Genomic DNA, 281,275 nt, shown 5'->3' with positions numbered 1-281,275 from the left:
CTTCATGTCCAATTAGATGGCACCTGTACTGTAGATTGTGGGAAGAATCACCAAACAAAAAAAATTGTGAAACAATGTCAGGTTCTTTACCAGAACAAACGTTGTGGGTGTCCCTACATGTCATTCAAGGTCCTTTACCATTCTACATATTGTTCTCAGTGCGCTAGCTTTCAAATCTGTCAATACACTGTATCTCAGATCACAGTCTGTTTACCAGTTGTATGGGGACAGTGGCATTTCCAAACCTTTGTTTGGGCTTGCCTCAGGGCAGCACCAGCCTCATTTCTCACCATAAAGAGCGCAGGTAGAAAGGAAACAGGCTGGGGATGAAACGATAAAAGACAAGAGGGATGGAAAGAGCTAAAGAGGTACATGGCACAGCGGAGAGACGGGTGGGTGTCTCCAGAACCTCACTGAGCGTGTGCCACAGTGGATGTGAGTTCAGTATCTTTCTCCACAGTCGTGTTGACAGTATGATGGCATCTTCATCTGCACAGCTTTGCTGAGTCAGATTCTGATCCCTCTCTTGCACACACTTCCTATCATCCTGGTATCTACACTGTAGCTGCAGAGTGGCTGTCTGCAGCAAAGAGGGACCCATTCAGACTTCTATGTACAGACAGCTCTTCATTAACAAATGTTTCTGTCATGCTGCTCTCCACTTGAACAGTTAATATTTGCTTCCTCAATGGCCAGATCTGAGATTGACGTGGAAATAAATATCGAATATAAGCAATCAAGGGAGATGCTCTCATGAATCAGGGAAAGGGAAGTCAAAAGCAAGATGATAAGACTGATGCCAATTACTCAAAAGGCCTCCATTCAACTACTTTAACACGCACACACATTCAAACTCTCCCTCACAAATACACAGACACACTCATGTACACATCAACACGCACACACACATCCACCTACAGTGCAATACATGCAGATGCATAGCACACACTCAGTTATGGTCAACACGCGCGTATGCAGCTCACAGCAACCTTCCATATAGAGGCATACAGTTGAGGCAGCGGTATACTCAAACTGAACAAGGTCGTGCAACTCGTCATTCAACCATGTTGGGAGGCCAAGTTTATGTGTTTGAACTTTTTAGGTAAATTTGTGAGGATGTGAGGAGCAGGTTGTCATCGACGCAGGCAAATCAATAACTGGAGGCACAGCAGACACTGAGAAAGCAGCCTGATAGGGCCAAAGGGCTCATTTTCACCTGCATACTAATAGTTCAGGTCTAAAACATAAATATTTCTGCTAGCATTGTTTTAACATTACTGTCAAAATTAAATTACAATGCCCTTCTCTTGAATTTTGTCTGCAACACCCTTCTATGTTTTTTAAATAATGTGCTGTTTTCATCCAATTTAACCTAATATGCACCCATAGGTCCTGGTTGTGGTGGCACTAATATTCAGTTACGATTACTCCACATAAATACATCATCATTGCAACACCACAAACCACCAGTGTTTACCAAAACAAACCCCTATGTTTGAAGTGTAAAGGTGATAGGCTGCATAACAATTAAATACGATTGTACCTTATTAAAAAGGCTGTTTTTAGATGTTAAAACAAGAGAAAACTGGAAATGACCTTTGAAATCATAAAGTAAAAACATAGTTCACACTAGTGCTAGCAGATAATCTTGGAGAGCCAATAAATGTGAAACTGGAAAATGGTAATTTTTTTTAATTGCCCATGTAAATCTGGTAGTAATTCTTAAACCGTTGACAGTAATCAAATGAAAACATGAAAATATTGCAGGTACATGGTATTTGATGTTCCTGCTCTGCTCTATGCTGAACATGAACCGTGAGGGTTTAACGTGAAAATGTTGAGCAGACAGAGAATCTGCATATGAAACACAGAGCAGATTCGTCCGAGCCATTGTTCAGATTTTTTTTTTTTAAAAGACTCTTTTGGCCCAGTTCTCCTGGCAGCCACTCAGGTCTTCATCACTGCTAATGCGGTCAGGATGGAAGCTGGAATGTGGGAAATATTCTAGAGGACTTGGACCTGGGCACATTTCTGCACCTACTGTTTACACACCAGGCCAATCTGAACAGAGAGACATCCAAAGGTGTTTTCTATCGCTTTAAGACTTTCTGACCAGCACTTCTTTTGGAGTATACTTGCACCTTTATCATGCACTGTGCACATTCATCTAAAACACATGCAAATGCACGCATGCATGCACATTGATTGTTGCTCCACTTCCCCTCTCTCTCTCTCTCCTTTTTTTTTCTCAAGTCAACACAAAAAAACTAAAAACGGATGACACTTAAAAGACCCTACGATTTCAATGGAAGTGGGAAAACTAATGGTGCTGTTTAAAGGTCATCCATAGCAAAAACTGTCATATAAACTTATTTAGAAGTTTTAAAATGTGGAAGGTTAAAATAACATTAGAAATGTGAAATAAAATGGTGAGTAAGGTGAAGTACAAGTAGTAAAAAGATATAATCTGATTTTAACAAGTGGGAAATTCAGGACATGGCTTGATGGAATGATTTGGCAGCTGACGGAAAAGTTCAATGCATCGTCACATGGCTTTGTGACAATACAAATACATCTCTACTCTCTTCTGATAACTATCATCCTGAAACAAGTTTATTGGATTTTGCTGTTCAGTTTGAACGTGTAATATCCACACAACTCGTTTGCTCATACGACAAAAGCAACACAATCTCACCCTCTCATGGGCTACTTATGACAAGTTTGTACATTTGTCTTTGTGATATGATATCTTGTCTCATTAGTAAAAATGTGCTGGGAGTAAAATATATCCATTTCACAGAAGTTGGCATAGCGATATTAACTCAGTTTTTACCTTCTTCAATTTCATGTAAATTATTTTTGAGTGAAATTTCAAAATTTTAATATGAATCCACTTATCTAGAATAATTTTAAATCCAGTAAAGTGAACCATCACTGCACACAGTAGGTGTGGTTTGCATTTCTATAGCAATTTAGGTTATAGTTTCTTTGGACGGCTCCATTGAAAGTGTTCTTTGTAGGCCATATCGTTCCCTTGAGGAGTCTCATTGCTGCAAAAAGCCAGAAAACTGGCATTTGTAATGGGTCAGCAAGACGAGGAGAACCCTGCTCTCCTGTCTCCTTCCTAAACTTGGGGTCTGGCCAACTGAGACATTATTACTCGACTTTTGCAGTGTTGCACAATGGCAGTAAAGCCCCCTCTACCTTTAATCTGCATTCTGTAAAGCTGGTATCAGAGACCCTGGGACAAAAATGAGAGTTACAAAATCTGAATATGCCGTGGCCTTTCACATGTAAATTAAACTCTGCCCCCCTAGCCGAAACAAATTACAGCCAACTGCTGGTGGCTGGACATGAATGGGCTTCCTAATGTAGTCTGCATCTACAGTGGGCTGGGGAGCAGCTGGAGCAGCGAAACTGAGACGGGGGAGAATTTATGTGACAGTGCAGAGTGTGACAGTTTGCTTTTTTTTCATATTGAGTCTGCCATGCAGCCGCACTGTGACGAATCGGGCTTGGCTCCCTGAGCATCTGTCTCCAAGGACTCACTGAGGGGTAATTAGAGCTATGGGATGATAAGGGATATTCTCCAGGCCCACTAACTATTAATGATGGCAAAGGGGACGGTGCCTCTACACAGACCTCTGACATCTCACACTTCTGTGTTAGGGGAGGGGGCGGGGTAGAACCGGGCATTTGATGAAGCGTTAGATTTTTGTGTAAATGAAATCAGCCCTCAGGGAAAGAGTCATGGTTTGTGAGACCAGTTTGAGAGGTTGTGAAAATTTCAATCACTGAGCTGCTCGGCCAATCTGCATGGTACTAAATGCTTTTGGATTCCGACCGTTCCCAAAGCTGAGAACAATGAAACTTAGCTGGAGGGAACTTATTTTGTACGTTACAACAGCTTTGGCCATTCAGTTCATCTCAGTTAGCATCATTTTTTTTCCCCAGCACATTTATTGCTAAGGTCTCTTTACTCAACAGTCAACCGAGTTCAAGCGTGTAACAAACACGAGCGATCAGACAAGCAAGAAGTAAATAAACCTCTGGGTTGGTAAGTTTATCTGAAAGTGAAAAGAAAGCAATTGTAAAATGATTACCTTAACTGTCTGTTGTAAACAAATCTATAACAAATGAAACATTTAAGCTTTAAAATTTCATAAGACAGTTATAATTATAATTCATTTGTTCACTGTTGGTTTTTCTCGTTTCACCAGTTTTACAGATGTCAATTTTATAATGGAGGCTTATGGATAAGACCTGTCACAGACCCTGTGATTGGCCAATTAAAAAAACTGGTGGAGCCTTGCGCAGCAGTTAATATCCCGACTTCCAACCTGTTCCACCGTGACCTTCGTTAAATGCTAGTCGTGAGTTGTGCACACACTTTTACTTTGCAGTGTCAGATTTTTACTTACAAATGAAGATGTCTAGATAACTGTGCTAAACAGTCTGCAGGTTTGATGCATTATTAGATTTCATTTATTATTCTGGTGAGCAGTGGAAATACAAAAACATATTTTTGTAAATGAATTTGGGACATCACAGGAAGATGTTTAAAGAAAATGAGATAGCTTTCTAGTAATCACTAACTAGGGAAGGTGACACCGTGTTGTGGGATTTGGTTAATGCTGCTGTTGTTTTCCACTGCTGTGTTGGCTGAGGGCCAGCGAGGGGGACTGAGCTCATAAGGACGATCTATCACTGCACCACTTTTCCTCTCTGTCTCTGTACTTTGTATGTCTCTGCTCCGACCAAGCGATCGCCACATTTCCTTCCACAAACCTTCTCTATACTCAGTCTACTCTCCTGTCGACCTCTATGTTATTGGTAAACCAGTTTGGAAACTGAAAACTGAACATTAGAATGGGTCTAATGTATCAACAGGATTGACTCTGTAGAAATAACAGGATGATGTTTACAGTACTGACAAATAAATAAACTAATACAATATTATCTTTCTCCCATTCACCCAAAATGAGACAATGAAATTCAAAGCAAAAGAGTAAGAATACAATTTCCCAATGCATACACAGTCATGAGCATCACCGAGGGAAAGACAATCCTCCATATTGTTGTGTGTTGGGCCAATGGCCAGGGAAAACTGTTGTCAATGATGGTTTACACACTTGTCCACTTGCCTTCTACGTGTTACATTCATTCAGTGTTAAATATTTTCAGTCATCTTTTTTAGTTACATGCTCTTTTTGACTCTGCACTTTCCAATGGTTTACAAAACCAATAATGCTCCAGAGTGTTTGGGGGCAATATGGAGATCGGGAGAGTAGGTTTAGGAATTTGACATGAGCGGAAGGGGGAGCTAGGATTTGAGGGAAAATCATCAGGGGCTTCAGTCGTCTGGAACAAGTTTCCCAGCAGCTGTATTGCAGCCCAGATGAGCTCACCTCCATCGAGTAACAACAGGTTTAAGCTCATCTGTAAGATAGGTGCAATAAAAACCTTTGGCAAACGTATCCCAGACTGTTTCAACTGATAAAAAACAGACAAAACACAGGCACAGAACATGACAGCAAACACGGACACCGGAGAACAAGACACAACTGCCACAATACACAACACTGACACATTAAAGGCGCCGGCAAAGACGGGGCAGAACCACAACATCTACAGCACTCACCAGGAAAACCACAAACACAGACTGAAGCACAGACAGAACACAGACAGACATTCAAATCGGATTTCATACAGAGAATAAAGCCATGCAAGGACGGAAACAAAGCATGCACACATACACACTGGTAAGTATAAAGAGGTTGACCCCCCTAACCCCACACACACATTTCTGCTTCACTCTCTCTCCCATAAAAACACACACACCTTAATTTAATCCTAAATACGAACACAGTGGTACAAATGACACAAGCATATTTTATAAATCTGAAGAACCCACAGGAAAAATACTTCGGACTATTGTCTATTATCACTACTGTAAACCTGTTTTATGTGAAATAAGAATATATAAGAAGAAACTTGAGTCTATGGATGTTACATCAAAGCAATACTTTGCCCGTGGACTCTTGCCATGTAATATGCTGCTTGTCAACATTAATTTCAGAGAAATCACAGACCCCGATATAGATGTAAATATAGATACAGATACACACTTATGTTACGTATAAATTTGTGGAAGTAAAAGAAAGGACGCAAAAAAAATCCAACTAAATGACAAAATTAAAATCAGCAAGTTAGTACAATACATCAAGCAAGGACAGGAACAAAGAAAAAAGCTCCAGCCTGATCCCACGACACCTGACTGAATCAGCTCACAGCACAACAGAAACACTAGAAAGTCAAAGGAACCAGAACTACGATACCATACGCAAAACACAACAAAAACAAGAGAGATAAAGATAAAAAACAACAACAACAGCAGAGCAACAACAGTGACAAAAACTTTAAGTGACAGATACAAGATGGTCATATATACAGAATATATATACATATAGATATATAGATAATTTCCACCACAATATATAGAAAAAGGAAAAGCCAGATATACGTGTTGCAGATATTTACTTCATCATCATAGTGCCATACTCCTTGGCCATCCGGCATCTCAGAGCTCACACTACTGTCCTGATCGATTAGCCAGCGATGCACGGCGTGGGCCTAAAAGGACATACGACATAAAGACAGAGCCCAGTTAATCGCAGCAGTGAGAAGCAGAGCGATGGAGAGACAGAATAGAAAGGGGTAAAAAAGAGAGGCGGGGTGGAGGAGAGCAACAGAGCGGACAGAAAACTATGGCCAAGGGAATGAAAAGGATTCAAAGAGGAACAGGTGAACATTACTTATGAGATATAGTTGAAGACAGGGTGGAGGAGGGAGGGACGGGAGGAAGAGAGCAGGAAGAGGGGCCACCCTACCCCAACCCAACCCAACCCAAACCCAGCCCCGCCCCATCCAAACCCACCCTGCTTGTCCACCCCAAACTCTCTCTGCAGGAAACAGGTCAGGTTAGGATGAGTGGTATGAGAGTGGAAGCACGGTGTGGGGCACGACCATCACACATACAGTGGTGATCGCTGGGCAACGACCCACTGATGCTGATGGAGGAGAATCTGGTGCTGATGGTTTGTGGTTCACAGATGAATCAGCTGTGTCTCTGTGGAAAGGACTACACAATTGAGTCATTCATATCGCGCTGGTGCAAATGGCATCCGGACACAAAATGTAGTGTACTTACCCAGAATTCACATACAGAAATGTGCAACCACATGTGTGCAGTACAAAAGACACAACATAATAATATTCTTTAAATCAATAACACAGAAAGAATAAAACAGAGTAAGACTGAGATACTTTGAGAAACAGCGTATGCACAGAAGAATCAATGCAAAGAATCAATTTTTCTTCCTAACGCATGTACAGTACGCAAGTGGATGGCATTGAATATACAAAAGGCTCGACAGGAATTGTTGAAACAATACTGTAAAAACTGCCCACAAAGGTCTGTTAGCTCTAGATAAGAAATGGATTTTTTTCAGAATGGCCCGAATGTCTGCTCCTCTCAGCGAATCGGACAGACAATAAAACAGACAGACATCACCCAACAGTCCCGCTGCAGACAGACAGCCAGGCAGACTGTTACATATCAAGTCTGCTCAGACTCCCTCAGCTGAGATTCAGATCTAACATATACTGTAGAGTAGCCAACTCTATTCCCGGTCACCCTGAAAAACACACACACACACACACACACACAAAACCCCATCTGTTACTCTTGACTGATGTCGCGTCAGCACCAAAAACAACCAAACGCAGCTCCTTCTTGTGACACTCGCTACCCCGCTGCAGCACAAATACCCGTCAAAATCGGCACTGGGGTAAAGTCGCAGAATCAGAGGATTAATTACCCTGTCATGGCTGCTACTGCACATTTACTATTTGCTTTACACCATCAATTTCAGAACTGCTTGTGTTATATTTTTAAGATGCAGTGATGCGGACTGTCACACGTTCACCTTGCAAAATAACATTTATTTTACACTGAAGGACCATTTAGCACAAGAAGTGATGAGTGAAGGAGAAATCGGTAGAACGTGTCCTTTAACACAGAACATGACGAGAGAAAGTGAGGATATAGCAATTGCATGTTTCAGGGACAAGGCACGTGTATGTACTGCATTTGTTAGATTAGTTTGGGAGATATATAGTCCGACCATGTATATTGGCTCCTTTAAACGTTATCCTTACTGCATGTAAGCCTAACGAAACTTTTAAGTTTAAATGTAATCTTAAATACTAACGTGAAAAAAAGTATTTTAAATAGATGAACAGACAAAATGCAAGAAATCCCTAATTTTTCAACACTAGTGAGGAAATTTGATCCCCATAAGGACAGAGATACAAACACAAAGAGGGAGAAGGGGCTTCTGTGTCAGGTGGTGTGTCCGTGAAGACAAATGCATTAGATGCTAAACACATTGCAGGGAAGTGGAGGACAATATACAGAAACTGTGGGAGTCACCTCAAGGGTACAGTGAATCAGACGGTAGAGGCCAAAGCCTCTGTTAGGACACCCCAAAATAGACAACACGAGCAGAAGGGGGCGACTAGAATGTACAACCACAAAGCATTGTAGTTGCATATGCTATCAATCCTCTATAAAAAACATTCTAAGTATAAATTTACATTTTGCATGACCTTCATCTGTGAGAAATACTTCGTAGTAACACTGTGCATGTGAATGTGTGTGAAGGGGGTAGTGTATGTATGTGTTTATTTGTGTTTGTGTGGGTGTGGGTGTGTACGTGATGCACAGCGGCGTCAGTCCTGAGAGTTTGTGGTGAGTTACAGAGCGTGTCAGCTTAAAAGAATAATTGGATTAAGTAGCAGACGGCTAGTGATGACAGGGAGAGAGGGGTGAAGATTTGGTGGAGGAGGAGGTGGGGTGGAAACAGAGTGAGGCAGAAGGGGAGAGAGGTGCTGATAAGGGTAACAGGCTATTTTCTGTGGAGCCTGTTGGATCCTGAACAGACACCCTGAGGGAACTCGAACCATTACGCTGTCGATTTGAGGGATAAAAGGATTAAACTCGTAGTCTCATGACAACTAACTAGTACTCTTGGCATTTGGGCCTACTCTACATCAAACTCCAAGACAAGCATAGGACAACATATGAGTCATGTACAGCAGAAAAGAAAAGGGACATTTTGTCCCTGCCTACTTTATGGGCCCTTAAACCTTCCTGATGAGCTCCAAAGTAGGGCCACTTCAGAGGCTCTTATCTCTCCACATTTGCAGCTTATCCCTCACAGTGTCAGCTACAGAGGCAGCACCGAGGACAGAACTGAGGACAGGAGTCGAAAAGAAAGAGGGGAGTTCAAGTCAGAGAAAGTCTCCTATTAAAGAAAGAGGGGAGTTCAAGTCAGAGAAAGTCTCCTATTAAAGAAAGAGGGGAGTTCAAGTCAGAGAAAGTCTCCTATTAAAGAAAGAGGGGAGTTCAAGTCAGAGAAAGTCTCCTATTAAAGAAAGAGGGGAGTTCAAGTCAGAGAAAGTCTCCTATTAAAGAAAGAGGAGAGTGAAAGAGAGAGAGAGAGAGAGAAGTGGAAGAATGATTAGAGAGTAGTCCACTGAGAAAGGGGGAACTAGTGAAAGATCACATAACAATGCTTTCACTGTGTTTACTTTGTCACAAGTATCATTTGCTATATGCTGATGTATGAAAACTTCAAGTGGACAGAGAAATGGACGAAAGTAAGAAAGTTATAATCACAAAAGTACAGACATGCACATACATTTTGAGTTAACAAGTTTTTGTAGCATGGCAGTTTTTGGTGGTTAAATCCAGAAATCTTTTGCTTAAGGATATAATATCAAACTCTGTACCCGTGCAAACATTTGTAGTAAAGACGGGAAGAAAATAACCATTCTTCTTGATCATTTATTTGAAAATTGCCTGTAGGTTGTCTGTGCTATTGATATTATTATAACTATCATTACTATATGTGGAATACATATGATTGGTTGAGCTGGTGAGAAGCGTCGTGCACAGCCCTTTCATTAGAGAAGGTGCTCCACGGGGAGAGAACAGCTCTCTGCTGCTCAATGGACCTGCACTGCCTCCATAACTCACTCTCCCTCTGTGTGAGAACAACGAGAACAATAAGGAACAGAGGAGCTGCGATATACAAACGACTGCAGCATTTACAACCAAGCACCTCTCTCAAAACACCAATTCATCAGGCCAGTTTATTTTAGTCCTGCGGTTCATCCCCTTCTCTCTTGATTGTTCGCCTTCCTGTTCGTTCTCATCAAGCACAGGACAAACATCAAGTCTTATGTCATGAGTCAAACTAGGCCACTGACTGGCGAGTTCTTCGTGAAAGGCTGACACTGTATGTAAACTAAATGGACCACTACTAAATTATTCAACTCCTGAAGGAAAATAAAATACAAAAAGATAGCATCTGCACTGAGGTGCCGGGGCGGAGAAAGCTCTTCTTGAAATCACACCTGATTTAAATGGTTTTCCATTTTCAACACAACTTAAATGAGCACGCCAGGAGTATTTGTGGAGTATTTACATGTGTGAGCCATTATCCAAACCAACAATTTAAGATTCCCTAAGTTGAGAAATGAAGAAACACCTACAAGCCCTTTCTTCTTTAATGTGAAATTGTGTCCAAAGGCTTAAAGATCTTGGTCTTAATGGCAGCATTTCATTATTTTTTTTAAAGTTCAGATGGTGAAATGTTATTGCAGATCAAGTGTCACAAGACTCATTACATGATCTGATCAAACTTAAACAATTTTAAAAAATAAAAATACGCTGTCCAATATGTCTGTATACAGTATATGGGCATAAAACTCACAACAAAATTCCTTGAATATGTTCCATAATAACTCTAATTGGTTTGGTGCATTACAACAAAAAGACCCCCACCTCCACAATGGGTGACAGGTGTTAGATGTAAGCAGGTGAGTCAAGGCAGATATAGAAGAGGAGTGTAAAGAGACAACAGAGTGAGAATGAAGAGGAGAGCCCTCAAGATCACAGCCTGATTAATAATGCATTGCAGAGAGCTGCCAGCTTTGTGCCCAGGAGCAACCAGCCTGAGCTCCATCAGCAGGGGAGAGGTGGCACAGGTGGCAACGCCAGCTGGATGAAAGAGAAGGACTGTGCGGCCACCTCCAACTATCACCTCAAGCCTTTTTTTTCCCGTTTCTTTCACTATCTGTCTAACTGTCTGTCTCGGTTCACTGTCGCTCTCTTCATGTTCAGTACACACTCGTGTGCGAGCATGTGCAGCCACCCTCTTCATCCTTTACTGTCCTCTAGGGCTGCCACTTCTTATTAGAAATCTGAAACAGCAGAGGGCTCTCACTCTCACATTGACCTATTGCCTGCCCTCTTGACCTTTCAGTGAAGTAAGTCAGTAATTATGTTGTTTTGCTATGAACATGGTGGAATACATTTGTGTCATGACAAAATCCTTTGGACTTTTGGAACAGTGACACGGGTCCACTCTTGTTCAGTCTTCAAGGAGACCACCACATTGGTGTGCACAAACAATATTCTACACTGATGAAATCCAGCATAAAAACTCTGATTTAACTATTACAGCTGCTAAACAAATGTCAAAGATTTTGAGGGATTTTGGCTCAAGTTGTATTTTTAGTTGTATAGGATGTATGATTAACAAACTTGCAATCACATATCATCATATTAGCTTTGTACTGTGATTTGATATTGGTGTGTGTATATACATCTTGTGTTTGCAAGTGGCCAAAAACTCTCATAATGCAGGTTTAAGCAAACCTGATCAAATTTGTTAGGGTCTTTAAATGATTTTAAAAACATGTAAAAACTGATTAGAATGTTGACTGTCGGACCTCTGTTAGAGCCCACACATAGCTTCGCTCACTTTTATTAATTCTTTTGTATTTGTGATCAACAGGGCTTGAACATAAGAAACACGGGATGAAAAAGACTAAGATGAGTCAAATTAACCTCCAACCCAAAATCTTGATGACATTTGACAAAAAAAAAGAAAAACGCTTAATAGAAAAGAGGAAAACCTGTAGACCCCCAGCAGGATACTTGCTTAACAAAACGATAAACAGCCTCATATTATTAGGTGCAACAGATTACACAGGGGCCAATGTATTGGACTGTACTCAATCCCTTCTGTTTTCCCTCTGTTCCCATACTGTGTTTAGAGCCTGTGGAGGTCAGAGGTCATTAAAGCAGAAAGATTAACATCACAGCACACAGAGGGCAGACCGCTTTGATGTTCACTGCAGTGCAGATGGAGCACAACCTCTTCTGTTTGTCCCTTTTTTGTTTTCCTCAGAGAATACCTATACTGAGGGATTGTCGAGTGGAGGAGTCTGTTTAAACTACAGTAGAGAAGCTTTAGAGTGCCCACTGACACACGTACACTTACTGTAATGTAAACGTTTATAGGGATGCAAAAAGTTATTGTGAGTAATCACATTGATAAAAAGATGGAAGAGAAGAAACTGAGACAAACTGACAAAGGATTTTTTGATTCAATGAACCTGCTTCAATGAAATTTCAGTGCTTACAATAGTCGGAGCACTATGACGTTGAACTATAATATGACATAGAGTGAACAATGTTTTCATGATTTGTGAGAACCCCTGGGTCTTGTAACGTTTGGAGTAAAGCTCTGTAAAAGAAAAAGAGATTAAAAGAAAGAGAAAATGAACAGTATGAGGGAGAGGGAAGCCAGTTTAAATTTCTTTATGTTTTATCAATGACATTTAGCTGTAGCCCCTGCCCCTCACGCCTTTTTTCTCCTCTTTCCATTGTAAAGCGTTGATCTTCCATACCAGACAATTTTTATCCAACCTTTCATTACCATAATAAAACACATGCATGAAAAAAAAGATAAACTCAAAGAGACAGCACAGCCAAGAACCTGGATTTGAGAGGCTTATTTTCATCTTTCTTTCTTGTCCTCTATTCTTTTATGTTGCTCTTTTCTTTTCGCTCAGAGAAATGGAAAGAGACATGCCTTTTCTTTCAGCCTGTGCCTCATTATGGTGCTTTTCAGGTCTGCTCTTTTGTATGGGGCCAGCCCATGGCTGTGCACAGGCATAACAGAGCAGCCGGTGGATTACCCAGCCTCACGTCAGCACTCACGACAGTACCACCAACCAGTCCAGCAATCGACCCTGCCAAGTGTAGCATGAACGTTACATGCTTTAATAAGTGTAGCCAAAGAGCCATGCCAAGACTAAACCAACAGGAACAGCTGCTGTAGCGCAAATATCAGTGTAGACAATACATCTAGGTCTTTAAACCAGGGCACGGCTATCATAGCACTGGACAAAATATATTACTGCCCACTGATAATCCGCATGCAGTGTGTAGTCTAGCCACACAGAGCATCATGTCTCAAAACTGAACGCCAATAAGATTAGACGTTAAGAAGTGAAACAAGTAATTTTTTTGACAATGAAAAGCCTGAGGTCATCGTCTGCTTCTGAAACAAAAACAACATGTAATGTTTCTGCTTAACATGAGACCTGTAATAATACATTTTCAAACAATACATGTGTATACAACAGATCTGCATTCGCAGGCTTAAGACACTATTCTGACAAACACTAGATCAACACACCCGGTGAAGACAAATCATAAAGTTTTCCATAAAATGCAAAAGGTAAAAAAAACATAAGGTGGATGAGATCCCATTGTTATTATAAATGTTGGCCTAACCAAACCAGCCAAACTCTTACCGCAGCTGTGATCAGTCACTGCTAGTCACATGATATGCATGGAAGACAGAAAAATGAAAAAAAACGGCTTGTCCTAACTTCAAATATCATAATAATCTTGTGATTTACATGTGTTCGATTGTTAATTCTTACATTTGTAAAGTAATGAGAGCCCAACAGGCTGCAGCTGCAGCAGAAGCAGCAGGTTGAAACTGAGCACAGTTTCAGATTTGTTACGCCTCCAGCGGTTGTGGGTGGGTTGTTCATGTGTTCATATAGTATGTTTACTCTATGTGTATGTCTGTGCTCAGCAGTTGGCAGAATAGAGCTGTAGGTTCTGTTGGTCATCTGTCAGAGCTGTACTGTCCCTCTCTCACTACTACATGTAGTGCGCTCATTATGCCCCTTTGCTGTGGTGCAAAAATGTTCCTCCCATTCAAACCTGTATGTAATCGTTTACACACACACACGCTCGCGCGCACACACACACACACACACACACACACACACACAAACACACAAAATGCAACTTGACCTTTATCAGTTCGATTTGAGAAATATTGGAGTCAGGTTTTAAATGTACTGAAGTGAACCCTAACCCAATCACTCAACAGTCAGTCCCAAGACTGTTCACACCGCAGTGCCATGATGTGGATAGGCAATAAAATAGATGGCTGCTGCATAGCTGTTCAGAGAAAACTCCCCAATCGTTGATTGGATTCACAGAGGAGATTTTGAAACTGAAGGGTAATATTCTCAGGTGGTAAAGACAGCAGCCAGCCAGCTGTAGGATGAGAGACAAAGCATTAAGCAATGTCCAATTCCACAGAAGAATGGATTCTTCTTCCCAACCTTAGGGCAGAGAAAGCCCCCCAAAACTGCTTTGGGGGGAACTGAGGAGGAGAAGAATTACATTTGAGGAACTTTAATGTACCAGCTTGGTGTGAAGATTTGCACCATTAACACTGTTGTTATCTTCCGTTTGATTCACTCACAAGATAATGAAATCTATTAAGTCTGTGATATCACAAACTCCGGCTGGCACTGGATTCAAAGTAAGGTCATGACTATGTTAAAAAAACAATAAAATCTGAATATTAATGTTGGCAGAATTGATTGTAAAAGATGTGGACAAAAGATGGCAGCAAGATATCATGAAAGAACCAGATGGGGACAAGAATAATGTTACTTTTTTTAACTGGATGAAAATGTGCTATTTATCTGGTCAGGAAAGGAGGAAAGGATGGTGTAGTTCATGCTTCTTTCCTTCCTTCCTTCTCTCCCATTGTTTCTGACTCCATAGACTCCACTATGAGGCCAGCACTGATACACACACACACACGCGCGCACACACGCACACACACACACACAGCTGTTGAAAAGCAATTCTCTGCATGTTCATGAGGAGGGCACATTGAGTTTCTTACTGCAGCTCTTCCCTTATTCTGTAGTCAGCACTTACGGCACGTGGCTTAAACCTACACCCATGTGCACAATGGGACAGGAGCCAAGATAAATACATGCACAATTTCACACACACACATGCGCACACACACGCACAAACACACACACACCTCTCTGCACATGCCTGCACGTATGACCCGGTCGATGTAAAGAGAGGTTTACACTCTCATGCACAGTCATACAAAGCAGGCACGCTAAATGCATCTAAAAATAGCCCCCCACTGCCATCATTATTCCTTTCATCGTCCTTATCAGCAGCATGGGCTCATTCAGTTGGTGGACAGTGAAGCAGCTTTCATGGAGCTTTCCTCACCTCCCCATCGACATTGCCATACTCTCATACCCCCCTCCCCCTTTCAATTCTTGTCCTCTATCTCTCCTCTCTGAAAATTTCCATCTGGGATCCCTAGTTCCCTTCCCATGTCTTCCTCCTCCTCTTTCTCTCAGAAAAAAAGAGAAAATAGGAAAGGGAAGGAGTGAGATGATGAAACAAGGAGAAGAATTAAGAAAAACGTGAATCTCCACAGTGCTTAACTTGTACATGCTGCAGGCGATACCTGTTACTGTTTGTGTAATCAGATAATGTCTGCATCACTACAGTATGTAATCTATAAATCCTGCCATTAGCAGAAATCTGTGTCGGGCTGCAAGCAACACTTATTTCTATTATAGACTAATCTGCTCATTATTTTTTCGATTTAATGATTATCTTTAATCAAAGAATATAACAGTGAAAATAGTGAAAAAATATATACACACCAGCACAGGGGGAAGGAAATGATACACGGTGCTGGCTCTGCATGTGGATGGGCTGACCTAATGTTGAAAGATGATGTGACAAAAAACGAATTGGCTGATGGTGCTCTTTTGAGTTAGTTTACTTACACAAAAATGAAGAGCATCCATTTTATGCTCTCAGAGCGACAGTCTGGAAGGTCTGATTAGTCAGGCTGGATAAGATGTTCTGGAAAACGCATCTTTGTTTCTCTGTTTTTGAACATCTTGTCTAGACACCTGCAAGAGCATGTCGTGAGGAAAATCACATCGGCTGAATTCAGTTGGCCTTAAAAATAATTCCGACCTCAAACCCTTGAGGTCCTTATTTTGGGTGCTCAAAGAGTTAATCTTTGCAAAGCTCAAACTTACTGTCGTTTGTGGTATGTTACAGACTGAGTTGGGATAAACATTGCAAACCCTTAACCCCCACTATCACTCAACATCTAAATTAACTTTCCTTTCACATTATTCTAGCAAGAGGAGACACATTCAATAAGAGCTCCCCACTGCTGCACACCTGTGGCCTGAGAAAAACACACTTCTGTTCTCACAAAGCAAGCATCCTTCTCTAAAGGGGACACATACCAACCACAGAGAAGTCCCTAACCCTTAGCAAAGCCCTCTGAAACAGGAAGAGAGTCCTTGAGCTGGGATTTGATGGGTGAGAGTGGCTCGAGGGGGTTGTCAAAGACGCGAACATACAAAGACGCACACATGGAGGGGCTCAGGTCAGTTCAAGGACTAAAGAGACATAAAAAGAAGAAGAGAGTACAAAAATGTGAGCGTTGAGAAAACTAGAGAGCCAGAAAGAAACAGGAACAAAAAGTACAAAAGGGAGGGTAGAGCAGAGAGCGGGAAGGTTTGGATGTGATGAGAGCGAACATTGTAACTGAAGCTGTACACGATGAGCGGGTCAAGAGGGAGAAAAAGCAGAAGGTGAAAAGGTGACACACTGTTGGCCCTACTGTAGGAACATGTTTGTACTGGCAGCAACAATGTGTGGGGAAAAAAATCTGAATAAATTATCATCAGTGAGAGTCGGGGTATGGAGTGCAAATATATTGGATCAAAGACAGACGGACAGACAAATCATGAATTTGCTCAATACTTTGAAGTAAGAGAACACAGCGCGCTCTGAAAAAAGCTCAATACAAAAATCAAACATCACGTTTTTGTGTGATAAACAACCCAGGACCAGGAGTGTCCCATTCAATAGAGCTACTGAATGAAAGAACAGTAGAGTCAGCTGCAAGATGAAACATGAATTTAATATCAAACTCTCTAGTGTACAGTGTTTTAATAGTATAGTACCATAAAGGACAACATATGTCCTATTGTTAACAGAGGGGACAAGGGGACACACTGCTTCAAGAGTTCTGAATACAACCGCCTCAAAATGGCCTTATCAGGATGTAGAAAACACAAAGTCTACAACCAGAAGCAATGACTCAAAATAATTTCAACCTTAGACAGCACATGGGCATTCAGGAGCAGAAGGGATGAACAGCCAAGGAAGTACCAAGCTGGATCCCCAACATTGTGTAAGCCCTCGTCAGTCTGCCAACATCCCTCACTCCGTGTTTATATCTTTCTTAAATTCAAGTTCAAACGCCCACTCTGTCATGTTGTGTTATTACAGTAATGTCAAAGTCGTCTTTCTGCCAGTGATGCTGGACATGTGTTCTCAAACAGGTATTACTCGCTCTGACAAAGGTTTTCATCTTTCTAAAGCCCTGTTTTCTGATGTGATGGTGGCATGTACCCGAAGCCTGCATATGTTACCCACCAGCCTCTTTCAACAATATCCCTCTAAACTGTCAGTGAAAGGACAAACTCGAATTAAACAGTCCAACAGTCACTTGACCATAATGTCGGGTGCCGTTTCACCTACAGTACACCGTATGAGATCAGGGTGATATAATATTCTCACATAACCAGCATATGAGGACAAATTTGTACTGTAGGAAAAAATATTGACAAAAAGTATTTCTGTAACATACTACTTGAGATCGTGGCCCAGCAGATCCTCCTCCTCTTTTTTGGGAAACTTACATAAGTTTACACTGAAAATGTGCAATAATAACATCAACACAAAATTGTACGTAGGAGTGAACTCTTATCTATTGAAAAACTGCAGCAAAATGCAGCAACAGTATTGTTTGCTAAGCTACATATAATCACATATCATCATAAATATAACTGAAAGAAATCCAATTTATTCAGGATAGCAATACAACAGTTGGTTAAGCTATGAAAATGAATCACTTCGGAGGGTCATAAATGCCTCTGTGCATCTTAAGAGCTGGCGGACGGAGCTCACCTCTTCTGCCATTAAATCATTCATGACCCTGCAGTGCTGTGGACCACACAGTGCCAGACCTGCCTCCACCAATCTGTGTCTCCACTCTGACAGTATGCACGCGCGCGCACGCGCGCGCACACACACACACACACACACACACACACACACACACACACACACACACACACACACACACACACACACACACACACACACACACACACACACACACACACACACACACACACACACACACACACACACACACACACACACACACACACACACACACACACACACGTGCTGGCACACGTGCTGGCACACACGTTCACAAACACTCAGACACTCTGTATGTATTTGTGTTTCCCTGCTCCTGTTCCATACACCTGTATCCTCTGCTGCCCTCAGCATCAATCCATAAAAATTAGGTCTGAATCTCTTCCCCGCTCTGATACTCTCTTTCTCTGCACCATCATTCAGCCACGTGTTCATATTCATGAGCTCCGCAGAGGGTCGGCCAGGGGACTGCAACGCTTTGCCGAGGGGGGTTCCCTAAGCGATCGTCCTCCCTCTCCTGCCAAGTTGTCCTCTCCTGGCCAAAATGTTCCTCCACTTATTAAGAGCTAATGAATCTGCACATTCCTGTCTGTCCTCCGAAATCTGCTTCATGACTTTATTGAATTTTGTCCTCTAGCCAGCCAGCTTGAGAATCAGGGGGCTCTTACTGTAACCCCCACCATTGAGTCACATAATATATTGTGCTGATGTGGTTATTTGTAGGAGTGACCCAAGTTATCTATGCGGAGAAGATGGAGCTATACGTTGGTTTTATGAGGCAGGCACAGAGATGCTTCATTGGTAGTGTGACGGATGTTTCCCGCACGACAAATAAATCAGTTGGTCTGAATTATATGTTGCACCATTATCTACCTACCCACCCTGATCTATGGGTAAGATTCATTATGTTAATATTAGTACAATGACCTCAGGGATAATGAAATTTTGGAAAATGATATCAGCTTTTTTAACCTCTTCACCCCTGAATTTTCCATCTCTCTGTCTATCAGCCAATGACTGTATAAGTGCAGATATCCTTAATGAATAATTGATGACTCTGCGTAACAGTATTGCAGAACAGCGTTGAATTGCTGCACTAGATCAGAGGCAGAGGCGGGTGTGAACACAGCTCGTGTGTGTACCGCACACTCGGCTGGTATCTGGGGCAATGTGCGACTCTCTGTGTTGGATAAAGACCGAGTCCTACAGGCGTCGCACACAACACAACACGACGAAGGCAGTGCAATGCTATGTCCTTTACCCTGTATTCCCTCTCCGCTCCCCTCTGCCTCTCTAGAGGCCCGTGTCTGTGGATGACCTTTGCACCAACTGTCAGCCCACTGACTGCATCATGCTGTCAGCCTGCTCAGATGCTGACGAGTCACAGTGAAGTTGAATATAAATGAGATGTGACCCCGCTCTGACCAGCAGAGGGAGCTAAGACCACCTCACCTGTCATCTGTGAACAATCCATCTTGAGGGAAAATCGAATCATCTATATCACCTATTTTTAGACATTATTGCTTTTTAAAGACAACTGAGGCTTAACTGTGCCCGGATTGACAGTCTCTCAGACGACATTTTAGTTTCGAAACCACATTCACCTACATACACTTCATTGTTCTGACACTAAGTCTCACTCATCCCTGTGGTAATGCACATTTTTTATGCCATACATTTGGTTAAAACAAACATATGCATGCTCCCTCACCATTAGCAAATAATCAATTGATCTCTCAATTCAATTTTGTTTTACTCCAGTTTTGCAAACACATCTGTTTTACTTTACATACACAGATGACGAAGGGCAATGAGGCCAAAAAAATCTGGGCGGCAAAAAGGACACAGTACCAGCTTCCGTCTGTCACTTTTCTCTTTTGACTGCAGCAGACAACTCAACATGACACATTCAACTAACGTAGTGGTTAAACTTTGGATCAAAAATTGTTATAAAGGATTTTCACTCAACACTTTTTGCTGGACACGCATGCCAAAATGCCTCACTCACACATACGCCTCTGCTCAGTAGCAGGATATTCTGAGCACGTTACATAACAACTGAGGCTACAAAGTGTGTGAAAAAAACGTCAAACATGAAAATAACCCTGAAAAAAACCCTGAATAATAAATGAACAACTATGCTGGAAAAAAAATAACCTGGAAACTAAATGAAATAAAAAAGGTGTACATTTACATAACTGGTTTAAACTATTTGAAAAGTGAAATAAACTGCAAAATTAACCGTTCAAACTAACTGGGGTTGTGGGCTGTATGTGATAACGATTCTCTATATGATTATATTACATTAGCAAACTCGATAACACTTACATTAAAATCATGACAGATATGGATCCTGTTAAATATGGTTTAATTAACCTGATGAAGACCGAAGATGGACAAAGTGAGCAAGAGAACTCACAGACGAGGGTAGGAATTAACAACAACAATGAGTTAAGTGTTAAAGTGTATTCAGTTTCATTGACTCAGCAGGAAGCAAAGAAAAATGCAAAAACAACTAAAAGGGATTGACAGGAGAGGATTTGGGGCAAGAAAAATGATGAATGATGGGAAAACAGCAAATCTTTTAAAGGAAGTTGCTTGAGTTGACAAAGGACAAACCCCGTCGTCAACGAAACACCAGACTGTTTACACACTGCCCAACTCATATCAAAGTTTACAAAGACACCAGTTATACCTTAGATGTACAACAGACATCTACTTCAGATCCATGAGGTTCATTCAGCAATCACATGAGTTAAGATTAAGCTTAGTTATAACAGATGTGCAGAATGAACAGCAAAATTATCCACTTTAACTTTGTCACAATTTAATTTTAGATAAAGAAGAAAAAAAATACTGACAAAATGTTGACCCAGGGCTTTTTCACAGTTATTTTAGTAATTTAAATAGAGTAATCATCTCATGATTTACATTTATAGTGTTAATTGTAAAATGAGAAAAAAGAAATTCTCAAATTAGTAAAGAAATGAGAGCTCAACAGGCCGCACATGGAGCAGTGGCAGCAGTCTGGGGTGTCGTATTTTGTAAGGTGACATGAGATCACTGTATAAACTGTAATAACTATTCTTAACTGTGTAATCTGCTGACTATGGCACTATATATTTTTTAATTATTTATATTGTTTTTGACTGCGTGATATATTGTTTGCAATATGTTTGGGTTTTTTTCACTTCTTTATTTGAGTTATGTTGCAGCCGGTATAGCTTAGTGGCTTACACCTCTGACTTTGGTACGGAAGGTTGGGCTTTCAATTCCTGGTTAGGGCATTTCCTAAAATCCACTGTGAACTGCAACTCTCAGGCAATTAAAGGTCTGTGCCTGAGGGGTTGCTGGGGCCAAATCACAGAGCTCTATGCTCTGACAAACATTTCCTTCATTACTAGCAGACTAACTGTCCTGCGTCGCCTCAAGCTCCGCTATCTATTCTCCTTCACTTTGACGCTGCAGGGATGCAGCTGTGGACACGCGTGAAAAGGAGAGAGTGGCCACAGGAGCGAGGGCTGGAGGAGGTGCTGGTGTATGCGTAGCCAAGAAAGAGAGATGAGGACATGATGAACGTGGAAATGCTAAAGGATCAAACTCCAGCCATCAATAAAAAATTAATAATTCACCAAGAGATCTTTCTGAAACTGTCAGACAAAAATAAGAGGACACAGCGCTCAACTGTGGTGACCTAATGTAAAAGAGGTTCAAATGGATTTTCAGTGCAGCATGTGGCTGAACGGGAAATGAAATATGGATGTTCTCGTAAGAGTATATACTGTTTGTATGTAGGCTACGTTTAAAGGATAGCCTTACTGTGTTTCTGAGGGAGATACTTAGAACTAGTACTGGGCTAGCTGTTGGTGCTCAGAAGGATCAGGTTAGTGTGTGTCAACCCCCCCCCCCCCACACACACACACACACACACACACACACACAGTGCCATACTGCCCCTGTGTGGCACAGAGATCAAGGACAGGTGGATCAAAGTACTGCACTGCTTTTCTCTTACTTGATTACAGATTTAATAATAATAATTTACTCCTATGTATGTTTGTACATGTTAGATATGACATGATATATTCACACTATTATTACAGGGGATTTGCTTACAGAGGGAGGGTATGCAGGTGACTAGAATGACTATCTGACTGGAGGAGAGAGGACACAGAAGAGAGTAAATGAGATGATGTCAGTGTTAAAGATCCTCTGTATTAACACTAGGTGGCGACATCCAGCTCTCCCACAGAGCAGCCCAGCACTGTGCTGACTAAGGGCTGGCTGACAGTGAGATGTGCGTGTGCCAAGCCTACATACATGTGTGCTCACATGTGATCGAGTGCAAGGTGCAGTTGACCTTGTAAAGCTGCTGCATACACGCTGATTCTCCTACTGTACATCCTGAGCCGATACTGCCTCAGTCCTCAAGGACCATCCCCCTCCTCTTCGATCGAAACTGATATATTATGGAGGGAGGGGGGATGCAGCTGAAACATTATCTGAAAAACTAACAACTATCTGTTTACTTCATCAAAGGGTTTAAAAATGTGTGTGGTGGAACTTGATTATTCCATATCTAACTACTCAGCACTCCCATTTTGTTTTCTTTCCATGCCAACTAAAAAACGTTAGGCTTTTGGAACAGTAAAAAAGACTGATGCTCCATCCTCCCTCCTTCCTCTCTCCGTTGCTCACTTAATCTCTCTCTCTCTCTCTCCCTCTCTCTCAATGTGGATCCATAATGTTTGGTGCAAACTCGGAGGCTGACAGAGGAACGAGAGAGGTGTTAAGAATTGGAGGCATGATCTTGCACTTGTTGTAATGTGCTGCAGAAACTGCGGCAGTGAGAGGGGGGGGAGAGGGTAGGAGTTTCGAGTCTATATTAAAGCAGGAGAATTGATTATCGGACGAATGGAGGAATGTACTCGAGCAGGGAGCGGGGAAGGGGAGGGGTTGGGCACCTGGCTCTGCATCTGCTCGAGAAATATTTCTGGGGTCAGCCAATTAAGAGGCTGGGTGACACCACTACCCTCCCAGCTAGCTAGTAAATCCTGCGCCACAAGACAAGCCACGTGCCTCTGTTCAATGAGCGTGTGAGCTCATACACGGACACAAGAACAATTGCAAAGACACAGATAGTAAAAAAAAATATTAATTGCGCTGTAAAACTGGCTATTTTTAGACATCGACAGGAAAGTATTTTAGTTCTGGGGTCACCGGCTTTAATGACAGATGTGTCGAAGAGGTACAATTTTGTGTAATTATTTAATGCAATTAAAACACATACATGACATACATCATGACCAAAGAGTATTCATACCTCATACCTGTGTCAGTATTCAACCTTTGACTAGACAGCTACCCAAGTGACCCACCAATAACCGCCTATAAATATCCATGTAAATACATAGATTTGGTTTTACTTTTTGTCTGGCAATGTCAGCCTTCACGCCAATGCAATAGTGCAATAATGCACTAGACATATTGTACTGGTATTGTAATGTCTGTAGTTGTCTGAATTGAAAATTAAATGTCTTCATTCAAAAGATGCCCCTGTTTCTCTGGATAGCAGACCTCGCTTTTTAATTATAATGATTGGAACCAATTTCTATCAAATAAATATTTTTCACATTCAGTAATATTTTAGTAAGAAATAACACCCAGTCAGAAGTGGTTCTGGAGCCGTCCAACATTCCCTCCTCAGAGATAAAGTGAGACCCATATGGATTTTTGGGGGCCAAAGCCAATAATAGGGAGTATACTTGAGTCTCAAGCAGGTAATATATATAATGTATGTCATTATCAAGCGGACAACGGACAACTCCATCTGCTGAGGAAGATCATGTGACGCGATCGAAGGCTCCAGGATGGCTACAGGGTGGACCTTGTGGTGATGTCTTTAGATATTTGTCTGTAAGGGCAAAGCCAAGTGTGTGTATTATCCAGAATATTGTTTATAGAAATACATTTATTATACCTCCATTGTATTGGAACAGCGGTGGGAGTGGTGCTGTGTTTTCACATCAACAAATCAGCGGCAGATTACCTGCGTGAGACTGGAGTATAATGAAATGACACAGATTACACTGAGTATTACAATGGGAAAACATTGGGTAATTGTTAGTTTAAATGATGGTTAGTTGTACACCTGAATAAGAATCATATTTCTGCCCAGGTAATTAAACACCAATGTTTTACAAGTGTGACAGGTCTTACATGGTCGTGAAAGGAATGGCTGGATATGAAGGTCTTATGTTCTGTGCCATGTTTTATCCTGTGACTGATCTAGGTCTTACTGGCCATCCTCCCAGAGAGCAGAGCATCACTGTGCATCCTGGGCGGGATGAGAAGTGAAGAGGATCACATCAAAGTGACACCACCTCTCCCTCCAGGGGATTCAGATGAACGGGTTTACAAATGTCTAAGCTTTTAATAACAGGTCCATGATGCTACGACACTGTGATGACACTTGACACTAGGATTAGATGACTCAAGAAATCTGCCCTCCACTAAGTATGATTTGTCATAAGGCAGTACAGAGTGATGCGCCACGGCACCAACGAAGGCCATCATCTGTAAAGGACTGTTGTCTGAATGTCCTCCTTAAAAGCTCCAGTGTTCATATACATTTCTGTACATCACTTTGGACTACACAGGTTTAATTCAGTCAGGATATTCAGACTCTAATCATAAACTCAATCTTCTCCTGCCCATCGCATTAAACGAATCAGAAGTTCTCTTTTGTCTGGAATCGAGAATAACAGCGGGGAAGCTGTGCTGCTGGAATGATCTACTGTACGGCTAAATGTAATTACTTCTCTTCCCTTACAGTTGACACAAAGAAAGGAATCGTCATATCAATCAGGTAAATAAGACACCCGTCACCCAATACAGAGGGGAAGGATGAAGAGTCACCCTGGGGTCAAACAATCTCTTCTGATATTTCACACCTTTTTGCTGTCACTCTCCTCTTATGTCTCTACCCCTGGGCTAGATTCATTCAGCCTGTACACGTACACACACACACACACACACACACACACACACACACACACACACACACACACACACACACACACACACACACACACACACACACACACACACACACACACACACACACACACACACACACACACACACACACACACACACACACACACGGTCTACAAAATATAGATGTTTTCATTTTACTAAGAATTTACGGGACTGCTAGCTACACTGTAACACACAACAGTGCTTTGACTTTCACCATGCTCACGATGACAATGCTATCACGTTAACAAGGTATAATGTTTACAATGTCATGGCATCACATCAAATATTTGTTTGGATTAATCAATCTGGACCAAATGTTGGTCCGACCGACAGACTGGCCCTGTCATCACTAGTCTCATGCTGCTTGCAGGGTCAGAAAACAGCAAAGGTCTTTGCAGGTGTCTGCATCACTCATACCCATCTTCTCCTTAATTCTCATTCCGTGTGCCGAAGCATGACTGAAAAGTAATGACAGTGAAATCATACAGTCTGTCAAAAGGTTTATGCAAGTTTTCTTTTGTTTAAAGCGAAGGTTTTCTTCCACAGAGAAAAGTATAGCAAATCATTACATCAATTGGTGGTCTGATAACTATCTCACATATTTGTCCAAGAGATGCTGCAGAGTCTGAGGATATCAAGGCAGGACTCAGAGTACCTGGACATGAAACCACACTAAGCTCCGCATTCCACCTCCTGTCCTTTCCTCTCTCCTCTCTCCAGAAGAAGCTTAAAGGGAAAGAGCTCCGGTTGGCTTTCCTTTTTTCACAACAAGCTGTCCAGCAATGACCTATCAAATTCCTCTAAGACAATATCGCCTCATTCTTTGTCATTTCCCTTCACTCACTCTCTCATTTGGGCATGATGAGGATCCATTTCAATAACCCTGATCTCTCACTTCTCGTTTCAGGGAGTTACGTAACAGCCGCACTATCAGAATAACAATTGGGAGGAAAGATTAGCGCAATGGGCCAAGGAGAGAGACAGAGAGGAAGATGAATGAGGGAGGGAAGGAAAATCTAAGGAAGCCCCTCTCGACATCATTTCACGTGCCGTTTTAACTGTGCAGCGGAAGGACAAACTCAGACAGACAAGCACAGATGCTGCTATGTTTTTGGGGGTTTTACGCAAACCTGTCTTGGAAACAAATGCTTTGCCTAAAGCACTGCAGTCCTACGTGTCAGTTCAGCTTCATTTACAATCACCGTCTGTGTCTCGCTGGCTTATGAGGATGATCAAAATAATGAATCCTGCTAGAGAAATATTAGCAGAACATAAGCAGGTGCAAGTGTTTACAGCTTCAGTCTTTAAAAAAAAGGAAGAATGAATCACCACATCTTCGCTGTTCGACAATTTAAAAATATCCTCAGGCTTTGGAGTTTTGGGGAAGCCGAACCCCTGCAGAGAGGGAATGTCTGCTGGATGCTTGATGTTATCTGCTTGTTGATTTCGTGATTTTTTTTTCTATTTTAGCTAGGAAAGGACTTTTTCCTCTCTAATCGAATAAACCTAGATGGGTGTGGTGGGGTATCTGCCTTGAAACTCACTCAGTCTCTTGCTCGCTCATAAATAAATGCTGTGGCCGTGGTAAAAAGAGGCGAGAGGTGGGGGCTGGTGAACTGGCCTCACGTGCAACTTCCATCCGTTTTAATTACAGGAGTGTAGGATGCAGATCCTGGCCAACCTGCCCCCGGCAGCACTTACTGTAGAGCCAGGAGCTGGACTCACTGAGACTCATTCCCTGGCTCTATCAGCATGAGTGAGTGCCTCGGCCAGGTCTGCTGAGTCATCTGTCTGAGGGGTTCCACAGGGCCACCGGGGCCCACACACACACACACACACGCCAGACGCATAATCCCAACTCTTAATACTAATCTTAAACCCAAGATCTATGTGGGGGTGCAATAAAATGCTGTCATATAGCCGATATATTGACTTAATAAAACCAGTTATCCTATCTTAGTACAAAGGCATTACATTTACATTTCTATAACTGAAATCACAGGTTTTCTTAGTCCATATGGACCAAACTCGGCTCCTGCGGCTAGATCAAGGGGTGAAGTGATTTGTTGACTTATTGATCGGTCAGACAGAAAATGTACCGTCAACACTTTTGATTATTGATTAATTGTTTGAGCATTAGCATTTAAACATTTGCCACTTCCAGCTTCTCAACTCTGAGAATGTGCAGCTTTTCTCAGTTTTATGCCACTTGTAAAATGTATATGTTCAGGTTTGGGACTGTTGGTGAGACAAAACAAGAACTGTATGATTAATTGACATTTCATAGGCCAAACAAATAATGAGAAAAATAATGCAACCCTAGTTGGGAGATCCAGTCAATATCCAACTAATTATACACGGAAGAGGTGAAGTAAAAGGCCACAATTAATTTGTCTTAAGCCTGAAACAGATATTAATGCCAGTTATGAAAACTAATTGTGTACATTGTAGCAGCAAATAATGAAACAAATTACCATCTGCCAGAAGTTTGACCTGAAGAATGGTTCGTTTAAAACTCATCACTTTGATCACAGCCAGTGAGGGGGCAAACGGCTGCTAGAGTTGGCTCTGATGGTCTTAATCACTGCTGCAGCAACTCTAATCCACTGCACCAAACCTGAACCCACACACGCTTAAACACATATACACTGCATAAACACCTAGACAGCACTACAGGACAAATCTGTCTCAGACATCGACACATTAAACTCAGCGAAGGTTCTGCTTCCTGTTCAGGCAGGGAGGGTGGAGAGATTCTGTAGGGGAGACAGAGATGAGGCTGGAATGCTGATCCACTATGGCCACTTATGCTTTATATGAAAATGGAGACAGCACCTCCATAATACTTTCAACTTCCAACAATGTTTGCTGGCTGCCAAATTAGCTATACAACTGATTTTTACTTTTAAAATGGCTGATGGGCTGTGTTCTGAGGGCACAGCCTCTGAGTGTCGAACAACGAACAGCAACAAATGTGTTACCATGGTGCATCATCTGACCACACTTATTGTAGCGATGAGTCTGAATAACCGCTAATATGTCAGTCCTCAACTGCCATGACACTTTTTTCTATGCACTTCCCTGCCTTGCGAGTTGCACCTTGACAAGTCAAAATGTATATGTAAAAACTAATAATAACCTTTTAGCCATATCAATCATAGCCATAGACGTCAAACGTCATATATTACTCTGATGATCCTAAGATACATCCACTGATATATCACATATACAGTGAGGTTCTAAAGAGCACACTCCCATTCCCTTGAATGGTAGAGTAGCTAGGATTGAATTATATTGAATTGTCAGAAAAGAATGAGATGATCAATAAGAATTATTTTCCAGCATATCACATGCAAGAGTTTTGTGTTTTTTCTTGTTCACGCAAAATTCAAGTAAAATCAAAACTTTTGGTATCGCTTGTGATGACATTTGATCACCTAGGGCTCTGGGAAATTGTGAGGGTCATTTTTCAATGTTTTCTGGTATTTAACTGTCTGAGCCCAAACCTGTCGTATGTGACAGGAAATGCGTCATGTTATAAAAGTTCTCATAACATTTGAACAGTTTATGCCAGCAACTTACAGTTTGTTTTGACAGGAAGATAACACTAGCGCCGTTCCAGGCAGGGCTTCCGAGCGATCGTGGCCCTTTCAGAAGATTTTTAGTGCGGCCTGGAACTTCAGTGTCTTTTCGGAGACATGTACAACATGTCCATGATGATAAATCCAACATTGAATGACTGTGATGATCATTTTTATCCCGTTTTTCAAGATGTAAAAGGCTCCTGTTGTTGTTAGAGGACTTCTAGCCATCCATTTTAGATCCACTTGACCAATTACAGGCTTTGTTACAGATTTGTTCCAATCAGACGCTGTGTTGTCGACTGGTCGGGAAAAAAACAAAGATTTTACACTGAAAACAGGACCTCTCACTCCTCTTGTTTACTCATACTACTACTACTGACACACCTCTGTGTCACAGACAGGAAAAATGGCTTAGGGCTCAGAGGGTTGACAGCCAAAATGTATCAATTCTTTTTCCGTTTTGTATCAACTGATCAATTTGTTAAATCAAAAATATAACTGTTCATTTGATCAGAAATAAAAATAATTATTATCTGCTGCCCAACAGTATGGATAACAATTCATTGACGAATAATAACTATAATATTAACTTGTGCTTTGGGAGAATCAGCATTTTTGTCAGAGCATGTGGTTTTACATTTGGGGGCAGGAATAGGAAGCTATTTAGGGTTTTTTCCATTATTTTGATCAAACAAAAATTAATTTGCAACAATTTTGATAATCATTTACTCTTTAAAGTCATTTTTAAAGGAAAAATCACAAAGTCACAGCTGTAAATATTTGCAGGATACCCTCCGTTTCTGCGACTGCAAACTAAATAAAAAATTGGTTGGACAACATAATCAATTTGATTTTTCTTTTTAAATCCTTACTTCCAGCCATCACAACACTAGTAATTAAGGTATATGTAAAGCGATTTTACATTTACATTGTTTCTAGATTAGTGCTCACTGCAAGAGAAAACTTATACTCGTTCAACCAAATGAGCAAAAGGCAAATGACACCAGAGAAAAATCCATATTATTGCACACAAAAATACTGCTCTGTGCATACATCCTGACCCGGGACTATTGGATTTGTGAAACAGCCTGGGGGCTCACCAAGTAATGATCACATATTGTAGCACTAAAACGACGGGTAACAGGAGGAAGAAGAATCACTGTATGATCATAAAGAGACAAACTGAAATCATTCTATGGCTTTTAACACAGGCTCACAAGACAAATTTAGGTGATTATTAAAAACTGGTTAATGTCATGATATTTTCATCATAATGAGTAACTTTTTGATTGTGTGATCATATTGATTTATTCTATTTGATTTAAAACAGATCATTGTAGTTGATGAAGATTAAAACTGGAATCAAAGAAAACAGGTTTTGTTTGCCTGCTACCAAAATTGAGCTACCAATGTGTCAGGAATGCATTGGACCAAAATAACCACAGACTGTACGTTTCCTGTAACCTTGGAACTGTCCAGCATCTTGAGACAAACGATGGACACAGCACAGCACTACTTCACACTCGAGAGCCATTGTCGTCAGGTAAACCTCTTCACTCTGAAGCAGCTTTAGATGTACAAACAAACACACATACAGAATGAGGTGAAAATAGGTGCTGGCTGGAAAAAGAGGCTTTGTTCACATCCTGACAATGCTCATTTTTCAAGGAGGAGCAAACTCATCAATAAAAGTAATTTGAGGACAACATTATCCACTGCTCAGCAACTGATGCTGGCGCTGTTTAATACCACTACACCATGAAGCCAATTAAAATGGCACCTTCAACCTCTGATGACGAATTGTTGACTTCATGACTCTCGAAGTTCATCAGCGCACACTGATTCGTGTCCCCACAGGGATGGAAATAATCATGTACTACACCAAGCGTTGATGAAAGGAGTTGAAACAATTAAAAATCAGCAAAAGGGTGAGCAAATCTAGAAATGTCTTCAAAAGATCCAAAATTAAAATGAATTACTAGAATATAAATCAGGCTTTTGAGTCTAAAACACCAGCTAGCAGCCCCTAGAGGCCATAGCACTCATTAGACCAAACTGGACCAGAGGAGATTAATCATATGATGGTGGAAGTAGCCGGCTGACCGACTGACACTCCCATCCATTTAAGGCCCTGCTACTGTGACTTAAATACCTGAGCAACAATAAATCAACCACTACAAGTTGAGAAATGTCTTTGTCATATTAACATTAATAAAAGAAGCAATGCGTTATTCTTCAAATAATAACTCAAAATGTATCATGTGCAGGATAAAAGATTGAAATGCCTCCAGTGAACATGCATACTAAAGATTACATTACAAAATTATACAGAAAAAATGATGAGTGCGTCTGTTTGTTAACGTGTGTGAACAAATTGTATAGAGTGGTAAAAAAAAATGTGGTTGACCTTGCCACAAGGCGAGGATGGGGACTCTCCTGAGGTGCCGGTCGATACACAAGACAGCTGATGGGAAAGGCTAAAAACAGGTTAACCAGTTATGAATTACAGTCCGTAGAATTTCCCTTTGTAGCTTCAGGCATCAGAGAGGAAACAAAGAGGGCACTAGAGAGAAAGAGCGAGATAGAGAGAATTCCCCCAGTATTAACATCTGCTCCAGAAACCAGGAATGGCTGTAAGCCTGTGTTTAAAAAAAGGAGAGCGGTTGGGAGGGGGAGCTGGAGGGGAGTCAGGAAGCTTATTTGAAAGACTTAAGCTGCATGGTTACGTAAGTGATATGGGATCCTCCTGAAACCACACTCTTTCAGTCAAAGTTGGGCTGCATTAGTACCCTCACCAGAAATCTCATCCCTGCCTCATCCATACTGTTAGAGCTGCAGGTCTTTCCCTTTTGAATCTTATCTCGCCGGACTGGCACATATTGCACACATGCATTTAAACCCACCGGCTTCTGTGTACCGGTTTTCACACACTGGTTATTTTCGAAAAAGCAAAAACTTTGACAAAAAACGTCTCTTAGAGAGGGTTGAGGTGAGGAATATGGAGAAACCTTGACTCAGGAGTCACTGGTTCAGAGAGAGTGGTAACATGTATGTTGAAAAAAAAAAAAGCTGAGAAGAAAATCCCTGCGGAGAGACAACCACCCCAGGTACATCTGAGTCATACCTCCTTTCCTCCTCCTCGTCTCTCGTTTCTTTGATTTTGCTCCAACACGCCCTCTAACCTCTTCTTAATCTAAGCACACCTAAAAGAAAAAAATGAATCCCTGTAGCAGCCTTTCAGTCCTGCCTAACTTCTCTGGGAAAGAAGAAGCTGTACTATGTGACTGTCCATAACAGTGTCTCTACTGCATCAGCATCAGATTGTTTTACGGCCGGCCTGGCACAGTCCAGGCTCACGGGGCCGACAGGAGTCATACTCGGTTGCTGAGAACCACTTTTCCACCAATACACAACAGCACAATCTGCAGATGACTCATTTTCATTACTGAGTTTCAGTGAAATGCGACAAGCGGCCAAAAGGGATAAAGTAGTCTGGGCAGCGTGATGATACGTCCCTGCAGTCCGTGACTGGCGGAGCAGAGATTTATTGTTTACAACAAGCTGCACCAGTCATTCCAGCTCTGCCTGGGACTGGTCAGACAGAAAGAAGCCTGCAGGTATCCTTCTGCGAGCATTACAATGCATAACATAAGAGGAAAAGCTCACTCTCCTCGTGGAAGACTAGTGCTGTAGTGAGATTTCTCTAAGTGACATGATACCGCAGTGTGAAAACGGAAACGGAGAGAGAGAGAGAGAGAGAGAGAGAGAGAGGGAGAGAGGGAGAGAGAGAGAGAGAGAGAGAGAGAGAGAGAGAGGGAGAGAGAGAGAGAGGGAGAGAGAGAGAGAGAGAGAGAGGGAGAGAGAGAGAGAGAGAGAGAGGGAGAGAGAGAGAGAGAGAGGGAGAGAGGGAGAGAGAGAGAGAGAGAGAGAGGGAGAGAGAGAGAGAGAGGGAGAGAGAGAGAGAGAGAGGGAGAGAGGGAGAGAGAGAGAGAGAGAGGGAGAGAGAGAGAGAGGGAGAGAGAGAGAGAGAGAGAGAGAGAGAGAGGGAGAGAGAGAGAGAGAGAGAGAGGGGGGACGAGGCAGAGATGTGAAGAGGGACAGAGACACAGTGAGAGGTAAAGTACTACGCTGCCTTATCAGACGGTTTGGACAGGACAGTCAATAAAGCAGGTATAGAGCAGTCGAGGGGAGTAGGAAAGCATGCAGTGTGTTGTACTGTTTCCCCGTGTCTGTATGTGCAGGACATACATGTGTACAGGGAGACTGTGTACACACAGTAGAAACACACTCGTGAATGGGTTTCCATGTGTGTGCCGCGGAACCCCTGACCACAGCTTAGCATGACAGAGAAAGAAGAGCGGGGGGCATCTCAACCTTCCTGCCCCCCTCCCTGCCCACCCTCCCTCCCCGTCACCCCACCCCACCCCTGACCACCCCACCTGTGAATAGTCCCAGTACCTTGCGCTTTTTATCCCGTGAGCGACTCCTCTTTTTGACCCTCTCCTCCTCCTTCTCTTTGCGCTCCTGCTCTAGCTGGGCTTCTAAATCCTTGTTCTTGCGGAGATGTTTGGCCGCTTGTGCCATGGCGTTGGTAGCAGGGGTCTGGACGGCGTTGGCGTGTGCAGATCCTGCGGGGGACTACCTGGTTCGGGCCAACGTTGCCGCTGCTGCTGCCTCTGCTGCTGCCGTGTGTTCCTGCAGAGTCTGCGAGCGTGCTCACCCTCTGCCTCCTACTCCTCCTCCTCCTCCTCTTCAGCAGTGCAGTCACACACACATCGGCAGCCCTCAGCCGTCTGCTGTGGGATACTACTGCAGCGCAACTCTCTCTCTCTCTCTCTCTCTCTGTCTCTCTCTCTCTCTCTCTCTCTCTCTCTCTCTCTCTCTCTCTCTCTCTCTCTCTCTCTCAACAATGCTCACACATTCTCCTTCTCTCCATCGCTCATGTACACTTCCTTTCGTTCAGTTTTATTACTGCTTTCCACTCTGGGCTCCCTCGTTCCCTGTGCAGATGAAAAGGGGTAAATAACTAAACGAACAGGGTTTCCTTCATTTTGGGTTGTTTCTCTTCACCCTTCTCTCCACTGCTTTAACCTGCTGTAAAACTGCTTGCACCCCCTTCTGCCTCCCCATCAACAAAGATCAGAAAGGAATGGACTGACAGTCAGTTGAGGAATAGCCTGAGCAGCTTTAAATCAAAGTCAGCTCTCCCTCCTCACATTGTATTGATTTGGTTTCTTTTTCCTGTATTTAATTTCTCAGTATCTCACAGTCCTGCTGTGTGTCCATCTGTGGAGGATTGCTATGCTGCACAGGGAACTCGTCATCACCACAGCCAATCACGACACACACACACACACACACACACACACACACACACACACACACACACACACACACACACACACACACACACACACACACACACACACACACACACACACACACACACACACACACACACACACACACACACACACACACACACACACACACACCAGGATACCAGAGGAAATTTAAAAAAATCTAAAACATGCATGAGGGAAAAAAAATACTGCCTCTTATTCGTTTACTCTCACTCCCCCTCTATCCTCTCTCTCCCTCCGCTCCCTCCTCCCTTTTTACTGTTCAGGCGCTGCAGCAGACAGGATTGGTACCCGTGCAAGGATGTTGGTGCAGTGTGCTTGTGTAAATTTGAGCGAGGCTGTGAGCAATAAGGCGATTCCGTATCACTCCCTGACCATCTAGTGTAAAGTGTTGTATAGTGAAAAGCTTTAAAGATTAATTGACGTCTTTTTTTGGTTTCCTCCCCTTCCATCCCTCCTCTTTTCCTCATCTCAGTTACAGTTTTGCGTAAATTAAAAGACATGGTGCGTGGAATAAATATATGTATTACAGTATATACATGGCTTCTGTGTCTAGTCCTCATGTATGTGTGTGCAGATAAAAAGAGATCTATAATAAGGGAGGTGCTTATAGAGCTGGTACCTGTTTACTGGTATTTCTCTCCTGTATCCACTCTCTCCTTCTCCCTCACTCACCCCCCTCTCTCCTCCCCTCCCTCTCTCCTCCTCCCTGCAATGCTGCTGACGCAGGCAAAAAAGATCCTGTAACGTCTCTCTTTGCTTGGCTCACTATACATCACACATACAGTTCACAAAGATACTGTAGACACACCCGTACACATACACACGGTAAAGAGCTGTCATTAGAATATATTCTGCAGCCACACCTTATTTTCTGGCTCATTTTTACTCTCGTCCTTTAGTTATTTCACATGGCCGCATTACAAAATGTACAAAAACAGGAAGAATACTATCACTCCCAATCCTATCGTCTCCATCTATTATCATTACCTACTATATCTTAAGTCCATTCTGACAGTTATCAGTTGAATAAATCTAGATATTTATCCCAATTAAAATTAAAATAAAACGAAATGGTAGTTCTTTTCTTTAGTGATAAATGGCAAAATAATGTGGCAAAATTAAGATTATTGCCATCTTTTGAGCTATGCCTCATGCATTTCACTCATTATCTGCTGCTGCTCCCTGTCCATATAGCTGTACAGTATGTACTGTATGTCTTTCTCCCTCTGTTTTTCCCCTCCTCACCTGATAGCAGCTCTCTCCTTCTATGCTGCATCATACTAATGAACAGGACTGGTGATAGTGCCTTCTGTCTGCAATCTTAATACACAAATCACTCGCTCATGTGGCCTAGCTATGACACAGACATACACAAATACTGATGGGCTGACAGCGTTGTGGCAAGAGATCCATCACAATATCGAACTCCTGGGGAATGCGCCTAAATGAATCATCAGCTGGACTGACTGCACTGGTAATAAGGAGGTTTTTGCTAAGCCGACTAGATTGGTCTTGTTGAGCTACACTCTTGCTGAGCTAATGGAGGGGCAGTTTTACAGCCAGAAGGACCACTTATTACAGCAACATCATCTGGGGCTGAACCTTGAGAGACTCTATGGCGAAGAGGACGTCACATCCTCATCACATCACTGACAAACCGACTCTGAGGATTCAAGCAAGCCGGGTTCCTCAAGAGTCAGAGAGACGTTTTATCAGCGCAACCAGCTTCCAACACTTGTATAAGGCTACATCCAAGCTACAAGGTTTTCGTTCTAAAACAGCATCATGTGCATGCTGGTGTAAACAGGCAGCCGACTGTTTATTCTGCAGATGGCTAAAAATACTACAGACGAGAAACTAAAATGGTTAAAACTAAGAGGAGTGATTTTTTTCTCTTTGACATCCATAGAGGTGGAACTAGACTGAAGGCAAGTACTTACAACATTTTGCCTTCACCGCTGGTAGTCGAGTCGTGACTGATAAGAACCAATCAGGAAACAGACGCGGGTGACTGCATCATCATTTCCAAATGTCTCCATATTTGCCCATCCATACTACAGCGTAGCCTTAGATTTTTCAAACTATAATGGGGCGACCAGCATTTCCATACTCGAAAACTCCAGAGTTGAGTGGATGGCAAGAGTAGACATAGCAGCAATAGCTATGTTCCCATTTAAATGACACGCAAATTTGAAGCGAACTTTTGAAAATTTGCACAAAAAAAATCCCAATTACGTGCAAAACTCCATGCAGTGGCCAGGAGACGTTGTCAAAGCAGTCAACGTTTGCTATTGCATCTGCATGTATCAGTGATGAAACTTGTGTGTTGTAATGTGACTTACTATAACTCAGATTCAATGGAAACCTTTGCTTTGGTTTGGGAAAAGAGAAAAGTCATATAAGGTTTACCTGAACTACACATTTAAACATATTGTTTGTTGTATTATTAATTAATATGATTGACTTGACAATAGCTACCAATGACATACTGTATACCGAGAAGATCAACCAACTAAGGAGCCAAATATATTTTGCCTGTTATACTATAATGAAACATATCAGAAGTGAGTGACTTTGGAAAGTCAATTTAGTAGCTTTAAAGCTTTCATCTGTTTGCCAAATTCAAACTTACAATCTGTGATTGATTCCTCTCAATTTTCACTTCGACTAATTTCACTAGTCTAAACAAAATCCCATTAAAAAATTCCAGTGGTAACATGTGAGCGTCTGTCATTTGTGAGAGATCTGAATCTATTGTTTTCAGCAAAAGACCTCTGGAGGTCATATTAAGATATGTTTCACAAACAGCTCTGTGGTGAGAGTCATTTCAAATGCATTAATGGATAAAGAAAAAATTATCACTCACAATATTTGTCAGAGTATAGTTAGCGAAATCATGCAAGCGACCTCAAAAAGTACATATAAACCACAAGAGTCTGTTTTTGTGTTGCAGAGTGCACCGAGTGTGTACTGTATATAGACTGTCCCAAGGGTGGTCCTGCCTGGGACACAAAGGGACAGGTTGTGTGGACCTGGGGAGAGAAAGAAACACACAGCTACTGCCTGAGCTCTCTTTAGTATAATGGCCAGCAACCACCAGCACATTAACCGCTCCACTGCTCATCTAAAAACAGTGGACACACACACACAGAGAGAGAGAGAGAGAGAGAGAGAGAGAGATAAAAGAGACAGATATTCAACATACTGAAGTATAACCTGACTATAATATTCCAGACCCTCAGGATAGACACAAAGTCAGTCAGTCAGTCTTGTAAGAGCAGGTAGATTGGGAGAAGCGCGAAAACTAAAACTGGAAGCAGGTGACTAGTTTCCATGTCTTGACATGCGACATTGTGCTGGTCAAGTGTGCTTTAACAGGTGAGAATAACACAGTCCTTTCCAACTGGACTTTCCCAGTCTTTTACGAATGTAAATGTTGGTTTTACATTCATCTACGCGCACACACCACCGTTGACACACTTGGGACACAATTCTCATTTCCTTCTCTAATTTAGTAATTTCCTTCATCAGGGACGGATCACGTGGGCACACCGGGTCTGGAGAACAGTTCCTTAAAAACAAACACCGCATTACATCAGAGTTAGTCATGATGACAGGAAAGCTAGTAATGCATCTTAATGCGCTGCATCAGTGATATTCACACATCAGCAGCAGCAGCAGGAGATACAGCCAACAGCAGCTCATTTTGAATCCATTTCAACAGTTCTAATACAGTGAGTCTCCAGTGTGTGAGCTGGCAGACGTCCACAGTCTAAAGTGAAATACAGTATCCTGCAGGCCTGTGCCATCCTCTGCACCATCCAATGTGCCTCACGTCAGTTATTTTAGCAGCAGTGTTAGTTATGAGATGATGGGTAAAACTAAGAACACCTCATTTATTTGTGCTAATACAGTATCCATGAAAATGCCAAACATATATTTTTTATTTCAAGTGGTTCAAAGGATCATAATACTGCCCTTTTAACCAAGAGAAACAGATTATGGTTGGTACTCACTAAAGATCAATTGGAGAGGTAGGAAAACACAAAACAAGGGGGTGAAACAGAGCAGACAGCACCCTCTATTGATGAAAGCGGTATACTGCGCCAAATAAGGATGGGCCATTGGATACATGGGTCTGTGGTGAAACATGGATGGTCTTGGTACAGAACAGAATAATGAAACGGAATAATTTAACAGCTTAAAGAACCAGCTTCAATGACATCTGAGGAAAATAATAAATAATCTGTGTCAGATCATAATATTAGATCCTGTTACAGGGGGGGACTGTTGTTCGTCCTAATGCAAGCGGAGGTTGTCAAAGAGTTGAATCAATATGTGTGTTACATGTCACGCCTCTGATTCCAGAACAAAATTGCTAAAATCTAACTTTCGGCTGGCAGGATGCCGTTTTGTTCAGCTCAGTGTCAACAAGACGACATAAAGAGGGGTCTTCTTCAGAGCAATATTGAGGGATCTGTGTGAAAAGGGCTGCTGATTACACCGCTGCGCCTCCCCCAGGTGACTCTTACAGCTCAAAGCTGCACTGCAGCACACAGCCAACTCAGGTCAGAGCTGCTCTGACATTAAAAAAACACACTGTTCTCATATAATCAGGATGAAAGTAATTCTATATGGACATGAGCACTGAATTCTGTATTTAATTAGTGCTGAAATTATATATAATGCTAATTATATGCATTAAAGACTAATGTTTCCTCCTTCCAGTGTGTCACATTTGTAGACTGTTGTATTAAGTTAAATTGTATAAATAAAACATTTAAGTTGTTTGTCATACAAAATATGCTTTTCTCCATTTTCTTTGAATAACAAAACAATTAATCAAAAACTAACTTAGTCTAAGGTCAAGCAAAGCCAAGGTATTTCTGTTGAAACTGTCTAGATAAGCAATCCCACATCACATCAAGTTTACTAAACTCAGTGTATTTTCAGGTGTATTTGCTGGTTGACATATTCCTGTCATCCTTCCCCGACTGACATTTTTTTCGTCGTGGATAAAGGGAGGATTGCACAGGTTAGCTCCGAGACCTGAAATGCTCCTTTAGCAACATCTCCTCCTCCCGCTCTCTCCCCCTCCCTCCCCTTCTGTGCTGGCACTGCACCACCAGAGAGAGCCCTGATTGGGAAAGCCATATGGCAGATAACAAACCCAGCGCAGGCTTCATGTCCACACTATGCCGCGGCTCAGGCACCTTGCCACCTCAGCCAAAGAGCTCATCTGACTTGGTACAGTATGTTGAGCAGAGCTCGGTGTCAATATGACAACAGTGTTAGTGATGGTGCACAACCACCAACTCGGGGGTGTGAACGGCAGTCTCATAGCTGCAGAGTCAGCAGTGAGCATCACCGTCACTGGCTCAGTGACAGCACAACACTATCTTCTCAACTGGTTGTTAGAAGTGTGCTTGATAGGAATCACACAAATGCTGCTCCCTTTTCACTGCACAGCAGAAATGTGCAGGAGTCTGATGAAATCTGCAGCATTTCTTGACTGGAACTATAAATAGCACAGATTGAAAGCCCTTGTTATTGTAAATCATTCAGGTGAGTCTCTTGCCGCACACATAACAGACGCTGCAGTGAAGAGTAAACCGCAGGTTCAACACGGCAGGCAGCGTTTCACAGGAAACGCAGGACAATGCTTGGCTTTCCCAGTGTAGTCAGATTTGAAATCAGAGGTACAGTTTTATCTCTTACACTTCTTATCAATGAACTTGATCGAGACAGTTTTTTTCAGAGCAAAAAAAATAACTCAGTGAATGAGTGTGTAGTGCCCAAAATAACTTGCTGGTTCAATTTTCCACAAAGAACCTGACCAATGACTGAACATCACAGAGAAGAAGATAAAGGGGAAGCTGCAGAAAACACGGGTCCTGTGACAAATGAAGCTGCAGCAGCTGAGGAACATTTATCCAGTTCTCTTCTGCCATCTAGTGGTGTCATACGGCACACAAACCCTAAATACAACAACGGTAAATTAAAGAAGTGCTGAATGATGATGTCTAATTTCTCTGCTTTATACTTGACTGATGAGTATAATATTAAAAGTGATTATCACCCTGTTTTTGTATATGAGCAGTGGTCGTTTTCCTATTGTAATTCAGAATCAGGTCCTATTGTTAAATAATGGAAAGTAAAGGAGGAAAAAAGTGTTTTAGGGTTATTTGTAGTGAGAAACATGCTAAACATAAAATGTTGGTATCCTTTAATTGCAAAGTCAGTTAAAGAGAACTTCATTACTTAAAATGCAGCACTAAACCTAAAATGTCTTAACTAAATCACAAAGTGCATGGGATGTGGGGATGGAGGAATGTTATGAAGAGGGTGAAAAGAGAACAATAAAATTATTTATTTTATTAATCCCAAAAACTTCTGCTTTATTGGTGGGAGCTTCAATCCATTTGCTAAAAATCAAATTTATTGTAAATTACATTTTATACAGCAAGCCTCTCACCAAGAAGGTTCTGGGTTCGAATCCCAGTTAGAACCAACCAGGGCCTTTCTGTGTGGACTTTGCATGTCCTGCCCCTGTATGCTTGGGTTCTCGCCCAAAACTCCGGCTTCCTCCCAGAGTCCATGTTGTAATGTTATTGTTATTGATTCTCTATAAGTCTCTCCTGATTGATTCTGTTAACATGAAAATAAATCAATCAAATATGATTAAATGTTCAGTTTTCTGTCTTTGCGCGTTTGATTTGCATACAATGATGTCTCCCCGAAATATAGGATATAAAAAAACAGAGGTATGTTTTGGAAAACTGTGGTAATAATGTGAAGTCCTTATTTACAAGATTCAAACATGATGAAGACTTAATAGGCTAAAACATCCCAAACCAGTGATGATCATCCAGTACATTTTGTATTAATATGGGTACAGGGTTGACCTCAATTAAGAAATAAGCCAAGATGCTACTGAGAGTGAAAAGGGTCACCGAGGGAATATTAAGAGAAGAAAGGAAATGGAACAGGAAGTGCAGAGGAGGAGGAGGCTTGAGGCCAGAGGCTGTTGTCCATCCCCCTGAGCCCCATTCCCTTCCTCTCCCTCATCACTCCTATCATTCCTCATCTCCTCTTCTGCCTTCTCCCTTTCCTATTTTTCTTCTTCCATGGATTCCTTACGTATGGCTTCCTCTATTTATGGAAATAATTATTCCATCCTCCACACAGCTGCATCGTTCTTTTCCTCACAGGTGAAAAACCACAAAATACTCCCCCTTCACATTGCCATGTGATCACAGTCACCAGTATTTCTAATGAACTATCATTGTAGTAAAGTTCAAAAATATTTGATTCCGTTTGGATACATTAAAAGACAAATACAAGAACATCTGGTTATATTGTTTCAAACCCAGAAACCTCAGAGTACAAAATACCCTCCGCGGACCGTTAGAGTAATTACTGGTTATCTTTAACAAGGTGAAACCGGAGCCAAGCAGACAGTGTCTCCCCTCGTGACACCCAGCGAGTCCTCACTTTGTCCCAATCTGTTCCTTTAGATGTACAGCCCCGCCTCCTTCCACCTGTCTCCTATTCTTCCTTTCTAATCAGGCGTCCCTGCCAATCAATTTGATCGCCATGACAACATTTCACATGACATCCCCCCCCAAAAAAACAACCGCCACCACAACCGCCACCACCACCCACTCCTATAAACAAAAACAAAACACACAAAAAAAGAAGCCAAATTCCGTCAGCTCAGGATTGATGAGGGAGAGTCCTGTCAAAGGACAGAGATTAGATTAGGACTGAAGTGTGTACACACACACACACACACACACACACACACACACACACACACACACACACACACCTCAGAGGCAGCAGGTGCTTTCGGTTAAACCTTAATTACATGATCTCTGATTTCTCTAATTGATATGGTAATGACTATGTAATTAATGCAAAAGCAGAAATACCAGCAGCTCTACTAATGAATGGATTTATTTGATTAGATTTCGTCCTGCATATTTATGCATGTTGCTATACAGAGGACAGCAAGACATTAAAAAAAGGTTGTTTGTGGTTGTTGTCTGTGTTGCTACTGCTGGCCTGCCATGACTGCAACACTGCAAGTGACAGAATTTGACGTACGTTCACGTACAGTGGGTTGCGAAAGTTCCCATATGGTCTCAGACTGTTGGGCCCCAATGCATCTGTTGATTTCTGTCACGTGTTACTTATTATACATCTTTACTGTACATACAAATGAAGCTGCTAGCAACAAATCATGGAAATAAATGTTTCACTGAAAAGAAAAAAGAAGCCTTGCTTTGTCACAGGTAGGTGGCGCTATGGGGCTGCCTGACACACAAAAGCCGCAGTTTGCAAGAGTGAAGATGATCATAAACAGAGCGGTTCCTCTCTGTTCCTCTGGAATTTGAAAAAAAAACATTATTCTTTAAAAAGTTGTCGTTACGAGTCTGAAGATGTTTTAGTTTGAGGAACACACGCCCACACACACCATTACTCTCTCATAGACACACACGCTGAACTATAACTTCATCATTGGCTAAAGGTCAACTGTGACAACTAGATGTGACCCAGCTGCAATTATTCTTTGCCCCTGCAACACTCACAGGGAGGGAGGCGGGCAGTTATTTGGGGAGGGACTCCAGTATGACATGTCACCTTCCGGGGATGAGAAATAATTTTCCCTGCTTCCACGGGGGAAACATCCCCACTGCTCACTATGTAAGTCTTCTCCCCTTCTCTGCATGGTGAGATGCTTTGTTGGGAGGGCAAGTGAAAGCACATGTGGAGCCCTGACCAGGTATGAAGAACAGAGCCCTCAGGCCTCTCCATCTTTCCCCTTTTCAATAACCACAAAACCCAGACACGACTGACAGCTGGGCTGCACGCCACAGTACCTGACTCTCACATTCAGTCTGCAGCAGGCTGATGTGAGGGAATGGTTTCAACTTCATGCTTATGGAATTAGGAGCAGTTCATTAAATAAAATGTAATCAGGCACATTGATAAGTCTGTTTTAACTACATGGATGTTTCCAATGATGAACAGTACATCACCTACACTTCCTGGCGAGGCTGCAGCAGGCCCACCTGGGTTTCTCTCTCAGGAGGATGTCCGTGGGAGAAACAGGCTTCTCCACTTTGGCTTCCCTGCTGTTCACACTGCTCTACAAAAAGAGTTAAAGAGTCATAAAATCTTCGTTGGTTATTTTGTTTTTGTTTTTGAAATAATTGCACCAATAATTTGTCTACTTGATATGCGTATATATATTTTTGCACTGGCATCAACAAAGTGAATGGAAAAATCATAATGTGGCTGGTCGATGCTCCAAAAACATGAGACATGCATCAGAACGGGCGTGTTTTGTTGTTTTCCTTTGGGCCTTAAAGTTTTGAAAATATGAATCGAAACGAATATGAGCCGCAAAATGTAACTTCCCACAGAGATGGTTTTGGATAAGCGTCATATTCCATTTTGTCCACCGCGTGTTCCAGGGTTGGAACAGGAGTGGAGCTAATAGCATTAATGAGTGGTGGGGCGCTAGTTGGTTAACGAACTTACCTCGGAATAATGTGTTTCTTACGGGGCCACTGGGGCCACGGTTGATGGATGGCCTTACAGAAGCCGGGTCAATTAGCCAGGCTGGATTTCCCTCCGTGTCGGCCGCAGACAGCACGGGGAGAGCTCCCGCCTCTGTCACGCGGCCTGGCTGTAATTAATCACCGGCGTGGGGCCTTCTCACCTCACACGGCCGCGCGCACGAGCCGCCAATGCGCGCGCTTGGCCCAAATTACATCCCCGCTTCTCTAATCTGGCTAATTGTCAATATTATACCCAGAGGAGGAGGAGAGGGATATCGGGATATATAGAAAGTCAGATCTGTGCTGCTGTGCAGTTTTCGAAGACAACCCTGGCGTCTCGCAAACGAGGCAAACCTCCGAGTTTTGAGTAAAACAAATCGTAAAAACATCGACATTCGAAGAAAATGAACTCTTCGTGTTTTTGTTAGTACAACAGGCCACGGTTGATGCCCCCACCACTGAAAGTTACAACACTAATAAAAAAAACTTAGTGTTTGGTGTTTTCCAAAGCTGTTAATGTATGTTTGATGTTGGCACATGCACACGTGTTATGATCAGAAAAACAACATTGAATTTCTATCTTTCTATCTATCTTCAACTATTGCTATTACAAATTCCTGTATGGGGATCAATTAATGTACATCTTATCTTATCAATGAACTTGAAATTATTAAATGACCAAGTCTACAAGAATATTAAATAAAACTTCAGTCAGGTTTGATAAAGTTTTCTGTGCAAGATAAGAAAGGAGGAACATAATCACTTTTGCAGCGTAATTTCCCCGGCGTCATTCCAGCTACACCGCTCTCCTAAAGCTGTTACTGTGCAGTTTAGTCTCTCTACCTCTTACACGCTCACACACACACATACACAGGTACACAAAGCACAGATTGTGAGGCAGGGACAGAGACGTCACTCTGTGTTCACAGAACATACTCCTGTGCTCTGGACAAAAGCAGCAGGCTGACAGATGAGGTTTGTGTTTGGGGGCAGGGGAGCTATGTGTTGCTGCTGCTGCTTCTGCTGCTGCGGTGTGTGTGTGTGTGTGTGTGTGTTGCTGCTTATGCATTTGTGCATGCATGCATGTCTGAGCATGTGTGTGCACCTATATGTGAATGTGAATGTGTGTGTGTGTTTACATGAGTGTGTATGTGTGCATGTGTGTGTTTTGTTGGGGGTGGTCTCATGGGGCAGCTCTGTGTCTGTCCCATCTGCCACCCCACTCTACTGACACCCAGGGGAATGGCAGAAGGGGTTGGGATTCATTTTGAAAAAAGGAATCGGGGTCCAGTGGTCTAATGGGCAACAATGCAGGTTTTACTGACGGGCCAAAGGCAAAGGACAACGGCTGCGTGTGTGGAAACCAATCTACCAATCTATTTGACAAAACAGCGGGCCACCCCTGTCAAGCTCTGCCTCAGTCTGCGTAATAAGGCACGCACACCCCTGAAATTATCCCTCAGATGAAAACGGGACGCACTGTACACACACACACAGACTTCGCATACACCCGGGGCTAATGTCCGCCTAATGCATGTCTATGCTGTGGCCGGAGGGCTAATTGGGTATATAAACACAAACACATCCCTTGAGAGGTGAGCGGGGAAGAGTGTATTTTGTGGTACATGCATCCTATTGTAAGGAAGACAATATTGTAACTCAAACATGGAGGCTCATCTGTACTTCAGACGTATCGATAATGAAAAATGACAAGGCTTTTGCTCTCATATGCCCAGCAGCTAGATGCTCTTTTGAAGTGATAATGTGGAACGGCTCGTGGCAGGTGGCATCTCATCCTGTCTTTATCTAAACTGGGATCAGAAGACAGTAAACGCCGCCGCTGCAACCACTACAGCAACAACAAAACAGTCATGTGGAAGAGGAGCATATGGCTCCTGCACCACTGGGCAGAAGGAGCACTGCAGCAAGATGAATGCTGAGGTGCCGGCAACAAAGCGGGCTTTAACTTGTCAAATTAACAGCATATCAAAAGAGAGAGAGGATGTGGGAGAGAGGGAGGGAAAGATGAAGATGAAGAGGCAGCAGCCTGGACTTTTTTTGACAAGTGCTACTTGATAGTGACAAAGACAGCACAGACAGAAACAGTGACTTGCTGCTGAGGTCAGATCACAGACAGACACTGTCAGACGTTTCAAGTCCTCGTGTCTAAACTGTCACTGTGCAGAGTTGTTGATTCACTGTTTGTCCATACATGTATCATCCAAACACACAAAGACATGCATCCACTGGGTGCCAACCTGCCCGCTCACTGCTTTGAGCAATATGTAAATGAAACGTTTGCTGTTTCCTGGCATAACATTAATTACCCGATCAAAACAGAGTGGGTAATTAACTGCCCTTCTTTACCAGTGCTAATTACATTAGCGGAGAAGGGCCATTTCAGGGGAGCAAAGGAGAGGAGAGAAAGAAAGACGGGATGAAGGAAACAAAGACCTAATAACAAGGCAGTAGAGAGGCAAATGCCTGCTTGTGTATGTGCGTGCGTGTGCATGTGCATGTGCGTGTGTGAGTGTGTGTGTGTGTGTGTGTGCGTGTTTGTGTGTGTGTTGTAAGAGAGAGAAAGAGACAGAGAGGAGGAGACCACGTTGGAGGGAGACTCATGTGGTTCTCACTTGGGCCCCCAGAGGCTTGGTCCTCAGAGAAAAGCAGGCTTATTGGAAAGGAGAGATGTGTGTGTGTGTGTTTGTGTGTGTGCGTGTGTGTGTGTGTGTGTGTGTGTGTGTGTGTGTGTGTGTGTGTGTGTGTGTGTGTTTGTGTGCGTGTGTGTGTGTGTGTGTGTGCTTGTGTGTGTGTGTGTGTGTGTGTGTGTGTTGGCAGGGTGTGGGGAGTGTTGTTGTTTATCTTGACATGCTCTACTCAGTCTTTAACACTCGCATCACAATTAAGATGCTGCGGCTCATCAACTACGTATACTATAAAAAATGAAGTAGCAAACTACACGAGCACACAGGTGATGGGCACAGTCAAAAATAGATCCAGCACAACCTCAAGAGGAAAATGTCAATGTCCTATCAATAGTCAGTTAGTAGAGTTTGTGTGAATACTTACCTTGCAATTTTTTTCTTCCACCAAGACAATTCACGATTTAATGCAACGTAAGGACTAAAACAATTCAAATCAACATCAGTGGTTTTCTTTTTCTCATTTGTTTTTATTTGGAGCACAAAATATAATTACAACTTGAGATATTCAAATCACATTTGCACCCTTTTTGTACTGTTTCAAAGAATGATGGCATCAAAAAACATAATATTAAATTGCTAATATTTTTTTAAATAAATAAAATTAACCAAACTCTAAATGAAACAAATTTGCAAATGTCACCTACTCTTTGTGTTCTTTGTTTTCACGTCCTGAGAATGAAGTTTGTGGTGTGATGACACACAAAAAAATCAATGAATAAAAACAGGATGATATGGGTTCGTGAACACCTATCACGTCCCGTTCTTTACTACTGAGCAGTTGTGCTTTCGTTTACGGTTTACTGCATAGTGACAACAGGCCTGTACTGGGTTGAGACATTTAAAATTAAACTGTTAAATCTTTATGGTTTAGTCATATACATATAAAATTGCAACATGGAATGAAATAAAATCAGGACATTGGTGTGAAAAAGCATGCATTATAAGTGAAATTAAAGATGTTAAGGCTAACTAACATTTTTCCTTTATACAAGGACAATAACCTTCTTTAACTGTGGGCATAACATTTGGGATTTTGTTATGAAAGAACCTGCAAAAGAATAAATCTTCTCCACTGAAAAAAACAGTCCTTCTGATCATTTCACAAATTAACTAGGAATTGTTGATATCACTTCATTTTCAGTAACATTTGGAAAAAGGACCATTTTATAAAAAAAACACATTTATATTATTCCCTAAACTAACTATAATAAGTTAAATTGCTTATTTTTAAATAAATCAATATATGAATTCCTTTAGTAATAACCCTTAAGACAAAGAGTTCTCCCTTGTGAAACCGTAGACATCAGAACAAAAAATAAAGGGTCTATTTTTTGTGGAATGTAAATTGTCTTCAAAAAGTCTACTACAAAAAAACCTTTCGCTAACTCACAGACAGCGTACACACATGCCATTTAAGGTGTCCATACACAGAGAAAATAGCACCCTGCTTTTTAGAGCTGCGACAACATATCAGAGTTGTCCGTCATCCAACAGTGCTCTCACAATGCACATCTGGGGCCAAGGTTTTTGTTCAGGTGTTGGAAGAGTCGAATACTGCATGTGATAGCAGGCCGAAGGTCAATACAGATGCTTTTGAAGCTTGAGGTGAAAGTAGGAGCAGTTTTCCTTCACTACGCACACTGGGTCATACGGTCCAGTCTGGTGCTGTTAGCTAAGGGGAATGGTCTCTCTGCAGTTGTGGGTGGAGTAATCTCCTCTTCCTCTGGAGTAGATGGCTGGTCTTTGGACATTTTCATACCCAGTCCTGTTCATCAACATGGATGAAAAAGGGACTAAGAAATGGCGAAGGGGGCGGGGGGCTCAGGGACGGAAGTTATATATGGTCGTTATTGATCACTTTTCCATTCTCCCTGCCCTCTCAGTGCCAAAAGAGGGGCTAAGTGAAGCAGTGGTCTGGGGTAGATTGGGTCGGGTGCTTTGCTACATCGGGGGAACCAGGCCCGTCATCGCTGGAGAGAAAAAAATATACAAAGTCTATGATTCTAATCAATCAGGTCTTGCATCAATGTACATCCAGCAACTGTTTTCTCTCTTGTTCAGTCATAGCTTGCGAGTGGTTAGTATGAGGGGTTAGACTGCATTCGTGAGTTCAGACAGGGGGGTCAGATAGTGAGTTGGGTGGCTACCTCTGAAGCTGTTCCCCCCTGAGGCAGGGCAGGCAGGGGAGGGAGAGCCCTGGGGTCTGAGTACAGGAGCAAAAGCACTCTTCTGTTTAGCAGCAGACGGGAAGGACGAGAAAGGCAACAGGGACGAGGAGGAGCTGGAGCTTCCTGGTATAGTTGGGCTGGAGGGCATTACTGTGAAACAAAGTGGAAGCAACAGTCAGTCTCAAATCTGAAAAATCACAACAGAATCTGCAGGGTCAGGTTAAATGAGAGAGCACATTTATAGAGAGCACATAAGCACTTACTATATGGAGAGCCCGTGGGGGAGGCACTGCTGAAACCAGGAGAACCAGGAACTCCTAGACTGGTCATGTAGCCACCGGTCATCCCACCGCTGCCCCCATAGCTCGACTGCTGAGGAGTGGAGGCTGATGGGTAACCCCTCGGAGACAAACTGCTGGAGTTTCGAATGTAACCTGGAGGGAAAGATGAAAATACTGAGTCAGATCTGAGTTTCATCAGTGTCAAAAACAGAGGCAGCGATTAGCTTTTGGTTCTTTTTGCTCACCTTGGCTGCTCTGTCCAGGCTCCCCAATGCTAACGCCTAACTGAGAGGGGTAGGAGCCCAGGCCCATGACACTGCCATGGGCTGGAGAACTTGGCAGCGCCTGCAGCTGACTGTGAGGACGGGGAACACTGTAGAGTGCCTCTGCGATGTCAGCTGCACGTTTCAGCAACATGTCCTACAGGAGATCAAAAGCAATAGTCAGCAATGGTTCAACCAAAGATAATGCAGTTTAATTTGGCTGTTGGGTGTTACCAGTGTTAACTCATATACTGTATGTGTGGCGGGCCAGTAAACAGCAGAATCTGTAAGCTATACCCAATTAGCCCATAACAACAATACCGCTGAAAGTCTTCCAAGTCTGGCAGGTGCATTAAAGTGTTCACAATATAATCCAACATCTGAGAACTGACAGTCAGCTGCCAAAGTCTTTTGGCTGCCACAAACTACCAGTACAGTACAGTGTTGGCATACAATGTTTGCATCTTGTTTATCTTATGGGCTTGTCAGTGCCAAATGTTTGGCAGCAAAGTCTAACTTCAGATGTCAGTGTTGCAAAGGCTTTTGAAATAACAACTGTTTGAAATGAGGTTTCAAATTGTGTTGTGGGACAAATAAAGGATTATCTTGAAATTTTGTTTGTTTTCATACACTGAAATGAGTAGAAGGCTACCGATCAATCTATAAACCAATGCAATGAAATTGGTCAACAGTTAATGAGGTAAAACAAAATCACCAATGTAGTCTTTTACATATTTGCACGTTCTATGTGTTATTTCTGGTGGTGGATGTGTCATCTATGCCATGCCTTTGTGTATTAAGTTTTGTTTACCTGATTACTGTGTGGATTTCCATACAGGGCCTCCACAAGATCTGCTGCTCTTTTAAGGAGGATCTCCTGCAAAGAACACAATTTGAGGCGTTAACATTTGACACAGTATACCTGGAAAACGATAAAAAGAAAAATGTAGGCGTCTCTCACCTTGGCTAGTCTGTCTGGGTCACCGGGATGTCGAGGAATTACCTTCTGAAGACGCTGGAAGCCATAGTCTATAGTTGGCTCATTAAGGGCTTAAGAAAAAACAACCAAAATATTCAGTACGTCACACCTCAGTCACAGTTCATCAAAATCTCTAATGTAAAATTCCTCAAATAAAATGGACACAATGCATTGTCTTTATACCTGTGTAGATGAAGCGTCCGGGAGCTCCCTTGCAGAACTGTTTGGATTTATAAGACAATGTGACTTCCACGACCCCAGGGATGTGTCGAGGAGGTGTCTGGACACGTATTGCGTGCGGTGTGATCAGCTGAGGACACATCAACGAAATTGTGTCTCACAACAGCAACAAACAATTCCTCTCTATGCCTTGTAAATATCAAGGCTAACACACTGAGGATATATTCATTAATATAGACTGGTCATAAATCATCTAAATAATGAGACAAGCCATATGCTATATATATACTGGCTATGCTCAATTTCAAAATATGCTTTGGACGGTATTGTCAGATAAATGTTGTGAAGACAATTCCCACCTCACTCCACACCAGCATGCTGCCAAACACCACCTGCAGCCCGTCAAAGAAGTTCTCCCCAATGACGATGACCATGGCCCCGCCGGTGGTCCAGCCCTCACTGGGACTGATGGCTTTGATACACGGGGTAGCTGGATAAGAGAGCAAAGCATTAATTCACTCAGAGGATGTACAAGAATTGAAAACAAGACAAGGTAGAGAGCATAGTTGTGATCTCAGGAGGATTTGTTATACGTAGGTGCTTTTTAGCTCGGGGTTGCATAAAACAAAGCAATGCTCGAATCAAAACAAAGGTTTAAAGTACTATCAGCAGGGAAATGCCCCTATAAGTGATAAATTATTATACACTGTAAAAATGATATTATCATTATTACTAATATTATTATTATTATTATTGTTATTATTATTAATAATAGCTATGCTTCAATTCTGTAGCTAGTTATTTTGAACAACTTCATATACTGCTGGATAGTTAGTTCCATAACAGTCCATCATGTTTTGTATATAATTATGTATCATCAAAGTAAGCACAGTACTTAAAGGTACCATGAAATGGAAATACCTCAGTAAAGTTAAAGTATCTCTGAATTGTACTTGAGCATTTGTCCACCACTGCACAGGTAAATGTAATATGGGTTTCTATGGGATGAGTGCAGAAGCAGACATGTGATAAAAAAGAAAAGATAAATGTGATGAGACCTCTGGTGCTGCAGTGTCAGTGTCTTACCATATTCCATAGAGTTTTCGACAGACTCGCCTGGCTCCAGTCTGCGGGCTCTCCGGCCGTGTTTAGAGTTGTTGTGGACGAACATGTTGTCAGACACTGCTAGGACATGGCCTTCTACACTCACTGTGCTGGACAAGACCACCTGACAGAGAACAGAAGAGCCAAGAGGAAGATACATGAGTGCCGATGCACGACTTGGACAGCACGCTGTGTGTCTCAATATCTGGTTACAGCGGCAAAATCCCTGAGCAACAATTTGCTCCAGCATATAGGTGATGGTCATATTTTTCAATATGTAATGTGACATCTCTGGGATCTCCATAATACGTCTGCATTCTGGTGATGACACTGCTCATACACCCCAGCACTCCCCCATCAGGTCTCCATATGGCCTCTTCACAGCCTCTTGCCTAACTTTTTGATTCATCCAGCATGCAGCAGGCTCATTGTTGTCTCCTCCTGATCCTTCAATGACACCAAACATATGGACCAAATCTCCCATTTTAGCCGCCTGTTAAAGTAGCGGATGATATATAGTGGCCCTAATTTGATTTTCTGGCTGCAGCATGTGTGTGTCCCTTCCCACATCTGCCTCGCATGTATGACACATATAATTAACGAGAGGAAACTTGTAGGTTTTTCTCTTTGGACGTTTACGATTGTAAATGTGATACTATTTCAGAAAGTGATAATGAGTTTGTGTGTGTTTATGAAGATGTTTTTCAGTGTATGAGGGAATAGGTCAGCGAGAAAAAGTCATTGCATTAAATAGTAAACAAGAAATATTTTATATCTGTGTATCTTTATAAAATCTGAAAAATGAAATCTTCCACTAGCCTAGAAATAAACACCTGGCAGTAATTTTGCAGGTGAAGGAATTTGAGAAAGAAATGGGGAAAAAGCATATGTGCTATAGGTGGTGGAAAAAGTGGGAACCTAAGGGAAGATAACTGTAAATTATCGATCAAGCAGCAGATTCCTGTCTAGCTCTGATCACCTTTTAACCCAGAGATGAGAGTCCTGTGTGCTCATAACTTCTCAGGATGTGTCACATCACTAGAGTTAAAGCAAACATGGTTGAAGACCGGGGGAGCACGGAGAAGAGGAAAGGATGAGGGTTTGCTAGGAGAGGGAGCATGCCAGACAGGGGCCGCTGGTGCTGAAAGACGGCAGAGGAAGTGAGGCGGGAGCGTCCCCTGTGACCACTTCCTGGGTCACAGAGCATGACCTCCTCCATCTGGAGCCAATCACTCAATTCTTGACAACTTCCTGAAACACCTCAACCTATTTCCTGCACCCCAGCACCCCAACGACTAAGTCTCCCACATAACTGACTCCTTTCGTTTGTCTTTCCATCTCTCTGACTTCTTATAGATTTTAACTTTCACTTATTACTCCCTCCACCATTGATAAAAATTCTCCAAGAGCTTCACTGTATGTGAATTTGCGACATTTAACCGACTGGACAAGAAATGAATCAGTCTGCTTGAATGGCCGCGGGCATGAAGGAGTGTGTATTTGCATGACAGTAACATCACTCTGGTTCCCATATTTAATACCACTATCCCTCTTTCTGGTCACACAATAACACACATGCGTTTTTATTTTTTTCGTACCTGAAATCTCCTCATATCCCTCGGGTTTCCTGCTGTCTTCAGACAATTCTGGTTACATTTCAGGAAAAACTTCAAGAAGAACCTGCAAAGGTAAATAAGAGGACACGTGTTTGTACATCAGCAACTAAGAAATCACATGAAAGAAACACGAATATGATTATTTGCAACCCTGAAACACGCCAGTATAGTCGTAGGAGACGTTCATTATTTTTCAGAGACAGATCTTTTGGATGGTGGATGTGTTTCTTTTCACATCTACAGTATATGATAACAGCTCTGACATCAATCCCAGCTCTTTAGCTTAGTATTAAAGTCAATGTTATTACACTTTAAATCAAGTGATGAGAATTTGACGCACAGTCCAGTGAAAAGCGCTTCTGTGTTTTCAAAGTAAACTGGAGACAGTGATGTATGCCAGAGGACTCGGGGGACCATGGTATCCAGCAATGCTCTATTGGAACCCCCACATGGGAATGGAGAGGGAAACGACGTAGAGACAACTACAGAGAAAGTGAAATGAGGAGGTGGAAAGAGGAAGGTAGTGACAGAGACACAGGCGTTGGTATGGACATGAATTTTGTTTTCAAATGTACAGTATGTGTCTCATTACGTATGTAAGCTTACTTTTGAATGTGATAGACTGAGGAAGCAGAGAGGGAGAGAGAGAGAGAGAGAGAGATGCTGATAGCCCCTGCCACACCAAAGGAAAACTGAGAGAAAGGTGGAATAAATAGGAGAGAGGGAGACTATGGAGAGAGACTCCAAATCCCAGGTGTACACAGCTCGGCAACACAGCCCGCTGCCATGGCAACATAGCTCTGCCGCAATCCCAAAGTCCCCATGCTGAGAGGCAAAGACAGCGATGGGAAAGAGAAGGCAACAACAAGAACACATTCCATCACTGAAATACAGCAAGGACGGAGGAGAGAAACTTGGCACGGTGAGATGCAGTAAAGTATATCAAGAGTGCAGGTGCAGACGAGGGTGAGAGGATCCACACAAATCTCCCGGAGAAGAGAATTTAGACAGGAGATGTGTGTTAAAGTGGAAAAAAAGAAAAATGAGCTTGCAGGGTTGTGATTAAATTATGTCAATTGGCAAATATATAACCCTCAAAACAGATGTCCACTTCACAATCAACACAACTGTGTCTTACCAATGAAAAACATCCGCTAATGTTCCAATTAAACCAGCAACAACGGCGCTGAAGAGAAATGCTGCAGAGGGGGGTCAGCGGTGTTGGGCTACATGGGTAGCTCCAATCCCACCCACACTGTGATCTCTGCAAGTATAAGTCGACTTAATAGAGAGCAGTTGTTTAGAGAGGATCTTCATATTGGCCCCACAGGCCCGAAGTCCCCCGTCAAATACGAACCTCTCCCACATTTTGTCAGCTTTTACACTCCGTTCTTCCATCACTCGCTCCAGCTTCCTCCCTTGCGAACAGGACCTGGCTTGCAAGTTGCTCTCAGTTCCAACAGTGGGTCCAATATTTCTTGATTTGAACTATTTCGTCAGTTGGACGATCAATATTGTTGTTGGCAGTGAGTGATTATAATTTATCAGTGAGAGCTTAGACCTTCAACCTCAGAGCTGCACTGGACCTCAGTTTGGAGTGGAAACATGTAAAAGAGCACATCTGTGCCTCTCCCACTTCCTCCTTCCATCTCTTTCCCCATCGATGTCTGACTTTTGTCAGGCTTACATCGGCCTGCTGGACACCACCACAGACGTTTATCGGGATTTAAAATCACTATATATCTGGTACGTAGCACAATAAAAGTTAAACAGTTTGTTTCTTGGGGCTGAAAAGAGACCAAAATCTAAAGTATTCTGTTTCATTTTACTGCCTCCTTTGAGGGATGAACATTATGTAAATTATATGATTTTTATATTATGGGACATTTCACTGACTCTAGCGGTCATATACATGAGGGTAATCATAACAGCAATGGAACCATATTTTTGGTTTAATAACCATGCACACATTCTGGCTGTGGTTTGGTAACTCTAGGTTCCTCCCATTTGCATTTTTGGCCACTTTAAGTTCCTCTAACCAGCAGTCATGACTCATTTGACTGACTGACATTATAAATCTCTGCGGCGGTGATTCCTCAAATAGTGAAATCACAACCCTAATTGAGAGATTGACGACATCCATCTCAGGGTTTGCACACTTTCTAAGGGTTCTTGACCTTGTTTGTTGACTTCTTCTCATCATTCCCTGTTTGTATGACACCCGATGCCTCACATAAGCATACACACACACATTCACATGCATGCATGCACACTCTAATACTCTGACACCCCCACCTTTGCCCCCTCCCAAAAACCCATTGAGTCAACTTTTCACCCCCCTCAGTTCGGACGAACACAGCTGCAAATGCTGAAATTAAAGCGAGACATTGACGCATATATTAGCATGCATTAGCCGCTTCCCCCTGCCCACTTAACATGCAAATCTCCCAGCCCCGTCGCCTCGCACCTTCTGCCACACATTCATTTGCTGAATTATAATTAGACTAATCTTGCATAATTAATAAGAAGTCGAGGGCCCTCTGTTTTTTATCCCCTCCTCTATTGTGGTTGCAAAAGTTTAATATTGCTGTTGTTTGTTTTTGTTTTGTTAATGTAATACACCCACACGCCTCCCCATCCACAGGGAAGAGATGAGGAGAACACGCAGAGATATGGAGGTGATCTCCATGTCATGGGGAAATTGCAGAGAAAGGCTATTTTTAAAGAACTCCTCTATACTTGTGTGTGTTTATACATGACGTGCCTTTTTTCTGTGCATTTTTACAATATTTTACTCTGTAATGGAGGTGTAACATGGTGCTCGTGTTTGATTAAGACAATGTCAATTGACTAGAATGGTATAATAAAACTATCAGGAAACATGTCTCAAATTTTAAACATTTTGTTTATAATTGCTGGCAGAGTAGATTTTGTAAAGCTGGACAAATAAAATTGAAAAGGTATTGTGTAAGTGGCTATGATTTATAAGAAATATTGCAACAAAACTTGATAACATATATTTGTGATTTTTGTTTCATATTGATGACAAATTTAGGAAATAATTAAATTTAAAATAGACTGTTGGTCAGCGATGGAAACCAAGTTTTATTTTCTGCAGCACCAACCCTTCACAGACACACCTAAAAAGGAAACCCCTAAAAAACATAGACCCAAGTCTTAAACCTTGGGATCATTTTCCACTGTGGCACAACAGGGAGTCCGTTTTTGTTTTCTTTTCTGTCTTCACTTCTGCATCTCTGTCAAGGCCTCCCATCCCTTTTGTCTACATCTGCTTCAGTTCCCAAGACTAAACACAGGCTTTCGCCACACGATGCAGCCATCCCAATGGCAACAACTTGCCTAACTAAAATTAGTTCAGTGGCCAACCAGCAAGTCATGACACTAAAAACAATAAAGGAGACCCAGTTTTATGTAAAAGAAAAAAAACAAAATTCTCCTCACTGTGGATGCTCAGTTTCACATTTCTCAGTCCATGGGGCATCTGTTACACATAAGTGTAACTCACTACGTTTTACATATGGACTTAATCATGCAGCGGGCACCTAAGCAGCACAGGACCTCTAACAAAAATGTTCATAGGCATTCATCAGCACTAATCACTGTTGACATAAACTGCATTTTCACACAGACATAAAACATATCGCCCTCTGTGCTCATTTTAAATGAACGTTTACTAGTAGCAGCAGTTCTTGATGTGAGCATGTGATGCGAAGGGTTTTAAGAGTTCAAGTTATTCAGTCGCTGAGCTAGAAAACTTTCATCACTCCCCTCCTTTGCTGGAGTTGCCTTTGGCCTTCCAATTCTGAGTTAGAGCACCAAAGGAGACAAGTGTATTCTTTAATACAAAAATATAAAATAAAAAGGATGAGGAGTGGGAGATTGTCTTAATTTTTCACTAGACGTGGAAGCCATGCTGCTCAAACACACAAAAAGAAGTGAGGAGTAAAAACAAAGAGGAAAGAGGACTTCTCATCATCCTCTGAATACATGTAACCCTTAATCCATTCAGTAATTCCTGATAGAGATATGATGGAGGAAATACATAGAGACTGCACAACAGAAAAAGAGAAAGAACAGGCCAGAGACAGAGAAAGAGAGGGAGAATGTTGACGTCCTGTAGTCACAGCCATCACTCATCAGACATCCCCTCCATCACCCCCCCACACTCCACCACCATCACCCTGAAAAAACAAAACAGTGTCCTGACATCGCAGTTGAGGGGAGCCGAGGGGAGGGCGGGGAGGAAAATTAGGAAACCAGATGTGAAGCATTAAAACATACTGACATGCTGAGGGCCTTCCTCTGCCACACTCACACACTGAGAGCACTAACTCATACAGCAGACCCAGATACATGCACGTTTGCATGTCACACAGAGGCTGTACAGGCCACACACACACACACATGAGTTCACAGAAAAATACACAAAGACAAATACTGACTTGCAAGCAACCATGTGTGCACAATCAATCACGCACAATTGTAGACATTAGCAAAAAATGATGCCTTCAAAAACAAATGTGTAGAAGTCATATGCATGAAAGTGCAAGCGGATTTTTAATAAAACATGAGGGTAATTGGCCAAAAACATGCTGTAGCTCATGGCAATGGACGAGGATTTGGATAAACCACTGTTGACCTAAGAATGTTTCACGCCAAGGCGGAGATCTACAGATGGGTCGTCATGCATCAGTGTATGGATATGCATCCAATTAGTACATGTACTCGGGCCGAGGAACGGCTGGGGGGGAGGGATGGAGGTGTTTTGTTTTCCTCCATGGGGAGCGCTGTGTTTGGGGGATGGAGTGGGGTGGTGGGGGGGAGGAGTAATAAATACCCCTGGACCTGGGTCCCCTGGCAGACTGGAAGCTAGACTGGTCACCAGGGTTAACACCCGGGGCACATGACCTTTGACACTGCTAATGGGGCACAGAAAACCCTCCACGAACTGATACCCCCTTTGTCGCATACCACCGCAGGACCTTTCACACCATTCCTCCCTGTACGAACCCCCCCCCCCTTCCAATCCTAAAATACACGGAAATCTCTGGCATCAGCTTCACTCACCTTTCACTTGCAAACACCAGAGTTAAAGTGACTCTGTATTTTTTTTGTCAGCTTTTAAAATGCACATCCAGTCATCAGTAAACACCTCTGGATATATAGATTTCTACTATTTCATTTTAAGCCTCCACTGGTCTCATCGTTTCCCAGTGACATGCCCCTATAACCAGCCACGTACAAATACAGCGGTGGACGTATCTGGTATTTTACTTGAGTATAAGTACAAAAGTGTTATCAGCACTCATACTCAATTTTTATTTTAATTACTGTTTGATCAATAAAAACGTATATTCTATACGCTGATTTTGTGTGTTAAATGTAAAACATGGAATTTACAACGTAACCAGTTAGTGTCAAATAAAGAGTTTTTAAGTACAGATCACTGAGTGATTGATATTTCATATGATCTTTGAAGACTTTTTTGGAACAGACTATACAGTAAACTTCCATATAAAAACAACAACCCTACAAACTTATTTTCGAATAATATATACCTGCACCGTATCAAAAAGATTCAAATACCCATATCTTATTGATCAGTGTTGACAGAACTGGTGAGTGAATCGTCTCCAGGTAATTTCAGGTAGCACACGGGGGAACACAGCTCTTTGTGAATTTGCCTGGTGAATTGGCTGTGCCCCTCTCGGCCTCTTCTTCATTGCCTCCCAGGCTGGCTTCACCCCTGCAACCTCAGCCCCGGCCCGTCCCACCTCTAAACTTGAGAACTGTGACAAAGCCAAACATTTAAACCACTAGTGGTGATTTATAGAGCTTGCTAGTGCTGTAAAACCTTCAGGGCTTGCCACCGCAAAAAGTGACTGAGGCCCGGCAGAGCTGTGAGGAAAAGGGGCGCTGGAAGGAGGGGAGTGGAATGATGGTGAGGGTACACCAGAGGCACTTGAGTGTTTCAACAAGGTTCTCTTGGGTGCTAAAGTGTTTTACTGCAAAACCTCTTGCAAGCTGCTAAATGTGCATTTCAACTATTTAAAATGGATGAATGTTTCAGTCTCTCAAGCTTAGCTCAGCCATAGATTGCATACAAAGCTTGGCCACATGGGACAGTGGTCAGCCTGCCAAATAGATGGATATGGATAGATATTCAGAGTCTAGAGAGCATGAATTCACAACCAGGACAGGGAATAGAAGTCCCATCAGTGGCCTGACCTCTCCCAGCATGCTTGGTGTGTCCTGAGGGACGAGGATTCAAAATATACTCTCATAACTGTCAAATGGAGACGCAAAGCACCCTCTACAACTGAAAAGATTTTAAACACACCAGGAGGTCATCTGCAATACATCATTATGAGAACTTGCTTTTTTTTAATGCCCTTTGAATCAATCAGCCACAAATCCAATTTAGCAATAACTTGCATATATCAAAGCTATATGGACCCAAACCTTTCTCAGGGAAGAACAATGAATCTGGGATGGATGCCACTGAGAGGGCGAGGAGTGGAAAGAGAAGCAACAACAGAAGGAGAAGAGATATCTTCTTAATTAGCCAGTAATGATAAGATCTGACAAACAACATCTGTTTCCAGAAAGGGAGAGAAGGGGGGGAGCAAAAACGGAGAGCGGAGGGTGGGATAGAGGGATTGGAAGGAGGACGAGAGAGAGAGAGAGAGGCTGCTAAGAAACCTGTGAAGCCTAGACTACAGGGACCTGCTTGTAAGAAAGTAAAGGGGGAGTGAAGGGGATGTGTAAGGGAGGGAACGCTGTGTAGCGTGACACAATAGAGGAACGGAGGATGAGAAGTATAACAGAAGTGAGAGAAAGACAGACAGGGGAGAGGAATCTGACAGGGTTGAGGGAGTCGAAGAGCCAGGACGGATATGACAGACAGAGGGAGGAAAAACGGATCAAAATGAGAGACGCGAGGGAGATAGACAGATGCAGGGAAGGTGAGCTGGATAATGGTGCTGCGGGGGAAAGAGAGGAACGTGGAACGTGTGAAGAGATGAGAATGGAATTGCTCAGAGGTCCAGGGTGCTGTAATTTACTATCCATGGCTAATACACAGCAAATGTGCGGAGCTGAAGACTGGGAGAGGAGAAGGGGAGCTGGGTTGATAGGGGGCTGAGGGGAGAGCACACAGACTGTTGGGGCTCTCAGCATGCCTGCTGGGAGCCTGTCAGCAGTCACATCACCCCCTGCCCTCAGCCCTGACAGATTCATCAGGACCATTACACACACACACACACACACACACACACACAAAAGATTATAGCTGTTATATTGCTGTACCCATTTTTCTTTAGTTTATATATTCCTTCATCATGAGGAAAACACAACATTTTGTTTCATAAACGATTCACGCAAAAAGAGCCAGCAATGATTTCTGTCTCTCTATAAATTTACTGCAATTCAGCACACAACATATTCATTTGTTAGCCTGGAGAAGTTAAAAGTTTTTAAAAATGTATCTACACAATATTTTAGGTGGCTTTTTACACAGACTACAAGAAGATTAAGTTTCGCCTAAAGTCAATGGGGATACTGCAAATAGAAATATTGAAAACCTGTAAATATTTTCATGTTTTCAAAAAGTGAAAGACAGGGAGTTTTAGAGAAATCTGATTCCAGCGACAAATTCCGCATGTGTCCAGATTCCAGACAAACAGACAAACAAACAAGGTGGCTCCTGGGGCCGGCCCAGCACCAGGGGGCATTGTTAAGTCATTAGTGAAATTTAAGACCTTAACAGAGGAGGATGGCAATCTCTCTCAATCTCTCTCTCTCTCTCTCTCTCTCTCTCTCTGACACACACACACACACACACACACACACACACACACACACACACACACACACACACACACACACACACATCAGCAGCAGCACCCAGCCAAAGAAAACAGACCCTTTTCCTGAATACCACTGCAAACTGGCCTCTGACTCCACACCAACCCACACACATACACACTCGGGACCCTGATTACACTGATACAAGATCTCCTTACAAAATGTAAATGGCAAATGCCGGAACTTCACATAAAGAATAAAAAAACAACCACATATGACCAAATCCAAAGTCACACACATAAAACAACACATCGCTCACTTGCTTGCAATGTGAAGAGCCTCTAAATCACACTAATCTGCCCCCTCCTGATCCTCTGAGGGCTCCCTACTTAATCTCTACACTGTTCAACCAAAGGTGAACCCTATTAGTGGCCGGACAAATGAGAGGGTTTGCCCTATCTACTCTGGGAGTGTGAGGCCTTTCAGAGTGCCATTGAGCTGCAGCTCAAAACTTATACCCCCTCCCCATCCCCTCTGCATCCCACCCACTCACACAAGTCCCCCTGCTGTTCCTCCACATTAGCCCATTGGAAGTCCATTCCCATTTCCTGTCAAAACATTTCTTTGCTGCTTTCTGTTTCCGACTGCCCCCTCTGTAGGCTCTCAAAGAAAACAAACCAGGCCTACTTCTCGTGTCAGGGTTCAAACCACAACAGCCAACGCCGGCCGAAGCAGAGCAAAGGTGTCCAAACACAAACGCGGCTCATAACCCACCACTCATTACACACTTCCTGTGCAAACTGGAGTCCAGGATCTTCCCAGTTCACATGAAACCACACCACTAAAAGCTAAGGCACACACCAAAAGGTCCCATGAACTCAATTTTCACCGGTCTAACTCTTGAGTGCGGCTCTCACTGTTTAAAGCAGTACCTGTCAGTGAATTTCATATTCTTGACATTGCATTCTCTCTCCCTGTCTGTCTTTGTGTCATTTTCCCGCTTGCATTGCCCCCAGGGGAGGAGCCATCCCCGTAGTCCTGTGCCAGCTGCTCAGTGGTCCAGCCTATGTGAGGTGGTGTGCACTGGAGCCTCAGGGCCATGTCGCCACGCTGCTTGGCCCCCTGCCTGAGGGGCTCACTGACAGGGGGTCTGGAGGGACTGGACAGTGGTAGCCCGCCAGGGAGACACCTGTGACAGCAGACTGAGGGGACCAGTGTCCCTGAGTTTGTCGCATGTATGTCTGTATACGTGATAGGCAGGTAATTCTATGCGTACATATTAATATCTGCATCAATGTGGTGTGGATCATTGTGAGTGCTGACCAGCAACTCGACAACCTGTTCAGTTTTTTTCTCTCTACTGTCCCCAAGATTTTGCTCACAGTGGGAACTGTTGGGTTTATCCATAAAATTGTAAGATCTAAAGTGCCTTGAGATAAAGTTAGTTGTGATTTGGCACTAAACAACTAGAATTGAATAGCAATATATTTCATCCTAACAAATGTGTTGTATTTGCAGGTTACTTTGCTTTCACCTTCTTGCAATTTCTTCCCAGACGAACTTGTTGGGGTAAGTCTCGAGACTTTGCTGCGCTTCCATCATGTGAAGCCACTGTCTTGTTCTTTTCTTCTGACACTCTCTGAAGGATGAAGCCATGAATAACAGTCTGCCTCCCTATTTTTTCTCACAATTCTGAGAGCACAGATAATACATATACTACTTCCCGCAGTAAAGTATTGTCCTAATAATGCATCAGACACCGCCCTTGTTCAGACAGGAGGTTTGTAAGCAATCAACAAAAGTAGAAAGAGTTTGCATTAGCTTTCAATGCCTAATTCATTTAATTCCATTACTGCGATAAAAAATGTGGGTTAAGAAATGTACATCATTTTTGATGAGCAAAGCTTCACCTCGGGCACACAATTTTCTCTTCTCAGGAAAATGCTTTTCTCACTTTCACCTCTGTTTTCCTTTATTTCTTGACAAGGGGATCTGATAATTTTTCTAAATTGTTCAATTCAAAAATGTCCTAATCATATCACTGCCCCTTATGATTTTCACCTCTTGACTAACCTTCAGAAAATCTATCTTGAATTAATGTGGCAGAAAAGGTAACTGCAGCACAGCCTGCCAGTATCAACAGAGCGAGCGATGAAATCCACTTTACAGCTACAGGAGACTTACACGGGGAGTATGAGCAAGAATCTCCTAAAATGACAATGTTGTCTTACACATAAAACTCTCAAGTGCATATATGACGACCTAACAGAGCGACTTGGCGGCAGAGTTTGAGTATGCATCTGGGAGAGGGGAGGAATTCGACCCCTGACACAATACAAAAATGTTGCTGCATTTATTCTTTGGCTGATAGTTTAATGTTCTTTTCCCAAAGACTCACAGCTTCTATTTTTTTCCGTCTAGTGTTTTTTGGGTTGAAGTTGAAGAATGAGGAGGCCGGCATTCCCCCAAAATCAGAAGTAAAAAAGTAAAAAATGTTCTGGCCTTGTGTAAGAACAGGTAGACAGCAATGAAAAATGCCATTCAGGGAAGCACAAAGGTGAAACAGCCTCACTTGTCATATATTGTTATGTTTTAAATTAGTTTAGAATGGGCAGGCAAAAGCAGGTGGATGGACTAACATGTAACAGATGGTCACATTGCTTCCCTGAGACATTGCAGCAACGGAGACCAGACATCCATGCAGAAACAAATGATATCTGAATAGTTTATTGTGAAACTGTCCAGACAGAGTTAATCCGTAAAGGAACTATGAAGAAAGAAAAAATCCTCTGCACAATTATGACTTGTGTGCGTGTCTTTTCACATGAAACTAGGTTTCAGAATTACTAGCACAAGGAATTAACAACTAATGACTGCAATAATAATCATTCAAGCTGAGCTGAAAATTGGAAAATCTACTTCCCCAAATAATGATAATAATAATAATTATTTATATAATTGTAGTAATAAAATACAAGAAACAAACAAAAAAACCAAAAAACATTGCACTGACTAGTTGAGACCAAACCTGTGATACATGCACATAACTAGAACAAGACAAAAAACAGATCAATACAACCCACAACCTCAGATTAAGAGTAATGGATTCCTCTTGGAGCCAAGTATCTGAAGTCAAGCCATTGCCCAGGACAACTAATCATTGTTTAGATACTGAAACCATGAACTCAAAGAGAAGAATTTAAGTAATTCAAAGAAAAATAAAACACAAAACTATGGCACTTCTGCATACCTGATTTAAAAAAAACAGTGTATACCTGAGTCTTTGTGAGTTCTTTTTGAGTCTGGGGGAGGAGGGAAAAGCCATATTGACAACATTGGAAAATTCCTATTGATTATTCTTCTTTTCTCTGAGCGCCGGCTTGTTAAAAAAGACCCCTCTTGGAAACACAATCAATTAGCAAGATAGTGCTTGCCATTGATCACCCTCCCCCTCCACCTCATAAGGCTGTAGCCTTACGATGGATCCCTCCACACACGCCTTATGACCAGCTATTGATCTCAGCTTCTCAGCCAAATATAAAAGCACACACTCACACTAAGAGCTGACCCCTCACATCCAAACCACATAGTCTAATACTAATACTGACATCTGCTTGTCTCCATTGTAAACCCATGGTTCACTCATAAATCTAGAGGCCAGCTTTGGCCCAGAACCAATATAGTTTCTCAGAGGTCAGGGGTCAGCATGACAATAATGCTGCCATTAAAAGATTTGCCTGGGTTAATACTGAGAACTCTCAGAGTTAGGAAGCTTTACACCGTGAACGCAGCAAAGATTGATGAGAAAGATCAGTATTATATTTGGGGCTGATTATTTTTTTCAGTTTGATGATCTGCTGGTTGATACGGAATAAGGACTAAAACAGAGAAGTGTAAAGCTGAGAAAAGTAGCAAAATCCTCACTTTTGACAAGCTAATTGATAGCCAAAAATATTTTTTTCAACTGATATGATTAGTGGAATCAGCTCAGTTGAAAAAAAAAATTTTGGGATCTAACTGTACAAAAACTCCCTCACAATTATAAAATATTATGGCCAAAACAAGGACTGCATGAGTTTGAAGACTTATTGAAGATTTATAGTGGTGAGCCTGGAGGAATCAATCTACCTATCTGTCTGTTGATCAATCATCTAACCAATCAGTGAGCAAGCAAGTGCGTCAATCAAAGATAAGTGACATTCTCCAGAGAAGTCACATCAGGCCTGTTGGTAAAACGGTTCAACGACGTTACAACCTCAAAACTATTAGACACAGCCGGCAGTGGGGCAGATAGAGAGATAGATAATTCTCTCCCAACTTTAGATATCTTTGTCAATGACTGCCCTTGCCCTCTTCATCCCTCGGTCCCTCCGCCCTGTATCCCTTCACCCCTCCCCATGGATCAGCTGTGATCTACTCTCTCTCCTTTCACTCAAATCAGGATTAGGGAGAAGGGGAGATGAGGAGGGGGTGTAGCAGCAGCAGGAGAAGGGGGGGGGGGGACTGAAACAATATGGAAAGGAGATTAGAAAAGAGGGGGTTTGGGCCGTTTGGGGAATTGCAAACTCCCTTGTGCTTGGGTAGGTGTCCTAATGACACCGCCTAATTATGGCAAAATTAGACAGGCTAAAGGGAAAGTGGGGGTGGTGGAGGAGATGGTGGCAACATGGAGGAAAAAGAAGTGGAACAAGGGAATTAAGAATTAGGGAGTGAAGAAGTGCACAGTAGGAGCATGTGGGAGCAAATGAAAAGAGTGAGAGGGGTGTGCAAGAGGTAGAGATATAAGTTGAGGCGGGGAGGAAGGGAGAATGGGGCTGAAAATGAGAGAAAAAGGAGTCAAGGAGGAAGAAAAAGGGGAGAAAGCAGTGGCTAGGCGACTGGAGCGGGTGGGCCCCAGCACGCTGCATGTTAATTGGAGAACAGGTGTTGGGGCTGGGAGCAGGAGGCTGATTATTGGAGCCACAGAAACAGACCGTCTCCTCCACACACACACAATATGACATAGGCTACAGACACACACACACACACACACACACACACACACACACACACACAAGCGTACGAATGAATAATTTAAGACCCAAACAGTGACTAGGGAAAAAGGTCAGAGCAGGGGTCAAACAGGCACACAGACAATTTCACATACATCCATATACATACATAAATAAACGTGCTAGAATGCTCACACACATGAAAATATACATCCGTTAGTCTGCACACAAACGGTGAAAACATACTCAGAACATATACACGCATCGTGCCCTGTCAATCTTACTGCTCTCTGTCGTTTTTAGTATATGTTGTACACACACAGACACACACACACACACACACACACACACACACACACACACACACACACACACACAGTCAAATGAGAAAGTGCACATGAGGTGGGATAAAAGGGCACAAGGGCCACACAAAATTCCATTGGCTTATCAGAAATTAACTGGCTGTTAATAGGCTGCTCCCTGAGGAGAGGATTTCTCAGTCCAGTCAAGAGGCAGAAGCCCTCATCAGGACGGGATATGCCCGGTGTGATTAGAGAGTACAGTAGGTCAATGATTCCAGTTAACTCAATCCTCACAGCCACACATAAACACAGAGTGAAAACAAGATACACATCTCTCTTCCCTCACCAGCCCAGTTACTTACAAAAAAAATTCATAGCGATTTAGCCATGTTAGGAGGAAGTATAACAAAAGTGCAGAGGGGTTATAGGAAGAGAAATGCGTTACAGTAAATGAGAAAAGCAGCTGCTCCAAGGTATTCTGGGAAAATTCAAAAGACAACAGCCCGATTTTTCCATTATATGAAAACTATCTTCAGCTGAGATCCTTTGAGACACACTGTCAACGGCCAGTCAGCTTGAACTGAGGAGGGGAAAGAAAAGGGTCCTTGACGTATATGAAGGGAGTGTTTTCTAGGCAGACAATTGTAGGGAAGGAGAGGAGAGGAGGGATAGAGGGGAGGGAGAGGCGATGAAGGTTGCATCTATGACATCACAGAGAAAGCATTTCACATGAGGTCTACTTATGAGCATTCATCACACTAGTTAATGCCAGGCAGACAGTGTGAGACCTCCAAAATCCCTCGGACGTGAAGGCCCTCACACACGCTGATTATGGCGGTGGTCGTCCACCTTTGAGCCAGATAACTGGCTTTCAGGCTGAACATTCACTACATATGTGAGCCTGTCTGGTGGTATGAGAGCTCCACATGCTTCTGATAAAAGAAAATATATGCTTTTGGCAGGTTTCAGGTGCAATGTCGGCTGTTAAACGTAATGAGAGCCCAAACTGAGACAGATCCCAGAAGGCTCACGATAGATCAACAGATAAACATAAAGCTGAAGAGAGAGAGACACGTGGGAGACAGACATGGGCGCAGGTATTCTGTACAGTATGTTAGAGCCCACTTGCACGGATGCTCGTCTCATTGGCTGTATATGCAGCAGCTCATTGGTAAGATATCAGCACAAGCACCTTCACATCAAACCACGATCACTGGGCCTTGTGTGTAGGTCCATGTACATGAAGAAGGAAACACTTAGTATTACAAGATGCAGTTTGAGGTGATGGAGGGTGCATGGTTTGATCTCATTACCTGTCAATGATGACTGGGTCAGAGGGCGTCTCGTTTCGGTTGCCACAGCTTTTTTTCTCACAGCAACGGCTGAGTGGGCAGATAAAGAGACAGAAAAGAGAAGAAAAAAAGTCAGTGTTGGAGAAACAAACAAATTAAACAAGGCGAGCCATCATTTGTCTGGCCCATCCACATCCTCAGGCCCAGACTACTGTGCCTCGCAGTCGGCCAAGATCCAGCAGCACACAAAGGAGGCATGAGAGGGGAGGGGAAGGATAGACAAAAGAATAAAAGAGGAAGAAAAGGTACAACAACACACCCTACAAACAGTGAGAGACCATTCAAAAGTGAAAAGCCAGCCAGGCAATCTGTCACATTGATTTCAAAATCAAACTCAACCCCCACGCAGCCTTATTGCATGCACATACACACACACACACACACACACGCACACACAGCATCCTACCATTCGTCAGCAGTCCTGTCCGAGGAGCCTGCTGGCCACCCAGCCCCCCTTCCCCAAAGTCCCCTTCACTGCATAACAAAAGTGCCCCCACCCCTAACCATCTGCCACCCCTACACCTCGCCTCACCCCTCTCGTGTCCCAGCTTGGCCCTGCCCTGCCCCCCTCCGCCCCCCTGTCAGACGGCCTCACTCCCCAGCTGTGACGCTTGCCCTCTGCCTCCTCGGCTCTGTTATTAGCCAGCTGTGAGTCACATTCGGGCATCTGCTGGCTACACAATGGCAAAGCCCACTCTGTCTAAGCCCATTTCGCCTTGTCCCAGCCCCCTATCCTTCCCACTGCTGCCCTCGAATCCTGGGTCACTGCCCCACATCCAGACCACTCTCTTCAGCTTCTTCTCCATCCATGAACCGGATTCACCTGTTTTGTTTAAACCCAAAAACCCTTTGGTCCCTAAACCACGGTTATACTTCTTAAAATTGCTCTGCTATTAAAAGAAGCTTTCTGAAACTATAGCTGCACCAATACACTTGTTCAAAAGTTTCAAATATGTTGCCTCGGCTGAAGAGAAGTGCGGAAGTTTCGATAATCGGAAAGGTCCAATATTCCCCCCTTAGGTGTGTCTGCTGCTGTCAGCTGAGGGTCTATCCGAAATAACTCCAGGCCAAAGAGGAGAGAGCTCCGAAAGAAACAGGATCTGGCCGGGAACATGCTGCGTGACAGCAGAAACCAGCAGGGGGCCACCACTGTAACAAGAATGATGACAGACAGCCTTGACTCAAAGTTCACAGTCTACTTTTCAAAAACGTAGGGCCCCAAGCATTGTCCCAAAACCACATTTCAAGCTCACTGAGCCAAAGCAGAGTGAAAGAGAGAAATGGATATTGGGTTTCGTCCCTGTGGATTGAAGTTTCAATGAGTGTGCATGTGTGTGTAACACTCACCTGCACATAACCTCGTGTGTGAGCAGAACTCTGCACATTTCTGGATTCTTGTTTTGTCCCTCATACGCTATAGGCTGAGAGGAGTAAAGAAGGAGCAATGGGACAGATTCAGTTTCATGTAGAATCAATCACAGGTCTATTTATGAAGCTGGCGGTGGAATCCCCCTTTACTAACCTGCTTAGTGACAGAGTCAATGAGTCGTGCATAAAGATCTTGCTCTGTGCGAACCCCTGCAAAAAAGAAAACACAGAAACTGATCCTTATCAGCCGCTCAAAATGTATTTTAGGCATGAGAAAGGTTTTATCAGGATTAAATCAATCCTCCACAGAACTGTAATGTATGCTCTCTTGCCCTTAGTGTGTTAGTTGAACAGAAACTGAGAGTAGATGAGTGAAGGAAATACACATTTTTATTGTGCGGATAACCTGCACATCACTGAACAATAGTAAGTTAAGGCCAAGTCGCTTGACCCTATTAGCAAAACACTACATACAATTGCTTCAGCCATGATAAAGTGTAACTATAAATGAAGCAATTGTGCTTAAACTTAAAAGAGGATTCTCAAAATAAAATGGAAATATTTATGATATAAATCTTTTGTCTTTCTCAAAATTTGGACAAGCTCTCAGAAAAAAAAGCACTGAAGTATGTCCAGCAAACATGGAGGAATAAGATTGGCATGCAGTTCATATTCTCTCTGTGATGGTTTCCAAGGGGATTGAGAGTTATTTGATGTTTGATGATTTTTACTCATGTTCTGCTTTGAGGCAAGAATTTACAACCACATTCTCACGGTTTGTCAGACAGTTATTTTTGTGGTTATTTCTGTGTAAACATTTGATTTATTCTCAAGTTTATTTGAGTGGGGCTGTTTACATCATAAGTTCTACACCAACAAGTCAAATTGCAAATGATCCATTTGTTAAGGGATTGAATACAAGAGCAAATGTCTTCTTTGTGATTGTTTCTCACTTGGTCAGTGATCAGTTATGTCTCTGAGTGACATTTCTAGAAACACCTGAACCGCGGGATGCTCCAAAACTTCCACTGTAAATCTCACAGGCGCCATGTAATGAATTGCTTCTTGAGGGAAGAGCGAATTACCCAAGGAATTTATAAAGAGACTTTGTAGAGTATTGCTTTAAAATGTGTTCTTCTCATCAAAGTCTCGATTGAGATGCCTTTGATAGTGCTTGGGGGAAGGGGATGAGAGGAGGGGATGTAGAGAAAGTGCTTTTGGTGTGCTCGTATGTACGTGTGTGTATGCATGGAGAGTGTATGAGGGGGTTTGCTCTAGAACATGTCTTTTATCTTCTCTCCCATGGGTGCCACAGCTATGGCAGAGCAGGGGCAGCAGTGGCTCATGGGAACCAAATTTCTCTGTGTATCCCCGATCTGATGTCGACGCACCATGGGGGGTTGGAAGAGTTGGGCGGCTAAGAAGGAGAGCGGGGTGGGGTGGGGTGGTGTGGCAACATGTACCTCATTTCCCCACACGTGGACCCAGAAGAGGCTCCTCGCAGAGTTGAGTATTAAATTATACAAACCCAGTGATTAGGCAATGAGCAGAAATAAATTTATGAGAGGAGAGGCGAGGTAAGGCAGGAGAGGAAATGGATTACTTAAAGTGGAAAGGTGTGTGTAGTGCACACTGGTGCCATTGGTTTTTCCAACTGTTGTTATATGTAGGGCATACGTCGTGTCAAAATGATCCATTTAGGCACCGCAGAGGTGCAAAGAGTCGACCCACAAACTGAGAGCTGGTGTTTGATGCTACTAACCGTTGCTGTAGAGGAGCTGTAACTTGTAGTGAGTGCCGTTGTTGGTTTTCTCCCCTGTCTGCTCCTTGGAAAGAGGAAAGACAGACAAACGCAGGGCATGCAGTTAAGCACATCTGGGGCACAGATAAATACAGCTGGGCATCCCCATGCAGCGTTACAGTAAGCACATTGAGTCTCTCCTAATCCTGCAACTCGTCCCTTCCCAGGGAGCAGCATCGAGATCAGAGGGTTGTGGGCTCAAAGCCCATATGGGACCCTGCATCGTGCTCACAGGCTGCTCGCTTAACCTTGAGTCGGATGCTCTTTGTAGAGGTTGAACTATCGTGTCCAACACAAACTCCTAAATGCTGGAGATCAAATGCAGTGGTCCTCCGAGCAACAAGGTAGGATGTGTGTGTGTGTGTGTGTGTGTGTGTGTGTGTGTGTGTGTGTGTGTGTGTGTGTGGGTGGAAAGTACTGTATGTGAGACTGAGCAGCAGCCGAGCTTGACAGAAAAACTTCCTTTCTGCTATCCCTCCTTCCCCAAGGCTCTCCACTAGCCACTCCGTTCTTCCTTCTTTCCCCCAATCTCTCGTCTCTCGTTCCCTGCTCTTTCTTTCTTTTCCTCTACCTCTACTGGTCTTTCTAAGTGGTCTCAAAGGAATGCTCTCTGGTCCAATAACCCAGGAGGCTGGCATCACATAGACGAGAGCGGGAGAGCAGCAGAGAGAACAAGGATGTTGGCGGCGTTGGAGAAACCAGGAGAAGGAAGACAGTGGTAAGGAGGAAAGAAGTGAGGAAATTAAGACGCATGAAGATAAGTTGGAAGGTAACAGGGCACAAAACTTAATATCAGAAGCAAGACTGAGACGCAGCAGGAGATAAATGGATGCCTGGCTTCATAAGTTTTGTAAATATACACAGAGGAACATTTATTTCGCCATGCCATCACTCTACCTCACCATAATTACAAAGCAAAAACAGATGCCAGGGTAACCATGCAGAAAATGAACTCTTCCACCGCTGTCATGTTACTCTGCACTGGCCTGTGTGGCACAAAGGGGAGCACGCTGACAGCTTTCAGCCCTGGCATTAGCACTGCCATTTACCCTCCTGCTGGTGCACTGAAGAAAGTCATGGTGTAACTATATTTGAACTTCAGTTGACATGTTGGTGCACTCTTGTCTTTCTCACGGGGGAGAAATGTGACCAGTTCTGGAGGCGCGTTCTCCCGACACCACAAGGCAAAAACATCCATCAACACTGGGCATAAGGCTTCTACTCCAGGCAGACTCCCCCTCTCCAGTCTCGTTCTATCTCTATCTCCACACTTCGCCCTTCCTTATTTAGGGTCTTGTCCAACCTGAGGAATCAAGTTCCCCCCACAGCAGTATTTAGAGTATGGGAGGGGGCTTGAAGGAAAAGAGACTTTGATGATTAGTTCACTGTATAACTTAACAGCAGCAAGCATAATTTGCATTTTAAAAAGTAGTGATGTCCTCCTAATGAGGCAAGCTGCTAATTAGTCATTAGATATTCCTTTTCAATCCCACATCATCAGCTCATTGAGGGTAAAGCTTGTGTAAACATGTAGCCGTCAGCTGTTCGATATGCTTGGCTTTACTGGTGATGGGGAAGAACAAGTTGAGCACCTGGGTACAGCTGAATTATCCTGTATATTACTAATACATCCTGTTATTTTTCACAGTTCATCAGGGACTATTGCCTAACTCTCATCATGCCTGTGGAAAAAAACCTTGAGATGAAAACTATGCAGTGGACTAATGACATCCTGAGATAAATATTGAGGGACACATTAACACACCTTGTCATGCTCAACAAAGTCCACAAACGCAGTCCGCTCCACCTCCACAGGTTGGCCGTGTCTGTCATAGAGCGCCAGGACAAAGTGGAAGAAGTTGGATTTGCGGAGATTGGAGGGCGGCTGCTTCTCAAAATGAGCTCTGGACAGAGCTACTCCACTGAGAACACAACAGAGACAGAGAAAGTCAGCTCTCGCGTACCTTCATGATATTTAAGACAAATACGTAGTCTTTAATAAACTGATGCTGCTAAATGTAAAGGTTATCTTTGAGTAAATTGCCATCTAACAATGTAAAGGCCCATAATCCATCGGTGGTCAAAAAATATTTCTCAAAGAATAGAACAAACACAAACTAAAGGCCAGACGATTTACTCTGCTATATTAAATGATTAAAACTAAATTCATATTTATATCAAATATGTTGGACTTACTGGCACTTTAAAAAGCTGTTATTCAAATATTTTAATAATATAACTTAAAGTCTTTTACTCTCAAATTGTTAAATCCTTCAGATTATTTATGAATATTTTATTTTTATAATAACCTGGAGGCCTTTTCATCTTAGAAGAACTTACATATGTACTGCAAAAAATTACACAAAGACCAGGAGACAAAAAGGAGAAGCATAACTAAAAAACTGAAAAGTGGACGGTTGAGTCAGCTCTTTTGATTTGGACCGATGTTGAAACATCTTGGTTGGAAATTTTTTAATTTAAATAAAAAACATTTAATAGTTTAAAAGGGGTTTTAACTCAGAACGATAATCAAAAAAGATAATCAAATCTGCAGGTGTGGACACCAGAGAGCCTGCGCTGTTTTCTTTTTTCCGTTTTTTCATTAAATATAACTTCGATATAAAATGGAGGATTTTATATCATTTCTGATCACTCGTACTGAATAGATTATGGATTTGTTGTGAAAGCCATAAACACTTATTTTAAAAGCAAAAATGCACACCAAAAAAATCGAATATCACAATTTCAATATATGTTTTCTGTTACAATTGAGCTTTTTGTAAATTAAAAAACATTTTAATGTTAATTGGATACTTTATATCAAGTAACCTCCACACAATACGAATAACGTCATTGTCCTATCACTCGTAGTTATTTAATTCCATGTATTTAAAATAGGTATTATAGTAATTAACTTGTTGCCTTCTTTATTTCTCCTACAGCGTTTTTATGAGTCGGAAACAATAAGTTTGGAACATGAAAACACTAATGTGTGTGTGTTATTTTGGAAATTTAAAATATGAAGAGGAGGACTGAACATCTGTTGGAACATGGAAGACCGTTTTGGATCAGTTAGAATGATTCAATGACATAATGCTCATTACTTGTGCTGATGAAAAATGATAAATGTAAAATGTGTGGAGCCGGTGAGTACAAAAAAATGTTTTTAGCTGAAAAACCTAATTTCCATCAGCTGAAATCGCTCTTCTGGGGAAATATATTTAGATGTTGTCACACATGTTTTGAGATATTATCTCAAATTGTATTTTGTAAACTAAAAATGTAAGTGGCCCTTTCACACACCGGAAAATGCAATGATTAAATGTTTCTTTTGAGTGACTTTATGTCAAAGTCAACTTGTTCAGATTATTAGTTTATGAATAAAACAGGACGTCATTTTGTGCACTTAACCAGAACATTATTTTAGTCTAATCAGTTTGAAATAATGATAACAACAACAACAACAACAATAATACAAATGATAATGGCGAAATGTTCTTTCATTCCAATTCAAGAAGTTGGCAAAGACTTTTAATGGGGACTCGTGTCATCCAACAAGTAGTCTGTGGTTCTTTTCTGACACTTGTTCTAAATGTTAAATATCAACACATATGAACTGATATTGAGCTCATGATGCTGCGTGTGAAAATGATTGATGTCGCATCACCACAAGCATGAGTTCAAATAGTGAAAATGATGAAAAGACCTGGTGAGAAGGTAACGTCAACAGAGGAGCCGTGTTTGAACTGTACCTTTGCGCGGCGACGTTCGCATCCACAACCCCGACATTACGCACCCACGAGCGTACTGGATCCATCTCCTCTCCAAGACTTCTCTCTTTTAATCCGCTCACTTCTCGCATCAGATGCTCCTGGATCCCGAACATTTAAGCCCCGTCAAAATAGTGTGGTGCACTTTTTTGAACTTGGGGTGAAAGAAACAACTGAGTTGGAGAGATAAAGCACTTTGGCAATCAACAGAAGGTCCACGCGGCTGTGCGCTCCTCCAGAACGCCACAAGAAGACAGAGATTGCAGGGAGCTTTAAGAAATAAATGACCGGTGCTGGGTGATGCTTCAAAGGGCGTCTCAATAAAAAAAGAGTCCACACAGAGTTTCTTTTAAGGTTCAAACAATGATGATAAATACACTCCCCCACTGATTGCAAGCATTGTCCAAGCGCAAATCTCCAGCGTCAGTTCAAGCGCAAATGATCACCTGCTCGGTTGGCTGAACTCCTCAGACAGTCCAGAGCGAGTCCGTCTCAGGATATTCTTTAAATGTATGTGTGGAGAAAAGTCTTCCTTTGTCACAAGCCCAGACCGGATCAAAACAGTTGATCCGAGGGCCAGGGAGCTTGCAGTGAACCGCTGTCTTGAAGCATGAATGAGACCCTCTGCCGGGACAGAGCGTGGAGGAGGGGCCTCAGTGCCATATGGGGAACCGATTGTTGAAGTGGATGCTCTCATTGGTGTAAAGTGCATCCGTTGTTTGGACTTATGCCAGATTCAGCATCCAACCAGTGACTCTGGCCGCAAAGTTTTCGCACATTAAGTTCGAACACGGTGATAACGAAGGACAAATGCATGATAGAAAAGCTGTATAGGCATCAGAACATTATCCGAACCGAAATTGAATAATAATTATCATCGTCATTGTTATTATTATTATTATAAATGCAATGTAAACGTTAATAATACGCGTGGGAGGGTGATCAGATAATGGGAACCCTTGAGATCAGTATTATTCGTATTATAAAAAACGATTCAATCTTCATGGACAGATGATATCAAAAGCCGACTCACTAAATGTGTTATAATGATAACTATTTAATGGGCCTTAACGTTTATAAAACATTGTTGATTAGTCTTTGTTCATTTTCTTTTTCATCCGTCTTGTACACTGCCCTGAATATGGCCTCAACAGCAAATCCTGTTGGGTCTTTTGATTCCAGTCAGAAATGTAACGCTCTCGACGGGCGCGTATTCAGCAGCTCTGCCGTCTGCTCCCTTTGAAAGCAGTGATTCCGCTGAGGAGGCATCGCATCAGTGTCAGTCGCAACAATGTCCGTCTGGTTGGTCCATCAATCTCCGCCGGCAGCGGACAGCGCTGCGCCCTGATTGGCGTGTAGACCGCTGCCTGACAGCGGCCGGGAGGAGTTCTTAATCAATACACCCAGACCGGCCACGACATCAGCTGGGCCTGCAAGTAGAGCTGATGTAAAACAAAAAGAAAATCCATCTTCAAGCGTAATGTGGGAACTGATAGCCAATAATGTGTGTGTATGAAAGTGAATATTTTGTGAATACATTCGGACAAAGTTTCTTCTGCTCCTGACTTGGATCATTTCATTTCTTAGGGAGCTCACTAAAAGGTGTGTGCCACAACAATTTATTTTGTCTGTTTCCAATGTTGAAAATTGGAGTTAATTGTTGTATGAACAATATTTTTGTTTTAAAAAAAAAGAAATGGACACGTGTGTTCGTGAATTAAATGTAGGCCATGTTTTTTTGCGGACTACAAATGAATTTCCACTGCGGGTCGTTTGGCAGTGAAGAGGAAAGGTTTTGTGTCTCTCCAACCTTGGTCCCTTGCCCCTCGCCGCGACTATTGTCTCTGTGCGCAGTTTGTGCGCCTGGACAATGAATGTAAATCTCCCCCTCGGATCCCGCCCCAACTCACCATCTGCCAGCGCGGGACAAAGTCAGATGTTCCCCCAATTATGAGAGCAGTCTTGGGGAATCCTTGCCCCCGAGTCTCCGCCCCGCCGCCGTCCCTCGCACACTTTCCGTGAAATGATTGACAGCTCCATTTCAGCACGAAAAATCCAAATATGACGACACACTTCAAGAAAATTCCTCCAGTCGCTGCAAAAGTTCCACGTCGGGCGTCCTGGGAACGCAGCGAGGGCTCGTGAGATTTCATTTCTTCTCTGACTGTCCCATTTAAGAGGAGGATTACAGAGTACTCGGTTCAAGCGACCATGCAGTTGGCGTGGGATGGATGAACGTGTGCGGGAAGTGACAAACTGAAAGTTGCCCTGTCAGAGAACACATTTGAACTGGCCACATTGCTCAGTGGTGTGACGCTCAGGAATAAGGAAACAGTTGCCTCTGTCTGGCAAAAACTCCTAATGCAAGTCACAGCGCGGTGGATAGATCCTGGGTCATCGGACGTCTGCAGTCAAGACACCGATCAAATGTGTTGTGTCATTGAGGAGATGTGCACCGTTGCACTTATCGTCCTTTCCACTTCTGTATTTTGGATTGTGTACTCTCTCACATCCATGTGGTGTGTTCTGCAGTGCATTGGATGGTGCAGGCCGGTGTCTCTCTCTCTCTCCCTCTCTCTCTCTTACAGTCGTGGGTCTCTCCACAGGTGCGAGAGGGAGGATGGACCGTGGTCGTCACAACTACCGTCTAAAAGTGTGTGGGCTTTTCTCATTTGGTGAGGCGGAGAATCGGGGCGAAAATGGGGGGGATTAGTCAAAACACAAACGTCTTTCTAATCAATTTAACCCGTTGAGACGGTCTGCCCGTGTGTTCTGGGCAGGAGGGGGGGGGGGGGGGGGGGGGGGGGATCAGTGACTGCTTAACCAAACAATGGGGTATCGTGTGCCGCTCGTCCTCTCCAGCATTCCCCTGCTCCCATGGGACTCCCGAAGCCACTCTCTGTGGATGGCACTGTGTCCACCGAGGTCAGAGTGGGCGTGGTGTGTGTGTGCGTGTGTGTGTGTGTGTGTGGGGGGGGGGGGGGGGGGGGTTGCTGGAGGGGCAGCAGCTGGTTCCCGTCCCTCCTCTCTACTGCAGAGAACAACAGAGGCGATGCAGCCCACCACGTTCCCAATCGATAGCCATACATTGCTCTTGCTTTTTGGTTTCGTGCGCGTGTGTGTGCGCGTGTGTGACTTATTTAGGCAAGGATGCAGATCCCGTGGGGAGTGTCTGCATCCGCAGTTAAAGCAGAGTGACCACATTTAGCCTCAGTCCTCGATATCTAAATCCATGCACTAAACTTCTAACAAACACTTGTATTAATTTCAATTTAAGGCCTGGACTTGGAATCAATTCCTTAAAAAAGATACAAGGCGAGCTGAAATGCTCAAAAAGTAGCACAGAGAGAATCTTGTCAGGGTTATGTATAGTAAAACAATCACAGAATATCACAGCTGTATGGCAAATATTAATGCTTCAGCCTGTAGTTCTTTTCAAGTTTTATAAAGTGAGATATTTTTGGTTTTCTGATGAATTGGGTGAATTGGGTGAATCGGCATATTGTTGCAAACTTTGCCTTTCCTTTTCACACATTCTGACTTATGATTGCATAAAAGCACATGTGCAGTTAAGGGTGCTTCCCTTTCTGTTAACTGTAGTGAGTTAAGTTGTTACTTGTGAGGTGGTTCAGCATTTGTCAGGCAAGAATGGAACTTTTAAATATAACATTACATTACAAATATCTTCTAGCCTCCACCTATTGGCTGTGCATTGGCTTGACTTGATTTTACTTTGGCGGTCAGCTGCTTAAAACAGGGGGGTACGACTTTTGTTTGTGTGGGAAATAGAGGGAAATGGGTTTTTTTGTGTAATTTTACCTTGTTCTTGTTTTTGTCTGGGGGTAGGTGACTCTGAAAATTGAAAGTTTATTTTGAAAAAGAAAAAAAGAACAATTAACACAATCATGATCACATCCAAAATGTAGTCAAACTTGGCCGTTAAACTAAGGTCTCAGACTTTTAAACCTCCAGGTGTTGTTCTTTCATCCTCATGCTTAGCCAATCAGATGGAATCAAACTAATCAGGGCTGGAACAGACCCAATCCATACTCCGACTCCTATTGGACCAGGAAGGCTTGTTGTTTCTGTTGTTTTGCATCTGCTGAAGGTAAGTTCATGTAAAAGGTTGAAGCAAATCTTGACAAAAGGCTAAATTAGTCAGTAATTTGTTGTTGAGATCACACCACCAAAGTCATAGGTTTGATGAATGTTATTTATTAATATTGTTACTGTTAAAATACATTTAAAGGCTCGGTTTAAAGGATTTAGGAGATCTACTGGCAGAAAATATTCAAAATGTTTTTGTTAGTGTATAATTCAGAAAATTTCACGTCATTATGTTTTCACTACCTCAGATTAACCCCTACACCTGCAGTGGGCCCTCTTCCTCGGAGGCTAGAATGGACAAACCAGACACTGGCTCCAGAGAGGTCTTTTTGCATTTTGACATTACCTGAAGGCCAACCTAGATTCTTACACACTTGGAGAAGGAGGGTCAGGGTCACTGAACCTTTAATTACACATACATAGAATATGTCTACAGCAACAAACAAATACTTCACACGTGCAAATTAGATCTCTGTGCAGATTGCACAAAACTTTTCGCACAAATTTCTACAGAAGCAAAAATATTACACTCACACATTTGAATTTGTGAGAATTGTTTTACAAATTCACACATTCAGATATGTGAATGCAGTTTTTTTTTTACATCCTGGACAGGTTGCAACCTATTGGCCAACAATCTAAAATGTCAATTGACAATTTTAGATTAGAATCTGCATGTCTTTGGACTGTAGGAGGAAGCCGGAGTAACTGGAGAAAACCCACACATACACATGGAGAACCTTCTTACTGTGAGGCGAGGGCGCCAACCACTACACCGTGCAGCCATGTTTTTGAAGATGACAACTTTTCTCACTGTAATATAATCTTAAGAGAGGGGTAACCTATTCCTGCTGGGTGGAAAAAATAACTACCATGTTAATGAACTGAGTTTAGGGGAAAAATAAGACGAATTCTGATTGTTGAAGATATAAATAAAGCAAAGATGGGTCTCACAAAGATGACATTTTATTGTTTTATAATGCGTTACATGATACCAGCATGGGCTACATATACAAAAAAAAAACTCAATTCAGGTTCAACTTGAGCTTTTAATATTATGTAGTAGCGCCATCTGCTGGTTTTGCTTGTGCTCAGCAACTTGCATTAAACAGGAAAATAAACTTGAAAAAGACAATAATGCTCATTTCATTTTCACAATGTTTTTCAGTAGTAAAATAAGATAATAACAGCTTTTTTAAGACTGTCCTCCACAAAAAAGGGGTGATTTTCAGACTTACAGTATGTGGTGACTCAGACCTCTGGAGGTTGTTATGTACACGGCCGCTAGAGGTCAGTGGTAGACGTGGTAAGTCCGTCAAGTTTGTGTATTTAAATGAATTTGCTTATTATCTGTAAAGTAATCATGCTGATTCTCTGCCATGTCACCCTAGTCCTAACCATTACCATTACCTTAACAACCTCATCAATCATGTATTGGTGAAGAAAAATGCCGGAAAACAATGCTCACAGGCAAAGTGTGGCGTAACGCCTGTCACCGGCGGAAGCCATGTTTTAGGAACCAACCGTACTCAATGTCTTGACGATGTCATGGGTCAGCAGCTACATCAACAGTCCTCTACTCAGTGAACAGCAGATGCCCCGAGAAGTAGCTGTCACTGGTCAGACCGTTGCCACCATGCCGGGCAACCAGCCAAACCTTGTCTCCCTTCTGAAGCTTGATGTACGCGTTACCACTGGCTGTGATGTAGCCACTCTGCCGGGTGGTGAATGAGTGCACTATCAGATCTCCGTTATGCAGCAGATCCAGATTGGCATTGTTCTGGTAGATCGTACAATGGAACTGGAACTCATAAACACCTGGTTGCTCACAAGTAAAAAGCCCTGTCCTTATGTCATAGCTGCCCTGTCCATTGTAGATTACCTCACGAAATGCAATCGGTGTGCCGGCTTCAGGGAAGTTGTTGCCCAGTCGCACAGAGAAGGCAGCATTCTTCTCTCTGCCAGAGGGTCCAGGGGGTCCTGTGTAAGAGACATGGGTACAATCATACCAACAGTACCTTTTCAATTTTTTTTCATTTCTGTAATGCTTTTAGTACATAAATTTCTGTATTTTGGGATAATGAAAAAGGGAGCGGGAGGATTACCTAATGATCCTGTGTGTCCATGGGAATTTTTTCGTATAGAAAAAAAGGGGGGGGGGGGATCAGTATTTCCAAATACTCAAGCATTTACACTGATCATCCTCAGTCAACTGTCAAGAATATCAACTCACCCTCCTTCCATGGACCTAGGTCAAAGGCAGGTAAGTCCTTACACTGGGTGTAACCAGACCCTCGAGGCCGGTATTTGAAGGGTCTTTTGGGTACTTCAGTGATGCCAGTGTTGTCACAGATGATGCGGGCAAGTGATGTTTCCCTCAGTGACTTCCTCTGAGCCTCAGTGAAGACTCCCTTGTTCTCCCACCAAAGTCTGAAATTGGACATTTTGTTAATGTTTTAAGTCTGTGAATGAAAAAAATTAAAATAAAGATGCAGCTCACAAAGCTATGTCTACATAATTAGCAACATGAGTTGAATAATATACCGGTCCCCCTGGCGGATCTTCTGGAACTGAGTGGCAATCAAGCAGGCAAACAAGGGTCCCACTCTACCACCACGGACAAACGGCTCGGCCACTCCTCCCAGCCACACATCGATGTTGTCTGGTGTGCCATAAAGATCCAAAAGTTTGCTGGCCAGAACAGTGTTGTTCATAACGATCGCCAGCTCTGACAGATTTTGTGGCTGTGAGAGCCCGCAGAACTTGCGCCACTTGTTGTAACCTAAAGGGCCACATACAATGACTTCTGTCAGTTTTTAATGTAAGATGTAAGCCTTCACACAGATAAAGGATACAAAGGTATAAAAAACTCAACAAATACCAGGGAGTCCATGGTCTCTGCCTCTCTGCAGGTTGAGAGAGGCCAGATCCAGTGTCAGCTTAGAGGAGAATGAAAACAGCTTTTCCCTCATTTCCTCATTCATCATTTGGCTCTGTGTGTTCAACTTGGACTGGCGACCCACGAGCCCCCTTATGATTGGGTCCACACCACCTGAGGAGCACAACAGATCATTTAATCTCGATCGTACATATTCTCTCTTTAGGGAAGGACTAAGCAGTTTAGGAATATTGGCCCTACCTTCAAAAACGACCCTCCATGGTGTGAAAAAGGCTTTGTGCAGGAGCGGGCTTGGATAATCACGGTGCTCCTGGTATTTCTCATCAAGACGGAACATGAATGGCTGAACCATCAGGTGAGCAAATCGGTAGGCAGCTGTAGCAAACACATTGGAGATGCTGGGGTCCACATTTTCATCATATCCAGGATAGGTGGACAGCTTCTTTTGAATGAAGTCTGGACCGACAATGTGGTACAGGTAGTCTCTGAAGGTGATAACCTTAAAGCAAAAAAGAAACTGAGATAATGAAACAACCCAATCATTAATGCAAGATTTTTGCTCTTCATGCGGATAAGCCCATCTCTAACCTGGAAGTAGCCTGCCATGATCTTGCGGGCCTCCTGGTAGAGTCTCTCTCCGTCCCACTGAGGATTGAGTTTGGCCAGTGCACGTACCAGACGGTTGTGTTCACGCATCAACAGTGTGTGTAGAGAGGTCAGGCCAATGTTCTCATTTGAGCGCTCATCACCTGGGAGACAAAGCAGAAGGCTCTTTTTAATAACCACAGCCATGATGTGTGGTTGATGCTTGCAATGCACTTTTGTATGTCAATGTTTTTGCTTCCACTCACCAGCCAGAAAGCAGGGCACCTCCTCAACACTGGTGTTGTTGGTAATGCGAGCTCGTGTCGCACACAGGTTGGCACCCATGTTGGTGAAGGGCAGGAGTTCACGGCCGTTGTCAGTGTACCGTGTGTTGACCCTTAAAAGGCCCTGATCTGTGGTGAGGTTACGGAGGAACCGAGCTTTGGTATCATCTGAACCATACACCTGGCCCACGTCAATGAAAGCTGTGATTGAGTTCATCTGCTGACGGACATTGCTTGCGCCAAAGATGTGGCCTGTGTTGCCAGAACCACAAGCTGCTGCTGAGCGGAAGAAGGGTATACACTCCTCTGGCTTTGTGCTGAATATAAGGTCTCCCCTGGGAATCTGTTTTGATGACAAGAAGCTGCAACATTCAGTGTTTTTTAGTGCTTAACCAGACAATGGGGTATCGTGTGCCATTCGTCCTCTGTGTGTGTGTGCGTGCGTGCGTGCGTGCGTGCGTGCGTGCGTGCGTGCATATGGGGTATCCATGTCTTTTCTTGTGTGATGCAATAAAACTGACCTGGATGGGGAAACAGGGCTCTGTGCGTTCGCAGCTCTTGTCACAGTTAATACCCTTACTGAATGAGCGGATGACAGGAGAGTGAGGAGTGAAGGTCAGGTCATGGTCAGTCCACTGGCCGAAGATGGTCACCAGGTGAGTGTAGAGTGGGTCGCTCTCCACATCAGCATTAGCTGTTCGCAGAATGCGGTTGGACACTACTCTTACCTGGAGATTTGATGTAGAACAGACAGCACCTTGAGTGAAAGGGAAACTTTCATATATTCTGGATTCATTAAACATTAAGAGAAATATTTCAAGCCCTTTCTTGTTTTATTTCAATGATTTCGTCTCACAGCTCAAGAACATAAAAAATCCAGTATCTCAAAAATATTGGAATAGTTCCTAAGCTCAATCAAAGATTGATTTACAATACAGAAACGTCCGACTTCTGAAAAGTATGTCCATTTATGCACTCAATACTTTTTAGACAGGTGAAAATAGGTCGGGCCTCCTTTAGAATGAATAACTGCAGCAGGGCCGGCCTGAGGCATGAGCGAACTATGCGGCTGCTTAGGGCCCCCCTGGCCACCAGGGGGGCCCCATGCGCAATGTAATGATAGGCACGAAACAACCACAATCAGTCAGGCAGTTGATGAAAAAGCCAGTAGCATTAAGTTAAAGATAAAGGCAACGTCACAAAAAGGACATATCCCTCTGGTACAGAGAAAAGACAGGAGAGGAAAGCAGAAGAAGAGAAAAAACAGCGAGATGAATGTATGTGTGCATCACACATACATTCATACATTCACTTGACAATCAATTGTCAAGTACAAAAGCCTCCACATGATTGTGGTTGTGTTTACTGAACTAGAGCAAGAGTTACACAGTATTTGTACTGTATGAATAGCAATTACTAAAACTCAAAATGATTTTGAGACACATGTTTCTAATTATTTGATGTGCAGGCAGTGATTCTGATTCTTTTACGATTGATCGTAAAAAGAAATAGCTGAAGAAAATATAGAACTTTTTCAAGATATTCAAATTTTTGGAGATGCACCAGCTTTTATATATATGTATATATATAAATATATATATGAATACTGTACCAATGGTAGCAGATGACTGTTGACTTTGTGATCAGGGTCCCAGCCTTTGGGAAGAGAGATATGATCCTGGTACTCAGCAGGAAGCCAGCGGATGAATGGTGTGTTGGCGGAGCCCCAGCGAGTGTTTTGTCTTAGAAAAAGTGTATCCTTTATTGTTTCTTTTTCTTTTTTGTCTTGCAGATGAATGCATGTATGACACAGGCAATTTTCTTACATTATAGGTAATGTCTAAGGTAAGGTTGTTGCTCCAACTATCCACTTCTATTTTTTTTTAAATTAAATGAAGAAAAGGACAGTACTGGAAGCAAAATCTTTTTCAAGAGCCAGATTGCCCAGGGGCAGAAACAGTTCCACATCAGCTGCCTCACCTGTTGTTGCAGACACTACTTGCGGTGTGAAACTTGTTTATATTGGGAGTCGTCTTGCAAGAAGGGACACGATGTCGGGGGGAGCAGCCTGTCAGGTCAGCGACGACCTGCAGATCCTTTTCAGAGATCAGATCTAATCAAAACAAGTGAGAGAAAGAGTGTTTGCTCAGTCGCAACAGACTTGCAAATATTTGTAAGGAAATTATATGTAAAGTCTACACACCAGTGTCATTGATGGAGCGTTTTTGACGTTTTTCCAAAGACCTCTTGAGCAGCGTCACAGCAATATTCATGTAGTCTGCAGCACGCACAGCATTACGGGTCTGCCCAGCAGGCTGCTTCAGGAGCCGCAGGACGTCTGAAGGAGTGGCTGCATTCCTCTTAACACGGTTGATGCTCCTGGAACGTGTGGAGAGGTCAGATTTATAATTGATTTCATTGAGAATATCCTCTGTGTTATTTTATACAACTGATCTCTTCTGTTTTCACTTTGAATCGATCAAGGAATTGACAACACACAGCAGTTCAGTGGGTTTGTACAGGCTATACCCACTCTCTTCTTGAGAACTCATAGGCATCATCCACAGTGGCCTTGGCTGCCTTCACAGCATGCTCAATAACACTCCTGCTCAAACGAGATTCTGGATACCAAAACAAACAAAAACGTATTTCCTTCACTACTGATGTTTTTGGCCACTGCATCATAATTGTTACGTTTCATCCATGTGATATAGTTACAGCACTTTACCAAACATTTATAGTAATAACTGAAGAACCAAACATACATATCTTTGACATTTTAGTGTTGAATAGTAAGGGAATAAATTGGATGCATTTAAGGCTGTTGTTGCTTTTCAATGACTGAGGTAACACTCACCTGCATTCACATGGCATTGTATGTACAGGTAAAGACCTGCAGCCAGCAGACACAGAAAGCGATTCATCTGCAAAAAATAACTAAATTAATATATATATATTTTATACATATTATCCCCGTCATTTACACACTTATCAAACTAATATAATATTTCAGAATTGACCTCAAAACAAATGTTTGACAAATATTATGAAAACCCCCCGCAGAATCCAAGTTAACAATCAACATTATTAGTATAGGAAATTATCTCATGAATTATATGTTCTGTGTGAAAACATATATATATTTTTTAAATAACCTGTGAAAATAGTTGAAGCTCCCTTCCTCTGATCGTCTGTGTACAGTAGCATCCAACCTGAGTTTGTCGATGCTGTCAGAGGTTCTCTGGTTTTTTAAGTCTTGGAGACACTTCGTTTGACGTAACATTTGGTGTCAGGAATGTTTCTTGAATGAAAGAATGTTGTTCTTCCTCATTGTGGGGCTGCCCTGGGCATCAACTACAAACATTTGGAAACAGAGATGTGTCAGGGAGGGAAAGTACCCAATTGTGTGTGTGTGTGTGTGTGTGTGTGTGTGTGTGTGTGTGTGTGTGTGTGTGTGTGTGTGTGTGTGTGTGTGTGTGTGTGTGTGTGTGTGTGTGTGTGTGTGTGTGTGTGTGTGTGTGTGTGTGTGCGCGCACGCAAAGCAGCTGAGGTTCCGTGGAACCTTGAAACATGTACCATGAAATCATGACGTCATAGTATTCATACTTCATTTAATTTTAAAGAAAAGTTTTGATCCAGGCCAGGTTTGCCAAGTAATTACCAGTTGGAAGGAACCATTTTGCCAGGCCTCAGGCTGTTTGACGGAATAATATGGCTTTTATTTAGTTTCAAAACTTTGCAAGCAAGTACAAACCACACACGCGGGTATGACAGCAGATGCACAATGCAAGCATAAAACATACTCCCAAGGGAGCATTTCTACTCAACTAATATTCAACTTTGACATGATGTTGTTGATTAGTATTTTTGTATAGTGTTTTATTATTTTTTTATTCAATATTTTTAGACCAAGACAGGAAGACTCCAATATGCTGTGTAGTCATTTATTTTCTCCTCGTTTTAGTGTTGTACAGAATAAAAAATGATATCTTCACCAGAATTAGTGTCATAAAATTTAAAGAAAGAGTCATAGCTGTTAATGAGAATCTCTCATATACTGTGCTACACTTGAGCTGATGTAAATCTTATACATATCTAAAACACAGACAATGGCAGAGTTTCAGTGTTGGTTTCACTGGATCTCAGTGCTGCATTCGAAAAGGTCGATCACAACATTTTACTAGACCGACTGGAAAACTGTCTGGGACTGTCTGGCACAGAATTAAACTGGTTTGAATCCTATTTAAAAGACAGGGACTATGCCCGAAGTCAGAACTAAACATGGCGATTCAGTTTTATATGCTCCACATATCTGTAACACATTCCCGGAAAACTGCAGTCTGCTGCATCTCTGTTCTTTAAAATCAAGACTTAAAAAGACTAGATTTTTCTGTTTGTCGCTGCCTTCCAGTAAATAAACTATTAATACATTTCTTGAACTGCACTGTAAATTTTATTCCCTGTGTTCTTCTACTTTAGCATGTTTTTGTTTTCTCTTTTTAATGCTTGTATTTCAATGTCATTTTATATGTGTTTCTTCAAAACACTTTTTTTTTTTTAAGCCTTTATTTGACAGGACAGTATTCAGCGTGAAGGGGGAGAGAGTGGGGGAAGACATGCAGCAAAGGGGCCAGGGTCGGAGTAAAACCCGTGGTCTCTGCAGGAGGACTCAAGCCTCTGCACATAGGGCGCCGGCGCTACTAAGTGAGCTAACCCCCCCAATGCTTTTAATGTTTAATGTAAAGTACTTGCCTTTTAGTTGAAATGTGTGATACAAATAAACTTGCCTTGCCTTGCCTTGCCTTGCCTTGCCTAGAAAGTAACAGATGGTTCACATTTATGTTCATTAGATTAGAAAAATACAAGTACATAGCAATACACAGCAGATATATATCATTAATGTTTTGAGTGTGATGAAAGATGTACAGATGAAGCTGTCCACAGCAAGATTTCTACACAATATTCTCCCTCCATGGACTGAGGTCAAAAGCAGGGATTCTTCTGCATCGAGTGTAACGGGACCCTCTGGGCCTGTACTGGAAGGGCTCCTCTGGTACTTCAGTGATGCCAGTGTTGTCACAGATGATGCGGGCAAGTGATGTGTCCTTCAGGGACTCCCTCTGAGCTTCAGTGAAGACATTCTTGTTCTCCCACCAAAGTCTGAAATTGACAGTTTGTTAATGTCTAAAACTGTGGTTAACCCAATCAGTTATCTCCACATCTTATGCACATGTCTGTCAGTGTTTGTCGGTGATGACCTTTCAGGTCTGCTCCCTGTCTGCTTACCTGTCTCCCTGGCGGATTCTCTGGAACTGAGTGGAAATAAGACAGGCAAACAGGGGTCCCACTCTACCACCACGGACAAACGGCTCAGCCACTCCTCCCAGCCACACATCAATGTTGTCTGGTCTGCCGTAGAGAGCAATTAGGTTCCTGGCCAGTCTATCATTTTGCAGCACTGTTGCCAGTTGTCTCCGATTTTGTGGTTGTGTCAGCCCACAGAACTTGCGCCATTTGTTGTAACCTAAAGCGGAACACACAGTTTGAGACTAGAACAAAGTTTTGGTTCTCTAAATGGTGGGGACAACACCCCAGAGAGAAAAAAACATAGAAAGATTGATTCAAAGTAATACCAGGGAGTCCATGGTCTCTGCCTCTCTGCATGTTGAGAGAGGCCAGATCCAGCGCCAGCTCAGTGGAGAATTTAAACAGTCTCTCCCTCAGCTCATCACTCATCATGTTATTCTGTGTGTTTAGCTTGGCCTGGCGACCCGCCAGTCCCCGCAGGATTGGGTCCAAACCACCTAAGGAGCACAAGAGACAATTTAATATGGACTATTTTTAGTTAAATTATTGATAGCATTATTTAATTAACTCATCAGTTAAGATCATGGTAATCTAGTGCTGCTGATACTTCAGAGAATCATGCCCCCACTTTGCATCTCATTGTGGTTTTGAGCTGCTTTCTGTTCAATGTTTTGGTTTGATAATCCATCCGTTTTGGTACCAATAGTAACAGCCACAGCCCTGACAGCTAAAAGCTCTCCTGTCAGGGAGCAAGTAAAATATTATACACCTTGGACTTTACATGGCTTTAAAGCCCCAGTCTGTCATTTTTGTAGTTTACTGGCGGCATTTGGTGGTTAAGTTGCAAACCGCAATCTACTGAGCGCCTGGGCAAAGGGGTTAAGCTGTCACTTATTTTCCATTGAGGTGAATATTAACAGGTTGAGGATCTTGGCCGTACCTTCAAAAACGACCCTCCATGGTGTGAAAAAGGCTTTGTGCAGGAGCGGGCTCGGGTAATCACGGTGCTCCTGGTATTTCTCATCAAGACGGAACATGAATGGCTGAACCATCAGGTGAGCAAATCGGTAGGCAGCTGTAGCAAACACATTGGAGATGCTGGGGTCCACATTTTCATCATATCCAGGATAGGTGGACAGCTTCTTTTGAAAGTCTGGACCGACAATGTGGTACAGGTAGTCTCTGAAGGTGATAACCTTAAAGCAAAAAAGAAACAACAATGAAACAACCCAATCATTAATGCAAGATTTTTGCTCTTCATGCGGATAAGCCCATCTCTAACCTGGAAGTAGCCTGCCATGATCTTGCGGGCCTCCTGGTAGAGTCTCTCTCCGTCCCACTGAGGATTGAGTTTGGCCAGTGCACGTACCAGACGGTTGTGTTCACGCATCAACAGTGTGTGTAGAGAGGTCAGGCCAATGTTCTCATTTGAGCGCTCATCACCTGGGAGACAAAGCAGAAGGCTCTTTTTAATAACCACAGCCATGATGTGTGGTTGATGCTTGCAATGTACTTTTGTATGTCAATGTTTTTGCTTCCACTCACCAGCCAGAAAGCAGGGCACCTCCTCAACACTGGTGTTGTTGGTAATGCGAGCTCGTGTCGCACACAGGTTGGCACCCATGTTGGTGAAGGGCAGGAGTTCACGGCCGTTGTCAGTGTACCGTGTGTTGACCCTTAAAAGGCCCTGATCTGTGGTGAGGTTACGGAGGAACCGAGCTTTGGTATCATCTGAACCATACACCTGGCCCACGTCAATGAAAGCTGTGATTGAGTTCATCTGCTGACGGACATTGCTTCCGCCAAAGATGTGGCCTGTGTTGCCAGAACCACAAGCTGCTGCTGAACGGAAGAAGGGTATACACTCCTCTCGGTTTGTGAATCGAGGGTCACTCCTGGGAATCTGTTTTGATGACACAAGAAGCTGCAACATTCAGTGTGTGTGTGTGTGTGTGTGTGTGTGTGTGTGTGTGTGTGTGTGTGTGTGTGTGTGTGTTTTTGTGTGTGTGTGTGTGTGTGTGTGTGTGTGTGTGTGTGTGTGTGTGTGTGTGTGTGTGTGTGTGTGTGTGTGCGTGCGTGCGTGCGTGCGTGCGTGCATATGGGGTATCCATGTCTTTTCTTGTGTGATGCAATAAAACTGACCTGGATGGGGAAACAGGGCTCTGTGCGTTCGCAGCTCTTGTCACAGTTAATACCATTACTGAATGAGCGGATGACAGGAGAGTGAGGAGTGAAGGTCAGGTCATGGTCAGTCCACTGGCCGAAGATGGTCACCAGGTGAGTGTAGAGTGGGTCGCTCTCCACATCAGCATTAGCTGTTCGCAGAATGCGGTTGGACACTACTCTTACCTGGAGATTCGATGTAAACAATCAGTATCTTGGTAGATTAGAATTATACATTTTGTAAAACTCAAGAAAAACCTAAAGCACTACAGATGTAACTAAATGTTCAGTTTGTTACTGTTCTGTATGTTGTAAGCTTCTGTCTTCTTTACCAGAGCACTTTTCACCCACTTTGTCCGGTATATTGTATACTTTGAATAGAATAAATACTGTACCAATGGTAGAAAACGTTTGTTGACCCTTTTCCTAGGGTCCCAGCCTTTGGGAAGAGAGATATAATCCTGGTATTCAGCAGGAAGCCAGCGGGTAAAAGGTGTGTTGGCGGACCCCAACCGAGGGTTTTTTCTAAGAAAAAATAAATCCATTATTTTTTTTTCTGCTCATCTTGCACATGGATGTAGCGTATTTATCTGAGAAATGAAATGAAGAGAAGGACATGCTTGTGACTTGTTCTCTTCCTGGTCCTTCCATTAATCTTTACTCATCAGCTGCCTCACCTGTTGTTGCAGACACTACTTGCTGTGCGAAACTTGTCTAAATTGGGAGTCGTCTTGCAAGAAGGGACTCGATGTCGGGGGGAGCAGCCTGTCAGGTCAGCGACGACCTGCAGATCCATTTTAGAGATCAGATCTAATTCAGAAAGGCAAGGGAGAAACTTATTAGATAACTAACTGATGATGTTGAAGCCAACTGTATGAAAATTTCAACTATGGATACACACCAGTGGCATTGATGGAGCGTTTTTGACGTTTTTCCAGAGACCTCTTGAGCAGCGTCACAGCAATATTCATGTAGTCTGCAGCACGCACAGCATTACGGGTCTGCCCAGCAGGCTGCTTCAGGAGTCGCAGGACGTCTGAAGGACTCGCTGCATTCCTCCTCACACGGTCGATGCTCCTGGAACGTGTGGAGATGTCAGATACGGAAGCACTTAAATTGCACTGCGACTGATGGCATATAATTTATAGTTTGAATACATCTTTTTACATTTATGTTTGCCATGTACTTTAATAACACTTCAGAACTTCTGCAGCAATTCACCACATTTGTACACTCACTCTTTTCTTGAGTACTCATAAGCCGAGTCCACAGTGGCCTTGGCTTCAGTCACAGCTTTTTCAATGACATCTCTGCTCAAACATGATTCTGATGGCAAAAAATATATCTGTTGAGTTGAGCTTTGTTTTTTGTTTTGTTTCAGGTATACATTGTCATTCCACATATTCATGTTTTTGTTGTGTTGTTGTATTTCATTTTATTTTACTTATTCTATTTTATAGATGTAATACTCACCAGCATTCACATGGCTTTCCAAACAGAGGAAAAAACCTGCAGCTATCAGGTACGAAAACCACTTCATCTCTGCAAAAGACAAAGTCCTGCCATTATCCAAACAACCGTTCTAAGAAATATACACAGGAGTGCATGGATACCACAATATGAATTAAATTAGCTATTTACAAGTGTGAAGAATCACTATATGAAAGTTTAAGAGTTAGACAAAAAGCTTGACCTCAGTACCTGTGATGTCCCGCAAGCCGCAGTTTGGTCCTCCAGCCGCTTTCAGGAGTCAGTGCAATTAACAACAATTTATTGACTATTTAAAGAGAGAGTACTTTCTGTGACAGGACACACCCCTTGGTGGTATCTGATGCATCTTTGTTTGACAATGGTCAAAAGTAAATGGACACGTTTAACAGGACACTTGCAGAATCCAGCGGTTCAACTAATCCCCAATAAAATGCTTTGTAACTAACATAAGATAAGATAAGATGAGCCTTCATTCCCCGTTTGGGATATTCTGGGTCGACACGTTTATCGGCTGAATGAGTCTGTGGCTAAACTTGCTCCATCCTAAGTTCTCAACCCGGCTTCTGTACTGCTCTCCTCATCACCTGTGATGCAACCGACAATGGAGGAGTCGTCTAAGATCTTCTGGAAATGGCATGTTCCTGAGTTGAGTTAGAAGTCTGCGGTGTAGAGGGTGAACAGAAATGGTAACAGGACAGTTCCCTGGGCTCTTCCAGTGTTGCTCACCACCACATCAGACAGGCAGCCTTAGGTTTGAGGAGATCTCAGTGAAACATTGAGCAATATAGTTCTCCCTATTTTGTGCTCCCCACCTGAAAAAGTTAGGTAGGTATCAGTGAGTTACTGTTAATTCTGACCTCTGAAGGCCCCTCCATTTCTCATCAAATTTGCTTCTGAATTTCTGCAGTGCAGGACTAAAACCTTAAATGAGCCATCTTTTAGCTCTTTTGCTCCAAAGCTGTTCGAACAACCCATCCGATGATCTGAATGATGACATCTTTTAACTTACATTTTACCTTTCACTGTCTGACTGGCTTTTAATTCATACCTTCCATCCCAATCCATCTTTCAATTTATTGTCTTTTACCCAACTTTTTTAAAGTAATTGTTTGGTTATTTCCCAACTCTGCATTTCCTTTTTATTAAATGTTGCCAGTTTCCTCAAAGGCCAAAATAGTCATCTATTATTAAAAAACAATGGGTAGATCCTGGCATTCATTGAGGCATGTGGTTCTGTTACCTGTTCCTGACAAGCCACTAACAGATCTAGATCAGTGCTGGACTGGTAAACTGGTATGGCGGGCAGATGAACCATGTTGCGTCATGTAAAAAGCCTGGTTGTTGTTCCTTGTTGGAGTTTTAAGGCTAAAGTACCTGATTGTTAGAGTCAATTAGTGATTGTCTAGACAGTGATTCGTAATGCAAGAATAATTACTTTTTGGAGACGTGTGGTCTCCATAATTCATAATTATAGGGTGTAATTAACAGTAATAAACAGTGCTGTCTCTCTCCTTGTCTTTAATTAATAACACTACAACTAATGATGAGCCTATATAGTATTTTAGATTTTATCAAAAAATGCTAGAAACTATTTATGCCAAAGTTATAGATCTATTATACACAGCGTGTTTTATGGATGTCTGGTTATTATCAATTACTGTGGAGTACACTTTACATCCGGGAAACTGTGTGATGTTTGGCTGGAAAGTTTTATTCCTTCTCGAGGCTCCTCCCTGAGCTGACTCGCTCCATTTGCAGTTTTTAAAGGGCAGAACATAAGTGAGAAGATCCCCTGCATTGTTAAACACTGTTTGTGTTGTTTGGAGGAAGTATCAAAGAGTAATTGATACCAGGCAGACAGGTTATGTGTCGTTCAAGGAAATGCTTTGGCTTGGTGGAAAAGGAATGCAGTGATCATGGTTGACAAAAATCAGAGACACTTATCTGTTGTTGTTTTGCCGGGAAGGCCTGGTCTATATCTACGTCACTGTGGCACATACATTCTAAATTCACAATCAAATGAGAGTATCGATTGAATAATGTTTTAACTTTACAATTTTTGGAGAAATGGATCAGTGGACAAATGATAAGATGATAGTTGAAAGAAACAATCCACTTTCAAATTTTGCAGTGTTTGCAATTACAGTAAATACATTTAGTTGAGGAGATAAGGATTTCCATTTGCAGAAAGGCTGCTTGGATATGACAACGATGTGACACAGAGAACATGTTTGAAAAAAGTTACATTAAAAAAATAATTTAAAAGCTTTTGTGGCTACACAATTAAAGACTAAAGTAATTAAAAGGTGTAAATGCATGCGTGCACTCATGTTTAAAAAAAAAATCTTATATATGCAACAAGGAAAAAAGAGAAATGCACAATCTAATAGATCACTCTTGACCTTCTTAAGGGCAAACCAGTTCAGGTTTCAGTCTGTCTGTTAATAAATGCTGTAGTGTCTGAAGGCAAAGTAGACGTTTCTGTGTGATGTGTTGTTGTTGAGGAAATGAAAGGAGTTGGTCACTGGAGCTAGAAAAAAACAAAAAGAAAGAAAACAACTCTGTAGCCTCTGTGGTCCGTCACAGAGACACTCAGCTTGATGAACTCTCTCTTGTTTAACACACTGTCCACGGTGTAAATATTTTTGGCATCACTTCATAGTTTACCTACAGTTGTGACATATGTACCATCTATCATGTGTGATTATTTTTTGTCTCTTTTTTACTTTTATGCCTAGTGTTTTTTCTCATTCTGTTTTTTCCTCACGTTCGATGAGTGTCTCACATTACATTTGAGCACACATATTTCTTGACGAATGACTAAATTTACTTCAATTTTTGCATGACTCTTTGCAACAAACGTCATTCTGTAGGGGGCGATCTAGATCCATCCCTGTATATGTTTTCTGCTCTGCTGCCATCTATAGGTCAGAAGTCTTCATGAACTGTTATTTTCATTTCACTATGAGTTGTCGACTTAATATCAGTAAGAATTACAAATAAATTCAGGCATAATCCTTCTTGGCGTAGAGCCGACCATAGACCAGACAACATGCAATGCCTGGCCTAGAAATGCAGCATGTTTTGTTTTGGTTTTTTTAAATAAACGATGACTATATTTCATACACTGATCCCAGGGTGGAGATCAGTGTCAGTTTATATTTATCCGTTTATTGTTTCAATGATTTGCTCCACTGCGCCTGCGCTCTACGTCTACCATTCTGATTGGGTGGGACGATCGACCTGTATTTCCGGCCCGACCCAGACAGTCGCACTGGACCAGTCTCGGTGTTTATCTGTGTTCATCGGTTCCTGCTCCGCCTCAACATGTCAGCGTCTGGCTTCGTGCTCGCGATGCTCGCGGCCTCTCTGTGTCCCGGTAAGACGAAGGTTTCATGTTAGAGACGTTCGTGTCACCTGACCGGACGCCGTTCATTCTGATGTCATCATCGATCTGCCCGCTATTGTGGGAATATGACAACATACAATCGCCACGCTTTTCTGACCGATGCTGAACTATTTCATTTTTTTTTACCGTTGTTATCATTCCTCTGTGTGTGTGTGTGTGTGTGTGTGTGTGTGTGTGTGTGTGTGTGTGTGTGTACAGGAGACTGCAGGTTCCTCATAGACCCATTGTCATTCATCAAACCGGGATCTCTGGTAATCCTGACTTTTATCTTACATATCAGCAATATTCATTTCAAAATAATATTTACACAGACCTACTGCATGAGCCTTCTCTTAACGGAATAACACTGATAAAACACTTAAGTCTCTTGGCGTTCTCTCGTTGTGCATGTTTGTATTATTATTCTTTTTTGTGGGGGGGGGGGTAAGTTAAGGTTTAAGTCAAATTGATCTCAGGGCTTCAGCAACAAATATTTCACCTCACTGTACTTGAAAAGTGTGCACGGCGACAGAAAACATTGACAATGTCGTGCTTTGTTTGGATTTAATTGCTTTGACGTGACTGTGCTCGTGACGACAAATCATCTCACCGTGGCCTCTCCTCGTCAGACTCCGGACACGTGTTCAGAATGCAGACAGGTCCTCCAGCTGTCCGCCAACATGATCTCCAGCAGAGACACCAAGGTGGGGATCTTGTTTGATCCACTGTAACGTCACTTTACTGACCTCGTGGGTTTGTGGAATGGGTCAACTCAGAAAGAATGGCATCCACAACCAGCAGCTGGGATCCCTGTGATATCCTAAAATGGATGTTTATGGAAATGTAGTGGTCCATCATAAACCTTCAACTGAGAGAAATTCCAATATTATACATGACAGGGCACTGAATATGTGACTTTTATATATTAACATTTTGGTTTGACCAGCTATTTGACATGTGCTTACTTTGTACTTTAGAGAGAAAATGGGTGTTAGTTTGAACATAATTAACTGTTCTCAAAAAAACTAACAACATTTCACTAACTACTGTGCCTTTGCAGGAGACTGTATATGAAACATTGCATGCTCTCTGCCAGCACTTCCCAAGTGCACAGGCATCAGAGTGTGATTCGCAGGTCAGGTCATATTTGCCCAAAGTGCTGCTGCAAACCCCTGGTCACCTGGTGAGTTTAGCCTCTATTTACGCTTCCTTTAAGACAGTAATGGCCTTCAGTGATGAGTTTTTAATGTCAAATGTGTTTTTGTAGAAGCCAGGTGAGACCTGCATGGCTTTTGGACTTTGTGCTGCCCACAAGGAGGAAGAAGAGCTCAAACTTCCCCACCATGCCACCAACAAAGACATATCCAGTGCTGCAGTTGGCACAGCCATCAGCAGCTATGTTAGTATGAGAAAGCAGAAGTGGAATGTAAAATAATCAATGTTTGTATTACATGAATGGCCCTTTTATCAGCTAATCCTCTCTCTAGGAGAAGTTCGACCCAGCTTGCACCCTGTGTTTGTTTATCATGAAGAAACTGGAGACCCTATTGCCCAAAAACATGACTGAGGTGACTTTCTTTTCCATGTCAGTGTATTGTGCTTGAGGCGTGTGTGTTTCACCAACATACACACAATGCTAATGTCACTGTCTTCTCTGTCTTGCCCTCCAGGATACTCTAATGAAGCTCATGGGAGAAGTCTGTTATCTTCTACCTCAGAGCTACAAGGACCAATGTGATGATTTTGTCAGCAAATACGGCGTACAGATAGTTGAATTCCTGTTATTGTCTGCTGCACCTCACACAATATGTACTCTTTTGCACCTCTGTTTGTTTGAGGAGCAGCTTCTTCCAGGTCAGTCACATGTTCTTCATGAATATATTAGGTCATTGTTTGTTTATAGGTTAGACCTGAACCTCACACCTCCCCACCAAATTAACACCTGGCCCATTTCCCCAGAGGTGAACCTCCCTTCAGACTGTGAGTCGTGCCGCACACTGGCTGTGCTGAGCCGACTGCATTTGGGTCCCAACTCCACCGAACCTGAGACTTCCTCTTTCCTGCAGTCTGTGTGTGTCCGTCACCCCAATGCCATCCCTAAGGTTCGCCCTTTACTACTACTACTAATACTCCAAAATACTCCCAACATATCAATTCTTTCCACACTTATGTTACATAGTTACTCATCTTATAACTTATGTCTACAATCATAACAAACTACTTCTACACTACTGTCCTGCCACACTGTATTTCATTATAATCGTCTGTACTTTATATTTCTATCTATATCCACCACACCTGTGCAATTATTTATCACCCTGTGATAAATGTGAATATTATTACCTCTTTTTTTAACTTCAAATCCAAACCAATGCGTTGGCCTTCATTCATAAGGCAATACTTGCACTTTCGCATATAAAATGTATACGCATAGTTTTTTCTTCAATTTTTATTTTAGATTGTTACTTTTCAACCTCATCCCTGGTGCCTTCTTAGACTCTTGTTGCTTCTGTGATTTTGAGTGAATTACCCTGTGTGGGATTAATAAAGTCTTATCTTTACTTATCTTTTAAGTTGTTGATATATGTCTTTATAATAGGACATATGGACACTCATTGTTTATTACCTAGAGGTTTTTATCAGGCTAACTAAGAAAAGAAAAATGAAAAACTATTTACTCTTTTGTTCTTTTCAGTGCAATGCTTTCTCAAAAATCTATGGCTCCCGACTGCAAAAGGTTTTGGGAAATCAGATGGATGTTCCTCATGCTTGTGAAGTAAGATTTTTTTCAAGTCATATGTACAATGACCTATTTCTATAGATGCACAAACAGCAAATATTAATGATATTGAGTTTTTATACAGTATTACGGATCCACAAGGCGATTTGTCACCACTGTCGCTAGAGGTGAAATTACCTCGCTTACTGATGTGAATTGTACCATCACTTACAGCAACACACTTATTTTGGTGACTAAAGAATGTACAATCATTAGTTGACTTACTAACATTATAAACTGCAGCATGATGAGCCCTTGTCCAGGCGACACCAACCATGAACAGTTTAGCCACGTAAATGTCTGTGCACTTATTCGGTGGTCTGGTTGATCTGTCCTGCAGAGAGCGGATCTGTGTGTTGCCTCAAAGAAGCTGGAGCAGCTGGGAAAGCGCCGCTGTGATCGGCCACCATATTGTTAGTTTAACTGATGACAGTGATGCACAGGTAAGTCCCATCATCTGAAAAAGCACTGGCGAACAGTAATGTAGTCTCTACTACACCCCCACCCCGGTATTACTTATACAATTATTATACCATTTAACATAATACTGTCAGTTATTTGTGTTTGTGTATTTATCCTCTACAGAACCAGGTCTTCTGTGAGAAACATGGAAGAAGAATGAACCAAATTGATTGCAGCACTTAAGTCGTGTATTTCTTTGTTTTTACAAAATATTACACTTATTTACACTTTGTTTTATATATGTAATGCACTTTACTTACTTTTTTTTTTTTTACTTTTTCGGGAAATAATTAATCTCATCCTATTTCAATTAGCCATGAAGGTTCATCATGAAATATTTTGGTTTGCATGAAGTGATTTGTCATGAGATTTGGGCTGGGATTCAGAGTGAAATATCAGTTTCTGAGGCAGTTTTGTCAAGTGTGTATATTACAACATGCCATTATGAATGTGAAAAATGTTAGCTGTAAAATGAACTCTCACTATGTATTAAAGACAGTTTGGACAACTGATTATTCCAGACATGTCCTGGAGCTTGTTTATTTAGAAACCTCCACATAGTAAAAAGATAAAATGGTGGGGAAAAAAACATGGAAACAATTTTGTGGCTTTAAAGAAAATCCTTGACGCTCTCTTGCCACTCTCATATTATTCTCTGTTGTTGTTTTCAATCAATTAAATACCCAAGTCTTCTTGCAAATCACCCTGAAGAAGAAAATCCTGCCTAACTTACACGTCTGTGTGGTTGTTTGTTTCATCGCCACATCCTTGTCTCTTCCAGATCTAGGAAAGTGAGAAAAAAAATCAAAATGAGCACAGTGCAAATCTGCAATATAGGGCAATCTGTTGTATTGAAAGACCATTTTTAATTATAAATCAATTAATACAATTAGGCTAATACAGGTTTTTGAAAGCTGCCAACATTTAAAACAGATTAATTTAATACTTTCTTGGAGCTCTTCGGGGAGGCCTGACCTGGCTCTTTATTTGATCGTAAGAAATATGTATTTACGTTGTTTTTTTAATGAATATCCTTGCAAAATTATCATTGCACAGTAATTAAATACATTTAAATTAAGATTTTGTATATTTTATTATATTTTTTATAAATTTGCAAATTTAGCATCAACTTATAGTGTTTCTGACTGGAAATGAGTAACACTGGCCTATTTTTTTTTTACTCCATATCACAACAGCTAATAATTCAAAGCTCCAACTGTCAAACAACAATTGCAGTGTGAATGCCAGCAGATGAAAGGTGATAAGTTATTTTTGTCAATCCTTGTTCAATAGAAACATATGGAGCCAAGGCTCCTCAACAAAATTTTTCAAACTCAAAAACAAACACACAAATGAGTGGGAGGACTTGCCTGGATGTAAGCCTCTGACAGTGTGATCATCTGGGGGAGAATGTCAATCACCTGCAGGTCCTGCATTTCATACCACTTGCCAGTTCCCTGATTAAACACAGAGACATTATACCATATGGTCAGCACCAACATTTAAACCCATGAATATAATTGAATGCTTCTCTTAAGTTGTTAAGCGATACAAGAAATCAGGCTCATTTCAGAAACAGCTGCCTTCAACCTACATGATGGAGAACATGTATTCTGTACGCTCCCTCAGTGGGCTTCCCATCATGCACTACGTTGGCGACGAGGTCATAAGTTGTGTTCTTCTCTGTAACTTGAGCTTCTTCTGTCAAGTACTCCCGAAGGTCTACGTTCCTATTGAAGCAAATACAAAGTGATAACACAAACATATTTCTACATGAAGACAAAATACACAAAACCATGACTTCACTTCTTCTTTTTTTTTTTAAGGGTTTACATTATACACTACTGACAATTCTTTAATCTTGTTAACACTTTGAATAAAAGCCTACATACTTCACCTTACAGTATTTGTGCAGCACTTACGTGATTGGGAAGTTGACAATTGTCGGGTTCTTTTCCACAAAGAAGTTGTTCTTGGTGAATCTTTTAATGCAGAAAATGAGGTACGGAGGAAGTTTGGTCAACTGGAACCTTTTAAGAAAATTCTCTTTGTAGGTTTTGTATTCCTGAATAAAAATGAGATGGGAAAGTGAGCAGAGATATTGTATTTGGAATTATTATTAATACCTGTGACACCTGATGAAAGGTGATGCAGCGAGTACACACTTTGTGAAAGATTTTGTGCCAGAACATTACAATCCAGTCTATGCCCAGAAAATCTTTTTTATTAAAGACAACTGCATTGTAACGTTGTAACACTTGCATTTGATCAATCAAAGACAACAGGATGTGAAGGGATCTGTACCTTCTCTGTGCTGCCAGTGAATTTGCCCAGGATGTTGAAGAGAGGGACCTGCGGGATTATAAGCTGCTCTTTCTCATCCTTGTACAGTGGTGCTGTTGGGAGGTCAAGCGTCAGAAACAGGAAGGTAGACTCAGACATCTGTTCCTGGTATTCCTCTGTCACAAGCAGAGCCTCTTTCTCCTCTGGTGGCTGGAAAATTGAAAAAAACAAAAACATATTTGCAATTTTAAATCTAAATTATGTTTTCACAGGAATTCAACCAAAAATAGCACACATGGTCAATCATTTATTTACTTTGTTGGGAGAGGTGCATTTGAGGGCATGTGAAAAATCATATTCTCTCTGCACTTATCCTCATATCTGAGCTTCTGGTCAAGCACTTTGTTAAAAATACATACTCATAATCTCATTTCATTATTAGTAAGTTGATTCATATGGTCCATAAGTGTCAATTAACGTGTTCAAAAACAAGTACACTTACTAAATCTGGGTGTGGAAGTTTCTTGGAGAAGATACGCATGGAGCCTTGAAATGCTTTCGTAATGATTGCTTACAATGGAAGAAAGACATGAGGACAAAGATTAGTTACCATTGTTGTAAAAATAAGCAAAAAAGAAATTGTAAATTAATTTAATACAAAATTGCATTCCAATTAGTTCATCAACTCTTTACAATTAACATGCCAATTGTCTATAGATATTATGATCTAAAAGTTTGGATTATACATTGCAAATTCTTCTCCTGCTTACATGGCTTTTTCTTTGTGCCTCCAAGAGCACCATGTAGAGCATTCAAGAACCATGTCATGAAGTCAACAGCATCTCCTGCAGAAAAGAAAACAAATATTGAGATCCACAAACTACAGTATTCACCATGGAGCAGCACATCCCTAACTCCCACTCTAGTAATGTAATCTGTAACAAATCGTACCCTGCTTGGTAATTTGAAAGTTCTTCTTGCTGCACAGCACCACAGCCTGCAGCATCTCGTGAGGGGAAACATGGGCCTTGAAGTTTCTTGGATTCCAAAGTTTGCGCATCAGCTCACCAAACCTCTGCACCAAGAGGAACATGATGTCGCCCGGTGGCCTGCGGATTCCTCTGTAGTTTTCCTCTTCCAGAAAGTAGTTTCGCAAAGGTGGTACATTGGAAAAAGCCTAAATTAAAAGGAGCAAATATCAAACATCTGGTATTGTCTAAAAAAAATTAAAAAGTTCCACTGGTCCACTGTGGCAAATGTTCCTACCTGCAACACCACATTGGCGTAGTCATTGGCTTTGATGTTGTTGAGCCCTACAATGCCTGGCAGGTATGTCGTACCATCGTAGGCTCGGTACAGTTTGCCTTGCTTGTCCAGTCCTGCAATGTGCTGCTTGGTGAAAGTTGGCTTTAGCACATACTGTAGAAAAAGAAGTTTCAAAAAATTACTGACACAAAAACTAGAGTTTGAAAATACTAAGAGTTTAAATGTGCATGTATTTACAATATAATATTTTAGTATTGCATGTCACAATATCATAATTAGTGCTTTAAAACAACATTCTTTAAGAGCATTTGTGTCATTTATGCCAATCATGTGTACTCATTTATTTCTCTCTGAATTTTGCAAGAACAGCTAGACCAATATCAGTGTGATCTAGCTGTGATGTAACATTTCACACCAGAAAAGTGCAACATTCAATATTACCCTGATGTAATAATAACCAAACAGTCAAATATACCAATTAAGAGCATAATATCTATATTGCACCATTCATTTCTCCACTTTAAAGTCAGTCTCCTTCAGATTGAAATTTAAAATTGCATTGATATAAACATTTATGCAAAGGTCAAGTATCACAAGCAGCATAAAACATGATCAGGACATAACTCTGTGGTTGTACTCACAGTGATGTCTTCTAGTGAAGAGTCGATGATCTCATAGTTGTCTGGCAGACAATAAAACTTGAGAGTGTGCAGGTTGAGGAACACATGATGGGTAAACTGTACACTATGAGTGTAAGCATGGGACTTTAGGCCTCGACCTGCAATGAAGCATACATGCGTAAATCAGTCTCAGCAAAAAACAACAAAAAGTGTTTGACCACGTTGAAATCTCAGATTATTCACCAACCTTGGAAATATTTCCCACATATAAGGCAAGCGTAGACATTGATGTGGGACAGAGAGATGGAGCACAGCTTCTCGAAATCAAAGTCCAACACACTCCTGGAGGAATAGCAGACAAAACTGTATCAGCTGCGAGTCTATGGAGGACGACTGAGCCGGCTAACATTTAGCACTAACATTAGCACTGCATGCTCAACTTTATCTTACCTGTTGATGGTGTCAAGATAAGGGCAGTGGCGGCTCCTTCGGTCTTCTGCTACACGTCCTCGACCTATTTTAGCAACCACTGCATCATGAAAGGGAAACACAACAAGCAGAGTAAAAATTAAAATTAGCTTAACACAAAGTTAGCCTAGCCTAGCGTTTAGTTCGTTAGGAGAGGGTGGGTTTGATACACAGGGTGCGCTGGAAGGGCGGTGCATTTTTTTCAGCATTTTAAAACAAAAATAAAGAGACATTGTGCGAGCCGCCTCTGTGGTCAGCAAAACTAGTGACCAAAAACGAACGCCCTTTCAGCTAGCTGCGAGTAACGTAGCCATCGGCTAATGAAGTAATGTGCAAACGTTAGAAGTAAATACACGTACCTCCGTCTTCGCTGTCATCGTCGTCCACCTCAGCCTCTCTTTCTCGCTTCAGAGAAACCATCATAGCAGTTAGCTTTCGAGCGTAATATCAAAACAACGAAGGAAGGAACTAATTTCTTTGCATTAGATGAATGGGTCGCACACATACGTCGCACACCGTGTGCGTCGAAACTCGCGGTGTTTGTACGTCGCATTTAGCAATGGACAAAAAACCTATCCCGGAGTTTGAAGCTACAGCGAACCTTGAGCTGCTCAGTGGCAAAACAAACGTGAGAAATGTTCGATTTGGCAGTATAACCTGTTATTTTAATTTTATTTATTTATATATTGATACGTTTGTGAATTTCTAAGTAAAACAACGTTTTTTCTTCTCGTTTCAATTTATAAACTCCGGGGGTGGTATAGTTGGACAACAAATTACCATCAGTTAGCATATAGCTTTTTGTCAGTGCTCTGATTTAGACTTGTTGCAATCATTAGCCTTATTAGCGTAAACAAACTGTCACCATTTTGGAGCTGTCCATTGAAATGGATATTTTAAGAGACGATGGAGATAATGAACTGAAAGACAAACGTGGAGGCCGCTTGGATATGAGCCACGGCTTCCTGCACCATATCCGGAGGAACCAAATTGCTCGGTGATTTCCTTTACGACTGTTAGCTATTGCTAGCAAAAAGCTTACTAGCTAGTTCACAGCATCAGGTCACAATGTGCTGAAGCTTCGTCTTTAATAGAACCCCCTCTGACGGTGAAGACAGGTTCATCTGAAATGATTTATTCACGTCGCGTTACGCCCACAGGGAAAATACAGGCAAATGTCGCACAGGCCCATTGGCCATAGTGGTCTTCTTGAGGCAAAACGATAAATAACAACATATTTTGACGATCAGTTTGTTTTTGACAGGAAGAGATGCATAGTAAAGCCCTACTTGCTCTTGTTTAACTTACCAGGTTAGAAGGCCAGAAATGTTTTGCAGTGTGTTTGTGTTACATTATACATCATAGCAATAACACAATCTTGATTCCCTGCCTCTTCAAGAGATGACTATGATAAAGAGGTGAAAAACGCCAAAGAGCTTCAGCGGCGAAGGCACACCACAACCCCGAGACGACCCCGTCGACCTGACATCCAAGTGTACCATCCCCGACGAAGATGTAAGACTGATGTGCCCTCTTCTTAGGATTCCACTGACGACAGTACCAACATTAAATGAGAGTGATGAGATCATTTGTGTGTGCTCATTGTCCAGGTGGATCAGAGTCAGGGGCCGGTGCTGAGGCTGAAGAGTGGAACGAGAGTGGTTCGAGCACAGAGACCGAGGCCCATGGAACTGAACTCTTCTGGCTTGACTATCAGGCAGACTCTGGTGCCATTACATCCTTCCTTGTGCACAAGGTTGACGCACATCCCTTTATCTGGTGTTTCTTAACTTTTGTGTGCTTTGGTCTGTTTTAGTTTAGCTTGGTCTTAATGTCCTCTTTCTTCTTCTTTTTCTGTCTTTACAGGATGATCGGCCTGAGAACGTAGTGGAATGTGTTGCAAGAAAGAACAGCTTGGATTCAGCCATGAGGGCAGCTCTGGTGGCTCGGATTCGAAAGGAAATGGACAAAAGACGGGACAAACGCTGAGTGATATCAAAAGCAAAAATGTGATTGCAAAGGGTCTACGGGCAAAAGGGCTGTGGAATAATATTTCATTCGCAGTTCTGTGCTCCTCAAAAGCATGGAGCGGTTCACAGTGTTGGAGGCATAAGGGAGAACTGGGTCCAGTGCAGCAAATGTCTACAGAGATCCCAATGTGTTGTTCCACAATCAAGTCAAGTCTTCTGTTATTAAAGGGGCAGTAAGCGATTTTGGAGAAAGCATGTTTTTCTTGTTGTTGTTGGCCGGGTCACCTCGGGTATGGGAGACCACTAGGCCAAAACACCTGAGTCTCTTAAGGTGTCAGGGAGTGATGTTTACACACTGCACACAGAATGCAGTGTTGTGAGGTGCGGCCAGCACCGTTTATTCGTTTTCGATTTACAGAGCCTGGGCTGAGCCCAGTCGCACACAGAACTGACAGCTAGCGGACCATGAGGAATGGTTTTCACAATCGTGTATTGCTTAAGAATCGCTTACTGCCCCGTGAGGGGATGAAGAAACAGCACTTACCATAGACTGTATTGTTGGGATTTAACATGTTCATTTTCACTGCATTTTACTCACCGTATACTGTTACCTCATACCCGGATTCTTAATACATTGTAACACCTTTAAGTTGATGGGACCTATAGAATTGTGTTGTTGCTTTCAGAAAGGAGCAGATAAACTTTGGCTGAGGGTTGTTCACCTTCATTCTCCATTGAACATGTTTGTGTTACTTGTGGTTACAAAAATCTATTTTTTATAAACAAGATTGAAACTTTTTTGGTTTGATCAGAACAGCAGCCTGTCAGGGATCTTATTTTAGATATGTGAGTATTCCGTCTTGGTTCTTATGGAGTTTGGTGGATGTAGCCATGATAATGTGTGTGTGTTGCAAGTGTATTTCATTTTTTTCAGTATTCAATTTTTCAGGTCCTGTAATCTTTTTTGATGACACAACTCTTTATATATACAATGACAAAACATTTTCAAAAAGAAACAATGTAATCATTGTCCAAATGTGTCTGGTTGTGCACACAGCCATAAAATGTGAATGTGTCTTTTTCTCAGTCTCTTCATTGCATGTTTTTCTGAGGGAAAATAACAGGTCAAAACATTTGAATTTAGTGATTACTCCTACTTAAATATCAATACGTTCTGTAAAGTATGAAATCTAAAGTTGAATGTTTGTGTTTCACCATGTTTTCAGTAGGTGGCACTATGAATCCACTTTCAAATCAACTCGGCTGTTAGCTCCTATTTTACATCATCCTCAACTACCATTCTTTCAAAGCTTTCATATTAGATTTGATTGTGTTTAGGAGAACAGTGCTTTATCTATAAAAACATGACTGCACAGTGTTATATCCATATAAGACTGTCATTTGTCATTTTAAATTTCCCCTAATCTTGTTTTGTGAAACAAAACAGTTCTGAAAATATGATTACATTTTTTTTTCTTTGTTAGAAATTGAAGGAAAAACTGAAGATCAGTGTTCCTTAGGGTGCTGTGCATGAAGCATTTCATCCCACATCTGTGTCCTGGTCTGCACATTCGTTGTGTGTCAGTCAATTTGTCTTTCCCCTCCAGAGCTATTTATTATTATTATTATTGATAATAATAATAATAATAATACCAATACATTAAATTTATATAGTGCTTTCATGGACTCAAGTAGAGAAATGTGTTCTCAAAAAAAAAGGATAGCATTCCCCTATATAACTAACTACTGATACAGTACTTTACAGTTCTCAAGTTTTATGTGTGGGTGCTGCATCAAACATTCTGCATTTCAAATCCCTGTGACTAAATGTGGAAACAACTTTCCCCTGGTTGTGGAAAAACAAAGTCGACTTGACATTTGGACAGGCGAGCTGTTGATCCACTCTGTAGTTGGACATTAACTCATTGTTCACACAAATGCCATAAACAAAATGCAAACTTCATTTTCAGACCACATGGCAAGCCAAGTCTCCAGTGTTACGCAAAGCCATGTCAAGAAGGAGCAGACTTAGTCATGCTATTGGTGGAACAGAGACACTCCCCTGTAGCGTGTCAACACCCTCCTCCAGCTCACTTTTCATTCCTCAGTCTCCATGTGACTCAAGTTTATGAGCTGAGAATCTGTCTCCCATGTCAGCCACTCTCTTCAATTTCACTATTTCTCAGTTGGCTGAAAAAGACCCTATCACCTTTACACCTCCCCCCTTTACATGTACCATATATTTTCATTTTTGTCTTATTAGACATAACATCAGTACTACATTCTCTTATCTAAAATAAGAAAATGAAGAATGTTGATGAAAATAAGTATGTGGCCACTTTGAAACATATGTTTCAAAGTGGCCACATACTTATTTTCATCAACATTCTTATGTCTTCATTAATATTATGATAATATTAACATCCTGTTTTTTCTCTCTTATTTGTTAAAGTCATCTAAATTAGGCTCCAGGCTTCCTGCATAATCTTACATTGTCCCTTACTTTCTCTCCATTTGTCTTGACTTGCTTATTTAATTGTTTCATTCTTGAATTCAGCTTAACTGAAACAAATTACCTTGACATGAGGTTTTTGTAATTGGCTCTAACTTTTCTCAGCCAAATAATGTGATATCAGAGACGGACATTTAATAACGTACTGTAGAGTTAGACTTGGCACAATGACAAACAGGGTCCAAAGATTTGAATACCTTTGATAAAAGTTAAGATGCAGTTTTGTTACATCTCCATCTCCACAGTAATGCAGGTTGATACAAAGTTACATTTGTACTGGGGTGCAACTTTGTGCTGCTTGTACCCAAAGTATAAAGTACTACAAATTGCAAGACAACTGTAGGAAAAAATTAGCACTAAATAATTATACGTTTTATTCTATTTGTTGAGATTTACATGACTCTATTTGGAGGGCACCAATATTAACATTTTGAAGTAGAGTGGAGTAGTTTATTACATGAACAAAAAGCTGAAGGAGTGTCGAGGGGATTTAACTTCCGGCAAAAGTAAAGAATTGCAATGGCAAGCTCCTTCAAATATTGCATCAGCTGTGACACAATCCTTCGACGAAATCCCCACTGAACAGCTGATCTGCCTCTGCCCTCTGCCCCCACTGTGACAACTCACTGGTGTGATTTGGCTGTGAGAAGGTTAACAGGCAAAGATGTCATCTTTCCATCTACAATAATGTTTGGTCTCCCAATTCTGTTTTGGAGTCCATGGTGCATGTTGTTTGGTCTCATGTACGAGCTGGGTACAGCTGGTGACCTCTGAGCTTTTTGTTGTGTGAAGTTAGTGTTCTTATTTTGGGGTTTTAGAGAAGAAGAAAAGAAAGAATAAATATTAAAATTCACCAAATTGCTACAAAAAGCTTTCAGTCTAAAAGACTTCAGTTGTGCTCATCAACAATTGAGGTTTGAAGCTTTATCAACTAGTTCCTCAAAAATAGTATGGTGTGAATGGTGCAATGCTCTCGAGGCACAATTTCACAGAGTTGTATTATTGTGGTCTTCAGCTGATACTGGAGCCAGGGTGAGTGATCTTGCCCATTCAAGGCTGTGGGATATCCTCAGTACAAGCCCACCCCACCATTCAGAGTTAAATATAGTGTTTGACTTAGCCAGTGTGAGAGAGGAAATGAACAGCTGCTGTGTCAGTTGATATGACCATGGGTCAGTTTAATCTGAAGACTTAGTATAAAATGAATATCCACAGCTTTATATACTTTAACTGTAAACTGTAAATGGCTTGCATGTATATAGTCTTTCCAATGTGAGCCACTACTTATTTTACAGTACAAGTCACATTTACCCATTTACACACACACATTCATACAGAACTACGATATGCTGCACTTTTCTATTTTACCTTCACATTCCGACTCTGACTGATTAACCACCAGGGGCAATTTAGGGTTCGGTGTTCCGCACAAGGAGTTGGGGGTCGAACCACCGACCTTCAGATTTCAGAGCGGTAGTTATGTAATTTTTTTAATGAGCAGGACTAGCTTTCAGGGAACAGGAGTATTTACAGGCGTTAAGGTCATTTAATGCCAGCTTCCGTGAGAGAGAGATCATGTTTCCTCGCCCAATATCAGCTGAGATCGGTTCCAGTCTCCTTGTGACCCTCACAGGATAGGTGGTATAGATGATGAGTAGATGCAACTCTCATGTTTATGTTCGTATTTGTGGTATAATAATTTTGGAGATCTGGAAAAATTTGATTGTTGGTCAAATTAAAAGAGCCCCGAAGAGCACTTTTTACTTTAACATATCCTCACATTTATGCTTGTGTATGAAATTAAACATTTCCAAAAAAGAACAGTCGTAATACTATCTGAGTCGTTTTTGGTGTTGCCATAGGAGGCAGCCAGGCATGTATCCATTGTACTGAAACTCATGGTGCAGTGACCACATGTACAGTCCACAAAATCCACTCATTCATATACAAAACGTATATAATATTTCGTTTGTTGGATTAACAATTCAGCACTGAAGTGGCTCCAGAGTCTCTCTAACTGAATGAGTTTCAGTCAAGATATAAAGTAAATATAATTAATTTGTTGATTCAAGTGGTAGGGCCACTCACAGACATGTAAAAACATGACAATGTTTAGCTTATATAAGCAGTTCTTATTTGCATTTTGCAGTTATCATTGTTGCTCCCTCAGGGTGCTGTGTAGTGTGACCTGCCGAAACTTGTTTCAGTCGACATTCCAGCTCTTTTTATGTCTGAGAAAATTACAATCTTAGGTAAAATGTATTCATGCTAAGCCTTCTTACAGTGACTTAACACAAGAAAGTTAAAGTGAAAAAGTAATCAAACCTTTGCAGTACGGTTTATTTCACATGCTGATACTGTCATGCATTCGATCTGAGTTTCACATCATGTCTCTTGCTCTTGTCAAATTTTTCAGTGGAATGAGGAGTTCACATTTAGCTGAAGTTTACGCAAGACTCAATTATGACACTTCATTGTTTAGAATTTTTATTTAACAAGGATAATTTTATTAATTGACTTACCCCAAGCAATCAACTGTATACACAAATTGAATGTAATTGTAGTGTTGACCCTGAATGATTGATCCAAGAGTTGTAATGACGATCTCCATGTTTGCTTTTCTATCTTTACACTTTACGCATTTTCTTAGGATGTTTTTGTAGCAACTGTGTTAAGACACCAACTCAATGTTATTTACTACCCATATTCTATTTTCATGTATATTACCAGATTATTAAATTATTATGTATTATATTATTGTTAAATATTTTGTTAAGGAATGCATGTAAAACTTAAAGTGTTTAAATAAGGGCAATACATGGCAGCACCACTGGTAAATCAGACGAGTTAAACTGACTATCAATGCGACAAACTGAGAAAAGATAATAAATAAAACAAAGTGATCATTTTGGAATCATTTCTTTGATTACTATTGGATTTAATGTGGTGACTATAGCTGTTCTTTAATTGCTGAACATTGTAGTGGGATGTGGCTGAAAAGTAGCCTCTTGCCATCTGATTCTCTAATTGCTCATTCTGCAGTGCTAAAGCAGAATATACAGTTTAATTTATCTCTCATGACCTCATGACCAAAGTTCATTACTATCCCCTGGCATTAAGTGGGTCGTGATAAATTGTCAAAAGATTTATTTGTTTGAAAATGTTGCACACCCTTTTACTTCTTTACTGCTAAACCAGTTTAATGTCTCAGAGAGACTGGTGTATCGTAGCTTGCTTTTTGCTCCATTTACTGCATCTACAGTACATCTACAGTTGTATTGTTTTGTCACATGATTGCTTGGTTATGGCAAAACCGAGGCCGTCAAGATTCAAGATCCCTTTGTGCTTGGGTTACAATGCCAATGTGTCAAAGTTCTATGTGTCCTGCAAATGGCTACAGAGTCCCAGTGTAAGCATTTCTATTGTGTCTAACCTATGCTATCAAATCAAGGTCCACTGTAACATGTGAATACCTCTGGTAGTCTAAGGTCACTCAGGTGCAGCCTTTGCTGTCTGAATTGTTACGCTGTAAACTGTCCGACTGTTAAATAAACCAGAACAACTTAATCACAAATACAGGTTTAACAGTCACTTAAATCTCTTTTTTAAAATCTGATCAATGAAAACATTTAATATTGCAGCGAAAACATATGCTGGATCAGGTCTGGCAGTTAAAAACAGTCAATTTTGGCCAAATAATTGACACGTGTAGCAGCATGTACTAACCTGTCTGAAAATGATTTCTCTACATGTCACTTCTCATTTGAATAAAAGCACAAGCAGGCAATGAAACAAAAAGAAAATCAACATTATTAGTATTCATCCTGCTCTTGCAGGGTTATTGCCTAGTTCCAGCTCAAAGGTGGATGATCAACTAAGAGCTGTTTTGTAATCTTAAAGTGAGTTAGATGAAGTCATAAATTCTGCTCAGGACACAACCCTGGGTAGTGGGCAAAATGATGTCAGTGTTTTTGTGGTACATAGACACGAATGGACCAGCCAAGACCGGTTGGTAGTCCAGCTCAACTAGTCTACAGTGGAGATTGAAAAAACAACTGATTGATATCCCACCTTACACAATGCAAGTCCTCTAAAACGACGTTATCCTCACATCAGCAGATTTACCCGTCTCAATGCAGCTGTCTGTGTCATTAATCTCAGAGCAATTACACCTGTCCCACTGAAGTGTACGGACCTTTTCAGTAGGGGCGAGCAGCTGCCAAAGGGCAAAAGGAGGGGGAATGTGGCCTGGGATCAAACTCTGAGGTAAGTGTAGCCCAAGACTGTACCAGCTAAAGGAGCGAGATGCACACCCTACCCACAAACCTGAGAAACACCTGCATGCTTCCCCCACGCAAGAGCCGGCAGCTCCAACGGTTACACAACTCATTTATTCTTCACCGCATGCTTCCCCCAGGCAATAGCCGGCAGCTCCAACGGTTACACAACTCATTTATGCTTCACTGTCTGCTTCAGGAGGTACCATATGCTTTGGGAACTGGAAAGACCAGAAATCAATTACCATAACATTCTTAAAGCAGTCTGTACAAGTACAACATATTTTGACATGTAGTATCCTGTAAATTGGGAACTTCCAGTGTTTTGGCTTACACATATAAGTCATGTTCACATAGGGATAGGGCTCAATTTCTGTGGGCCATATGATTCTTTCATATCAAACGCACCACAAAGTCAAATAGAAACCATCCATCATTAAAAAACTGAGTTTGGAAGTACAGGTTCAAAATGTTGGAGTTTTTGGAATATCCTTTAAATTAGCAAACTAGGCTTAATACCAACATTTTCCTGGACTAAAATTTTGACTTGCTTAAACTACCTCTGAGGGTTAAATTAAAACATTCCCAGTATGGCTCTCATAAGATAATAGAAACAGTAACACCTGAAACTTGCCCGTGACATGTATTCATCTCTCTAGATGCTGGTATTGCTCTTGTCTTTGTATGCTTCTCAGGTTTCTATTTTGCTTCCACCTGAGAAAATTAACTTTTTCTAGACAGGTATTTTGCCCAATTCAGAAGCACAACCACCACGAGGATCACTTACAGACACTCAATTGTATTCCATGTCTCCCAGTGGTTTTCTATTTTGCCATGTCAAAATATGTTCTATGTAAACAAGGAATTGCTCAGAATAATTGAGCTGTGGTCTGTATTAAATTACGCTTCCTCATTGTGCCTTACGATATCAATTAAATATCAGGAAATGAATGAGTCAAACACATTTGAAATTAGTAGTTGTTTATTACAGAGAATTGGGAAACTACGCTTTTTTAGACATGAAGCATAACGGTATGAGTTTCTTGTTCCTCTGGAAGTTAAAACCCATGTTGGTAGGAGGAAGAAAAGCAAAAATGGAGTAGAGGAAATAGAAAAGGCACTCTTAACTTACTGTAGCCAACAGGACGCCCTTGAGTGGTAAAAGGGAACAAAAACAAAACTATCCAACACATGAGGATGGCTATGTAAACAAGGCTGGTTTCTCTGTACTACACCAGCCACATGTTGCCATCCTATTGAGGAGGATAGGCTAGATCCAAAGAATTGCCAGACAGTAAGGGGATATTAAACTAACCCACCGAAAAAATATCTGTAGTCTAAAACAAAAAAAAAAAGTTGTAAAATTGCCATTAATGGTAGTCTGTGACACCTTTCTCTTGAGGCAGACCAAAGCTTTTCTGTAGAACACTCTGGGGCCTCAAGCAAAACACTGAAAAATAATCAAGTCAGAAGGAATTCAAGATTTATTGTGTTTAAAGCTGCCTTCTGAAACTGCGGCTTCTCTGTATCCACGCCGAGTTTCAGAGAACAAATAAATAGTGATGAGGTTTGATTATTAGTCAATAAGACATGAAAAGGAACGCACCCATTTAAGGATAAAGACGGGAACCAGGTTTCTCTGTAGCTACACCTGCCATCAATATACTTAAGGGGTCAAATAAAAAAGGGCTTTCAGTCACCTCAAACCATAAAAAAGCCAGTGAAACTACATTTAAAAAAGGGGCTCATTTAAAATTGAATTTCAATTCATTACATTTTTCCACCATTATCATCATCAAGTATAATACCTCTGCAGACCAGAGCAGTGACATAGCAGCTTCTGACTTTTCTGTATTACGTCAGAAAACAGCAAAGGTCTGTGGGGGCATCTGAGGTTTTAGGCTCATTTGAGAACTTGGATAATTAAAATTTGGCGCAACCCTCAGCCTGCAATGCATAGCATTTTTTTTTTGAGAAAATAGCAACAACCCTTAAATTTCAATTGTGCCATTCTAGCATCCTTGACAAAGACGGGGGGGGGAATAGAGCGAACAAAAAAGGAAAATGAACACTCGGTCGGGGAATTATTGTACCATACTGACAAAGGAGGAATGTTTAGAGAGAGGCTTAACTTGTTTAGGAGGGTGTCAGATCACAGGACCTCAACTATCATATAATGCTTCTAAATGGACTTTTTTTTTTTTTTTAAACATACTCACGTCAGCAGCCAGTAAATTAAAAGGGGTGTCTCATATAGCCTAAAATGCAACCACCATGACACTGAGCAGAAGACTGACAATATTGATGAGTGTGGAATGCCAAAGAGAGAGTAACTGAACACAGCTAATCGAGGTCTATCACAACCAGAAGCAGGGAAACCTCAAGACATGGGAGAACATCGAGTACTATGATGCATGGGTTCATGGAACCCATCCATTTGTTTTAATACAGTTTCTGAGGCGTGCCTCCTAGGACCCAGCAGGGAGAAGAAGAAAAAGTAACGAGACAAGGGAGGGAAGTGGAGTGAGGAAGGAGTCATGTGTTAAATGAAACCAAAATTATGAGAGAGATAAGGGCATTTCACCCCCGGAACCTTGGAGGCTTCTCTGTAGTATACACCAACAGGCCTGGGGGGAAAAGCTTAACAGGTTTAGTATTTGAGTTTTTTGGGCACCTCCCATGGGAAGGAGTCTCGGCCAAAGTGGCCATAGGCTGCAGTCCTCTGATACAAGGGCTTCTTCAGATCCAGATCCCTGGAATACATAATCAAAATATTTAGCAGCAGTCACACCAAACAACCTCAGATGCACATGTTCATACTCACAATGGCAAAAGGTGCACATTAGCCAGTGGGGAGTGTCGAGAGCCACCAAACTAAAAAAAATTAGGTTTGCTCGAGCAGCTGGTAAACACATGAAGCTTCGACATTACCCTGCCAACCAAACTGGACACTGCAGCTTGCAGATGGAAACCACACTCCATTTGCAGAGAAAATGCTTATCTAACTAGAAGCTAAAAGGCTTCATCACATCAATCAACAAATATCTGCATCCATTGATGCCCATTTTGTAACCTGCTATGCCATGTAATTAGGTAGAAAGGAATATGGCAAACTCATAGCTTCCAATTACAGAGGTGAAAGCGCTAGTTGCAGTAAAGGAAAATTACAATGGCTGTGAAGAGTTTCACCAATAACTCAATTAATTAAATCAACTCATGAATAACTTCATTTTTGTATTTAAAACATTTTTGAATGTCAAAAAAAAAAAAAGGCGCAGGAGAAAGGAAAGCGCCGGAAGCTGCAATTTAATTTAGAAGGAGGTGGCTTTGGGAGGTATACATTACCTGACGATGACTCCAGGACGGAGATCAAAGTTCTTCTTCACAATGTCAAGCAGCTCCCTCTCACTCTTGTGGGATGTCCCATAGTGAAAGATGGAAATGGAGAGGGGATGGGCAACTCCAATGGCATAGGACACCTAACACAGCACACATGCATGTATTATATCAAGCATGAAAAATAAAAAAAACAGAAACATTCAGGTAGGAATCTCTTGCAGCCTTACTCTCAAATAGAAGATCAGTTGGTTTTAAAAATAAACAAAAAAGCCCTAAACACTAACCTGGACCAAAACTCTCCTGCAGAGCTCAGCCTTCACCAGAGACTTGGCAACCCAGCGTGCAGCATAGGCAGCAGAGCGGTCAACCTTGGTGTAATCCTTCCCAGAGAAAGCTCCACCGCCATGGGCTCCCCAGCCTCCATAAGTGTCAACAATGATTTTACGTCCTGTGAGGCCAGCATCACCCTGTAATGAAGGAACAGAGGTTACACGGGTGAGTCACTGGGAGGCTAAATAGTCTCTTAAAGCAACACCCTCTGACATTTACCTGTGGGCCCCCGATTACAAATCGTCCACTGGGCTGCAGGTGATAGATGGTGTCGTCATCCAAATAGATGCAGGGAACAACAGTCCTAATGACTTTCTCCTTCAGGGCATCTCTCATCTCCTCCAGGCAGATATCCTCATCGTGCTGAACAGAGATTACAATCGTGTGCACGCGCACTGGGAGCATAGCACCACGGTCCTGGCGGTACTGAACAGTGACCTGTGAAGGTGAAATTATAAAATTAGCAAAATCTCACTGACAAACAAATAATCCATAGTAATTAACAACATCGCGTATGACAGCTCCACCTGTGTCTTGGAGTCTGGCCTGAGCCATGGAAGAGTGCCATTGCGGCGCAGTTCCGCCAACTTGGCATTCAGCTTGTGGGCAAGGACAATTGTGAGAGGCATGCACTCTTCGGTCTCATCGGTTGCATATCCAAACATCAAGCCCTGCAGAGCAAACACCCAGTGTTTAATGAACAACAATGCCGCTTCAGGACACACATGGCAGATCAAAAATGTTGATGTTAGCACTGACCTGGTCCCCAGCGCCAATGTCCTCCTCATTGCGGTCAACATGAACACCCTGAGCTATGTCAGGAGACTGCTGCTCCAAAGCCACCAGAACGTTGCAGGTCTTAAAGTCAAAGCCTGTGTAAAAAACAGTAAGCCATTCATAAAATTAAAACAAATATCTGAGAAACTATATAAGTAAAATAAGCAATAAAAAGAAGTCATACCTTTGGAGGAGTCATCATATCCAATTTGGCGAATAGTGTCACGGACAACTTTCTGATAGTCCACTGTGGCGCGTGACGTCACTTCACCAGCCAACAGGATCATCCCAGTCTTTGCAACGGTCTCTGCGAGAGGAGAGAATGGTTCAAGAAAATGACTAAAAGAAGCGCATGCAGGCACACGCACACACGCGCACACGCACACACTCACACTCACCACATGCAACTTTGGCATCAGGGTCCTGCTTGAGGTGGGCATCCAGAATAGCATCACTGATCTGGTCACAGATCTTGTCTACAAACAAGCACACAGAGTGAAACTAAACACTGACGTCCACAGCAGACTGCAAAAAAAAAAAAAAAAAAAAACGGATCACCGGGTCTGGATGAAAACCGACACGTTAGCGCCACCGACCCGGTTCGTGGTCGGTGGGAGTGGCTCGAGCCCCTCCGCAGTCGCCATTTCAGCATGTGCACGTGTGTTGAAGAGGAAAGGAGCGCGCGCTGCTAGCCAGGAAACCAGAAGACACGCGTGATTAACATCTAAACACTGAAGTATTAACACCCGAGGACTATATAATAACTGACGCACCATATTGTCCGGGTCAATTGATGTTCCCAGTTATTTCAGAAGGTCGTTACGCACGCCTCGGAAATAGCCAAGATCAATTCACCACGTTGAGATTGAAAAACTCAAGACAATTATGATTGATACATCGAGAAGCGCATTCACGCAACGCCTACAGTAAACGTATGAACCACATGGTGGCGTGTTTACCACGGGGAACGGGACACGCGGCGGCAGCGTCAAAGATTAGCTAGCTAACGTTAGCAAGTGGCGCGTGCTCTTCAAACCGGCCCAGCGTACGTTCGCCTCGCGGAAGAGGCCGTTCCGTTCACATATCAACAACATATCTCTGCGAATTTCATCGAACCACAATGGGATCACACAGGGCAAGGGGACAAACAACGCGGTCGATGCAGCCCAGTTCGTCTGAACACATCGATGTAGGGCCGGCGTCTCGCGTCTTACCGGGGTGTCCTTCTCCGACCGACTCCGAGGTGAACAAGAAGCAGTCCTCGTCAATAAGGGAGTTATGAAACCCGTTCACCTGTCCGTTCATCATCGTTCTCGCCGGCAGTTGGTGTCAAAATTTAAATAATGATATGACACTGACGTCAAGTAAACTTGGTAAGACTCAAGTGCCTCGGCGTGTTTCCTGATGTCGAGACGATGCTGCCGCGCAGTGTGTTGATCCGGGTGTCTGAGCCTCATAGCGCAGAGCTCCTCTATTTATCCTATGAAATCAGACTCCGCTGACGTAACGACAAGGTGGACCGTACCATCGAGTGGGAGGGGAGGGGGGGGGGGCGTACTGTAGCTCGGAATGAAGGGCTGGGCGATAATCACAATGTAAAAAGTCTGTTCGACCCGATAACAAATAATACGCGGCCAAAATCGCCGGTATTGATATTTTCATAAATCAAAAGGAGCTTGTGTACTTTCCGTGTCATTATTTACGAGGTATATGCTTTAATCCCTATGCTAAATGTCAATACATGTCAATCATGATTTGCCAAGGAAAGCAATGATCGTAAGGAAGGGTAACATTTCTACCTGCTAAAGTCACAGCAGGTGACATTTCTGCATCCTGCGTGCACAAGATAATAGCCAGTTCCCGCGATAAATATTTGGGTTAGCATCTGCATAGTGGAGGCACGATTGTCTTGTGCTTTGAAAAGTAGCGGTTGTAAGTAGTGTTTATAACTTTGAGGAGTTGGTTCTTCTCTCAAATATTTTCAAACTCTACAGCATTAATTGCTTGATTTGGGTGTTTGTGGGTACGTAGGCCCGGAAATCCTGACAGTTGATGACGTACCACCAAGTTAATAGTGTAGCGTCCCGAGGGGCGTGGCTTATCGGGACTTCCGCCCGAGGGTTGTTGTTATGTAGTTTTACATGTTTATTTAATTTCATTCATCGTTATGTGTTCTAATTCTGTTCTGTTATGATTAAATGTTTCCTTGTGTTATTTTAGTTATTTCATGAAAAGTCTCAGGTGGGGCCACCATGGGTGAAAGGGAGCGAGTGAGATATATGTAAGTAACCTAAGCAAGTTCGGTGAATCATTGCAGTCCACAGAAGCATACTGCCAAGTTCGAGTCAAATGAGCTTCAATAATTTCCACAATAGTGAATAAACTAAATGCTTAGTTCCTCATATAGTAAGTGTTGTCACAGTATTGAACAGTTTTCTTACATACATACACATTCACGTCAGGGTTGTTATTGTTTTCTGTGATATCAGAAACCTTTTCTTCTCCTCGCTCCTCTGGTCTTTTACACTTTTCTTTCCATTAATTAGCTTCCCTTTTGTCTTACTTATTTATTCAGTGTATGTATTAGCATTCTACGGCTGCTTCTTAGAGGCACTCACCGGTTGTCAAAATGTTGTGCTGATGTGACAACGTGGTTGCTCAATCAGCGCCTTTAGCGATTTTCCTCACCACACCCAAAGATCAGTATGTCAGTGTTTGAAGGTGGAATGATTGGAGATGTAATAAATCAACAAAGGTATTTGAACCTAGTGCTGTGTTTCGATTAAACATCACCCAGGCTATATGCCATATAAAATAATTATTGTTGAAAAAAAAATTGTCATTGTACATTACACACCTAATGTATTTGTGTGTGGTGTTTTTTTATCACAGGTCTAATGAACCAGACAACAAATAATAGTTTTCCTGAAACCATTATTAGAGTTTGTTATAAGCCAACACTGGTATAATTCATCTGACGGATGCAGTAATTTTAGCTATCGCAAGAACATCTAAACATGTTCTTCCCTAGTGAACCAACCAGATAAACCTGAAAATACAGTTGCAACAATGTAAAATCCGGACTGTGGAGAGAAAAGCAGAGGCTTGGGGTATTAAATCTCAACCTAATTTGATTACACCTTACTCAAAATGCTCTAATCTTCCTCTTATGCTTCAGGCCCTGTTGTGTAATATAATCAAACTCTTTGATTGTGGACATGTTGTACCTTTGTATCCTGCAGATGGGTTTAATTGATGTTTCTACCAGGGCTGGTTTACCATTGTTTTAGCTCCAAATCAGGACCATTTTATTTATCTTAGGAGAATGAAGGTCTGACAGTAAGAAAAGTCACTCTGAGAGTGTTATGCACATGTTGAAACTCATGAAGCTCCTTTCTGCTTGAGAATATCTGACGTCCAGCATTTATTAATCCTAGCATTTTCAAAATATCTCTCAATAAATTTTGCCATGGTGGCTTAGCATTTATGACGGTGTCTCATTCAAAGTCCAGTGTTACATCATGGAGCGCCAAGACCTGACATTCAGTCTGACATAGAGTGAGGAGATATAGCACAGAGGTTAGATACTGTACCATACCAAACAGGGACTTTTGGGGTGTTTGTTAATGACCTCATGTGAGACTGAGAACAAAGGTAGCATTAACCAATATTAATAGGTGAGGATTATTCCACACACGCACACATAACCACATGCATACATAACCAGACACACAGTGGTGACTCAGATAATCAGCAGAATAATAGCTCAAAAATCCCTATTATGCCCTCGTCATACAAACACAGTTATTTACCTCCTTGTGGTACCTAAAAATTTGACCTCTCAATTCTGTAATTTTGATGGAGAGAGGTGAAATTGATCAGGACACTTCACACTACACTCATTTATATTATCAGCCTGCATCATTCTAATCAATTAACCTACCAGTTTTTGCACTTGCCATTATGCTGTATAGTGTTAGTAAACCAAGCAACTCAATCCCTGACCAGTGTTGCATCAGAATAGTACAGTCAGCATGAACTTGCATGGTGGACACTTTCTTTTCAGAGGGCAAAAAGCATGATGCAAGATGCACCTGCTGTTGCCTTCTACAGAATATTTTGTTATGTTTGATGCCCACATTTATTCAAAGAGGCTAAAATAGCAAAAAAAAATTCCAATGTAAGCAATAAAAAGACACAAGACAAGAATCTGGTTATCCCAAAGTTAAAAGTAGACTGGAGGGCCACTCTAATACTGGTAATCATTAAATAAGTCAGATCAACGATAATGTATAGTCCTGTTGCAATAATGACCTTTGTGACTGGCTGCAGAAAATATTACATCCACTTAGCTTGCATGCACGCACACACACACTTAAACTCTACCAAACAAAAAAATGTTAATTTAGCAAACAATGACAAGAGACTCAAGAAACAGACGGACCACACTTTGAAGGGGAGTATATTTTATTCTTTGGACAGTGTTGCACTAGTTTTGAGGTTGAAGAACAAAGCAAGCAACCCTTAAAAAACCTCTACTCATTGATCAGATGATTTCACAGAGATAAACCATCCTCATATGCAACAATCAATGTCTCACTCCTCGCTTGCTGTATTATTATTTTTTGTCAGTTTCATTGACATTTATACAAACACCTGTAGACTAAACAATCTACATTTCAGACATTAAAATCAACATTTGACCTGGATTAACTTAACTCTTCATAGATCCAAATACAAAATGAAAATAATCTTCAATATTTTTGTAATATAATTTCCACTGAAATAACGCTCCCTCACTGGCCAGCAGAAGTCAGGCTCATTTAACAGTTAAATAAGAAAATAAATACATAATTTAAGTAAAAATAAACTTTGTGGCATAGATTGTCTCCTATATAATGTTCTCTACCATACTTCATATTTGTTTTTCATCTATTCTAGCCACATCATTACATAACAATAACGTTCTGTAGAATATTTTTTTCATAAACATTTCACAACAGATAATCACTGGTCAGGGCTGCAATGCTGATCATACTTATCTAAATGACCTAAATTAGGACATGGTTCATACAATCGTAATCTTTTTTTTAAATGTTACTCTAAACAAAAGGTCCAGAAGATTTTCCCATTTCAAAATCAAGAAAATACATGAATGCACCATGAAATGATTCAAACAATTTAAGATTTAAGAAAACAACTATCCTGATTTTTCTTTTCCTAACACTTACACTGATGTTCATTTTTTTTATACTGTCCTTAACATGTTTTTCTGACAATTGTCACAGCCACGATTATAACAAAGAGGAGTCAAAAACAGCACTTTACGGCACAAAAATCACAGTACCGGAATGTACAGTATGTCCAGCAGCAAACCATGCAAACACAGTCACACCCCACTCACTAGCTTCACACGCATACCTCCAACATCCAAAACACACACACACACACTTCCATAAAAACACATACACACAAAATCTGATTACAGACATACACACTGAGGTCACAGCTACAACAGTATACACTGTTCTACGCCAACAGCCCAAAAGTACAAAGTGTCTAAGATACAAATAAAAAGGTCACACGGTAATACGGCCACGCAACTAATGTGTCTATTGTTGCTGTCAGCTAATCACCAGGATCCAGGATGTGAGCTAGAGAGAAAAGTAAATTATTAGTTTGGAGCATTTAATTTATTTGAAATATCACATGACAGTGGAACATGTTCCTTTGTATCATACTACTTACAGTACGATACAAAACCCTGTAGTAGCCCTACATGGTAGAGTTCATGCTCACATTTGTCGGAGATATCCAAATTGAAAATTGAGTCTTTGATTGCTTCCATGTTGAAAACATCATGCCAATTTTTTTTAATACATATTCAAAAGGAAATCAACACTAAGTATGTGATTTTGGTGGTGTCTGTAAACTTGTTTAAAAAAGTAAGTCAACCTCTCTGCTGCTGTGGCCTTTGATGAGGCCCATTAACTCATAGAGGTATGTGCGTAAAAAGCAATACATGAGTCAGATGTTGCTGTAGTTTTCACTGGAGCTGGCAAATAATTCATCAATTGGTTCTGACAAGACAGCTTTGCTGTGTCAGGTGAAAGCAAGCTTCCCATACCCATCACATCCCAATACACCGATGTGGCGATCCACTAAAAGGCCTTTACGCTCACATTCACTCTCTAAGCTGACGGGGGATTTGCTGCTGCCATGGCTGGTGGCCAAGCCCGCTGAACTCTGGTCTCTACCTACGTTAGCTCCGTTCAGTTTTTTATATACCCCAGAGGAACTTCTATCCCACCGGTGGATCATTTGAAATGCTCCCTGTGCTTCTGGATATATCCTGCAGAATTTCCAAAATAGTGAATACAAACAAGAGTCAAACTGCACGCCCATTTGCAGATTTACAGAAACCAGTAATGAGATTGATTGTTGATAGAGCTAGAACGTGATGCTTTCAACGGAATAAAAAGCATGTTGCCCTGTCGTGATAGTCCTTTAGGTTTGAGCAGATTTGTTTCAAAGAGACGTGTCCCCCAACTAAAGTAAACTGAGTGCCAAGTCTGCTGACACGACTGCTAGGTAAGTGCAGAATTTCAAACCACTACTGGAATATAGGGAAGATGGTTTCAAAAAGTATGACATTATCTCTCTTATATTCTACATGACCATAACTCCTTGAGTATTTCCTAATGAAAGGTGTCAGCTCCCTGTACTGTCCACACCTGAGAACGGACAAAGATAGAAGAAACAGGACAAAGTGAGAGGTTCACAAATAAAAAAATAAACATATAATATGTGCACAGCTTAATAAAAGAACGCAAGGCAAAGTGATCATTCTGGACAAGCCAGATGGCTGTTCCTGACAAGGATGGCATCAGAGACTGTACATTTTCGTTACAGAAAACATACGGTGTAGTGGATGTATCAAATAAAAGACAACAGTTGGTTATGTGACCTGTGACAACAGCAGGACTAAGTGGTGCATCACACTCCTGAATCATCTGTGGTTTTGGTTGCATCCCCAGGAGCGGACGCCAGGCTGCTGCTGCCCTCTGCTGGATGTCCTGCAGACTCACACCCAGCTGTGGCGCTGGACTGGGGACCATCAGTGATGTTTTGCTCTTTCACTTTGACCTGTGCAGGACTGCCAGAGCGGCTTTGACTGCGGCTGCGGCTGTGGGTGCCGCTGCGAGCCCGGCGGTGTTTGCCCTTGCGTGGACTGGGACTGCGGGACCTCGTCTTCGACAGGACCATAGTGCCTTCATCTTCTGAGCTAAAGTCAGAGCTGTCTGAAGAAGTCATGCCAAGGCCTGACGTGGGAAGCTGGATCTGCGGACAGATGAAAAAGTAGAGGATAAGCTGGTGAAGGAGGGGATACAATATGGAGAAAGAACAGCTAAATGTCAGTGGTAGGAATGAAAAAAGTGTAAAGATGCAAATAGGAACATCAGAAATCATAGCATACAACAGATTTAACGTCACCCTCGAAAAGAAAATGTATTAGTGAGTTATGATTACCTGAAATGGCTCTGTTACACCCACAATGGTGTTCATGTTGTTGCTATAGTAACCCAAGATAAAGTCCCCTGAGCCTTTGGGCAATTCCTCCTCGGTAAAGGTTACCTGGAAAACGGTTTGTTCAACATTAATTGAATGTGCAATAAAAGTATCTGAAGAGCATTCAGCACACATCCAGGTTACCTGCTGTTCCTGTCGTTGGAAATCGGCTTCCTCTTGCTTGGCCCACACATATCCCACATAGTCCTTGTGGTGTTTGAAACCCACCTATTGGGACAGCAGCAAAATTACTGAAATGAACTACATGGTTCAAATTTGCAATACACAGAAGCATTTGATATGTAACGCAGTAACACTTATACGATAGAGGTCACCTTGTAAAGTCCAATCCAGTCCCAGGAGCTGCGCGAGTAGTTGGGTGCCAGTTTGAATGTTGTTGTGGCATCAGCAATGCTATTCCACTCGTCATCCACTATGAGTGTGACCAAGGGAATGTCCACCTTGTAAGGGAACTGCAAAGAGCAGTTATCATAAACATTAACACAGTGCAAATATTTAGCTGGTTTTCCAAAATGACAATGAGGGCTTGATATCGAACCTCGGTACTTCTGTGTACCGACCACATGGCGTCCACATCATCGATTATCAAAACCAGTACTGAAGTATGGAAAGTTGGCATTGAAATGTATGGTCATATTGTTCATTTTATGCACATATTCCTATGGAGCCCCTGAAGGGACATGGGCTAAAAAAAAAAGTGATGTTTCTGGTGCACACAAGAAAAAAAAACCTTTTCTTTATTGTCCTGTTTAGTTGAGCCACACTAAAAGGACTACATAGTCCACCAGTGATGATTTCATAAAGAGGAGGCTATGGTAGGATCCAAACAAGGAAGCTGTCACATTTGAAAATGAATTACAGTCGGACTCGCTGTTATTAAAGAACACGACATAACCCGTTCTCCTTACATTTTGTGTACATCCACCTATACCCATGGAGTTGGCCAGATGTTTGTGCTTGTTCGAAACAGTTTATGAGACTTCAAAATAAGTTTGTAAGATGACGTTCAGAGGCAATGTAAAGACTTTACAATGTCTTTATAAAGAGGGCCAAGTTCAAAATATAGCACAACTAACTCCTGAACTGTCACTGTCAATTCCAGATTGAAACATAACAAGCCAAGATGGCTCCAGTATGCTAAATGATATGCTCCTGGCCGTTCTTGTGCGCACCAGAAAGTTTACTTTTATTCATTTTTTCCCCATGTCTCCTAGGGGCTCAGTATATTCTCTATTAATTTTCTGATATAAATCATACCTTTGCTAAGTTCAGCTCTTAAAACGTTATTATAATGATATTGTTTTGATATTGGAACAGAAACTAAGTATAATATTATCACATTAGCGCTAACATTAGTTTTCAAAGATGCAAGTCCTCATAATGATTGATATGTCAAAGTTGTGTTTGGGTTTGTCTCACCTGCAAAGTAAAGATGGAAGAGACTGGTTTGTGGTCGCTGACGGTGAATTCCATGTGACTTCTGTAGCAGTGTTGCATCACTTTGGTCCCACTGGTCAATCCTGAAATGGAGCAACGCTTCCCTTCGCTTAGTGCGGCACCGGCAGGTGCAGCGGCTCTCAGACGCCACAGGATCCGATCGGTCCAAGCTGGTTTACGTTTCTTTCCACTGGGATGAGGACAGAAAGATGGAGACGTTGGAAGAGAAAGAAATTCCCAAAATGCCATTTCATTTAAAATAAACGAATAAAGATTAAAATAAAGAGAGGCCCTTTCACTGTCCCTGGGCAAGCGAGAGCCTTTCAGAGAGGGGAATAAAGTATGCTGAGCTAGGCACTGAGATATCTGGCCTAGAATTCATAACAGCACCCCTGGCAACACCAACCTTGTGTCATATGTATTTGTTCCGACATCAAACTTGTAGGTAGGAGGGAATTTCAGCGGTCCCTCGTGAAATCCCTCTAACACCGTCTCACTGTCTTTGGCCATGTTCAGCTGTAAAGATAACAATTAATATCACTATGATATAGAATTGACTAATGTTTCTCTTCTGCCCTCTTGTGCATATACCTACACAGTGCATGGTCCGCCAGATGAGAGAAGAAATATTGTTCACAATTATTCTGACCTAAAAAAATATATAAAAAATCTTACCTGATCCTTTTCCCACAGCAAGGGGAATCTGTTGTTATCAATGGATGATTTTACCACTTGCATATCCAGGTCATTAATGCGGAAATTGAGATCTCCCAACCAGAACACCACACTGTAGAAAAAGAACAGTCATTTCATGTAGTATTTTTGCAATGCAGATTTTGACAATGAATATGGAGAAAATAAGTCTCACAGTTATACAAGAGTGGAAAGATTCGCTCACATATTTTTCTGCTTATCAAACAGAAAAAGGTAAACTAAACGTGTGCTGTGCTGCGTGTGCATGTGTTTATAACTGCTGACTTACTCATGGTCAAGAACCCCAGTGGCAGCCTGGCCCTCAAACTGCTGCTGCTGCAGGATGCTCTCAAAGTCCTCCATGCGCTGCTCTGAGTTCTCCATGTGAGCCGGCAGGTGGCAGTTAAGGAAGCAGATGGTGTGACCGAACACTGACATGCGGGCGCTCACTCCACCTTTATTCCCCTGTACCACAGACCAGCAGAGGCAGACGGTTGGATATTATGAAAGCAAGGCAGACACACACTGCTGTGGGGAGGGGAAAAGGTATTTGTACGAGTCTATTCAACATTTCCCCCGCAGCAGTATTAAATGGATGAATAAAGAATGAATGCATACAATATAGCAAGTGGTGGAGAGAGTCAGAAGTATGTCAGGTTTCACTCTATTGACTGGTGTGTTTCTGCCACAGACAGAAGGTTTTTCTCATTAAGGATTAATCAATATTTAATGCTAACAGGGAAGTGAACAGAGGGGGGGGGGGGGGGGGGGGGGGAGTCTGTGGATTTCTTCCCACTCTTCTCACGACTGCAGTGACCCACTAAAAGAGATAAGAGACACTACAAGTGTCACTACAAGTGTAAAGTTTCTATACGAACGCAGAATTTCACTTAAAACATAGAACAGAACTTTTCAGAAATCCCCCATTGTGATCTTATTTTCCATCTAACATCGTGTCAGTGTAACATGTGGCAATAAACCTCTTTTTGACCTTTTTCCAACAGAACTCCTACAGATCCTATGTATATTTATCTAATTTTCATACTAGTTAAAACATGACTGAATATGAGAATCTCCCAAGTCTGTAGTTTGCCCCTGGTTCATTTTTGTTATGCTTGACTTTCCAAGCATGAATAACCGCTTGCTGTGAGATGCCAAAATCTATCTCTTTCTCATAAAACTAGATGAAACATCATTTGAATGAGAAGATCTTATCTTTACGTCACCTGTTTACAAATCGCGCAGAAGTAGCGTATAAAACTGTATTGGAAAATGTGTGTCTCTCAGATCTCCATCAGGTTGTCCACTGACAGCCATGCAACTGCAAACCTAGTCACTCATCGCAGAGATGTGCAACAAAGCTTCCAAGTGTGAAGCTTCCATAACACACTGCTGATCACAGAGTGGTGTCAGGAGCCGTCTCACCCAGTAACCCCCCAGGCCAGTGCGGGTGGTCTCAGTCTGGACTCCGCGGAGGAAGGGCAGATGGAAATACTTGGCAAAGATTAACAGTAGCAATCCTTGCATCCGCTGGGAGGTCACCTGAGACAGGTAGGGATCAACAGAAAAGAGGAAAAAGATAAGATGACATGAATAGGCAAAACAGTGAGTTATGAGGAGGCACTTTACATAATTCTGAAAAGAGAATGGCTCTACTTTTTGGCTTGCGATAAAATTTAAATAAACAAATTCTCTGCGTCTGGCTTTGCTGTGTCCATTTCTGCTGCTTGGCTTCACTTTCTCTTCCCCTCCTCTTGCAATCTTCATCCTTCTACCCCCTAACATGTCATTCTGCCCTGTGGCCCTGGTCTCCCACTACTTCACACGAACCAGTGCACATCAGAGAGGCCATAGCCTGTGGTCCACCCTCACAGTGGAAACAAACCACTCTGTAGGGGAAACGGGATGTTCACACTCAGACTTTTCCCTTTCTGCAAGGCCTCCGCCATCATGCTTCTTTTTATGCTACACAACAAGATGTACATTTTGACAACTGTATGACAAAACAGTGTGGATTTTTTTGTGCTTCACAAGAGGGCAAGGGATATTGTTGAGTGGAGAAAGACAAGGTATTTGCACGCTGTGCCAAGCCCCTCACCAGATATATATGCCCATCCCTCCCTCTCCCTACTGGTCCACACATCCCAACCCCCAACCATGGGGCCGAAGAAGCACGATAACACCCAGCCTGGAATGTCCTGAGGGCAGTAATGGAGGCACACATCTCCACGTGACATTAGACCCTCTTGCTTGTGTACCAAATTGGTATTTAAACGACTCTGTTGCATAATAGATTCTACTGAACCGTAAAGTGGACCGACTACATTTGTGGTACGTGTGCGGACGCAATTTGTGTCTGTGTGTGTCGAGAAAGTACCTTTGCCTACGTGTACTATGGTTGAAAAGCATTTCTTATCAACATCAGTGAACACGGGAAGAGCTCCTGAAGGCTGCCAAGCTACATTGTGACTCAGAGCAGAAAAGACATTTAAGGCCCAGACAAGTGCGTGTGTGCGCGTGTGTGTGTGTGTGTGTGTGTGTGTGTGTGTGTGCGTGTGTGTGTGTGTGTGTGTGAGTGAGTGAGTGAGTGAGTGTGTGAGTGAGTGAGTGAGTGAGAGAGAGAGAATGAGAGCATGTGTCCAGCAGTTCATGTTTGACCTTGAAGCAAACACAACTGAGGAAATAAACTGTGAGTAACAAGTGGGATGTTTCCAAGGCAGCCAGGGAGTTGAGAAGGAGTTCAGTGCAAAAATTCTAATTAAGTCTAATTCATTCTAGTCTCTAATATTGACAACCACAGAAACATCAACATATACCCCACCTTTCATAACAAGTATGTGTGTTAGATACAATTTAGTGGATTTTTTTACCGCTAACTTAATTGATTTATTGATATACAGTTTGTACTTAACCAGTGAGACTTTTTTATTAAATACTGTGTTTTGGGTGTTTTTTCAGATCCTTGACCTGTTATGTTAGGATCTAACCCAAACATTAATCGTTCATGTACGAAAACTATTACATATTACAGCCTAGAAATATCTAAAATGCATGTTTAGCTGCTTCAGAGTGCAAAAGAAAAAAAAGGTCAATCCAATAAACAACACTGCAAATAAAATGTCATGCTGCAAATTAATTCAGTAGTGAGCAATGGTGCGGTTTACAAATTAGGGCCAGGAAAACAACTCCCTTTGCTAATTTGTGCATCTAGATTGTAGCACAAACTGACACGATGGCGACAATCAGCAAATGTTTGGTGATTAGCCACAAAATGTGTCTTGTTGGCTCAGTGTTCCTGTAGTGAAAAGCCGATTTGAACAAGCTTCCTTGTGCTCAGTTGCCGCAGTTACAGAATGAACCTGACCAAGAGTCTTAGTGAGCAGACTATCTGCCAACAGAAAGAACAAATGCTGTGTCTGTCCACCGTATCATGACCAGACAGATTCTTACTGACACCAACATGCTTGTGTTTATAACACGTGTTTATGTTCATGTACTTGAGAGCTTGACACGTCTCTAACAATCACATTCCCCAACCTGCTCACTGCATTAATATCCACATTAAATAAACAAAAAGGTCACATTGAGAGGATTTTAACAAGACTTCAACTCGCGTGGCAGACCGTGAGAGGGCCTGGGGACGGCATCAGTCTCACTGTCAGAGGACCCATCAACACTGACAACATCGTGATCCAAAAATAAAACAGCACGCTGGGAGACATTTGTCTAGCTCTTTCAGCTCGACAGCTGATTCACGCTCTCCAGCTCACCATGTCAACAGAGCCAAGCATCGTTTCACATGCGGCAGGAATGAACAGCAACCAGGTAGGTGCCCTTGAAAACGGAAAATATGGAAAATACCGAAACACCACATGGTTCTCAAGATAATGAACATTTTGCTGTGGCATGCTTTCAATGTCTTATTTGATATACAGTGTGATATATTAAAGTATTTGCTGCATCCCATTCAATATGTGCCTTAAATAATTCTGGATTACTTGTTATATTAACATTATTAGGCATTAGGGTATAGAAAGATGTAGAAAAAGGGCGCAGGTCTGCAGGCTTTAACACACACAGAGGGAGACCAAGAGATAGTGGGTGCTTTGCTTGACTTTGCATTATTAAGTTGGCAGCAAAAGACACTGACATTACACGCCTGTTATAAATTATCTCCCCATCCGTTGCTCAGGGAACAAAATGAGCCGAAACGGCAGCAGGAACGAATCTAAACTGTTTAGCATTTTATCATGAGAGTGTGCATATGTGTTTATAATAAGACCCATTACTGACCAGCACATAACCAAAGGGGCTGAGTCTCTCCATGCAGACCTCGCTCCACTGGTCCGTGAAGAGGACATCTTTCAGCCTTTTGTTAATCATAGAGTTCACTTCCTGCAGCCTTGAAGAAAAAATGACACACAACAAGGCACAAGGGTCAACAGCAGACACAGACGTAAGAGGGGCCGACGAGAGGAGCTCTGATAATATATGGGCGGGTTAATTAATAAAAGAGAATTGTTGCCATCAGGAGGGAGAAACATTCACGGCAGGGCCGGACTGCTCATTAGTGATAATGTCGGCAGCGTAAATGTGGGGGAAGTGAGATCAAATGGACACAAACCTTTTCTGTGGAAGAAACTGGATGACAACTGCACCACAAAAAACACTCACCCGATGATGTACATGTCTGTGTTTCCGTCACCCACATTCAGCCCCAGCAAGGCAGTGATGTCATCGGGTGGCGTGGCCGAACCCACGTTCCAAGTGATGATGTGCACCCTGTTGGAAAAACAGTGTTACGTAAAATCTCTCATCTCAACAGTCATCTCCTACACACCTCTGTGTCATCACCTACAGACTTAGTGAGACAGCATGACTCTTGAATTAATATATTCTGGAGAGATGACAGTGACAGACTCTAGTGTATTTGTCTATTCAACACATTTACACATTGATGTACCACACACAATTACCTATGTAATTATAAATCTTATATAAAGTATGAGAAAATATCCCCTGACTTGCAGGGTCATTGTTAAAAATTCAGAAGCATGAGCCTCATTTAGATTTGCAAGTTTTCTTGTTTAGTAAAATGACCAAAAATGTCAATCAATTTCATTACGACCAACTGTGTTTTCTGTGCTGGGACCCTTACTTTGAAATATGTTCCTTAAAAACCATCTACATGTTATGACACAATATTGTAATGTGCCTGTATTATTCATATCTTCATATTTTTTCAATAGCTCATTTAACCATACAGGGTTATATGCTGTTGCAAAGACATTATAATAATATTTTTGGCAAAGAATTGTGTTGAAGGTCACAGACTTATCTCTGTCTCAGTTCTGAACCAGAATAAGACACAGAAATACATATTATGCTGGAAAAGTAAAGGTTACATTTTACCTATTTTATTTTATAAGCCGTATAAAAACATTTAATAAATAATTTAACATTCATAAATCGTTTATAACAGTTGTTAACAACTGTGAGGGCTTTTTAAATGTCTATTGACATACAGTGTTTGGCAATAATTGTCATTTCTGCTTGAAGACGTATTTTATATTAGTACAACTGGGTTTTAATACGCTTATATCTTTATAAGCTTATACGCTTATATCTTTATTAATAAATCATATTATAGAGTGTTTTAAATCATTTATTACGTGTTTGCATTCTGCTGATGAACTCTAAATAGGGGGACTTGAAGTAAAGTGTTACCACAGTCAAGGACATAAATGATTCCTTCACAGAAACAAATAACCGTGCTACATCCTTGCAATAATCATGCAGCCATGCAGTGGTGCAATATATGTATAAATAAAAGCTACGTGTGCCAAGGCTAATCTTTCTCAGCTCTATGGCGATGAGGCGCACAGTGAGACACGCTGAGACATGAATGTCACACACACATCAGGGCACTTGCCTGAAGTCTTCCACAGTCTGGGCCTGAGTGTCGGCTGTCCCTGCTACAGAGAGGGCTCTCTGTGCATGAGGGTTCAGGCGAGGAGTGTCGGGCCTACTCGTGGGTGGGTGGGGGACTGAGACAGCTCGAACAGGGTGGTGTCCTGGACCTTTCGGGCCGGCCCTAATGCCGTGACCAGTGCGCTGTCCAAATGGTTTGCCTACTGCCGGGCGTGAGGGTTTGGGACGACTCGCCCCAGCGCCATCGGGAGTGCTCTCATCCTGCTTCGCCTCTGGAGCTGGTACGGCTTTGGGCTCGGCTTGAGGTTCAGAGATGTCAACAGAGCCCTCCACTCTGGCACTTCTCTGGGGCCGCCGAGGCCTGGCGGGCGCTGGAGGCTGGCCGGTCGAGGGATCATTGGATGGAGCCGTTGCATTTGATGCTGGAGCTGGAGTTGTTGTTAAAGCTTCTGCTTTTGGGTTTTCTTCTTGTGTCTCACTCTTATATTGGTCCATTTCTTAAGATTTCTGTGACAAAGAAAAAAACTTGTTGGAATGGTTCCACTTGCACATTATTTTTGCATTTTAGGATTGTTACATTTATGTGTAACATCAGAATTATATGGCGGGATTCACAGTCTCTGAGGCCATAAGATGATGGTATGTTGTGATAAGGAAAACAAATCTATAAAAGGGCACGGTGAGGATTTCTACCACTGGAACACTGAACTGCAAAACATGCAGCCTCTGTCACAGGAAAACTGAGTGAGTCAGGCTCCGACCATCATGACTGTTCAATTACCTGTCTTCTCATGGCCTTTAAAAACAGATGAATACAGCTGCATGTACTGACAGGAGAGACGACGTTTGAAGAGACACATACAAACAACTGCAAGAGAGCAGGAAGCGACAAGAGCACACAGATTCTCCTACTGTCCTAACCTCCGAGAGCTTTTGAATGGAGATTCCTCATCTTTCTGATCAGGGCACAGCCGAGGCTAGAGGATGTTAAAAGGATTTTGCTTGCAGTCTCACACTGAAGACAAATGCTGACAACCTACAGTATAATGTCTGCGCTGCAAATTATGTTGTGAGTTGCAATTTCCGATTGCGTCCATCGACAAAGACGGAAATCGGCCAAATAGAGACATTTGTAGAGAGAAACAGTCACTCTGTGGTTATCAGGTGCAAAAGCTGCATCTTTTTTACCAAATAATTTCCATGCATACATTGTACCTCCTAGAGCTTTTGAATGGAGAATTGGGGGGAAAAAATTGCCTGGACACAGTTTATTATATCCTGTAGTCGCCGGGCAGTCCTCCAGTAACCAGGGAGATGCTCAGTCGGTTCCTATCAGCTCAGAGCACCTGGCGTACACTGACATGAAGAACCGCTGCACAGTCCAGAACAGCTGAAGTCAACAGCACAGAACACACAACAGAGTGTGAGCAGCAGAGAGATCAGACGGACCCGGGGATCAGCGGAGGAGGACAGAGGTGAAGGAGGAATAAAAGCCAATTGATTCAAGTAACAATCCATTAAGCAAATTTGTGAATAAATGTCCGACATGCTTTACTCTATTACTGACTGATCAAACGACAGCAGTTAAAATGCATCTTGATCCTTTAAAGAGCTGATTTGGGCACAAAGCTACGGCAGCCTGACCAGCGGGAGAAGGGACCAAAGACGTCAGTGTCAATCAACCCATCTCAAACACATTTTCTTCATGGAAATTTATTACAGTGAAGACCCAAGGTTTTCCATTTTGGGGCCGAGGAAACAATGGAGCTCTCTCATTATTTTTTTCACATGACCTTGAAGCGACGGAGGCCACGACTTTCATGCAGAGAGGAGAGCTGCCTCTGTGCTCCACATGTGCCCAGAAACACGCTCGTACCCTGGTGCCTCTCTGGGCATAATGTATTCCTGTGGTCCATTTTAGTGATAGTGTGTGTGTGTGTGTGTGTGTGTGTGTGTGTGTGTGTGTGTGTGTGTGTGTGTGTGTGTGTGTGTGTGTGTGTGTGTGTGTGTGTGTGCGTGTATGTTTGTATGTGTATGTGAACTGGGGTTTGGTCATACGTTGGGATTGGGTTGGTGCAGAATGAGCAGAGAGGGAGCCGAGCGAGACGGCCTATTCAGTGACAACACTCTGTTTGCAGAATGTCTCGAAATTGATCCTCTCACACTTCCCTCTGGCACTTTCTATTTTTCCGAGCTTTAATCCCTCTTCTCTGTGTCTCTCTCTCTCTCGCTCATCGTCCCATTTCTCTAATCCTTCTTCTCTCCCTATCTTCTCCCAGACTCTGTTGTTCCATCCTATCCACCTTCACTGCATTGCCAATGAATTGCTCATCCCTTCAGTTTAGTTTTTACCCATCCTACAATTTTCCTTTGACATTCAGCTGATTAATAATCATGTCTGTCTTTTCCTCCCTTATTCCCACTGCACTCTGAGGTGACTCTCCGCCAACGACATGCTCTGTAGTGTTTCATTCAGCCAACCGCCTCACGGTAACTATCAGTGACGTCAACCTGGATCATAATCAGTGGTAATGTGCTGCCTCTGTGCTCATGGAACACGGAGAAAAAACAGTCCATGAATGAGAGAAATAGCTTGGTACAGTTTGTAGTACTTCATTACACATGAAGAGGCCTTTCTGTTTGTGGTTAGGAAAACACCTTTTGCATTCCAAAATCTAAGAAAAGTGCAGTTAATTTTTCTAACACAATTTTTGTTTCATATTCTGTATAAATGACTGAGTCAGAACCAAAGGTTTGCCTTTCCGGGAATAATCAGGACAGACTACCACTTCTTATTCCGCTCACGTTCGCAGAGGACTGAGTGGAATGATTTGATAATAACTAATGTGTCATAGTGTTTACATGCTCCCTCTTGAGGGGTGAGAGCTGAGAGAGCCGGGGGCGATGTAGTTTAACCCAGAAGGAGGCTGTAGCCAAGCTTCTTGTCTCTGCTGATGAACACGTTCGAAAACACAGATAATTTAGTCAGAATGTGTCAGAAGTCATATTCTATGTCTTTCCTCTTTGGGGATAACAAGGACCCTGTTGATACAGTGTTTCCAGCCATAATGTTGATACAATTCGGTTCACATCTTCAGGGTTTCATGTTGAACATCGACGTCCAAGGCCTCCAGGGCCACACGCCCCTGTGACAGGGAGACTAATGATGACCCGGACAGAAACGACACCGGCAGCTGCTGCCACAGCTGTGAATGCCTCATCCAGGTCCGAGCCCCACTGACAGTCTCCCCTGTATCCAGAGGGCCTCATCTTTCTGATCAGGGCACAGCCGAGGCTAGAGAATATTAAAAGGATTTTGCTTGCAGTCTTACACTGAAGACACGTGGTGACAACCTACAGTATAATGTCTGCACTGCAAAATTATGTTGTGAGTTGCAATTTCCGATTGTGTCCATCGACAAAGACGGAAATCAGCCTAATAGAGACATTTGTAGAGAGAAACCGTCAGTCTGTGGTTATCAGGTGCAAAAGCTGCATCTATTTTGCCAAATAATTTTCATGCATACATTGTACAATGTAATGTGATGAGGATAAACATTTTCAGTCTAGTGTCATTGGTCTGTTAGGAAACCTGGCCATGAAATCAAATAAAAAAAACTCATTGGGGATGATAAACATGAACCCTCAGTGGCACATGGAGTCAGGCCCAGTGCATGTGTACAGTAGACAGACATAAAACACAACACAATAGGGAAGTCAGTCGATTGCCCACATGTTCATTCCTGCCCAGTTACTGGTTTTCAGCTAAAAATAAAAACTTAAGAAATACGTGCCATTTGCCACAGACGTGCCAAAAGTTGCAACAGCAGTAGTCGTTGCATTTCCAGTAACGACTGAGAAAACCTGTTAGGGGAGCGAACGTCAGAGTTATTGGGACTTAAATTTATAAAAAAGTTGAATAATAATTAAAATGATTTGTTTTAGAATCCCATGTGGATACTTGTGCAGTGCTAATTCTTGTCTCAGTGCATGTATTACATTAGAATTATTACATACATTATTATACACCGCATTGTTGCATGAGCAGAAAATATGACTGCCATCTGGATACTGCCAAGCACTGTAATGTATGGCACTGTAAGAGTGAAGCAAATATGTATTATGTTACAATCTGTTAGAATTTAGCACATTTATAGCATGACATAGACTGCCTCCAACCCAACATTTAAGTGCAGCTATGCCTCACAACCAAGAGAAGGCTTATTTAAAGGATGTGCCCTTTGATATCTGACACGGCCTGTTGTGTAAACAGTAGAATATAGGTTTCTACGATGTACACTTTGGCCCATGGTACATGCTCATATTAATGTACTGTGACAGCAATGACCGGTGTCTCAGCTGAAAGAGGACAGCAGCAGATACAGTACATGGCCTAATTACACTCCCGCTTCAAGGACAATGTTCTTTTTCTGGCCGGAAAAGGAGGATGAAGGTCGTTTAAAACCAGTGTTTTGTCATCAGATATGATCTCAGCAACACGGGTGCACACAGTGTGTGTGTGTGTGTGTGTGTGTGTGTGTGTGTGTGTGTGTGTGTGTTAGAGGTGAAGGAGAAAAACATCATAGGCAGTGTGGTTGCACACATATCTAATGTGCGTCTGCATAATAAACGAATCATCAGCATGATGAATAGCACAAATAAATAGTGTAACACGCAGCCATGTCCACTGGGTCCACTGCCCCTTCTCGTGCAGACCCATCCACAGCGCGAGGAATGTGTCTACAGCTGCTGTAGGGTGAAACAAAAAGTAAACACCAATATCTGTCCTAGTGACACAGACTGACACATGCCCCCCATGGGGTTTCAAAGCGCGGCCACGACGCATGCGTGCAGCTGATGAACAGCTCTCACCTTTACCTCGCTGTGGTTCGTCGGTGCGCGGAGGACTTCAGCAGCTGCAGGGTGTCGGGCGGACCGTGTCTGCAGAGGTCCGGATCCTCGGTGAGAGATTCACTAAATAACGCGCTGAACGTCCCCTTCCAGTCGCCTCCCTGCAGAAACCATCGGTATCCCAGCGCCTTCCTCCTTCCTTCCTTCCTCCGCGGGGAGATGGCAGAGAGGAGCAGCAGCGACGCTGGCGACGGAATTGCCAGGCAGCAGGTTACATCTCTCGGAAACACACTCACTCACACACACACACACACACACACACACACGTTTAGGTTTAAAGACACAGGCTGCTGCAGCTCCCGCGCGCCTCTGTCCTGCGCTTCCCTCCGTGCCCTTCAAAATAAACGACGCGTCCGGGAGCGCTTCCGTAAACGCGCAGCCACTGAGAGCCGGCGATGATAGTGTGTGTGTATGTGTGTGTGTGTGTGTGTGAGATCAAAGCCAAGTGGAGCTCTGAAGATCATAGAACTAAAGCAGGTAGACAAGCACACACACACAGACGCGGCTGCCATTCCGCGGGCTGAAAGGACAACTCATTCTCCGTGACACTTGTTTCCACGATCCCCAAACTATTCGTCTTCATCAGCGTGTGAGATCAAATCCAACTGTGTGGATTTAAAAGGGAGCAGCCGTTCTATGTAGTTTAAGGATATGAGGAAGCACGACTGCCCCCCGGTGGTCGGTGTGGTGAAGTACAACGGTGAGGGTTGAGTGGCCTCATGCCAATTACCCCTGGATCCTTTTTTAAAGGGGCAGTAAGTTACATCTACAGCTACACAATTACATCTACATTGTTTTTTTGTTTTTTGCCTTTGTAAGCCTAGGGGTTCATTGGAAATATTTAATATAGCTGATTATAGTTGATAATTGTTACTCAATACATTATAGTATTTTTAGTTCATGTATTAATGTCTACAGAAAGACTTGACTCGTGTGTTTACTCATTTATAATCCGTTAAAACCTGTTTGTTGTTTGACACCACTTTTTTTCTTTTCTGGGGAGATAAAACACCAAAGCATGGGAATAGACAACACCTGCAGCTGAGGGCGCCTCACCAGTCTCCATGACCCCTTCAATGTCTGTGGCCTTTATAAAATTAATGAGACAAAACTGTATCCTAGCGTGTGTGTGTGTGTGTGTGTGTGTGTGTGTTGACGTCAATATAATATAAATTAATAAAATAAAAATTTGAATATGATCAACTTGGTCATAGCCTGCCTCAGGGTTAAAGACAATACTCTACATGTATTTTGAGAACTGCATTTCAATTTAGCTCAGATCCCCATGTTTTCTGATTAACACCAGGGTTTAGTCAGATTACGTTAATAATTACAGATAAATTGCTATGTGATTTGTTTCAGTTACTGGGGGTTTTGTTTTGGATTACTTCAAAATAAAACATTGAGAATATTGCGACATTAAACTTACAAAATGGATCCAGCCACAAAAATTTAATTTACAGAAATACTCTCTTGGAACACCCCAAAATCTAAAGCATTTTGTATACTCAGCATCCAGTGACTATAATTGTATCAGTATTGTACATTGATAAAAGTATATTACATTATTTCTAATGTAATCTGGACTGGTTACATGCATATTTTTGTATATGATTACATAACCCCGTCTGCATAATCAGTGCACTGTCCACCCTTGTTTACCAGAATGTGTGTCTCACCCTCAAATCCAATTTAGCACATCATCCATTATATGTCGCGACTCACAATTATGAAAAGTCTTCGAATGAAATCTTGATTACAGAAGATGACAGTTGTTTCTGCTTGCAGGAGAGAATACGTAGGCAACATGTCGGCTTGTTTTATGATTTAATAGAGCACTATCTTTTTATAATCTCTTTCATTCAGGAGGATTAACCATCAATTGCTCATCACATCTAAGGGATTCATTGTACTATCTTGACGGGGATGTCGCAGGTGACCAATGAGCGCTCCTCTCCACGCCTCTTTCTCCGCTGGGGGAAATATTTGACGTGGCAGAAGGATCCGGACGTGACATAGCTGCGCATCAGCTCTCCTCCTCTCCTCCTCTCCTCGGCGCAGTTGCCCACAAGCATCTGCAGGTTCCGGTCCCGAACGAGAGCAAGTCCTGGTCCGCGACCTGAGCCGCGGTCCGACGATGTGGCTGATCGCGTTGGCCGCTTTGCTCCACTGCGCCTCGGCCCATGATGTGGATCTGAAGGGAGTGGACGGGCTGGCGAAGGCCAGGGTGGAGGTACAGTACACCGAGGCTTCTTCGTGCATGGAAGCAGGCTGGGATATAGTCACGGTGACACAGGGCCAAGGCTTAAGTTTCTGAATTAAAATGTGTCTAAGTCTGTGGATGGATGCGCCTTTTTCCGCTCTCAACTGTCCCTGTTGGGCGCATGCGCGAGTGAGTCTTCTGGATGTGCGGTGACCTGAGTGGTTGTCCACCTGTCGACTGTGTAGACCTGTCGACTGTGTAGACTGTCATTCGCATTTTAACCATATTATCTCCTGTGATTTGGCTGGATGTTTTGGACGGTGGGAATGGGGTTCAGGGGGTTGGAGTCTAGCACAGAAGTTTCAGAAACTCCATCCATCTTTTTTTGTGAGAAACCATGCAGCTTTGCCCCCAGGGTGTCATCCAATCACCAACTTGCCAGCATCACTGAAGAAAAGGCGCTATCTGGTTCTATTGCTGTGTTAGTTACACCTACCATTTTATACCTGAGGCTCACATTTCTGCAAAAATGGGTTAGGCAACCTTCCCAGAAGCCTGCTTCAAGAAAGAGTCTAATCCAAAGCTGCTCTGAGGAGGAGGAGCTGCAATGAAGTAAAATGTGTTGAAAGACAGATTTCGGTGGCCACAACAAGTCAGTTAAATAGTAATTTTCTGAACCCACGGTGAGGCCTCGTGTGAAGCCTGAGAGCTTCTTGTAACGACTGCCTTCCTCTTTCTCCAGACGTGTGGTGGATGACAGCTGAACAGGCTCAGAGAGGTGAGTTACCCTCTGTTCTGTAATCAACACAACACAGACAACACCGAGAGCCGATGTCAGAAGCTAAATGAAGCCTAATCCCTGACTAAAAGTGTTCGCCATCCGAGGAACATTTTTACATCGAGGGTTTCACATAATCCCTGACAGATCTGTCACTGAAAACCAGGCCTGAGTGCAAAACCATAATCCCCACCTCTGTCTGCAGGTCAAAGCCTTCGTGACCCAGGATATTCCTCTTTAGTATCCTTTCACTCAAGTACATCACTGTTACTTATTTTTATATATCTTTTTATAAATTGTCTAAATTGGAAAAATGTAACAAATCCAGCATCTTCTCTGTGGGCCAATCTTTGACAATCGCTACCTCAGCCATAACCTGGTGATGAAGCACATTCCTGGGGCCGATCCTGAGCTTGTCCTCCTGAACCACCATTTTGAAGAGCTGGATGTAAGTCCTGTTTGCCATCTATTCATTTTGTTGTATTTATTGTTTGTTATTAATATAAGAAATCCCCTGTGTAGAATTTAAATACAACCCAATGCATATGGTGCTTCAATTTCTATTTTACTCTCAATGGGAGCGTTATTTACAAAATAACATCACGCTGTATCGAAGAAGACGTCATAAATCACGTGAAAATCGAAGTCATTAGAGTCACATAGACTTCTATAGAAACTGACTTCTCTTTGAAACCAGAAAAGTCGCCCTCTGCTGGTCATTTAAGTGAAATGAGGCTTTTATGCACTGGCTTCACTTTTTCAGGACCTGGTGACTAGGTCAATATTAATATACAGTCTATGTGTTTAATACACGGGATCATTTTAAATCCATCAGTGTTCATAAAACAGTTCAGTCAAATGGTGTATTTGTGTCTATCATGTTGAATGTACTGCATATTGCGGTTTTTCATGAAGTACTTACAGTGGAATTCTCTTTTAACCCCAACGCTTCCTCCACAGCGGATCGCCCTTTCCGACATGACCCGCTCTGAGATCAACGAGCTGCTGGGGAAACTGGGGTTCTACAAGAAGGCTCAACCGGAGGACGAGGTGCCGGAGGAGTTTCGCTTCTCTCCTGCCAAAAACGGCCCGTTGAAAGAGGAGCAAGCTTACAAACCCTCCAGTGCATCTCTCGTCACAGAGAACACCTCCTCAGAGCCCAGCGCTGAGGTCCAGCACACTGACCTATAACCCCTGCGTGACTAAAACATAGGAATGTAACAGTACCACTCTTCCCCATTGCTGCTCCACAACCAGCTGGTTATTGCAGTTGATGAGAGATATGTTGTTTCTGAAGGCGGCCAGCAGGTCATGGATCAGCCCTTGGGGAAGTACATAATCGTAGCATCAGACAAAAGGCCGTTAAAGGTCCACAGTCCGAATTTGCACATATTTTACTTGCAGTCTGCAGTGATAATAACCCCACATGAATTAGAATTGTTTTTGTCATATTTAGTTTTTTTGTTCACCATGTTTCGTCTGTGTTCAGGATCTTCATGAGTTCTCTTGTGTCTGTTTGCTTCCTTCCTACTGTGAAACTGAATGAAGCCTCAGGCGCAAAATCGTCTGATTTGCCTGAGGTTGATGCTACGAGCTCTGGTGGGTTCGACTCATACATGCAAGAGGATTCAAGTGAAAGGGCGATTTTAAAAAAAGCAAATAAAATAATGTGGGGGGAAAAAAAACCCTGCTCCTCGCTATGTTGAATTTCTATGTTCCATTTCTAAAGACTCCAAATTCATGATAGTAATTATGAATGCACATATTTGACACGACAGGAATAACGGTGTGGAATTTTTTTTCTACTTGACAATTTAGAGCAATAATCTCCCACAAACACTTTCATTTCTCAAATTGGTTTAATTGTTAATTCACATTTAACTGTGGTGCACAGAAACATGAAGTAATAACGTGTTGAAGCTCTACACAACACTCACTGCTTGGTGGAAGGTAATCGTTCATCAGTTGGCAGCAGTGGAAAATTGAATAATTTTCATTATTGTTCTAAATCTTCTCAAACAGCTTTAGGTAATACATGTAACCGACATGAGCTCTTGCTTTTACAAGCAGAGTAAAAATCTCCATTCAAAAAGTTTCCTTGGCTTCATGTTGTGAAATACACAATGACTACTCTTGTTGAAACTGAAAGCCAGCTTTCATCAGGCCCATGAATGTTTTCAAAGTGACACCAATTTTGTTTCACAAAACATTGTCTTAAATTAAGCTTATTGACTTACCTTAAAATGTTTTAAGTATAATGTACACACTAAAAACAAGAAGAAAAAAAGATCTTGAAAAAAATGTCCCCAAGCATAAATAAGGAGCCCTCAAACAGCTGTGTGCGAATGTGTTTGGTAATGTGTGGCAGCAATTTTGGGGGGCGATGGGAACAATGCTCGGGTTTTTTGTACACATGCTGCAGTTAGAAACATCAAGTAATGACGGAGTTCAGCTCTATGGTATCAGCCTGCAACCCCCTCCTCTGTTCTTTCTACCTGGATAAAAAACAAACATGTTGAACTGCAAACAGTTTTACCTTTAGAATAATCTGATGCTGATACAGTACAGGAGGGATGAAATGTTCTCAGTAGCACTATTGAGTTCAGAAAGGTACAATCACTCAGTGCTGAACTCAAACGTAACAACAGGGTAACAAAGAAGAAGAGAAAACACGCCTGTGCTCATGCATTAAATAGTTATATGCTAATTGGTTATATCAACATGAGAATAATAGACATAATGAAAATACTTCAAGCAACCAAAGTTTGGTAAAAATCAAAAAGTACCACAATGAAAAGCAAATAATGCATCATATATTGGGCTGGGTATATTTTTCTTCTTCAGTGGAATTACCAACAAATTACAATAATTACAAAAGTGTAGCAGAGAAACATGTAGGTATAAATAATTTAAAAGGGCAAATGTTAAAAAATACATAATAAATATTACATATTATATATACTGTATATATAATATGAAATATAAAATATCTTTTTTCTTAGGTGGTGTTTTTAAGTACACAAGCATAGTGACACAGCTACTGTATGTTAAATATCACCTGATACAAAGCTGTTTGAGAACAAAAACTGAAATCTTAAAACTCAAAAGTCTCATAAGTCTGATAAAAAACTTTAGCAATCCCTTGCAAGAGGAAGGTGGATTTTATGATGATGACGTGTCCACAGAACCGAAATATTGACACATCACCTCTGCCAAAATAAAAAAAACCACGCACAAACACACTCAAATACACGTATATACACACATACATTATCCCCAACTTTGCCATTGGTGATGTAAAACTATATGACCCAGCCCAGAGTGGAGGCGGTCATCAGGTGACGGGGGGTCACAACAACACGTCGCGGCTAAGCGCTCACTGAGCACAGGTCACAGGGCCGACCCATCTTCATCTCGTGTCTGCGGAGGTGGTTGACCAGAGACTGAACGTAGGTGAAGACACATTTGGAGTCGGGTTTGCTCCCCATGATCATCATGTCCTCAACTTCCAGCAAAGGCATGCAGTTGGCGTACGTCCTGAGGAACAGGCACACAAGACAGCAGATGTGAGAAAGAGGAGGGGGAACGGACAGGAAGGGAGAAGACCACAGATGGAGCAGAGAGTAGGACGTTCTCTTCAGATGTCCAAACCATCACGTTCTTGGCTTTCTCATGATCATTAGGAAAGGCAAAAGCGCGCGCGCGCGCACCACACACACACACACACACACACACACACACACACACACACACACACACACACACACACACACACACACACACACACACACACACACACACACACACACACACACACACACACACACACACACACACACACACACACACACACACCAGCCCTTCCTTGTTGTGGTCAAGCTCTACCTTTTCTTCTATTCTTTTTATTTTCCTACACGGTGCGGTGTGGAAAGCTCTTTGAAAAGCTCTCCATGAATAAACTTCACTTATATAGTCTATTTCATTAAACTGCTTTAAGAACAAAGACCTCAGGTAAGTGATGCAGAGACACACCACAGGATGGCGTCATCTCCCCATCCTGAAAACATTCTGAGAAGATTCTACAGACACAAAAAAGGAGTAAAGTAACAGGAACCACACAAATGTCTAGAATGACAAAATAAATGTCATAGAATCCATTTTGTTATCTAAGGAAATAGGTCACTGTGCACTTTACCATTCCAACATTTTTAAAAGGCTTTACAAGCTAAGTGCCTAAACAGCAGTAAACTAACACTCGATAAAAAGTGGGTGGACAATACAGGCTTTCCATTCTCTGCTTTGTTTCTCAACTCCTCTGTTTGAAACGTTGTGATACAGCAGATCCTTTTAAAGTGGTGAACTGCAGATGGTCCTGGCTCTCTGCCTAGACAATAGTCTATAGCAGAAATAAACGCGCGCGCGCACACACACACACACACACACACACACTTTACGTCAGTCAGAACCAATGTGAGGTTCCTTAATGGGCTTGTCTCCTCTCTCACCATGGGTTCAGTTTTAGGTGGGGTGCGACTCTAGGATGAGTTTTTGGTTTTAACCAGGCCCTTCGTCACCAGACCCCTGTAGAACTCCTGCAGGTACGTGTAAACACATTTCCAATCTGGCTCCCGCATCTTCACCATGTCGTCCACATCCAACAGCTGGGGACAGTCCACTAGTTCCCTGCGCCCATGTCCGGCAGGGGGGAGAAAATAAAAGGTGGGGAGAGGAAGGACAGAAAGAAAGACGCAAACGGAGAGACATCAAGTAGACGACAGGAAGGACCAAGAGTGAAGTGCAGATAAAACAGAGACAGAAGAAACAGGACAGAGATAGTGGACAAAGAGTAAGAAAGAAAGGAAGGAAGGAGGAGGGGAAAAAAACAGATAAAGCAGTGAGCAGCCAAATGTAAAAGGTTTATGGTGAAAAGACAGAGAGAGAGAGAGAGAGAGAGAGAGAGAGAGAGAGAGAGAGAGAGAAAGGACACAAAAAGAAACAATAACATTACATTCTCTGTGTTCACAAATATATCCATGATTTGACATGCTTCATGAACATCATGATCTATACAGTATGTGGCATACACACTCATACATACATGTCAAAACAAAATGTCAAATGAGCGTCAGGCGATGCTCATTTAGCCTTTTTGTTTGTTGTTGTTTTTTTCTGTGCACTAAGACAAGGGACTATTGACCATTTCAATACAACTATGCTCTGACACGAAAAAAAAACAACAAGGATTCAGCAAATAAACCCTAGACAACCATATGGTGAAAACAACAACACACTGGTGCACAGGATCGAGTGTCTGTGATTATGTGCGTTTGGATTTCAGATAACAACAAACTGTTGGGAGGGTCGGGAGTGCCTGGAGCGGTGAGTGATAGTGCAACACAGAGGTGGAAAGACAGGGGCTGTGGTTGGGTCCAGTGAAGAGAGTAAAAATTCATTCCTATAAACCCCAGCATGGACACTGTCCTACTGGGAGCAAGTGAACGCACACACAGGTGAGTGGGGAGCATCACAAGTGAGAATGCTGTGACGCAAGATGGAGCAGACAGAGAAAAGTAGAGGAGAGATTAAAATAAATTTTTAAAAAAGAGGGATAAAATATTGGAGAAGCAGCCGACAGCTTCCATTTTTATAACCTGGTGGTTGTTTGGGGGACGTTTTGCTCATGGGTCGCTGGCTTAGAGCAGTGTCACAGCAGTTACTCATAGTAGAGGACAGACGGAGAGTGGAGGTTTAGAAGCGGAGTTATTAGAGTGGCAATGAGGCTCACGCAGCCTCGACGGGGCTCGATACACCTGGGAGAGACCTGGGGGAGAGAGTTAACCCACAGATATCAGTGGAGGAGCTTCCACATGTTCTGGGTCCGTCTCTGAGTAAAAGCTACAAGTGGATTTTTACAGAGAAATGAGAGAATGATGGGAAAATGTGTACGTCACAGAGAAAACCACCATAATAACTGGCTTGAGTTGTTTAATTTTCATCATGTGTTCACTCCATGGCAGCCTTGGTTGGGTGACAATGTCTGTATCTTCAAGACCTGAAGGAGAACTAGGCCTGCAGGGGCTTCTTCCATTGTTTTTTTCTCTATGGTCTTCACATTTTCCAGGCCTATCTCAACAAAAACGAAAGTGGTTTCCCCCAAAAAATTTAATTGAAGCTCTTGTGCAATAAAAACTTAATGACATTCAGAATGATGTGGTTAGAGCACATGTTTCTAGGACATGAACATGTCTTTCATGTGTGTACTCACTCTGCAGCGTTGAAGGCCACCTCAAAGTTGTGCCTGCGGTTGCTGGGGCTCAGGGAGTCGTAGTCAAAGGCCTCGGGGAAGAAGTGGTGCACCAGGGCACAAAAGGCCATGCCATTGCTCCAACTGGATGAGAAGTTTTGAATATTCACATGCTGAGGGAGGAGACACAGAATAGACAAAAAGGCAGTCATGGAAACATTCCCAGAGTAGGACAATTCTATCTCAGCCTATTTTGTCTTCATCAGGTTCAGCTCGAGCTTCATTGGCTGACATTAACGTTAACAAAAGCACAGCACAGTGGGTTGCTGTGGCTGGTTGGCTAACCTCATACGAGCGGGTCTTGGCACGGCACCAGTCGAGCAGCATCTGCTTGATGGAGTTTGCGTTGGGTACACCAAAGCTGGTAGAACGCTGCACCTTGTTTACCTTGGCGACCGCCTGGTTTGCCGGGCTAAATGAGGAGTCAGGTTTGTGTTAATATTTACATGCTTTGAACGGCTCCTTTCCTTTCTTTGGTAGCACTACCTCTCTGTTTATCCTCACCTGCCTCCCTCCTTCTCCAGCTTCTCGATCATGGCTTTGCGGGCCTGCATGGCAGAAGTCTTCGGCAGAGTCTGAGCCCTCATCAGCTCCTTGCGTCTCTCTGCCTGCCTTCGCTCCACGGCGGCCAACCCGCCGCCGCCGCTGCGAGACGATGAGTCATCCTCGCGGTCAAAGACACTGAGGCAGCGACAATATACAACAATTGAATTTGCGACGGTGCTGGTATTTTACATTAAGCGTGATTATTTGACTGATATTTTATGACCCACCTGCCCACTTTTTTGCTTGTGTTAGAGGAGGAGGAGGAAGTGGAAGATGTGAAGCTGTAGGATTTTGACTGGACTGTCCCTCCTGAGACGCAAACAAAATTGTGTCATGATCATCAACACATATAAAAAATTATACTGATGATAAGATTGTGATGATTACATAAGGATAATGATTTAAGAAAGCTGGAAAGCAAAATGAAGTAATGACTCACTGTCTGTTTTCTGCACATAACTGGCCTCGACAACAGTGCTGCGTGTTGATCTGCTCCCATCATCTGGACACAAAAAATGTTGGTGTCCTTATAACATAATCACTCAATTATTATTTAGCTATAGCTATTTTTTAATTTCCTCTTTTCCCTCCCACATAATTCTTCTCACTGTAAATAAGAATGTCTTCTGTTTGAACAAAGGTTCAAACACGGTTTTGAGATGGAGAAATGAAAAAATGAAAAAATAAATAAGTACCAGACTGAGCAAAGCGGTTTGTCTTTGTGACTTGACTCAGGGTTGAGCCATCTGCTGACTTCTCGACCTTCTTCACCACCACCTCTCCTGCTCCAACCCCAGCGCGACTTTTCTGTGAACGCTCTTCTCTTTGCTGCCGCAGCTCCTGCAGACGGGTCTCACGCTCCTTTTCTCTCTGATCTGGGGTGGAGGAGAAAAAAGGTTAGAGGAGAGCAGGCATAGAGATGTGGATGGGAAGGTAGAGCGATGATGTCAGTGGAAAAAAGAGGAGGAGGACGAGGAGGAGGACAATAGGTCCTAAACAAACTGACAGCACTTCATCTGACTGCCACAAAGATGGATTGAAACAGAGCGTCCAAATTTGAGGCGATACATTTCAGGATTCTTTCCACTGTACTGTAAAATTCCAGGTGGGAGGCTCACAGGTGGGAGGCTCACAGTCGAGCCACAGCTTTCAACTAATGTGTAGAGCACAAACATCTCACATCAAATAAAAGTGAGCACACTCCCAATTGTCTCCTGTGGAAAGCAGAACCAAGTTCAGCAATTTCCAGAAAACTTTAACAGAATGTACCGTTACCTCCAGCGTTTACCTGACGTGTACATGTATTTTAACATTACATGCAGAGTTAATCTTAGACATCCATTCTTTAACTTACGCTCTTGTTATTCTAAATATGTTTTGCAATGAGCAGTCTCAGATCTGGGAATCAGGAGGTCAAACTGTCAGCTCGATGCAATAAGACACATGGTGAAGCCATATGGCGAGTGCTCACTGCAAAACGACAACACGCTAAATGTGGTGGATGTTTCAGTCACGATGTTGAGTCACACGGAGAACAGGATTCATGCACGTTAACAAAACTGTCAACATATCCTGCCTTTCATCATCCAACACAGCGATCTGATAGACACACTGATTAAAAACTGTGGTGGTCTGACTGACAGGATAGTGCACATAAAAACACAAACGCAGGCAAGTATCAGTGGTTAATGCACACTGCACACCAACCTGCCCTACCGATTTCCTCTTGACTGCATCCCAGGATGGCCTCTGAGAGCAGAATGGATCATACAATATTTGTATGATTTGGAAGAAACCAAGCAGAAGACATGAAAACTTTCATGTGTTTGTATGAGAGATATTTGTGTCTTGATAGGTTACCTCTCTTTCTCTTGCGAAGGTCTCTCATGGCTGCACGGATCATCTTCCTCTCCTCAAAGTCTTTTGACTCATCGAGCTGTGGAGAAATAAAAAAAGAAATAAAAGCAAACACACACACACACACACACACACACACACACACACACACACACACACACACACACACACACACACACACACACACACACACACACACACACACACACACACACACACACACACACACACACACACACACACACACACACACACACACACACACACACACACACACACACACACAATGAGCAGCCAATCTCCAAAAAAGCCAGTGGCACGGCTCCACTTATGTAAACAACTCTAACATTGTGGATACAGGCAACACTGTGCTGTGACTTTAACAAATATACTTTCACATAGCTGGTGAGATTTCGTGTTAATACACAAACATTCTGCATGACTGCAGCTGCTGTCTTTGTTACATAGAGGCAATCTAAATCACCCAGAATTATAACTTGGATGTGAAGTACCATTTTGTCAAGGAGCTCTTCATCCTCGATAGCAGCCAGCTGTTCGGCAGTCAGTTTTCCGGAGCGCTCGTCGGAGCTAGAGCCATTGGGGATGGCTGGGACTTGACACGCCACCTGGGCAGACTGTCCAGATGACAACACCGGCTCAGAGGCCACAGCAGGCTCCGTCTCAATCTGCACATAACATAAACACTCACCGTGAGAAAGAGCATAAATACGCAGACATGCAGAAGGACATGGTTTGGCAATAACTGATTGGGACTTTTGATGTACTCTCTATATTAATTTCAAAAGGTAAACTGTAACCTTAGCTGGATATGTGCATTGTCAACTGAGAGCTCCCTTCAAGCAGAATCTCCTAACCTGAAACATAGGATCTAAATTCTGTATTTATGACACCAGGAGAAGGATTTAAAGGAGAAATATTATGTTTTTTTCAGTTTTTAACCTTTCTTATAGTATGTTATATGGGTTTTTTGTATGTAAAAAGTCTGCAAAGTTAAAAAGCAAAAAGTCTGCCGTAAAGGGGGGTCCTGTCCCTGACAGAAGCTCCTGAAACTCTGTCAGTAATCTGGCTAAAACTTCCGTGGAATGGTGACATTACCATATTACGGATGTGCATAAAGCGTGTCTAGCACGACCCCAAAGCCGAGTAAAGCGAGAATGAGAGAACTTCCCACACTGCAGCCATAAGAGGCCTACGTTTGTGAAATAGATTGTAGAGTTCACATCTTTCCCCTCCTCTAATAATCTCTTTTAGTACCAAGTCTGCCCACTCACCACATCTCATCATTTCTTCCATCCCCTCTACCTTCCAGCCATGCCAGAGACACAGTGAGCAAATTAGAGCAAGAGAAGCCCTGCCAAGTTACTGTTCACTTGAGTCTTGGAGTGTGACTGACACATGGAGCGTCTAAATGATACTGATCTGCTGCGAACCACAAGTTTAAGTGACAGGTATGGTACACCGCTATGGCTGCAAGATGGGAGCAATGCATTAACAGATATAAACTCTGAGGGAAAACATCCAAAGCCATCCTTTCTGGTGTGTACACCACAGAAAGGACTGGTGAACATAGGAGCATAAGTCAAGAGCAAGTAGTGCACCATTAGGAAATCATGAGTTTTTTATGGTTAACCTGGCTATAGAGCAACATCTGAAGTGACCATAAATTCCTACAGACATTTTCGTTTGGTGCTGAAAGCCTTGGCAAAATATTGGCTCTTGTTGTGACTTAGTGTTTTCGTTGTAACTGAGTCTAGGTCTAGATATAGCTCAGACAGCTGGCCCCGTCCCTATCCACACTATTGTCCCTCCTCTCTGCGGGCCCCAGCAAGGGCAGGGTCTCACCAGGGAGGGACACAGCCCAGCACAGTCACAGAGCTGTGTGATCACGGGTGGCCCTCGGATTTAAGGCTTGTGTGGACACAGACTTCTGACCCATGGGACAGGCTGGACTGAGAGGCACTTGACCGACCAGGAATGTTTGGAACACAACAGAGCCCAACAATGGATGCAAGTCAGGCATTGAGGGAATGTGTGCGGGGTGAGAAAATCCCAGTTAACCTTATTGTTCCAGTTATGTTTAATTCAGTGTTGATACTGCACAAAGACAAAGGTAAAAAAATATCAGATATGGTCACCACTCATTATCACAGTCATTTGGGAGAAGTTCATTAACTTGACCAAAGCAGGTGATTGGCAGAACCAGCTGTCGTTGAACCGGTTGAATAACTGAAGATAATGCCGCAAAGACCCCAATCTCTCTCAAAATGTCACCAGTGCAAACACACTCAGGGTTTGCTATGGGATTCCAAGAGTGCATAGAGCAAACAAGCCTCGAGATGAGAGCATGTGCATAGATCTCTGGGACCTTAAATCCCTTTCTTGTTCTGAAGCCAGACCTGTAAAATCACCTCATGCTAAGTTCATGTTCCTGCCAAAGCCAACGTTATGGATGCCAAATTATAGGCCAGGGCCACCGTTACTGTTAACTGTGATAATTTTTTTTTCTCTTCCAGGAAGTACAGTGTTTCCCCTAGGTTTACTGGTTTAGGTGGGGGCTAGTTAGGGCTCGTTAGGGTTAGAGTTAGGTTTCACAAATCACGTTAGGTTTCATCCACATCTTTTATACAGGAATGAGGAATAAGGTGTATAAGGAAAGTGACATTTTCAGGGGGGGGGGCGCCCCCCCAATTCAATAGTAGGGGAAACCTCCACTCAACAGAACACTTGCATGTATGCGGCCACACACATGTGGCTAGCCAGGACACAATTAGAAACACATGCTGTTACAAGATTCAAGTATCTAATTGACAGATTGTAGTGAAGACCTGCACATAAACACAATGTGATTGGCAGCTGAGATGGTCAAGCTTTTTGAACAATGAAATGGAGGACATAAAACCAACTGACAGGTATGAAAGATGGAACAGATTGTCAGTGACGTGGCATCTGAAACTCAATGCCAGCTGATTCAAAAGGTAATGTCAACACAGGAACAAAAGACATATGTTCTTTAAGCACCTTATTTGAATTAAAAGTGGTCATGATCAGAACCGTTAACAGAGAGCAGTACCTCACTGTCGCTACAAGAAATGTTTGCCATCAGAGAGGGAGCAGAGAGGGAACGACAGGTTGCAAAGGTGGGCGGGTGAGGAGTGGATGAAGGCTCTGAATTCTGAGGAGTGCTCATCTCTGTCGAGTCGGAGTCCTGGGGGCATGCTATATTTTCCTGGGATACTCCTTGAGTATCCAGGAGAGTGCTAGCTGGTGTGACCTGGGGTGCAGAGGATGGAGAATCACGGGGAGTGCAGGAAGAAGTATTGCGTAATGCTTCAAAGGAAGTATCCAGGGGAGAGCAAGCTGGAAGATCGCTGGATGAAGTTTTGGTTTCACAAAGTATTGAAGGGGAGCTTTCTTTGCTTGACAGTACATGGAGTGACGGATCTGGAAGCCCCATTACCTGGCACAGGGCCTCCACTTCCCTCACCAGTCTTTCTTGCTGAACCATCAGCTTCAGGTTCTCCTCCTGCAGCCTCACAATGGCCTCAGCCAGAGGAGTCACCTGAGCTGCTGCCTTCTCCAGACGGGCATCCACTCTCTTCCCAAAGGCCTGCAGGTCACTATGGATCTCTCCAACTGCACACCGTAGTGTTAATTCAAACTTCCTCTCGCAAAACTGCTCCCCTTCATTCTCAGCTTTTTCCTGAGTGAACAGATCACCTATCACCTCCTCCAGGCCAGACTCAGCACAAGCACTATCTGGGCTGCCCAAAGCCTCTGGAGCCTGCAAGGTTGGGAGGAAGTCCAGGTTCACTCCGGGCATGGCTCCGCCAGCTGCACTCAAGTGCTACACTGGTCAAAGTTTGGATTCAGTTTAAATCCACGTAAGTGTGCCAAAAACTTCAGATGGGGTGGAAGATCAGAGAAGGTTGCGTCTGTGGCGTCAGAGGTGAGGGTAGAGGGTGCCTCCCTGTCCGTCCGTGAGAGAGCTTTCAAAACAGTACGTGGTCTTTATACTCCCAACAAATCTCCCCTCTTAACCAGCCAACACCCTGACAGCCAATGAGCATGCAAGAATTCCTGTTTCCCAGGCAGCAGTAGCTCCACCCCCTAATTTCCAGGTGCTGTGGACATGTCTATATATCTCCTGCCCTGCTATTATTCCACCGAGACAGTCAGTCCTGGGGCACTGGTGGAGGCCAGAGGGGGAATGGTAGTGGCAACAATTCAAAATACTCAGCCCTCCCTCTTTCAACTTTCCTTTTATTTAGAGCCCATGTCCTTCACACCTCGACTGGCAGGCAACGCTTGGTTTAGATGTTGCTCTCTAGACCTGGGCTGCATTGAAAGACTTACACATTAGTGTTTCACTCCTCTTAACATTGTCTCTTTAAAGTCCTGACTAATCAGGTCAGATGTGTTGCATGAGTGTGATTCAAGGCAGACGTCCAGAGGGCAGATCAGTCCATGAAGGACAGACTGTTTAGGGCAGACTGGGTGACCAGTGAGGATGAGCAGGGCTAAGTTCTCCACAGTTCATCCAAGATTTGGTTTAAGTCTTACTGACAAAGCCGCGGGGGCCGAGCTGCTGCTCATGCAGGTGCTTCAAGTGCTGTTATGTTAAGAGTTCTCCAAGAGTGCTGACAGAAATCTTTGTGTGTATGTGGATCATATTGTTAGATAATCAAGAACATTTTTTATATAGTAAGATGCTCAAGAACAACTTTTAAAATGCCTACTGCATATTTATTGGGATACTGCAGGTACTACTTTTTTGGAATACATTCTAATAAGAAGCATGAGGCTAAACACTCTTCCTTTATCAATCCTCAGGATCTATCTATGACAAAATAGCAGTAACCTATAATTCTTGATAAGTCAATAACTCAATTTTTTTTTAATTTCAAGCAAAACAGAAGAATTCAATATAAATATTTGCACCATAAGAATGTAATACTGTGACTGTATCACCATTATTTGTATGCATCTAAATGGTGCATGAATCATCTAAGATCCAAATGGACAGGCATTCCTCTGAGAATAATGTGATAAAGGTTGCCAGTGATCTCTCCTGGGATTTACAGGTAAGCAAATCAGTTTCCCAGAATCTGGCCTCAGTGGAGAGTGGAGAGAAACATGACTGGTAGCAGGGAAAGTGGGTAAAAAACCCAAGAAGGACATGGCTCTGGTCTCATCATGCATCAAAGCACTAAAACACAACACGACTATCTGAACCATCTGCTGCTATTTACAGTAGCTACCAAAATAAACATAGTGCAGCTTCAACAGGGACCAAAAATAAATCAGTGGAGATATATTGATTACATATTTTTTCAGAAAAAAGAAAACAAGGAGGGAAAAACTCTTTAAGAAATCTGAATCTAAGTCGACAATCGTCAGGAATAAAAAACAGAAGTTCTGAAATCTATCAGAGCTTTTCTCCCTAGTTTGCACCCTGGTCTAAATACCAGGCTTAAATCTGTGACACTTGTGAACTGGTATGGTAACCAGAAAGTGTCATGAATCAACAGTTTGTTAACAATAGGGTCTTATTCCTTTGTGCCGATCAGTCACTGACTGTGGACCAGTGTGTCATGCAGCAGTGGTGCGACCCATGGGCTGGCCTCTTAAACAATAGGAAAAAGACTGACTGTGGTGTCATCACCCTGGGTTATAGAGCTAAGACATCATTTGCTTTTGTGTTCAAGGTCGAGTGTTCAACAGCTGAGATGAACAAGCGCAGCTGTGATTACTCGGAGCAGGAGGCATCAGGAATCAGCTCCTGGTCTCACCTGTCTGATATTAACTCTCATCACTGTACTGAAACACTACAGGCATCTTTGCCTTATACCTTCATCGTAGTCTTGCTTTTAGAATAAATAACATGAAGCGGCTCTATCTCTGTCTTGCTAACATTTATTCTTCATTGTTAAGGAGTCTCTCTGTTGTTAAATTCACCTGAAATGTTTCTTTCTTGTAAATCTCAGATTTCAATTTATAGGCAAATGATACCACAAAGGAAATAGTGGAAGTTGCAAGTTCCGAAGTTAGACCACCAAGGAGAAGCCTGGACCACCCAAACAGATCAGAGTCCCAGGCAGGAACCGCTGTGGTCAACAAATAACCATCAACAATACTAAATAGGAATAGCTACGGTTACACCACATAGTGCTATAATGAACATATGCTGTGGACCTATATGAGGGTTTTTACATTAGCTACTAAAATATGATTCCTGCCCTAACATGTCACCTTCTCTCACACAAACTTGAACTTCAATAAAAGCGGAGAGACTCGAGGGCCAGGTGGGCTCAGGATCAGTATGAAGGTAATCAAGCCGTCTCCTCGCGGTTGATGCTAACGGACAGTGCCTCCTGCCTTTTCTACGTCCTCATTAACCAAGTCACTCTGCCTATCTGAGTGGGGGGAAAAAGAGAAAGAGATGTTCATGAACTTATTGTTGTTGCCTTGTGGTTTATCAATGAAGGTATTCATGCAAAGCCTGTACCACGAAGATGCAATTGTGGTATAGGCAGAGTCTACTGGTGCCAATCATACAGTCATGCCTGGTGCTTCGCCTTTTGCAGCCAGCGTTAAGGCCTGTGACTTAAACCTTATCGCCAGCAGTTATGAAGAACAACATGTTGTTGAGATGCCGATTCTTTAAATGCATACATTTCATAACATTATTTAAAATACATTTGGTTTAGTAATATCATAACACATGTTAGGACTAAAACAGAGACATTACCTGCATGTCGTCAGGGTAACGCTGTACTGTAACTGCTGCTCTCGGCTCGGTTAGATCTATAAACGTCATGAGCCGAATTGTCTTTTCCCTGCAAAATCTTCCAAAGAGAGACTCTGCTGCAGTGTCTCAGGTCGTGCCTGGCCCTGCGTTTGTTTGTCTCACCGAGGACCTAACTGATGAAGACCGTCTCATTCCAACACCTTAAATCCTCCCTGCAGCCACATGGAGCCTCCTCCCAGCCCTAATTACCCAGCTCCCTGATCCCATAACCAAGTTACTGCTGCGCTCCACACAGGGGGTGGAATACACAGCCATTAAGGGTAAACAGGATGCCACATCCCTTCTCCTCACACTGTCAATCCCCTACTCTCCATTCTTGAGGACAATTCCTTTCATGGAAGAGCAAGTAAGTTAAAGAATGAGGCGCATTGGAGTTGAGCTGTTCTTCTTAACCCTAAGGTCACTGTGAGACGGAATGGGAATGGTTGTTGACAGCAGCTTGAAAAGACTGTCCATTTAGCCAAGCACAGTGCAAAAATACTTGCATCTTCGAGTTCTAGTCCTCCCCCAAAGACTAAGTGATGAAGACTAGTGTAAACATGTGTTTTAATGTAGCTGCATGGTAATTGGTGTGGATAAGGAGAGGCAGGTGTGACATTTCCCAGATAGATCTCAGCGGGCATGGTCCACTGAGGGAAAAAGAGGAATGCCCGGAGCACCTCCCTCTCTCCTTCACATACCCTACAAGGACAGATGTGACTGGCTACCCACTCTGTGTTTGATAAACACTGTGCTTCCCTCATCTCCCTCCTTTTCTCACACTCTGTCTGCCTTTCATTGTCCCGACTCGTATGCTTTTCAGGCCTTTATAGGTGATTGCTGAGATAGAGGCGCAGCATAAACGCAGACGGGATTCAACTGAATCAGTTGGAAATTAAACATCAGTTTGACAACAAAACATTCATCTTTAATCGGGAAGGACTGGAAAGAGATTTAAAAATATGAATATACGTTTGTCGAATTCTGTGGAGCGCCAATATAAAATATTTCCTGTCGGAAACTTTACCTTGATGGAGGATCCAGAGGAGAGGCTGGATGAGGAGATTTTGAACGGTGTTGCTCTTAGGCCAAGGGTCAAATCTGAAAATAACACAGAAAAGGCAAAGATTTGCTTGGATATGACACATAAAAATTTTTATCCCAAAGTTTTGCTAGATTTCCTCCACAGCTATAGGATGAATAAGAGCCAACGCCAAAGGCCAAGAAAGATCCTTGCTCCCACGTGGAGATGTACAGTTACGATGTGTTCATTGCTTTGCACTGTGTTGGTGCTAGCCATTAGTCACTTACATAAGCTGCCATAGTGTCATAAACAACATAGATTCATGTCTGATGAAAGACAAGTGAGAAAACATATCACTTAATTCGCAGCCAAGAGTACAGACGCACGCACACGCCAGCACAGTACAGTGTACTTTAATTTGGTAGGTGCTTTTGAGATATCTGCATATACCCCTGCAGCTGGCTCTCAGTCAGTTGGAGACAGGCAGGTTCCCAAAAAAGGAGCCCAGAACCATTAAAGCAAATTGAGCTGAAATTAAAGTGTGTGACTTTTGCCAAGGAGCCCAGTGGGGCTGCCAGAATCTGCGCTGCGGGGGGGGTCTGTAAGAGGTGAGGAGGCCATAATCGCACAGGTTCAGCTTGACTCTTAAATAAACTGTTTGGGTTGGAGGTCCCGGTCGCTGGGAAAAGCTGAAACCTAAGACGTCTTGTTTGGACGGAGTATAACAGCAGCTGTAGCAGTGTCACTTCTGAAATCGACGTAACAAGAACATTATGTTTTGGGGAGACGTGGTCGACTGCTTAACATGTAGATCAACCCTTTAGTAGATAGGCACTCAGAACATCTACTGATGGTCAACTGAACACAAACACCTACAGTATATGAGGGTTTTTTCAATTGGTCTTGTGGATTCATCTAAACTCAAATACTGTTAGCTTAATACAATTGATGGCTTTTTTTTTTTCTCAAACTGTTCAGGTGAACAACACTGTTTTCATCGTGTGTGTGTGTGTGTGTGTGTGTGTGTGTGTGTGTGTGTGTGTGTGTGTGTGTGTGTGTGTGTGTGTGTGCGTGTGCGTGTGTGTGTGCGTGTGTGTGTGTGTATGTGAACTGGGGTTTGGTCATAGGTTGGGATTGGGTTGGTGCAGAATGAGCCAAGAGGGAGCCGAGTGAGACGGCCTATTCAGTGTCAACACTGTGTGTGTGTGTGTGTGTGTGTGTGTTATTCATTATAGTTAATTCTTAGGAAACAGGTGCAATCATCTTGTAATGTTTTAACATTCATTTTTATTCACATCATCGTGGTCTTGGGGTTAAGGTGTTGACCCCGGACCACACCATCCCTGATATGTGAGGACATTTGTACTCATTTCCCCTCTTGCATGAGGCATAAAATACACCAAAATTAATTTTAAATGGTTATTTTCATTTTACTGTTTTATATAAATTGTAGGTATGGGTACAGCCACTTATTGTTATACTTCAAATAATGTTTTCCTCACTTTTGAGGGGAACATTCTTTATTGTTAGTGTGGAGCATCAGGGAAACTATTCAACCAGGAAAACAGATAATTTTTCTTTCATGTCTACCTGACAGAAAACCAACAAATGAGAGCAATAACTTACAGCAATGCTCTGCTGCTGTATTCCATCTATGGATGTGACAGTGGTGTAACAGTGTCTTAAATCGCAGGAGGACCACCGTGTGAGTCACGACGGTGCGTAGCTTTCTGCTTTCTCACCTCTTAACAGGCAAACTGACCAATGGAGTAAACTCCCATTTTTTTTGTCTTCATTCAAAAGAATGCTCAAAGGAAATATGGAAGCTAGTGCTTGTTCATTAAAAAGAAGCAGCATGTATCACACTAAATCTACCGCGTGGGCTTACAGGCGTATTCAATTGTACTGTACTGTAACAGTGATACTATTCAGCTTGGCCCGAGACTGTTGTTTCCTTTGTCCCAATACACTCTGCTATTGACGACTGACCTCACCCCCTCCACACTAATACAACATGCCCACAATATAACAAATACCCTTTAGTATACAATCATGCCTCTTCATATTCAGCCCCAACATCCATCCCCACATCCATATGCTTAGTTTTTGTCTCAGAAACCTTTGTCATCATCCCACTTCTGACCGATTCATCTGTCCCCTTTCCCTCCTACAGCGACTGAGATTCCATCATGATTCAGGGTTTGATATTGGCAAGGACAAGCATATAGTAGATCAATTAGGATTCATACCTCTAGCTTAACCAGCTTCACAGAAAGCTTAAATGCTCAATATAATTCAATTTGTCCCAAAAGAGCATTTTTAAAATATATATATATATATATAGTTTTCAGTTGTGCTTTCAAGTCCAAAATGCTGTTTTCTGTTTTCAAGATATTTCTCAATGTTAAACTGGTTATGAGCAAAAGTGTAAGCACTTGCTGTTGCTATAAGGTTGATGCTCTTACCTGCTCTCTGCCCCAGAGCATTCGGGGTGATGCGCGGGGTCATGTTGGTGATGGGGACGACGTTGCCCTGCGGGGAAGATGTAGAGGAGGAGGTGGTGCGCCCATCCTTGATCTCAATGGTGAGGAAAGTCTTCATGTCCGGGTCTTCCTCTTCCTGGGTGACCTGCTGTCCAGCTGCTCTCCCTGGGGTCCTGTCCTCCTTTGAGTTACTGTAGGCGTGCTCATCTTTTTCAGCCGGATGCCTCGTCCCACCCATGGAGTTCTGCGATTGGCTAGCCGAGGACAGAGGTTTACTAGCCCCTCCTCTTGGCTGAGGTGTTGCCTGACTTTGAGATGCGGCAGATGTGTGAGATGTGGAATCTCCAGATGTGTTGACGGATGCTGCTGTTTGTGTAAACCGCTCAGTAGCTCTGCAGAGGTTTGTCTGGCCACTGCTGCCAGTCCCATTCCTCAGAGGAGCTTTCTTCAAAGCAGGGACATTTGGGCTCTGGCTGGGCTCTGTGAACTTGCGCATTCGATCACGTACAGAGTTGGTGCTGTTGAATTGTTCCAATATAGCATCTTTCTTCTCAGGTGCTGCAAAGATATCACAGAAAAAAGGACTCAATACATCAGAGACACAAAAAGCCTAGATCACCTCTACTATACTTCTGTGTCCTCCACCCCCTCAAAAGCACTCTAGAAATCCCTTTTCTCTTTTCATACTCTGTCTAGGTTTTGTTCCTGCCCCTTTATTTTGGTTGACTTAACCTCCCCCTGTTTCACTGTCTTTCAGTTTTCTTTTTTTTTCTTCCTTTTTTTACTTTTCAGGACATGTTTCTTCCACTCATGGAAATCTTTTCATTCTCTGATCCTTAATACTGTCAGATATCGTGTACAAAGCACATGATTTGGCATAGACCCTCCAATGGAAAAAACACTAGTGATTAGAGGAGAAGATATTCACTGAGGTCATCCCAACAGGAAAAAAGACGTGCGGCTCAAGAGGAAAACCACAGTTTATAGTACAGTGGACACAGCAGAGAGCACTGTCTGGTAGAAAGAGGGAAAATTATGTTTATTACAAAAAGCTCTTTCCCCGGACCTGTCTCCTGTGACTGGCCCTACATGGTCACACTGATGGCTATGACTGTCTCTACACACTGGACTACTGATACTATGAATCAACTGGTGTGATTATGTCAAACACTTCATAGTAATAAATAAAATTGCTCATCTCAATTTTCCATTGGTGTTTTTTGCAATGAACATATTTAATCAACTATGATTTAAATCCCAGCGATTGAGATTCCGCAAATCCTCATATCTTTGAAGTTGGAAATTATGATTGTTCTGGAGTTTTCCCCGAGGAATGTTTTAAATCAATTCAAAATCATGTTGATATATCCGACCAGGACTAAAAGAGTTGGACTAGTTTCTTACCCGGATCCTTTTCTTTGTCATGAGTGAGAGGAAGATCCCTGTTAGCTGTTATCTATAAATGGAACAAACAAACATGACAAAAGAATCAGTAGAGAAAGTAGAGAGGATTAAGGGTTAACATGCCCTGTGCCTGGATTGACAAGCACAGAGCTGCACCATGTTTAACAGGGCACATTCATGAGGGGCAAGAGACTACATGGATGACCGTGGTGCACACACACATCCACAAACACACGCACACACACTCCTAAATACAGACTCAGTCGGTGGTGTTTTCATTATGTAACAGTTTTGTATAGAGTTAAGGAGTGGGCCTCTGTTCTTTTTTTGGCAGCTGGGACCATGATGGGCCCCAGAGTGTTTACATTACTCTCAGGAGACTGAGCATCAGCGCATATTGCAGGGAACAATAAAAGAAGTCCAGGGAAAGCCTTGGGTAAACCCATTTAGAGGAGCGACACAATGGCGTCATGGTGACTTGAGCCCCCCCAAGACGGTAAATGTTGCTTAGCGGTTAACTGTCAGTGCCGAAACATCAGATCGGTGTGTTTGTGTGTTCTCGGCACAGTGGGATGAAGAGAGACAGATCCTGTGGCCCGTAATGCTGTCCATCAGTCTCTGACAGCAGGTGAGGTCGACATGCCGCTGACATGAAGCAGAGACACTCAGGTGCACTGTTTGTTTGTGTAGCCAAGTAACAAAAGTTAAACAGCTCAAAACAGGAGCAGAGCGTGTTGTGTTTGTGGATGATGATGTGACCTGGGTGTCACAGAAGAATGGAGAGACTGGGGCTTATTTGTCAGGCATAATGAAATGGAAAGATAAAAAAAGGAGGGAATGGACTGATCCTGCATGTGTCTGTGGCTTTGTAGCTCAACACCCCACTCTAGTGGTGTGGCCGTGATAAATGTTGTGTATAGTTGCTATTCAGATGGTCCTAACTGTTCTGAGATACAGCATGTTCCTGACTCAAAGACACAAGGACTGTATACTCTACCTTTTGTTCCTCGAGATTATTTTTTTCCTTTGTGCTGCCGCTGTGTAGCCCATTTGTAGGACTGCTCCCAGATAAAATGGCCCCATCAGGCTGCTCCTGGTCAACATTGTGATCCTGGCAGGACTGAGCCTGGAGGCTGGTTGGACCTTGGCTTCTGCTCTCGCTTTCTGAATCTGTGCTGCAAGTTGAACCGCTCATCTCCACCTCCTCCCCTGGACCCCTCTCCTCAGAGGACAGACTCACGCTCTGGTCAGATGTCCTCGAGTCAGTCCTTGTCAAAAGACCAACACAATCTGAAGCCTCGGAGCCCAAACGGGGTCGGAGGCCAGAGTCGGAGACATCTGAGCCCAGTCTCTGTCTGACATATGACTGGGAACTGATGCTTCGCTCTGATGCCCCAGAGTCCAGCCGAACACGCTGGGAGGAACCCACGCTCCTGTCTGAGGCTCCAGAGTCCAGTCGGGCTCTGTATGCTGAGCCCAGACTGTTCTCTGGGGCCACAGAATCCAGATTGGACCTGGAGAGCACAGAGGTCACACTGCGGTCTGAGGCTGAGGAGTCTGACCTTTGACGGTGAGACAGGACCAGGTCTGGCTCTGTGGTCACTGCCTCTCTCTGAGGCTGGATCAGCAGAGGCCCAGAGTCATCATCCTTCACCAGGTGATCAAGAACCAACACCATGCCTGAGTTGGAGCCTGCAGCAGAGAACACAAATGATAGACAAGCAACCAAAAATTACAATAAATAAATTAGAATAATAAAATGTAACAAATTAATACATTTCTCTCTGTACCTAAAAGTTTTTATGTCTATTCTTTTTCTTAAATAAGTAGTAAGTGAAGAGAGTGTAGGTGAGCAAAGAAAGCAGGAAGCACTGAAGTTAAGAGGCTGAGCCGATGGAAATGAAATATTTCCGGGCACTGGGGCCCCATGAGAAGCCGGGTTAGAAAATATAACTCTGGATCACAGAGCAAGCACGTGGAGACTTGAGGGGATGTAGGCATTTCCTCCCGACTGGCCTTAGTTCCTGTGTGAGATTCATTAGATTGTGTTGGTGGATGTGCATGAAGGAGATGGAAATGGTCATGAGGGGAGAATGGGGGCATGTGGCCAAGTCATAGTCATGGTGAGCAAGTACAAGGAGTCACGGAGGAAGTGGGGTGGAATAGAGACTAGGACAAGTACTTCCCCTCCCCTCTGTCCAAGCTCCTACTTCACTACTCCTTTTCTCCGCAGGAAACCACACTCCAAACAACACAGCAGCGCCCACATCCTCTGCCTGTGATAGTCTCTACCTCCTCAAACACCCCATGGTGCCTCTAGTGAACAGTATATCTGAGTTTGTGTGTGCACCACAGACAAAGAAACCCAGGAGATTGTCAGATCGTCTGCAGGACCTGTTTTTGCACCAACTCATACTCTGCAACCAAATGGGGCTCACCAAGTATGCATGGCTTTCATTTACCAATCAACTTTGATCAAGACAGGATAAGGGTGGATATTCTCAACTTTAATTTTAAGCAGCAGATCTTTTTCTCTTAATTCATAACACCTCCCAAAAAAAGATGCAAGCCAAATTGTGCAAAATCAATTTAAAGACGGCGGCGAGTTGTTGATCAAACAGACAAGAGGATTATATAATATGGTCTGGAAAGGAAACGTGATTATGAGACACAATTGGGACATTTCATGGCTACCGCTCTCCCATGTGACACTGTGAGTGGTCTATTAGACAGCAGTGTCTAAATCTAATGATGCACTCAACACAAACTCAATTACTGGCCGACTGTAACTGAAGTGACAGCCAAAACACTGCTTCCTCTACAAATACTCATGTAATTGTCTTTATTTTTTTGCCGTTAAAGAAACTGTAATGTCCATTGTGTAGCTGATTTCTGGGAAAATACCCACTGCTGCCGGACTATAATGAGAGGCTTGCTTTATGATTCAAAATAGCCACAAAAGCTGAACTTGTGCACTCCAGTGCTGCCAGTCAATATATAGAGAACAAACAAAGCTTTTCTTCATACATCTTTAAACCCAAGCAGTGACCCGAGGAGAGCTCGTGTTTGTTCTTCAGCTTTGATCACGACAGGTTTTGTATTGTAAATTTACTATTACTATAAATAACATATTGAGCGAGTCCACTCTTCTTACACAAATAGTTTCTAGAGCCTTTCATTTAATGTGAAATGTTGTTTTGAGCTAAACGCTACCAACCTGTAATGACAATACGCTTACATTCCATAAATCAAGTGTTTGAGCTGATGATGTTGATTGATGTTGATTGAACTTATTGTAATTTATCCTAAAGGGAGCAATTCAATTTAGTTGTAGTTGAAATATTTTGGTCTTTATTTAATGACATTAGTTGAGAGAGGTTGAGGAATTTGTTTCTAGATTTACATTGGGACTTTAAAAGATACACTTTTTTGGTTTAGCAGTGAGTTGAATGGTGCTACAGCTGAAGACCAAGGTCTTTTGTGAATGACAGTGACCTGATGACTAGAGGCTAAATATTTAAGAGAAATTCATGTTATTCTTCAGCTTTTCTCTTTTGGGAACTCGAGGCACATTGCTCCACATTCCACTGAGAGTCTCTGCAAACATTTCTTTTCCTAAATCACAGCCTTACCAGCTACAGTTTTCCCTTGAATGCAGTTTGACTGGATCAATGGTCGTTTAGGTAAAGAATGTAAATGTAAGCCTATTTATTTTTTGTCTGAGAGAAAGAGGTATGCGTTTGTGCAACGTTCAAAGAAGAAGAAAAAAAGGTAAATGATCATCAAAGTTAAACTTCAATTTTCTGCTACTTTCATTCTGCTGAAACATGTGAACCACTGTTCCACCCTGGCTACACTGTCCTCCTGTCCCAACCACAAACGTCCTGTGTCTTGGTTGATTCGTGTCCTTCTTTGCTTTTCTACGGTGGTCTTTTTTTGTTTCACCCCAGCTTCACCCTTGTTTAAATTGTAAGGCAGGGATAAATCAGGAACATTGGGGAGTTTCTCCGCCACCTCAAACGAGCCTGAGTTCTGTTCTGGTATCAGCTTTATTTAGCAGAGGTGTGGCTGTTAGGTTTCCCTCTGCTGCTTCCCGTAACCCCAACACCAACACCAGGTCCATGAGGATAGACACTGGGAGCCAGGTCCAGGGCAAACCAGGCCACACAGGATGACATTATCATGGTCGTCAGCCCTTAGGACGAGCTCAGGTCGGCCAGGCCTGATCTTAAATAAAAGGATGAAAAATACTTTCATCTTCAGGCAAAGTTCAATTTATGTCATTCATGACTTTAGTTGTAGAACGGTTTGAAACAACATTTATGAATGGTCAACAATGCATGTTTGTCATTTTACAAGCTGTTCCGCGTCAGCTCTGGTTGGTGTGCCTGCAGAGTTTCAAGGATTCAAGTGAACGAAGCACATTCATTCCATCCTGAAGGCTTGCATTCATACTTCTTTATTAATGGTTGGGCTAACAGAGTGGTTAATGAAATTACTTCACACTTAAGAAACCAAGCCTACGGCTGTGAGTGACTCCAAACAGTTAATAAAGTTAGATGAAGGAGCTTAAAGAGCCTGAACTAATATAACCTCTTGACCGCCACCTCAGGATAATGGCATCTTTGGCTGACTTTTTTTAACAGGCAGTGAAGAGGAAATTGCATCAAGACGGATATATGCAGTCACAGGTACATGCAACAGAGGTGTCCAGTGTTAGCTTCAAGTCTTTAGAGATTACTTAGATTGAAACTTTGGGTGAATGTTTACAGTATATACAAGCTTTTGTATTTCAATGATCCCATGAGAGTGGCAAGTCCAAACATGATCTATACGCGAGGGCGAATGTGTATATCCTGCACACTAAGTATTAATGCAGCCAGTCGAAAGATGAAATGTTTTCCAGGAGCAGTCCTGTGCATTTTGTCGCAGAGCGAGTGTTTCTCACCTTTTCTCTGCAACTCTCTGTTTTGTTGTGTATGCTGGCCGTGTAGTTCCCGGATCTGAGATCTGATATTCTCTTGTTCACTGTGAATCTCTGGCTCCTGAAACAAATGAACAGAAAAATCAGACATTTTCAGCTCCAAAAAGTAAGATGCTCTTTAATTTCTCTGTTATTTCTTAAGACAGCAGCCAGTCATTTTAAAAACTGCCAGCCCATTCCTCTGATCAAAATCAGTGTGAGAACATCAGTTCTACAATCATCTGTTTGATGATCCGAACAGGTTTCTGTTGGAGGTCAAGGTCAAATGCTCCAGCCATGATGAGCAACATGCTTGGCCAGCTGGAAAAGTAAAAATGTGTTTTATTTTCCATTGTATATGTCTGAGAGAGAGAGACGCCCTGAGAGTCCAAAGACTGACAGAACATATGCATTCAACACTTATATTTTAGCTTTTCAAACAGATTTGACTTTGTTAGTTCCTACTGTTTAAAGTTTACTTGCAGTCTAATTGCAGTACAAAATGCAGCTTTTCTGCAGCATCTTGGTGCCACTGATTATTGGAGTCACAGCAGGAAGGAGACCTCAGAGAAGAGGCAGCAGTATTTTGGCATATGGAGAGGAAACGGGAGGTGTGGAGGGGAGGACGGACTGAGGGAAAGATGAAGATCCCAGCACTACTATTGGGCCTCTGGTGCCCGACCTTGAGCTACTCCACAGGAGAATCAGCTGCACAAATAAGTCTCTGAGCACGTGCAGACACTCTTTAAATCACTCACCCACATATTCTTAATCCACAACAGTCTGAGGATTTGGAAACGTTTCTATTAAAGGGAAAAAATCTCTTGTGCAGAGCTTTAGGTGGTATGCATCATTCTGTAACCGTATCAGCACTTAATCTCATTATAGGTGTTTTACAAGAGGCATCTTGGTGAAGAATAGTCCAACGGACAGTTGGGTGGATCCTGAAAAAACCTACAGGAAATGACCTTACATACTGATAATATAATACTTAGAGCAGATTTACAGCCTACCATTGGTGCAAAAGGCTTCTGAAAACACATTCACAATCTTTTAAGCAAGCAAAGAAAGCACACACACCCAACCGCGCAATCACATGCCAATTTCAGTCTGCCATGTGTAAACAATGTTATTCCAGACAAGAGACTGGTGTAGTTGTCAGCAGCAGTGTGAAAATCTTATAAATCACACCTTTTGTGTCTTAAAGGCTTTTAATCAGCACAGTGTGATCATAGCTGGCAGAGAGGGGCAGAGTTAACGTGATGACCAAACACAAAGTCTGTTGGAACAGAGAGGCCGAGGTGTAAAAGGAGACAAGGTTTCTGCTCTACTGACTGTGACCTTCCCCACCTTGAGCAGATTAAAGGGCAAAGCGGCTCAATCAGGAAGGAGAAAATGTAATCAGACACGGTTGCAGGAGACGACAGCACAAAAAAGGAAAGGTGAATCGGGAGTGGCACTGTTCAGGTTATCAACAAAGACACATGATTAAACCTGTCAAAATATTAAATTTTTGTAAAATAAGGTCAGTTGTCTTGTTGTCCAGGAGAGATCAACTTGATCTCTCCTTGATCTCTCTACTAAAAAAAAGTGTCCTCAGAGACTGTGCTCAAATGTCAGTTTTTCCAGCTTCAACTTTCTTCTCCAAACAGAGAAAAAAAAAATTGGTAACACAGATTCAGGGGCATGAAAGTCTTTTTAGTTTTTCAAGACAATGGTTAATGCTGCTGATGCAGTCTTGGAGACCACAGTGGAGAGCAAAAAAAATTTGTGCAATCATCCTTTAGTGAGTTATCACAGTGCGTGATGAGTCACAAACAGTCGTCTGCAACAAGACAAAAGCCTGGAGGCACCACCGTGTAGTAATGCGAGAGGTCACACTCAGAGGACACTCTACTTCTCAGTGGAGTCACTCAATCAAAGAGTCACCAGGAGATAATTGTGTTGGAGCCATAAACACAATTAGAGAGAACGAGTCTTTCCTCACCCACTGCTCCTCTCCCTGTCCTGCTTCTACCAAGAGTCAGACAGACAGCCATCATTTCACAGCTCCCACTAAACCACAGGGAACATATTTCTCACAGACAGTGAGGCAGAGGGAAAAAAGGGGATGATAAAGTGGAACTGGAGACGCAGAGCAGAGCTCTGGGTCCTGCTGCCAGCCACCATGCTGTCATTTGCGGCTTTCCTCTGGCCCATTCGTTCAGGACCTGACAGAGTGGAACACCGACGCTCAACCTAACCACTTGTCCCATCTGGCCTCGGGAACCTCTTTGTGTCGGACTGTAATTGCAAAATCTGAAACTCGTAAACACAAAACCAACTGTCCTCTCTCGTGACCACAGTGAGGAGTTGGCCTTCTGGACTCCTGTGAACCCTCAACTCCACAAAAAACTACAATGAGGTAGAGGCTGAGGTTTCACATCTCCTTCACAAGCCGGTTCAGACAGCTGAGATTCACTAGTAAAGATTAACACACTGCTGAGTTTCAATGCCTCATTTTTCCATGAGAGTTAAATTCATCACCCCGCTGGTGAGGTCACACCATTTGAGGATCTTCCATGCCTCCACGTGGAAGACAGAAGACGAAGCCTGGCAGTCCATTTTCCATTGCTGCAGCCTGAGAAGCCGCACACTCGGCTTACCTCCAATAATTGAAATACAGTAGCTGGAATGAAGTAGCAATCATCTTGGTATCTCTCACACACACACACACACACACACACACACACACACACACACACACACACACACACACACACACACACACACACACACACACACACACACACACACACACACACACACACACACACACACACACACACACACACACACACACACACACACACACACACACACAAACGGGAGTGAGGAAACCCACAGAAGAAGTCAGCCCAGGGACTCATTCCCATTTTCACTTACTGCAAATCATCACAATGCCACTCTCAGCTTACTTACCATCTCCAAAGTCCAGACTATTGCAACAGCTAGGGCCGCTTTATGAAGTTAAACTTGTCTTTCATCAGGCATCTTCTTGCAACATGTTTATGATGAGATCAGAGAACAAACAAAACTCTGTCTGGAGCTGCAACACCCGCCCACCAAACAGCATACCTGTGCTCTCCCATCACTCTCCCAGATAACATGCAAGTCTGCAGCTTCAAAGAGACAACAGACAGGGTTCAATTTCTACATTTACAATACACACATCGAATATTCAAGGTTTCTCTCATTTAGTTTTACTGCATTAATTTATGTTTTGGTCCAATTAACTGATTACATCTCATGCATCAGTAAGGTGTCATGTATATCCTCAGGTATAATCTGTCCACTAAAATGATCACAAGCTTACAAAAACAACAAAAACCATTATGCATACAAACCTGAAAAGATAAACAGAAAACCAGACAGGTCCTATTCTCCAGTCAGACAGAAAGAGATGTGACAGATGACTAAATGATCTTTAGTTAAAATCAGAGTGACATTTACCTTCTACTCAGTGGACTCACTGCCTTTCTCTCTCCCTCTCTCTCTTCCTCCCTCTCTCAGCAGTAACCTTCTCGGAGTCAGGATGTCCACACTTCTGCCACTCTACTCCCTCAGCCACATCATACATACTCACACACACAAACATGCACACCACCACCTCTCTCTCTCTCTCTCTCTCTCTCTCTCTCTCTCTCTCTCTCTCTCTCTCTCTCTCTCTCTCTCTCTCTCTCTCTCTCTCTCTCTCTCTCTCTCTCTCTCTCTCTCTCTCTCTCTCTCTCTCTCTCTCTCTCTCTCTCTCTCTCTCTCTCTCTCTCACAAAATACCAACAAGCCACTCCCTTCCCCTCCCTCCCATTCTGTCTCCACAGGGATCTGACCCCCCACACACACACACACACACACACACACACACACACACACACACACACACACACACACACACACACACACACACACACACACACACACACACACACACACACACACACACACACACACACACACACACACACACACACACACACACACGTTAAAGGGGTTGCTTGGTTGACACATTAACTTCTGACACACTGCTATTATTTTGACCTGCCACTTTCCAGGAGATATTTTACTGTATCACAACCTCATTTAAATTATTAGATAGTTTTTTCCCCCATACATAGATATATTAGTTTTTCTTAAAAGCTGTTACTGTACGGTTTCTCAAAAATGAGGGAAAGGAAACATTTACTGTGCGTCAGCATGTCAACCATGCCTATTAAACAAAGTCCTGAACTTGTAACTTAAAATAGCTACAATAAAAAGCTTCCACTAATAGACACGCGTGCACTCGATATATTAGTCCTCCTAAGTTTTTGTCACGAGTTTTGGAGCTGGTGTTTGTCTCAAGCTGCCGCCAGTGTACATGTATTGCATGTTGTGCGTGTTTGGCTGCTGTGGAAGCCGACAGTATCTAGGACCCCCATCTGTTGTGGGACAATTGCACTCAGCTCAAAGAGATCCGCTGCTGTGATGTGAGTGGAAGGAGCCCTGCTGCTGGTTGATGTTGTTTTGGCCACATATCCACTCCAGCACAGAGACTGACTGCTAGACCGCTGAGACACAGCTGGTGGGCTGACTGTCTGTCTGTCCAACCCAGCCCCCTCACCATCCAGAGCTTTAACCCCCCCTCATCCATTACACCACCTGTGGCTCACAAACCAACCACCATACCACTCGGCTATCTTACAGGAAGTGAGGTAAAAAGGCTTGAATGCTAATGCATCCTGTGACGTCACTATCCCATCATCACTTCCTTTCTGAAGAGAACACACACACACACACACACACACACACACACACACACACACACACACACACACACACACACACACACACACACACACACACACACACACACACACACACACACACACACACACACACACACACACACACACACACACACACACACACACACAGGAATGCACGCAAGCCAAGCACAGGCAGCAATAGACAATGGGAGTGATGCTAACAGCGTTTAATTTCTCCACTTTATCACTGTGGAGGGAAAATGGTGCTTTACACATGATCCACCACAACATGAACCACTGATAAAGTGACTGATTGTATTATCTGTCACAGCCTAGACACAGTGTTGGAAGTGTTCCTTCACTTTCATCACTCAAAGGCTTAGTTACAACAGTGGTGATCGCATACAGTAAGAATTAACATTGTTTTTTCTCCATGGAGATCTCATCGGCTGGAAAAAGAGCATTCATTACAACAAAAAAATAAAAAACAGTGATCAAGCACAGCAGATAAGATAAAATCTGGCAGGCTCTAACAAAGAGTCAAGTCTCTTCACGTCATGTTCTCTGCAACAAGGACATAATTTAATCTGTTGTACTGGAAAAGACAACAGTTGAGTTTAACCCGGTTTGTCCTCCACTCGAGGGCCAGTCAGCTGTAGGAGACGTCAGAGGAGAATCAAGTCTGGAGTTGTAGATAGTGACTAAAGAGGGACTCATTGAGATCTGATTTTGGCCATCAACATGTAATTTAAGTATTTGATCGGTCATTGGTTAAATACACTCACTCTAAATGCTTAATTTCAGTGTGGGGATTTGTCAAAATGTAAAAGCCCTGCAGATAGACGTGTGCAAAATTGCTGAGACTGTCCCTGTCAAAAAATGTTTACTGCCTTCACTAAACGCAAGGAAGCTCAAAGTAAATTTCATCTTTCTCCCCATACTTTGCCAAACCTGAGTAAGGATGTAAAAAACGAAAACACATTCCTTGCCCCGTGGTAGCATGTATTTTGTGCGCGTGCACATGCGAGTGCGTGCGAGAGTGTATGTGCGTGGGGCAGTCACATTCATGACACAGTGTGACTCAAGTCACAATGCTTGTTGTTGTTGTTTGCTGCATTCCTCATTGTGGCAGCAGAGAAACCTCAGTGGTCACCGTTGCCATGAACACAGACTCAGCAGCCACAAATTGGTCTTTGCTCAGTTCATTCTGGCAAATGGAAGCTGACAGGAGTGCACATTAGATTTGGACAGTTTACCCATCAGCTGTAATGGAGATGCACTTAATTTATGAGCTTTCTGCTGTGACATTTAATTATTTCTCCTGCCATGAATGACAATGACCACTTTTATTAACTCTGCTGTACTCACTCCAGTTGCCATGCTGCTCTGGGGCTCCACACTCTCAGGATCCAGGCAGCGACCAGGAGCTTTAACCCTTTCCACAGTCCCTAAAAAAACACACAAACGCACAGCAGTGCTTAGACAAATTGGTGACATACACAAATACATCTCTAAGCCCTCAAAGAGGCTGGACAGGGTGGAAGTTGATCAACTGTTATGCGAGCCTGAATGCACCACCCTGTCCCCGCAGCATAGTATTTCAGAGTGACAGGGGCCTCCCACAGACCAGACAGGGCTGTGGAATGAAAGGAATCCACTATCTGATCCAGTATCATAGGTAGATCTACCACAGACACTATGAAAACCACAGACGTCTGCTGTCTGTCCCGTTTAAAATATGCAGACAGTCATTAACGGTGTGTATTTATCCAAACTGTTTTCTTAAAAAAATAAGACAATTTACGACAGTAAAATAAAACTAGCAGTTTAATTTTAGGAGTTAGTTAGTGCCACAGTTTGGTGCCAAAATATAACAAATCCCTGAATTGAATCAATATTGAAGCAGATGTCGAGAATATCACAACACATTGAGAATATTAAATCATTTTTTGGCTTGTGGTGACAAACTACTCAACAATTTTTTCAGCTCCATCTTCAGGCTCATTATTTCAAGTGTTTGAAGTGTCAAAATGCATCATCTTTAAAATGGGGTCACATCCAAGTCAATACATTTTCCTCTACTAAGTGAAAAGATTAATCTTTTTTATCTTATCCAGACACGTGGCGTCATATTTAACAAGAGATACTACTTGACTCAATTTTATCAAACAGCTCGACTCACCTTGCTGCTGTTCATCTCGGATCTGTCGGATGGCTGCTCTTATCATCTTCCTCTCATCGTATTCGCCAGCGGCACGGAGCTTTAAGCGAACACACGTCAAAAGCTCAGTGCACAGAGGAGAAGCATGCAGTTTCACCCCATTTCAGGATTATTATTATCATTAATACTCACCATTTTCGTGAGCTCATCAATGTCCTGGATCGATTGGAGTTTCTGTGACAGTATGTCCAAGTTGTCACTAGATTCCGACCCGAGAGAAAGAGACAGTGAGGTGGTTATTATGGTGTTCATTATGAATTAACATCAACTTGTGCTCGTGCAGCAAGTGACAAGTTTAAAATCTTAGTATTTCCAAATATGAGAAAGTGAAAGGCAGCAGGAGACAATTCCAAGATAAAACACGGCTTTCTCAGCCAGAAGCAAAAAAAAGAGGAAAAACTCCCAAATGGCGTGTCGAAAAAGTGATACAGATTTGACAGTAGTGACACAGCTCCTGCTCTCATCCTCCTTTTTTTTCAGTCTCAAATTTCACAGTTTCACTGCTTGCTTTAAAGTTGGTTTCTATTACTCATACGCTCCATTATCCTCTCATTATCCTCGCTCTCCTCCATTCGTTAGTATTAAAGGCTGTGCCGCATGCTGTAATGGAATCTTTCACATTCCTCCACGGGAAAGGAGAGGCTCGCAGTAATGCAACTTTCAGATGGGTTGCGTGCATGCGTGTGTGTTTTAACATGTGCACACGTTCATGCATTTACTACAGCAGGTAAGCCTCCTCTAGCAGCTCCAGTGAGGCATCGCCTTTGTAAGTCATCTGAGAGAAGCAGTGGATGGAAATGATTAGACCTCTGTAATGATCAGGCCTGACCACTGGTCTTAATGGGATTCAGTGACAGAGAAAGATGACAGCAAAAGGTTGGGAAAAGTTGTGTTAAATCTTGACTGACTGTGCTTCGGGTCAGATGCTGGGATTGTCCCATATATAAAAATGACTCTGGAACATCCTATATCCTGTAGAGCTCAGGGTTTAATGACCACAGAGTGAAATCATCAAAGGTTTAATTTCCCAAAGCAAAATTATTTGTGATTTTGTTGTCAACAAAACTATGTCTCAGGGGAGCAAAATAGTATTTATGATAATCTGCGAATTAATGTAAAAGTTAAACAAGAATTCTTGAATATACTGAGAGAACAGCTCAGAATGGCAAATAAGAAATAACTAAACAAGCAGTGGAAAGGGTTTTCAATCTCACTCACATGGCCTAAATGCTGACTAGTTATTTGACATAAAGACAATTTACTGTGAAATGATTGCAGTTTTCTGTCCCCTAAGGTTCCTAACAAGATTTTCCAGTCTTTTCCCACTTGAGTTGCGGAATGCTGCATCTGGGTTTGCGGGTGTTTTCTCAGCATCCCAAGTTCACCTAGTCGTGAGCAGTTTGTCACTAGGACGTCTGTTTTTGTGAGGACCAGTTTGAGTTCTACATAGAGTGAGGACACTTAGTCTTCAGACCTTCCAGGGGCTGTTTGAGAATGACGACTTGTTTTTTTCAGGTTGAGGTCAGAATTTGTTTAGGCTTCAACCTTTAGGGAATACATTATGTCTGTGTCCTCACAGCGACAGAGGTAAGTATGTGTGTGGTGGTCTCACCTGTGCTGGTTCTCCTTGTCCTCCTGCTGTTTGAGGCGCGTGGGTCGAAATCTCTTGCTGGCCAGAGCAGCTTCCATGTCTTCGATCTCCCTCCTCCTCAACTCCCGGATGGCTGAACGGATAAGACGTCTCTCGTCCAGATCCACGGTTCCATCCAGCTGCACGCATAACACAAACGAAAAACAGGACGAGAGGATGAATACAAGTAATACAAGTGTGCCAACACAGCAGGATGACTCACAGAAAGCCAAAGATTTGGCTCAAGCCACTTGACACTCTTATATTTGCATCTTTGAGTGAGTGCACAACAGAGACACGGCGAGGAAATGGCCACAGAGTTGTATAGTAATCTGCTCCTAAAGGGTCACAGGCTTGTCCTTAGTGTAAATACAGGGTGGTCAATGAGCAGAACTGCAAGGTTCTTGGGTCAAAATACAAGTCATAGCACTGGCTTCTTACAGACGCCGACTCTCTGTATTTAACCCTGCCAAACAAGGACAGTAAGGCAATCGTTTACAAGAAGGGGCAGACATTCAGTCAATCTGGCCTCACAAATACACACATACAGCTGTCAGATAGAAGGACTGTGTCCAAGAAAGTTCAGGAATCCACCTGCAACAGAAAAGATGATGAATGTGAACAGCATTAGGGTGTGTGTGTGTGTGTGTGTGTGTGTGTGTGTGTGTGTGTGTGTGTGTGTGTGTGTCATCCAGACAAAGCTGGGCTATACATCCCAGGCTTACTTTAAAGGTGAGTTACAGGGGGAGCAGGGCCAGTAGACAGCTTACAGACAGGTGATGACAAGGGGTCTGACTTCCCTTATGTGAAAAGACAGCACCACCTGAGTGAGGAGCGGAGCATGAGAACCAGGGCAAGCCAACAGCTGGTGCTCGCCGGCTGTAAGAAGGAAGTGTGTTCAGCTCTCCGGGGTCAACTTATCACCCAGTTTTCTTCTTCTTCTCTGGCTGTATTTCATCCTGGATAAACAGTACCTGTTTTGCAGGAGTCCTTGGACGCACAGATATTAAAAGGTCTCACTAAACCATCTCCTCGCTCTGAGTAATTATTAGTTAAAAGGGTTCTTCTTCTTTTTTCAAGCAAAAGAGGAGTAATTAAGGTGTGTGAGTGTGCATCTATAGCATGCCCGCAGACGGACACACCATCTCAGCGAGATGAATGCTTTCATGTTAGCAGCTGCCATGAACGCAGGGGGGGGTAGATGGAGGGGGTCCTCTGCTGCCAAATGGGAGACAGATCTCTCCATTGGTCTACAGCAGGAACCTGTCAACACATGCAGAGATGAGCAGCTCCTTCTCTTATAAACCTCCCTCTCAAACACACACTTGAAGGTTCCCTGCTGCACCAGTTAAAACCTGCAGAGTTAAACCCTTGTTTGCCCGCCGCTCCCTTCTACAAAAAGGAAGCTGGAAGTGGCTGCTAAGCTAAGGTGTACACCATGATGGGTTTAAAACCGGGTTGATAGGCTCCCCCTGCTGGGCCCCGAGGACGAGGAGGAAAGGGAAGGGGGTTGGGGGGCCATCTGAAGAGATGAGGAGGGCCAGTGGTTTTACAGTCTTGCTGTGGTTTGACAAAATATGCAGCCCGAGCTGCACTGGCTCGGAGGGGCTCTCCTATATACTGTAATTTGTGGAAATTTAAAGTGCTGAGCTGACTGAAAAGAATGACTAAGAGGAGAGAGTGCTCAGAAAAAGGAAAGGATATGAGACAGGAAGAGGGGCGTGTAAAGCAGTTCACAGAACAAAGCAAAAAAAAAAGAAGAAAATGAGAAGCTAGACTTTGGTATGCCTAAAAATGGGCAGATGAGAAATGGGTGGGAAAGGTCCGGGCCTCGTATAGGTCATTCCTCACATTCCTGCTGACTCACAGGGAAAAAAGATGGTAGTGGAATCAAGGACTGGGTTTGGCTCCAACCCAGCAGCGGTGGAGTGATACGACGGCCAGGAACAACAGTGTCAGCTTTCTGATTGTGAAGCAAGAAAGTAATGAGAGGAGAGAGGAAATGAGAACGCACTTGTTCGTTTTCTATCACTGGCCAGTGTCTCTCTCACATGGCTACTCACACATACACACACTAACCAAACACTCGAGGGAGCCGTCTGTTATCACACTGTCAAGCCCACTACCGAATGAATGCATGATGTGATTATACAGCGTGTAGGCTGCCAAGTTTTAGGACTGAGTGATTTATGTATTTATACATTATTGAGGTGTAACAGAAAACAGCCTCAGGCTTGGGCCTCTGTTCAAAAACTGTAATTTTGGCTTAGTATTTAATAACAGGCTGCGTTTTTCATCTATATACATTTAAAGACTTACACATGAAAAAAAATCCCATAGAAAATGTTCAAAAGCAACAGACAGCTCCGAAACTTGGAGCATGTGACAGAAACTGTCCGGACTGTCCAAATCAGTTTTACTAATCTTTTCAAATACACGCAAACTGAGGGGAATTAAAGTCATGATGTGGTGATGAGAGATGAAAAACATGTGCACGTCAGCACATTGACTTTTACCCACTCCAACAACACAACTCCACGCAGCAGCAGTTGATATCCACAAGACGTATTTTTTTAAATGGATCAATCAGTGCACAGACGGCTGCACGTCAAGTCACTTTGGACTGGCTGCAGCATTCATGCACAAAATTCAACTGGTAAATCCAGCTGGCACAGGGCCATTGACTGTAACTGATCTTTCCTTTACGCATTTGAAAAGGGGAGAAAAAAAAATTGATTCAATAACTCCACAGGAAAGTAATGAGTGGGTGTAACCCAAGCAAATAAACCACACCTTTAACTTGGGTGTCTGCCAAAGAAAACAAAATAACTGCTAAAGACCAAGAGACGGAAACACACACATACACACACACACACACACACACACGTCCATATGACCAAACTACCACTATGACAGTGGCCTTTACAGTGGGTGAACTGTGTCAGAAGGAGGGGGAGGAGGGAGTGGGGGGGAAAAGAAAGAGAAAATCAATGTGGTTACTCAGTGACAGCAGCACCTTCTACCACTGGCCATGCCCAAAGGCATTTTTCAAACCAGCCCACTGGCCTCTGGGTATCCAAGTGTCACTGTTGCTCCCAATAACAACACTGTGGCACGGAGAGCAGCCGTTATACCCAGACAGAAAGCTGTTCACGCAGTGTTGCTTTAGCTGCCAACAGACGTATGAGTCAGAAATCTCACACACAAATATGTTTTACAGAAAATATGGGGCCCCTGAGACTCCGCTGGGCTGTCAGCACCTGTAATGACGGCAGAGTGGATAGTCATATTATAGTCTGCTCGGCTGGGCTAACTGAAGACTCGTCACCGTCACACGTGTTGACTTCTGCAGAGTCACGCGACTCAGCTGCTGAGATATTACGTTTGGAAACAGGACGGAGGAAGTGGATATGATTGACAGGGTGAGGAGAGATAAGGCAATGTTGTGGAAACTGGGACAGTCGCTTCGAGACAAAACTTACTGATTGGTGTTAACAGGCTTAAAATTACGAAACTTACTTACTAAACCATAAAATGATTACCTTATTTGGAAGAATTATACATACAAAAAACAAAGTTGATGCATCACAAAGCAGGCTTGCTAAGGCTTGTACCGTACCATCACACGCCTTGACTCACTTCCTGCCTAGCAGAAGCTTTCTGTGGAATCAAAACCACAAACCTATCTAAAGCCATTCGGCTGAAGCAGCTCAATCAATCACGGTCAATTAGAGAGAGTTCATGGTTTACCCATAATCCCAACCAGCTGGTGACACACTTCTAAGGACAGCAACTCTCCTTGAACTCCCCTGCCACACATGAGCGACACAGATTTAAGTACGATTTCACAAAAATCAGAAAGGTGGTCAAATGTGGCGGCAACTGAAAAGTTCTACAGGTGGTCAAAACATACCGAGACACAATTTAGTGGATCCGCCGTTTTAGCTGCTTAAAAACTTGTGCTCACAGCGGATCAAAAAGTTCCAAGTACTGAAAGTTGCCATTGAACGCCCAGCCAGATTCTTTTAGGATTTAAATTAGTGCTGTGCAGTTAATCTAATCGTGGCCTGATTATATAACCTCTAAAGGCTGCGATTGAAATTAAATGTGTGAATGTGACAACCGATTCTCTGTGTGCAGTTGGATCGTTCTACATTTTAAAGTTTTTAATGGGAAAAAAGGGGGTTTGTTGTGAAACGTTAATATTCGTCAGACAGTTATTGGGAAAATCATTCGTTATTGACCCTAAAAATGGCACTTGTGACAAGAATATCTGAAACATTTCAAATAACAAGCCCGACATGGTCTTTGTGTGTGTTTCCATTATGTGTATAAAGGTCAAGCATCATAGTCCGGCGTGCTGAAGACATCCACAATCTCCCCTCCCTCACTAACCCTGGGAGCACAAAGACCCTTCAGACCAAGTCCTAACCGTTTGAGTCCCAGTGGTTGTGCATGTGCTTGAGTCACTTTCTGTTGTTGAACGTAACACTTTCCTCTTTGTGGACGTGGTTGAGTACATTTCATCACACACGGGATAACATATACTTTGTTCAAGAAATGTGCGTGCGCACATTTGCGTTCCACGTCGTGCATGGTTGGGAGTGACGGTTGGGGGTAGTTTGTGTTAAAGTATTAAACTGGGGCTACAGTAATAATTTCCAGAGCAGGCTGAAGTTAGAGTGCAGCATCGGATCAGTGCTTTAAACTCACTTGTGTCAAGCACACAAGTGAGTTTGCCCTTATAAGGACACATGGGACACTCCTTCCAGTGGAGCTGAAGTGGATTACCAGCTGCCACTGTGGCAGAATAGTACAGACATTGAGACAGACACTGGACTGAAAGGTTGAGAAAGTAAAAAAAAAATAATAATAATATGAATCCGGTGGGAGCCTTTAAATAATTTCTCAACACCTGAGGAAAACAATGAATGCATTCATTGGACCAGCGCACACACCACACCAACTGAAAAAAGGAAATATAATCGGGATACACGACAGCCCTGCAAGGCATTGGACGACCAGCTTCTCAGCAGAGGGAGTTTCAGCCTCTTGGCTGCAAAGATAAACAAAGAAATGAACTATAATCGAGATTAAAACGTATTGTACTACAGTTTCATGCCGACCTTCTATCGTCTGGGATAAAAAAGAAAAGAAAGGAAAAAAAGGATGGAGTTCCTCTGAAACATACAAGCAAGCAAGGGAGAAAGACAGATTACTGCACATGTGGCAGACGTGCTCTCCGAGTGCGGCTACACGTGAAGGAAAGCTTAACCTTTACTAATAACTGGATGCTAGGACAAAAGGCTCAGAGCAGACCTGGGAAAACAGTGTGCCCCTTTACACTTGAGGTAGCAGACATAAAGATTTGGACACATTGGAGGAATGCATGTGGGTCAGAGGGGGGTATAAGCTTCAAAAATGTTATATAGGACTGTGACGATGCACCGGAAAGAGATCTGAACTCACAGGTTGCGGATGTTACTGACTCATCCAACTCGGGCTCATTGTACACAGACTTACATTAGTGGATCCCACATGCCCACAGATTAACAGCACACACTTGATTGTGCACACATGGTCGATGGTCTGGTCTGAAGTGTAAAATATTGGCCTACAAGCCTCTACAGTGATATAATCCTCCTGGGCTATAAGAAACTACCTCTGTGAGACTGCTTAACCCGCTTCAGTTGTCTGGCTTCACACACCTTGTCCTATATGAATGGGTTTGTCTTCGGAGCTGCAGGTCGGGTCACAGAGTGGGATCCAGGTCAGTTTGAAGCCTGGTCGTTACAACTGTGCCCCACATTTTGGAGCCAAGCCTCATCAAAAAGTTTCATATAATCCAACAAAGGCAAACCATACAACTGTCCAGAGCGGTTGGGATAGAACCTGAAAACTACATGCTAACCAATCCATTCACTTTGACAACAATATCTGCTGTTCCTGATTTCACTGCAGTCTGTGAGTGAGCAGGAATGTGGCTCAGATGTTTGGTTTGTTGTTCAATCCTTTTTGTTTCAGTTTGAGCATTTTATTGACTTGGTTCTTACACAAATAAAATCCCTTAATTAAGGAGACCAACGAAGAAAGAATGTAGAAGAACGAGATACAATCTTTTTTTTTTATTCCACACTTTTTGCAACTCGACTGAAAGTGTTGCCTGACAGCTACATCAAATCACATCTTCTTATATAGCAGACATGGAGAGTTTCTTACAAGATTTCTCCCCCAAAAAATCACTACTGCAAACCAGTGAATAAAGGGGGTAAATGACCCAATCAACAAATCTATATGAAGCAATACAGATTCAAGCAGGAAGGAGCCATCATAAATAAAGAGATAAGAAAGACTACATTGGCTCTTTAATCTTAGCTGGCCATGTCCTGTTAGCAGACCCAACATGGTCACCGCAGGAGATAGAGCATGATGAATCTTATCCAAACTGAAGCCCCGCATTACCAGCCCGCTTGGTTTAATGAGGTTAGAGCCACGAGGTGAGCGGGACGTCCCACGGGAGGAAACAGAACAGGGGTTAAAGCACTTTGGGAGGCTGCAGACAGAGCACAAACAGTTTGTTCTAATGGAGCCGGCCACGCCGACCCCGACAACCCACAGTAGCTATGACAATGGGAGTGAGAGTCAAACACTGACAGGCAGACAAAGCCAAACAAAATTTAAGCGATCAGCTGTGTACATCTCAAGAATGCCATAACATTAACAACAGTGAGCTGGAAAGAAAAACAACAACATCCGCTGGATAGATTTTTGTGGATCTCAGGAAATGACTCTTTTCAGAGAGAGTCCCTATAAAAAAAAAGTTTTAACTCAGTTTTTCAAAATGTATCTGAGGTGTACTACCTTATTTATGTTTATACTCCTCTTTCATGTGATATATTTTATTTCAAACATATAATTATACATTTTTATTGGTATAAGTGAGTATGTTACTTGGAAGAAAACCCACAGCATTTTTGATCCCGCAGAGGGCTGTATGCTGCTTCCTGTATGCTCTCTCTCTCTCCATATATATATATATATATATATATATATATATATAAAGCTGGATATTGTGAAAACTGCACTGGCCCCACTATGGTGCCTTGAAATTTAAGAATCTTGAAAACCAAAAGACACCACCAAATTAAACATTAAATCTACAATTTAATCTTCAAATACTGTGAAAACTGCTTGTATTTGGACACAACAGATTACAAACCACCATATGAAGCACTAACACTGGGAATTTGCGAGTCACAGATGGCTGGTGGTGGTGGAGGTGGTGGTGGTGAAGAAGAGAAAACACACACCTTCAAATCCCTTAACCAGACCTCTTCCATTTGGCAGGATCACGATCCAGACAGATGGAGATCGGACACAAAAACCCTCTGTCTGTTGCATCACTTACCAGACAGATGTATAGACCAGAGCAGCTTGGATGGCAGATCGGTCCACCCCTCGATTAACGGACCCATTTTTCAACAGAAAATAAACTGTATTGAAATAGTATAAGTGAGTCTATACTGCACAGATAGCTGTAGACAATTCTTTGGTCTCTTTCTGTAACCAGCACTTGTTTCTGCTGGTTCGTCCCATTATCGTGCTCAATATCGGAACTCCTGTCTACATTTTGACTATTATAGCTTTACTTCACTTTAATAGCACCCTGAGTTACCATGATTCACAAGGTCTCGGAATGATCGGAAAAATTTGTTCCCGACACAGTCTACATGAACGCCACCGCAAGTCGAAACAACAACTCGGAAAGTCCCGATAATACAACACATTTTGTTTACAGCGTCCATGTATTTTTTCCACATTCCCACCTGAACACACATAACCACACAGAGTCGGGACAACGACTTCACAATTCGGGAAAATGGGACCTTCCCAGGTCGATTTCCCTAAACTCCCGGGAATTAAGCATCTCATTGGATGAACAGGTGGTTGGCAAATCTGTTCAACAGTCTACATCACAAAAAATTTTGTGATGTAGACTGTAGCTATGATAATATTAATGTGTTTCCTCGTATCAAAATTCACAGACAAGGAGCATGAGTAGAAATATAAATTATGTGGTTCGCAAACTCACTTGTGTGCTGAAACTCCAGCAAATGCACAGTGACAAACTGTTAATTCACTTACAGTAATCACATTATTACACAGACACACACAGTATCACACTCTGAGTCCTACTGTGTTGAACTTATTCTCACATTCTTTTGTGACATTTTAAAAATGACAAAACAGCACCTGGAGTCCTCTTCAATAATAAAATACTGCTCCTCATGCTCGACTTTATAAAGCTTATAAAGGGCCCAACTTCTCAAAATGACAAAATATTTCCAAGTATTCACTTTAATAAGGGAATAAAAACACCAAACTCAATTTCAACTCTCAACTTTATACATAAGAGTAAATGCTTGTTGAAATAAATCTGACGTGTTGAATTGTGTTACATTCAGTCTGAATTAATTGTTCCACCTCAACAAAGCCCCAGACCAAAAATAGACTTTGTTGGACTTTGTGTGCGCACATCATCTCAACATTTACTGTGTTCATTTTTTTTTTCTCATCCTTTCAGTGCCAAGTTATTATGACAGACTATTTATAGCACTATCCAGCAACACATGTTTCCTGTTTTATCAGACAAACAAGTGACTTCTTATCTCTTTGCTCCCTGGCTGTGCAGTTGGATATTCAGAGGCTAAAGTCTGCATATGGTAAACTTGCCTGCTCTCATTCACCGTGATGGGCTCAGTCCAGTCACTGCAGCCATGTAGATAAATCATACTGTGTCAGTTCAGAGAGGGAAAACTACTCTGACTGTTGAACTGCCCGCGACCCATTTCTTCATCTTTGAAACTTTAATCATACGGGAAACGCTTTGTGCAAACGTGAAGGGCATAAATACCTGTGAGCATGATGACAGGCTCCGCAGGGGGAAAGAAAAAAAAAATCAGGTGTGCACTGTGAACCTTGTGCTTGTAGTTTACAGCCTTAACCATTTTTTTCCCACTCCAAGTGAGAGATACACCTACAAAAACACCCTATACACATCCACTGAGGTCAAAAAGTACTAACTGCCAGCACCAACTCACAAGTACCAGATGTTATTAACAGTCGGGAGCATAAAACACTTGAGACTCTTTTCTTTGCATGTGTATATAGCGAGGAGCTATATTCAAAGGAAGATTTGCTGCATGCAACAGCTTGTATCCACAGCTTCTTAGGAAACCAAGAAAGCAGTCATCTGTGTCTTTGAAGAAAGAGATGTAGTTTCCATGACTGTTGACAAGTCTCAGGTCTAACTTTTATCATTTATACTTGAACAAAATGGGACCAAAACAAACAAAGAAAAGACATTTCAAATACATCTCTTCCTGTGAGTGGCAGACAAAACAAAAACACAGGACATGCATATATAAAACCTCCCAGACGACAGTTAAATAATGAACCATAATTTTTCCGATTTATTGGTTCCGGATGATGAGGCTGACATTTTGGACCATGCCTCAGGGGGATAAAGGGAACCTGGGGACTGTACTGAGAGACTACAAACCAATCTATTCTCCCTCTCCAACTGTAACCGTTGAACCCTTGTCAACGGACAAAGAGTCCAGAGAGCCATAAAACAAAATCCCCAGGGGCCCCATATATCACTAAGGCCGGACCACAGAGTGAAATCGCTCCGTTTTAAACACGTGTGAATGCTTCTTGTTCACCAGGGAGTGCGGGCGGTCACAGGGCTCGCAGGACCAGTTACAAACTATTATGCGAGACATCCAGCATGTGAAATCAGCCCAGCAGGCGTCACACGGACGGAAAAGTCCCCCAGCGGTCATGCAATTCAAAAATGAAAAGACAGACTTTAGACCGCATTAGCAAACAACAAGCGGTGAAAGACAATAATATTTCACGTGTCAGAGGTCACATGTTGACTGTTCCCGCGTTCCTCCTATGATGCAGAGCAGCAGGGGGGTTTCACAGATAATTAGAAGGGACATGATGGTGTGGCTGACAGACGCTAAAGTCAAACCTTATTCTTAACCGAGTAGGCAGGTGCACAACAACAGCTAACACCTGTAGGCCTGGCTAGTCCTGCAGGTTTGACACACAGGAAACCACTGGCACACAGCAGATTCAGGGCTGTAATAACTGATAATCATCACCCTGGGTGCACGCAATCGACTGATAATATCTGGTGTTGAGTGACAGTGGTTGGAGTGGTTCGGTTGCAAAGAGCTTTCCTCCGACCAACCGGCTTCAGCAGCTTTTTTTTTTTCTTCCTTTTTGTGTCCACAGATCTTAAGCACCATTCAGACAGATGACCCGCAGCAAATGTCCTCTCAGCTCCTCTCGCGAAGAACCTAGGACACCAACTGATTATTTTGTTGGATATTTGAATAATTGTGGCAGTCAAGAGAAAGGAAAATGCTTTTCCCGGTTGCCATGGAGGGGATTAAATGAGCAATATAAAAGGCAGCCTGGGCTTTGAATAGAAGTTCAGCGATGGGATTAGTGGCGTTAGAGAGGCCGCCATATGACCTGGCTGTTTAGTTCATTAAGCACAACAGTGGTCTGGAGTTCGTGTGATAATTTTCTAGCTGTTGTTTAGTTGCAGCTCCTCAAACCAGTGTATTACCAGTTTAATTAAGCCAAATGGTATTTAAATAGCGTCCTGACAAACAATTCTTCATTCACAAACTCCTCAACAATCACTGAATATAAACACCACGGAGAAAGTGTCCATGTCTCTGCTGAACAATTTAAACTCTACCCCTCGCGAACTTCTTGTCCGAACAGTAAGTTTGTTCATTTAGAAACTTGAGTTTACTGTGGAAAACGCTGACACTGGAGTCACCACAAACAACATCAGTGAAAATGTGGGATTTTCGTGACCTTATAGCCGGTGAGGGGGGGAAACGACGGGGAGCTACGGGGAGCTACGCTCAGCTCCATGAATCCAACACAGAGGAGACGAGACATTACAAGTCGTGCACAGTGATGGTTTCAGTGTCACATGAAGATAAATCCCACAAATGCCAGTGTCTGCACGACTCGTCTGCAGCTCTCAAGACAACAGCCAGCATTTTGGCAGCAAGTTCCTGCAGGATACGGGAAACACAGGAAGATTCACACAAGCTCGATGTCGCTGTCAACAATCAGCTGAGGTTAGATGTAATGTTGTAATTGAAAAAAACATCTCTGAAGGACTAAAAACACAGGATTAGAAAACTTTACTGATCTATGAGAACAGAAATCAAAATGTTTGTCTGACATGGCCTCCTCTTAAAGTGCTCATTCTTGGGAAAGCAGCTATAGTGAGGATTATGACTTTAGAGCTCATTATCATACCAAGGAGTGTAGTTTAATCTGAGAGCCGCTCAGCGATCCCACGGTTTGTCGCAAACCTAACACTTTAAATCAATACACAGCCCCCTAGAACAGGGATTGGACACATAAACAATTTTTTAAGGACTGTATTTAAAAATTAAAAATTGCACTAGAAAAATATTCCATAAAGTTTTAGTGTCATTAATGAGTGTTATCACTTGTTTTACTGACCCAAACCTAGTATTAGTTTATGCTAGATGAAATGATTAAGTATGAACACTGTTTCTTGGATATGTCCAGTACGACTGTTGCGCATGTGTATCAATGATTCAGACAAAGCATGTTGGGCTTTGTTTTGCCAAGGACAGTCTGACTCACGCGTCCTTGTAAATGTATCTGAGTTACAGGTGTCCTAATATATGTCAGACTGATGTTTCACCTTTCGCTGCCTCGGGGAAGAATTGGGACGTGACTAATGTGACTGTGAACCAGGGAGTGCACAGTCTAGTCCAAATCTGGTTTGCCGGCGCTCACACTTAACGTAATGATAGAGTGAATCAGCTACAAACTGAATGAACATCACTTCCTTTGACTCTTTTGTAACAAGGGTTTTTGTTACTGTGTCATCACAGGGATTAAACCAAAACTTAACATTTGTTTGAGTCAGTTGTCTCCTTTGACTAAGCTACAACCAACTTTTTTTTCATGGCTCAGTCTCAATTATTTATTTCATGAGTCGATTATTGTTAAGCATAAGAAGTATCATAAAAAAAGTCGAATGTCTAGAGTGTCATCTTCTAATGGTTTAACCAGACCAGGGATTTGAAAACTGAAAGTGAAGTGAAAAAACATCTATCAGAAATGTTGGCAATTTGACAAAGTGATGAATCAACTAATGGTTTTTATAACTAGTTTACGCTCACAAATACACCAGACATGCGAGTCAATAGTCTGAATACTTGCAGTGATGAAACACTGAACATCCTCAACTCACCTGACTTCTTACACAGTCTCAAACACTTCATTAGACCTGCAACTAACGGTCACCTTCATTAGTCAATTATTGTCCTTGCATGATTATTCCATGACATGTAAAAGAAAAAGGGGGAAAAAATGCTCATCAAAAACCTCTAAACCAAGGAGACATTTAAAAAGTCTTTGTGCAAACAAGAATGACAAACAATTGACTACACTAAGAATGTAATGAGGTCTGTGAAGGTACACAAAGCAGATCTGAACTGTCATGTATTATAACTCAGTGCATGGAAATGACATAAATGACAAAAAAAACACCATAACACAACTATGAAATTGTACTAGGGAGTTGTACTATGGAGTTTTACTATGAAATTGTACTATGGAGTTGTTCTATGGAGTTGTACTATGAAATTGTACTATGAAATTGTACTATGGAGTCGTTCTATGGAGTAGTACTATGGAGTTGTACTATGGAGTTGTACTATGAAATTGTACTATGAAATTGTACTATGGAGTTTTACTATGAAATTGTACTATGGAGTTAAAATAGGGAGTTGTACTATGGAGTTTTACTATGAAATTTTACTATGGAGTTTAACTAGGGAGTTGTACTATGGAGTTTTACTATGAAATTTTACTATGGAGTTTAACTAGGGAGTTGTACTATGGAGTTTTACTATGAGATTGTACTATGGAGTTGTACTATGGAGTAGAAGTTCCTTCTAAACCCTCATATAAATCAGTCAATACAGATTGTCCTGTCAAAGATCTAAAGTCAACGCCACAGATGGAGACCATCCCTCCACCAGGTCCGGTGACAGCACTCGTCCACTCACCAGGGCTCGGAGAGCGGACTCGTCCAGAGCAGAGAAACCCTCCACGGACATCTGGATGTGGCTGTGCGGACCCCGGTGAGACGTCGGGCTCGCTGCGGTCTGCTTCCCCCCGGTCGACACGAGCACCACCTGCACGACTCGTCCGCTGCTTCTGTTGACTTTCAAAAAGAACCACACACGTTTCTTTCTCACTTCGATAGTTTCAGTCTTCGGCGGAGTCAAAGAAACTGCTTCGGAGTCAGCGGAAGTAAGCTCGTGTCCCGCTCACTGAGGGCATACTTCGGTGGTCTGTCTCGTGGCTTGTGTGGTGAACACTCCCCACGCTCCTGCGACGGGACGTTGGAAGCTTTTTGAACAGAGGATTCCCACTCAAAGGTGTAGACCCCGCCCCCCTCTCGGTCCCCGGCTGCTCCCGGAGCTCATTCGAAGCGCGCCGCCAAGCGGAAAGACGGGGAACAGCATCCCTGTATGGGGGGCGGTTAGTGCCACGGTGCGTGTGCGTGTGCGTGTCCTTGTGCGTGTACTTGAATCTTTGCGGGGGGTGAACACCTAGGTTCCCCCTCCTGGGTGTTGTAGGTGTTACAATTCTTAAACTACACCCCCAATGTGTCAAATTCAAAGTCTGTATTCAGACATGAACACCGGAAAATGTGTTGAAAATTGGGTCTAAGCAAATCCCTTCGCATCCATATCGGTGAGCATTTTGCTTAAATAGCATATTTCAATGTTTGCATTTTCAAAACGCTTACTGATCAGGATCACTAAGGGATTTACTAAGGCCCTTTGCCACAAACTAACAGCTGTGAAGGTTGTGAGAGGATGTCACAAAAACATGAGAGGTGGTTTGATGTTAATAAATTCTTCTCTACCTCTTGGTTTCTACTTCACTGTAGACTTTTGCACTGTGTTGAATGTTTTGGAGGTAAACTGCCTAAGGCACTGTTCAAGTGTGGCCCTCACACCAACAGTGAAAAAAATAAAACTAATATAAAACATTTAATGTAGATATTTGTGTATAATTAACACAAACTTATTTCAGAATCAAGTTTTACCAACTGACTTTCAACATTACTAAGATTGCCAAGTTTCAGGCTTGAATGCCTGTATTATTAGAGACACTTAACAGTTCACACAATCAGCAAGCACTTGGCAACAAAACCTCTGCTGGATCCTGGTGTGCCAGAAAACATGTCCCTACTTCTGTGTTGCCACACCAAAAACATTCAAATGCATTCAAAGCTCCTCCTACTCTTCTGTGGCATTATCAGCAAATTTGAAAGGCAGTAGATAAGGAGAGGCCAAGTGTGTAGCGGAATGCAGAGTACTTGTATCTGCCCCCTCTGTCCTCACACTTTTCCGCCCTGTAATCCCAAATTGGAAAACCGTTCAATTAATTTATATTGAGTTGGACACGCTGATTAAGTGATCAATTGATTTTAAATATGGGAATAAAAAAGGAAGATATTTATGCCTTAGTTCTAACCAGGGTTTGGTACCAAAACTTATAAACTAAGGTAAGCTACGAAGACGCATGTGACAGCAACAACAGAATAAGTAACTGGAGCCATGAAACCATAATTTACCTTAATAAAACATTTAATAACCACACAAGACAAAGAGAAGACAGTTGTTTAGGACTAGTCAGCTAGTCAGTCCATCTACACACCAAACCAGATGATTTCATCGATTAGTTGCTGCTCTCTACTTGGGCTTGTTGATTTGGGAAATGCTCTGATGATGTCAATTTGTTGACTCAACTGTTTATGGCACAAGGTTACCTATTTATTCATAATTATTCCTATAGCGGACATACAAAATACATCTTATCAACCTTAAATCATATTCAAAGGAACAACATACAACATTTATGCAGACTACTTAAAAAGGTAGGACAGGATACATTGCTTCAAAAGCCACCTCATCATAAACACCATGTCTGAGTATTAAAGCTATAGTGTAATATTTTGAAGAACTTATTTACAGAAATTGAATATATTGTCCATAACTATGTGTTCATATATGTAAAATCACCTGCTACGAAGAACCAATGTTTTTTCGTCAACTTTGAATGAGTTGAATATAGGTACATGGGTGGACCCGACCTCTGTGTAAGTCGCCATGTTTGCTACGTTGTGTTGAATACGGTTGTTGCACAAAACTGTCCAGATTATGCCGCATTCGGTTGAATTTCACCACTGCCGGAAACCGCAAATGGAATTAGCGGTGTGCCACCACAAAGTGTCCCTGTCGGGTACTCAGTTGGTTGCGGTTTGCAACTTTACCACCAGGTTGTGCCAGAAAAGTACAAAAATTACACAATAGGGCTTTAAAGATAAATCTTCCACAATATAAAAATCACAAATGTTAAATAATACAGTTAATTTTTTTCTTGGTCAAAGATGCATAAATGTATCAAATCTGTTCCCAAAGCCCTTTTTAAAAAATAATCTATCAAAGTGCTTTAGGTTACATTAAAATGCGGACACCAACAGGAAAACTAAGAAATGCCCAGAAAGAACAGGCAGACAGAGGTGAAAACAGAATGTCCTTGGCTGAAGTAACAAAGTAGAGATTAGGATAAATGCACACCGACAAAGTCTTGTGACTGTGTTTGATGTTCTTCATGTTCTTAATGTGCCATGACAAGACTTGTACAGTTCAAATCAAAACAAGTTTAGTGTGGATAAAATCAAATTCAGCTAGACGTTAGACCTTCAGTACAAATGTTTGTAACAAATCTTCAAATAAAGCAGAATATGCATGAAAATCAAACTGCTTCCTTAGATTTGAATAATAAACTGCAAGATACCAATACTCACACAGGCACTTATCAGATCCATATGTTTAATTTTAAGAAGTGTGCAAAAAGTAGAGCCCGACCGATAAGTCAGATGGCCGATGATTTCAGCCCATATGTGAAAGGCTCATATCGGCCGAAATGTTTAGAGCCAGACCGATATATATATATCGGTTGGCCGCTAACATCGGCCAATATGAGCCTTTAACAGACATATTGGTATCAACACTTAAAGTTTATGGTTAAACAAAAATATCAAGCCTCAATTACATGTCTTTGTCATAAAGGTTTGAGAAAGACATCTTAGGAATCATTAACAGATGAATATATATATATTGGCCGATGTATCGCTATCGGAAATCTTGTACTCCCTAATATCGATATCCGCCCCCCCAAAATCCATATCTGTCGGGCTCTAGCAAAAAGACAAATGACAAGCAGTAGGAGATTTGGTTTTACTATTTCTCCACATGTTCTTGCTTCCGTCACTCTTCCTGCTGCTCTTCATTCTGCTTCTTGGGCAACTGCAAATGCAGAAAAATACAACTGAAAATCATTTTACAGATGTAAAAAAAAGTGTTCTACCCTCAAGCAGAATTGACACTTTGTGCTTTCCTCATAGAATAAGTAAATTCTCAGTGTTTAAAGAAATATTAACTTTGGGTCGATTCTAGGGCGATTTTTCCTTAAATGACAGGGAAGTAGCAGGTCTATTTACTTAAATATTCACATTGCTCATATATTTCTCATGTTAATGTATGAATATATTCTCTACACCTCCGTGTTCTTCTGACAAATCAACAAGTGTTAAAATATTTCTTCAGTGTCAACCCTGATGGTTCCACATTCGTTTTGGAGGCTAACAGTCACAGCTACTGTTGCTGCCCTCATTACGCAAAATCACACAATATTTTTGTTTTAATGTTAAGGATAGAGTAGAAGCAGAAGCTTCTTGCCTTGGTTGTGTAGTTGTTAATTCATGTGTTATTTTGTGTTGCATACCTTTGTGCTTGGATTACTTCTGTTCCCTCTCCCTTCTGTATTTTCTGGTAGATGAGGTCTGGTAGATAAAATCAAATCAGAATATTTATAGATTATTTCAAATTTAATGACAAAAACAACAACACTTTGATGAAGTAAGTCTTGTTCTAATCGGTAAATTAGAACAATTGTACATTAAATCAAATTCAAAGTTTCCAAAAAGACTGGATAGTTATTATTTTTCACCTATTTAGAGATGCAGACTCTGAACTGTCAGGGTTACAGAAAGACGAATGAGCCTGCTCTGCCTCCCGGTCCTGCCAAGGTCGGTTTTTCACAGAAACATCACTGTTGGACGTCTTCCTTTGACTCGGGAGTCCAATGTAGCCTCTCTGCCATTCCCTTGGATTGTTTCCTTGTGTGTTGTCTCTGTCCAATGCAAAGTCCTCATCCAAGAAGTTTGCTATATGTGGATAGAAAAGAGATGTTAAAACGGACGCAGAGGGACCAGAAAATAAAACCCCCAGTACATATCTACAGACCCTCTGTAATTCAAAATATATATATATAAATTACTTTACAATTATAGCTAATAATATAAGATTTTGTCAAACTCCATTTACATAGTCAAAAAATAACTTGATCAAACTGAATCACTATTCATTTAACTTCATGCATCCATTACTGTAAATTGTTTTATCATCATTATATATTGCTTAGTGCTAAATAAACAAGCCGTTTACTGGTAATTCATTTTTTTTCTGACACATTGAGATGTTATCTCCTGCTGCACACGAAGCTTCACTGCAGTTTACACAGGGTTGTCACATAAAATAAATTAATCCAAAACACTAACATATGTACAGTTAATATTTCACTATTCTAAATACATTTTATACATTACCTTGGTGCTTGACTGACATCTGCTCAAAGGTGTATTTAGCAGGGCTCAGTGGTTTTCTGATAGATGCTTTTGTTATATTATTCAGTGGATTGGCAGTTTGAGGGCGCATGTCACATTTGTCCTAGAGGTAAAACACACAAAAGATCACAAAACATGTGAAGAAAAAAAATCACACAATTGCATGACTGTCTGCCCCCCCCCCCCTCTCTCTTTACAGTTTAATATGTGACACTTGCAACATACCTGATGGTGAAAAATGATAGCTTCTTCAAGAGCAACTCCACAGAATTCACATGGAATGACCACATCACCCTCTAGTGGACTGGCTGGAGGACTGCAAGAGGCCGGGGAGACCGATCGAGGGAACGTGGGGATGTTTGAGGCAAGTGTGTCAGGGACACTGTGCATTAGCCCTGATGCGTTTCTGCCCATCCTGTCCTCTTTCACTGGAGAAGGGGGCTGTTTGCTGAAAGACGCAAAAGCAGAGGCAGGGCTGCACCCAGTCTGAAACAAAGAGGAGGAAGTATAGAAAAGTTGTTATTTAGGTTAACGCTGAGACAATAGAAACATGTTCAAAAAGGCAAAGGCTGCAACCAGACTGTGAACAGTCTGATATAAAGATAAAGAAAGGTATGCAAATGTTTGTACGCCATGTGAGATCTGACTGGATCTGAGCATTTTACACTGATTGGATTTGCACATACCCAGATTTGTTTCTCAACCAGTTGACGTTGCAGAATCATAGTGGAAGGTGGCTGATGGACGGATTTGATATGAGAAACAGAAAGCTCCATAAAAAAACTTGGATCACAGCAAGTTTTTGGGTGTGAATGTGGATTTAAGGGACAGATTCTGGATTTCCTTTTTTTCCCCACTTTCTTTAACCGTGTTTTATGACTAATAAATAATTTAGATTATTAGACCACTTCCTTTTTCTTTCATGTTTTTACTGTAAGATCTAGACAATCATGTGTAGGATTGTTCAGCCTTGACAGAGGTAGCCGCTCTACTGGGTACTATTAAAGTTTATTGTGATGTCATGCATGCTGATATTATGCACTGACCCAGAATTACCAACTGTCTGCCCTCCTTTTCTCCAGTTACTGTATATATTGTAGAGTGAGTCAGCTGGGCAATTATTCCTTGAACGTTACATCTATATTTTCGTTATTGGCATGAATTCTAAAAGGAGAAGGCTTACGAGACTATTGTTTAGTTGGTCACAGGTTCTTTAGTCAACAAAACGATAATTTCTAAAGCTTTCCTTGCTTAAAAACTTAAAAAATATTGCAAAGAAAAAATAAGTGCTTAAGTGTGTATATGTAAAATATAAATCAACAAAAACAGAATTTTATATTTTTTTTGTCTTTTCAATGACTATTCTAGAAGATGATCAGTAGCCCATTTGTGTTTACCCATTTTCCCCTTCACTTCCCATTACCCAAAGAATTTTCTTTGCTGTCCACATTGCAACAGAAGACAACAACAACAACAACAACAAGTCCAAGTGAATATGAAAATTGGTAAACACAAAAGCTGGTGGCCCTTGAAAGCAAAGATTCTGCTTGTCAATGGTGTGAACGAAAGATTAAAATAACGTCTCAAACCTGATGCAAAATGAGGTCATCCTCTGGAAATAGCACTTCGCAAAACTCACAAGGCAGCATGGCATCTTTGAAGGAGAAATTCCAACCATTAAGAAACGGACAACAAAATAACTTAGTATTAGTATTCCAGTCAATGCTAATTTACCTGTTTGATCATGATCCTGGACTGAACTTGTGCTTGTCACTGAAGTGTAGTGTGGGTAGTTGTTGTTGGGCAGAGAGAGTGCAGAGTTTACGGAGGTGTTCGAAGTCTTGTGGTCCCAAATATCACTCCACAGGTTGCTCTCTATACCTCCAGCCACAGATCCCCCATCACTCTGCAGGCTGAGAGCCAACATGTAGTCCAGGCCTGATGAATCTTCGTCATGTGTCTGATTACTTTGTGGCCATGCGGAGCTGCTATTCAGAAAATCAGCCTGCCCCAGCACTAAAAAAAGAGGAAGAATTATACAGACATATGAACAATAATAACCGATAGCAAAGCACAGCAATTTGGTCTATGAGCTCAGGAAAAGTTGACAATGACATCAACATTCAGATATTTGTCTCTCTACAGACAAGGAGTAAAGGTTATCAAGCACTCTATAATACAGAAGAATAGTAGTTGTGCAGTTTGGAGCAATGTTTTTTCATGTGCTTCACTGTTTTGTTTGTATATGGACACTATAGACTCTCATCTTTATTGCCCCCTGGTGGCTGGCTGTAGTATAGGCCCATGGACCAAACTAAAAAGTTGTAGTACACATCCATCATCTAACGCTCACCCCACTTAAGGGTAGTGGGGGGCGGGGGGGGCTGGAGCCAATCCCAGCTGACATTGGGCGAGAGCCACACATGCAAACTCCACACAGCTCTGGTTGGTTTGAAACAGGACTTGAACCCATAACCTTCTTGCTGAGAGGTGACAGCACTAACCACTACGCCACCGTGCAGCCTAAAGTACACATGATGCCATTTAGATGATATCTACAGTATTTTGGGCCAATAAGTAATTAGGCTTTGCTGACAATATTTTGCTCAAAGAAAATTTATAGTCAATGGGTCAGTTATAAAACTCACAGCGACTAAATGGTGCGTTTCGCGGTGGAGCATTCTTCCAGTCTTCTGTGCTTTGAGGAGTCCTCGAAGTGTTATAAACACTGGGATCAAATGCACTGGGAAAGGCCTGTTGTTCCGCTGCACTGATGTTGTTATTCTTGGAGCCTCTTTCTTGTGCTCTTATGATGTTTCGGATGGAGTGGGCTTCAAACCATGCCCCTGGAGACTGTGGTTCTTGTGGACTGCGACTCATCCTGCTGTTGTTTCTCTCCTGGGGCGGTGTGAGGCTTCCACATAAGACTGGATGCATGGCTTGTTCCCTCAACATTACATTGCTCTTGCAGTGTGGGCAAGGCTCGGTGCGTGTACCGCAATAATCCTCGTGCTCTTTGGACTGACTGGAAACAAGCTCCAGTTCACAGTATTGGCACGGGACCAGACGCTGAGGACATTCAGAGCTCTGCAGGAGACAACAATCATGAAGAAGCACAATTAAATTATTTAATCAACATTAAATATCAGAGTTTTGCATCGGGGGGGCAAAACGTCTTCATAAATACCTGGTGAGCGTCAATGTGATTCTTCTCAATCTTCAAACCACACTTGCATGTAATCTAAAATGAGAAAATAATATAAAATGATCCTGTTTCAGTCTGACATAGAGCTCTTATTAGTAATTTCCTGTGGGGTGATTGTTTGAAGTCAGACGTGACATCAGTGTTTGGTTGATCTGAAGTGATTTTAAGTATTGCAGAAGCTATATTAGGGAGCATGTGATTAGTATAAGTGAGGTAAGACTGTATACAACATTGCCATTTGCTGACATGTATCAAAAGGGGCAGTAAACAATTTTGGAGAAAGATTGTTTGTCGTTGATTGGTCAGGGCTCAAACCCGTAGCCGCAGGTATGGGAGACAGACCCACGGCCAAGAACCCCACAATGCCAAAACCCCCGAGTTGTAGTGTCAGTGGCTAGCACGTCTCTTCAGGTGTCAGGGAGTGATGTTTACAAGCTGCACACTAGGCGTTGTGTAGTGCGCTCTGCACCATTTCCTTGGTTTTCAATTTACAGAGCCAGGGCTGCGCAGTGTGCTGAATAGTACAGGATGTGCATTGGATTAAAATCGCTTACTGCCTCTTTAAACAAAAATAAATGGTTTGTTTGATCAGCAATACAGGACAATAGGTGTCCTAAGGTAGGAAATCAATATCATGCAGAAACAACGATTTCCACAACATACGAGTTCCCTGCACTGTGTCTGGTGTTCCAGGACGACATATCACATGTCATGCTTACGACACATAACACTGAAATTTCCCAGCTTGGGATCAATAACGTACCTATCTAAGTATCTATAACTGACACAATCGAAACCTGAAATGTTCTTCCTGACACATTAAACTCACAAAAGTCAAAGGATGTGATTCACAGTTTAGCAATAACAGCATTTGTGACAGATTGATAAGATTATCGATTTGGCCAATCCTTTGGAGAAGTACACAACTTCTATTTCAGCAATCATGTTGAAAGCCTGCAGTGTTCGGATCACATCTCACCTGTGTATGCTCCTGCTGCATGTGATCCAGCAGTTCTGTCCGGGGCACCGGCTCCTGACACACACCACACAGGGCTATGTTCCTCTGACAGTGGATCTCATGGGTTGTAAAATTACCCTCTGGAATGTCGTGTTTGCTAAAACAATTTGGAAAACAAAATAATTTTGAACAACGGCTTTCACCAAAAATACAAAACTGGTCGATCCACTCGTGGAACTTATTCAAACTTACCAATTGCCACAGAACTGTGTGTTTTCATCTGCCATGGCTGTACCAATGCCTGAGGACAAAGTGTAGATAGAGATTAATGACATCATCCAGGTTGATCTGGTTTGAATAGCTTTGCTGTTCGTGACGGATAAACATGCGTTGTTTGCCGCAACAGGAAGGAATTTGTGCCTGATTGGTTCAGGGAGAGGTGCATTCCGCGGCATCGAGTGAAGTGAGCTGATACCAACCACTTTGTGCTGAGCTAATGTAAAGAGTACAGGTGGCTATCGCCGTCGTTACCAAGTGAACCTGGATGACAGATCACAGGTAGCTAACGTTAGCTGACAGCGATAGCCCGGACTAACAAGGACACCCCCGTCAACCTCCCTCAACAAGCATCACGAACGATCTCAGAATAAAAGATGAATAATATTGCGTTAGCTTCAGCTAACTACGCAGCTTAGCATCGAAAACACGGCCAACGGCCACCGCGTAGCGGTAACTGGGCGCTAGCTCACTAACTTCGTGATAGGAAATAGCTACAAAGTGTTACCCGTGACGCCTAGAGCTCCGAGGCGCGTGTCAAAAAAATAAAACGATTTTTCAGTGAAGCTTTGCATCGGAGCCTGATTCGTTCTACCGACATCACGTGACCAATGACGTTGGACGTTTCGTTTCGCGCACACACCCACGTGACTGCATCGATCTTTGGGAACACTGCTACAAGATACAGAGAAAAGAGATGTGTGTCTGGAAAAACTCAGGAGGAACTTCAACAAGCATGTTTTCAAACCCAGTAGCACATCAACGTGTAGTTTCAACGCTCAGTCGTTCAAAAAGCCTGGAACATGAACAAAACACCGATGAAAACAAGTCAGCTGTCCAACTCCCGACCAATCAGATCACTGGAAAACCGGGCGCCTGGCCGGGACAAAAGAGTCCAGAGTTGACGTGACTAATAAAACAGCGCAGCAGGTATTGAGTTCAACATTTCGAGCGGCTCCGGGTCCGGAAGTGACTTACTGGTTCACTAACTCCATTGACGTTTTGTCGATACACTTGTGTTGAAAGCTTCGCCGGTTCTTAAAAAAGCATCACTCCGCCATCACTACCTTTGAAGGCAGGAACCGAATCTAACGACGGGCTTCTGGGCTTCTGCCGCCCGGTCCATGCAAAAGTGATAATACACCGTTTATCAGTTAATTCCCCGCAAGAATATAAAAGCCGAAAAGAAACGCGTAGGGGACAACTCACTCCCTCCGAGATGCTAGCCTGAAAAACGGCTCGCTATTTCCCCTATTTCCCCCTTGCTCTGTCTACGTCATTAACCTATGCCCCGTGTGAAGCCTCTAAGGATGACTACGTACATTCCACTACATCTCCTTTATCATGGGCATAACTAAGCCAAAGCCCCCAACGGTTTATTTTCCTGCACTTCATCTTAACGAACTAAATAGAAAGGCGTACATTGTCTGTACGGGGCATACATATATGATAGGTGTTGAGAGTTAAAGCTTGACTGTAAGTCCAAACTCAGGGCGAAATATCACTGCATTTTCTCCAGGGTTGAATTTGATTGGTTGAGACTGAACTGTGCGGTTGTTTGTTGCTTTTACTTTTCGACCCGACATCTACTGTTTAAGAGACCGTATATAAAATGTCCTCGATGATGTGATAAAGTTATTTTAAACTATTATAACTGTCATAGACTGTCAACATACAAGTTTATATCGGTTGTCTTTAATTAAGCCAATCACATATCTGGAATATTTTTCAGCAAATGCTCATCACTTTGAGGTTTGCACTTTCAGATTTACATTCATCAGCACATATGTTCATTTAGTATATAATAAAAATAGAAAGTCTATCTAAAAACTACACAAGACGGTCTTGATGGCATTTTGTTTGCAAAAGGAAACTCACGGATAGTAAGAATCAGTTCTTCACTGTTACTATGTCTGCAGTCTTCCAGACATTCAGTGTACAAACAACTAAATTAAATTCCACACATCGGTGCCGGGGTGGCTGTGACGATTTCCTGTATGTCTTCACCATTCTCACCTAGCTGTCCTGTCAAAATTAAAGGCGGAAAAAGCCCCAAAAAGAATCTAAAAAAAAATTTTCCACAATAATTGTCCTTTACCTGTTTATTGAGTTTTGATCTTCCAATACTATATGATTCTTACTATCCGTGAATTTGGAAGTAGATAAGCAATGTCACACAATTTCATTTTTGTAAGGCACAATTTTGTTCTGATAAAACTGATATTATTTACAGCAAATTTTTATGGACGCAGTGCATACATCCTCGCACCTCCTCCCCGTCAAAATGACAACCCAATGATTGGACCATTATTGCAAATATATAAAACTTTAATTCATTTCAGAGCCCTTGTTTCCTTATTTGAAAAGGTTGCGTCAACAATTTATTTTACAATGTAATATGAAATGTGTAACAAAAAGCAATACATTTCAAAACCGGGACTTGATTGAAAGAAAGGACTAATTGTATATTCAAATAGAATCTGTAAAATGAATCAGTCTTGCAAAATATATATTGATACGCCCATAGATAAGTAACATATGGACATGGATGCTGGCTTGATTTTTTATTTTCCAAGCAAGCAATTTGAGGGCATAAAAGTGGGAAAAATATCACACTTAAATGTTCAAATTGTTGAAGACAACGTAGGGGAACAGCATTTCTTAAAAAGTGTTGAATTATAAGATGAACACTCTACCGCACCTAATCACATTGGTTGGTTCCTGGTGATGCATTACAGTTATCTAACAGCTCTCAGTTGGTTACATGATTGTCTTGATATGACCGATTCTCTTGCTCAAACTTCGCCAAACAGAACATTCATCAGAAATACTAGCTACATGGGTTTTTAAAAAGGATGGCAGTACAAACAGCCCTGCTGTTGTAGCCTGAGTAAAGCAGAGGAAATGACCATGATACATGCACCAAGACGAATAAGGCTTCTGTCAAAAACTACATACATCTCAGGTAACTCATTCTTATCGCTCACAGGTGCAATAGTTATTACATCATTTTCCAATCCAAGGGAAGACATTTGGGGGGGGGAGAGAATTAGTACCAGCATTGAAAGAACAATCATGAAGAGTTCCAGAATTAATGGGCACCACAGAAATGAACTAAAATGACAGTAAAACAAAAAATTCACATTTGACTATTTTTGCTTTATATAGGTTTTCTACCATACTACTCCTTTACAGGGTCATTATACAAGCGTTAAGTGGCTATTAATAACTATCAAATTTAAAATTTCTCTATAAGCACTCTATCTAGCTTTTAACCATTTTAATAAAGAAAATAGCTGAAAAATGTGCAAAAAACAATATTGCATGACCAAATTGAAATGGCTTTAATGCAGTTGGTGGTCGTGTTTTTTGTTGGGCAAGATCAAAGGCATCTCACAATCGTCATCACATGGTCCTGTGGTCGACCAACCCTAAGAGTAAGTCGGAATAATGTTACAATACTATGGGGTCTACAAGTCCAAAACCACTTCCCCATCCAAGTGGCCTCTGACTTTTGGACCCCACTGTACATGGGATATCAGATGTCAGCCAGCTTGTGACAGAGCTATACAATATACAACAGTTAATTTATTGCCTGCCTTCAGGTTAGACTGAAAATACCTTCTACACACTTGTATTGTCATAGATGAAAAATCCTCAAGGCCTGTTACATGTCACTATTTTTCGTGCCATCTTACATGTCCCCCTCCACTGTACACGAAAGACAGACATGTTTAAAAAAAAAAATAATCTAATGTTGGGATATTTGGTCAGTCATTGTAATAACAATTGCTAAAAGTTCACAATAAAAAGAAAATTGCCTCAATAACCAAAAGTTTTTTGGACAATCATAACACTTCTGAAGGAAGAAGATGGATTTCACTTTAAGTTCCAAATGTCCTTGGTCCAATGTAATATTCAGTAGGTTTCCCTTAAGAAAGTCATTAACCACACATTCCTGTTAAAAATGGTTTGTCTACACTACACTATTTATGATCTAGAGTGGCAAAGTGGGAAAATAGGCTCAAAGACAGCAAAAAAGACAACAGAAGGAATAAAAGGAAAAATACAGTACAAACATTGAGGAGATGAAAAGAAGGCACAGATTTTAGGAGTTGAGACTAGACGTCATAGAGGTAGCAGAGGTCACAAAGATGGAAAAAGGAGAAAAGGGAAATTGTTGAAAAAAGGAGATACTGAATGTGGTGAAATGTCTATCTGTCCTTGGATCCAAGCTTCTCAATCAAGTCCTGCAGTGGAGCAAGCTCTCGCCTGTCGATGAGGTTGAACTCCTACAAGACAAGGGGAGAAAAAAACAAAAGCATTTGTAGCTTGAGTGCAACATTTAATTTTTACATTAAAGTACACGTGAATGTGTCCTGGCCATGTTGAAGGAACAAGGACCGCCTACTCAGCTGACCTCCTCTGGCTCGCTACAGCTACATAATTTACTAAAGACATTTTTACACTAGGTGTTAATCATGTAGAGCAGGGGAGTGACATCTGATCACAAGTGGTAAGTCAAGACACACCTGGCGACTCATTTTCCACTTGTGACTGTATCATCTGAATGGGGTCTGAGATACCAAGCAGGGATATAACATCATGTTGTGTTTGGATAATCTCACCTGAACAAAGAAAATGAAATGCTTGAAGGAGGTGTTGAGATGGGCTTCCTCCTGCAGCTGCATCACAGAGTCGAAATGCTGGTGGTAGATGTGAGCGTAAACCCTGAACAGACGCTTCAGGATGGTTTTTGCCACAGACATGAAGTTCTTGGGAAAGGGAACTCCTGTAGTGCAGAAAGAGGTGGAAAATGCTGATGTCAAGAGAAAAGCAGATACTGTTTCAAACATCCACTGAGCCTTTCAGCCATCGCCAGAGCAAGACTCCAGTCCACCTGGTCTTCATGTGAGACACATAATCAGCTGGACTGAAGTCAGGAGACTGAAAATAACATTATGCTGCTTTGCCTTGTCTTTATGTTTAGGATCACTGTCTGTGCTTCACTGTCCTAAAGTGGGCTGTATGTCCTACACTGTCTTGGGTGTGAACACGTACAAACACTTTTTTTGTGACTGCACTCTAAGTGCACAGTTTTGGAGCCTGTATTGACATGTTTGGTGTCTGTTCTGCTCTCTCCATCAGCAAAACATTGTGATCAAGGTAAATACACTGTTGATGGTTATTTTTCAACCTTAGCACCACAGAACGTATTAACAGAAAGGTCTGCTGAAAAATGTGTGGAGATAATAAACCTAAAACCTGCAATCACAAAAAGCTTAAACTGAAACAGTTTGCCAAACTGCTAAATTTTATTTTTTTCTAAAAGTCGGCAAGAATCCAAACTCACCAATCTTGGAGGGGAAAAGTGTCTCATCATCCAGCTGATCCTGCACCCAGGTCATCAGGTAGTCGATGTACTTTGGCGCAGAGCATTTGATAGGTTTCTTGATATTGGTGCCATCTGCCCAGTGATACTCATATCTACGGAAAAATAATTTTGTATTATTTACACATTTCACTACATATGAAAGCTCAACATATAACATATACTCAATTCTACCAACCGTAAGGATATGAAAACTTAATTTGGAAGTAGATAAGCAAAAAAAAAACAGCAATAGGGTGGAAATGCAAAAATGGTCTACATTCATATTGTTTCTGGTAACTATGTTAACAGGAAGTACACCCCAGTGTCTTCCTCCTGATTAGAAACTGTAGATAGTCTTGGCAGTAGAGAGGATAGAGGAAGTGCCAGATCTAAAATCTAACTAAACAGCTTCTACAGAGAACACATGCAAAGTCAAATTCCTGTTTCCTCATGTGACATTAAGATGATGTAATTCAATTTCATTTATTTTAACTATCTCAACCATTAATACATGTACATGGCTTGGCTCTTTATACACATTGTTTCCAAATGACTCATTAATAAACAGACATGAGGTCATTTATTCATGATAGATCCTTGATTTATGACATGTTCCTGCACTGTCTCTAAAAGTGTTGGAAGATTCCTTTAATAACAGGTGTTTTTTATGAAGTTCTGTATCACTGAGCTGTTGAACCACACATTTGATTATTGGGGTTTTTTGGACTGTTATGCTCATAATCTTCTCTAAAGTAGATGAGCTTCGTGAATCATGAGACACAGCTCGTGTCTCAGTCGACCCCCTGTGAAGTTCCTCCTTTCCTACAATAAGGTAAAAGTCAGCTTTTGAGCTGCTCACACAACTAAGCAACAAAGCTAGTTTTCAAAACATCATGTTACAAGTTACAATACCTATTTAAAGAAATATATCTCTCTAGCATCAATTTTATCTCAGAAAACTAGCTATAAAACAGAAATGTAGAAACTGTAAAAACAGAAAAAGCATCAGAAAAGTATCAGATTATAAGAGTTTAAGAAAGGATTTTGTGCTTTATATTCACATTTGACTAATACCATTTATTAAATTTGTTCTCACTGTCATATAAATCTTTTAGTTTTTCTAGTGGAAAAAAAATCTGTGGTCACAATAGGCCTTTTCACAGTAGACATGTTGACTTGTCACAGTAAGCACTGTGCTTCTAATAACATTAAAGGGTGGTGCTGTTCTATTTAAGTGTCCCTGTAAACCATGACCGCGTGACAGCAAACCAGCAAGAAAAACACCAATATATTTAATAGCTTTTCCTACGTTGCCATGTCAAAAAGGCCTATTATAAGCCCTGTACTCAAAAAGAAACTGCATCTCAACAAGGACAATACCTTGGTCCAGCAGACATCACAGAGCAGCTGGTCTCAGTGCAGAACTCGGTGATGGTGCCGTACAGCATGTTGATCTGGTTGAAGAAGTCCACCGCTGAAAAAAATGTAAATTGTTTAGTTTTTTTGTTATCTAGAATTTAGATGCTAATACTACAACAGTTAACAATCTGCATTATCTACAGCCATATAAGTTTATATTCAACCAGACATTAAGAAGTTTTTCCACCCCAATTTATATATGAATAGTATCCCGAAGAACTGCTAGCGTGAATAAAAACATTTTTTTGCATATATTAAAAACAGTATATGCTACATTTTAACATATCCTCCATTTCTTTGTATCCTAAAAGTATTTCATTCTTGTGTTTATTGAAATCATATATATAGAAAAAAAAAACATATTTTCAGTGCACTGACCCTTACTTTTGTTTTTTTAATAATTGTGCGGCTGCCAGTGCTGCTAACTTTGTGAACAATCCAAAGGCTCCAATGGATAATTTACCAATTTCTCACCCGTGTGACTTTGTGAGACCCAACCTCTCCCCTCATACCACTAATTGATGCAAAGGCTCATCTTAACATTGGCCATGGGCACAAATCTGAAACTGTGTTCTCTGTGCGTGAAGTGGGTTCCCTCTAGTCATCCACTCACTGTTGACAGCGATCCACTCGTTCAGATCCTCTCCCTCCGGCAGCATGACAGCCTGCCTCAGGTTGCCACTGCCCAGCGTTGCCTCTGCGTGTTTCAGCAGCTCATACTGGTGGGAGCCCTCTGGGATGTTCTTCTTGGGCTTGAAGGTCTTAGATGAGCGACTGCCACTGACAAAAGTAAAAGGAACAGACGTTTGAGGAGCTAAGCGATCTGTCTGTACATAAAGCAAGAGCAGATGCCCCACGTGGGCCTTCGCATGAGAGGATCCTTCCTGTCTGGTTAGTGCACTCGGCAGCTCCAGGAAGACTTCATGAGGGTCGTCCATGGACATGGTGCTGGGCTGCCACGTTCGTCCAGCCATTGTTCAAGACTTGTGGCTTGACCGATTTGAAACGTGACAAAAGCATAACTGTCAAATTTGAAGACAACAATTTGAGGCAACAGACAGGGAAGACGGTGTCACAGTGACACTGTCAACAACGCAACCTCTCACGACGCGGCTCTACAATTAGGCTGATTCAACACAGGTGTTGATCATGACTGGCGTCGTCACATGTGCTCATATCCGAGCAAAGACGGCTTATATAAGCAGAGTGGGCAAACCAACGGACTGGTGGCGTCAACGTCCCGGCTAGCCCAGTTAGCACGTTACTGAACTACTTCAAAAAGTTATGGTCGGCCGGTGCTGGAGAGACAAACACCGACACACTTCACAGATTGAGTTGCGACGACGACTTAGAACCGGAAGAGAGCAACTGTCGTTAAAGTCGAAGTCACAAGTGTTCGTCAGCCGGCTGGTTCTCTGTGACGGCGTCTTGTTTTAATGTGAACTTCCCCTGGTGGAAGTTCGCAGAGGCGAAGCTAACGTTCACCGCGAGCTGCGGCGGCGACTTGTCGAACGACAGCTCACTCTACTCACAACAGGAAGCTCATCCTGGCGAAGCGGTCGGTAGAGAGTTCTCTGGTCACAACTTCTGCTGAACAGACCGTGTGTTTTTATAATTACACCCCCGCGAGTCACCGGTCGGCGCTGCCTGCTAACAGCAACGTTGATGCTAACGAACTGCTGCACCCACAGCGGCTCTTCCTCTATCGGCTCAGTGAGCTGCGGCTCGGCCGGGACACTGTCGCCCCCTCGCGGCTGCGTGCAGCACTACCACTCCCCAAGTACATGTCCACCGAGCGACCTTACACTTATGTGTCCATCGATACACTTCACATTCTCCACTGTTGAGTTAACCTCATGTAATAAACTCAGAACCTCACGGGCCCTGATGTTTTCCAAGGCCTAAATGTCCAGTTCTGTGCATAACGTTTAGGCTCTGAAAATAAAACAATTGCCTTGAATAGTTTTTTTATTTATCTGTAACTTCATATAAAGTGCGTTCAAGAAAACCTAAATTAGATCAACATTTGGTGTGGCCACCCTTTGCCTTTAAAACAGCACCTATTCCTCTGAAGCACAGTTACACTTTCAAGACACAGAACAACATGGAGGTTGTTCTATTTGCCTCAGCTCTTCTGTGGATTAAGTCTGTCTCATCGTCTCCTGTCTCTTCACGTGATCCCGTGACAGGCTTCACCATGTTGATAAAAAGGCCCCGAGGGGGCCACACCATCTGCCCCCCGAGATAAGGCTCTGACTGCTTCGGGTTGTTGTCGTTCATATTCATATTGTGTAGCTGATAAGAACCTAAGCAAATCTATAAAAAAAAAAACTTCATACAAATTAACCGGGCTGCCAAAGCGAGTAATTCTACTTTTAGACCCAGACCTCCATGGTTCACAGTGGATTTATCCATTTTTCATAATTTCATAACTTGCATACTTGTTATGTAATTTGCTCAACTACACTACATCAATCAATGCAGGCCCTACAGTCTTCAATAAGGTTGCAGCCCTGTTGTGTAGAGAAGTTATTTGTAAAAATAATAATAATAATAATAATAATAATAAACAATTAACTAATTATCTAATTTGTATTGTGTTTATTCTGATTGCCAAAAACTAATTGACAAACATTGAAACTATAGGGTTGGGTATATTTTAGTGTGTGGTATGATCACCTGTATGTTTGGGAATTTGACGGGACAAATGGCATCAGTATGTAACTCAGCAGTGTATCTTTTGCCACCCTGCAAGTTAGGCCGAACGGGTTATTCTGACTATGTCACTCATCATACTCAACATTTTCTCAAGTGCCCAATAGAAGTACAATTTTGTATTGCAAGTATTACAATTTGTCATACTACCCAACACTTGCTCCACTACAGCCCAGAGGGAAATATTGTACTTGTCCATGTAGTACTGTGCAGTCTATTTAATACGGAGGAGAGCTAGGGCCACACTCAAAAATATATTTGAGAACTGACCTTCTCAAAATTCTGACTTTATTCTCAGAATTCTGAGTTTAAAGTAAAAACTAAAATTTCATTTCAACTCATTTTTCATGTGTGGCCCTAATCCTCTATAATTTGCTGACGATATTTCTGTTTATTCATGTAAATGTTCAACACAAGAAGTAATGGAGTATTAAAAAATGTGTTATTACTATTTTATCTTATGTAAAAGTGGAATAATTCCTTGTAGAATGTTTCGGTATACGAAGCATCCGGTTTACCGATATGTGCTGTTCTTAATTCTGACGCGAAAGCCAATATCAAACAATTTTTTGACTCAACGTGTGTCACTGCGGAACTTCCAGGTCATCTCAGTGGAACCTTGTTGAGAGTTGATAAGCGTGACGCAGGCGCCGCGCGCACGGGAGGGGGCGGGGCGGGGGAGAGGAGGGGGCGGGGCGGGGGGGAGTGGTTTAAAAAGGTCGCGACTCGCGCCTCTCGGCCACAGACGTCGCTCTGTCAGCCCGGGCTCCGCTGTTCCTGCTCCTCCACCTCCACCGTGGTGTCCTCCTCGCCCAGACGAACAGAATGGCAGCCCTCAGGAGCCTCAGAAAGCTGTGCCAGCACTCCCAGCATCACGCCTGTAAACTGCACACGTCCGCCGCGAGGTGAGTGCGACCAGCGGCTCTCCGATCTCACCTCGTCCCGTTTCATTGGGGTGGATTTCATATCACTCCCACCACATGCTCGTCGCTGTTCTTTCCACGACGGATATACATGTATATGTTGTTGTGTTTCTTGTGATGAATTCTATATTCCCTACAGTTATTTATTGGCTAATATCGCGTATATATCGATATGTTCGCGCGTTGTATTATGGAGGTTTACACGATTCGTCTCGTGAGTAATGACTGCAGTTGTCCATCTGTTGGCGGGCCCCTAGCGGCACGCCGGTAGCACTGCAGCGGTAGGGTGGCTGATGAAATCGTCCTCATTGCTTGCACCCTGTGGCTGGAGGAGCCAGGTTTCAACTGGAGATCGAGGTGCTGATCAGCACACAGAGAGGGGGGGGGGCGGGGCCAAAGCATTTTGCATTATGGCCATTATGTTTTGGCTGATATTAGACCACTTAAAGTGATAGGGAAAAAAGAAATGAATGATGTTGATGTCTGTCTGTGGCATGCCGTGCAGGTATTTATTGGAAACGTGCGGAGCGAAGCATGACTGATACACGTAATGAGTTAATGTCTTCAAAACCCAAACCTCGTGTGGTCCCTGCACATGATCTGCAGCTGCAGAGTCATATGATGGATCATTTAAAAGCATTTATAAGTTTGACTTGATGGCCTGTTTTTTTTTGTTTTTTAATGCATACAAGAACAAGTAACCTACAAAAAAAGACAACCACTTCCCTCTGAGGTGGCTCTCTTTTAACATGGATATGTGGCCATACATCTGAAAAGTGAGGTTTTCTCCTCAGCAGACCAGCTTTGCATTTAAATTCATATGAGGTTAAAGATCAGTTTGCTGCTCTATTATCCCGACACATTTTCTCTGGGACCTGATACACTAGCCTCATGGCCTCACCCCATTTTTTCCCCCAAATATGTGCTAGTTTTCTATAGTTTTGTATAATCCGTTATGAAAAGGGTCGTTACATCACTGCTCTTGGCTCATTACTCTTCAGTTGTTAACTACTGCTCTGTTTGTTGTTACATAATGGAAAACCTTCCTGGCACCCATGTTTGGACAAGGCAGGGCTGCAGGTTAACCCTGTCTGAGTCACATTTGCGAAAAAATACTGTAAACCAATTTTAACCATTTAACCACTGCTGACTGTACATGAAAAACTGCTCTTGTTTTTTAATCTAGTTTACACCAACCCTAGGACGGAATATACTGTAATATTACAGTACACCTGCTAATAAAACATATGACTCAGTCAGGTGGATAGATTCAGGCGCTAAGGATAGAATTAGTTCTTGCCAAGGGTGGATGGTAGAGATACATTACAGGTTTCTGGTGACAAAAACCCTTTTCAATAAGCATGTGCAGCTGACAGGCATGTCCTTAATCTTTCAGGTGCCAGTTTCGAGAGCAAATGCGGCCCCTAAAAATATAAAAGAAAGCAGAAATTTAGGGATTTAAGTACTGTTTTGAATCAATTATGGTATATTTTCTGGCTTCCATTTGAATGCATTTTGCAATGTAAGTTATCTAAACTGTTCCTTTATTAAAAACTGTTCCTTGTTTGTTTATGGTTTTTTTTTTTTAAATCACTGATCATATCAATGGGGAAATCTTCAAGTAAAACGAAAATTTGTGCCTGTCATTTATGATCACTTTTGACATTTTGTACATTAAACAAGCTGTTGCTTCATTGGAAAAATAATCAATAGTAAAGAAAGTACATTAGTATCAGTTCTAGATTGAGAATGACAAATTGACCCCCTATGTCTTTGTTGAAAAAAACAGCAGAACCACCGCTTGTTAATACTGTATGTCAATTTTGGATTATCCCTCTGACCCCAGTGTTTTTTCATTACCAACTCTCAGGCAGGCGGCAGTGGTCATCTCAGGGAAGAAGCTGGCATGGCAGATTCGAGAGGAGGCCCGGGCAGATGTGGAGAAATGGGTTATAGCCGGCCACAAGAGACCCCATCTGAGTGTGGTCCTTGTTGGAGACAACCCAGCCAGTCACTCTTACGTCCTGAACAAGACTCGTGCTGCAGCTGATGTCGGTAAGTGGGAAAACAGGCACAGCCCCTGTATATGTAAACACAAAGCTTCTACGTTAAATCACAAAAGAAACAAATGCCCCCATGTGTTTTGATTTGTTTTTTCTAATTTCAACCGCCCACAGGAATTTCAAGTGAAACGATTCTCAAGCATTCAGACATCAGTGAGGAGGAGTTATTGGACCTGATCTACAAACTCAACACAGACCACCGTGTGGATGGCCTGCTGGTCCAACTGCCTCTGCCAGGTACAGAGAAACTGGAACAGTGGGATGGAAAGACTCACTACTCAAGTTGTAGGGCATCATGTCTGTGGAGAGGCTGATTTATATCATTAACAATGACAAACCTGTTGTCCTGACTGTAACTTGAATTTCTTTTGTGACAGACCACATTGATGAGCGTGCAATCTGTAATGCAGTTTCCCCTACCAAGGATGTGGATGGCTTCCATGTAGTCAATGTGGGTCGCATGTGTCTGGATCAGTCGGCCATGCTTCCCGCCACTCCCTGGGGAGTCATGGAAATTATCAAACGCACAGGTAATTGAAGATAACACGTACTACCTCAAAAGGCTGAATTGCTGGAAAAACAAACTTTCTAAACTAACTTAAGTCCTATCTAAATCTAAAACAATCTAAATTTGCGTCTTTCAGGTATTCCTACTCTTGGGAAGAATGTCGTGGTGGCAGGGCGCTCCAAGAACGTCGGCATGCCCATCGCAATGTTACTGCATACAGACGGCCGTCACGAGAGACCCGGAGGTAGGTCATGGTGTATGTGTGGGATTCTGTCTATGACAATGTGATATGTATGAGTAGAAACAGTTAAAATTATACATACTAAGCCTTTGCTCTCTTGCAGGTGATGCCACGGTCACAATATCTCACCGATACACTCCAAAGGAGCAACTCCGCCATCACACTAAAATTGCTGATATTGTTGTCGCTGCTGCAGGTTAGTGACCCTGTTTGTCTGCCCTATATGACTGTGGCTGACCTCTTTGTGTAGATTGGATTGTTCATGTGGTCTAACTCTGCTGTCTTGCTCAACTATCAGGAATTCCAAACCTCATTACTGCGGACATGATCAAAGAGGGAGCAGCGGTGATTGATGTTGGAATAAACAGAGTGCAGGACCCAGTCACTGGAAAGAACAGACTAGTTGGAGATGTGGATTTTGAAGGTAGGGCTGGACAGAGAACATGGTCATATTTCTGCAGGGAATTGCTTTGCTGTCTCGTGTCTGTAAGGTCTTTCTCTTTCTGTCCATATTCAGGCGTGAGACAAAAGGCGGGCTTCATCACTCCAGTACCTGGAGGTGTGGGACCCATGACTGTGGCGATGCTCATGAAAAACACTATCAAAGCAGCTAAGAACGTTTTGCTGTATCCGCCAGAGAGGATCCGCATGGCGGCTGCGTCCTAATGAGCTGGAGCGAATTTCAGCAGCAGTGACACATTCCACCCACTCCAACACTACCATCCCCCCTCGTTTTTTATTGGGGCACTGCAACAAGCTCCCCTTGCACAAGGACTGGGAAGATGATAGCTTTAAGGCTCTGCTTCTGCTGACATCTTAAACCACTCCTAACTTCAAGTCCATGTTTAGACTGTTACATTGACTCATGCTGCTGAATGTTTATGTAACAGGATTTTCTGTATTTATCATGTGCCATGTATTTGGGAATTTTAAATAATCTTGAAAGATTATTATATTTATTGCTACAGTGGCATCATATTTAAACATGAAAGGAGACTGGTTACAGTATTTCAATGAAAAGAAAGATCAGAGCATTTTTAGTTAAGTTATGAATCAAAAGTAACAAAGGGCTAACATCATCAGGAACAAGTGTGTTTATCAATTTACAAGCTTTAAAGATTCACAATTGCCTTTGTAAAAACTTTGAAATAAAGGATATGAATATGTTCTCACATTGACGTTTACGATTGCACACGAAAAGTTTCTCCTTGTCTTCTTATGAAGTGATCGTGATTCAGAATCATTATTAGACTTAGTCCTAATATACCTCCAGCATTATGTAACTGGCATGACATATTTATAATTATATTATATTGCCAAATATAAGTAAAGTTTATTTAATATAGCACCTTTCACAGACCAGGTCACAAACCAATAGGTTCAAATGCGCAATCAATCACCTTTAGTTTTTAATCGTGTGCGGGGGACAGTAAGTGAGTCCTGGTCGGAGGACCTAAGTGACCTGCTGGTGGTGTAGGGTAGCAATAGGTCAGCGACGTATTTAGGGGTTGCTCTGTAAGTTAAAACAAGGACCTTAAAATTAATTCTGAATTGAATTGGAAGCCAGTGTAGAGAAAATAGAATGAGTGTGATGAGTCAGTTTGCTGGATCCAGTCAGGAGCCTTGCAGCAGCATTCTGGACCATTTGTAAGAGGGCAAGAGATGATTTGCTGAGGGAAGTGAAAAGGGAATTGCAGTAATCGAGATTTTGGATGAAATAAATGCATGATTGATCATTTCTAGTTCAAGTTTTGATATGATACGGGTGAGTTTTGCAATGTTTCTCAAATGAAATAGACAAGAATTGGTTAGGGATCTGATATGTTGCTATAGCTGATCAAAAATAAAACCAAGTTTACGGAGAGTGGATTTTTTTGGGCTGGAGAAAGGGACCCAATACACTGAGATCTTGGAAGTGATGTAGTCAGGACCCTAATGAGGACCTCGGTTTTATCTGCATTCAGCTGTAAATAATTGTCAGACAAAAATACAGAAGATGCACTTTGAGAAATGTTGCCGGTCCAATCGCAACCGATCGATCTGATAATGGGCGTGGTTTATCCCATGACACAGAGAGAAGCGACTTTTGTAAACAACCAAGGCTGCAGCTGGTGAAGGAGCATTTGACTAAAAGTACCCGATATTTTCAAATTTCATGAACGGCAACGCTCGTTCGCAGACGTTGTGGAATCGTCATCACAGACATCTGCTCTTTGCTGTAGTTCTGTTGACATCGTCGCGTCGCTCAACAGACGTCACACGATGCGTCTGACGCCAACGGAAGAAATATAAGTCGAGCTCACTTTTGTAAACGGAAAAAAAGCCGAACTTTCGAACATTTAGACAAATAAGTGACTCAAATTGTTTTACGTAAATTCATTGACTTTTATTTGTATTTCGCACGTATACACAGGTTTATCGCTGCTTTCTTTTGGATAAAAGATCGGAGTAATTCTTCCAAATCAGCACATTCGCGCTCAAGTAGGAACTAGGAACCTTAATGATGAACTCCCCGTCGCTGACGGAAGGAAATTGAAGACGAACCTACTTCTGTAAACGGGAAGCGACGAACTTCCATGGCTGCTGGGACGCCGTCGCTGCTTTTCATTAGTTCGAGTGCAGGTTTCCCTTCGTGTCGTTTCTCTGGCGATGGGTCGCAGCAGATCGCCCGACAGAGCCGACAGAGATAAGAAGAAGAAGAAACGGAGACGGTCCTCCTCTTCTTCAACATCCTCGTCGTCTCCGTCGTCGTCTTCGTCCAACAGCAGGGCTCGGAGCAGGTCGTCAAAGAAAGGGGCTCACAAGGACCAAGGTCTGCACTTCACACGAGCATCCTGTGTCAGCAGCGACATTGTCATTATCAGAAAAACAAAACCCTGTTGAAATGTCTCCGCTTGTCCCTCAGATGTGAAAACTCAGAGAAAGAAGCGCAGAAGAAACTCCTCGTCCTCCTCCTCCTCTTCATCGTCCTCTTCCTCCTCATCGAGTGACGAGAAGACAAAGAGGAAGAAGAGCAAAGGTAAGAAGAAGAAGCTGAAGAAGAAAAAGGCGAAGGCGAAGAAACAGAGGAAAAAGGAGAAGAAGAGGAAAGAGAAGCTGAAGAAGGAGACGAAGGAGAAGAAGAGAGCGGAGGGACTGTCGACCACCACCCCTCCAGCAGAGAAACCTCCGCCTTTCCTGGACGTGTGGCAGAGTGACGAGGGGGCGGTGGAGCTCGGACCTGGTGGGACATAATGTTACTTTACACTGGGTTTTAAAGGGGCGGACTGTAAATGTAAACTTTTGTATATATATAATATTTCAGATGGCTGAAAATGTTGAACCATCTGTCAGCTAATTTGAAAAAAGTTGTCTGCCTTTCCCATAAGGATATCTGTTGATTTCATCGAGTTTCATCTCCCTCTGCAGTGATGACAGATGAGCAGAAGGCCCGGCTCTCCACCAAGAGGCCCCTCACCAAGGAGGAGTACGAGGCCCGGCAAAGTGTGATCCGCAGGGTGGTGGACCACGAAACAGGACGGACCAGGTAAGACGGAGCTATGGCGAGCGTTCTACAATCCATAACAGAGAATACTGAAGTAAGAGTCCACCGGCTCGTTTGTTTTGTCTCTCTGCTTTCCTCTTAGACTGGTGCGAGGAGAGGGAGAGATCATAGAGGAGATGGTCAGCAAAGAAAAACACAAAGAGATCAACAAGGTAAAAGAAACAATGAGCTGTAACTTTGTGAAATGAACACCACAACATTACCTCGTACCTAACGGTGAACAATCCGTTCATTCCACAGCAAGCCACCAAGGGCGACGGGAACGCCTTCCAGAGGAAGCTGGGAGTCAACAGGTAGAGGAGGCAGTCGTTTCCTTCACGGAAATCAAACCACCTTCCTCAAGAAGAGGTTGCCCACACTGCTGATACTGACAGTTCTACGAAGAACACATTTTCAGAAAATCTATGGATTGTGTATTTGGTTCACATTTTATATGAAAGTTTTGTCTGTGATTGAAGTGTGCAGTTGTGAATGGCCTAAATAACACGCACATAGTTTACTGTTGATGTACACGGAGTTCAAAGTTCAAAGTCTTGATCTACTATTGATTTGCCTTTTTTAAGTTTCTGCTGATCACAAGAGAAACAGATGAGTTATTTGAATTTAAATGTCCATGTTTAAAACATTTCATTGAGTAAATGTAAGTAACAATCAATCTTGAATAAATTCCAGACTCAGGGTTTTTGATATTGAGGCGACATGACTGCATTCAAATGATTTCTGCATTTTAAATCGGCTAATTTATAAAAATGTTGTGCAAACCTTTTTTGTAATTCCACTACGTATTCTACATCCACTCGAAATCTTATCACCTTTAAATCTCAGACTTTGGCTCTCTGGATGCAGTGAATCTGCATTTGTGTCAACTGATCCAATAAAATTAAATAGTTTTCGTTTACGACAAATAATTCTGTTATTAAAATCAAGCTGAACCATGTTCTTGAGGATCATTAATATTCTGATTGTGGGAAAAGAAAGGGCCAAATAACTTAGTCGTTCTTTATATGATCTTTACACACTGTACATAAAAACACAAGGGAATGGATAAAATGCAATTATCCAAAACCTACAAGATACACAACCTGTACAATGAAAATATTTCCTAAGCTTAATTTACCAAGGTATGTTGTGTGTATATTGTGAATGTGAACTGGTGATAAAACAACTGTGGCATTGCGTTACCCGGGGGGAGAGCTTGAGACAGCGATGGGTTGCCTAATGTTGGTAAATCATATCTCAAAACGTTTCTCCTTTTTACACTTCCTTTAACGTGAAGCAAACCACAGTCTTTCAAGAAAATATGACCTTTTCCTATTTGTCTAAAGTCAGTTTGGGCGTCCATTCTTGGCCTCGCAACACAATGGTTGATGTAAGGCAGAAAAGGGAAATGTAAGGCCTCTGGTAAAGTGTGTCAGTAGCAGAATCGAAGCGAGTGTCTGCCCAGAGGTATCCAAACTCCACAGATGACCGCACCGCTTTGTCTTTACATTCTCTGGATTTTTTAATATCCAGGCAATTCGGATCTCTGAGGAAGGGACTATGGTTCAGTAGTTGCCAACTTTACACGAGTGCACGTTTTCCAGCATTGCCTGTTCTTTTTTTCCTAATCACTATGAATGTACAAACGGCCATTATTTTAAATAGCAGCTTCTCTAAGACCTGTTTATATGGCTTCAAACCTAATCTTGAGTCAGAATGCAGAGGGACAGTAGTGCAGTATGAACTACATCATTCACCAGGATCGAAGAGACAGTCTGAGTTAGGGAGGTTACAGGTAATTTAGCACGAGGATGTTCACTCAGTCGTCTGATATTTGATCTACACTCACTGACGTGGATGAAATATTAGAAACTCCTCTCAGTATAACAACACAACAGCACCATGAACTGTAGTACCTAAAATGACTTTTCACTTGAATCGACACTCATATCTCACAAATATTACGACCTTTATAAAAGTAAGTGTTGCAGGGCTGTCGTGTGCATTATTTTTTAGCTAGGTAAGTGTTGATTGATTTAGGTCACTCGTACAGTAAATGGCATGTGGGCTAATCTAGACACCCATGTGCTGAAAAGGACAAAACATCTCAACATAATTAAAGACTGCGCATGTGTCCCCACAAGTATAAACCTACTGTAATATGTCTCCCATACCATTATCAGATCAGTGGAACTTGTGTGAAATATCTCTACCTTGTAAAAGGGACTCGCATGTGTATTTGTGTCGCGCCGAGACACGTTGAGCTAATCTGCAATTTGATGTCTGTAGAATATGTGCCTGTTCACCTGATTGTCATTGCACTGTGACATGTCTTCAACACAGTCTGTTTGATCTGGTGGTCTGGTTGAGTAATATTGCAAGTTTCCCCCCACACTTGAGCCCACATTGGTCCACTGCATTCAGCTCTGTACATATTAGAGGGACAAATAAACATCTGTTGAATGAATAAGAGAGAAATTAAATGGCCTCTACAGATTAAAGTAAAACTTAGCTCTGGGTTCCGACTTCTGACAGCATTTTGTACAGAATTTACACTTTGCAGATTTTTTCTTCCTCTCACGGCGCAGCAGAGCAGAGAAAGAAACCTTAACCGAGGGAGGATTATCTATGAGCACATTCAGCGCCTCATTTACAGCTCAGGGATAACCAGAGGGAAGCCATATCCCAAATTTCCAAAATAGATAATAACAAACATACTATATATATCTATATAGATATAGATATATCGATATATCTATATCTATATATCTATCTATCTATATATATATATGACACAATGTAGCAGTTATGTTGATACAATTCTGGTGATCTGCAAGATAAAATAATAAAAATACAATACTGTGCCAGGCAAAGACCTCTCTGAGTTTTGGCCGCTGCAACTGAAGATTGAAAAAAGAAAAAAAAGGAAAAAAAAAAGACAACATAGCTAAAGTAATCTTAAAACACATTTTGTTCACATAATCAATACAATTTAAAGAATCTATAATCATAAATAACAATAATTATCATCGTAAATCAATAGAGTGTATCCTTAATGAGGCAGTGTTAACCCCCATAGGAAAGAAGACACTTGAAACTGGTCTTCAGTGGACCAGATACCAGATCTGCACTATAATATAACAATTTTGTACAAGCCTTGTTAAGGCAATCGACTACATACTTACACAATGTTTTCCATTTTTACACAGGACACGCTCACCGTTTCCTCTCTGTCCATGTACAGTATTTTATTCCATACTGTTTGCTTTGGCACATCAACCGTAGGGTAGAGGGACTTTTCCCTATAGTGGAGTCGTACTTTAGGTTTTTGGAAGGTGCAGCTGCGCAGTCTGGTGCGGTTTGGGGAAATGCTATAAAAACCCATGAACAGTTTCAGCTGCAACCATATTTAAAGGGGTAATTTTCGCAGTTTGCTTCATGTGGTTTTTTGGACGACTCCTTTGTGTGAGGGACAACTAGAAAACCAGCAAAACTGGACTGTATGGTTCGGTGAAACATCGTTTAGTCATTGGTGTTCGTAATTGCTTTACATATATTGCAAGACGTAGCAGCTCAAATAATATCTATTTGGCTTTTAAATCACCATACTGACAACAATTTTCATACATACATGACAACAATTTTCTTCAAGAAGTTCTGACAAAGATTCATTGGGCCTCAATGATTGTTTTGTGCGGTCAAACCCAGAAAAGAAACAGACTCAGTCCAGTTTGACCTGATTCTCAGCTACCCTCTCAGACTATAACATTTCCCAAACAATTTTTTTCGCAAAAGTCTTTCTCTATAGTAATTGTTGTGCTTACAGTGTCGTATCAGAACGTGAACCAGACACAAGCCTGGGGTTCTTTTTTATGTGTAACCACCTCAAGTCCAAAGGCCTGTTGCAGGAGGAAACCGGCCTTGTATTCAAAACCGATACATCTTTACTAAACAGTAGAAACAGTCTGGATTCCTACAATAATAGCTATGCCTGCTTGTGTGCATGTTCCTTCTTCGGAAAGATGCTTCTTGAAATGCCTGTAGAGTTGTTTAGGTGTGATTTATAGTAAATATAGCCTAAGTTTCTGTCCATAAGTGTGACTTGCGTTAGTTTTATAAAGAGTGGTTCGTAGCACCTATGGTTTTCCTTGTGATAATTATCCATTTGTTGCAAGACAACTGTTTTCCGCTCTTTCTTTTAATCCTCACGTCAGGTGTCTCCTCCTCAGCACTGTATCTATAAGTCACTCTCCCAACAGTACTCTCATATTGTCCATCTAATCTCATTTTGGGCTGAGAAGTCCTGGTTCTAACTTGGTGCTGCTGCTGCGGCCCCAGCAGGTCGCTGTGATGCTCATGCTGCGCTGGGTCGCTCCCTGACTGTGGCTGTGAGTGCGCTCCATTCGCTCCCGCTCCAGCCGCTCGCTGTCTGATTGGCTCTGCGTGCGCTCGGGTCTGTTGTGGATGCTACCCGTCGGGGACGTGGGGGCTGGCTGGGCGGAGATGGTGCGAAGCAGGTGGTTCCTCTTCCGCAGGAAGTCACTGTTCGCGCCCAAACCGAAGCTGCCTTTACGTAGCACCATGCGTGCACTGCTGGACTTGACTGGCCGAGAGCGGTGGTTGTATTCCAGCTGAGACAAATGAGCTGCGTAGCCCTCTGTGATGAACTGTGTAGAGGATCAGGGCAGAAACATACTGTCAACTGGGAAGAACCACAACATTTATTTACTTCCTCATTAAATGACTTCACAGGATTTATGTAAATTTATATGAATTATCTGCATGAGTGGCAGTATTATTACAGAACATAAAGCTTTGGGTATTTATCTTAGCATTCTTGAAATGTGACTATTTATTTAGTAAGAGCTTTTCCCATGCTGTGCATAAAAATGATCAAATGGTACCTGGCACTGCATCTTCTTAGAGGGCCTGCCGACAATGTATATTTGGGAGGGAGGGAGGCCAATGGAGGTGTAGACCGAGATGTCTTTGGTTGATCCGTAGCCGGCCAAAATCTTCATCTGAGCCTGGAATCAGTCAAATGAAGAAAATAACTTTCTTATAACAACTGGGGAAATATTATGTAAGCATTGTTGTTTTAGTTTTCACCAGAAAAAGTGTATTCTTTATTCCAGAAAGATCAGGACAACGCATGAACAAACTACAGTTCTTATAAAAGTCTTCCCCGCCTGGAAGTCTGACCTCGGTCAAAGCCTTGAGGAAATTGGCCTTGTGTCTGAGTGGGTCATGGACCAGGCCGTCACAGAAGGAGACAATGCCGTGAGGGAAGTTGTGTTGAGACAACCAAGCCACTACCCGCTGCTTCTGCATGTCTGGACGTCCTGTTACATAGATGATCAAAAAGCCCAAATCCTGCCAGTGCCTAAAAAGAAAAAGAAAAAGAAGAGCAACAGGTGAATATAGTAAGACACTAATTTCAACAGCAGATGTTTATGTACTTCAATGTGACAGAAACTCTTGTTTCAAACCCAAGAAGACAGAGGAAGAAGAGCAGCCAAATACCTGACAACGTCCACAGCTCCTGCCCGCACTTTGGGGTCACTGCCCATGATCGACACACTGGCAGCGAAAGACCCGTCAATACTGAATACCACAAACTCTGTGCCGCGCGGAATAACTGTCAGGTAGCTGTCTGCAAAGGTGTGGTCACCCCTGGGGAACACCAGAGAGTAAGACAATGGAGAGAGACAGAGATTAAAAAAATAAAATAAAAAGATGTTGAATTTTCATATAATAAAGCTTAATTCAATACATTAACACACACAATAGGGTTGGGGAAATGAAAAGCTAATCTCACCTGACAACCATTTTAACTGGGTAGACTCCGATGCCCAGGCGCTTATCTTCTGGGATGATAAAAGACACACGGCCACTGCTGTTTGTCACCTCGGTGTTGAAGTACACCCACTCTCCTGATGGAGGCTGGGTCATAATGTGGAGGTCAACCTGGACAGGATGTGGAAAAAAACAAAAACAAAAAATGATGCACAAACGTAAATTACACAAGTATCATGAACACCTGATGTCTGTGCGCGGCTGGGTGTAACGGCAGTAGAGAGTTCACCTTCTCCCCGGCCAAGGTGACCATGTCCAGAGGGCCGTACATGAAGCGACCTGCCATGACCTGCTGACTGTCTTCAGTGAACACAGCGTCGTTCACCCGGTGGTTGGCCGTCACATTCTGTCAAAGGAGAGAAGGAAACTTGCTGGAATATCATTTTTGTTTACTACCAATTAAAATGTACCCAAAGTTACTGATGTTTTTTTTTTCTCCAAATATCTGATAATCAATAAAAATTGAAATTATTACATAACTTAAATGAAATTAAACCCACGATGTCGTGATTAGAATATATTATATGACATACTTTAGAAAGTGTCAGCTCCAGCTCCAAAGCACCTTGAAACTGTCTTCTCTTGTAGATCTGATGCCTACCCTGATCTTTACATGAGTCCTCTTGCGGAGCCACTTCTCTCGAGGTTTGGAGGGGGTGAATTCAGATACTTCTTTCCCATCAAGCTCCAGGATGCTGGAGTTTTCATGCCTCATAACCTACAGGGGACATTTAAATGACTCATCCTCAGTATAAGCAAAAGGGACTTCATGGCACCAGGCCACAAAGTAAGGCAGGCATTTTAGAGTTTACTCACTTGTCTCAGGAGGAAAGACACGACATCAGTAGACTCCCAGTATGATGCATGGAAGAGATGTGGCAAAGCCACCGTGGGGAAAGCGGTCAGAGCATCTGGGCAGTACAGGGCAAAGTCCAGCCGCTTTGTGCCCCACCAACGTGCAGCAACTGTGAGTGGAATAGGGTGCAGAGACGTAAGATGACACTTCTAGCGGGAGGCTCGTGATGCCACGCAAAGGTGATACACTCCTGAGGCTACAGCAAAACCATTATTTCTGTCTTAAACCACAATCATCACCGATCCCAGCAGTTCTCCAGCTACAGGACAGAAGGAAGGAGTTTAGAACCATTAATAACAAAGAAGCAAGTGCTGGAATTCAGAGAAATATAGGTAGGACTGGTTTGAGATTATATGAGCAACTGAAGGCGGTTATTCCTGTTAGTATATGCATGAAAAAAAGATCATGGCAAGATCTGGATTCATACATTATTTCCCATCAGTGGAGGTGACTTGAATCTGTAAGAATTCAATTTTGAAAGAATACAGGTAAAGGGCAGGAAAAAGAGGCTTTCTGGAAGAGCAGCAAAAACAAAAGATGTAAGATTAGTACAGAGCAGAGAACAGCACACAAACAAAGACCTGTAGCCTCACGTTGATGTCAGTAGTCCCCTCCCTTAGAAATATACCTTGGTCCACTTCAGCCTGAGAGTCCATTGAGACCAGATCAGATATAGCACAGTCCAACCCCGCTGACAGGCAATTCTCGTACTGGCCAATGGGACTTAGACCTTCCCTGGTGTCTGTCTCAGCGTCCAGCTCTGCCATTAGATCTGCATCAGGGGGTCCCGCAGCCTGGCCAGCCTTTGATTTCTTACGTGACTTAGGAGGACTTCTCAGGAAGAATTTATTTTGTGACGATAGGGCGAGTTGGGACAAAAGGCTGATCTTTTTGGATTGGTTAATTTGGCATGATTTGGCTATGGGGGGGGACGACAAAGAGAAAGAAGCCTTACAAAACATGGATTCCTGTTGGCATGTGACAGTTTATGACAGTTTATACACTTTGAAGAATGATTTAGTGATTTGTCCAGTGTCAGTAAGCCGCCTTAAACAGAACTGTCAATGTAAAAGCTGAGAAATAATAGTTAGTAACAGTGGAGGTATTGGGGTTGAAGATCTTCTGACGTTGCAGGAGTAGAGATCTATCTCAATTAGTTTGTGTGCATCTTCCGACTGTAACTGTAGGTGCTGAAGCAGCAGGGTTGAGAACAGTAATGTGAGTTACAAATAAATACTCTGCTAGCATACGTGAAATAAACAGGAAAAGTGAGGGAGAGGGGGACTTCGGAGGACAGTCAAACAAACAGGAAACAGAACCAGTTATCTCAGCAAACATCACAGTAGGGAGTGGACGGTGCAGGGATGGCTGAGGGAGGCAGGTGTCTACATGCAGTACAACATTAGATAAATGCAGCACTCGTTTTTTGCATTTACATTGAGACAGTGGATAAGAGAAAGACAGACAGTGGAAAGTGGCGCTAAGCTTAATCTTCTTCAGGACCCTTTTAAATTGGAGATGGACAAAATGCCCCCAGAGTCTCTGTTCAATGCAGCTGTTAAAAGTCTGGCTAATCAGAAACAGCGAACGGAACCGTCTACCTGGCTGACTACGCTGCTTCAGCTGGAGTGCAGGGTGTGTGTATAGTCAGAGGGTTGAGAGAGAGAAGATATGGGAGCAGAGTTGCAAAAAGAAACTAGACAGAATCATAGAGAAATGTTTGACTGAAAGAAAGAAGGAGCATAACTCGGACCAGGGTTTGTGTGAGTGGGAGGAAGAGAGAAAGAGAGACTGGTTGGTATTGAGAACACTTACTGTTGGCTATGTTGGTGGCAGTGTAACTGTCTGCCATTCCTGAGACCTGGCTGGCAATGCTGACCTCACTGGCCCTCCGCTGGCCCCGGGAGAGGGGGCCCGTAACGGGGGATGAGGGGTACGAACTGTCCATGAAGACACCACCATGAGACTGAACAACATCCGCTATTGAGCCGAAACAAGGAGATCCCATTAGACAGAGACACAGGTACGGGGGGAGCTCACAGAGATGGGAGGGGGGAGATGTGGGGTTAGAAATGTGACGGCACGGCACCACGGTTTCAGAGGACATGTGAAACCACAAGGCGGCCACATGGTAGACAAGGTCAGATTTCTGTGATCGGCCAAGTGGAAATGCAGGAATGTGAGTACACAAAACACTTAGTGAATGTAAAATTACAAATGTCCACATCTGTTACTATCACATCCATGTGGTGATTTTTATCTAATAGCAAAGCAACATGTAGAAATTCTTGAAATAGTGCTGGAAATCTTTATAATATCAGATGGCCTCTGACCATTATCACAAGGAGAAACATTAAGCACAGTGTATTCACAATGTAAAGAGTGCGTTCAAACACAACATCGAAAGCAGCACAATCGTCACATCAACACCGGTCTCTGAAACACAGGCGATTGTAGAAATACCCTCTGCTTGCTCACATCGAGAATCTGATATCATGGAAATGATCCTTAACACACTAAAACTTGGCTCAAAAAACACAGCACAAACACAAATGCTTGTATCGTCCAAACATCGAATGCGGCGTGAATATATGATGGCAACGACAAATCCAAACACCACATCAGATGCTCGTCAGATTTCCAAGTATTTCCATGGCATGTTGCAACAATTTATAATCATTTTCATTTCAAAGCCAAGAATTCAACCAGTAAATTAAACTGACTGTATAAAGTAATTTAGATAGAAGACTGGATTCTACAAGGAAAGGTCTATATGCTGCATTTTTATATATATATATTGGTCTATCGGAACCCTTGAAACAACAGCGATGGGAATACTCAGAGAGAACACGTGGCAGATATACATCTGAGCATCTTGGAAATGAAGGCATGAGAGATGGAATGAACACACAAAGGAACACAGCAAAGGGGGTTCGGACAGATGCAGGTGAATGGGAGAGGCTACACACACTCCATAGTGGCGGGTGTGGCTTTGAGGGAGCCCTCCTGCCAGTTTAGCACAGGCACAGGGATGCAGGTCTCACTGATGGTCTCCTGACAGCGAAGGGACAGGGGAGGCCCGCTGTCAAGTAGCAGCTGAGCGTTGCTCTGGACTGTCTCCACTACAGAGGGAGGTGGAGGGGCAGAGGGGGCAAAGGTCGGGGGGGGGGGGGGGGGGGGGGGGGGGGGGGGGGTTGGAGGTAGAGAGCCAGGTATGCAGATATGGGGACAGGAGGCCAAGAGAGAAAGAAGGAGAGAAGACAGGGAAGACACAAAAACATATGAAGAGAGAACAATTGAACATAAGACAAGAAGGCAGAGTCGAGCCCTTAGTCGAGCCAACTCATCTGAACCACAACTACTTCTAATTCACTGTCATATCACTTTGTTCTCAAGATTGTATTGCACCTGTTCGTCCTAAAATCTTTTTAACCTAACTTAAAAAATTATCTTGAATTGGTCATTAAAAAATTACCTTTACTGAAAACTGTTTTTAATTAGTCGCAAAAGGAGGACCTAAGGATATTCAGTGACAGATCCTTTTTATGAAATCTATCACTTTGAGGAGTCTGACATTAAAACCCTGAAGTCACGAAGCATCATCAAACCGATGTCACTCTTCAATAAGCCCTGGTACCTAGTTCAGACATGGAAGCTAATTTCAACAAAGGAAAATAATCCTTCATGAGCTACTTAAACAATTTCTGTGTTCCATTTTCTTGGGGAATCATGGAGGGAGATTTGTGCAAAAAGGGGGTAGGGTGAGGCTCCAAGGGTAACTCTACTCTAATGACTAGTCTGAACAGAAAGCGGGACTATGGCCACATTTAAATGAGTAAACAGCTTCACAAAAGACTTTGAAGCACAAACAGTAGAAAAATGGTTCATTTTTCTTTATGAAAATGTTTTCGCTGTGTGAAAGAACCCAAAGTGTGCCACACAAGCATCTTATGTTGTCTACGGCAAAAAGTAAAGTGTCAGAAGTGTCACTTGGTCAAAAGGACAAAAATCAAACAGGCATGTTATTATAGGGAATTTTGCATTTGTGTCTGTGCTCGTGAACCCAAGTCAGAAACACATAAGCGACTACACTGTAATTCATGATTGGATATTTTCTGAATTGATATCAATGTGGCTTGTATGCATCTTGGGCTCACCCAGGAGGGCAGAGTTTCCATCTCCCAGGGGGAAGCGTTGGTAACGGGGCACGTTGAAAGGAGGCAGGAGGTGAAATTTCCTCTCCAGCAGAGGCTCCAGGCGGGAGGCTGAGGGATCGGCTGGGTGGAACAGGTTGTAGACCTGCTGACAGGCCGGCCGCAGCTGGGCCACTAGAGGGAGAGAGTGAACCAAAGACATGAGAAAGGAGAAGGGACGATGGATTCGTTGTGCAACAAAATCTTTTTTAGATACCTTCTCTGAAAACCACGAGGTCTATAGTATGTTATTGATAATGTTAAGTAAAACTAACTTGAATGCTACTGAGTTCATATCAACTTTACTTTTGTAAACTGGGCAGTTCACCTGTTGTTGTTTTCATTTGACTGTGGCAAACATTGCATTTTTCTGTTTCCAAAGTAGCTTACCATCCAGCATAGGAATGACAGTCTTTCTCAGTGCAAGCACCAAGCCCAACGGAGAGCCAAAGAGGAAAAAGTCGGACACCTCAAAGTCAAACTTCCCCAGGGAGCATCCATCCAGCATAGTGCTGCTGCTTGACCTGCGGGAGGCCGCGTCGCTCCGCAAGACGCTGGAGTGTAAGCTGGAAGAATATCAAAAAGTAATTTCCTCCCACAGACCTCATAATAAATCACACTCTGACAGGACGTGAAAAAAGGAGTAAGAGCTTGGTTTTCTTTTTTGTTTTTGTCATCGCGCACACAACACACCTGGTCAGGAAGGCCTGATGATGTTTTATTGTGTCTAGTTCGTAGGTGGAGGAGTCACTTCTCTTGCGTGGCAGCTGTCTCTTGGTGTCATCACCTGCACCGGCACGAGGGATGTCAATGTTACTGCGACTGAGGTGGCGACTGCCCTCCAGGGTCGGAGAGGATGACCCGTGCCCGCAGTTGATAATGATCCCAGGAGATAGCAGGTCCTGATCCTGTGGAGGAAAGATTCAGGGACATTTGTTTAGAAAATGTCCTAATATTTGTCTTGTCATAATTTACAAAAATAAACGTATGTGTAGGGCATGCATTCATCTGGAGCATATGAAATTTTGCTTTTGGGGTTCTTCTATGTTGAGTATTTAATAACTACACTGACTTTTTAGGTCTCTTACCTGTACACTGACGACGCTGCCCCTGCGGCTGCTGTTCTGACTTTCATTTACTGTCTGATTGCTGCTGCACAGAGCATCGAATCCCAAGATTCCTCCCACACAGTCTCCGATGAGACACACCTAGAGAGGGCAGGGATCCGAAAGGATACAGTGAAGGTTGCTTCACATATTGATACAGTTTCTCCCACACAAAGTTGGATGTTGGCATTCATTATTAAATGGGTGTAGTCAACAAACACTGAATTGACTAATTGTTTTGATATTTTTTAATAAAAGCTAACAACTAAAACAAAATGAAAGACCTGGTTCAATTGTGATTCAGTGATTATGCACATATATCTCTGGAAACAAAAACACATGAACCTCATTATAAAAATAGAACAAAGCGACAAAAACTGTTGGCATCGGAGAGCTCAACACCACTGATGTCTTCACAGGACAGTGACTGACCTGGCCAGAGAAGGCAGACCCGTCCAGAGACTTTAGAAAATCGGCAAACACCTGGTTTGCTCTGGCGATGACGGTGGCCACGGCCTCCTGGTACTGTGGAGCAGAGGTGGCCAGGAGGGGCAGCGCTGCCAGCGGGATGTGGTCCTGGCTGCTGGACAGACATCCCTCATCATAGCTGTAAGGGCTCAGGCTGCCCCCCCCCCCAAAAAAATGGACACAGTTATGACTATATTGTCCAGAACAACCACAGATAGAACAACCATCATAAGCACACAACAGTCACAGCCAATAATCAGAAACTTGCAGCTTGCAGAAAACTATGTATGTGTGTGTCCTCTTACTTGGACACCAGGGAGAAGGCCTCGGCACAGATGGCGGGGCACGGTACCAAACGGATGGAGATGCGCCCCAGCGCAGCAGGATAGTGGACACGCATGACTGTGTCAAAAGCCGTACTAATCGTATTAACGTCTGCCTGCTTGCTGTTCTGGTCCCCTCCACCTGTATCCAGGATGTTTCCTCCGTGCAGCACCAAGATAAGCACATGGATCTTGGAAGGCTGCAGGCACTGTTGGGAAGAGCTCTCCTGAAAGCAGCACATTAATAGAAGGGTGATGGTCAGGAACATTTAAGAGCAGCTCCGGGAAAATCCACTTAGGAGCATCTTCAAAGACAGCAAGGAGGAATGCTCCCTGAATTGGAAACAAGTCAAAGATAAAGAAAAATGCTTTTGCAATTGAACATCAAATGACTTATCAGATTTGTGACTCATGGCTTTTGACTATTAGTGTCCATCTCTTCAAACTTGGATCACACAACAAACTCCTTTTGACAACCACAGCAGGGAACGGAAAAACCATGAAGGGGAACAGAAAGGAGGCAACCTACACTCAATGAACAATGCTTCCCGACAACAAGTCACATTCAATGGAACAGCACAATGTGTAGTTTTGTCCTATATGTCTGATCCAAAACTTCACATTTTCATAGAGGCACTGTGTATACAGTCAACACCACAGCTGAAAGTACAAGGGGAGTTGAACAGAGGGTTGAGGGGTACACATGGTTACAGGTTTGGGTAACGGCAGGAAAAATGGCAAGGGAAGCGAGCACTGGGTTTGTTCGGGGGGATCGGAGGTCGCTGTGGAGCCACTCAAGTCCACAGTGCACTGGGGCCAAAATGTTTACTTACTGACTGGTGCCTTGTTACTGTGATGGTAGGAATGGGAGAGCTATCGGCTTGGCCACTAACAGAGCCACGCATCTGAACACAAGAGGACAGACAGGCTCAGGGACAAACAGCCCGTCTCTTATTCTCCAAACGATCAAGCCTGATATGAAACACTGACTTTGTTTTTCAGGGTAAAGAAAAGTAAAAAAATAATATTTTTAAGGTCTCACGGGAGTTTTCTGTAAATTCAGCAACATTTATTTCTGTCTGCATCAAAACAGGCAGGTTAGGATTGTGTTTTGTACACATGCACACGATCAGAATCTGTACCTCATCTAGTCTTTCCTCGCTGGTCGCTCTTTCATAATCCACGGTCATTTCCTTGAAACGCTCATCTGAAAACACAAACACCCACACATATTCTTCACATCAAGTATAACAGCAGCGTGACTGTCTGATGAAGTGTTCAGGGTCTTCGTTGTACCTTGAGTTTCTTCTGCGTCTGCGGTTTCAATCTTGTCCATGAGGTCGTTGGAGTTCCACTTGGCGATTTCCTTTGGGAAGACCTCCTCGCCATCTGAGAGATCCTCTGCAGAGAGAACACAAGGTACATCATCATCAACTGAAGTGCGTGTGGCGGTCAGGGCTTAAAGATTTGTCATTGCACCGACAGTATAACCAACAGTTATTAACAGATTAGTATGAGTTACATTTGCTTATTCAGTTTTATAATGAAACAGATGTAAAGAAAAGTTTCCCACAAGATGGGACTATTTCATCATCACTATATATCAATGTATGTATCCCTCGCAGTGGTGGCCATTTAATACGTATCAGGCTGGATGTGGGCATGTATGAAGACATCTATGGTTGATGAGCGTATATTATTATGCAATATCAAATGACAGGTACGTGTGTCCTGGGGGCCAGTGGAGGAGAGGTGGTGAACTTTTGTTATAGATGTTCAACATCGAAAAAACGTCTATAGAGAAAAGTTGAAGACTAGTATGTGTCTTTGAATTTATCTTTGTTATCCACCCGCAGACATTAATATTGGATTTTAAAAGGGAGGTTCAGAATCAGACAGAGACTATCCCCTTTTATCCCATAATTTTTCTCCTGGGACACTTCTGCTATAGTATCTTTGTTTCCGAGAATCAGGCAGCCGCCTCCTGTTCACTTTAGTTTGTTAGAAAACTCAAAATAATATCTAACATTTTATGTGTAAAATATCTCATGTAATTCCATTTACTTTACCACAATATCAAGATATGAATAATTAACTCCACTGCTGTGAAGAAATGGAAATAATTTCACTATGACTTGGTTGCAGCCAGTTTCTCAGAAACACAAACACCAGAGTCCAGTGAACAGTTCAACATTAAGTGACTTTAAAAAAATGTTTTATTGCTTTTAGATTATTTCCTCGAATGATTCAATTTCTTTCAATTTTCAATCTTCTTTAATAAACAAGAATAATAATCCAGTCTTAAAATGGGGAAAAAAATAAGTGTCTACGGTATGATCCAATATTAAATTAGTAAATAACTTTATTTCAGCTTCAATTTTAACTTGTGTTAATGTAGATACAGAAATTGAGTAAAAAAAATCATGGCTTTGCAGGTTCTCATAAACCTTAATTCACAGATTTAACTGTAGCCGACACATTGATTGATCACATCTCTGATTGATCATCTCTGTTCAACAAGCATTCATGAACCAAAAACACCAAACGTGGTTGGAGTCCTTCACCTAAAGCTTTTCTATATTCATTATCTTCTTGCACACACGGACGGGGGAGCGTGGCAGTTAAAAATAACCCTGTACATCTGGAGTATCTCAAAGGATTGCAATAGATGTTTACTGCAAGACGACCATAACCACGAGCAAACTATAAAGATAGACATCTCAGCCAAGTCAGCCTGTTTCCATATTCAATGAGTGTGATTCATCCAGGCATCAAAGCACACACTTCAGTTCATATTTTGTTTCTCAAGCTAATTGTTTTGTTACACCAACCGCATTTATTTACCATAGTCACCTTTACAGGGTAATAACATATCTCAAAGATTATTAACTGATATGGGCACTGGAGCAGCACAACAGTGATCACTATACTAACTGTAACTGAGACAGATGGGTGTGTAAACTTGTAAATGAATCAATGCTTATTTGATCAAATGTGATGTGCTTTAACTTCAGACACCATACGCACAGTAATTAATCCATACAAACTCGGCACCACACAATCAATTAATCGAATTTCAACACAATTCACTCTAATGATTGCATTCCAGTTTTTCACCAAAATAACACGACAGCAACATACATGACTTTATTCTTGTTTCATCCTCTTGACTAAAAGTTCTCAAACAACAAATACTGGGGATTGACTCGTGTGTCAGGGGGGAGGAGATCTTAAACGTGTCATAAATGATAAAGGACTAATGGGCAGAAACGATTGGTTTGGTTGACTTGACATCAGGATGAGACACCTGGCCGGTGTCCTTGGCCAAACTCATCCAGCAGAGAGCCTGAGTTTTGCACCACACCCACCTACTTCATTTGCAGTCCCAAAGCATGCTGGGTATCTGGGAAGCTTAAGAACTGATCTGTGGTTAAAGAGATGCATGCAGAGTCAAGCGAGGTGGGAGGAAGCAAAGTCTTGAAAAACAAATTAAAAGATTAAACATTTGAATCCAACTTCTGCCTTTGATACCAAAATCAAAACAATGTTTACCATGAGCGTCGAAGAACTCCTCGTCCGAGCTGTCGTCCGAGTCTCGCGCAATGCTCTGCATCCTCCACTCGGAGATGCTGTGACGTGACGGGCTCACTGTGAGAAAAAACAAGAAGAAATAAAATAAAATACATGAGCAAAAAAATCCACTGTTATTTTGGGACATGTGTTTCAGCTTCTCTCTTTTCGTCTGTAACACACACGAGCACACGTTCGAGTGAGTGTTGTGTAAACATGCAACAGTCTCTGTGGTGCATTACTTCATCACAGATGGACTGCTTGGTGGTCGGGGGGTGTGTGAAAAGTGAGGCTCAATGTTTCTCAGAAAAGCTACAGGCACACTGAACTACATGCCAGCTGAGGAAAATGGCGATACTGAAAGCAGACCTCCTCTGTCACGTGTATTCAGTCTATGCCTCATATATCATTAGCACGGAGGAAGGGGGGCACAGCTGTAGCTGTCAACGCACAGAGGAAAACATCAGTGGTGGAGCGGAGAGTCACTGCGAAGAGCGTCAGCCTCCTCTGGTCTGTGATGTCAGCACTGCTGCTAAAAATAGCCCAAGAAAGAACCGGGTTGGGGGTGTGTGTGTGTGTGTGTGTGTGTGTGTGTGTGTGTGTGTGTGTGTGTGTGTGTGTGTGTGTGTGTGTGTGTGTGTGTGTGTGTGTGTGTGAGAAGTGAGGCATGCTGGAGGGGTGAAGTGAGGCATGCTGGAGGAGAGTCAGGGTCCAGGTGGCAGCTACAGTGAGCACTGCCTCGAGGTAGGGGCGACACTGGAAATGTGGTTTGTGATGTCAAAGCCGCTGCTAAAAATAACCCAGGTAAGATCCACTGACTTGTAAGGGTTGAGGCGAGGGGAGTGAGTAAATATAGTCCAACAGAGTAAAAACATTGCAATTAATATCAGGAGCCTGACAAAAACGCAGAATGTGGTACAAAGAGTGTGCATATAAAAAAAAATCTTTAAAAAAAATCTATTTATTAACACCAATTCAACCATTTGAGCGTCCACCTATTCAGGAGACTCTGAACCACAACATACAAGGACAATCTTTTGGTGTAGAAAAAGAATAATATTGTAATGTATTTGACTACAATTACAATTAATTCATGGGCACGGAATTCAGAACAGATCATGAACTCATAAGGTTTGGCACAACATTTTTTACAATACTGTCTGACTTTTGGAAGAGATGAACCAGTTAGTTGTGTCAATTCACGTATTTTATGGATAATGAAATCCCTGAAAAGCTTGATGTTAAAGTTTCTACACTAAACACCTGTAGCTATGGTAATCTTGAATTTATGTGGGTCAGTGGTGGTAGTTTTTTTTTATAAATAGCTATTTTCCAACTTCTGTGGAGTTTTGAGGTTGTAACACAAGGTAGTGAATTTTGATGTTTTGTCAAAATTTAATTTTTAGAAACTGACCACGCACATACACTACAGAAAGAATTATGTTGAAGAATAAGTTTTGAGAAACTTCGGAATTTAGGAATCGTCATAGGAATTCTTTGTAACCCAAATCAATTCAACCACAGTTGTTTATAAAATAAACCTTTAAAACAGGTGCTTAGTGTTTGATAATTATAGATTCCTGTTGGAAGGAGTATTTTTTACACTACATAGAAATGACAGGTAAAAAAAAAACTGAACTGGCTGTGATAACTTATGGAACATTTTGACATTATTGATGTTGTTGGTTTACCTCAGTCTTTAAGGTGGAAAGAAGTTAAGAAGTAGACTAAATTCAAGGCATAATGAGGTGTAAATATATGTGACAGTAAAAGAGGATGAAACCTATGAGCGCGTGTACACACACACACACACACACACACACACACACACACACACACACACACACACACACACACACACACACACACACACACACACACACACACACACACACACACACACACACACACACACACACACACACACACACACACACACACACACACACACACAGGTGAATAGATGAACGTGGTATGATTTATTTTTACCGCCTCTCTTGGATGAGCGAGACGACCGGGAGGAGGTGGACCACTGTTTCGTGAGTACACCTCGTGGCTGCAGAGTCTCTCCTCTTGAGCTGACAACCACCTCCTCCGCTTCAATGGAGCTGATTGCCTCTTTAACCTCTTGGTCTTTGTCTGGGGACGGAGCACCTCCGTTGGCCTCGGTGGCCTCATCAGCCTGGCTGAACTGGGCCATCTTACTGGCCAGGGCCAGCTGAGTTTCCAGCTCCAGTTGCCTGATGTCCTCCATTGTCAGACCGTACCACTCATCCTGCCAGCACCAGGCCTGCCGGTGGGCACGCACCATCACCTTTCTCAGTCCTACAGAGAGATGATGGGGAGAAGTTTTGTACTATTAGATATGAACTGAATTACAAACCTATCAAACATACAATCACATTAATCAAAATACTCAACATCTCTGACGGTTTACTCACCGACATCATGAATGAAGCGTTCAATCTTCGACTGCATGCCCCAATAGCGGAACTCCACCTTGCACAATTTGTAGGCACACATGATGGGGGTCTTCCCCGGGTTGTTGTTGTACTCTTCTATCCAGTCGTCTCGCAGAGGACCCCTCTGGGTCTTGGCTGACTTGTAGAGTCGTGGGTCCTCCTCTGCTTTGTACTCATGAGTGGCGATGGGGTCCGTCACTATGTCGATTGGGTCTGACAAAGACAATTCATATTCAGATAGCAATGACTAACAGCCCTGTGTTTTGATTGTAGTGCAAAGATAATACATATTCTGTTTTCAGTGTCTTTAATATCATGTCACGATGTGCACTTAGGTGGGCGGGGTTCGTTGAACTTGCATGGGCTTGTGTTCAAAGGCATGAAATTCCTTTTGTAACTGAATTTGTGGCTGACAAATACAAACACAAGAATGAGTGGCTGATTATCACACCATTTCTATAGTCAATGTTGTAACTGGGTCAAAGCATGCCTTAAAACCCCTAATTTCTGAGCGCCTACAGCTTCGATGGGCAAACGCACTCTTTAACTCAGAAAAAAAAGTAGATGCAGTAACATTAAACTGCCACAAGTGGGCCTCACCTGCAGCTAAGAGGACGGCTGTCAAGACACCATCAGACTAAAATCTACAAATATTGAACACAATGTCACAATGAATAACTATAAGAAGAAAAGCTCAGCACTTTCTGTACCGTTCCCTAATAGTGTGATGAGGTTGAACATGTCTATTCAGCTCGTGATGCAGTGAACTTTAAAGTGACACGTAAAGTAGTTGGATATAAATTAATTAGTGTATGTTCAGATTCAGAATTAATACCAAAGAGCTCACCAATACTCCTCTGCCTTTTCTCGACTGCAGACATATTGAAGACATCCGCCTGGTTCCCTGTGTCCGGTTTGTAGTAGGTTTCGATGTCAATGGAGAACTTCTCAACAAAGGGACAGGTGTATCTGAAGGAGAGGAGGTCATGGAAGTTAGAAATAGACATAAAACCAATGTCTAGAGTTTATTAGAGTTCTGTCTTAATTCAGTGGCTCACTTTTCTGAACTATTTCAATTGAAGTGATAATACCCTCCTGCTGATGAGGATATAATATGTGAGCCATACCCATCTGTTGCATGTGAGGCGCCTGGAGCGAAGCCGTCACCGGTTTAATGGACGTATGAACAGGCGCGTGCATTCTATCAATACGCTGACAGTACATAAGTCAAGGGTCACAGCTCTTTTTAGCACCTTCACATCTGTGTGCTTGCCAGGCCTCACGCAGACAAACAGACTCACACAAATGAATATGATGGGCCATCAGCATCTCACAGCCTGGGTGCACTGCCTGACAAATCTGATGGTCTGCTGCTCTGAATATTCTAACAATTTGCTCAGAGGTCTTTGTTTTCTCTTGGTTGGTCTCTTGGTTGGATAGCAGAATAGGTATTATCAATCAATGTATTACACTGAATATAATCAGGGTTTGCATTATTACCTATCTTCTACACATTTCTTTTGTAAAAATTGGCTTTTTTAATGCAGCCTTAGCAGAGTATAATGCGCCCTCCTTCCTGCTCTGACCCGGGTGTGGAGGTGTTCTTCCTGCAGAAAGCTAACCTCACCTGGTGCGGGTGTAGGGGTAGGCGTTCCAGGACTCCTCTTCAACCCTCAGTGCTGCTTTAGGCAAGATGGAGCGGAACCAGCTAGGAATGTGCATGCCAATGTGGTAGACCTTGTGGGTGTACTGGCCTATCCCACCTGGTCCATCTGTGTAGGGCTTATTCTCAAGGATCTCCACACCGCTGCCTTCACCACAGCTCTCCTCTCTGCTTTTTTTCTGTGAGAAGAAGAAATGTTGCAGTGAGTTGACAAGGTGTTTAACATTTCTTTTCTGAAACGTATAATGAACGTGGTGCATTTTTCAGATAAGAATCTAAAGAGTTGGACACTATCAGTTGTCACAACAACATCAACACAGGCAGCAAAACCAATAGCTTCCCAAAAGCTCCGTCAGCAAGGAATTGCAAATGAGGAAGCCCAAAAAAAGCTTACGGAGCCGCACCTTTCCCATATTTACATTCCAGGTGCACGGAGGGAGGGCGGCTGGGTGGAGCCTCCAGATGCAGTTGAACAAAGCAACAGCTAGGTGACTCTAAACCTCAAAGACAGGAATGTGTGGCATGCCAAAAGGAGGATGATTTGTGATGGTTGCGAAATCAATGACACAGGAAAACCTAGACAGTAGAGCATAGTCCAAGTGCTGACGATATTAAAACCACAGGGGGCAAGGAGCGAAGACCATAAATGTCAGAGATTTCTGATGTATCATCTTTTCTTTTTTTTCCCCTTATCAGCCACTTTCCAGTTTTTCCACATTCAGCTCAACACAAGTTTAACGCAGTGTTGAGCACAGCGCCGGGATACAAGGGAGACAGATGTCTCCTGTCAGTCCAGTTGGGAGAGGCAAGGCAGGAAAGGCAGGCATTCAGTTGAGTAGGGAGGAGGAAGCCATGAGACGGCCAGCACTCCAGACCTCATTACCTCTGACAGGTCATTCATTAGCCACCCGCTCTGCTCTCAACAGCCCAGACACATCTCGAAAGACACTGCACAGACGCCAACGTAGCCATGAGACACTACAACACAGCATGTAAATGTCAATCTGACATACACATGCAAACAGTATGAAAATGTATGTCACCAAGAAATGAACACACAAATAATATAGCTACACAAATTCTTAGCAAACGTGTAAAGGAACAATTCACCAAAAACTCTATACAGCGTACTGTATCTTTCCACTTACAACGATCTATTGGCCTTAGACTGATCACATTACAATTAGTGCATTAATGAGTATAATCATCATTATATTTGGAAGAAGAAATCACTGCCAAAATTTCCAAATGTTGCCTAAAGGATATCTAGAGGAAAATAAGCTCCACTGTGTCTTGCTGCACGGGGACCGTCCCTTCAATGAGCAGACAGGTGACTGCAGTCTGTCACAAGATGTGTCCTTTCTTTCCTCCCCCGAAGCAACGGATGATTCTTTCCAGTTCACCCTGAGAAAGATCACTAAACAATGGCCAGGGCCTCAGCTGTTCCCCGGGGGTAATAAGGGGAAGTGAAAGGAATAGATAACCCGTTTTAAAGTTAACCCTGAATGTATTGTGAGATTATTAATGAAAACAGTGTTCTTTGTTTGTTTCTGTACTGATGTGAAACATATTTATTGGAAAACAGAAATGAAGGAGTTGCTTTCAAGAAGCTCTGTGAGTGTGTCAACTGACTTCAATGGGGGGTGGGGGGGTGGGCCTCTCATCTAAAGCGTTACAATGTAAGATAATGTTTTGGCCTAGCACACAAAGACAAAGTGTCCACTGTGTTGTGAATACAAGTCCTGCCCTATAACCATGGCCACGTAGCACTCGCCCAACTTTCTATTAACAGCCATCAAACACAAAATAGAAGCCACCGCCATGAAAGCCGACTGTGCGGACAGGAAGAGAGTCATATCCTGATTTCATCCTCTTGCCATCAAGTTAGTGAGGCGTGTTTCCTGTTTGAGATGCTGCTTTTCACTTCGCTCCGCAGATACTGTTGCTTAGTCAGAACATGGTGGATGTGTGCGAATAAGTCGAGACACACTCATATCTCATTTCTCGCACGTTCCGCATTTGCGTCGTGCATTACTGCAAATCCCTATGCTGTGATGATGAATTCACAATTAGCGATCAGATACGAAGGCAGTGTTGACAGAGAGGAGAGGTTGGGCAAGGCGAGGCGATGCCTGCCAGGGGCGCAGATATGGCCATACTGTCCTCAGACCCTGAATTCATCCATGTGGCCCATATTGGGGATGGATTGCAGGTTGGCAGGCCTACGTGCTGCAGTTGCCCTGACAACATACAGCAATGAAGCAGGGGAATCTACAAACACCGAATCTACAAGTTTCCTCTCTGCTCAGAATACATCTCTCTTTCTCCCTCTCTTCTCCTTCCACCACCTCTCTCATTTCTTCCCCTACCCTGCTTCGCAGTCGCTCTTTTTATCCTCCATTTCCTCTTTTTATTCCCTCACTCACTCTCTCGAACAAAACCCGACCAACGGCACACTGCTGATGTCACGGTTGCCATAGCAACAGAAGCCTTGCAGCAACGAGGCTGTGCAGAGAGGGTGAGGTCAGTGGAAAAGGTAACTATGGGTCACTAATGTAACAATTCCTCTTCCTATTATTTTGTTTACATGCTTAAGAATGCACAAATGAACTGATGTTTTCCGAAGACTGAGTGTAATCCTGCGTCGCAGATGTCCTCTCTCCAAATTCTTGCACAGGACATGCAGAGGGGTGCAAAACAGATAAAAAAGATTCCTGTAGTGTGCAGCGGTGGCCTGACCTAGTCAGGCAGGTAACATGTTAACTCTGTCCTCTGCCTCGTCCGTCTTTTCGCCTCTGATATTATCACAATGAAGGCAAAAGAAAAAACTAAAAAACTATATTGTAGTGATGTGTTTCGTATAATTAATAATTCATCCAGAGTACACTTTCCACTACTACGAAAGCCAAATAAGATTTTAAGTGTGCAGAAGTTTGGCACAGTGACTGGTTTGTGCAGTCTTGAAACGTCTGCTTGCTTTGGGGCATGTCTGCTGAGTCATGTTTGCAAACCGACTCAAGTTTACAGGATTACCCCTCTGTTTTGTGTACCAGGGGGAGAGTATGAGGAAAAACAACAGAACAAGAGACAAGTTTGTCAACTGAAAAGTCTGGGACCAATATGGACCGTGCTGTAATCATGTATTATCATTTCCATTTGTGCAGACAAGAACAAGAAATGTCTTGATACGGGGACACAACAATACAATGCCTAAAGCTGGAATTCAGAGAATGTTTTTGACAAACTGCTTTTATAGTGCAAAGATTTATTTTTTTTTAAAGGAAAAAAAGAGAGGCCCTGTGCGGCAATGCAGGTGAACAAAGCTGTTGCTTGTGCTGCAGAACTGTTATACTGGTGCGTGGGTATTAATTTTAGACATGTTTGTTAACATTAAAGCTTTCTTCATTTTGGCGTAAGATTAACAGTTGTAGTAGAGAGACCTCTGTGGGAAGGTCAACAGGTTGTAGGCATACTGAGATTTCCTAACTCAAAGCCTAAATTTTCCCATGAACGATCATCTGACTGACACCTATAGAGTATGAGCAGGATGGCTGTCGAGTACAGGTACTGCAGCGTCCATGTTTTACTTTGTGGCGACTATAAAGGGAAGCGGATGTAAAATTTATCAGATATAGCTGTAATTCACTTAACAGTGTACTGAGAATATTTTTTCAACTTCTCAGGATTCTTATTTCCTGTTTAGAAAATAATGCCCATCGTTCACATTATAACCACAATATGTGATGTCTCAAGAAACAAGATAATCAAGTAAAACCTCATCTAACAAAGCCGTTACTTCCACCTGCTCCCCGACAAATGGGAAATTTCCACTTTGTGCTGCATGGTACTTAACAATGCAGCTCAAATCGCCACAAAACGGCTGAGTGTTTAGAGCCAGAGGTGGGCCATGTGCCTCAGATGACAAAAATGTAAACAGAAAAAAACTCTTAAACGCCTAATTGTGTACAATACATGTAAACATTCGTAAACACAGTGAGTCGTTGGGATTGTGCTTCATGCCTCTCCTGTGCACGGCTGCTCACACTGCACCTGGCAGTACCACCGGATTAAATAAATCCTCCTTCATGTGCAGTACACATGCCATACGAACAGAAAACATGTTGCCACAAAGAAGAGCTCAAGCTGCATAAATCAGCCTTTCCTGCTGGCATCTGTAAACTATAAAGCTCGAACATGAACCCTCTGTCTCCAGCTATGGGCCTGGTTAAACAAACAAAACTATCTGACAGAGAAAAGGCATCATGTCCATCGCCAATCGTAGAGTATGTGTGTGCACTGAGTTTTCAAAGAAAGCAGGGTGCTCCCACTCTGCTTCTGCAGACACATGCATCCTATGACAAATGGAAACAGTCAGCTTCAGAGAGTTTAAATTGGATAATCTATCAGGACACAAGCTCTCTTTGTTCCACTACTCCAGGGGGGTCAGACACCATGTGACCAATCATTTCATAATTGGGCACACTGCAATTGAAAAATCCTGCGTTAATTCATCTCCTCTTTGACTGCTTGTTTTCATCCACTGGTGTCTGTATCAACAAACTGGGGCCCAGTGGGTGAGAACTTGGCAGGCAACCTGTCGTCGTGACCTCACCTGGATCATATAGAGCTGGGCGATGCGGTACTCCTCCACACTCATGGGCATGGGGATGCGGTACTCCTTGATAAGCATCGTGACTCTTGGAGAAGGGGGGAAAGGAGGATCAGGGAGAAGACTGACAAGGGAAGGGAGGGACAGAGGGAAGGGAAGGGGAGAAGGGAGAGGAGAGACTCCTGGGCTTCTATATGTGACTTGTCAAACCACCAGCTGATGTCCACATTGAGGATTCCTGTGGGAGAAGAAATGAAAGAAAGCATGAGGTACGTAAACTGGGAATATATTTCCAAACAAATACCCTAAGCATCAATGATGTATGATAAAGTCAAATATGATGTTAGCCTGAAGTTAGATCTCCAAAAATACTTAATGGTTCTTCAAACAGGTCTCTGTCGATATCCATCACTCAAGAGCAGAATCCAGCTTCAACAAAATTCCTCATGAGCAAAAGATTACAGCACATGCACTCATTTCAGAGGCTGCAAGATTCCTACATACGTAACCAAGGGCAAACATTCATTCTCATGGCTCACAAACAAAGAGGAAAAAATAGCCGGAGCGTCATTCAGAATATTTGCTCAATGTAGTTACTATATGTCTGGTCCAACCCTGGGCATCGAGGACGAGTGTGAGCGTCTTCTCCATCCAGCAGTTCAGATTCGAGTAAGGCACTTCGCAGGGTAAACCTCTCTTCTTATACACAGGCCACAGCTCATTGTGTGTGTGTGTGTGTGTGTGTGTGTGTGTGTGTGTGTGTGTGTGTGTGTGTGTGTGTCGGCTGGCCTGAGTTTACAAAAAGCACCCGTGCGTTGCCGACAGTCCCAACAGCCACCCTGTCCCTCCCTGTCACATGGGGGGCTCACTCAGCATAAGAGGGATTACACTCGAGTGAGGGGAATTGCGTAACATTGTAAGAACCCACTGTGCATGATCGAGGTTTCACAAATAGCAGTCTTAGAATTACACAAAGCATTGTTTCCAAACCACTGGGGAGATAGGGGGTAGGTGTGGGCTGTACATACGCAACGTGTGGGTGGCGTGACTTGCTCGAGTCTGCTTTGACCGCTGAGGGAAGAACAACTCTCCAAAACAAAGATCATGGCTGTACAGCACTGTACCGCGCTGCAGTGGGAGTTTATCTAAATTAAATATCGCAGGTGTCAGCTAAGGTGACATGTTAACTGAAGAGGAGTCAATAAGGAGAGAGAGAGATCCGCGCTATATGAAAGAACTCCTCTGTGCATGGAAGTGATGGCATTATCAAAAGAAGACCGTTATCATATGTTCCTTTCGAAGAAGGGTCACCTCAGTACAAGTATCACTGTTGCAGGCTGAATTCTAGGTTGTGATTTTAAATATTTTGTTAATGTGGATACAGTAGCATTTTGGGAGAAAAAAAAGCTACACTATTGTTACATAGATTCAATATAAACACAACCAAACTATATGTTTATAATCAATAAATTGAATTTGTTTCAAATTCGTTAAAGCAGGGTTTATGTATTCAATATCCAATTATTATCTGTGAAATCAAAAACGGATGGAAATTTTATACAAAGTTAAAATGCATACATCTTTAATTAGGCCAAAATACTTTTGTGAGTAAGTAAAACAAAGATTTAAAGGTCTTGCTTTTGAAGGGATGTTTCAGTCTGTGCTAAGACACGGCAGGTGGAAGCACAGTTGACAGGACCGAGGAGACTGTACAATACAGTACGTGCGAGGAAAGACTGCATTTGGCTGTCCAAATGTGACTACACAGCATTGTATAACCCCAATATTCTCTCAGTTCTGGACCCTGCTCTGGCCCCTGGCCATTCTGTCTAATCACACTAATCGCACTAATATTCCCACTGCGTCACTTATCCAGCAAACAAAGGCTCCTGATGTAACCAAGGGTTTTCGTTCTTCCAGCTCACCCGCACAACTCCCCAGTAAAGATGTGTCTGACACACTGCGGGGAAAAAGTTGCTACTAGAGGCAAACATCGTCCTCATCACGTTTTTCCTAGAATATCTTTGCTTTGCGTAGAAGAAGAACAATGCGTTGACAAACTCTGAGCAGAACGCCACGTTTTTGCTGAAAATAACCGCACTCTTGGGAAAGGCTCGGATAAAAGTAGGCTAGCTGGTGAGGCGCGAAGAGAAAGCTTGTGGCCCAGTAGCCTTCGAGGCCTCTGGATGTCAGTCAGGCTATGGAAGGGAAGGTCATGCTTGTTGACATTGCTGGTAATAAACATCTTTACAATCTCCTCGAGCCGTGTCACAATGTGGGAACAGTTTAAATCTGTGTTGCGACTGATTCTGCAACAAACTTCAGAGCGTTTCTGAGAATTTCCTCATGGCCAGTGATTTTGGAAGTGACATCTGTACTGATTGGAAGTCAATCAGAGTGACATGACGAGAAGGCAGACTTTAACTGTCTGATTATCTGTCGGAGAATCACCACTGTGTGAATCAACAACCCGGCCAGCTGCCGCAGGGCGGCAAACCCACATGCTGTACAAGGAAGTGACAGCAGGAATGTAAAGAGAGACAGTAAAAGCTAGCCAGCATAACAGAGGCACACCGTACAGTCATAGCATTTACTCTGCTCTCGGCAGCACGTGTTGGGAGCCTGCAGAGATGAGACTGTACAGGGATTTGTTGTGATGCTGGTGTATGTGAATTATTTGCCCAACGGCCAAGCTGGACTATGACAGTTTTGCGATTTTTCAGAGCTGCAACTAACAGTTATCTTTATTATTAACTTATCTGTAAAACATGTTTAATGTTTAGTTTCAGCACAGCTTTAAAAAAAATGATTTCATAATAATCTAGCAGCATACTGTTTCCACAAAATGTGTTGGTTACAGATTTTCCCCGTGTTTATTAATAGTGTCAGTTTGTGATGTGAATATTTAACTTAATTATAACACAGTACAAACACATATCTATACATTGTGGCTGTGGCAACATCTTCTCCTTTCACGATATACTACAGATTAATGAGGCTTTCGGACTTCTCCACAGATATAATAATTTTGTCTCCTCCACAGCAGTATGGCAGACTCAGATATGCGCTGTAATGCCGTTAACTCCCTGATGGTTTCAACCTGTATGTCTCCGGTTCTCTCCTTTGTGACTGATGCAGATGCTGTGCACGGCAAAGGATCTGTAATGCGCGAGCTACCAGTAGCCTCGAGAGAGTACTGGCATCACACTTGACCCAGAAAAAGGCCCTCTCACACAGAGTTTAAAAATAGCCCGGTCACAATAATCCTAGCATACGCAAGCAGAGTGCTTGACGTTGTTTGATCAGAGAATATGCTCATTCCCTTCTAAAAATACAGTCTCTGCTCCCCTCTAGGCCGTGACGCAATAGCAGCACACGCCAATGCACAGCGCTCATCACAAGGCAGCCTCCAATGTTCCAGCTCTTGCTTCGACAAATACGAACCTGACGATGGCTACAGGATACCTCAAGTAGGACGCTGTTATTCGTGTTTATATCCGTTTCAAAGCTGAATCAAATACAAACATCACCTCAAAGCTTCTTCAGAGGAGCAGGTCAGTCATCAGCTGATCTACTGAAACTTTCCAGATAACGTGATGCTTATTACCAAAGAAGCCATGAGTATGTGTATGTCTGCAGGAGCCAACATAAACAATCGAGCGCTCAAAGATGTGCACATCTTCTCACCTTTAAACAGGGATAAGTGTCTCGACTTGAACAGATGAAACCTGCTTACTCCACAGAGCCAACGACCGGATTATCTGTCACAGAACGGAGCTTCTTGCTGCCACCCTAACATTTAATCTACCTTTCACTCAGAGATCCATTTTCCTTTCCACCTCAGGCATTACTTAGTCTGTCTGAAGGAGTGACATATAGGACTGAAATCTTTATGCAGAGCCAACAGGTTGACCACAGGACAGGGAGCAACAGCTGGGTCTTGCTGTGGACACAAAGTAGAATTTTTTTTGTTGGGGGTGGCTAACATGTTTTTTTTCCCCAAAGGCCACAATGGTGGTGCTTCTTTAAATTTAGCCCTGTTTTAAAGAGCAACACTTAAAAAGGCGGAGCGACAGAGGAGGTGGTGAATCTTAAAGGAGGGGAGGGCTGACATGGGCAGGAGTTCCCTCATGACTGACCTGAGGCAGACCCCTTAAAACACAAGTGGAAAATGTTAACCCCTGGACTGCCTAAATTACTGTAGATCCGTTTCACACAGAGCTGCCTCGACGTCGCAGGGACAACTGCAGCCATGGCAACCGCTGCAAACACAGCCTCAGCCTGCGACAAGAACCCCCGATCGAGCTGATGGGTTTATCCGCCAAGCCAGTTAAAATGTCAAAAGGCTTAAGACAATGCAGGCCGTGCTGGTCTCTGTGCATTACGTGGTGGGAGTTTACCGTTCACTTGTAATGACATAGAGGCCTTAAAAGGCCATTGTACAAAGATTAGACACCTCTGTCCCAGGTATCTAATAAGGGCAAAAATATGAGGAATAATTCATGAGGGGTATAACTGTGATACATATCAACTATTTGGCAGAGATTACTTCATACAAAATGGATTTGAAACCCCCCCACCCTTAAGGGCTTGATGAATTGGGATATGGACTCTTCCCTCCAGACTGACTTTTACTCTCATCTATAAATCTATCTGTATGAAAGGTGTTGAATGGTAACTTGGGAGCTACAACTTTTATCTTTACTACATTTGTGCAGGGTATTAATCAACCACTTTATCCATGAAGATTTTTTTTATTCTTATTTCCAACCTTTTGAAATACTCCATGGGACAGCAACTAGAATATGTCTATACAGTATACAGGTGCAGTGTTGGTGGAGACAAAGACAATGTTTGGCTTTGTTTGACTTCAATAAAGCATCAAAGGAGTAAGCAAACACATTGTGCATATCTTTTCTCCATATTTAAAAAGTGGTCAGGATTGTTTGCATGCTACACAACTAAGTGCACGACTCAAAGACAGGTGCAGCAAGAGCAGGGGAAACATTCTGAGGGACCCATTATTTAGTCTGCATCAATTTAAACTCAGGAATGAGCCAACGAAACAGAACAATGTAGATGAAACATGATGTGATATGCAAACACCAGAGCTCTTACTACCAAAAATAAGTACGACACAAAGGGACACCGCAACAGCACGAGAAAGCACTGGCGCTTAGCAGTGCCATATGCTGGCAGAGCGAGTTCATCATGAAAAATGCAAGAGATAAGAGATGTAAATCATGTAATGTAGCGGTGCCTCATGTTTTGCCACGTAGATATACAGCAAGGTCCATGCATGATGTGCCCTGGAACAAGGCTGCATCATTCAGGCCCATGCTCCTCCACATGCTAAGGAGGCTGGGACGCACAACCTGATCCTGTTCTTTACTCATCGTCGAAGTACAAGGGGAAAGCTAAAAATATTTCACTCCCTGTGAGCATCTCCTCCACTGCTCCTCCTTCTCCTCGTCCTCTCCCTCCCACAGCAGCCCTGCAAGTAAGACCTGCTTCTAAAAATGATCCTCGTTTACGTGGGGAGGCAACGTACCAGAGCCAAAGACACAGCAGAGAAGTGGTGCCGTGAAGGAAGCAGAACTTTGCAGAGGATTACCGCAGAAAAAAAAACGAAAATTTCCAATTTTTTGTCTTTGTCTGCAAAGAGATTAGGCAAGATTTTTTTCACTTCTCTGGTAAAAGATAAATGTCACAACAACTGATCATTCACAGCTTGGAAATGTTGCAAAACATGATTTGAAAAAAAAGTCTGAAATATAGTTGTTACAATGATATGAGCTAACAAATTTAGTTAGATTTTTGTACTTTAGTTAGAATACACAGATCTGTGTATGGTTGGACAGTGAGTTGTACAAAATCTTCAGGAGTGAGTTCAAAATTTACTCTGAACTCGAAGCATTGGTGAATATCACGACATCTGAAGCTCTGAACCAGTGGAAAATAAGTCAAGTTTAAATTGGGTAACCCAAATAGTATGTAATTAAAATTTGACCGAAATAAATCGGGTGCCCAGTGACTGCTGAGAACTTTAAGCTGCTTTATTAAGTGGAGCCATTGTTTTCTTGTGCCTCGGTGGCGCTCATCATCACATCGTGTTCCAAAACGAGCCTGTTACATACCAACTCTATCTCTAATAGCCATTAAATGGCCTTATATGCAAATTACACTTGGATTAATCAGCTACGTGCCGTGGTTAAATGAGGATCTCCACTCGACCGGCATTCTCTCAGAGCGCCCAGACTGCCTAAATCAAACAGTCTTATGTAACTTGGACAGTTACAGAGAAGGAAAGTATCTCGACCCTCGCATTTCGTCCACCATATTAGTTAATTCACAGACCACAGAGCAGGGAATCCTTTTTGAACACTTAGACAATCTCTCTGAAACATCTCCATCAGCTCCTCTGTGAGTGTTTGGTAGCAACAGGATGCTGATACAAATCAAGGCCTTCGTGCTAACGTCGAGCCTGTTGCCGAGTAGTTGCTCACCACTGACAGCACAAAGGCTTGGAGGACGAACAACTGATGGATTTCCAGGATCACTGCCACTAGAAATCTCTCACAATAGTGCAAAGTGGCTCTGTGAAGTACAACAGTGATCTGCCCCAGACGTCCATGAGACACTTCCTACATTATCTCCCGTGTATCAGGATACATGATTTGACTGACAACCAGTTTGTAATAAGTCAGAAGGAGTTTAGAGAAGCCATTTGATGAGAAAGGTTTAAAAAAAAAAGATTGAATGTAAAGTTTGTATAGTCGGTCTAACCTGTGTAATGGGAATGATACTTTTCCAACATCTGGAAACTGAAGGAGCTTGGATAAATGTTTTATAAGCTCTGACAAAGGGATGGTGTACTTAAAAAAAAAAAAAAAACTCTCAATCTAATAATGTAACTTTTCTTTAAAATAACTATGTCTAAGAGGAGAAATGAAACAGATTAATTTCAAGAAAACTGTCGGTGAGAAAATGTTTTGCCGGAGGCCAAAATGTATTCCCTTTCGTTCACCTTTATCCTCTCCATCATTGCTTGAAAGGGGGGTTACCATGGAGACACAGTGGGCCCTTTCCTTATTGGTTGCCAAGATGAAGTCAGAGTGACAAGGAAAGTAGAGACCAGTCGCTGCTGGGGCTGGTCCTTCTTTCTCCCATTTCTCCTGTCTCCACTTTCACTTTTGTCGGCCTCTGCTCTTCCCCACCACCACCGCCCGTTTGCACCGAACACTGGGTTCTGTCTTCAGGCTACAGCAGCAATCCCTACTGATTCTATCATATCGTCAACGTAAATATATGCTACTGTGATACATTTAGATGACAGTCCTCCATATCACACAAGGACTAAAATTAAGTGGTGGGAGCAACATAGATCAGCTAAGCCACAATAGCCTTAATACAGCTATGTGGCCTCAGAGATCTAAAGTGCTGGTTTAAAAGCACTTCATACCTACTGCTAATACTGTACTTTGGTTTAAAATAATGTCAAGGATCTCTATAAACTGCATGACTTTGAGGACTAAAGAAAGTTTGCTTTATACAGTTTAAGATTCAATTTTGTAGATTACTAATAGCTCCAAGAATGATAAGAAAATAATATCAATATTCAGTTTGTTGACACCTTGGGAAGAAATGTGTCTTTGTGCTCCAGTTTCTCATTCTCTAGAAACTGAGAGAAAAAGCAGATCTGATGAGAAGTGGGAGTAAAAAAACCAAATAAAATACTCAAGCATCAGCTGAAAAGATAAAACAGGGACAATGAGGAACTGGGGGGAAAGCAAGTTTAAATGATGTTTAATCTGTGAACTCTACTTTTATTTCATTTTAAATGTTTTGTCAAATCAGCTTTCATGCAGAGGGTTTTCAGTTCAGGAACGAACAGAAAAATCGTCACAGGTATGGTAATATCAGATTACACTCTCATTTAACTGACTGCAAAAGTCCCCAACCAATAAATTCATGAAAGGAAACACGACTCTGACCTTAACAAAACAATCTCCACCTGTCTCAGCTATTTTTTTTATTCTGTGTTCTTCTGTCAACGGTTCAAGGACACCACGCATCCAAATCAACTGTCAACGATGAGAAAGCTGCTCATAAAAAGCCAAGGCTGTCTATTTGCACTTTGGCGAAATACCTCAAACCCTCGTGCAGCACGGATAATGCAGGCTTCCCAAAAGTGTTCTACCCACTGACCAAAGACAGAAGCTGTCTCTCACACTAACCATAAAAGGCCATTTCAAAGATGATCATGGTCCTATGACTTTGGACAACATTTAAATGGGTTCTGAGGTCAGATTTCCAGCTCTGTGGGGAGAGGAAAAAAATCAAGCTTTATTGTATTGGGATTTTCTTATCAGCGCCAGAGCCTAGTATATAAACCAGAAATTCTCCATCAGTCTATATTCTGACATCTCTCACACAGACACAACGCTCTGAACGGAGACATGGTGCTTTGTCTGTCAAATGGCAGCAATGAATGGGCATAACACAGGGAGACTCCTCAATAAAAGCCTGAACACCAGGAAGAAAAAAGAGAAAGAGGTGAGGGGGCGGCGAGGAGGGGGAGTTAGGGTCTGAAGGAGTCTATTTTTAGCCCTGGAGAAATCAGGTGTCTGCGGCCAGTAGAAAAGAAAGGGGAGCATGGGTAAAGAGACATGGAGCAGCGCTGTCACTTTCACTTTACATGATCCACATGAGTCAGAGAGCGCTGCAAGGGTTGGGGGTGGGGTTTAACCAAACAAACAAATATAAGATGACATGACATGGTCTATCCGACTCTCCCAACAGAAGAGGAATGAATTCAATGTGAACACTGTGGGGATAAACTGTAAAATGGTATAAATAAAATGGGATTTATTGATATTGATGGTCAGGCACAGCCTCACCATTAGTGTGGACATGTTGATATGGTGTCAGGGGCGTTCAGAGGTCCACTAACCAGAACTTTGCTCAGTGATGGGGTGGAGCAGACAGCATTTCTATTTCCCAGTAGACTATGCTCCGTGCAGATTAGAGTAGTTAACACATCATCTACTGATATTCAGGACATTCTGTTGCATCTTATCCATAAAGTTTCCTGGTAGAGAAGGTGTTTGTGTCAGTGCCTCGATATTACCTCGAGCACAAGCCTGATGGATATTATCATGAAACAACAACAACAACAACAGGATGTTCATTCAGGTGCTTGGCTGGTAACCAGGTGAATGATGGAGGCAGGTCTGAAATACTGTCACGGTGCCCGATAATCCGCTCAAGTGGATTAAAAGAAAAATAACCAGCAAGCTGACAATGTGTCCCTATTCTGCAGTTTTTATATTAAAAAATATTGCAGTCAATAATAAAGCAGCAGATAACCATTGATGTGGGGACCTGTGTCCTAACAACTCAATTAATGTCACACTCTGGTAAACATCTGTTCAGCAGGTTCCCTGTTAACATCTTTTTTCACTGTTTCACAAAAGACTCCTCGAACCTGCTGTTGTGTAAAATAAGTGAGTGTGGGTGTAGTTATGTGCAGTGAATAAACTAATAGGAAGCGAGAGTGGAAAATTCCAGCTTGAATTCCAGTCACGTATATCATCCCTTTATTTCCGCATTAATTCCCATCTGACATATTATGTTGATTGTTAAGAAAAATCCATGAACCTGACCAAACAAGCTCTGAGCAACCTGGGTTGTTTATCAAGTTTACCTCGTGCTACTTCCTGTTCCACCACTGCAAACCAAACAAGTGAACAAGCCTGTCTGACACACAAATAAAGACCAGGGGATATTTGATAAAGCTACTTTGTTTATGATTAAACATTTTAATAAGATCTGAACGGAAAACCGAATACTTCACTTTTTAAAAGGCCCTCCAGTGCTGTCAGTCCCCATAAAGATCTGTCACTATTGACTGTCAATGACACCAACGTGACATGAGTCTTTGTAACCGGAGGTGATCAGATGTGGGCAAAATTATTCAGACAACACAGTCCAAGATAAAATGAAGGACTTGTTTAATACCTTCAGTATATTTCTGCAAGCTCATTTAACAAATTGCATTCCCACATTACACACCTTGTGTGAGAAATGAACCTCAGACAGATTAAAGGGTAGAAGCCTGTTCATTTTACAGACTGATTAGAAGAAAATGCATAAAGGAAGTTAGGAATCTTTTTTTAAACAGCTGTACAGCTCCTCCGTCCGTGTCACTACCTACTGCATTTTATTAATTTGTCTTTAAGATTATACTGCCAAGTTGTCTTGGGTGGGATTGGTAGTGATTGTGTGTATATGGTGGGTGGGATACAAGACGCAGGATGCAACAGACTGTACCACAATATCACACAAAGTTCAATAGATTATTAAAAAATCAATGTATGCGGAGCAACATTATGAAGAAAACGTCCAATGACCACATAAACAGGCAAGTGCATTTATGATTCTATTTTACAGAGCAACATTGACTCTGTTACAACTGAGGCTTCAACCTTATTTACAACCTCTAGGTAACGCTTCACAAAAAGGATACGGCTCATTTTAACTGTGTTTGTGCAAGATGTTTTTCTGCACTTCCTGTGCCGGTGATGTCATCTGATAATCAACTCAAATGGTGAACACATGGAACCAAAAGATGTGGTGAGCAGCGCACGACGTTCAAACTTCAACTGACAGGAAGTGAGTTGTTTCTTCTCTCCCGAACTTAAATAGTATTACTCAATGGCTGTATGCTCATTTGTCATTGATATTCTTCAGTGACACGATTATTGAATTACGCTGTAAGAGAAATATAAGCAAACCGAACACAGGAGTCTTGTCACATGTAAGAATAAAAAATGTAAAAAATAAGATTCCATGCGGCGTTACTCGAACAAGGCTGGGACACTAGCTCTCATGCTACGGGCTCCTCTGTCAGAAATTTTCCACTCCTAAGTCACTCGGTCATAAAGCATATATTTACATATTCTCACTCTGTTGTCCTTCTGACCATCAGGATGTTGTAAGGCAGTCATGTAACTGTATAAGATTAGAGGAGTGATTACAGAAAGAAACCTATGTGAGATGAATGAGAAGGGTGGTCACAACTGTACGGACAACTGACCAATTCATTATCCCCTCCACTGTGTCTGGTGTATTTGATTCAACAGAGGCAACGGAGATCAGGTTTCAGCCCCTCAACTACTGTCTCCTTCTAAGTTTCCTCTGATTACTGTAGATATATTAAAAGATCACCAAAAAATGTCACTGAATTATGTGCCCTTGGTGAAGAAATAATTTGCCATAGAAAAATAGATGTAGTTTTCCTAAGTTAAAACATGTAAAAGTCTTTGTATCCTCCAAAAAAAGAACGAAACATAAAACAACAAACTGATCTTGACTGTGTCAAACTCCAATAGGACAGCAAGTAAAAATATATGCAATCCTAAAGCTACAATTCAGATTTTCCAGGAATGACTTATAAAATATTTATACTGAATGAATATTTGAACTCTGGTAAAATTACTTGGTCAGTAAAAAAAAAAAGTCTTTGTGTAATGAGATTCTAGTGGGAAGCTTTCTGAGGGAGGGACATGGTTTATTCTAACTTATAATATAGGCAACATTTTGCTGAGAGTGCATTTACATAAAAAAAAGACAAAATCACATTAAAAACACGCTTTTTAAACTACATTATTTAACCAAAGAAATCTGTGCTAAGCCTTTGAGAGGAGCAGAATTATAAAATGAGGCAAAGTGCTGCCAATAAGATGGAAGAGTGATTAGACATGTAGTCAACAGCATGGCACCAGTCCCAGTGTCTGCACTCACAGACTTGAAAGTATATGCTGTGTATATTTATATATATATGGATTAGGACTGATGTGAAACCATTGAGTGCTTGTGAGGTCCCATTGAACACTTTTCAATATGCACCTTTCTGAATGTCTACAATACTGCAGAACTTGCTGGTGGGATTAAAGCCACAATTCATAGTGGTAAAGAAGGATGAAAATGCGAAAACTTTAAACATGGACAGTGTTCATCATAGCAAAAAGCCAATTTAGATCTTTACTTTGTGAATTCATAGTCATTGTTGCCAAATTAACAAGAGGATTAAGTTACCAATGAACACAACATTTGATCAAATATTACTGGCCACAGAGATGACATGTGATTAGTCAGAACTTGAAGTGGTTCAGCGAACATCTTGAGGAGCTGCCATTTTTACAGCAGAGAAGGCGCTACAGTATGTTAAAGGCCATAACAGGTGTGACTGGCAAAGAGGGCAGAGCGCCCTTCTGTGAGAAACATTTGAGTTATGGGTCATCAGTGACAATGATGTAATCGATGGCCTTCACCTAAAGCAATCAGCCACTAATCACCAGAGCGACACTTTAGGGACTGAAGAAAAGGCGAAGGGTGTTGCTGATGGAGCTCCTCGTGACACAAATGAATGAAAACATATCCTGATATTCACAGAGAGCTTTTGTGTGGTCATCGCTGCTTTCAGCAACAAAGGCAGTTATTTGTATCGCTGGTCAAAAAGGAGGAATGTACTATGTAATTGGTCTGTCTAGAAGTAAAAACCAAAAGTGACTCAGAAGAGAACGATCTGTGTTCAGAAAAAAGAGCTCTAATTTCAGCAAACTGTTTTTCCAGTGAACTTCAGCGTGTCTGTTCTCATGCCATTCCAAAAAATAACCAAAGCCAAGATCAGAACTGCGGATGCGAACTAGATTAAACGATCCAGACATCCATTGGTGGCTCGGAGGCAGCGGGACGCAAGTTCTAACATGTCACGTGTCACAATATTTTTTCAGGTCCAGAAGCAACACAATAAACTATCCTAGGAAGGAGTTCTCTGCATTTTTCCTCTGTCAACGCGCTCCCAAGTGCAGGCTGGATCTTGTTCTTTTCAGGCTGGCACAGATACATCTCAAAAACTATTGTCAGATTCAAAGACATACTGCCATGTAGGAAATAAAGCGCGGGGGGGGGGGGGGGGGGGGGGGACGACGACGACAAGGGACACCACAGATCTGAGTCAACACGGCCTCGGTGACTCACCCAGGCCCCGCTGAGTCAAGTGGAATGACCTGATGCTAAGACCAATGAAGTCCTATTGGAGCAGACACTGGCCTCTGAGGGCCACAGCAACAAGCTTTGCTGGTGGCCTGCAGGTTTTTAGTGAACTCGAAAACGAGATGGCTGCAGCCCATAATTGGGCTCGCCTCCAGTTCCCAGTGGTTCCTCCTGACTGAGGTCAAACACCTGAAATGTGCAGGAGGGTGTTAAATAAATGGCCACACCTGGATTACACTGAAACACGTCTCTGGGGAGGGAGGGGGGAAACGACATGCACCACTCACAGACATGCAACAACAACACGAGGCATGAAAATATTTAAAAAAAAACATGCACCTGTGATTCCAGCAATTCCTACTTTGGAATCAACCGGCGTCGCCTGTGAGAGGATGTGTCGTCGACAGGCCCCGAGCACAATCGAACACAGACCAAAGTTAGTCTCAAACTAATGGGACGGCGTCGTCCCTGAACTATGAGACGTGGCGACGCGTCTTCGGATAAGTGTCGGACGATACGAGCAGTTGAACTGGAGTAAACCCGCCGTCGGTTAGTTACCTAGCAACACGGCGGCACGGTAATGACAAATTGATGGCTCGCAACGCTCATCACATACCTGGAGCTGGCGCACGCAGACAAAGCTCCGCCGGCTTGGACACACTCCGGCACTCGGCGAATCCCAGTTCATCGGCCTCTCTCTCTCTCTTCTCTGTCTCTCTCTCTCTCTTCTGTCTCTCTTCTCTGTCTCTCTCTCTCTCTTCTCTCTCTCTTCTCTCTCTCTCTCCGTCCGTCTGCGCGTTCACCGGCGACAAGGTGTTCTCCTTCAGCTCCAAGCAGCCGCCGACTCGACGAGGTCTGGAAATGATGACGAGATGAGCGCATCGAAACTCCGCCGCCGGTTCCCTTCACTCGACCGCTTGTTTGGCCCCTCGACGGAGGAAGGGCTGCGGGTGCGACACGTTGAGAAACACCATCAGTCCCCTGGACAGCTTATTCTTTTCCTTTCAGTTTTTTCAAATCACATGATTTCAGCCGCCGTTTCTGAACGTGTTTACAAAATCGGGCGACATCGTTGTCGACAGGGGGGGGAAAGGCCAAAGTAGCTATGGTAACGGTTAAAATGTCCTTGAATGTCCAAGCTGCTCGCGCAGGAGTTGGCGGCCGAGCTCGTCCTGTGGCGACGGGGGCAGTGAGCCGGCGGGGAGCTCAGCCGAGCAGCTGTCGCCTCCGACCGGAGAACCGGGAAGAGCGAGGAGCAGACGGACGCGGAGCTCTCGCCATCGCAAGTTGTCACTCCTCTTGTCTGAACGGCTGCGAGATTCCACAGTCTCTCCTGGCACGACGCGAAGTGCCGCCAAGCTCACGTGAGCGCAACGAGGTTTCCGGTACTCTTTTCAAAATAAAGGTCTGAGCTGCTGCCGCGTGTCTCAAAGCGAGAGCACACCGCGCCGCACAGTACCTCTCATTCGAGAACACAATACGATTAAGGGACAATGTGGAAAAACATGTTGTGTAAAAATACCACACAGCAGCACAAACAATATTTAGTATTTCATTATGAAAGATTCATTACATAACTTCCGGGGTTTTTTTTCTTTTCTTTTGGTCCGTTGACGAAACTCAAACAGGCGCAGACACTGTAGCAGTTTCGATAGTATGACGCCTCCTGCTGGCAGCGGATTATATAGGTGAACACTGGTATGTTCATGTCTTACATCTAGGCCATCGTCATACATATTTAGCTATGTTAAATAGAGAACACATCACGCCTTTCACGCGTTTCTGCAGAAAGTAACCACTGCAAATCCGGTTTCATCCGTGCAGGCGTGTTATTATCTGGCTTCCAGCAACAGACAAACATACGTACACTCAGTTTATCTTTGTTCATATTTTTAAAAGTATCCAGACACGCCTGCTTTCTTATTCATTTCATCATGTAACTTCAATAGTGATGGACTAAGGGCGGTGATCCCGTAAAACATTGCCAGTTTGCTTATCTATACACAAGCTTACAGTAGGCCACATAGTCCCATATTATGATTCAAGAACTTGTTTGTCATCGTGCAAGCACAACAAAATTATGGAAAGTGTCATCCTCAAATCAAATTGTGCCTGTTCTAATCATTGCAAAGAAAAATATTCAGAATATAGAAATAAGCAACTATATGATAAGAATAAATAAATAAGGATAAGAAGTATAGAATAAAGTTCTTCAATTAAAGAGAAGTGAACTCAAGTCAAGGTAACGACGGTGCAAAGAGCATGATAGATAGGTAGCATGATAAGTAATATGAATATTGTACAGTGTATTTAAGTGGTATGATAAATATGATGGATGCGTGTTTTAAGGTGACATCATTGAAGTATGTTGGTGATTATATAGTTTAAATCTCCATTCCAAAAAATACACTTGAGAAAATTCCATGTTTGTTTGGTGTCACAAAACCCTATGAAATGAACAAATTTGTAAAACTGATTCCTGAAGACAGCAGGTTGCACATTGATAGAAAGGTGTGGTGATTCTTTTGCAAGAGCCACAAGAGAATTATATGGTTACGGTTGTTTCGAGTGATTAGAAATGCACCTCCCCCACATCCGCAAAGTCACTGAGATGTCCTAACAGGTCATCAGACAGATTGTCTTTTCCCTGTGACCTACATAGTTTCCTGATTTACTAATTCTAGTCCATGTCAAGGGAGAGAACAGGAAGCATTATGTAACAGCCCATTATGTATATCCATGTGGAAAAAAATGTTTTAAACTAGTTTGCAATAAATGTATTTATACCTTTAAATGGGCATCAATAGTTTCCTGATATTAATCTCACCTTCTCAGGAATCCTGCAGAAACTACAACAGAAAGAAATTATTTCACAGGTGTTTGGCACGGCCTGCAGTGGTGGATGAAATTTTATTAAATTCAACATGAATGTGTTTTGAAGTGTAAAAGGGGTGTGGTGTGTAATGTGTGAAGCGAATGACAAATAAATACATGAAATAGTAAACCTGCTGCACTGTCAGGTGAAGTGGTGATTATTAATCCATTATTTGATTCTATCGTGCTCTTGCTTATACTCTAGTTAATGAGTAAAGGAGGACTCATATTATTGCAGTGACCAAATTGTCTCTAATCCTGAAACCCTTCTTCCCATAGACTTGAAACATGGCTGTGCTGTTCATTTGATGGATAATGGAGACCATGGTCCTCTGACGTTTAACTTTATATGATTTATGAAGTTTGCATGGCAGAAGAGTTTGTAAATATCCTAAGAAAGTTCTTGAACCACTTCTGCAGCACTAACACTTGTCTCCCTTGTCTCTCTACATGATGAAAATGTTTAAAACAGTATCAAAAGCAGATTTTTGGCTGGGAAGCCTTTTAAAAAGGCCGAGATGAATTCTGGGAGCACATTTCATTTGCTCAGACAGACTACTAGTCAGGGTGTACCAGGCTATAACTCATGATTATTTACAGTGAAATAGAAATACAGTATATCCAGAGACAATACTCAAGTCTTGAAATCAACTCATTATTTATAATCACATCACACATGGACTGTGTACAAATGGTCCACAACGCTGCTGCTAGACTGTTGTCCAGGGTCTTCTCACATCACATCACACCCATCTTATCTTATCATCCTTACACTGGCTTCCCATCAATTATAGGATCCAATTAAATATGCTTTTCTTCACATATAGAGCCCTGCGAGGTCAGGCCCCTGCGGACCGGTTCCATCCGAACATTCCTTTAGGTCACTCGGGTTCTATGTCCAGGGCTTACTGGTTGTCCCAAAAAAACAAAAGGTGATCGTTTCTTTGAAATGTTGGGGCTCTTTCTATTGACTTGGCCTCTGCAGCATCTGTTGGAGCCTTGAAAAAACAAGTGCTGGCTTTTGTGTCAACTTGTGCATTTTAGTGTTTGAATCCATGTGTTTTGATGTCTTTTCTGTTGCATGTATTTCATTGTTTTTTGCATTGCATATATTTATTGTTTATTACTGCTTGATGGTGTTATTTCATTTAGGCTACGTGAAGCACTTTGTGACAAAAAGTGCCATAGACCTGCTAAGTAAACGTTACTTCCTTATACCTTACTCACATCTCCATAGAGTTAAACCTCACACCACCGTTCTCACACAATCACGCCTTTTGAATATCTACCAAAAAGAGCATTTGAAGAAACTATAAAATTCCTATTTCAAGCATTCTTACAACTTCTTCTCTTTCAGTTTCATAACCTAATTTTTGTTCCGACACACGGTGGCGGCAGAGGGTCTACGCCGATCTGCTGTTCTGGCCACGAAGAAAACACAGCGACTGGCGATTGGGTGACACACAGGTCACGTGAGCGTAGAAGAAGAACGCGACAGGAAAAACAAGAGTACTCCGATAGAAGAGGGAGAAGCAAAGGCAGAAAATCAAACGCTGTAAACATTTCACGGAGAGACATGATTGGTGACGGCGTTGATATTTCCGCGTGTCGACACACATCACACGTCATGTAATGCCGTCAATCAAACATCGCGTCACTAAGACGACGCTTTGAACTTTGCTCAGTTGGAGCAATGTCACGGCTTTACGCCGTCATTGGGTCTGTGTGTGATGTGTCCAGAAGGGCCGTGTGGAGGGGCAGTCCCAGTATCCCCCCGCTTCTCGCCCTGCTCCCTGCGGGCCTGACACGTGTCTTCGCAGCCGGTAAGAAGGACCTGATCGACTTTCCGGTCCTGAATGAGGACGAGCTCGAAGAGCAGTTTGTGAGAGGATCCGGACCTGGGGGACAGGCCACGAACAAGACCAGCAACTGTGTGGTGCTCAAGCACATCCCCACTGGGATTGTAGTGAAGGTGAAGTGTCCTCTAATAAACATCTGCTTGTTTTTATCATTACTGCAATCCATGTGCTGAAACCGTAATAGTTCAGTAAGAACTTAAATTAAGATTTTGCATTTTTTTTGGCTTGAAAATTGAGTTACACAGTTAATTCAATTCCCTAAAGTGCTAAAAAAAAAAATGGAAATGATGCTGACTTTAAGCCCCAGAATGGATAATAATTGAGGTGAGAGCTTTGTGTAATTTACTGACCATGTTCCTTAATTGTTTTGTACCATTTCTCCATCAGTGCCATCAGACCAGATCTGTGGATATAAATCGAAAGCGTGCCCGGGGAATTATGAGAGAGAAACTCGATGTTGCTTATAAAGGAGAACTCAGTGAAGTCCTCGTGAAGAAGAAAGAGTCGGTGCTGAGGAAACAGGAGAAGAAGAAGAAGGCACATGAGAATCTGGAGAGAAAAAGACTGTTTAAAGAAGCGCTGGTTGCAGACTCCAAACATGGGAATGACTCCGTTTGAAATGTTTATGTGTTGAATATAGAAAGACATGAGTACTTGAATGTTCATGCACATTATTTTGTGCCTGAAAAGGCTGAGACTGACTAACCAAACAAGAAAAGGTCAACGGTATCAAATCACAACTTTTATTTCTGTAGTGTCTTTTGTGCAAAGTTTTACTCAATAGTACTTACAAGATGCAAAAAGATTTCAAAAATAAATAAATAATGAAAATGCTGGTGATGTTTAGTGCATCGTTCAGTGCTTGAAGGGTGTTTTCCAAAAAGTCAATATTTGTGATATGTGCTTCAGGTAAAAGATGCAGGTAAAAGATGCAGTGCAACAATTAGGTGTAATACACCTGTTGGTTTGATTTGATTCAGATGCATATTTATTTAATTTTCTTTGACAGCACAACATCTTACCCAGATTAACTGTTGTTGTCAACAAAACTTAACTGGATAAATATATAGAAGACTTGACACTTCTGTCAGTTGTCCCCAATTGGAACCTCAACCCTAAACTTAAAATCTCACTGTATGGAAACAAATGACATACAAATTCTTATAATATGAATGAAACCATACACTTTTATCAGCTACTTGCATGAGACCTTGTTAGCCCAAAGGAAGGCATATCCACAGGCTACACTCTACCTGCTTTGGCTTTAGTTTTCAAGCTTTGTTTAGAAGAATGTTGTACAGAAAGATACACCGCAGAAAAAAATATTCTAATTTATTTTAATCAGTACCCATGCTTAGGTGACATCATAGATTCAATATAATTTGTGTCCCCTTCTCCTCAAAAATGCATTTTGGTCATTGGATGTTTGACCCTCACTGATGTAGGGTTTTCAGATTGCTTTGCTGAAAATGAAAAGTTTGGTGTGAACAATCAATCACTAGTTTGGAAGCCAATCGTGGTTCAATAGGCAGCTTATTGAAATTATTCATTGCATATACAATGAGAATGAGTTAAGTTTGAAATTATTTGAATTTTTCAGTTAAAGTTAAATTTCCTTTCTGCTCCTTATTTAACACACTCGGTTTGCAGTTTATTGGGTGGACCTAGTTTAGACGCATCAGTCCTACAGAAAATCCTGCCTTCATGACGGTTATACTGTTCACTTGAGGTGTTGATTTTTAGTCATTTTGGAGGCTGTAGTTTTTTGGTGCTGATGAATTGCACTGCTGGGAGATTTCTGTTAGTTAGCCTTTCCTCAGTGATATACATTAGAAACAGCTGTCCTTATCTAGGTGTACCTAAAGAAACTTCCAATCAAGCCTTTATTAAAAAAAACATTGATTTCACAATTCAAATTGAAATTAAATTATTTTAAAACAGTTTAATCCAAGTAATCCCACTGAAATCCTGATCCTTTTTTTTTTTTTTTTTACAGCACTACCTCAGCCTTTTTTGTTGGGTCCGTATTTTTTTGGGGGGGGGGGGCCAATGAGAAAACTACTGTCTCGCTCGTGCCCCTCCCCCCTGGACGGAACGGCCAATGAGAGGAGCAGCAGGGTTTTTAAATCCTCCACGCTCTCCGCGTCCAACTCCGCGGCGGTGCGCCGATGTTTGTCGTTGTGGAAACTGGATTTAAAACGGGGCTGCGTTGAACACACTCCCCGTGCTCTTGGACTCTATTCTGGTGACTGAGATGGCAAAAGGTAAACTCGACAACGCCGACGTCGATGGAGGGTTTGGCTCCTACGCGCCGCGGTAGTTGATGTGTATCGAACAGCCGACGCGACCTCGCGTAATTAGAGAAGTAACCAGCGTCGTTGAAACGAGCGCAGCTGCTGTTTACTGTCTAACTCGCCTGCAACTCGTGGATTCTGTACGGGGTTGGGGTTTTTTTTTGGTAAACGTGACAGCAGCGTGCATGTGTTTTATTTCCATGTTCATAAAGGGAAGAAACGCTTCCAGAGAACCGACGTAAAGCCCGAGGACACCGTTGAACACAAAGTCACATCGCGGGAGGGGACAAAGGAAAACGAACCAGCGACTGACAAGGCACGTTCTACTGTTCCGTTGTACTTCTTCTTTTTATTGTCGAGTTCAAGCAGCAAACCACCCAGCAGCTCTTCCCACAGTCAGCAAGGGGAACGTGACTCTGACAGGGGTCCTGGTGAAGGGTGTAGTCCTCGACCATTAACTTCACAGACGACAGGGAGCTTCCTGTTTGTGCTCGACGTCATCCAAACTTGAGCCTTTCCTCAGGTCGTGCAGCCCCTTTATGAGTTTCACCAGAGGATCGTGTTCAGGTGTAGGAAGAAAGTGTGTCCATATAAACACTGCACAGCATGTTTCAGTGTGTGAGCAGCACATACACCAAAACTGTAGAATATTAATCCCCCCCTTATGATCTATGCAGCCACAGAAATAATACTGGAAATGTGTTTGTTTATTTTTGTTTCTGTGCAGGTGACTCTGGTTTAGCACATTCATACATTCAGCAAATCCAATGCATCACCTGCCACTCAGAGATGTTGTGATGGACAGAAAGCCCACTCCCAGCTGGAGGTGGCAGGCTAACGGATAATCTCATCACCTTGCAGTCTGCTCAATGTTTTCTGTCGGGCCCAATCTGCTTTTTGGGAAATAAAACTACATCAGTGATTTAAAGAGCAACTCTGAACGTGTGCAGCTTGCCTCTAAATTTGTCTTGAACTCGCGTGCATGTTGAGTGCTTCAGAGCAGGAATAAGATCTAACAGCCTGATAAAATGTGAGCTCCATTTGCCTTTTGTCAGATTTGATGAACTGATACCAGTTTTTAGCTGAATGTACATATATCTGTTTAGAGGGGTTTTCTCTTTCTTTCTTTTCATCAAGGTAAATTATCATTCTTTTTGCAGGATTGTATAGGCAAGGTACACAAAATTTTCCAGAGTCTACGGAGTCCAAGCAAACCTAGGTCCCCTCTGAGCGACAGTTCAAGCATGCTGATCCAGGAAGGAAATGAATCTGATGCAGCTAATCCTGATGTGTCAAAACTGAAAAAAGGTGATAATCAAATTTACCTTTCTAACCGTTTGAATCAACAAATTTGAAATGCTGTTGTTGGTCATTATTAATACACGTAATCTCTCAGCCATTTTTTTCCCGGTCTTCCTCCGTGTCACTGTGTGATCAGCAGATCCTTGTGTATGTCAGGAAAATAAATTCCTGTGCATGTGATTGAGGGCTGTGTTTGCTGATGTTGTAACATATGACACAACTTGACTTGTGGGTTTTTGAAAGAGTTTCGCTCTCTTGACTGAGACGGCTGTAAATTTCATTCTGTGTCTTCCTCATTATAGACATACCTAAAGAAATGAAATGTGAGAGCAGCGAGTCCAAAGAGCAGAAGCCTGAAATTCCTTGTCGCAGTCATGGGATCAGAGAGCAATGTACTGACCAGCCTGATCAAAAGGAGCCCACCACTTACACAAATCAGGTCAAGTCTGCAGCAGATGTCAAAGTTACGGCGTCCAAACCTCGGAGTAGAACTGGTCACAAACTCGGAGCAAAAAAGTGAGTGCACAAAGCCAAGTCGAATAAAGAACAAAAGAAAACCGACCAGGCCCTTAAACAGCCTGTAACTCAATCATAATATCTGTTTTCAGGGTGGAAAATAAAGCTCCACAAAACAGGAAGGTCACAGACTATTATCCCATCAGACGGAGTAACAGAAAAACTATGGCAGAATTAAAGGTTTGTGTGAAAAGGCCTCCCTATAAAAAGGGTTTTACATTTGTTTGAAGTTAGTAAGTTAAAATATCAATTTCTTTATGCCTTTTTAAAGGTTATTTTCCTTTTGTGGCTGAAAGAGAGTCTATAAAGATTATGCAACTCTGCCATAACACAGATTAACTTTGACCCGATTATTCAAATTGTCAACAGAGTGAAGAACACAGACACATTGATGACCTGATAAAGAATGGCACCGAAGAAGGAATGCAGGTGACATTTAATGGCTCAATCGGGAGCAAAGAGTTTGCACTGTGTGCATTTGTGATTGGGAAATAAGCCCTTAAGATTTCTTGATTCCTACATCTTTGCTAAAACCAGACACGCTTCACACTCTTTTGCTTTTGAATGTGAACAGGTCAAACACATGGAGGGGAAAGGAAGAGGGGTGTTTGCTGTCAAGGACTTCAAAAAAGGAGAGTTTGTTGTGGAGTACCACGGAGACCTACTGGAACTAGCTGAGGCTAAAACAAGAGAAGCCCAGTATGGTCTGGATCCCCAAACGGGCTGTTACATGTATTACTTCCAGTTTCAATCCAAAACGTACTGGTAAGTTCAAATGTCAAAACTTACGACAGGCTATGAAATCATTCGTTTTCGATTTCCAAGAGGCGTTACTAACGGACTCAGACCCAAATGCCTCCAGACTCTATTGGACAAACCAACAACCAGTGAGGACAACAAATCATGTAACGTTTGTTGAGCGACGGGAAAATGTCAACAGTCTAGAGCAGAGAGGAGACGCCCGCGGTGATGATTCCACAATGTCTGTGAACCAGTGTTGCCGTTTCTGTGGGAGATATTTGAAAATATCAGGTACTCTCTGAGGTTAAGGAGAAGTGGATAGGAAGGACTTTCTGAATCCAGCCTTAGTCAAATGCACATTCATCAGCGGCAGCCTTGGTTGTTGACGAAAGTCGCATCTCTCTGCGTCAAGGTTTCAACTCCGCCCATTATCACATATCAGTTGTGATTGGACCGGCAAATTTCTGCCCAAGGGAAATGACATTCCAATGGAGGGGATTCAGACCGTAGTCTGGCAGAGCAAATTAAAAGAGCTCCCAGAATCTGTCTGGGTCACAGGCAAATTTTTCACACATTAATATTATTTAATGTCTTGTTCAGTGGTCTGCTTTCTGGGCATCATTATTATGTAAGTGGGTCGAACTTGTCCACAGATCATCTTTCATGTAACAATCATCTTGTCTTAGAAAAGTCTTCCCCTCGCCGACTTGGTCTGTCTAAAGAAGTCTGTTCTTTTAGTTAAACAGTTTCCAAGTATGAACATGGCGTCTAGGTTCCATTACGATTGCATATAATATTTTCTGCCTGACTCGTAGTGTGGGTATCTGTCTTGTGTTTTATTGACAGTTTCATCTTTATTTGCTGATGTGTTACAGTGTAGATGCAACAAAGGAAACGAGTCGTCTTGGACGGCTGATTAACCACAGTAAAATTGGCAACTGCCAGACTCGGCTTCACGCCATCGATGGAGCCCCTCATCTGATCTTGGTTGCTTCCAGAGACATCAAAGCAGAGGAGGAGCTGCTGTACGACTATGGTGATCGGAGTAAATCCTCCATCTTGGCTCACCCATGGCTCAAACACTGAAACCTCAGACCACAAGTGTTTGTATGCGAGATGAATTGGTGCTCCCTGCTGTCCTGTTTGTAAAAGATGCTATAGACGAACAGTCCCTCCACATACTTTTTTATCAAGTATAAAAAAAAGATTGTTTTAAAACGGAGGCTTAAGCTTCGAATTATGAAACATGTATTTTTGCAACAACTGTTTTTAACAATTTTTTATATTTTTCTTTTTAAGCATGAAGAGTATTTCTCCTGGATAAGTAGTTTCCCTTTTTGTACGGAATATAATTCTGACCATTCAATTATGCAATTGTAAATTATTACCTGTGCTGTAAATTGAGGAATAAACTGTTGAGTTCTCATTCCAGCTGTTGAATAAGTGATGGTGATAAAGGTTAAAAAAAAAAAAAAAAGAACTATTGCGCTCTAAGATAACCTCTTCCACTGTTTGTTAGTTTTTAGCTCAAACTCACACCTAGACTTGTGGTTATGTGCCATCAGCCTTAATGTAAAAAGCTACTGAAGCATTATGATATTTACAACCATTCTGCAGAACAGTTGGTGAAAATAATACTACTTACCCTGAGACCATAAATGGACTTTGCACATTGAATGTTTTCTGTGGCATGCCGGCGCTACAGAAATGTACATATCATAGAAGAAGATTTAGATTAAGTTGGTCTTGAAGCACGTTAAGACAAAATTTAATCAAAACAAATTCTGAACATCTTTGCTCTCCACAGTGCTCAATTCATCCAATAAAAACATATCTCAACAGAAGTCATTCTGGTGCTGAACTTAAATAACCATAATTATCCATTGCTGTTACCACTTTGTGTGAAGTCACGTAATGCTGTAATTTGTGGGCTGCGATTTGTCTATATTGATATGAAATCAGATGAGTACAACCTGTGTGAAACAAAGTTATTCAATATTCAACCTCTTCAAAATGTAATACATTTTATTATTATTTCAAAAGTTTCTGTTTGACAACTGAGTTCAGAGTGACAAAGTGTGTTTAGATTACATGAAGCCCAGCGAAGAATTAATTTCAAGCCCATCGATAACTTCATTTTGAGTGAATGCATTCAACATGAACTCCAACAGCAGCTAGATAATACTTTCCAGTTTCTTTTGATTCCTTCATCAAACGTTTCACGAAATATATATATTTTTTACTACGTCAACTCTATTACAATAAACCATTATAGGTTAAAATCACCAGTGCAAAAATACAGTGCTTGTTAGGTTGACAAATACACGTAAAAAATATTCAATATAAAAAGTGGTTAAATGATGCGAAAACTCCCAACAAATCCTGTTCATCTTCTACACGATCAGTTCTTGTGTATTATTTTCGCCTGAATGAAAACCTATAAACAGAAGAAGTCCAGAGTTAGTTTGACAGCATGGTGGGAGAATATAGAACATAGAGGTACAACTAACCGGTGTGACTAAAAAAAAACATTGAGTCATCGCAGACTGTAATTACTGACAGCAGTTTGGCAGACACACAGCCAATTTCCAACCTCTCAGCACTCACACAAACATCCTCAGCATCAGCTTGAATTCATTTGGTCACAAGTATATCATTAGGAGCCAGGAGACGGGCTGTGAGAACAATCTTCCTCTGAGCTCACTTCAGCATCATGTGGTTGCTGCTGCAGATTGTCTCGAAACCTCGACATCAGAAGTGCACAGCTAAGAATGGTGCATTGCTAGAGACAAATGTTTTGATTACTTTGCACTTCCTCTTTCTCAACTTCTATTTTTGTGTGCATATTCACATTTTCTGTGTTCAGTAACGCGATCCAGCCTCTTTACTCACAGTTTGCCTATGGTCGTCTTCTCCTCTTTTGCATCATTTATTGTTGCTGGACTGTGCTCCGTAGCCGCTGGTGTCTCCAGATCAACTTCCACCATGGCTGGTTCAGCCCGTGGTAAAATCCCACTGCAGAAAAAAAAAGCAGTGAAAATGCCCATTAATCAGTCAGCTGATTCATCATTTTGACATAATCAGTATTGGCCAATGCCTCCGCCTGCAAGGCTGATAAACAAAGAAATGTCTGCAGACACACGCATACACACACATTCTGTTTGTCAGTTCTTGATAAAAGTTTTTCAAAATGTTGGCCTGAATGAAAACAGATCAAAAGAAAAGGTCCAGAGTTGGTTTAAGGTGTTTGTTGGTGAGCACGGTGGGGTGAATTCACAAGAGACACGTTTATGTGTCTCATTTGTTATTATTGAATTGTTGTATTTCAACAGATACAAAAAATAAAAAACAACGTAATACCAGCATTATATATCAGCCACCAGCTGCCCTGCTCTCTTAATATTGGTAAAAATAAATAAAAACAATGTTGGTTAATCACTAGAGGAAAGTGCTCACAGAATATTTTTTGCGTTGAAGATGTTGTACATCAATAGGAGGTGTCAAGCAAACAGCCACACTATCACATCATTCTTTCATTTCTTCACTTTAATCTTTTTATTATGCTCTTTCTAGTTTTGGGCTGCACGGTGGTGTATCGGTTAGGCTCGGTTCAAATCCCGATTTGGAAACCCAGGGCCTTTCTGTGTGGAGTTTTCATGTGGGTTCTCTCTCTGGTTCTCCAGCTTCCTCCCACAAAGACATGCAGATTGGGGTTCGGTGAATTGGAGACTCTAAATTGACCAATAGGTGTGAAAGTGTGAGTGAATGGTGTGTCTCTGTATGTTGGCCCTGTGATCGATGGCGACCTGTCCAGGGTGTCTCCCCCCGCGACCCTTGAAGGATAAAGCGGTAAAGATAACAGATGGATGGATTCTAGTTTCAAAGTAGCTATGAAATGGGAGACAAATTTAAGCTTTGGATTGTCAGTGTGAGTCAGTTTTACTGCTGATATTCAAAAAAAGCGTGCCCAATGGTGGGGGCTGATATTGTCGTGGTTTATTTGTCAAATTCTCGATGGAATCTAATCTAAAACTAAACTAATTTATTAGTTAGTTGTGCCTGTATTTACACAAAGACACTGTACGATCCTGTATGATAAAGCTAAGATAAGGTAGGATAATACGGGATATTGGTGTCCTTTTAAGAAAATATCAGAAAATATCTCTAGTCTATGTTAGTTATAGACATGTACTAATGATATAGTCAGTGTGTCCATAACTGGAGGCCTGCACGTGGTCTCAACAGGAACGTCTCTCTCATTCTTATAGATTTCATTTATCAGTTTTAAAACAAGCTCTCGTGTAGTGATACACAACAGTGGGAAAGCACACCACTGCTATGGTACTACATAATCATATAGCAGGATGAATAATGCTATTATGGTGATCATAATTGCGGTGGTGTTAGATCACACCATAGAAAGGTGTATCTGTTTCCCAGATCTTCTTGTGCATATGAATATGGGTGGAATTGACACAACAAACACAATTCAATGAGCGGCAGGACGAGAGGAGATGAGAAGTGCTCACCTCTTGTACAGCTGCAGCTCCTCCTGAGCCACCATGAGCTGCGCCTTCAGCTGGTTCCTCTCCTGCAGCACCTCCTTCAGCTCCTGCATGGTGAAGCGCGGCCTGTTCGGGTCCGTCAGGTCCACCACCAGCTGGTTCGGCCCGGCCGTGTGCTGTAGGGGGGGCAGAAGACGAGGGGGGAAGATGATTCTCCAAACGTCCACTGGTGGCGGATGTGAACTCCAACACCGACAACACTCACCGTGGCCTGTCCGCAGGAGCTCTCCTTCACGATGCGGTCCAGTTCGCTCTTCAGGTTGTCCCGCTCCATCCTCAGCTCCTCCACGGACAGGTTGTACTTGTTCACCAGGGTCTCGAACATCTCCAGCACGCGCACGATCCGGAACTGCAAATCCGACACCTCGTCTCCCGTGCGGCTGATCTTCAACAGATCGCGGCCGATCACGTACGAAATGTCATAAACGTCCTCGGCCGTGAGCTCGAACGCGTCCTTCTCGAACGCCAGCGCGGGCGACGACTCGTCGCCGAACTCCATGACGGAACGACGCGAAAAAGTTAAACTTCTGACGAGATTTCGTTGGGTTTCTCCCCCCTGGCAGAAGTAGACTTTTCACTGGCAGAAGGTTCCCAACTTCCCGACGGGCCGCACTTCCCCCATCACTCGCCCGCCAATGGCGTGACTCGGTGAGCGGCAGAGGAGGGCGAAGTATCCTAGCTACAGGTGAGTACAAAGATCGTCTATGGACCGAGAGAACTCCCTCTCTGTCGCCCGCTACTCTGCTTTTCACGGCGCAGGCACGTGAGCGCGACAGATCAGTTATTCACCTCCCTCAGTCAGGCAATAAAACCCTCCAAGGCATAATAAGAGAATCTAGCAAAGAAGCATACTATTTTCTATCCCACCCATAGTACTCTTTTTATATACTGTACATACTGCCGTATCTATATTGCTCTTATAAATGTTATTGTTTTAATAATGCAATCAAAACTAAATAATAACATGTTTTAAAGATGAACACTATATCTACAATATGTGTCTTGTTAATGTGTACTTGATGCAGTGTATGACAGTAACACAATAAGAAGTAAAATAAAAATAGAACTTTATTACTTTATTCTGAACAAAGATTGTTTTACAGATGCAACCAAGCAGATATTGATATTTAGGACATTTATTTTTTGTATTGTCATTATTGTTGGAACATTTTTGTTCTAGTGTCGATAGAGCTCATACCTCCAACAAAGCAGGACAATCCTACACCTGCTTGTTTAGTTCTTGTAGTAGAAATATGAAAGAAAAAGGGGAAGTGGTCTGACAACCTAAATAATTTATTGTCATAAAACATAACTTAAAGAAACTAGATCAAGTACATCTTAACATCACCCAAAAAATTTGGGAAATGCAAAAAGGGCAAAGGTACAAGACTGTACATATTTATTTTTAGCGTGAAGGTACTACTCATCCCATAAACCATTGCAAATGCCTTTTCCATGACTTCCACCCAATCAGAAAAATATGGTTCTTTTCTGTTTTAGTTGTTTGATCATATTATTTCCATTTCACTTTGTAGAATGTCACTTTTAAATGTCGCTTAAACCAAAAAGACATGCACGAATCAACGTTTCTTTTCGTATCATATTAAAAACTTTATTTATGGTTCTGACGATGTCGGTTGTAATTAACGACTCTTCCACATGAACGCACTCGTAATCCGATATGAAAACCCGGGGTCGACTGAGACAGTTGATATCCAGCTTCGTAATGCAGGTTATCCAGGATGGTCAATGTTAGGTTAAGTCAAACCAGATAACGGGTATGTTGAACTTGCTTCCTAGTACAGGCCCCAGGTTCAGCCACTTGTGTCACACTTTTACTTAATTTTACCTAGTTGGCTAAAGTATTAACACCAAGTTGACCCCACTAAAACAACAGTAGTTTATCCATCACAGTTTTAACTCTATAAACCATACCGATTCATTTTAAAATCACCAAGTATTGCAGCAACTAAACCAATTCTTGTAAATATTTCTCTTTGCGAACTGTACTCAGAGATGCAACCTGGTGTTGAGGATAATTAAAATTTCCAGTCATACGAAGGAAAGTCTTCTGATTGGCAACAACGTCGGATCATCTGTGAGCAAACCGGCTGCCACCATTGGCATTATGGCAGTGAAGATCCTGTTCACAGAGGCCAATAGGAAAGGGGTAGTGGTGACACAGCAGGGGGGAGTCGAGAGAGAAATTCAGAGTTAGAGAGAAAACACAAAAAGCATTAGAAGCATTGTTGTCTTCAGTGTAATGTTTTGTGATCCTCAAACACAATGCACCTCACTTTCAACACCTCACACAATATCTGTTTTCCTGTAAAATCAGTTGAGTATGTTAACTGATGATGTTAATAATGCTGTTTTGAGACATGAAGTCCAGAAAATATCCGGAAAAAATGCAGCATAAGACACATTATGGTAGCACATTGTATTCATAGTGTCACAGAAGAAATCAAAACAGTGCAATGAGCTGAAACCATTGTATATCAAGAAATGTGTGTCATGTCAAACTTATTACTCACAAACGTCGAATTCCGGATTCAGGCGGATCAGTGGAATTGGAGCATGATGGAGGAGGTGAAGTACAAACAATGGAGCTGGTGTCATCGTCAGAGTCGTCACTGAGGGATGTGGAAGGGGTAAGCGTTATGATTTGAATCAACATTTTGTAAAATGTAGTCAGCTCTAAAGCTTGTTACCAAAAACAGACCTTTTGTAATATGCCAGCTCTTCCTGTAGCAAAAACACTTGGGCCTTGAGTTCATTCCTCTCCTGCAGGACGTCCCGTAACTCCTGCAGAGTAAAGCGAGGTTTGTCTGACTCCTGCTCCAGGCTGTCCACCTCCTCCTCTGGCTCTGTATCAGCTGGCACCTTCTGCAGTCAAAACAAATTCGGACCATTTCTCTCTGCACAGCACGGACAAATGACACTAACAACAAAATATGTAGCAGAGAAATTCTGCAACAGGTCACAGATTACAGGCACAATCACAATCTTTGTTTCTGTTGGTGAAGGTGAATTGACTTGTTTCGACTGTCTAAGATAATAAAGGTACCAGAAGGAATTCACTTAACTTTGTTTTTTTTCTTTCGCATGTGTGGAAAGACACACATGCACCTATATCTACATAAATCTACATAAATCAGATTCATGGCAGTTTGATAAAATAAATCATCTTTATCTCTCTGTGTAAACTGAAAGCATGTTGCTTGTGAGACTTGAAAAAGTTTACAGTGATCCACACGAGGACACATAATCAGAAATATAATGCTTTGTGTTCAATAGAAATTGTCATTTAATGGACCTCACCCATAACCACAGTAAGACTGTGTATTTGGGTGAGCTTAACCAGATGTTACCAGAGAAAAAGCCGTTGTGTCTTCATCTTTGTTGCCCTCTTCCTCATCGTTTCCTCTGTTAGATGACCTTGGGAGAATGGAAGGACTATTTTCGCACTCAAAGCAATTTGCCAGGAAGCCAGGGTCCCCTCCACACTCCATCCACACTGAATTTGGTTTGATGGCGTTCGGTGGCACTGCTTCTGAGGGCTGTAGCTGACACAAGACATCCACTTTCACACTTTGAACCCTGCCAGACCTAATGAACTATAGCAAAACTTAGTTTCACCCAATTAGTATTCATTATTTTGCTGAAGATGAGCCTTTCTTTTTTGTACCGTCATCTGCGGTGATGCAGGTGACGATGTCCCAGATCTTGTAAGAGAGGACTCCTCTATGTCGACGATCTCTCTCTCCAGTTCCCATTCCCGGAGCTCCTTTCTCAGCCTGGTGACCTCCAGCTGCAGAGCCCCTACCTCCTGCTGCCGTGCCTGGGCTGCAGCCTCCAGCTCAGCCCTCTGCCGGATTAGGCCCTTGACCTGGGCTTCCATCACTCCTATCCTGTGACAAAGGTCCTGGTTGATCCTTATCAACCGATGCTGCTGCATCTGGAGCTATAATTGAGGGAATATACTTTACTTTACCATTTCCGAAGACAAAAAAATTGTCCACGTGATATCCTGTCAGGGGCCAGTAATTATGATGCATGTAGTCGAAATTCTTACCGCCTCAACATCCTCGTTTTTTAGTGTTAGCTCATGGTCTTTCGCCCGTATTTCATCCCTCTGCTTATCCACTAAGTCTCCCAGCTTCTTCATCACCTGTCTTTCTTTTTCTGACATTCCTGCAGGTATGATGTAAAAAGCACAGACAAAATAATCCCACAAGAAACAACAGAGCTAATTATAATAACACATTCTAATAATATGATGTGCACTCGCATGCCATTAACATATCCTCTCAATTAAAGGAGCTATGTCGGAGTTTTTCCTGTATCTGAACATGATTTCAGACAGCCTGTTTACACATCAGTTTCTGAATCTTCCAAATGGACAATGTATGATATATTAAAAAAATCTAATTCAGAAATAGGCATTGTGTAAGAAGGATGCTAGGTGCAGGCAGGTGACTCTGAAATCTACATTTACAGAAATACTCCACAGAGACATTTTCTAATAAAGTAACTTTTCAAGTGAAATAAAAGGTTCACTGTGATGGATTACATAGACTGTCACACTGTACCAAATCATTCTAAAATGTTATGATACCCTTTGAAATCTGTTATGAGTATGGGTTAGTATGTTAAGTACTCAACATGTAGAGTAAACCACAAAACCTTTAAAATCTTGCAGGAGTCTGTGTGTTTGCTGTGGTACAGGTATTAGTTATAAGTATAGCTGCAGCCACCATGCAAGTCACACACAAGAACTTTATTTTAGTCTGCTTCAAATATTGTCTCCTTGACAAACTACTGACTGCCTCTCTTCACAGCTCTTTCAAGTCACCACACAAGCATTCAGCATATACTGTACATTGTACAATTCCGTGACTGCATGGGGTAAATCTGCGTAACGTATGTGTGTAACATACATAAATCTGTACTGAGCACAGACAACATGCATGGCAAGAATCAAATAGGCAACGGACTACAAAGCATGCTGTGTCATGCTGCGTAATTATAATTATTGTACTACATACTTGACATATTTCAATATTTATAATTTTTGTATACTATTATATTTCCTCTTTCCGTAAGTTTTTTATCTTCTATTTTGATAATCAATTAATCGTTCCAAGTCGTTTTTATGGGGAAAATAAAGCCGAAATTCTCTGATTTCAGCTTCTTTCCTGTGAATATTTTCTGGTTTCTTTGCTCCTCTATGACAGTGAACTGAATATCATACTGACCAAACAACTAATCGATTAATCGAGAAAATAATCGACAGATTAATCAACAATGAAAATAATAGTTAGTTGCAGCCCTATGTATATGTGTATGTATGTATATATCGGCCGAAATATCAGTATCTGCCCCAAAAAATCCAATTGGTTCGGGCTCCAAGAATGACTCTGTCAAACCCTGGTTAAGAACCAGTGGTGCAGACCACCCACCTTCCTGTTTCTGCAGGTCTTCCTGGGTGACAGGTGACTCTTTGGGAGAGATGCTCACTAGCAGCCTCTTGTTCTCCGCCTGGAGCCGAGTGATTTGAGAGAGCAGGTCCTGGACTTCTCCTCTCCATACGTCGTCCACCAGCTCCAACTCCTGAGCACAGACACGGAAGAGAAACAACAACACAGTCAAGTCACACACACCGTGTACTTGTGATCCATACAGCTGTGTGAGCACGAGGGCATCAGGAAATCAACAACACTTCACTTCAGACTCAAAATGTGCCAACTTGAACATATACTTAGAATAATGTCACTGTAATTTGGTTTTGTCATCATTCTTTGCAGTTTGTTAGAATGTTTCAGTCTGGTGGGGCTGTGCTGTAAATAAGAGATGAAGCAACGTGACAAGTAAGTAAGGCATTTCACAAATGAATCGATTGTTTCCTGATCCTTATAATGAGTAAAGTAGTATTGCATGAGATTCTTTACTGCCCCTGTCCAATGGAATATACTAATCTCAATGTTTGGAGGGTTTTTTTTACTGCTGGAAAGACAAAAAGAGCAATTTTGAGATGTCAAAATATATATCAGCTACAGTAGCTACAGTTACATAGCTTGAAAATGGAAACACACAAATCACAACACACATGTATACAGTGACAACAAAGTGCACAGAACACGCAAATAGGACACATGAAGGTCACTTCGACAAGTTGAGACGCGCACACACACACACACACGCAAACACGCGCACAAACACACAAACACGCACGCGCACGCACCTTCTGGTGTTTCCTCTCCTGTTCACACTTGTCGCTCCTCTCCCGCCTCAGCCTCTCCAGCTCCCCCCGCAGCTCCTCGGCCTCCTGTGCGGCGGCTCCGCGGCTCACCAGCGCCTCCAGCAGCTCCAGCACCCGCACCACTTTGGGCACGACCCCGACCAGAGACTCGCAGCCGAACCTGTCGATGACCCGCTCAAACTCATGTGCGAGCACCGCCGCTGCGTCGTACACGTCCATGACCGTCAGCTCCGCCGCGGGCCTGTCCAGCGCTGACGTCTCGCGGGTTTCCATGTCTGCCCTCTGCTTTATTCACACCTCCGACACTCAGCATGTCTCCCTTTCCCCCGACACGCCGAGAAGACTCACACTCGCGGTAGAAACACCAGCTTCCACACGCCGCTCGACCCGCGCGGGGCCACGGAGGGACCCTGTTGAAGTCTGTTGACAGATGCGACTTCACCGAAGTACAGCAGTCGAGTGTTGCGTTCACGATCCCCTCCAAAACTCGTAAATGTCCACTCCACGACTACAAACACGGTCAAAACAAATATTATGGAAATACAGAAGTGACACAAGATGAATATTACATAATAAGTCATATTAATAAGTATATAAACTTCCGCTCAAGTTCCACCCCAGGATGTGTAATGGGGGGGAAAGGTAACTTCTCACCGTGTGTGTGTAATCCGGGGTTGTTTTCTGACCTCAAATCCGTCAGTCATTGCCAGAAATTTTGGAGCTGACAGTACAGTAAAAGTATCATATCGATAAACTGACGTCCCTCACATTTAACATGATTTTGCCAATTTATAAGGGACAAGGGTTAACATGTTGTTTTACTGAAAATATTATCCAAATTAACGTTATTTTCCTGTATTAACGTTTGATTTTGAAAACCAGATATTGCTCACCCTGTATGTCAACGTCAATTCGCTCTTTTCACCATACAGGCTAGGTAAGGTGACGAATAATAATATAATAAAAATATAACATTTGTTTCGACTATCAATGTAGTATAGGCCTATTCCACTGCTGAACGTCATATGAGTACGTGGTTTCAAGAATTGTCATATTTACAACAGCTCCTGAAAGCAGCCATGCTGCGCATGTCATGATATTATTAGTGTATTCCCTTTTATGCCCATCATTACACTTTTCAAATATCCCAACACTACTGTACTTGAGGTATGGGAAGCCTATAATAAAATATTTTTTTTAGACAAACTGTATTTGTTAAAATATTACCATTTATTAATTTAAGTTCAATGTTTTCTTTCTTAAACAACAAACACATTTAAGTAGTTATAATCACATGCTGTAAATAAAAGTTGAAAATGGTCAACCTTACAAGCTGGTAGAGTTGTTTAACCTCAGATATAATATATTGCCTATTAAGATCATTTGACCAAATTATATTATAAAAAGCATCTATTAGCTTGGAACAAGATAAAGTAACACAATGGAAGATGATTAAAATCAAACATTTATTGTTCATTTCTTTCACATTTATACTTCTTATAAGGAGAAACAACCATTATCTTTACTAAAATATATTAAGAGATCTGAGTGTATAAAGACTTTTCGTACTGAGGAAAGGACAGAACATACACAGATGCATTTTAAGACCCTGTAAGAAAAGCTCCCAAAGGCAAAGTGTACACCTTCATTCATGAAACCTAAATCTCCACATTCACCCTAAACTAAGCACTTGATGATTAGGGACACCTCCACCTGAAAGTTGTGTGCAAGAATTAAGTCTATCTATAAGCTTTCATATAATATCCAGGGTCTTCACTAATAAGGGACATTCAAAAGATGAGTGTAGATATACTGTGAATTATACCAGGTGCGAATCACACACTTCTATACAGATGTAACAAGTCTTATTCAATCATTTAGCACAGTACATGTCAAGGCCTCTGAGACAATCTTGCACTGCTGAGAAAGAAAGCGGTTTTGCACATAAGAGGAAAACTGCCCATCATGAAGGCAAAGCCAGAGGTATGTAAAAGTTTTGTATCAACATGGACGCACGCAATGTGTTTCCCCAGTTTCCTTTACCCCCCAACCACAACATAAATAACATACAGTGTACATTAAGAAAAATGTGACGTGCTCTGTAACGAACGTCCAAAACAGTGTGCAAAAAAGGTTGTCCAAAGCATGATCAAAACAAAGTTTTGCCAAAAAAGATATGGTGTTGATTTGTGGTCATTATCAAGGTGTGTATTCTAAAAACAATAGTGCAGAATCATCTAAAATTTTTGTGATGCAGAAAAAAACACTTTCACAAAGTATTAAAGTATAATATTGACCTTTTTTGTTCACAATGCCAAGCACTAAAATAATAAGGGGCTCTGCCAGGATGGCATGAATACAAATCTTAAAAAACAAAACAAAAAAAAAAAAAGTGTTAAGACGGCAAATCACTGACATCACAGGTCAATAATCCGGCATCTGGCCTATTTGGCAAAAACAAAAACAAAAAATGAAGAAGAGATGAACAGCATGATGCAGGGTGAGAAGGAGGATTATCAGCATGCAACTCAAAGGAACTGTATGTTCACAAAAAGGCAATCTTTCTCTGGTCAAACCAAACATCTGGTAGTGGAGCACTCATCTGCTGCTCAGGTGTTTACTTGAACTGCAACATACAGAAGAGGACAAATGAGATTTACCAACAAGTCTCATCCTATTGCCTCATATACAACACAGACTTTACTTCGCAGCTCTTACTGTATTTTTGGGGAGCATGTTGGGTTTCTGGGCCATTGCAGGCTTCTTCATAAGAGCAGGTTTGGGTTTGGGTGACATAGACGCAGGATGGGCAAGAGAGGAGGTGTCTCCGTTCCCCTCAGAAACCTGCTCTGGAGGAACTCCAGCCAAGTTGTAGTGCTTCTTCCTAAGCTCACCCAAACGCAGTCGCTCATTCTCCAACTGACTCTCTAATTCGAGTACCTTCACCTGCGGAGCGGGAAAATAAATGGACGATTATCCACAGTCAAAACGGATGACGCTTTATTTATTCAAGTTCATCGAACTGACTCCAAGTTCATTCATGTAGAACTAGAAATCAACTTGTGTTCGTCTTTTTGACTGTGCGTACATGCCTTTGGTTTTTCTTTGTGCAAAATTTTGTTTGCTTCTAATTCCCTTATTGCCAAAGTTGTATGAGAATGCCTCATGCTGTAGCAACTGTGCCTTTCAGCTCTTCCGACATACGGAGTGTTCACATTGTGTTTGCGTGTGCATGTGTGTGTGCGTGCGTGTGTGCTTGCTGTGCATACCTACAATTTTACTTTATTTTAAAATCTGTAAATAGCAATGTTATCCATTTCATTACAATTATATACGAATGTTTATTAGATGGTATATAATTTGGTTGTCAATCATCTGCTTATAGTGAACAATTTGACCCAAAACCGACGTGGTCACAATAAGCGATTCCCACTGTAGTAACAACTGATAATGAAGCTCATAATGAAGCTCATCTAAACAAAATTTTGTTTAGATGAGCTTCATATTAAGTGTCTCTCAAGATGCCAGGAGATTTTGGATTCGAGTGTTGGATTAAATTTAATTCATTAAAGAGAATTTTCTGATATAATACCAAAAGTGACGCTCATACCTGTGACTCCATTTCTTCTTTCCTCAACTTGATGAGGGACATCCCAGAGAAGTCCATGGTATCTATCAAACGAAGAGTGATTGGATAAAACACAATTATTAAAAATCGCTGGCGCTCATTGTGTGCCTGTAATTGTTTCAAGCACAAATCGGACAAACCTTTTTCCTCCAGGTGCTCCTGGCCCGTCCTTGTTGAGCCCACCACATTGGCTGCCATTTCATTCACATGGCGAGAAGCCTGCTGGAGAACTGACAGCTTCTTACTGTTGCGGTCTGCCTTAACCTGAGAGCAGATGACACAAAAATAGAAAGAGAGTTAAATTGGCAAAAACAAACTGCTGCATAATTGAATGCAATGTGGTTGATCTGCCCCGTCAATGGACCTCACAGGAATGTTTTCAATTGCACTTTGTGGCAATTAACATAATGCAGCATAGCATGTTTCTGCAGTAAAAAAACATTTTCCGAAAAAGATTTTCTTAGAAATCAGAGCATTACCTTCGAGGCAGCGACCAGCTGTGCAGTGCTAGCAGCAATCTCATGAGAGCAGACAATCAACTCCTCATATTTGCCCGTGTGCAGCACCACCTTGTCAGCGGACTCTCTGTGGGAAAGTAGGTAAAGACAATACCCCTTCAATCCACGTAAGTGGAGTGGCTACAGCTCTGTGTACCAACTAATATATGTGTCATATAACAGGTGCTACACTTGACATTTTAACATCTTTTAATCGTCATTACTCGGTCTCCTTCATGAGAGATGAGTAGAGGAGTAGATGTTTAGGCCATCAGGATAATCCGAATGACCTCAATGAATAATTCAGGGTAAAGAGGCATAGATATTTATTGTGCTGTTATTGTGTTGTTGTTCAGTCGTTGTCAGGTCACCTAACATTTCTATTATGTATATGATATTAGTTCTTCTGGAATAAAGGAAATCTTGACAAGGTCAGAGGTATCAACTCAACTCTCTAAAGTAGAACATTTGTTTGTAATAAGTATTTGACAATGATGCTGAAACAAGCTACATAAACTACATTTAAATATGTGAAGAATAGAAACTGGGACGTATAAATGAGAACTTACACCATCTCGGTGGCCCCCCATCCCACAGCCTTGGCAGCAGAGATGAGTCCCTCAGTCCAGCGAGAATTTTTGGCGTAGAACTCCTTAATGGTGGCTGCACCCTTCACAAGGAAAACATCAGTGCTGTTAGCCGTTTATCTGAATGAATCAGAACAGCTCATTCGGATTTCAGAAACAAAAGTTGTTCCAACTCTTGAACAAAAAAACTAAACACAAACGTAAGATCAGTGTGACTCACCCGCCCACTCTCGACAATCTCCTTTTGTAAATCTGTAGAAGCTATGATCAGCATGCGGATGGCCTACGGGAGAGTGGAAGACAAAAGGAGCAAGAGGAAAACAAATCCACAAATGTTCATTAGGACATTCATTTAAAATGGAGATACTACTGTACATTATGTAGGGTTTTGTGTGTAGTCTATAACGTACTATTAGTGGAAAGACAAACTAAAGTACCTTCATCAGGTCAGTGCAGCTGAAGAGAATTCTGTAGAAGAGAGATTTAAAATTTGCAAAGTTATTTATCAGTTGTGGCCTTTTTTTCCCCAAACAAACAATAGTCAGTGGAGAATGACAGGAACGAGCAGGTAATCAGAAAAGATGGAGGATACTTTTTGTGCTTTGCTTGCTTTTTCGTAGGTTAGACCGCCACATTCCCAGTGTTAAGCTACATGATGATGTGAAAGTACCAAAGAAGAACAAACCTTTCATTGACCTCCAGTTTGATTCCTGAAGTGTCCTTTCGTGCCTGATTCATCATTTCCTGGACACAAAACCACATGAGAGATCTATCAACTACAGTGGATACCCCGAGACCTATTCATCACGGTTAATATCAGCAGGCTATACTAATATTTACAATACTTACATCAATCCTACGAACCGCCTCCTCAATAGCTGCTGATGTTGCAGCCATTTCTTTATCGACAAGATCTCCGAGCTCATCCTGACGAATGTCCATGCCTTTTGGCCGCAGCTCCTGCGTACGACAATCATGAAAAAACACAACTGAATGACACTGAAAATGACACAGCTGTTGAAAACTGTACGGAAATGTTAACAAGTCTGGATAATTATACAGTTTGAATAATGTACAACATCCAGTAAAAGCAATGCCTCAGATAGCAGCCCTGTGTTCCTGATAAAAGTTTTTTACCAAAATAAACGGTTTGTATCGCCAAATCCATACACTGCATTAGAACACCTACACTGTTCTGGATTTGTGAAGTGGTTGAATGTGCTCTTATGGATTCCTTCATTTTTCAGTGACCCGTCACTCAAGTCAAAGCCAGACTTGAAGAGACAAACTCTCAATTCCAGTCATTTATTCTTGGCTTCCTTTGAAGCGACACTCTGGTAATTATTAGAAGTTTTAGAGGAGCTCTGATTTTGCGCACCTGGCCCAAATGCAAGATCTTTTGAACAATTATGCGAACGGAGGCCGGGTCTGCCTTCTGGAGGGTTGTCTTGGACTTCAGGTCCTTCAAGTACTGCAGACTCTGGGTGGCACAGCCTCTGCAGTTCTCTGTCAGTCCTGGGCATAAAAGAGCAGAGATTAACCGTCAGCCACTGATTATTAAAAGACACATATTTGGGATGCTTCTTCAGCAGACTTGAATCTAAAGATGTTGCTTTACATGTGAATGTATGAACTGGTTAATATACGTACTAAAATGAATGTTTAAAAAAAAGCTAAAATAATGCAGAGAAAATATATTCAGAGATATTCCTTACGGTCTGCATGGTCAACGGGCGCCATGTGTGCAGTAGCGCTGCCGTTGACGATTGTATCCGCAGCCAGGTGTGAGAACTGGGTCAGAGCCCTCAGCAGCCCTCCAGCATCTGGTTACAGGAGCGTACAGTATGAGACCAGTGTGCCGCATTAACAAACACAGCAGCAAACCAACCATAACAAGTCCAGGAAACGATAAATCTTACCGCCCATGTTACTCAGATAATCTGCATGGCCCTTTTTGACCTTGTCGATGGAGCCCAGTGTAGCCTCCGCCCGACTCACGAGATAATCTGTGTTTGGTGGAAATACAGAAGATTGGGGAAAAAACTAAAAAACAATGAGCTTTTTAACGTCTCCAGAACAGAAAATATACTCTGTGTAGTCAACCAGCTAAGATCTAAGCTAAGATAAGGTCTTTCTTTTACTCATCAAATCTTCCCATTATTTGCATTTATTTTGTTGGTAACCTGTTTATACATGTTGTGAAATAAAAGAGCAAGGCTCTGACCTGGAGAGCTAGTGCAGCGTACGTGAAGGGGATCGTCCAATTTAGCAACAGCATCTTGGATGATGTTCTCGGCCTCTGTGATGGTGCCCTGCAGCAGAGCAAACTGCTCCTCCAGAAGCTTCTGCTTCAGCTGCTCCTCCTGATTCGCCTACATTCATACACAAGACACACAACATACATAAATGTATATGACGACAAGAGATTTATATTAATATACATAGGTAAACTATGTTGATTCATGTCCATGACAACCTTCAGGGCAGAATACATGCCACTCTAATCTCCATAGTGTGCCCACTTAACATTAATTTAGTTTCATCAACAAAAGCTGGATTTACTGTTTGCGTAAATTTATCAAATTAAGCTTCTTTTTTTTGTTTAGGTGCAGTGAGTACAACAGAGAGTCCAGATAAATAGATTTACAGTTTCTCCATGTGAAGTAAATGCATCCTCTTAATCATGTATGCCCACATTCTTCTTTAGGTTCTTTCAAAATTCACAAGAGTCTTGCTTCCATTCAGTCAGGATTAATTGGACCATATTCCATTGACCTTTTTCTTAAAAAGACTTTATTTAGGCTGAGCTAGTTTCATGGGGTGTTTCCAAATGTATTCAGTTGTTATTCCTGTCAATGTCCTACACAGGCTTACTAATGAGTAAAGACACTTAAAATTAAACCCAGTTTTACTCAAGTTTTCAGTCCTAGACCCTCATCTATAATGCTGTTGATAAAGCACAGTATGCCCTCATGGCCAGCTTTTTACGAAATATAGAAAAAATGCATGCACATTTAAACTGCTCGTGGCATGACTAAGATGCAGTTAAAGATAAACAGAAAGTCATGTCACTACTGAAGAATTAGGTGTCATCACATTTAAGCTGCTTTCAGACATGAACACTGAAGTCCAGACATTTTCTTGAAATTGTCCAGAGGGGCTGCATGTGAGATTGCAAATGTGCGCAAATGTTGCTCCGGACATTTCCAGAATTTTTCCTGCCAGCCCCCTCCTGGTAAAATTTCTGGAAAATGTCAGTGTGAGCCCATGTGAGAATACAGAAGGAAAATCTCCGGAAGATTCCCAGTGAGTGAGTGGGCGTGTTGGTGAGAGTGAACAAAAACGCTGCTTTCCGCAATGGAATTATCGTCATGTCCTGCCTCCAACAGCTTTAGAGAAATAATACTGTATGCATCACATCTCTTGTAAATATAGCCAATGGTACAAATATGCAAATTCACATACTTTATACAAAAAATGTATAACGTTATATTTCAAATTTGTTCAAGATTATAGTGTAATGTCTATAATCATGAGACAGTGTACTTTTTCTTAGGGAGACAAAACTAGAAGCTGAATACAAGTCTGCTTTTGACACTGCTGAGCTGGGCGCTGCTGTCCTGACTGACCTTTTCTTGCAGTTTGCCCTGCAGATCCCCCAGCTCCCTGCTGCTCCTCTCTCGCTCCTGCTGAAGTGATGACTGCTGCACCTGCGCCGTCTGCCGCAGAGAAGACAGCTCCGCCTCCTTCTCACTCACAGATCGCATCAGACGCTCCTTCTCTGCCTGCAGAGCTGTCATTGAGCTGTTCATTTGGCCCGATGTCTGGCAATAACAGAGAGTGAGAGAGTGGTGAGGGAAGCCAGAAGAGGCAGATGGACGTGAGTGCCAGTAGAAAAATTCCATCCGGAAATGTGCAACATGCCCCAAGCCTCTAAACTGGTGATAAGTGTGAATGCTAAATTGCTAATTTCGTTGAAAGTCGTTGATGCGCTGTGAAACTACAGGTGCTCGCTGCTCACCTTCTCGCTGCTCTGCAGAGTTGCCTTGATGCGCATCACTTCTGCCATCTTCTCCTCCAGCTCTCGCTTCAGCTTCTCCATCTCAAATTTCTGCTCCTCCAGCTACAGTGAATGAAATGAAATGGCTCAATGACCAACATCCACACTAGACATCCATGTTTTTGAAGCGAAACAACACCCCACCCACCTTCATGTCAGCTTCCTGTTTTATCCGATCGATCTCGAACGACAGCTGATGTTTGGTCCTCTCCACTTCTTCCTGGGTCTGCTGGGTTGCTGACAGCATCTTCACAGTGTCTGCACTCTGTCGGCACATCACCGCATTAAGTGTAACCGCACACACTAAGGTGATGACATCTAATTTAAAATGAATATCTCTGGACTGGTCTGCAGTCTGTTTCTACCTTCCGGAGTAGTTCAGCATGACTGGCAACCAGCTCTGTGTGCTTCTCCTTCAGCTTATTGTACCGTTGCTCAGTGGCCTGTGCTCTTTCTGCACAGACAAGAGAGATGACAGTGTGATCCCACTGACTTGTCCATGATTGTGTCCCTGAGTTTGTTTAAGAGTGTCAATTGGATATCTTACGGTCTGCCTCAATGAAGGTGGTCTGTAGGCCCTCATGTTCTGCGTTTCTGCGACGCGTGGCCTCAAGCTCCATGCGCAGCTGCTCATTTTCCACGAGAGCATGTTGTTTCTGAGCACGTTGTTCTTCCAGCTCTGCCTCCAAACTGTTGATTTGGGACTTGAGCTGCGTGATGTAGCGCTGAGCCTGCAAGAGGTGAAAGGAGAGGTCTGCACTTCAGGAAAAATCTACTGGTGGGTGGGTGTGTGTGTGTGTGTGTGTGTGTGTGTGTGTGTGTGTGTGTGTGTGTGTGTGTGTGTGTGTGTGTGTGTGTGTGTGTGTGTGTGTGTGTGTGTGTGTGTGTGTGTGTGTGTGTGTGTGTGTGTGTGTGTGTGTGTGTAAACACACGGGTGTGTGTTTGTGCAATTATCAACATAAAAATGTTGAAATTTCCTTTCTACAAGATACTTAAAAAACAAAGATGAACACAAGCTTGTGTATTGATACCTGCCAAATGTTCATGTTTGCTTTTACAATAACAACATCAAAGAACCGGATACAAGCTGAAATTGTATCTGTGACGTCAAAAATCTCAACTGGAAGCCCTCGTCACCTCTCATTCACAGGCTACTTGCCACATTCCACATGGCAAGAGCAGTATTTGCATCCGCCCGACACATGACCCAGATTCCTTTGCACACAGATAACAATGCCCCATAACATCTCACACACACACACACACACACTCACTCACTCACTCACTCAGAGACAGACAGACAGACAGACAGACAGAAAATGGTCCAAACGCAAGCATCAGATTAATCCGTCCCAGATGTCCTTACCTCTGCTTTGACTCTCTCCAGATCTGCTCTCAACAACTCGAGGTCAC

The 281,275-nt window shown here is 42.3% G+C and overlaps 21 protein-coding genes across 56 annotated transcripts in view; 7 read left to right on the top strand and 14 right to left on the bottom strand.

Annotated features, from left to right (window-relative positions):
• The window catches only part of ank1a (ankyrin 1, erythrocytic a), a 76,736-nt gene extending 43,048 nt beyond the window's left edge, over window positions 1-33,688 (bottom strand). The window contains exons 1-2 of the mRNA XM_035639146.2: window positions 33,400-33,688; window positions 6,541-6,633 (exon numbers count right to left, since the gene is read on the bottom strand). Coding sequence (XP_035495039.1) covers window positions 6,541-6,633; window positions 33,400-33,525 — 219 coding nt within the window. The 5' untranslated portion in view covers window positions 33,526-33,688. The remainder of the gene's footprint in view (window positions 1-6,540; window positions 6,634-33,399) is intronic.
• A 13,364-nt stretch (window positions 33,689-47,052) lies between these two features.
• Window positions 47,053-75,328, bottom strand: ebf2 (EBF transcription factor 2). Of its 4 annotated transcripts, none has more exons than XM_035641089.2 (16): window positions 74,566-75,328; window positions 72,579-72,735; window positions 70,775-70,832; window positions 69,167-69,222; window positions 68,992-69,065; window positions 67,606-67,674; window positions 53,155-53,236; window positions 51,539-51,680; window positions 50,812-50,942; window positions 50,456-50,582; window positions 50,255-50,343; window positions 50,105-50,170; window positions 49,276-49,450; window positions 49,013-49,183; window positions 48,729-48,899; window positions 47,053-48,551 (listed from the first exon to the last, which is right to left on the bottom strand). In XM_035641089.2, the coding sequence occupies exons 1-16, from the start codon at window positions 74,697-74,699 to the stop codon at window positions 48,523-48,525; spliced, it is 1,731 nt and encodes a 576-aa protein (XP_035496982.1). In that variant the 5' UTR covers window positions 74,700-75,328; the 3' UTR covers window positions 47,053-48,522. The 4 variants fall into 4 exon arrangements, with proteins under 4 accessions (XP_035496982.1, XP_035496981.1, XP_035496979.1 ...); XM_035641088.2 differs by having other exon boundaries at window positions 70,775-70,838; window positions 74,566-75,327; XM_035641086.2 differs by having other exon boundaries at window positions 47,053-48,899; window positions 70,775-70,838.
• A 4,310-nt stretch (window positions 75,329-79,638) lies between these two features.
• Window positions 79,639-85,708, bottom strand: LOC118314478 (eosinophil peroxidase). 2 transcript variants are annotated; one of them, XM_035640960.2, is made up of 15 exons: window positions 85,614-85,708; window positions 85,316-85,382; window positions 84,992-85,079; window positions 84,662-84,837; window positions 84,439-84,571; window positions 84,071-84,200; window positions 82,980-83,186; window positions 82,441-82,801; window positions 82,178-82,338; window positions 81,830-82,088; window positions 81,572-81,742; window positions 81,235-81,472; window positions 80,924-81,120; window positions 80,796-80,804; window positions 79,639-80,670 (listed from the first exon to the last, which is right to left on the bottom strand). In XM_035640960.2, exons 2-15 carry the CDS (start codon window positions 85,380-85,382, stop codon window positions 80,267-80,269), a joined length of 2,601 nt encoding a protein of 866 aa, XP_035496853.1. In that variant the 5' UTR covers window positions 85,614-85,708; the 3' UTR covers window positions 79,639-80,266. The 2 variants fall into 2 exon arrangements, with proteins under 2 accessions (XP_035496853.1, XP_035496854.1); XM_035640961.2 differs by lacking the exon at window positions 84,992-85,079 and having other exon boundaries at window positions 85,614-85,692.
• Window positions 85,709-86,386: 678 nt separating this feature from the next.
• Window positions 86,387-91,707, bottom strand: LOC118313990 (eosinophil peroxidase-like). Its single transcript, XM_035640032.1, has 13 exons — window positions 91,630-91,707; window positions 91,402-91,470; window positions 91,167-91,254; window positions 90,830-91,005; window positions 90,606-90,738; window positions 90,324-90,453; window positions 89,908-90,114; window positions 89,311-89,668; window positions 89,048-89,208; window positions 88,706-88,961; window positions 88,092-88,262; window positions 87,745-87,982; window positions 86,387-87,618 (listed from the first exon to the last, which is right to left on the bottom strand). The coding sequence occupies exons 2-13, from the start codon at window positions 91,466-91,468 to the stop codon at window positions 87,411-87,413; spliced, it is 2,193 nt and encodes a 730-aa protein (XP_035495925.1). The 5' UTR covers window positions 91,469-91,470; window positions 91,630-91,707; the 3' UTR covers window positions 86,387-87,410.
• A 2,929-nt stretch (window positions 91,708-94,636) lies between these two features.
• On the top strand, window positions 94,637-98,780 carry sftpbb (surfactant protein Bb). 3 transcript variants are annotated; one of them, XM_035640036.1, is made up of 11 exons: window positions 94,638-94,798; window positions 95,027-95,079; window positions 95,437-95,511; window positions 95,868-95,990; window positions 96,078-96,206; window positions 96,295-96,375; window positions 96,478-96,661; window positions 96,767-96,909; window positions 97,503-97,583; window positions 97,927-98,029; window positions 98,172-98,780. In XM_035640036.1, exons 1-10 carry the CDS (start codon window positions 94,747-94,749, stop codon window positions 98,002-98,004), a joined length of 999 nt encoding a protein of 332 aa, XP_035495929.1. In that variant the 5' UTR covers window positions 94,638-94,746; the 3' UTR covers window positions 98,005-98,029; window positions 98,172-98,780. The 3 variants fall into 3 exon arrangements, with proteins under 3 accessions (XP_047185144.1, XP_035495929.1, XP_035495927.1); XM_035640034.1 differs by having other exon boundaries at window positions 96,075-96,206; XM_047329188.1 differs by having other exon boundaries at window positions 94,637-94,798; window positions 96,075-96,206; window positions 96,478-96,909.
• usp39 (ubiquitin specific peptidase 39) lies at window positions 98,561-103,233 on the bottom strand. Its single transcript, XM_035640033.2, has 13 exons — window positions 103,045-103,233; window positions 102,668-102,746; window positions 102,465-102,559; window positions 102,239-102,375; window positions 101,598-101,750; window positions 101,283-101,508; window positions 101,102-101,176; window positions 100,834-100,901; window positions 100,353-100,541; window positions 99,971-100,113; window positions 99,643-99,778; window positions 99,419-99,505; window positions 98,561-98,831 (listed from the first exon to the last, which is right to left on the bottom strand). Exons 1-13 carry the CDS (start codon window positions 103,106-103,108, stop codon window positions 98,778-98,780), a joined length of 1,506 nt encoding a protein of 501 aa, XP_035495926.1. The 5' UTR covers window positions 103,109-103,233; the 3' UTR covers window positions 98,561-98,777.
• A 229-nt stretch (window positions 103,234-103,462) lies between these two features.
• Window positions 103,463-105,001, top strand: c19h2orf68 (chromosome 19 C2orf68 homolog). The gene is made up of 4 exons (XM_035640037.2): window positions 103,463-103,682; window positions 104,085-104,200; window positions 104,296-104,441; window positions 104,552-105,001. The coding sequence occupies exons 1-4, from the start codon at window positions 103,573-103,575 to the stop codon at window positions 104,672-104,674; spliced, it is 495 nt and encodes a 164-aa protein (XP_035495930.2). The 5' UTR covers window positions 103,463-103,572; the 3' UTR covers window positions 104,675-105,001.
• Window positions 105,002-112,408: 7,407 nt separating this feature from the next.
• On the bottom strand, window positions 112,409-117,351 carry mat2ab (methionine adenosyltransferase II, alpha b). Its single transcript, XM_035640240.2, has 9 exons — window positions 117,105-117,351; window positions 116,289-116,366; window positions 116,075-116,197; window positions 115,873-115,985; window positions 115,641-115,784; window positions 115,333-115,551; window positions 115,068-115,250; window positions 114,790-114,923; window positions 112,409-114,197 (listed from the first exon to the last, which is right to left on the bottom strand). Exons 1-9 carry the CDS (start codon window positions 117,196-117,198, stop codon window positions 114,095-114,097), a joined length of 1,191 nt encoding a protein of 396 aa, XP_035496133.1. The 5' UTR covers window positions 117,199-117,351; the 3' UTR covers window positions 112,409-114,094.
• A 2,988-nt stretch (window positions 117,352-120,339) lies between these two features.
• inpp5jb (inositol polyphosphate-5-phosphatase Jb) lies at window positions 120,340-136,559 on the bottom strand. 2 transcript variants are annotated; one of them, XM_035640264.2, is made up of 13 exons: window positions 136,420-136,559; window positions 131,543-132,048; window positions 130,285-130,392; window positions 129,904-130,012; window positions 127,036-127,152; window positions 125,900-126,075; window positions 125,593-125,704; window positions 125,324-125,433; window positions 124,900-125,107; window positions 123,795-123,932; window positions 123,604-123,687; window positions 123,421-123,525; window positions 120,340-123,231 (listed from the first exon to the last, which is right to left on the bottom strand). In XM_035640264.2, exons 2-13 carry the CDS (start codon window positions 132,034-132,036, stop codon window positions 122,887-122,889), a joined length of 2,106 nt encoding a protein of 701 aa, XP_035496157.1. In that variant the 5' UTR covers window positions 132,037-132,048; window positions 136,420-136,559; the 3' UTR covers window positions 120,340-122,886. The 2 variants fall into 2 exon arrangements, with proteins under 2 accessions (XP_035496157.1, XP_035496156.1); XM_035640263.2 differs by having other exon boundaries at window positions 136,414-136,552.
• selenom (selenoprotein M) lies at window positions 136,487-141,140 on the top strand. Of its 5 annotated transcripts, XM_035640274.2 has the most exons (7): window positions 137,058-137,207; window positions 137,456-137,530; window positions 138,319-138,685; window positions 139,398-139,433; window positions 139,639-139,673; window positions 139,803-139,881; window positions 140,394-141,140. In XM_035640274.2, exons 3-7 carry the CDS (start codon window positions 138,590-138,592, stop codon window positions 140,622-140,624), a joined length of 477 nt encoding a protein of 158 aa, XP_035496167.1. In that variant the 5' UTR covers window positions 137,058-137,207; window positions 137,456-137,530; window positions 138,319-138,589; the 3' UTR covers window positions 140,625-141,140. The 5 variants fall into 5 exon arrangements, with proteins under 5 accessions (XP_035496170.1, XP_035496169.1, XP_035496167.1 ...); XM_035640277.2 differs by lacking the exons at window positions 137,058-137,207; window positions 137,456-137,530 and adding an exon at window positions 136,487-136,503; XM_035640276.1 differs by lacking the exons at window positions 137,058-137,207; window positions 137,456-137,530 and adding an exon at window positions 136,525-136,662.
• A 133-nt stretch (window positions 141,141-141,273) lies between these two features.
• Window positions 141,274-187,201, bottom strand: smtnb (smoothelin b). 9 transcript variants are annotated; one of them, XM_035640255.2, is made up of 21 exons: window positions 186,887-187,201; window positions 186,608-186,765; window positions 173,439-173,596; window positions 171,959-172,025; window positions 171,788-171,866; window positions 170,974-171,053; window positions 164,808-164,904; window positions 160,857-161,551; window positions 159,860-159,911; window positions 158,438-159,013; window positions 155,976-156,049; window positions 148,653-148,826; window positions 148,144-148,219; window positions 147,991-148,032; window positions 146,979-147,158; window positions 146,723-146,785; window positions 146,511-146,592; window positions 146,242-146,418; window positions 146,023-146,149; window positions 145,699-145,850; window positions 141,274-142,970 (listed from the first exon to the last, which is right to left on the bottom strand). In XM_035640255.2, exons 2-21 carry the CDS (start codon window positions 186,656-186,658, stop codon window positions 142,802-142,804), a joined length of 3,171 nt encoding a protein of 1,056 aa, XP_035496148.1. In that variant the 5' UTR covers window positions 186,659-186,765; window positions 186,887-187,201; the 3' UTR covers window positions 141,274-142,801. The 9 variants fall into 9 exon arrangements, 7 of the variants coding, with proteins under 7 accessions (XP_035496148.1, XP_035496149.1, XP_035496152.1 ...); XM_035640257.2 differs by adding an exon at window positions 143,939-144,116 and having other exon boundaries at window positions 142,830-142,970; window positions 186,608-186,951; XR_004794588.2 differs by lacking the exon at window positions 141,274-142,970 and adding exons at window positions 143,981-144,116; window positions 145,085-145,254 and having other exon boundaries at window positions 186,608-186,952.
• A 2,512-nt stretch (window positions 187,202-189,713) lies between these two features.
• On the bottom strand, window positions 189,714-197,035 carry trafd1 (TRAF-type zinc finger domain containing 1). Of its 8 annotated transcripts, none has more exons than XM_035640269.2 (12): window positions 196,725-197,035; window positions 195,723-195,771; window positions 195,492-195,627; window positions 194,495-194,548; window positions 193,956-194,394; window positions 193,042-193,323; window positions 192,897-192,961; window positions 191,533-191,793; window positions 191,290-191,410; window positions 190,632-190,848; window positions 190,407-190,464; window positions 189,714-189,928 (listed from the first exon to the last, which is right to left on the bottom strand). In XM_035640269.2, the coding sequence occupies exons 2-12, from the start codon at window positions 195,755-195,757 to the stop codon at window positions 189,890-189,892; spliced, it is 1,707 nt and encodes a 568-aa protein (XP_035496162.2). In that variant the 5' UTR covers window positions 195,758-195,771; window positions 196,725-197,035; the 3' UTR covers window positions 189,714-189,889. The 8 variants fall into 8 exon arrangements, with proteins under 8 accessions (XP_035496162.2, XP_035496160.2, XP_035496163.2 ...); XM_035640267.2 differs by lacking the exon at window positions 196,725-197,035 and adding an exon at window positions 196,255-196,346; XM_035640270.2 differs by lacking the exon at window positions 196,725-197,035 and adding an exon at window positions 195,860-196,248.
• A 1,021-nt stretch (window positions 197,036-198,056) lies between these two features.
• On the bottom strand, window positions 198,057-204,254 carry mob1a (MOB kinase activator 1A). Its single transcript, XM_035640273.2, has 6 exons — window positions 204,072-204,254; window positions 203,153-203,319; window positions 202,501-202,594; window positions 201,100-201,233; window positions 200,375-200,538; window positions 198,057-200,038 (listed from the first exon to the last, which is right to left on the bottom strand). The coding sequence occupies exons 1-6, from the start codon at window positions 204,083-204,085 to the stop codon at window positions 199,961-199,963; spliced, it is 651 nt and encodes a 216-aa protein (XP_035496166.1). The 5' UTR covers window positions 204,086-204,254; the 3' UTR covers window positions 198,057-199,960.
• A 1,733-nt stretch (window positions 204,255-205,987) lies between these two features.
• mthfd2 (methylenetetrahydrofolate dehydrogenase (NADP+ dependent) 2, methenyltetrahydrofolate cyclohydrolase) lies at window positions 205,988-210,163 on the top strand. The gene is made up of 8 exons (XM_035640127.2): window positions 205,988-206,159; window positions 208,048-208,232; window positions 208,355-208,477; window positions 208,618-208,770; window positions 208,885-208,992; window positions 209,093-209,185; window positions 209,288-209,413; window positions 209,507-210,163. The coding sequence occupies exons 1-8, from the start codon at window positions 206,080-206,082 to the stop codon at window positions 209,653-209,655; spliced, it is 1,017 nt and encodes a 338-aa protein (XP_035496020.1). The 5' UTR covers window positions 205,988-206,079; the 3' UTR covers window positions 209,656-210,163.
• A 959-nt stretch (window positions 210,164-211,122) lies between these two features.
• On the top strand, window positions 211,123-213,226 carry arl6ip4 (ADP-ribosylation factor-like 6 interacting protein 4). The gene is made up of 5 exons (XM_035640128.2): window positions 211,123-211,801; window positions 211,895-212,212; window positions 212,398-212,515; window positions 212,616-212,685; window positions 212,774-213,226. The coding sequence occupies exons 1-5, from the start codon at window positions 211,639-211,641 to the stop codon at window positions 212,828-212,830; spliced, it is 726 nt and encodes a 241-aa protein (XP_035496021.1). The 5' UTR covers window positions 211,123-211,638; the 3' UTR covers window positions 212,831-213,226.
• Window positions 213,227-213,518: 292 nt separating this feature from the next.
• LOC118314033 (membrane-associated phosphatidylinositol transfer protein 2) lies at window positions 213,519-252,026 on the bottom strand. 7 transcript variants are annotated; one of them, XM_035640115.2, is made up of 26 exons: window positions 251,294-252,026; window positions 237,622-237,856; window positions 232,974-233,188; window positions 232,194-232,315; window positions 231,326-231,559; window positions 230,874-231,209; window positions 228,867-228,962; window positions 226,611-226,715; window positions 226,457-226,521; window positions 225,297-225,541; window positions 224,956-225,145; window positions 224,506-224,625; window positions 224,111-224,325; window positions 223,808-223,983; window positions 223,382-223,552; window positions 222,194-222,346; window positions 221,040-221,204; window positions 219,853-220,143; window positions 219,185-219,333; window positions 218,934-219,086; window positions 218,598-218,714; window positions 218,331-218,479; window positions 218,036-218,185; window positions 217,715-217,895; window positions 217,417-217,539; window positions 213,519-217,179 (listed from the first exon to the last, which is right to left on the bottom strand). In XM_035640115.2, the coding sequence occupies exons 2-26, from the start codon at window positions 237,697-237,699 to the stop codon at window positions 216,796-216,798; spliced, it is 4,383 nt and encodes a 1,460-aa protein (XP_035496008.2). In that variant the 5' UTR covers window positions 237,700-237,856; window positions 251,294-252,026; the 3' UTR covers window positions 213,519-216,795. The 7 variants fall into 7 exon arrangements, with proteins under 7 accessions (XP_035496008.2, XP_035496010.2, XP_035496009.2 ...); XM_035640117.2 differs by having other exon boundaries at window positions 218,970-219,086; window positions 251,294-252,025; XM_035640116.2 differs by lacking the exon at window positions 251,294-252,026 and adding an exon at window positions 238,216-238,326.
• A 2,998-nt stretch (window positions 252,027-255,024) lies between these two features.
• Window positions 255,025-256,250, top strand: mtrfr (mitochondrial translation release factor in rescue). The gene is made up of 2 exons (XM_035640131.2): window positions 255,025-255,523; window positions 255,798-256,250. Exons 1-2 carry the CDS (start codon window positions 255,245-255,247, stop codon window positions 256,026-256,028), a joined length of 510 nt encoding a protein of 169 aa, XP_035496024.1. The 5' UTR covers window positions 255,025-255,244; the 3' UTR covers window positions 256,029-256,250.
• Window positions 256,251-257,515: 1,265 nt separating this feature from the next.
• On the top strand, window positions 257,516-261,689 carry LOC118314035 (N-lysine methyltransferase KMT5A-A). Its single transcript, XM_035640126.2, has 8 exons — window positions 257,516-257,674; window positions 257,917-258,020; window positions 258,865-259,012; window positions 259,309-259,522; window positions 259,615-259,702; window positions 259,892-259,951; window positions 260,097-260,287; window positions 261,139-261,689. The coding sequence occupies exons 1-8, from the start codon at window positions 257,665-257,667 to the stop codon at window positions 261,347-261,349; spliced, it is 1,026 nt and encodes a 341-aa protein (XP_035496019.1). The 5' UTR covers window positions 257,516-257,664; the 3' UTR covers window positions 261,350-261,689.
• A 581-nt stretch (window positions 261,690-262,270) lies between these two features.
• Window positions 262,271-265,505, bottom strand: rilpl2 (Rab interacting lysosomal protein-like 2). The gene is made up of 4 exons (XM_035640129.1): window positions 265,034-265,505; window positions 264,793-264,944; window positions 263,156-263,278; window positions 262,271-262,700 (listed from the first exon to the last, which is right to left on the bottom strand). Exons 1-4 carry the CDS (start codon window positions 265,325-265,327, stop codon window positions 262,679-262,681), a joined length of 591 nt encoding a protein of 196 aa, XP_035496022.1. The 5' UTR covers window positions 265,328-265,505; the 3' UTR covers window positions 262,271-262,678.
• A 373-nt stretch (window positions 265,506-265,878) lies between these two features.
• LOC118314034 (RILP-like protein 1) lies at window positions 265,879-271,556 on the bottom strand. 3 transcript variants are annotated; one of them, XM_035640124.2, is made up of 8 exons: window positions 271,073-271,556; window positions 270,291-270,441; window positions 268,904-269,022; window positions 268,517-268,792; window positions 268,200-268,394; window positions 267,551-267,711; window positions 267,363-267,461; window positions 265,879-266,971 (listed from the first exon to the last, which is right to left on the bottom strand). In XM_035640124.2, exons 1-8 carry the CDS (start codon window positions 271,361-271,363, stop codon window positions 266,881-266,883), a joined length of 1,383 nt encoding a protein of 460 aa, XP_035496017.2. In that variant the 5' UTR covers window positions 271,364-271,556; the 3' UTR covers window positions 265,879-266,880. The 3 variants fall into 3 exon arrangements, with proteins under 3 accessions (XP_035496017.2, XP_035496016.2, XP_035496018.2); XM_035640123.2 differs by having other exon boundaries at window positions 267,551-267,714; window positions 271,073-271,555; XM_035640125.2 differs by having other exon boundaries at window positions 267,551-267,714; window positions 268,200-268,388; window positions 271,073-271,555.
• A 981-nt stretch (window positions 271,557-272,537) lies between these two features.
• The window catches only part of hip1rb (huntingtin interacting protein 1 related b), a 20,634-nt gene continuing 11,896 nt past the window's right edge, over window positions 272,538-281,275 (bottom strand). For both annotated transcript variants that reach the window (XM_035640171.2, XM_035640172.2), the window contains exons 13-32: window positions 281,229-281,275; window positions 280,410-280,593; window positions 280,228-280,316; window positions 280,011-280,127; window positions 279,824-279,925; window positions 279,432-279,626; window positions 278,027-278,174; window positions 277,722-277,808; window positions 277,518-277,625; window positions 277,181-277,317; window positions 276,652-276,762; window positions 276,488-276,546; window positions 276,240-276,270; window positions 276,023-276,085; window positions 275,785-275,885; window positions 275,198-275,303; window positions 274,859-274,982; window positions 274,701-274,762; window positions 273,809-274,036; window positions 272,538-273,716 (exon numbers count right to left, since the gene is read on the bottom strand). The exon at window positions 281,229-281,275 is cut by the window's right edge and continues 26 nt beyond it. In XM_035640171.2, the coding sequence (XP_035496064.2) occupies window positions 273,708-273,716; window positions 273,809-274,036; window positions 274,701-274,762; window positions 274,859-274,982; window positions 275,198-275,303; window positions 275,785-275,885; window positions 276,023-276,085; window positions 276,240-276,270; window positions 276,488-276,546; window positions 276,652-276,762; window positions 277,181-277,317; window positions 277,518-277,625; window positions 277,722-277,808; window positions 278,027-278,174; window positions 279,432-279,626; window positions 279,824-279,925; window positions 280,011-280,127; window positions 280,228-280,316; window positions 280,410-280,593; window positions 281,229-281,275 (2,108 nt within the window). In that variant the 3' untranslated portion in view covers window positions 272,538-273,707. The remainder of the gene's footprint in view (window positions 273,717-273,808; window positions 274,037-274,700; window positions 274,763-274,858; window positions 274,983-275,197; window positions 275,304-275,784; window positions 275,886-276,022; window positions 276,086-276,239; window positions 276,271-276,487; window positions 276,547-276,651; window positions 276,763-277,180; window positions 277,318-277,517; window positions 277,626-277,721; window positions 277,809-278,026; window positions 278,175-279,431; window positions 279,627-279,823; window positions 279,926-280,010; window positions 280,128-280,227; window positions 280,317-280,409; window positions 280,594-281,228) is intronic.

Source organism: Scophthalmus maximus, chromosome 19 (genome assembly GCF_022379125.1).
Source record: "Scophthalmus maximus strain ysfricsl-2021 chromosome 19, ASM2237912v1, whole genome shotgun sequence".
Taxonomy (NCBI): domain Eukaryota; kingdom Metazoa; phylum Chordata; class Actinopteri; order Pleuronectiformes; family Scophthalmidae; genus Scophthalmus; species Scophthalmus maximus.
Note: the sequence above shows the minus strand (reverse complement) of the source record. Positions and strands in the feature narration are given on the sequence as shown.

What these genes read in the sequence shown, in the direction of transcription:
- ebf2 (XM_035641086.2), bottom strand. Translation starts at nt 74,699, where the DNA reads ATGTTCGGGATCCAGGAGCATCTGATGCGAGAAGTGAGCGGATTAAAA. An exon ending in GGGATATGAGGAGATTTCAG is followed by an intron (nt 51,681 to 53,154) that starts GTACGAAAAAAA and finishes GTTCTCTGTCAG; the next exon opens with GTGGTCTTGTCCAGCACAGT. An exon ending in CCCCACGGGCTCTCCATATA is followed by an intron (nt 48,900 to 49,012) that starts GTAAGTGCTTAT and finishes TTTGTTTCACAG; the next exon opens with TAATGCCCTCCAGCCCAACT.
- LOC118314478 (XM_035640960.2), bottom strand. Translation starts at nt 85,382, where the DNA reads ATGAATCGCTTTCTGTGTCTGCTGGCTGCAGGTCTTTACCTGTACATA. An exon ending in ACAATGCCATGTGAATGCAG is followed by an intron (nt 85,080 to 85,315) that starts GTGAGTGTTACC and finishes TTTGGTATCCAG; the next exon opens with AATCTCGTTTGAGCAGGAGT. An exon ending in CAGAGACCATGGACTCCCTG is followed by an intron (nt 81,473 to 81,571) that starts GTATTTGTTGAG and finishes GTGGCCCTTTAG; the next exon opens with GTTACAACAAGTGGCGCAAG.
- LOC118313990 (XM_035640032.1), bottom strand. Translation starts at nt 91,468, where the DNA reads ATGAAGTGGTTTTCGTACCTGATAGCTGCAGGTTTTTTCCTCTGTTTG. An exon ending in TATGAGTACTCAAGAAAAGA is followed by an intron (nt 91,006 to 91,166) that starts GTGAGTGTACAA and finishes CACACGTTCCAG; the next exon opens with GAGCATCGACCGTGTGAGGA. An exon ending in AGAATCCGCCAGGGAGACAG is followed by an intron (nt 87,619 to 87,744) that starts GTAAGCAGACAG and finishes TGTCAATTTCAG; the next exon opens with ACTTTGGTGGGAGAACAAGA.
- sftpbb (XM_047329188.1), top strand. Translation starts at nt 94,747, where the DNA reads ATGTCAGCGTCTGGCTTCGTGCTCGCGATGCTCGCGGCCTCTCTGTGT. An exon ending in CGCGGCCTCTCTGTGTCCCG is followed by an intron (nt 94,799 to 95,026) that starts GTAAGACGAAGG and finishes GTGTGTGTACAG; the next exon opens with GAGACTGCAGGTTCCTCATA. An exon ending in TGCCCAAAAACATGACTGAG is followed by an intron (nt 96,376 to 96,477) that starts GTGACTTTCTTT and finishes CTTGCCCTCCAG; the next exon opens with GATACTCTAATGAAGCTCAT.
- usp39 (XM_035640033.2), bottom strand. Translation starts at nt 103,108, where the DNA reads ATGATGGTTTCTCTGAAGCGAGAAAGAGAGGCTGAGGTGGACGACGAT. An exon ending in ATGTGGGAAATATTTCCAAG is followed by an intron (nt 102,376 to 102,464) that starts GTTGGTGAATAA and finishes GCTTCATTGCAG; the next exon opens with GTCGAGGCCTAAAGTCCCAT. An exon ending in AACTTCCACACCCAGATTTA is followed by an intron (nt 100,542 to 100,833) that starts GTAAGTGTACTT and finishes TCAATTTTCCAG; the next exon opens with CCACCAGAGGAGAAAGAGGC.
- c19h2orf68 (XM_035640037.2), top strand. Translation starts at nt 103,573, where the DNA reads ATGGATATTTTAAGAGACGATGGAGATAATGAACTGAAAGACAAACGT. An exon ending in GTACCATCCCCGACGAAGAT is followed by an intron (nt 104,201 to 104,295) that starts GTAAGACTGATG and finishes CTCATTGTCCAG; the next exon opens with GTGGATCAGAGTCAGGGGCC. An exon ending in CATCCTTCCTTGTGCACAAG is followed by an intron (nt 104,442 to 104,551) that starts GTTGACGCACAT and finishes CTGTCTTTACAG; the next exon opens with GATGATCGGCCTGAGAACGT.
- mat2ab (XM_035640240.2), bottom strand. Translation starts at nt 117,198, where the DNA reads ATGATGAACGGACAGGTGAACGGGTTTCATAACTCCCTTATTGACGAG. An exon ending in GGTCGGAGAAGGACACCCCG is followed by an intron (nt 116,367 to 117,104) that starts GTAAGACGCGAG and finishes GCTTGTTTGTAG; the next exon opens with ACAAGATCTGTGACCAGATC. An exon ending in TGATGCCAAAGTTGCATGTG is followed by an intron (nt 116,198 to 116,288) that starts GTGAGTGTGAGT and finishes CTCCTCTCGCAG; the next exon opens with AGACCGTTGCAAAGACTGGG.
- inpp5jb (XM_035640264.2), bottom strand. Translation starts at nt 132,036, where the DNA reads ATGGACCAATATAAGAGTGAGACACAAGAAGAAAACCCAAAAGCAGAA. An exon ending in TGCTGTGGGAAAAGGATCAG is followed by an intron (nt 125,434 to 125,592) that starts GTAAGATTTTTT and finishes TTATCTTTACAG; the next exon opens with CTGAACATGGCCAAAGACAG. An exon ending in GTGTAACAGAGCCATTTCAG is followed by an intron (nt 123,232 to 123,420) that starts GTAATCATAACT and finishes ATCTGTCCGCAG; the next exon opens with ATCCAGCTTCCCACGTCAGG.
- smtnb (XM_035640255.2), bottom strand. Translation starts at nt 186,658, where the DNA reads ATGTCCGTGGAGGGTTTCTCTGCTCTGGACGAGTCCGCTCTCCGAGCC. An exon ending in CAGAGAGTTGCAGAGAAAAG is followed by an intron (nt 161,552 to 164,807) that starts GTGAGAAACACT and finishes TCTCTGCTGCAG; the next exon opens with GCTCCAACTCAGGCATGGTG. An exon ending in GTGGCCTTCAACGCTGCAGA is followed by an intron (nt 142,971 to 145,698) that starts GTGAGTACACAC and finishes CCTGTTCCTCAG; the next exon opens with GACGTACGCCAACTGCATGC.
- trafd1 (XM_035640265.2), bottom strand. Translation starts at nt 195,925, where the DNA reads ATGCCGCGGAATGCACCTCTCCCTGAACCAATCAGGCACAAATTCCTT. An exon ending in ATCACATTGACGCTCACCAG is followed by an intron (nt 194,395 to 194,494) that starts GTATTTATGAAG and finishes TGTCTCCTGCAG; the next exon opens with AGCTCTGAATGTCCTCAGCG. An exon ending in AAACGCACCATTTAGTCGCT is followed by an intron (nt 193,324 to 193,955) that starts GTGAGTTTTATA and finishes CTCTTTTTTTAG; the next exon opens with TGCTGGGGCAGGCTGATTTT.
- mob1a (XM_035640273.2), bottom strand. An exon ending in GTGATGTCTGCTGGACCAAG is followed by an intron (nt 201,234 to 202,500) that starts GTATTGTCCTTG and finishes ATTTTTCCGTAG; the next exon opens with ATATGAGTATCACTGGGCAG. An exon ending in ATTTCATTTTCTTTGTTCAG is followed by an intron (nt 200,039 to 200,374) that starts GTGAGATTATCC and finishes CTTGTCTTGTAG; the next exon opens with GAGTTCAACCTCATCGACAG.
- mthfd2 (XM_035640127.2), top strand. Translation starts at nt 206,080, where the DNA reads ATGGCAGCCCTCAGGAGCCTCAGAAAGCTGTGCCAGCACTCCCAGCAT. An exon ending in CTGCACACGTCCGCCGCGAG is followed by an intron (nt 206,160 to 208,047) that starts GTGAGTGCGACC and finishes ACCAACTCTCAG; the next exon opens with GCAGGCGGCAGTGGTCATCT. An exon ending in TGGAGATGTGGATTTTGAAG is followed by an intron (nt 209,414 to 209,506) that starts GTAGGGCTGGAC and finishes GTCCATATTCAG; the next exon opens with GCGTGAGACAAAAGGCGGGC.
- arl6ip4 (XM_035640128.2), top strand. Translation starts at nt 211,639, where the DNA reads ATGGGTCGCAGCAGATCGCCCGACAGAGCCGACAGAGATAAGAAGAAG. An exon ending in AGGGGCTCACAAGGACCAAG is followed by an intron (nt 211,802 to 211,894) that starts GTCTGCACTTCA and finishes CTTGTCCCTCAG; the next exon opens with ATGTGAAAACTCAGAGAAAG. An exon ending in GGCGGTGGAGCTCGGACCTG is followed by an intron (nt 212,213 to 212,397) that starts GTGGGACATAAT and finishes CTCCCTCTGCAG; the next exon opens with TGATGACAGATGAGCAGAAG.
- LOC118314033 (XM_035640115.2), bottom strand. Translation starts at nt 237,699, where the DNA reads ATGCTTATCAAGGAGTACCGCATCCCCATGCCCATGAGTGTGGAGGAG. An exon ending in GGAGTTCTTCGACGCTCATG is followed by an intron (nt 226,716 to 228,866) that starts GTAAACATTGTT and finishes TTCTCTCTGCAG; the next exon opens with AGGATCTCTCAGATGGCGAG. An exon ending in TCCTCAAGGCTTTGACCGAG is followed by an intron (nt 217,540 to 217,714) that starts GTCAGACTTCCA and finishes GACTGATTCCAG; the next exon opens with GCTCAGATGAAGATTTTGGC.
- mtrfr (XM_035640131.2), top strand. Translation starts at nt 255,245, where the DNA reads ATGTCACGGCTTTACGCCGTCATTGGGTCTGTGTGTGATGTGTCCAGA. An exon ending in CCACTGGGATTGTAGTGAAG is followed by an intron (nt 255,524 to 255,797) that starts GTGAAGTGTCCT and finishes TTTCTCCATCAG; the next exon opens with TGCCATCAGACCAGATCTGT.
- LOC118314035 (XM_035640126.2), top strand. An exon ending in AAACTATGGCAGAATTAAAG is followed by an intron (nt 259,703 to 259,891) that starts GTTTGTGTGAAA and finishes AATTGTCAACAG; the next exon opens with AGTGAAGAACACAGACACAT. An exon ending in TTTCAATCCAAAACGTACTG is followed by an intron (nt 260,288 to 261,138) that starts GTAAGTTCAAAT and finishes GATGTGTTACAG; the next exon opens with TGTAGATGCAACAAAGGAAA.
- rilpl2 (XM_035640129.1), bottom strand. Translation starts at nt 265,327, where the DNA reads ATGGAGTTCGGCGACGAGTCGTCGCCCGCGCTGGCGTTCGAGAAGGAC. An exon ending in GAGCTGCAGCTGTACAAGAG is followed by an intron (nt 263,279 to 264,792) that starts GTGAGCACTTCT and finishes TTTTTTCTGCAG; the next exon opens with TGGGATTTTACCACGGGCTG. An exon ending in AAGACGACCATAGGCAAACT is followed by an intron (nt 262,701 to 263,155) that starts GTGAGTAAAGAG and finishes TTCTGTTTATAG; the next exon opens with GTTTTCATTCAGGCGAAAAT.
- LOC118314034 (XM_035640123.2), bottom strand. Translation starts at nt 271,363, where the DNA reads ATGGAAACCCGCGAGACGTCAGCGCTGGACAGGCCCGCGGCGGAGCTG. An exon ending in GAGCTGGCATATTACAAAAG is followed by an intron (nt 267,462 to 267,550) that starts GTCTGTTTTTGG and finishes CACATCCCTCAG; the next exon opens with TGACGACTCTGACGATGACA. An exon ending in GAATCCGGAATTCGACGTTT is followed by an intron (nt 266,972 to 267,362) that starts GTGAGTAATAAG and finishes CTCTGTGAACAG; the next exon opens with GATCTTCACTGCCATAATGC.